The sequence below is a fragment of the Astatotilapia calliptera genome, chromosome 7 (genome assembly GCF_964374335.1).
Source record: "Astatotilapia calliptera chromosome 7, fAstCal68.1, whole genome shotgun sequence".
In the NCBI taxonomy this organism is placed as follows: domain Eukaryota; kingdom Metazoa; phylum Chordata; class Actinopteri; order Cichliformes; family Cichlidae; genus Astatotilapia; species Astatotilapia calliptera.
Window position 1 is genome coordinate 22,335,055 of NC_137428.1, and position 236,257 is coordinate 22,571,311.

Here is a 236,257-nt window from a genome sequence, read left to right on the forward strand (position 1 = left end):
CAATTTGCTGTACTTTTTTCACAACAACATTTTTAAATTACATTTTGGTGTTTTCAGGGTGGTGTAATCATCACCCAGTAGAATTAAGCGCACTGTTTATAGTGTTAACAGTATATTGTACTTACATTTGAATACTTGACATGAAGACCAGCTGACCTTCTTATATTCAGTGTCATTTGATTCAAAATGTAGGCAGTAATTTTCTGCACTATTTTTTGATTGGAGATGAGTGCACAGGGTGTGAAAGGGCTTTTGTCATTAAACTGATGCTGTGGATCACGAATGCATCAGAGATTTTGCATTAAAGAAAAAAAACAGCTATTGTTACCCATGCCATGACCTTGCTTTAGGTGGGAAGTACAGGCTCAATGAAAAGGTGATCATTTTTTAAAATAATAAATATAAGTGCTAATGTAATACATTAAATGTTTTGTTTTTTTAATGTGAAAAAAAAAAGAATCCAGTCTAAGGCAAATGTTTGCTTTAAATGAGATGGCTGTGCTCGAATGTGCCTACGTGTATGTAAATTTGCCCCTGAAAACAGCTCCCCCCACTTATCCTTTGACCTTTAACTTTTTAACTTTAACGGCGTACTTAAATCAGCTCTAAACACAGCCCATTGTGACTCTGCAGTTGCAATTGCAACTGTACTGTACGACCATATTCTGAATGTATGTTTATGTATCAAAATTTGAATTCAGCTCCATGCATACTATTATAAAAATTCAAATCTTTATTTTTTTTTTCATTTGTCACATGACCTGTGTGAAGATATGGAAGCTGTCATTTGCAAGAAATTAGTTTGTGGTTATCAATATTAACTTCTGCTTTCCACATTTAATAGGCTGCATCAGCCACTGCCTGGCTAATGTTAGACTTATGCTGCATATTTGCATGATGAGGATGTTAAGGGGGGGGGGGGGGGGTGGCTACAACTGTAAAGTGACGGTTGATCCGTGAACCCACTTTTTTATTTTAATGTACAAATGTAAATGAGTTTAGTATTTTATTGCCACTCTTTTACCTCTAAAATATTGCCATCGCACATCAACTCTGGGGTAGGTAAGCAAATAAATACCGGTAATTTAGCATTTACAGTACATTGCATCAACACAAGTAGTAAAACTGTGATATGTCAAACTTTATGATGACAAACACTCTCACACACACACATATATATGATGTATATATAAAAAGTACACCCTTACTGTTTACTCAGGAATTAAGAGCGGAAGTAGCAGCCAGATTGCTGCTAGTCAAATGCACTTGATTAACTGACCATCAGTAAGTGTGACCACCTCTGTAAAAGCAGTAGTTCAGGCGATTTGGTCAGCAATCAGCTTTGTTTTAAAATGCCACTGTTTTCCAGTAAATTCACAGCAAAGTGAGAGAGATCGCAAAAAAACTAAACATCTGTAACTCTTCAGGCCTCACTTAGCATGTTACAATTCATGAAGATACAACTAGAAAAAGACTGAACTAAAATAGCATGTCACGAGAAAGCCTCTTTACTAAAAAGAACTGGGCGGGAGGTATAACGTTTGCTTTTCTTACATCTGAGCAAACCACAAGACTTTGGAAAAACTAAACTGATTATATCAGCAGAAATACCTCCTAACAACTGTCAAGCATGGTGGTGGAGGGGTTATGATTTGGGCTTGTTTTTTAATCACAGGACCTGTGCACCTTGCAGTCATTAGATCAAGCATGATCTCCTCTTTTTACCAAAGCATTTTATTTAGTTTAGAAGTTGGGTTATGTTATGCAGCAGTACAAGCTCATTAGCAAATCTACAGCAGTGCAGCTGAAAAGAGAAGATTACTACATGTTATAGTGCTAAGGGTTGTTCTTCAAGCTTTGAAACATGAAGTGTGCCTAGTTTTTCAGAGGATACACAGTATATATATATATATATATATATATATATATATATATATATATATATATGTATATATATATATATATATATATATATATATATATATATATATATATATATATATATATATATGGTATATATGGTATATATGATATATATATATATATATATATATATATATATATATATATATATATATCTGTGTGTGTGTGTAGACCTAGGAATTATTTAAATTCAAATGAGAAATGCTTATCCTCCTTCTCCTTCTGGTTTGCTATGAGAATTTGTTCACCTTTAATTATGATCTTAAAAATGTTCCAAACCACCAACATTGTAAAATGTCTTTTCTTTGTATGTGAGCAATGTAGCAGAACCACATTTTCTCTCTTACTCAGTGTGTCTGCATGTACATTTTCCAGTGCATGCCTGATTTTCTTTGTATATTTTTTGTAGACAAAGAGGGCCAGTACAAGCTGTCACTTGAGTATTTGTGCAATATAATGAGGTAAACCTGTATGTAATGTCTATATGTCATTTTTATCCTTTTTTTGTAAGTTTTGTATGATAATCTTACATTGAATGATTTTTAACCTGACTTGTTCTTTTATGTATTTAATTTACTGGGACAATTCATAATCATGGCACGTATAAAATGCACATTGATTCTGTATAGCAATTGTTTTTGAATCTCATATAGGTTTTTATTCTGTAATCACAGACAGTGCGTGTCACATCACGTCACAGTACATATGGTTTATTGGTTTTAGCCCTGTTACACTTTTGCCCTCACCCTAAGGGTCCCGTGCTGTCCAAAACAACAAGATATCTCTGCAAACTTGACATCCTGACATTGTGTTGTATTCATTGTACTATCTTCACTGGGTGTGAGGGGGAAGTGCATTCTGGATTCTGAAGACAGGATGTCTCACTAAACAGTAGCATCACAGTTAAATATTCAGCACTGACAGTTACCAGGATACATTCGCACCAAAAATAGTCAAAACGCAGCTATTATTACAAACTTTTTTTCATTAGATTTGTGGAAGCGTTTGCAGCATGAGACTTTTTTTCTATAATAACTATCCTGCACCTGCGTTAAACCAGCCCCAGTAACTGTCTAAGCACTGACAGTAGAATCAGACAGGTTGTCAGTTAATTCAGTGTTAACCCTGCAGATCCCTTCGTTACCTCTCACAAAAGCTCTCACTTCCACAGATGCTCTACACAGTTAATGAAATATGTGCGCATATACACAGTATGCGTGCTCTGTGTGTGTGCGCGGGTGTGTCGTTACAATAGGAACTACAGCTACATTTATGCGATTGGATTCTTACCTGTATTCCTACCAAACAGTCGGAAATTGTAACAATGTGTCAAAACGTCTGCTTTTATTTTATCAAGTATAAGATGCAGTGTTATTTTTGTTCTGGAGTTGGCAGCCTTTTACTGTTTAAAATGAGTCCATTTGTTGAGACAGTATTCAACTGATGCCGTGTACTTCTGTGTTGTCTCAGAGAAATATGTTTTGTCAAAATTATCTTAATAAACTCCATTTGAAAAAATTTCCCTGTGTTTTCTGCTGTGTTTCTTAGGCCTTTATGTTACGCTAGCTGGTAGACCTTGGAAACAGCAAACTCCCAGGACACGACAGATCTCCCAGGATAAGCAATATCAGAGAGCAGTAATATAGCACACTTTGTAGAGCGTTGATGTGGAATAAAGAACCAGATTTACCGCACCGTCTCAAATGTATTCATAGCACAAATGAAAAATGCAAAGGAACAACAAAGAGTACAGTGTTTTTTAGCCATATTTGCCCACCATAAAAATGAAGATTTATTTGACTGATTTTTTTTTCTGTGACAACTACTTTGGCATTCTCTTGCTTGCGGTCAAGTGAGAGCTTCTCTTGACTGCTGTGTTTTTGATTAGACAGCAAATCCATATGAGTATGGTGCAGAGAGTTTATACTAATAGATACATTAGATACACACTTGCGGTTACTTATCAACCCATATGGACATACTCTATTTGGTTTTGGCATATTACAGAAACGTTAAACCTTGTATGATATTAGTTTTTCACTTAACTTACAAACGTCTCCATTACTTGAAATGAATACATCCACCAAGGAGGTTGTCTTTTTGGTAGCGTTTGTGTGAGTGTCTGTAAACACGATGCATCCACCAAGGCCTTAAAGGTGAACTTAATGATTTATTGGTTGAAATAAAAAAAAAAGCCATATAACTGTGATTGTTACAAGTTTAGTGTGTATTGTCAACATATAGAAAGTACTGTGTAAGATATCATCGTACATTTGAAATGTAATCTTTCGTTCAAGGTCAATAGATTGATCTGAAGTGATAATAATGAAGCTATTTATTAAAACTATGTTTACTGCCATTGCATGTATTGACATGAAAGATATTTAGGCCATATAGGGAAAGCTATATAGGGATTCTAAATATCACGCCACTTTAAACCGCTGACATCTTCTTCAACATGTCAGCTGTTCAAGGTCAAATAAGGTCAAACTTTCATGTGTTTTATCTTTAAAACTATGATTGAAATTCTACTGCCTCTGTTTGTACTGGAAACACGTAGGAAATGATACTGGTACATGGGAATATTAAATATTACATTGTAATTTGCACCCAAATGTCATGTCATATTTGACCTCTGATCTCACTTTTACATTTTACATCTGCATTTCTTGTAAGTTGACCCCAAAATGTGTATTGCCAAATTTATTCACCTGTACTGTCAAGGGACAGCAAATGAATCCATATTTAAAAACAAAATTGTAGTCAAAAGTTTGTCAAGTATATCAAAATTTCAACTGGGCAAATATTAAAAACCTGGACTTTGCACTTGTTTTTACTGCACTCCAAACTTCATAAAGTACGTTTAAAAACAAAGAAAATAAAATGAATTTATGCAAAATACAATAGTATTCCATTAAAAGTAGATACTGGCCAGAGATTAAGGTTTGCACTCTCTTCTTGTTTCGTATGTGTTCAACAGTATCCCTGTTAGAATTCAGCTTTATGGCTAAACAAAAAAAGTGTAGTAGTACAGCTAAGTTTGTCACTTACAAAGTATTTGCAGCTGTAACATACTGTAAATAAAAGTTCAATGTTTAGCTCTAAAGTGCAATGAGATACATTCATAAAGTTGTGTAAGACATGCCTGGGTTAATGCATTTTCACCACCAGTATCGAGTAGTCAGTTTTTCAGATTTTATTATTCTGTCTCAGAAAAAAGTTTGACTCATGAATGACTGAATTCAAAACACACTCTAATGACCTTGTGAGTCATATATAACCCTTTTTGTTGGGGAATATAAATGAAAAAAATGTTTTTCTGCTGTAGTCATTCTTTAGGCTCCAACTCTTCCTTTTAATACACAAGTTCAATCAGTATTTTCAGGACTGCAGCCAAGGCACACAATCCATGTTTATGGACAGCATTCATCTCCAAATGTGACCATGAAACCATTTGGCCTTGCACAGGATACATTTCGTGATGTATCCGTCTGTGTGCGTGCCTGTTCTTTCTGCAAAACGGTGCCTGGTGAAATGTGTTATCCATGCATAAAGCTCGCAACAATAGCCTCGGGGTAAAAACAGTTGTCAGCTCTTTTCTATAGAATTAAGGTGTGAATGTGTAAAAGAGAAAGATTTTTCTTTTCTCTTGACAACATCATGCACTCCGTGTGTTTATATGTAAATAAAGAGACAGATGTCAGTCTTGTATGGAGCTGTAGGCTCTGAGGATATATTTCAAGAAGTAGAAGGAAAGAAAAGCCATTGTTGCCAAGGAGTTGCTTCCCAACGATATACATCATAGCGTGTTGCTAGGCTCTCAAGGGCAGCAGAGTCGGTAACACATTAGTGTTCAGCAATAGACCATTAGAAAAACAATTTCTTGTTCAGTCAGCTCAGATGAGTATAATAAGTAATGTACTGCAGACAGTAGTTGTTAAATATATTGGTTTTAGCCTTAACTTTTAGCCTTTCCTATTGTTAAATAAAAGTTAATTAAGATCACCGTGCAAGCTGAAATATAGAAAATTAGCACACAGTATGGGAGCACATTACTTTTAGGATTATTAACTAGTATATCGTGTTTAGACCACATTCTCTGTATATTAATAGAACCTTTACATTTATATTTAAAAGAAAAAGTAAAATATATTAATGACACAAATGTGCTAAGCAGTAGACAAACAGAAAACATTACCTCTGATCCGCTGCCATCTGTTTTGTAAGAACTGCTTAGAGTGCATTTAATAGATGGTAAAAGCACAGGGAGAGAAAGGAAAAGACTGGAAATAGAAAGGTAATCATGGGAGCTGTGCCAGTGTGTATTTGCTGCGAGGAAAACGGACGCAAAGGAATGATATCATTAAATTAGAAAACAAAATCAACCTCATACACAGAAGAAAGAAGGAAACAACATTAATAATAAATATGCAATATATATAATACGGCATTATGAATAATAATCCATATTGTAATGTAATGTAATGTAAATGTATGTTTGGATCTCCATTATGTTTTTGGGCTTCATTTACATTTACATTATTAATATATAAAGCATTTAATAAGCTGAAAAATGTAACATTCACAAACTACTCAAAAAAGTAAGTAAGAATGGGAGAAACTGGTGCAGTAGGAGTTTACCGGTGACTCTAATTTCGTGGTCTTGTTCAGTCGTATGTCCCCGAGCACCACCTTAGTACTCAATAAACCCAATTGTGTAGAGGTGACCATCGGCTATGATGAAATTAAAAAGATAAACTATCCCAGTATAGATGTCATTATACTGTTAAATATTCCTTTAACACCAAATAATGAGTGGCTGCGGGGAAACATACCATTCCATTTAATTACCCTGATGAATGGACTACTGCTGGCCACCACCAGATGGTGCAACAATTTGTATTTTTCTCTGAATGCACAGATTGCATGGCCTGTCAACAGAAGAAGACAATGAGCCTTCACTGGAATCAAAGTACCAAACAAATTTTCAGAGAAACACTTAAATGAAATCAATAACAAAGCAAAAGAGAAATTCAGTGTAAAAGGCTGACATGAAGCCTTATAGCCATGTTGAATTCAGGAAGCTACAACAGAGGCAACTGGAGCTGCCCAGAGTAAGGCGGCTCTCCGTCAGACTTTCACACCCTGAGGCGCTGTGCTGCACACAAGGTTGTTTACACTTTTCAAGCCTGTGTACAGGCTCAGCCTCTCACCTCATCTCTCACCCACACATCACTCTCTCGCAGGCGCCCGTGTACTTGCCCACACCTCACTGAGTATCTACTGCCTGGTCCGGGGTAATCCTCTAACTTAAAGGCAGTACAGTCTGCTAGAAGCAAATTGTATTCCTTCAAAATGCAGACACCTCTGAGCTGATGTTTGGATAAAACACCTCAGAGGTGTACAGCAACACTTTCCCTTCCTTCAGTCTTTGCTCATCTTGCTCACCTACATGCAAACAGTTATTGGAAATGTGACATTTAATACAAATATCCCGGCTAGTATCATATTACTCCTGTAATTAAAAAGAAAATGATTTTTTTCAAGGCATACATTCTCTTAAAACATAGTATTTAACAGGTGAGGTGCTTCTAACAATAAGCAGCGTAACTTACATTTGTAATTTGTTGCATTTACACACAAACAGGTCGACATATAAGAAAAGTGAATGTTGTGAGCATTATTATTTTCTTCTAACAGTGCTCGGATTGAAATAGTGCAAAATAAAAGCCAATATAGATGCAGACCCTGTAAGCTCATACATTTCTCTAAATTTTAAAAGACATACTGTTCTACTTCCTAACATACAGCACATCTCAGTCCAGGTGCCGCTAGTGTGTGAATGTATTTTCCTGATAGGTGAAGGGAAACCTAGTCTGCAGATGGTAGGCCATGTCAATCCAGCCATTCATCCAACTTGTTATTTTTCAGACCTGCTAGGAGAAGTAACCCACAGCCTCTCCATACCAGTGTGTCCTCAAAGTTCCACAGTTGTATCCTCAGATGTGCTAAGAACAGCTGCAAAGTGCTGCCCCTGGAGATCATCAAGGTTCAACAGTTTTAACAGGATGGTCCACAACAGTTCCCTCTGCTGGAGAAAACTTTTACCCCGACAAACCCTTAGTGGTCTCCTCATCTAAAATTGCCTGGTTGTCGCCAGCTGAATTCTTCTTGAAATTACATACCCAGAAGTAATGCCTGGAGCAATGGATTTTAAACTGCTGCAAAAGTAGCTCTGACAGACGTCCTCATGTGACAGAGCAAAGCCAGGACTGTTGCGTTTACTTATTGATTGAACACTGAGTCTTGAAACATATGTGTATTTTCTTCATTATTACGTATATTCAGCCACAGTTAACCTGTAGCCTAATGTAATGTTACTTTTACTAGAAACCAATCTTTCCTTTTGCAACAGCTCTTTGAAAAGGAATAAAGAACAGAATGGTGTCTTTTCTATCGACTCTACCTTTGTTTTCCATGATTCACAAAAAAGGCTCTTGCAGTAACATTTTAGGTGCTGAACATTTTCTGCTCTTGCCTGGTGATCCAGCTGATGTGTAATTGGTTTTGCCTAAATCCTCTACAGGTATTGGGTTTTGTTTCTCTTTTAGTTTGTCTCTCTGCTGACTGCCACAACAGATTAAAATTTTCATCAGGTTGCTCGCTTCTGCTAATGCTGGTCTATCACAGAACATTTTGTTTACCACTTTCAAATGGGCTGAACTAGGTAAGCGTTACAGAGTTCACAGTTACAGGTTTGTTTTATATATCTAGTGGATCTCGATATAACCAAACACGCCTGAGTTGTTTTGACTCGGGAATGATGGACGAGTGTTTGCACATAAAACGGTAAAGTCACAAAGGCAAAATATAAAAAAATAAGCATCTAAATATATAGCGGTACAAGAACAGATTACATAGTGTAGTCTAGTGAGTCTTGCAGATGGCTTGACACGAGTGGTTCTGATCGAGCATGCAGTGGTAAAGATCTTTCTGTGTGGAATTTGGATGTTCAGTCCAAACAGATCAATGTTAGAGATTAATGTTAGTTAGTGGGTGATTATAAATGATCTATAATGCAGGTGTGAAACTGGATAGGTAGCTGTCAGTAACGAGACGATTGGTTAGACTCTGCTTTACAAAACCTTGCTTATTAATGCTAATTAAAGATGTTCAGTGGGATGTATGGCAAAACATCTTCCATGCTTCTTACATGAAGCTCCCTGATGTTTCTTACATGTCTGCAAATTTGTGATCATAAAGCATGTGTGTTAATATCCTTGTAGCTCATATGCTGGTGTTTCTGTACCAGGCACTTGCCTAATTGGTTATGTAGCCCTAAAGATAGATAGATCAATAGATACATAGATAGAAAGATAGACATATATGTATATAGATAGATTTGACTGACGGGTGCAATTGAGCTTTGGCAAAATTGAACTCTTAAGGTTTCTCACATTAAATTCGGAGATACAATTAGATAAAATAAGATTTTGAACACTGAAATATTCTATGTTTTCACAATCCATAAGCATCCTTCTACTTGATCAAAGTGGTGTGCATTTCCATGGTGTTGGGTATTTTACCCTTCATCAGCTATTTAAGGTCCTCAAGGATATTTTCAGGATGTTTTCTTTGAAGTTGTCAAATGCTTTTCTTTTTCTTTCACCCACAATGTTGTTTTGCTTATTTTTTTAAGACCAAAATTATTATTTGACCTCATCCAGCATTGCTGTTTTCCTTGATGGTGATGATGTTATTGCATCACCATTCAATTTCTTAAAAGAAACTGAGTGTAAGCTCATGTTTTTGTAGTGCTGAAGCAGCCTGTGTTAGTTATAGCTTAAATGTGACTGATAAATTTCCTCTGTGAAGGCAACCTAGCCCCACCGTGGCAGATATGGAAATAAGTGGAAAGGAAAACACAAATGTAAATTAGTGTAAGCAGTAAGTGTAGCTCTAGATAAACCTCTGGCTGGCTGTAAAGACAAGTGCCTCCGTGCACAGAATGCTGAGTGCAGCTATCCCCTTGTAAACAAAGCTTCTGCTATTTAGTTTCAGTTGGCTTAATTAGAATGAATGAGGGGGCCTTGTGCAAAAAAAAAAGAAAAAAAAAGACAGTTTTTGTGGGTGGGGGGGAGAGAGGACTTGGCTACAGTGGATGGAAAGCTGGACTGAGAGATAAAGTTAGTAGCGGGTGGCACGGACCAATTGGACAATGACTAACAGTGCCCTGAGCCAAAATCACAGCCGTAATGAATTTTGGGGAACAACATACATGTTAATGTGGTTTCAAATCGAATTATTATGATTATATCTGCACACCAAGGAGAGATGAAGTGTGTGTGTTTATGTGTGTGCTACACAGAAGTGAAAGAGAACATAGTTTTATGTGTAACTGCTCGAGTGCATTTCCGTCCTTCTTTTTACAGACTGATATTTAGCATTTAAGTCCTGCAGAGGCCCTTCACCATATGTTGCTTGGAACAAATTGTATTGCCAGTGTTATGGAGATTACTTTATAAAATGAAAATGACCTCTCACAGTGAAGGCTCCATGCAATGAACAAAAGCCAGGAGGATAAAAATCTGTGAAATGGCCATGTGCTTACTAAAGTCAACATTTTCAAGTAATCTTGCAGTGATTTCATTGATACATTTTTTCTTTTCTTTTCTTTGTTTTTTAATTGAAAGATACTGGCTGACCTTGTTATGGTACAAATGTTGTTGTTTTTTTTTTGCTGTAATGTAACCATGAATGCAATACAGAAATACAGCATTCAGCGTATGCTATTGACTCCTGTTGTCAGTGTTTTCTTTTCTTTCTTTTTTTTTTAGATCAATCCTTCTGTTTGATGACGTCTCACTATCTGTTAAAGCTGGAAAAAACCTTTAGGACTATCATGACCTTCATCTACTGATGGTAATCAGTGTTTTGGCTCTATTGTAGCCCCAAGAGCAGACTACCCATATTGTCTTTCCTTATCTGGAGAGTTTATCTAGGATGGTCTGTATGACTCTATGTAAGATTTTAACTTCAGAATTGGATGACCATGCCAGCTATAATATTGTTCACCAGTTCTCCTTGATATCAAGTGATAATTCTTAGTAAATGTGTCTATATTTTATATAATATACTTTGTATTATACTTTTTTTTTTTTTACCATCCCTCTGTATCTCCTGACAATTATTTATGCACAAGGGCAAACCTAAAAGCCATCATATGCATGAATATGCTACATCCCACTCTCTGTCCGCTATATGGTTGTGTAATGAACTCAGTCAAGCATGTTTTTCTTTTTTTTTTTTTTCTGCATAAGACTACAAGATATAATCAGCACAGCTCCAAATCTGTGAAGCTCCACTAAGATTTAAACCAACTGAATGGAAGCATTTCGTATTAATTTTAAAACAAAGCGGGCATATGTTTTTGAACACTGAATTAATCCTGGAAGTACTCTGTGTTCTGATTCAGCTTACTTCTCTGTGCCACAGGGCTAAAATAAACTATTAAAAAGGCATTATTGAGCCACACCGCCGAAGTGACATCTTTCTTCATTCTAAAAAGCTAGACGGCGCACTTTATTTAGTCACAGCTCCGCACACTAATAACAACGATCAACGTGAAAGTGTCCACTGTTATTCTGTGGCAGCATTAAGCTACTATACCTCTCTAACATGTTTGTCATAGGTAAGCTGTGAGATTTCATGAGAGTTGTAGTTACACAAAAATACATCAAAATGTGTGATTGAAGAAACCATCAAATCCATGTTCATGCACAGTCATGACATATTGAAGGTGAGCTGTCACACCCACATGAAGAAGGTGATAATAAGGATGGTGATAATGATGATTGGAGCAAAGCAGGAAACTAATTCGGTATATGTTTCAATAATAGCACACTGGATTATAAAACAATAATGTTGCATGATATCCATCCAACCAAGAATTAAATGACTAATTTAAATTTTTAGTAGAAGAAAGTGATAAATAAAACATTTACAATGCAGACATTAATTAATGTAATTAATCTATATTTTTTGGTGGAAACGCACAAGGCTCTGAACAGTGGTGATTAATCAACATCAATCATCTAAGTTTGCATTCTTCACCCTGTTAGTTTTATAAAGAAACAAGAAAACCCAGAGGATATTCTGTGACGTGTTCAAACATCAACAAGTCTCCCATATTGACTTTGTGTCACCCTACCACTTGGCCTTTTGTTTTGGTGGGGATGGCCTGTCACTGTGATGGCCGTAGAAGGAGGGACGATTTCTCTGAGGAAAGATGTTGAGCGAAAGGTCACGGTGAATAAAAGGCTTTTAATCTGAGTACCTTGTGTCGTGTGCCCAGGGAATATCAAAGTCATCCCATTACTAGTGAGGTCAGACCAGGGCAGCCTCCCTGTTTGCCCACTGCACTATTCTGTGTTTGTGATGCCTAAATACCCAGGGTAGGGTAGTTTTAAGAAAGGTGAGAAGCAGCATGATGTTTGGCCTCATTGTCTATGGCTCTATTTGTTTCTCTCTCTGTGTCCATGTGGTTTTGTGGACTTGTGTGAAGCACACTGCGCTGAGACGAGCTATAGAATGAGGCGGTCTTGCTGATGCGACACAGAGCGAACACCAGAAAAGGTCAGAAGTATTTTTAAGCATTTTTAAATATATCAAGAGTTGAACATTGTGATGCATGATCACAAAACTGAGTAGCTATGGGAACATTCAATAATTCTTTTAGTGCTGTTTTTCTTGCAACTCTTCAGATTTATTCAGATTTCAGCATTTTATTCACACAGTATGCAGTATATAGGGGTATTTGTCTTATTGTACTGGTGGAGCTAGATCATAAAGTTTTAATTAAATGGAAGGACTGTTGTCAGCTTTACAAAATGACTGGGCTTTTATTTTGGAATCACTAGCAGTGTAGGGGATGGGCTGCCAGTCCATTAGGTGTGAAGTGGAATCCCTTTTTCCACAACGCTGGGCACAAGCATCCATCATGCCACACTTTCACAACTCTTAAACTCCACAGTGCTCGCTGGCTGCTTTTAAAGTTGCATCTTCCAAACACACACAGAGGTGTTAAGGAAGAAAACACTACAATGCAAACAAACAAACAAAGAAAGAAACAAACAAACCCACCCAACCACCCCCCAAAAATTGCCCTAAACCAAAAAAATCGCCATTTTCTTTTTCATAAATATTGCTTCTTTTGTAGCACATCTATCCACAAGTACTTTCCTTACTTGAATGACATCTACTCTTAGTGGCTCTCTTTTATTATTATATACATAGAACCATTTTTTCTGTGCACAAAATATGTGCACAGGAAATATTTTTAAAATTACAGGAAGACTCATGAAAAACATTTATTTTCCTTAACATTGAGTCAGAATTAGTTGGTCTAAAAAATTGTGTCCAAAGAGGAGAAAGGGTGCATATTACTAAAATATTTCTTGAGAAGTGGAAAAACAAGCAACTGAAATAACTGTAGGTGGTGAATGCTATGGCGAATGCTAAATCCCCTGATACGAACACCTGATCAGGACAAAGCAGGTGAAAGTAATTGACACACAAGGATATTGCAAACACTGCTGGGGTGATTTCTTAAAAAAAGTAATGTATTAGACATTTCTTTTGAAAAGCAGAGCCATGTGTTACTTAATTAGTTGTTTGCATTATATTACATGACCTTAGACAAAAATTGACACAGTAACTGTTCCCACACAGTCACACACATTGACTGAAACCTATATCCTAATGAGGACATAGCCAATAGCAAAACTGAAACCATCACTGCAATTCTACTGTAGAGGCAGGTGTAGACTGACTAAGACTGACTGCTTTTCTTACCTGTTGATCAGCCTCTGGGTTCTGGGGTCATGTCCGCTGACACTCACCTTTTAACATTCCCTACTGGATTAGTACTAGCATGCTGACTTTGCAGATACTTGCAAAGAAATGCTGTCCTGTTAGCCGCATTGGATAGTTGTTTCTGTTTCTGGGCACAGTGTGCACTTTAACAGCATGTTCAATGCTCCTTTTGTTCCGTGAAAATAAAAGTAATGCCCATATCTCCACTCCTTAAAATTTAAAGACTGGCCCAGCTGACTGTAGCACTGAAAGAGTTATTTATCTGTCCATTGCACAGATAGAAGAACCTTTGTAACACAAGTAATGATGTAATTATAAATTTAACGTGATTACTTAATTTAGTATAAAGTGCTGCATTACAAAACTACTGAAAAATGTCATATGATCGCATTAACACATAACTGTTGTGTTATTGCCAGCGTAGACTGCAATTGTAAACTACTGGATATCATGGCAAAATGTGTAATATGCGCCGGTCCATTTTATGCTTTGCCTCTGAAATGTGACATGGACACACATGCAGAAATTGCATTACTGCATGCAGAAGTTGCCTTACCAGCAAGGAGAGATAATATATTTATTTAAAGCCACAAAGTCAGTACTTAGCAAAGAAACGTATAAAGTACATTCCAGGGTCCTTAATAGCCAGAAATGATTAAGCTAATATGTATATACATGCAAATGCGTTAATAATGTGTGTTTAAATGTTTTCCCGTGATATTTTTAATGTTGGCTTGAAATAAAATATCTCCCTCTGCTGTTACTGCAGCTTACTGCACCTTCTGTCCATTTCATGTTTCGAAGTGTCAAGGTGTGAAATGGACACAGCAGAACGGCATGTCTATTACACGTTTTGCCGTGATATCGGGTTGCTCACATTATTGTAGAGAAATTTAGAGACACTCTATTTCATTGATATTTGCAGGCATTTTAATTATGCATTAAGGTCTTGGACCCTATTCTTTTCTTTTTCACCCACTCTGGTTGAATTTCTGGTGTGCTTACCCTGTTGCGTGACTCATTTTGGGCAAAACTTTAGCTGTCGACACATGGCCTCACATTTGACTAGAATAATTTAGTATGCAGTTTGACTTACTTCAATGTGCCCAGCTTCTGTGGCTTCGAAATAAACCCGACTCATCACTCTTCCACGGGCTGACAGTTGGTTTGAGGTGTTTGTGTTAATTTGCTATGTTTTTGATTTCTGCCACATGTGACCCTGTGCTTAATGGCCAAACATCATTTTGGTCTTATATATCCTAAGTGCATTGTTCCAGATGTTTTGTAGTTTGATTTGTAAACCTAAGCCATGGTGCCAGAATTGCATAAAACATAAGAACACAACATTCAATTTTCACCCAGTTGGTTGATGTTCATTGTTCAGTGTTGCGGTGACTTGAAGGATGTGTTAGTCTAGTCATTTATATGAACTACAACACCCTGATTGAGAGGCATTTAAACAGCTTAGTATCCTATTGAGTTAGACTAAATGAGAAAAGTCAGGAATGGCACGCAGGTCATGAGTCAATGTCTGAGTGACTGTTCCATGACTATTCATTTTGACAGTGTGCCTCTACCCTCACGGACTGCTTAAGTGCAGTTTAGTTTGGCTTTGTGGAAAACAAGAGAATAAAAGCATTTTAAGACAGTGGTGAAATCCCACAAACAACAACAATGGAAAAAGTGATGGCTCCTGGCAACTCAGCAGTGTTACATGTCCCACATGTTTTATGAAATTATATGGACAGCCAGCATCTGTTGCAGCAGCTTCCCTGTCACGAGTACCTCACATCAGGTTTTCTTCTTTTATAATGCTTTGCTCTTTTGCATTGCTTGTGACTCAGGTCTTTCCTCTTAAATCAGGTGAGTTTGCAGAGAAGTGATAGGTGATGGGGCTGTGCGGTATCCAACCACTTCCACTAACTACACCTACATGATTTAATGCAATGTATCAAACAGATGCAAATCAAATGCAACACTTAATTAATTATTTGATGCCAATGATAAAAAAAAAGAAGCTTTTCTACACCCACACACGCCACATATAGCTCAGACGCTTAAGATAGCTTGCTGTCTTTACCAAAGTTCTCCTGGTAAAGAGGAGGAGACTGTCAGTAGCAACCAGCTTCACTACTCTACTGTTGATTGTTCCTCCTTGGGGCTAAAAAATAATCACCCTTTTCTGCATCAGATTTGAGGACACTGATTTGGAAAATTTATCATATATCTCCAGTCTGCCACTGGCTTCATAACGGCACCATAAAAGAGTTGAGCGAGGGACCAAATAGAAAATTATTACCCCCAACTCCAACATGATAGCATTATACAGCAACTAGTCTGCATATTAAAAAAACAAAACAACTAAACTGTTGTGTCATTAATGACTGGAAACAGAATTATCCAACACTCTCTGTTGTCCAACTGTCCCTGATCATCCATGTCACTGAAATAGTTTTTCCACACACAAAATATATTAATGACACGTCTCATGTCCCACAGCTAAGAATCTTACAACAGAGAAAGAAAGATGAAATATTTCATAGTTATATAAGAGAAGAATGAGGTTCCTTAATGAGATGGGAGTGAGATACCACTATATTGAGGTCGACAAGATATTAAAGAGAGCTGTGGCAACAGAGATGTTGCTGTTCAGAGTCCATGTTATGTATACAACATGGGGACAATGGGAGAAAAAAAAGGGGAAAGAAATACTGCTTTTGGTCATAAATGTCAATCAGATTTATAAGAATGATCATTTGATCAATGAAGGGTGGTGCTTGCATGTTAAAAAAAGGTGTTTTGCATGGGATGTAAGATGGCCATACTTCACTGGGAAAATGTGCATCTTAGACAGGTTGACCTTTCTGGCTGGGTTCCGGTGAGGCAATGACAACACATTCAGAGAAATTCCATTCTGCTTTTATGCCTTCCTTCCCTTTAGAAAAAGAAAGCATTCATCTTTAGCATACTGAAGTATAGAAGGATGTCTTTTCAAATAATAACGTCTTCTATTATGCTGAACAGAATTGTGGGACTTTCAGTTGTGCAGTTAAATGGCTTTCAAGAGAAGTAAGGAAAATAAAAAGAAAAATTGCTTGTTGATGTGCCAAGGCATTGATTACCATGCTTAGCTTTGCAGCCTCTCATAGTAATATATTCACTTGTGAAGTAATTTAATGTAGAAATTATTTTGCATTTTTGCAGTGCAAAGTGGAGATTGGTGTTTCTAAGAGATAGAAGATGAAGCTGAGAATGAGCCCATGCTTAAAAGGATATGTCTGCCATGCGGTGTTTGATTAATGGCACCACAGGCCTGCTCATCAAGAGGTAATAAAATATGAGGGCATAAGTCGGGCTGCATCCTATGGTTCTGGCAGGTGTGCAGGTCTTCAAGCACAAGCAACTCCAAGGTAGCCGAAATAAAACATCTATCTCTATCCTCTCTATGTAGTTTATTTCTAATGCTTTTACTACCATTGATCTTTCACAAAAAGAATTAATATATTTTAGGACTGTGAAAATGTACATGTTTACTACCTACACTGCAATATATATGCACAGAAAAATACATGAATACTATTTCTGACACGCCTAAGAGTAATGCGAAAACTTCAGCAGCCATGGGAAAAAAGCATGCTTTGCAGGCTTCTTCTCTTTAAAAATTGAGGCTTCAAACCCTGTGCTTTGTCTACAATCCCAGACTTGTTCACCACAGACATAGTCTGGCCAAGAAAAGAAGCTGTCACAGAACGTCATGTTGGAAGATGGCAAAACACTGAATACTGTCTTAAAAATCCAGTCATAGGAAATCTCTGTGGCCCCCAAACCGGCTGCCTCCAAGAACTTGATAGGCGAGTGTGTGAGTGCATACGACTGAAAATTACAGTGAAGAATATCAAAACTCAAAGCTGTATTCAGCTGTATCCCCAGTTCATTTCAAGACATGACACATTTTCCTCTTCCAAATGAATGTATATGTTATTTGTTTCTATGAGTCTTTGCTATTATGTTACTTGTCTTAGGTGCAAGTAATTAAGAAATTGTATTTATATTTAATGCACACCCAGTTAATGATCTTTACACAAATATGCAACAGTCAAACACAGAGACCAGACATTGGAGAATGTGCTAATGAGACAGTAGTTGCTTTATAACAGTGAAAACCACTGACATACCTTCTAAGCAAACCGTGAGCACGTTCACGGTTTAACTGTTGTGGTTTGTTGTTTAGTGTTGCAAATGTGCTCGTCTTCTGCTCCTAATGAATCTCCACGCTGCCTAGATCCTGTAGGCCACATTTCCAGCAGTCAGTATAGGATTTTACTCCAGCTGAAAGATGATCTAAACTCGTCCGAATCCACAAAACAACACCGCCAAACAAGCAAAGAGACAGATACTTGAAAAGCAAAAACAAGTTTTGTGCCCTTTATTTTGAGATAGTTTGCTGAGATCCATTTTCTCCTTTCAAAAACCCGTCCCTGAAAGAGCCACACTGCAACAGTTCATTCCACTCTTATTGAGCTGTGATTCATATTAACCCACAGGCCATGAGTGCTGTTCCTTAACATGCTGCAGCAACATATTCTAGCTGATATTATCTCTGTATAGCTCAAGTATCCTGTGGATAGCAAAAGTTTAAGCAACCCTGATTAAAATGTGTTATTTCCAAAATAAAATGAAACATGAATCATTTATTTACAGATTATGTTTTATTTAAGTTTTTTACAGTTCCAAACTAATGAAAAAGGAAAAAGGCCTGAAGCAAAAGTCAAGGCATTCTTTATGTATGGTCAGTGCTTCTTTTTTCTTTTTTTCAGATTTGAACTCCATTCTATTTAGCTAAAGGCTTCGAATTTTGTAATACACTTGGGCTGTCTTTAATGCCATTTTCCTTTGAGGTCTAACAACACATTAAAAAAAAAGATTTTTAAGGTTGGGTGTCTCTGCAGGGCCTTGGTGAAACCTTTAACTTGCCTCTCTTGAAGCTGTCCATCGTAGAAGTTGAAAAGGGGATTTTTTTCTCATGACATTCAGGTGTTCTTTCTTATTGCATATAACAAAAAGATCAGATGCTAAATTATCCGGTTAAACTGGAAAAGCTTTTCTTGGGAGTTTTTTCTTTCAACTTCATAATGTTGATCTCTGGTTCGAACATAGGAGGAGACTCACATCTCTTTGGGGTGGAGCTGCTGCAGATACTGGAGCAACCCCTTCTCGATAAGGGCGCAACTAAAAGTAGCTTTTTAGGGTTGTTCGTGCACGTGTCGCTGCAAAGCAGAAAAGTGCAACTCTCATTTTCTACGTTCATAATGACAGCGCAAACTGAAGAAACTGCTTCACTTCTATTGCCTGATGACCTTGCGTCAATTATTTTAGCTTTTGTTTTGCCTAGGTAGATGCTGATTGTTTTAAAAAAATCACAGCACTTGCAGAATATTATTTAGGCAAAACTGATATAACCTGGCATTTCCCATCAGTGTTGGAGTAAGCAATCCTGGAGCGCTAGCTGCAATCTCAGACCTTGGCAAATAGTTATCCGAGAGTTCAGATCTGCTGGAATATGCACAGTCCTCATTTCCTTTTTTCCAATATAATTAACTAATCTCATTTTCTTTTAACTTTATGCCATTTGGAGACCAATTAATTTTCTACTCTGTTAAATGTTATAATAACAATAACTTTATTTGTACAGAACTTCACAAACTCTTTGCAGTAGCAGCAATTTTAACCTTTTGCATACAATTGTGCCCCTGAGATATTAGAGTGCAGTTTTGCATACTGTTAAAATAATTTCTCTCTTGTCTTTTGAACAGTGCCTAATGCCTAACATTTTTTGTTGCCAGTAATAACACACAGCTGCATCTGCAAGTAATAAAATGTTACTAGAAATGCCACAATGAATCATGTTTTAAATTTCCTGTTTGCTGAGAGCTTATGATAGTAATAGTTGATAGAGTCCTACTGAGAGATAATTCTATAAGATATTAGTGAAACTGAGTCTCCTGTATAGTTGGGCTTCATAGTGTTTGCCAAAAGAAAAATACCTTTTTTTCATTGAATACTTGGTTGTATATCATTAAATATACATATCCAGTTCATTTCTTGGACATTTCTTGAGTTGTAGCTTACAAAAGTGTCAGTAATTGCAAGTATTTTTCCGACAGACTGGTCAGAAACACACAAATATATATTGCAGATCTATTTATGTGTATGAGAACAGACCAACCTTCCCCCTGTCTTGCAGTTCTAAAGAAATTTGTACCACTGTATTCAATTATTTTCTGTTCTTTAATGTGTTATCTTGCAGATAATAGTGCAAATACTCGTAACTGCAATTAAAAAGCATCTTGTTTTACCAGATTGTTTGAACTGTTTGGAAATAGAAATAGAAATTCCCCCTCCCCCCATTTGAAACCCCTCACATTTTAAAACTGACAAAGGAAACAGAAACATAAGACTGTTTTAATGTAAGAGGTCAGTAGAATAAAGGGTTCGGGGTTTTAAAAGGGGGGGTGTTTCTGGGTGTTTTCATTGGGCTCTTTTTAGATGAAGGCAACATTGCAATGTCTTCAAAAGTTCTTAGAATATAAAATTATGACAGAGGAAGAGATTGATATGGTGTCTTTTATCCAATACACTATAATGAGATGCTGTCAAAATAATTTCATGTCAGACTGTCACTTCGAGCTCCACTCAGTTAAACCAGCTCATCCCGTTCCCAAAGCATCAAATACGACCGTTTTGTCCAAGCTGCTGGCATCTCAGAGATACACAGACGGTGGCTTCTGCCATTGCCAACTGCAAACACTCATGTTTGCAAAAATGTCCACATGTCCACAGGTCTGGGGAGCAGTGGCATCAGAATACTGTCAGCCATTTTCATTTTGACTTTATGTGACTTACATGCACATTGTAACTGAAACATCTTATAGAAACTTGCATATGTGTGAGAAAAGTTACGTGCTGAAGTAGGTCCTCTATCTCCCGGGCATGCCAGAAGGCAAATACAGCTGTAACTGTGCTATTATAGGCTAATCTTTAATGTATTAATTGTGAAATAATGTCACCCATACAAGGCAGTCAAATTAATTTCTATAACATTTTTGTTTCTGAGCACTGGCCCCATTGTTTTTGTTGCTTACATGCAAATTTTTCGTAACCAAACCTCAATGCATCTCTGAAACTTCCAGCTCAGACTGAGCAACTAAAATATCAAATACTGTAGGCATTTAATTAGTATTTTCTATTTACATCCTGTTGCTTGGGCAGCGGAGGAGATGAGCTGTTGCAGAGCTGAGATGTCTGAGAAGTATTATTCCCACCAGACACTCTGAGCAATTACGAAAATTAACTTAGCTCCATATTTGATGGTCCTTTTATTCTTCTGCAACAGACAGACAGACCACAATGCATGATGGTGTTGGCTGATGAAGGCAGTGTTTTCTCTACACTTTTTTTGGGAGTGTAACATTGCCATGTTGTAGTGTGTTAATAGTTGGTGTTTGCTTTGCCAGGGTTGAACTATAGAGAAGGTCAGAGGGAGTGTCTTTGTGGATCTAGAGAAAGGACATGGTAAGGTGTCAAGACAAGAACTGTAGTTCTGTATGAGAGGTGTGTGAAGGTAGTGCAAGAAATATACGAAGACAGCGAGACAGTGATGTGGTGTTTGTTAGGAGTCACAGATGGGTTCAAGGTGGGGTTGGGATTACAGTAGGGATCGCCTTGGAATTTGCAGTGGTGATGGACAGGCTGATAGATGAGGTCATAAGGTCACGAGTCCCCCTAGACTATGATGTTTGCAGATGACTTTGTGATCCATACGTATAGTAGGGAGCAAGTGGATAAGAATCTGGAAAGGTGGAGGTATTCACAGGGGAGAAGAAGTCGGCAGAAGAAAGAAAGAATACATGTCTCTGGATGACAGGGAGAAACAAACTGTGCACAAAAAAGGGTTGAAGACCAGAGTGCAGGCAGGTTGGAGTAGGTGGAGATGGGGGTCAAGGGTGATTTGTGATAGAAAAATAGCAACAAGGGTGAAATGGAAGCTTTACCTGCTATGATGTATGGTTTGGAGATGGTGATGCTGACAAAAGAGTCAGTTCTCCAGGTGCCAGAACTGTAGATGCTAAGATTTTCATTGAGAGTGATGAAGATGGAAAAGAAAGGAGTACATCAGAGGGCCAGCTCAGAATAAGCGGTTTGGAGATAAAGTTAGAGAAGCAAAGTTGAGGTGGTTTGGACATGTGCAGAGGAGCAATACACAGTGGATACACTGGGCAATAGATACTGAAGATAGAGCTGCCAGGCAAGAGGAAGAAGTTCATAGAGTTCATGAAGTGAACAAGGGGATGTAGAGGGTTGGTGTGACAGAAGCTTAAATGTAGCAACTGGAAGAAGAAGTGTAGTTGATGAAATTAATAGGTGATGTGGAATAAAGCACTGTAATGAGCTGATTTACTAGTTAGTGTACAATGTAGGAAACAGGAGGTCACTTCATGTATAGCCTGGTCTGTGAGACTGAGGCTGCTTAATAACAAGAACAAGCCATACATGTATTCTTAAATGCAAATGTTTCCCAAATGTTCCTGTTTCTGCATAACTAGGCCCAGATGTATTATCCTGGAGTTCCACTGAGATTTTTACATTTTCACCTTGTAGAAAAATATTTAGAAAATAAAAAGAAATTTCTTAATCTAGCTTGGCTCATGAGTGGATCATCGCAGTTTGATGATACGGTATACAAACTGCTTTTAGTCACAGTTTTCAAATTTCATGCACACAAATTTTCTTCACCAGCGTTACAGCAGAGTTACATTCTTTGAACCTTAATGCTGTGCAATATAATGTGTAGAACAAAGTCAGAATTTCTTACGGCGGCGGTTTAAATGGAAGTCATAACTTTCTACTTTTTAAACTATATGATTTGCACTGTATGTTATTCACTCGCTTCTATTTTATGATTAAAAAAAAGAGCTGCAAGTTTAAAATACGGCAGACATAATGTCTGGAAAAGAGCTTTAATTCTTTTGCATGTGTATCTTTTGTGCTCTCATTCAGATGCACAGCATGTGGATAATTAGCCTTCTCCACTGATGAGACTTTCAGGGGAGGCAGGTTATATACTGCCTCCTACTGCTATCAGAAAAAACTTCTGTTTATAATTATTCAATTAATATGACTGTGTCTTTTGTTTCTCATATTCATATGTATAAGAAGCATGTACGGCTATCTTCTTGGCAGGCAGAGGATGCATAAACCATTTAGCCACGGACACTAGTGTCTGTGTGAAAGGTGGCAAGTTAGCCTGTTATCGTAAGCACAACAAGTTGTCATGTGATATTGCGTTTAATGTGTCTATGAAATGTCACATTGCTATGCTCCCCAAAGATGTAACTCCCCACCAGTGCTGCACTTTTGTATTTGCAGTGGTTTATACTGTGAATTTGTACTGACACATCCTCTCATTTCTTCATCCCTCTGTTGGGTTCAAATGGGGTCGCACGCAAGATGTCACCGATATTGCAACTAAAACACTTTTCATGATGTTCATTTGAAGAAAAACACCAGTGGCTGACATTGGGGACCTTCAACAAAAGAGGGCACATAAAATTGCTCTTACTTTTCTTTTCTGAAAGGTACCAAAGGAGAGATTGGCTTTGTGGATGTGCTATAGTGAAGAGGCTTCTGTTGTTCTGTTTCCTACGTTTGCTGTTTGGTGGCAGTGTCCTGAGAATTGAAGCTGGTTGTTTTGACACGACGCTCTGCTTCACTTGCAGGTTTCTGGCTAATTAGGCCTTTCTTTTGAAAACCGTAAGTGTGCACACAGCAGCCTCACTGGCACAGACTGTAGCTCAGCTGTTAGATCCTCTGCCCTATCACCAAAGGTGTTAAAGAAATAATGATATAATGTAACAATAACAAAGCAATAGTGGTCATTTCTTGATTTAGAAGGTATGAAGACCAAAAACCCAACTTGGGTTTATTGGTATCTTAAACCATATTTTTTTCTTTAGCAAGTACATCAAGGCAAAGACCAAATCAGTGTTTGATTAGATGAAACACATAGGAGCAGGTAGCTGTTTCATGGCTTACAGGATTTTTGAGAAACGTACAATGCTTAACAAATTTCCTTGACCACCACCCATGTAAAGTTTATGCCACAGTTGCCCTAATGACTAAAATGTTATTTATGTTTCTATTATGAGTAGGCACAAGCTCTTTAGTCAGAAATAGATTTTTAATATTAAAACATAATAATTGTTTTTGTTCATGAACTTTCCAATTTACTATTTTACAAAATTAGAAGAAAGAAACAAATAGTAAAGCACATAATTATTTTCGATGATGTCGTCAAATTAGACTTATTTACCAGAGATTCTGAAATTAGATTTAGTGGTTGACTGTTACGCTTAGGTAATTTAAAACTCCTCAGAGAAGATGAATGTGCTGTGCCTGTGTTTTTGACCAGCTTCTGAAATATCTGTTTTCTTGGTGGTCTAACAAATTTGTCGAGCAGTGTACGTGCATTAGATTGCATTTTTGACTTATAAATGTCGGGTAGGATACCTTTGTGAATGACGAATGATACAGAATGCACACAAACTCCTAACCCTCAACACAATTCTTGCTGTTTCATGCATCCTGCATCAACACTAATCGTCTCCACTTAGCTAACAATTGCAATATTCAATAATTACATCAGAAGGGAGCACCCGATGGAAGTGGGACATTAAACTTTGCAAGATATAACATTTCCATTAAATTGGAGCTTTTTTCCAATCCTTTTAGTACTGTATGATAGGTGTGATTTTTGGATTTTATACCACTGGCACCTGAAAAAGCTACAATCTCCACCCTATGATGCTTTCCCCCCCTCCAAACAGTAATGATAAAAGAAAGCTGCAGCAATCTCTAGTTTATTTTCCCCATTCATTCAACTTAGCTTCATGCCATACATTTCTCCTGGTCCTCCATGCCCTCCCTGCAGTGCCTATGCTCTGTGCTCCACAGTTTGAGAACCACTGCTTTAGACCAATCTGTCAGTATGTGCCAGCTGCCACTACCAAACATAAGGCAGTAACACATTTGCTTAAAAGCTGAAGCAGAATGTGCTCACTGCTGTGAAAATGAATGCAAACAATTCTCCAGTTGTAATGCATCTCAGTGCCTGCTCCCTAAAAGACCGTCTAAATGATGGAGCCTTTTAGTGAAATCAGATTTAGTCCTAATTGGATGACAGGCGCAGTGTGGACTCCCTCAGGACAGTGATGCACATACATGGGGGTGGATGAAATAACAAGCACACATTGCGCTATAATATAATGCCGAGCAATAAAAGTTCAACAAATAAAATCACGGGAAACTTAAATAGTTCAACTTGTTGTTGGTACCACGCTGGCAAACTATGAGGTGAGAGTTTGTGCTGCTGAGGAGCAAATGCAACAGCTGGTGTTGGATCAATCTGTTGGCACTGTTTATCTTTGTTAGTACCCTTGTGTTTGGCACTTGACACATTTTCTAGTGCTTGCGAGAAACTGTCCAGCACATAAAGGCAGAAATGCATTACAAGTAATCCAGTAAGCCCCACAAGCAACCTTGTTTGAAATGCAATCACTGCCTGGATTATGGTCACAAAGAAAAAATTTTGAGTGAAGGGCATAGTGGTGGTCAAGATGGATGATAGTCTCAAAGCATGAAACTCTAGAGAATACTGAATTTAATTTCAGTTATGTGTTAACAAGCTTGCTGAGCTTTGTGACTGAAAACACTCCACTGGTTTGTCTTATGTTCTATTAGTTCATTTGTCTGAAAATGAATGATCATTTAAAAAAGTCAACATTTTTCTGACCCGTATGATGATGGTGTGATGAATTTCTGCTGTTGCTTAATCCACAGAGAGCCACATTTCCTGTAAACGGAAAACCGAGTAACATATTCAGTTTACTGAAGTGGCTTACACGGCCGTGGGGCCATGCATTTCCACCAAATGCTGTGGGAATTAAAATGACCTAGTCTATATCTGTATAGATATTCAGCTTGATGTTTTTTCCCCCAATTCAGATCTAATGTGCTTTCAAAGTGTTCCTTTAATTCTTTTGAGCTGTATATAGCCTGAGCAACAAAGCAATGCTAGAGTCAATAATATACACGTTACTTTGCCTGATTTTCCTTTTTGGTGGTGGTGGGGGGGAAGGGTGTAAAACTGGTTATTTGAAGTGGGAAGAAGGCAATACATAAATCAACACAAGAATCTTTTTTCTTTTCTTTCAGTGAGAATTACCAAAGCCTCTTAATTACCCAGAATTCACATTGATTCTCAGTGAAATGGAAACACTAATAGGAACTTCTTCTCTCTCTCTCAGAGCTAAAACCACTGGAGCCCTTTAAAGGGTCTCTATCTGAGAAATGTCCTGCTGCTTTCCCAGAAGGAAGATTCAGGCTATGCAGCCTGTCACGATCTTCAAACATGAACAAAGACAGAACCGGCGGGGCTAGTGCCACCCCATGATATCTCCTCAGAACACACAGCACAAGAAATGAAAAATAAAATTAAGAAAAAAACCCCCAAAACAATTATATTTGGAGTAATGCTCTACAGGAGGCATCTGGGATGCTAGATTACACTTTAGTTTTCACCCAGGTACAAAACAGATGAGGCCTGTCACTAATTTGCTTTTTTCAGCATAATATAATGATGATATGGGGATAGATGGATGATTTCACTGTCTTAAAAAAAAGGTAAGTGGTGAAAGGTGAGTTTATTCTCACATTTTCACTTAAGCCCAGTTTATAGATTCAGAGCAATATTTGATAACGGTGTGGCTTAAGTGGTTGTCAAGATAGGTAATCAATTCTGGCTTTTGTCCCAAGGATACATTGACCCTTTTTGTGCATAATTGTTTGTCACAGAAGCACAAAAATCAGCTTTTGCAATCAGCACCCCTATAAGGAAAAAGAAGATAAAGAATGGGAAAGAGAGAAAAGCTAAGTAGACAAACAGGCTGTAGCTTCTGATTTTTTCAAACCCAGAGAAATATTAAGGCTTTCAAAGTAGCATTTATTTCCTTCCTTCCTTGTTTGGCTTTCTAACATTGTTGATGGGCATTAGGAGGAGGAGGCAGGGCATCTGACTGGGCGCTGTTGCAGTCCATTGACTGTTTTCTTCAGAGGGAAAGGTCAGAGGATACAGTACGATGGGGCACCTGCTGAAGGTAATCATTAATAAGCCCGCTGTCCTGTCAGCAGCCGCTGGCTTTACCAGATGTGTTCTGCTAAAAAGAAGGAAATGTGTCAGAAGTGCCCTCACATCATTATTATACTAATTGGCAGTTCTAAGCCAACAATCAACATGGATGCTTTATGATACAGCAAACAAAATTTAGGGAATGTTTGACTTGTGTTAGCTGCACATTGTACATTTGACCATTGTCAGTAAAAACTGGATACCACAGAGTTTATTGTTCACCAGGAATCTCTAATTTAAAGCTTTATGTCAGGTTTCCAAGGCAACCCTCTTTTATACACTGAACGATTACCAAGGACAGACCTTTATATTTGAAACCAAGTTGTTCCGCAGGTATAATATTACAACATGGTTCTGCAATGGCTTTAAGATTAATTGCAGTGTTATATGTTATCATGTATTTACAGCAACTTAGGGTTTTGCAACTGATTTTAAAAAATCGTCTTGTTGAAATAAATCATTTGTATTCATGATTCTGTTTTTGCCACGTGACACTATTTAACCTCTCCTCCCTTGATCACCTTTCTCGAGCCACTGTACTCCCACTGCAGCTTCATGCAAATCAGGCCCCTGTCCTGCAGAGGAGAAAAGGTGGGAAACCAAATTGGATCGAATGTAATTCAGTTCACCGAGCAGGGAATGAATCAATAATGCTGAGAAATGGCTTTCGGAGGACTGAGTGCCCACCTTGGGTAAGAGGTTTCTTCTGTTTACAGCACAAGCTAGGATTGCATGCTTATGTATTTTACGATAGGTTAATCAAGAATCCCAGTACTTTCTACTTCACTGCTGACATCTCTTCTTGAGATGCTGGCTGTGCAGCACTTCAGAAAATGTCTTGCCTGTTTGATAGTGTGAAAGGTCGGCTTGAATGGTCTTTCCACTGATTTGCATTCTCTTCTTGTAATGTATTCACTGAAAATAGCTGAGCAAACAAATTGGAATAGTTTGTATTTACTCTCAGCGACATCAAACCATTTATAAGCAACAACGTTTGCATACTTGCACACACAGATCATGAATATGCACTCAAAATTAAATTTACTGATGCATTGTTTCGTCTGTTGCATTCGCTTTTTTAACACCCAATCATACAAACACATTCACACATGAATGCTCCTACAAATACAAAGAATCAGAATAAGTATGGCTCCTGCATCATTTGTAAAATAACATCACTAGATTGTGTGAGTTTGCTTTTGTTTCTCTGCCCTCAAACTTTGCAATTCCACTATCTATTTTATCACCGTGTTGCCTATGTCAAATCAAGCACACAATTCAGCCCGTGCTGAATATGCATGTTTTGATAACAGCGACCAATTATCTCACAGTCGGTGTAAGAGCTTTGCTGATGCCAATACTCTGCAGACCCTGCACTAGCTTGTCAAATTAGGACATATTTTGTGCAGATTTGACTGATGTATTTGAGAGTCATCAAAATCAAAGCTAGTAAAAAGTAAAAATAGTTAGCATGTTGAAGCATGAGGTGGTGTCATGCAGACACCCAGAAGGAATAAATAAAGGAGACTTAACTGATACACAACACGTGTTCTGCAGACTATAAAAACAGGATCACAAGATATTTCATCACTCCTCTTGCTTCTCAAACCATCTTTTTGAACATCCTTAAAAATCTGAAAAGCGTCAGAACCAGAACAGTCAAGTATGCAAGCTGCACTTGCACAGAGGGTGGTTATTAATGTGCTATTTTTATTTTGTCACTTTAAGGTATACTTTGAATCTTAGCTGGTTTGTGACACTGACAGCACCCCTATTGGAGCTCTTTTTTATTACTATGCAATTATGTATTTTTATCACTTAAAAAAACCAAACACGTGCTCATAAAACCAAATTCCTCTGAGCTATGTGGGACTGGTTATGAAGTACCAAATCTTGACTTTTCTCTTTCATATAACAACAAAAAGAAAAAAAAGAAAAGGAAAAAATGAATAGAGACAAAATAATGAATACAGACACTTCCATTCAGGGAGAAGGGATACTACAATGCATAAATTACTCAAGCCAGTGCTCATCACTGATTGGACATTTCTGACAAACTTCTTCAGTTAGTTGTGTGTCTACAGATGGGTGACAAATCAGAAGAAGACACCAACATTTGCACCAAGCAATACTGTGTATCATAAGAAGAAGGTGGGACAACCACACACTACCAGAATAGCTTCAGGATATTCTGATAAAGATTATATTCTCATCTTATTTTAAGATTGTCTAAATTATTATTATTATTATTATTATTATTATTATTATTATTATTATTATTATTATTATTATTATTATTATTATGTTATCATCAACAAATAATTTAGTGATGCCTCATCCCCTATGCAAGGTACGGTGTACATTTTAGGACATCGTCAGGTATCAGACAAAAAATTGTCAGGTGTCAGTTGAGCAAGGGGCGATTACCATCTTAGAGGAAACACTCTCATCAGGGTACAAATGCTTCAGCATATAAAGTCCTGTACAAAAGTCAGTTAAATTTCATTTCTAGAATATAGTTCTGGTTTTAGATTTGAAGTTCTTTTAAAGTTTCTCCATGGACATTGGCTGTTTTTTCACTCATTTTCATTTTAAGAGGAACTGGTCTTTTACTTTAAATTCTATCTATAAGCACTTTGTTACCAGCAGCCTGTCACAAAAACATCATTTGTTCCCATTTCTTTAGCTGAATCTGCAAAGAATGCTAATGATAACATAGTTTGACAGTCATAATGAATGCAATTTTGTTGTTTTACATGTACAATGTCAATAAAGGGCTAATCTATTCTGTTGCATCAGCAACGCAATTCCCTGAAACTTGGCATATTTTAGCATGTTTTGCTAAAAAGAAACAAAAAAAAAAAAACGAGAGAAAACTGGACACATGGAGGACTAAAAGATTTAAGTGGCATACCTAAAAAGCTATCTTCAGTAGATGAACAGTAGCTGAAAGTCATGTGTCAGGTTTTTGTTGGATAAATTCAGCCTGACAGGACGTGAGAGAAGTGTCTGGCTCTTCAGTTGATTCATCGAAGCCTCATCAGATATGGTCTCAGTGGAAAGGTGGATGTCAAGAAGCCATTCTTAGGCAAAAGAGACAGAGAAAGAAAAGGTATGTCAAATTGCATAAGAACTGAAAATTATCAATCAATCAGTTTTGAAAGTTTTGCCAAAAATTGTCATCAGTATGTATAGAGAAGAACAGGAGAGAGATACAACAGTGTCTGCAGCCAGCTGTAAAACACAGTGGAGGCTCTGTCATGGTTTGGAGCTGCATTTCAGCTGGTGGTGCTGGGGATTTTGTCTTAACACAGAATAGTACGAATAGTAGTTGGTCCCACATGCAGTACCATCTGGAAAGCATTTGATGGAAATCACATGATCTCCAAAATACTGCCAAAGCTGTAAAAGTATACCTGGACAGAAAAAACACACACAACAGAACAGTTTCAATCATTAACTGATCTCCTCAGAATCTGGACCTCAACATTATTGATGCAGTGTGGTGGTGTAATACAAATAAGCACTTCTGAGGGGGCAGGTGAACACAAAACATCTTGTGGAGCAATAGTCCATCCATATCATCCATACCATCATACTATTAAAAGATACAGGTCATACATAATCAAGGGATACTAAAACACTCACAACACTTATATACCCTATGTAAGCCAGATGCACCTTTAGGTTGGGGCTTTTATTTAAAATACCTGTGACTGTCCATAGGTTGTCAGTTGTCAGGCAACACCATGGCAAGCAGGGATCCATTAGCAGACCATTAGCATTTTGTTTGAAAAATTCCTGGCTGGGTTTCTGCTTAATTTGGATTGGAAGTGAGAGGAGGCGGAGAGAACGGAAGGGAAAAGGAAGTCAAATAGACAGGTTGATGTACAGAGTAAGGGGGGGAACGAAGACGGGGAGAAACAAAAATTAGCTTTTCATCTCGTGACAGCAGCAACTCAAAGAGAAAGAGGGGGAATAGCCAAGCTGAGAGAACGGAACAGCTAAAAGATGCAAAGTGGGAGTTACAAAGACTTGGAAATTTGCCGGGGGGATCAAGAGAGACACATAGTGGAAGGTGGGCTGCAAAGAAGTGAAATGAAGCAGGGCACAGTGACAGAAAAAAAAAAAGACATCAAGGTATAAGAGCAGAAGGAGAGGAAGTTAGCTGCAACCTTGTACACATTAAGAATGACTAGTGGAGGAGGGGTGTAATTAAAGTTTCATTAAGTGACACTAACATTAAATAAAAGCCGGTGCAATTAAAGTGTCTCTGTTATGTAAAAAAGTTTTCTTGTAGGCGACTGCCAAACCTACTGAGAATCAACACCTAGCTGCTGTAGCGATACACATATTCAGACAGCATGGTTGTTCGCTATTGGCTGTTATCAAGTCTCTGTAAACGCTCCAACGTTTCCAACAAGTAAGATGCTCAGGGTGAATTAGCAAACAGAAAAAGTAAAAGTGAAAACACCTAGAGATTTTTCTCTTAATTTTGTGATCGATATAGCCAAATTCTTTTGTTTTTTGTGAAGAATGTCTTTAGAGATCCCAAACTATGCAGGACTATGTTGCTCTATTAGTCTATTATTTAAAGCAACAAAACAGCAAACAAACAAAGAAACAAAACAAACAAACAAACAAACAAAAAAGACAGTGGGCTAAAGAAAACCAGGAATAAAGAATTAAAAAAAATTACATTCCTGTTTTTACTGAGTTGCAATTTTTTATGATGAAAAAAATTAAAATAAATAAAGAAAAAATAGCATGATCCTGAAGTTTTGTTTTCAAGAATGATTGGCCAATCTTCCCACATTTGTAGTAATGAGTTTATGAGTAATGCCATTTACTAGTTATAGCCATGCATTTTGCTCGTTTAGCCATGGACATATCTAATGGCACTTGAAAGCACTTATGATGGACATAAAGACAGATGTACCCAGTGACTCAAGTCAGCATACCCAAGGAGAGCTGTGTTGCCCTTAGCAACACTGTCTGCTGTTCTTCTCTTTACCCATTGAGAGGCCTCCATGATAAATAAGTATGTCCTACAGCATGGCTGGGACTGGCTAGCTGCCTTGCTTTCATGTAACCAAGCTCCACAAGGAGCGCAAAAAAAAGGAAAAAAAAATGGATAGAGGGGAGAAAACAATCAAAGTAGAGGTACTAAGAAAGTTAGAGAGAAAACAAAGGAGAGAGAGGAACAAAGTATAGATGAAGGGTTGGAAATAAACAACATTTAAGTTCACTGCAGCTACAGAGAACACAAAAGAATGAATTGGAATTTAATGGATTGGTCATACACACGTAATCTGATGCAGCATTGGCAGTGGCCACCAGAGAGTCTCAGCGCAATTAGAACGGGTTTTGGGGCACTGATTTTCTGATAGATGGCTACTTAGAAGCCCTATACCTCCTGAATAAGAAACTCAGGGCAGTGTCTGGGGATGTTACATCAATGCAACTCACGTAACATTCTGAAAATAGAGAGGGGAATGGCGGTAGGGGGGAACTGTGGTATTTGGATTAAATCCACTGATGTACAAGGCACTGAGCGAACATAAGCAGCCGCTGCAAAAAGAAAGGCATATTTCATATGCTACTACACAGCAGCTCCGGGTTTTTTTGTATTAAAAATATCTTTTTATACAAAACTTTAGGTTTTTTCAGTGAAGGAAGGTTCATTCAACCTCTACAGGGAACAGTTCTTAGACCTACAGCGGAACATTTGCAACACCTGCTAGAAACCACAGCCTTGGGTTTCTGTAGCCACTTACATTATCCATTTTTGTTTTCTTCTTCTACATTTTTCCAACATAGTGAATGTGAATCATTAAGTGTAATTCTCAACCTTTTCTGATTTATCTTCTTCACAGGTCCTGGGCAACTGGGCCAATTTATTAAATGGTAGATATATTGTGCCCACACGAAAAGAACACTATTAATAATAGGAGCCCTGCAGGAACTGATGATGTTTAGCAAAAACCTAACAGATGACAGAAGTCATGGTTTTTGCTGCTTCATATAACAAAAAACCAAACAAACCTAGCACTCATTCATTCACTCAATGGAAATTTATCTGGAAATATTTGATGTGAACCATTTGTGAGTGCTGGGTTTCAGAGGGCATGTTGGAATTGTGCACCAAAATTTGTTTTTCTAATCCATTGAGTTTTAGAGTACATGCTGTGCAGTTTTCTGCAAGTATTTGGTTTCCAACTTGGGACACAAAGAAGAGAGAATTGACCACCAATAGGGGAAAATATCTAAGATATTTTGGATGCCCTGGGTATTTTACTTTTCAGAAACAGTGTCAATGCTTCAATGACAAGTGCAGATACTTTTTTATGAGGAAAAAGAATCAAAACTAGTATTAACCTCCTAAGACCCGAACTCTTCCACGGCATGCATTTTTAATTTCTCTTTGATATTTGGGCATATTGGGACCCGATGAATGTAAAAAGAAAGAATTACCAGTTTTTTGGTTTGTTTTTTTTTTTTTACCTTATTTTTGTTTTTAGGAAAAATAAGAGCCACATATGTGGATATTCATTTAAAATTTTGATAGAACAGTAGCAGCATAATGTCCTCGTAAATGGATATCAGGCCCTTGTAGAGGAACATTGAGTATTTTGGTCTAAATAACCCAAAATGTGATGTCCACATATGTGGACGCCAGGTCCTAGGAGGTTAATATATTTATGATAAGGACTTTAAGTGGATGAGCAAAGATGGGGTGACCTTGAAGACCTTTGATGACTGGCCTTGGAAACTCTTCAAACTCGAGCACCATTTGGAGACGATTGATAGTTTATTGGCAGATATAGTATAATTCACATTGGCTTTATACTAAAGCTGCTTGCTTTCTTCTACCAACAATTCTTTCAATAGTTACCCCTAAAACACAGATTACTGCAAGTACTTACATTTTGCAGAGAAATAACTACTGGGGGCTGTTAGGTGCCTCTGATGCTCACATTACTGTGGAAGTACAGACATCATTACTACAGCTAAGCCACAAAACATTGCATTTTTCCCAAGAGACACCACAAAGTATGTTCAAGTTATATGATTTTAATGCCATAACATATTTCTTTTGAATTATGCTTGGCAGTGACAAATAAATAAAAAAATTTTTTCAAGCTCATTAGAAATATATCACTTCATCTGCATGTTTTGCTTCAACTGTATTGATATCACTCACAAACCTAAAGAAGACATCCTGAGTTCTCACAAATCATTTGCGTTATATAGACTCGGTGTGGATTGGTTTCACAGTGTGGTTTGTAGAAAAGCTTTAGACGAAACCATCGAAGATAGACTTTGGAATATTGAGGCCTGTGAGCAAAGCTTTCCTTTCAGTATGTTCTTTTAGATTTGAGCACAAAAACCACATTTCCCCACCTTCAAAATGTAAGGCTTTGTATGGGTTCATTCTCAAGTGCTGAGAAAGACAGCAACTGGACTTTTTTGGGGGTTGTTAAGATTTTTCCCTCTCATCCAAGAAGCTTCCTCAGTTCTAAAACAGCTGACAGAGGCTCCTAGTTTTTTTTTTTTTTCTTTCAGAACTGAGCAAGCCTTTTGGACGAGAGGTGAAACCTTTTTACAACCCAAAAGAAGTACAGTTGCCTTCTTTTTAAGGACTTGAGGCTACTGTGACCAGGATGACCTAGAGCCTACACAGATGTCTATTATGTATCCGAATTATTCAGATATGTGGGTGGAAGATTGTGTGTATGTGCCTCAATCTGCTTGTGGTTTAACTGAAAAGTGCTCCAAAACTGTTTTCAGATTTGCAAGTGTATTGAGATTTTTAGTGTAGATACACTTGCAAATGTGAGCATAGATATAACAACTGATCTATGTGCGTGTCGCAGCCAGGAAATTTTGAACATGAATTTCATGGATTTTAGATTATGTTTCCAGCTTTTGTTTGTTTATTTATTTTCCACACACACACATATACATGTGCATTTTTGTTTCTGGAATGAACTTACTTAAATGTGCGTGTGTCACCCATGTCACGATCCTGGGTCTTTTGACCCAGCGTTTTGAGTTTTAGTTTATGTTTAAGCCCTTCAGGTTTTCTAAGTTCATTTTTTATCATGCCTAGGTTGTTCTAGTTCTTTGTTATTAGATTCCCCTTGTGTTTTCCACCCCTGTTAAGTCTCCCTTGCCCTTCATGTGTTTCATGTCTGCGTCTTATGTTTCCTGTTTTATTTTGAAGAGGTCTTGTGTTCCTGTGTTCATCGTGTCTAGCTTTACTCTTCCACTGGGACATCGTTATGTTCATGTGTGTCAGCTGTTTCCCCCATGTGCTCCCACTTCTCTCATTAGCCTCCTGTGTGTATTTAGTCTGTGCCTTTTCATTCAGTCTTTGTCGGATCGACTGTGTTGCTCCCATACCAAGTCCTGTGTTCAGGTTTTCATATATATATATATATATATATATATATATATATATATATATATATATATATATATATATATATGCTCATCATCATCATCATTGCCATGTTTAGAGTTTTGTCTGTTTTTCTGTTTTTCATAGTTCGTGCTTCCTTTCTAGTTTACCCAGTTTAGGTTATCGCTTAGGTTGCATTGTTTTTGCCCTTTTATTTTGTACTGTTCTGTCTGCCTTAATAAACAGCCCATCATCAGTTAAGTTTGAGTTTTAGAATGTCTGCACCTGGGTCCACTCTTCAAACTCCACGCAGTTTGCCTCGGCAAACTGTGACATCCATGTATTTCAATGTACGGACCATGTATGGACTTGGCCTGAACCTGAACCAGCTCAGACTTGTTTTGTGCTTATTGGGGATTCTATACATCCTTTTAAAGTCAATGAAGCTGACTAAAAACATGAAGGATAACTGTGAATGGGTGCAGGTGTGAATTTCTGTAGCAGGAAGAATTATGAGTTCTGAGGAGGCCAATCCACGACTGATTTTGTTCCATTGTGTAATTTTTCTAACTAGTTACTCTTTTACTGCATTGGCAGTGGTTTTGGGATCACTGTCGTGCAGAAAAATGAAGCTGTTGCCCATAAGAAGCTTTTCAGAGGGCACTGGATGGTAGATCAAAATCTGACAAGTTCTTTTCTGTGCTCATAATTTCATCATTTTTGACAAGATTCCCGACACTACTGTCTGAAATTTACCCCCAGAACCATGACAGAGCCTCAAACGTGTTATACAGTTGGCTGAAGGCACTCACTATCTACTTCCTGACCTCCTCCATGCATATTGATAAGTGACAAGTGGATAAACAAAAATGAGTGAGAAAGCAGTTAATGTCCAAAGAAAAATTTAGAAAGACTTGCACAGAACTATTGCACAAGATCACATTAAAAAATGAAAAGAGTGTCTGCTGCTTGAAAAGACAATAGAAAGAAAAGACAATTAGCTCAAGACTTTTTCTCAATAATGTAATTGCTCATAACATGATAATTACATGGACTTTATTACTGAAGAATAAATTAAAGTTCCCCTTGAGCTGGACATTTATTAATTCCCACCTCTCTGTGCAGTTTCTGTTGAAGCTTAAACGTACAATTGTAAAATAGCCAGTAAGCTTATTTTGTATATTATTGAGCGTACATAGCACTTATATATAGAAACAAAACTTCACTGAGTCAGTACTGCAGTTATGCATTAAAATTGTATCTTTTGTGGGCCCTTACATCACTGAAGGACTTCCACAGGAAATTAGTAATTCAAAGAACCGTATCAAAAGCTGTCACTCTTTCAAAGAACAGCCAGATGGTGAATATATGAGCTGATGTCCAGGGAATGTGTTCTCCTACACCAAAATGGCTCAAGGACACAGAATACACAGCAAAACACAAAACAGAGCATTGTTTTATGGGGAAAAAAATGAAATAAAACAAATAAAAAAATTATCTCCTCCCTTTAAAACAAATGAGAAAATAGTGATGCTATAAAAACACTTGAATTGCATAATTAAAATGACAACAGCACAGTGCGGTATGAAGGAGAAGGCCATGGCTTTGACCACCATGGTTCACCACTAATAGAGGTTTGCAATCACAAAAAGGTCATTTCATTGTGTCCTGGTGAGGCAGGGGCTCTTTGAAGGGAGCAATTACAGCATTCACTGCTGCCAGGGCCCTGACTTATTTCTCTTCAGAGAGTGTGCTGTACACATAGTCCATTTTGCTTTTGTCCCATTTACCATCATTCTGTCTTCACATGCTGTTCTGAGCTCTTGTTACGACTGCTGTGGCTTCCAGTACAAAGACCTAATTACAGTAATGGCAAGGGATAAACAGATAAACAAGCAAGCAGACGAACTGCATGCCATGAAGGCAGTTTGATAATATGTAAACCTCCCACACTGCTTGCATAAAATCCATTCCAACCAGGCAGTTAGCTAGTCAGGGAAACCAGCTAAAGGCTACACCAAAGCAAATTAAAAATAACTATTAATATGATGCGGCTCTGTGAAATTATTCAGGAGATGTCCAGCAGTCTCATAAAACAGGCCATTAAAATTAAATAAAATGTAATTCAAATACATTTTTGAACTAGAGTTTGATCATGTTTGAACATCAGCATGGATGTGTATGTGAGGTGTGAACATATTCTAAGCATACCCAGTGAGAGTAGCTCTAGGCAGAATACTCAATGGGTGACTAATGAAAACTTGTTTTACCACCGTTGCCTTGGATATCTGGATGTAGTGCTTTAGCGTGACTGTTCATCGTGCCCATCGTTTAACCATGGTACCCTGGCTCTACGAAGAGAGCTTGGTGCAGGTGTTAAAGAAGGATGAGGGAGATCTAGGAATCTTTTGTTGCCCTTGATACCGCATAGTCCAGGATTATTGATCCAAGGAAAGCCACTCAATCATGACTGTGTGCCTTCTGCACAGCCAGCACAAATCCCTTGCTTAAAATTGGAGTCCCAAGCCCCTTTTCGTTTGTCAAACAAAAACAGACACCTAAATTGCACACACACAGAGAAAAAAAATGTGCGTATGTGTGCATCCACAGCAATAAAACATTTATGGTCCACTCTTGCAAAATATTTTTAGTCTAGTGCTCATTTTTTTTCTTACCCAAACCACAATTCAAACAGATTTTAGAGTAAAGGTAAGACGATAGAAGCTGCACGAGAAGACAAATTGTACAAACGGAACAAATGTAACTACAGACTACTGTATGTGTTAGCTAACTGATTTTGATGCCTTCTGCTTAAAGGCAACCCAGAAGCAGGACACAAGGAGAGGTAGGGGGTTTATTAAAGGTTAAAACTGGTGGATTTGCAGATTGACTAAGCTTTGGTTTGCAGTGCAAGCTGAAACCGGAGATGGCTGTCCTAGAATAAGGCTGGCAGAGTCAGAACTGGTGTTAGGTAATGGAGTCAGGCTGGCAGTTGGAGGTTAGCAGGAAGTGTGGCAGAAGGAGAGTGGGCAGGCAGGCAGAAGAACTGATGAAGTCGAGCAACTGGGAAGACATGATAAACCTTGACACATGGAGAATTAAGTTAGTGGGAGTAAACACACAAAAAAACCCAAACTTAAGTTACCATAAAATCTGACATAATGATCTGGGGAAGATTAGATTAAACACTCGGGCAGATATACTGCTGAGGCAAAAGAGGGATGGGATGCAGGCCTATTAATCTGGTGGTTGCTCCAGAACTGGTAGGAGTTGCCGCCCCCACATCTCAAGCCACATATAAGCACACGATGTGCTTTAATGCACTTATTTGTGTAGTAGATTCGTTTTAGGATTTCAATTCTGTGCACTTACTAGTGATGAGGTTTGCAGTATCTGACTGCGTTAGGTACTGCCTTTGGTGTATATTTGCAATGAACCATGTTTTACCATGCACCTAATTATTTTTCACAATGAACAATGACGGTGCGGTTACCTGTAATGCCTGGAAATATACCTGCTGTGTGCTGCTATATGTGATAATTAGCTGGCATTATCATCAGTAATGATAACACATTCTCCTTCTACTGACTAAAAATAATTTTATAGTGTGAATGCACCTATGGAACCAAAAATATCAAGTGTGCAGTCTAAAAGAGGGGAATAGAGAGATCAATAAGCAGCAGACTGGTAGAGAACATGACATTAATAGACTGGTGATCTATTTCCTGCCCAGTGCATCCCGGTCCAATTGCAAACTGGCATAGAAGACGATAACTTTTTATAAATGTACTTCTTTGTTAAGCTCAATGTATTTAAGCAATATAATAAAAAACACTGAAAACTGAATGAATAGAGTAAGTGGAAGTTCACAGGCTCAGATATTTAAAAAAAAGTCAAAGTTTAATGGTAAAAGAGAGAGGCAATGAAGTGAAACAGGAAATTGCACGTGAGCACAGAAAGCCACTCTAATTGTGAGTCTGTGGAAGTTACTGAAAATAATCAACACAAAGTCAATGTTGGCGGCAGAGTGTGACCACTGCAGATTTAACAACTGACCATGAACCTCTGCACATGGCAAATGGAGTATACATTAGAAAGGCAAGGGAGAGGGGCTAACCTGTTTGAGCTGATTGATGATGATGTTTGTCTGACCCACTCTGGTGGCACAATTTCATAATAAACCAAGCATCCATCCATCCATCCATCCATCCATCTATCTATCTATCTATCTATCTATCTATCTATCTATCTATCTATCTATCTATCTATCTATCTATCTATCTATCTATCTATCTATCTATCTATCTATCTATCTATCTATCTATCTATCTATCTATCTATCTATCTATCTATCTATCTATCTATCTATCTATCTATCTATCTATCTATCTATCTATCTATCTATCTTCCTTCCACCCATCTGCCTACAGCAGATGTCTGTCTGTGTGAGATCCAAGTGCAATTGTTTGCTTAGACTGCACACTATTATAATCCCTGAGGTGAGCTGAGATGCTAGACACAAAATTCTCTCTGAAGTGGAAAGTGGAAAGGAAAACTCCCAAGTTTGTGTGTTTTGAATGTTTTTGTGTATATTTTGAGTTTCTGCTCAGCAAAAGTCAGATCCCGCTGCTCTACAATGCACACTGGTTCCGCTTTCTAGGTTTTCCCACAGAGTAATTTAATCTTTGCCATAAATCCTCAATACTGACTATACGAACAGACACATGACAAATTAAAAGAAAAATGTGAACACTTGACCCCTACTGTGTGGGTGTAGGCTGTTATGCTGTGGGGGGTATTTTGCTGGCATGGTTTAGAGTTTCTTGTTGGCTTAGAGAGCGAAGAGTCACAAATCAATACCAAGTTTTTTTCCTGAGTGATTCCCTTTATCCGTAGATGAATCAGTTCTATCCTGATGGAAATCATCTCTTCCAGTGTGACAGTTCTTCCATCTATCTGGCACACGGAATCACTGAATGACGAGTATGAAAATGATGTAAATCATTAGCTATGCCTCACCAGTCGCAGCAGTCTCAATCCACCTGAGCACCTATGGGTGATTTTGGACATCAATGGTAGACAGTGCACTCTCACCAACATCAAATCACCCAGTGAAGAAAGAATAATGGTCTGTTTCTCTGGTAAAGCTCCAGAAACTTGTAGATAAATGCCAAGCTATACTGATGATGACTTAAAAGCTTGCTAAGATGCTTTTTTCCTTTAATTTGTCACCCATCATATAAAGTGACTGAAAGGTATTCCCGTTGCCACACTGCAATAGAACTGATTAATGCTTTGCTTTGTATATTACAAAGTAAGTAATGAAAACACATTAGAAACACCCCAGCAGAATCTGGGGAATGTGTAAATACTTGTTCAAGACTGACATGTTTACAAAATCATAAGAAAATCCTCTCAACACAAAATAAAAAAAAATAATTGAAAGATGAATAGAAAACTGTATGTAGGACACAAAGAACAGATAGTAAAAAGTGGCAGATAATTGCTTTGAGAAAAGAAACTCAGCACACATATTTATCTTGAGTTCATAAATAAATAAAAGTACTGGTAGTGGTTGAATTTAAATAAGCAACCAACAGGGTCAAAAACCAGGGGAAAAAATATGTATTTTTTTTTTCATTTCTCTGATTAGTTTTAATGTGAGGAATGATGGTGCCACAAAAGCCTCGTCATTGAGAGCAGTTGCTTGAGGAACATAAGCGAGGCTTTTGTCATCATATCATTTCTCTGCACAGAAGTTCCGATCGGGAGCATTGTCACGTCTAACCATGCTTATGCCTCGATGTTATCAGTTACCACAGCTTGGGGATAATACACAACAGTTCAGATTAGAGCTCCCCCCCTAAAAAATCTAATTAATCAGGAGTTTAGTGAGAAAGAGTTTCAGTTTAATCTCCCAAGGGAGGATGCTTCATGTACCTCATTGAAGCATGTCAGAGTTCAGGGGTTTAAGGGATTGTGGCACAGGCTTACCTCGTCTGGACAGGGACAGTTATTGAGTGCACTTGTCCTTGGGGTCAGACAAGGCTTACGTGCTAGTGATGAGAGTGACAATAGCACTGTATTGTGATTGTTTCCTATAGTTTTTGGTTTGGCAAAGGAAAAGAAAAGAAGACTGAATAATCCATCCAGCTAATGTTAAAAAATGTAAAATGCATTAATTGATTAGTTATATGACAGAAAAGGAGTGGGCAAGATAACGTTTACATATAATTTCCATTTTGCTGTTATTATGCTTATGTTATTATGTTATTGTGAAAAAAAAAGCAACGATGCAATGCTACATTCAGTTACTACTGTTATTGTAATTTGAACAACAAATTGTTACCCTCTCTAGAACATGTAACACGATCTTTTAATCATGCATTTAGCTGTTCGCCATTTCTTTTTTGCATATTTATGGAAATCTTTAAATTGCCATGTTGCAATTATAGCATGACATTCTCAGGGTGTTTATTGCCTGTGAAAATATATTTTATGTGCTCCAAAATGATAAAGCATTTTCTAACAGTAAACAGTGACCAAGAATATAATATCCAAGAGTGTGCTGTCAATAAACACCTCCAAGGCTGGAACTTTCACTGCGACAGAGAGCACCTTTCATTCATGGTTCACTACCCCAGTGCTGGTCCTCAAGAGTCATTTAGCAACAACATAGGATGGAGCTCAGATCACAGATTGATTCTTGGAAATCTTAGCTGGATGTGATATGTGGTTTCGGCATCTCACCTCTTATCATTTAATACTCTTTGTGTACGTCTCTAAAGAGATATCGTTAATCGCTCCTTTGCATAAAAATCCCATTAATTTCTCTCTCCTGTTATCACTGGATACGTTTTAGAGGCATGAGATCCAAAGCAGGTTCATCGCATAATAAGCATATCTACAGTATATTTAATACGGTTTTGTTCAGGTCAAACTGATTATGGAAGTAAGTGAAACGTCAAAAAGATCATATCACTGATCTCAAAATGTTTTTGAATGTATTGTCAGATCTTCGTGATTTTCTTTAAAAAGATTGGTCAGATTGAGGCAACATTAGTTTGAGAATCTGATTGGTAGAATTTTGGCATTTAAAATAATGTTAGTCTTTTGGTTGCTTACATGACAAAAATGACTTAAAATGTAATGCAACCTTTGATTGTAACTAATTATCTTATTATACTATTAAATGTTGAACTGAATTAGGTTGTACTAAGTGATTGAAAACAACATAATCAACGTGGCATCCTGAAAATATTAAATAGTTATATGGAAATGTTGCATTGATGGATCAAGAGAGGAAAAAATTATCAGGCTACGAATGTGTTGTAACTGACAGCTTATTGTGTAGAGGAGCAGACCTTTTTACATCATTAATGAAAATCTTTTTTTTGTTTTGATGTTTTTTAAAATTTAATTTGCAACATTGAGCAATCTGTCAAGTAGCTTTAATGAAGACAATGTTCATTATAGACAATCATTCATTATAGGCTAACTAAGGATACTCTGAATATTTTCAATAAATTAATAGGCACCTGCTAAAAGGTTGGATTCATTATTTGACAGGAACTGAAGCAGAGAAATGGGCAAAGGCCAGATGATGATGGCAAAACAACCCAGAGTATCTCCTTAACTGGAAATCTTGCTGGATATTTCTGGTGTAAAATGTTTAGTGTTTAGCAAAAGTAAAGTACCCAAGAAACGACAGCCAGTAACTGAACTGGTAATTGCATCACATATCCCCCAGGTGTTCTTTTGGAGGTCCACAATGCCCAGTCTACACGAATCTATATCAAACAACTTGAGGTCTTTTCATATTTTCTAAGATCCAAGTTGCACAGTGGAGACTGCAGCCAACTTCTTACGAGCACACTCACATGAAAGGTGTTTCAGAAGTATCTCAGTATGTAGGTGCTTTTAAAGAAACTGCTAACATTTTGGGGTTGCATGCACATTGTGACAGCACCCTCTTATAATGGGAGCAAGTTCAGAAGTGTTACCTCTGCTGCTAACTTAACATGGCATTCAGCAAAGATGCAAACACCTGTGTAGAAAAGGAAAAGAGAAATACAGAAGTCAAGAATTGATATGACACACACACACACACACACACAGACAGACAGACAGACAGACAGACAGACAGACACACACACACACACACACACACACACACACACACACACACGCTTTGAAGGAAATACAAACAAATAATGGCAATGTGGCATTTCCATTTGGGGAATAATAAAACTGATGAAAATGTTTGATTTTGATTTTTGAGTAACTTGTATTCATCCTACTGGACTTCAGAGTATCATGATGTGGGGCCTCAAATGTCCGAATATGCCTGACGCATTCCACATGTCAGCAAGCAGTACATGGTAATCATCAGTAACCAGGCAAGGCCCTACTTCAGAAGGAGTCAATATCTGTCAGCAGTTAGCATCAGCAACCTGCAGTTCAGGCCTGGCCCCTTACAGCAGACCTGTCAGTATGCCTCCGGCGTTGCATCATTAGTATAACCCCATGTCAGCGCTCACTCATGTTGTAGCCAAGTATCCACTGTTTTTGTTCACAAATAGTTCTAAATAAAATCTGTCTCCAAACTCCATATATTCACATTGATATTCTTCATGCAATGTGTTATTATTAATTTTGCCATGTGTCCTTATCCATCTACCATCAGTTTTATGTTTTCTGTTGCTATGTTTCATCTGGAACAACTAAATCATTCGGGGGTTACAACACTTTTAATGATGAGGTTACTGATTAGACCTGGTTTTCCATTTTTCAACTGCTTTGAGGTTGTTGATGATGCTGAACATCCTAAATAAAATGAAAACAAACAAACATAAGGTAACTAGCTACCTCAGTGTATATAACACCTCAGTTCCTAAAGGGTTGAGATGATTTGTCAAATGTAAATTACAAAAAAATAATGCAGTGATTTAATAGAACTTAGAAAACGGACCAAATGCATAATCTGAAAAAATGTGACAAGAAAATTATTAGCTCATTTTCAGTTTAATGGCAGCAACAGGGACAGGGCGATGTTCACCACTGTGTAATATTTCTTCTTCTTTTGACAACAGCCTGTAAATATCTGTGAACTGAGGAGACTGGTTGCTGGACTATTGGGAATGTTATGCCATTCCTGTTAAACTGGAGTTTTTCCTTCCCTCTGTTGCCAAAGTGCATGCTCTAAGGGGGTCATATAACGTTTGTGGTTTTATCTAAATGTTTACGTAGCTTTCACTTCTTAAACATATTGAACCATATTTCTAACTGGATGGCTACGCTGAGAAGGCCCCAGGGCCGACCTAGGGCATGTTGGTAAAATGATGGATGACTTGGAAGATATGTACTACTTAGACATCTTTTAGACCTCTAATGAACAAAAATTGCTCAGTTGGTGAATGTGCCTCAGTGAATGTTTGAAAAGAGGTTAAAGTCTTTGTAATGTTGGAAACAACAACTTTTTACTCTTTTTAACCAAATTTAGATGTACAGTAGACATCCAGATTTAGCCCTGAAAACAACATCCACGGATGTCTGGTGCTTGGGAGGCAAACGTTATCTGTCTACCCCAAGTATATGGTAAACACATGCACAATGTCTTGCAAGATAAGATTATTTTATATCCTGATTCATTCTCTGTCTGAAGCATTGGCAATAAATGTGTACTCTGGGGAGTGTTTGGCTTCTTTCTGTGGTTTATAGAGAGACAGAATGAATGGCCACTGTCACTCATGTCAGATTCAGTGCTTGTTAGAACACATGAAAGAATATGAGCAGTCCTCTGCATGCATTTTGGATCAAACACTGCACAAATTACAGGATGCTAAGAGAATCTAGACTGAAGAATATAGGGCAACTTGAGTTCTGTTTTCCTTCAGAATTGCATAAACAGCAATATAAGATTTCATTTCAATTGCTTATTGGATAAAATGCTTGAGTTGGATGCTAAACCAATGCAATGATAAAGGCTTCCTGTGTCATAAAGAAATAACCAATAGAAAATGTGGCACATTTGGGTTAAAAACTAAAGAATCTGGCCAAAAATCATTTGCAATTTGAGAGTGCAATTTGACAGGCTTTGGGAAAGAAAAATAAAAGTTGTGACACCTATACAGTGACATAAGTTTTGCACCACAACAGATGTGCTTGCAAATGAGATGATGTGTAATGCAGTATAATGACAGAAGCAACAAACAGCCTACACAGAGAAGACCTCAAATATATCCACGTATATGCATTTGAGAAATATATATATACATTGTTGTATTAAGCAACAAGACATCTACAGAATCACAAGAATGGCACCCAAAGATCCTGTGGACTTGTACCTGCTCTTTGCATCAGTAAAACAGGGCTTTGTTTCTGGGCATCAATTTTTCATCAAAATGTCCATCTATCTTTTAACTTGTGTATGAGTGCCTTTTTGAAGGCATGCCGAATGAGATGGGTCCTCTGTTTTTCACAACAAGTGATTTGTTGCTCCGAGCTGAATTCCTTAAGAATTAAGAATGAGCTCTTGTCTGTTTTTGTGAATACAAAAACACAAGGGTGAAGGCTGTCAGCGCTGTGGGTTTGGTCTGGGGAGCATGGTGGAATGCACTGTGAATGTCTTTTGAGAAACATACCAACTCCATCACTGTTTTCACTAAAGTCATTTTCAGATTTGAGGAGTCATTGTCTGGTTATCTTGGCAGAGGGATTGACTTTGATGGATCTCCAGTTGTTCTGCAGCCTGTGGGTTTGATGCAGCTTGTTTGCTAATGACCTCACCATATTACTCTCCACCACCCACGCCTCTTCTTGGAAATTATCAATAATAATGTCATGAGCTGAGATTTTTCAACTGCACTGCTCTGTTTAATAAACCACAAATTTAGACGTAGATTTACTGTGCACAAATCTCTTCCATAGACAGCATACACCTGCCTTGGCTGTGGATTAAGTACAAAAATCTTATTCCATATGTGCTTTTGGAAGCCTTTCAGCAGAGCCTTTAAGCTTGATGTCTGTCTGTTAAACAGCTGGTATACTCCTAGGCTACTTTTTTGAGGTTTGCAGGGCTGCTTTTATAATGGCAACACATTCAATAATGCTAATCTTGAGTCAAAGGAAAAGTTCTAAACTTTCATAGCATAGCGGATGCTTTTTCTTGAAAAAAAAAAGGCCACTGGTAGCCTTGGGGCCTGCATCATCCAACGGTGTAACAATGAAGCCACCCACCACTTTGCTATAGTCTTGATTCATTGGTAGCAGGCACCACAAAAACACTTTTTGCAGAAAGGCATTTGCAGTAAGGCATCAGGATGACAAAGTCTTCTCTGCTCTGTGTCATGGAGTGTTTGACTTGTAGGCAGACTGAATCATTATCTGTGCAATTACACAACTTAATTACGACTGCTAGGGGCAAGCCCCGCATACTGTCCATCTGTCAGGCGCCCTTGAACTCAATCCATCTTTTTTGTCCCTTTTCTTTGGATTTACATCCAAGGATGAATGAAACTGGAACTTAAGACAGCTGAGGGCTGTCATCCATCTGCTGTTTCTGTATCCTGATTGACTGTCTTGTTTTTCAGCATTTTGAGCAAGTGATGTTCAAGTTGTCTTTAAAGTTGAGATAGTATTCTTTACTGGGAATATATGGACGTTGCCTCTTGGAAATACCCCAAATCTCCAGACTCAGTGTCTGAATAGAGATTGTCTACTTTTCAGTTGACAACAGTGGCTGTGTCTTAAACAAGAAATCATTCAAAACATAGATGTAGCCATGGTGATGTTTATGAACTATTTGAATATCAGTGCATGTTTTATATATATATATATATATTAGGGGTTATATTTGGATGGGAAAGTAGACTTGGGAAGTTAGCACAATAATTAATTTGCTTGTTATTAATGAAACAAAATCAGTAATATTAATTAATAATAATACATTTTAATATTACATTAGTTTACAGCAAGTAAAGTAAGCCTTGAAACCAGTGACTGAAGCCAAAAACACAACAGAAAAATGTGATTAGAAGAGATGAGGCCATGTTCCCCACAGACTTCCATGAAACCAAAATCGCTTCCTACTGGATTAAAAAAACAAATTAAAAAAAATACAGGCATTTCTGCATTAGCCCTTTAAAATCTGGAGTCCATGTTCATCTTTTATATACAGTGTAAGGAATTTACTTGCTGGTTGTGCCAGCCTTAAGTCTTTTAGGTACTTCACTGGCTTGTTTTTCAGCCCTGAATGGCTGCAGTACTTTGAAGTAAAATAAAAATTGTTTCCATGTTTAGAATGATCTTTTTTTATTTCTATGAATTTTCCTGTAGGAAGAAAAACATTTATTTTTTAACCAGATGTAAATTCATGATGTCTAAGGTTAGCCACCCCTAGATTACTGTAAGACAGCTAGACAGTGGTAGGACCTCCCACTTTTTTGTTTCAATATAGGCAGAGTGATTATGTAATGCTGTATAAGCATGAACGTGAACTCACATACCGTTTTCCCTCTCTTTTCTCTGGTATTTTTTTTTCTCCAGTGCAGATTGCATTGTAACGAGGTAAGGTATTGTTCAATGCACGAGGCAAACACTAACCCCCTCTGCTGTTTTGTTTGGCTTTCTTTTGTTCTACTCTTTCAAATTCATGTTTGTGTGTTCTGTTTGTTTGGTCCAATTTCCTTTGATTGCTTTCTTTTGTTTCATTTTTAGTTAGGCCTTAGCATGGTTTTTCTTTGTTGTGTGCTAGGCCAGCTGTTCATTGTGCAATATCATTATGCTGCCCTTCCCCAAGACAAATTTTGTCGCATAGAGCTTCATTTGTAGATGTCTGCGGATCTTTTGTAATATCATTTTTTTTTCTTTTTTTACATTTTGCAAAAGGCAGGGAGCCGGCACTTTACTCCCTTAATTGTGTGTTTTGTACTCAGTAGTTTAGTTTCTTGCATATATACTTTTATTTAGTTTATATTATTTATTTTGTGTTTTTTTTAGCACCTTTGAGCAGGTGTTTGGTAAGGGAACCAGTCCCAATCTCCACTGGCGTCTTTTTTCTGTTTAGGATTTTGATTTTCAAATATCTCTGGCCCAGTAGTTCTGTTTAGGAATTTTGAATTAGGATAGCATCTTAGTTTTTTAACAGAACTACTGTATAACATAGTCAGAAATCCGTTTACATATGATAAACTTTTTATTGTTCATTGTTTTCACCAGATTTCGTGTACCGGTATGTGATTTGTACCAAGTCCATTTTGATGTACACTAATGTTTTGTATAATCAGGTTGATGGAGTCTTCTTGTTTTGCGCATGCTGTTTCCTTCATTCCTTTTAAAGGAAAGGTCATTTACGTTTTTTGAAAATCTGTGTAGGCCATGCTTCCTCAACACTATTAGAAACCAGACGTGTTCACTGGAATGTACAGTACATCCTGGTTTGTGAATATTCTTTGTTGTGTAGCTGTTCACAGGTGTTTTTTGTTTTTTTAAAAAAATACATAAGTATTTTTTACTAACTTAAAATACATAAGTATTTTTAAAAAAAAGCAAAATTAAGCTGTACACAGTAGCACAGCTTTTATTTTGATATTTACTGATTTGTTTATTTCAAACACCCCTTCTGATGTCTGTCAGATCAGAAATCAACAGATTAAAAATCAACTATTTCAAGAAAAGGATCACTTCATAGAGACTATGGTCTTTCGTGATCACTATTTCTACTGGGTTGTTTATCAGGTGATAATACATGTCGCTCATCTTCCTAATTGCTAGATGGCCTCATTTAGGGCAGAAGAAGCTGTTCCTTTCTTTCTTTCTGTTTTTTCTATTCGTGTCCTTTCCCGGCATTGCGCAGCAATTGGCAAATGCAAAATGAACAGTACTAAAGAATAATTATAAATGAATCTGTATTAAAATTATATATAATGCTAATGGGAAAAAAGGGTAATAGAGAGTAGATAACTAGGTGACTTACATTAGGAGCTGACTTTTAATGTACACTTACATTTTGGACTTGTATTTTTAAGAAATCATCCAAACTAGTCAGTGCATCAAGCACAAGCTTTGTCATCTCTTCATCATCAGACACTCAAACACACTACATGCTGCTACTCATGTTTTGCAGACTCGTGCACAAACTTTGATGTGTTCTTTCATCTTGCTTGTACTGTACTGTTGCTTGTACCAGACACCTGGTTCACTTGTGCACGAACTGTGACTGTATGTGTGTGCTATCTTTTCATCTGAGACAGTTTGTGGTTGACACTGTACAATGATCCAAAAGATTTTGGAGTATGCCTGTAAAAAAATGAAAATGATGAAAAATATTTGTAGAAATTCCATATAAACTGACGTGTATGACTGCAGGTTAGGTCAAGAACTAACATTTCTCACATTTTAATATTTGCATAGACTTGCACTTAGCTCCCTTGTCTTTCTGGTGTCAGACAAAGGCACTAAAGGAGTTCACTTATTTATTTTAAATCAGACAAGCTTACCCTTTATAAGCTAATGATGACTATTGTTGCTTGCCTTAGGGTGGCTTTAATGACATGTTGTAATAATGTTATAATCTCATAACAGTGGCAAACATAGATGAGGATAAGGCAAATACCATTGCTACCTGGCTGTCGCCAATAAAAGAAGGTCAGAAATGTGATGTTTCTACTCAGGGCTCTCAAATGTTCAGCTGGTTAAGACAACAAAGAAAGCCTGGTCACATGTGCTGTTATAGAATAACACTGTTGGGCTCTTCATGCTTTTAAGTGGGAACTGATACAACAAACCAAATTTTAATTAAACATTAATTAAAAAATTATTTTTTAAAAAAGTCATGGGTCAAAGGGGGGTGTAATTAAGCATGACCTGGGGTCTATCTGTGCATGTTTCAGGCAGTGAGTGACAAAAATTATGAGAACTGTTTATCACAACTCTGGATACTGTTCAAATCTTCTAGCTATGCAGGGATGTAGTTTTTAATTTGCTGTATTTTTCCACTTTTCATAAAGAGTCGAGTAAATCCCAGAAGCTGGGATGTGTGTGGAGTTTTTTCTTTCCCCCCCACCTTTTTTCATTTACCATCTTTTGTTGTTTATTTACAGCTAACACTAAGTTCTTATTCACTTGCTACGAAAACAACTCTATTCTTAAAAATCAATTGATATGCACAATTTAGTGCTTTCCCTGCTCCATTACCTCCCATGAATATCAATAGGATAATTTAAAACCTTCAAAACAATACAATATATCCAATACAATAAAATTACATGCAATCAACAGTTAAGAAGTGATCATGTGCATGCTTTATAATTTCCATTTTAGTGGAATGCACAGTTTAACAGAATAAATACCGCAAAGCTTGTGGTGCAGTCCATGCTGTTTCATTGATTCATTTTGATTTACCACGAATGGAGATCCCTTAATCTGCACTGTAGTCCTATAGTGGCAGACATCAAATAGATCCATACACACTCACATTATTCATGAAGCTGAAAAATGAAACCACGATGACTGACTGCCCCTCTCATTTATGCAAACACACATGCTCATACATAAAAAAAGACAAGAACCGAAAAGCACACACACACACACACACACACACACACACACACACACACACACACACACACACACACACACACACACACACACACATATCCTGTGACCATAGCCTGCTTTGAAACCAGAGTCCAAGTCAGAATAGATCTGTCAGGCTAATCAGTAGTCAGAACAAGCTTGAGAAAGAGACAAGAGATCAGTCGCTTCTACTTGCTGTTAGTATTCTGTATTTATTCTCAAACACTTTCGGGCATTTTATTATTATTTTTAGTTCGGTGCAACAAAAATATGTAACAAAAAAATAGAGGAGACACTTAGAAAGAGATTTACCCACAATCCTCTTTTAAAGTAATACATTTAGAGCTGAGATTTGTCAAAATCATTCAGTTACAGTTAGTGATGGAAAAGTATACGACTGTCCATTGAGCAAATGAATTTGTATGAGTTTCACTTTCTAAATCCCAAATTTGGGGAAGCAGAATATTTGAATAAATCACAATTTCTACATGATTTACATCTTTCTAGTCATCAACTAAATGGTAATCATTTAAGTCAGAAGTAATTTAAGTAATTTAAGTCTTCCTACCTAAAGGAAGATTTGAGAACTGAGATGGAATGATGCAAGGTACTCGTGTGAGCTATTATTACACATACTGAATGCCAAGGGACACTTATGATGACTTGTAACCAGTGGCGTGTCTAGAAAATTTTTGTTGGGGGGGCCAGGTAGGGGCACAGATTTGGAGAAGGGTGGCAGATTTAATTGGCAGATAATGTTTAAAAAAAAAATTCTACCAACCCTTAACCATAATTCAATAATCCTATAAACCTAATAACCAAATGCACTTTTAACTCTTATTAGAATGAGATTTTAACCACTACGGTGCAAAGTTTTTAGATACTGCGTTGATAAAGTACAAGAGATACAATCAGTGCTTTGTCAGTGTTTACTCAGCATTCAAGGACAGCAATATTTGCATAGTATTTTTACTGACATGTAGTGCACATATGTTTTGGGCAAAAACATTTTTGAAAATTAAAATACGAACATTTGTAACAAACAATTGACAAATTAGCCAATGCCAATGCAAAACTTTATCTGCCTGTTAAAAAAAGAAGATAATCTTCTCACAAACTGGTGTTTGATTTTGAAACAGGAAAAAAGTGGGGAAACAAATGAAAAGACTAATATTTGAATAAAACCTGAAAGCAAGTAAATACTTTCTATGCTGCCTTATGGTAAACTTTGGTAATATTGATAAAGAACAACACTGGCTGATGATAAAATACAGTCAGCTGGCATGGTGACACTGCCAGTATTAACCTGCAGGGCTGGACTGGGACAAAAAAATTGGGCATTTTTACTACAGACCGACCCACCAGGTAGTAAAGCCATAAAGACTTTGACTGAAAACAAACCCTGTTGTGACAGTGATGTACAGTCTTGTTGGTATATGTATGATTTCTATACATTTTACATCAGATAAAAACTTTGGTTGTAAGATTTAGATAATTATTTAATAAAAACTAGGTATTTTAAATGAGAATAAGAAAGAAAAGTATTTCTTTGTGCCCACCTTTCCCTGTTAATGCCCTACCTGGCCCCCTGGCAAAACTTTGCTAGACCCGCCCCTGCACAGTTACCAGCTGTCAGCTACATAAAAAAGGATCCTGGTGTTATTTGTCTCTCAGAAACAGTTCATAACTTCCCTTCAACTCATTCATGTCACCTAAAAGGTAAACCTGTTTCTCCATCACCTGTTCAGCTCTGATGGTTCAGTAAGGACATCTCCTGGTTTCATCTTCATGTTTCCCTCTCACCACATATCTAAACAGACGTCATGACCAGCAGCTTTACAGCTGTGGCTCCAGCAAACATCAGCTGATACTAGAAATTAATATTAAATACATTCTAACAACAGCTGATCAAGCTTAAACGTGCTGCTGTTGTTTAGCGCGACATCCGCTGGTTTCCTCTTTCTGGCGCAAAGTGGGCGATAAACAAGAGAGAAAAGCCGATCAGCTGATCATTGATCAGTTTCATGATTGAAGTAGCAACAGGAGAGGGAGGGGAGAGAATGAGAGAAGAAGAGGCAGCTGTGCAGCATAAAGACAGAATAAATCCAGCTTTGTGTCTTTTTTCCATTCTAGCTAAAGTCCGGGACAAACTGCGTCTCTTCTCAGCTCAATACGAAACGTGTAATATTTTCTCTGAATGAGGGACCATTCCATTTTTTTAAGGAGCCGTTGGCAACTCTACTAACCTTATGAATAAAATAAAGTTCACTATCAGTAACATCATAGCACCCACCCAGCTGTATAAAAATTCCGTCAAACTGGCTAGAACGCAGTATGAGTTATTGCAACTGACAGTAAAAAGTCAGCAACATGAAAATAAACTCCACCTAAACTTGGTTTATATCTGACCCAGATAGACTGCAGGTCATAACTTCTTACCTGAAGTTCAGTTCACCTGACACTCGGACTGGTGGCTGCCTCGGGTCTCTCCTCCTGCCTCCCCTTCCCTCATCCACCTGTTGCCTCTGTGGAAGCCCCGTCATAGCCACCACCAAACAACGGAGTTATTTCTACACATCGACCTGCATCTGGCCAATCCACCACCTCTCATTGTTCATGCCATTACAAAAAAAATAAAAAATAAGTCACTGGGGATATGCCCGGTATGCCCGATGGCCAGTCCAGCTATGTTAACCTGCAACCAAATCTGCAGCTCCATACAGCAATGTTACGACTTAGATTATATCTTATAACTCATAACTCTTATGTTAGCTGCCCTCAGTAGCATACTGTCTGAAATATTCCACAGCTGCAATAATTCTTTAAGTGTTATTTTTTTCCTTGGTATTCTAATTTCACTGAAGTTTACTAAACTCAACAAACTTGATATTACTTACCGGGACATTTATTCTGTCCTCATTTTCTTTCACCGAAAAATTGTTTCCTGCAGTGCCATCTTTCGGGCTTGGCTCTCCTACCTTTGCTAACGTGATGCGCATAGCGCAGAAGCGATGCTGCATTCACTTACACTCGGATATCTGAGTGTCACCGTGAAAACATAATCGGACATTTGATATTTGATTGAATTTTATTGTTTTGCCTTTGGGGTGGCACCTGGGGTGGCCAGTCTGGTTTGGGGGGTGGCCTGTGCCCCCCCAGGCCACCCCGCTGGACACGCCATTGCTTGTAACCCTCAACTACAAGAAGTCATGCAGCACTCATGCCACCAAAACTTCTTGCAATCGATTTCATGGCATCTTGATCCTTTTAAGAACTCAAGAAGACCTGTAATAACACTAAGAACCCAAAAGACTTGGGACACTGTGTACAATGTAAATAAAAACAGAATACAACAATATTTCAAATCTCACAATCTCATATATTTTTCACAATACAACCTACAAACACATCTGATGTTAAAAATAAGAAAACATACCATTTTAAGAAAAAATATTTGTTCATTATGAGTTTATGGAGACATCTGATTTAAAAAAAACTGCATGTATAAATTTTGGAACAACTTTAGAATAGTGCTCCTCAGTGTAACATTGCAAAGACTTCGAATATCTCATCATCCACAGCACATAACATCATCAAAAGATTCAGAGAATCTGTGTGCAAGGGACAAGGCTGAGAATCAATATTGAATGCCCATGATCTTCAGGCCCTCAGGCATTAAAAAGGCAGGATTCTGTCATGGAAATCGGTGCACAGACTCATGAACGCTTCCAAAAAAATCATTGTCTGTGAACACAGGGCTCTCCTCAAATGCAGGATAAATCATAAAAAATAAAGAACTCAGAAATGATTATAATCCAGAAACATCTTGTCTTGGTCAAAGCTCATTTAAAATGGTCTGAAACAAACCAGAAAGCCGTTCTGTGGTCAGACAAATCGAAATTTGGGGTTGTTATCAGCAATGAGTTTAAAAGCCTGCATTCATGGTATGAGCCTACTGTAGTTCCTATAGAATTAGCAGCTAGCACTGGCATCTGGAAAGACACCATTAATGCTGGAAGGTAAATATAGGTTTTAGAGCAACATATGCTCCATCCAGACAGTTTAATTAAAGCATTGTGAAATGAAAAATACAACAAGATGACCCAGGACTGTTGAGCAGCTAAAATCAGACAAGAATGGATCAACATTGCTCTCCTGAAAGTCGAGCAACTCAACTCAGACACTTATGAATTGGTAAAACAAGAGTGAAAGCTGGTAACCATGGGGAACCTTTCCCAGCTATTTAAAGATGCAGGGCTCCCATCAAATTCAAAATGAACTAACACTTTTCCTAAAATTTTACAATTTCTCATTCTAAACATTGAATTTTTTTTCTATGTCCTATGATGAAGAAAATTTTGAGATTTAACTGGAATAAAGCAAAATAACTGGATTCTGTTTCTGTTTACATTTTACATGGTGCACCAGCATTCTCAAAATTGCATTTCTGGCCTGTAAAAAGGTAACATTTTCAGCTAAATATCAATCTTATTTCCCATTTCTGTCACATTTTATGGGGACTGAAAGCAATAGCCTACCAAACAAATACACAGCAACTGTAGGTTGCTGGTCAGAATGCTCAGAAAATGTAGTTTTTCTTTGTGTGCGTCCTTACATCATATCATCTTTGCTATAATTTCCTCTGCGGTATGAACCTTTTGCTCTACCGCATTTACTTTGCCAACAATGTTGTTCACTCGTTGCGAGCAGGTTTTGAAGCATTTCGCTGTGTTGTTAAGAGACCCTCATCAGATCTGCTTGTTTGTGACCCTGCGTTAGTTTTCACAGCTCTTGGTAGGCTGTGTTGGTCATAATTAAAATCAGCTGGCTCTGTATGTGTTTGTTTGCTCATTGCAGTGTCATGCTTATTTGCCCTTCTTAGGAAATCTGGCCCTTATCGCATTAACCATATTCTAGTCCACAGTCCTTACTTCATAGTAGCTTGAAGCATTTTAGAAATAGCCGATAGAAAGGGGTAAAAGAAATTAAAGGGAGCTTAAATAGCAGGTTTGGGGCGATGGGAGGGTAAGTTAATTTCGACTGTAATGATCAGAACTGGAGCTGGCTGGTTGTTGTGAAATTGCTGCTGTCCATTTTCTGCAGACAGGAGTCCTGTCAACACAAAGCAAAGGAAGGCACGAGAAAATGTGCGTTTTCATGTCGAGGGTCAGTTTGTGTCCCCTGCAGTGTGTGTGTGTGCATGAGCTGTTGTGTGTCACTGCCATGTGTTTACCCGGTGTTATGAGCTACAACCTTGGCACTGTTTTTATACTCCAGACATGCTCCTCCACCCACGTAGTTCTGCTAGCGAGGAGATCTGGAATGAACCGTCCCTACCACCCACCCAGCAATGTTCTAACAAGTAGCTGTACAGTGTGAGTGTCAGTGTGTGTGTGCAGAGTAATATAGCATAGCAATAATATAGCATAGCAATAATGCAAAGTCTTTTTCTTCACTGTCCCACCTTTTTCCCGTAAAAGTTGTAATTGCAGCTGTTTTATCCAGTATTTCGCTTCAGCTTAGAAGCTGCTGTAGCTGCTTAGACTTGTGCTTACCTTTTTACATTGTGCTGTCTTGTACAACATGTTCCATGAAGGATATACATTTATCAGACTAAAAGTCTTTTACCGCCTGTATAACTCAAACTGAGGAATTTTCATTGTTTTAATTAACAATTTACCTCCCTACTTGTTTGCCCCAGAGCTCTCTTTAAAATATATACATTTAAATTTCATGTTCGGGCATTAAAAATAGACAACAAAATACCTCATAATGCAGTAGCATATCACAGCTGTGAAATGTGATAAACTGTCAAAATATAGCCAGCCCACTGGGGCCTGTGTGACCTTGAGCCCTTAGGGTTATTGCTGACAATGTAGCTTCTGTATTTAATGCTTGTGATGCGATGCAAGAGGAACAAAACACTGGATGCTCTTTAAAATTACAACCATGTGGGTTATGCTCATGATCTTCCTCCAGATTGTGAAATTATTGCTATTATACTTTTTAAATCTTGGATAAATATAATGAAAAAGAAATATGAAAAGGGCTAAATAAATAAAATATGATACATTTTAACACTAATTTGAATAAGAGCAGAGCTTACATTTGTCCTACAAGATATTTGTTTAGAAAGTATATAAATTTGATCCAGCTGCACTGGATTTAAATTTAAACTTCTCTTCCTGGTATACATGTGTTCACACAGTGGGTGTTCACCATATAATATTTGCTATGATGTTGGCTGATAAACAACTCAACCTCTGCGTGTTTCCTCCAAGGACCCAACGACTGAGCTGCCCGTGCACAGATGAATTTTGTCCCTTAGCAAACAAATCAATAAAACTCATTTCCTTTTGGTCAATTGTTAATTAAATGCCAGTTTTCCCTCAATTAAAAACAGACTGAAGTGCAGAATATGGCATGTAATCATATTTTCCCTCTGCATTCCCCAGAGCAATTGCACGTATACAGAGATGATTGCTAATGCAAAATAATTTTCTGATTTGGATCTGCAAATTGCTGTTGCCCTTGTGGTATCATCAAAGCTAGGTAGGTTTTATCAGCCTCTGACTTGGTAAATTATTTTAATGTTGATGAGTTAGATTACCCTTAAAGTAAAGCTTTCCAGTATGCTAAAGGTCATTCAGTATTATCTAAAGGTTGCCTGAAAATTATGCAGAATAAGAAGGTGGTGTTAAATCCCAGCAGTAGGTATATGTATTTAAAATGTGAAACAGAAAAATGCAGCAGTCATGGTTTTCTGTCAGTACAAAGTGTTTCTATAACTGTGATATTTCACTAAGGGATAATGAAATGTCACAGTGAATCCACCACTTACCTTAGCTTTCAGTTTTGAAAATCTGCTATGGTTCATGAACAACTTGCAAAGTCTTTTGCTTTTCAGGAAGCCGTTGTGCCTTAAGAGGCACCATATTACTTGAAGCCAACACCCCTTCAACCAGCCCTCCCTTGACTGTGATTCTAAGAATTCTAATGAATTCAAAACTGGCCTTGGTGAAGTCACCACGAGCCAGGATCGTTTCAGGTACATGTGCGGAGGAAAGGGGAGGAGGGGATGGTCTGGGAGCTTAAACGGGAGAGGAATGACCATGGATCAAGCTGTGGTGCAGAGATGTTGCCCAGTGGGCTGCAGTCTGAGTGAGATACAGCATATAGCTTATGACAGATGTTTCTCTTGAAAATGCATCACCAGACTGAGCTTCAATTCATCCAGGTTCTCCTGGGTATCAAAGAGAATACCTAACTGGAATAGCCTGAGGTTTAACAATTTTCAACTTCAGTTCCCTCCTGTTTCCTGCACTTGAATTTTACATATACTTGCCACATTCAGAGACAGAAAAGTACACATGCTGTCTCTCTTCATTGCTATGCATCCACCCAAACACATACACATGAGATTGTTTCCCCTTGAGCATTAATATTCTTATACAATCTCCACAGTTGTAGTCACAAATATGTCTTTTCCTCTTTTGCAAAGCATCCCTGAAGCAAGACTGATTTGCTCAGTATTGCTTAACACACATGCACACACATGCGCGCGAGCATGCTATTTGGATTTTGCCATTGCCTTCATTTATACTATTTTTTTTAAAACAAAACAATGCGGTGTGAGTGTGATCAAAATGCTGAAAAAGAAAGAAAATAATATGATGCGAAATTATTGATGTTGTGGCAGTGAAATTCTAAATCTGAGTTTTATCTCTTTGTTATTGCAGAAAACCTGATGAAACACAATCATTCTGATACCTAATGGCTTATGCAATACAATGATTCAATGAAAATAATCTCTCAGAATCAGTGTGATGCTGATATGCTAAGTAAAAGGCCTCGTTGGCTTTTAACACTAAATGTAGTCAGTCCTTCATTTACCCAAGCAGATTAATTTGTTTGCGAGTGTATGAGGTAATCTACAGCTGTAATTAACTTTTGGTTTTGGTTACCTTAGCTATGATTTTAGAACTGAGGGGTACGCTATAGAGCAAGTTAAGCACAGCTAGACTTTCTTTACATTGACTGTAAAGGAAAGAAGAACATGGCAATCAGCTGTCTTTGTTATCCCAGGCTTCACTCTGCTACCATGAAAGGAGGACATCTGATACAAGATTTGACTCTCATTCCACACAGAGTAGACTGGGTAATTGATTACTTACTAATCTCAGTGCATATGGTATACTCTTCTTATTAAGCCTCATTGTAATGTGAAACATAAACACATTTAGAAATGTCCCAAAATCTTTCCAAGGGATACTGTCTTCACTAGAAAAACTGCTGATTATTTCCAAGACCTTTAAAAAAAATCTATTTTTATGTTTTTCTGTGTTATGTTGATATGCATCTCTTGTGGTTCTGCAAAATCACATTTGTCAGGAACAAAGATGAAAGTGGTGTGGCACCATTGTAGTGTTGCAAACAATGATTTAGCACTTGCAAGGAGAAGTGCTTTAAACCTCTAGAAACTAGGTTTTTAATCTGAAGAGTTTCTCTAAAATATTTAATACTGCTGAAAAAATAAGAAACTATTATACGGCTACATACACAGAAATTTTACATCATTCAACATCTTGATTTTATTTAACTGTTATTTATAGTTAATTGTTAATTACCTGTCTCTCAAAGGGATAAACCATCTGAGTTAATTTTCATTGATTTCATTTTCAATTTTTTTTTCATAAAGTTGCCTAATTTTCATACAATCTCAATACTATGACTGAGCTAAGGTAGAGGGGGTGTTGAGAAGAACTTGTCAGATCTGAAAAATAGAAGGTTTTTCTCTCTTTAGATTGCTCCCTGAGCAGGTAAGCCTTGGTGTGATCTTTTCAGTCCCCAGTTCTGAAAATCTGAGATTGATGCCAAGGATTCATACTGCTCCTCCATAATGTTCAGCAGCCTGTCCTCTGCTGTGGCGATGGCTTCAGCACTGAGCACATGGCCCACTGTTTTCATGCCAGATGCAACAGTGCAACTCCTGTTATACATTTGGAGCAGCTTGTGAGGGCGTTTGTAGGGTTCCAAAAGGAAATTATCTTCCAGCAGGTAAAGAGACAATTATTATTGCCACACAGTCACTCTCATCATAAAGCACTTATGAATATCTTGCTATAAGTGCTCATTCTTTTTGCATCTATTATTTAGTTTTAGAATGATCCACAGGCTTGAAATGAATTTATCACAGCTCCTCTTGAGTGCCATGTACAATGACAAAAATATTTCAAGGAGAAAATGCCATGGCTCACAGCCAATCAAAAGCAGGATGTAAAACATGTACAGTAAATGCACTGAGAAACCACCACCAATAAGAGCTAAGCAGGTATTGCATTTAATGAACATTCTTTTTTAATTTTTTCAAATTTCAAAGAGAAGTAGTGAGGGTGTAATGCAGAAGCATTTTCAGCAATGGTGCCTGGGTTTCATCTTTCATGCATGAAGCCAGAACATACACCTCTGGATGATGAAGACTGGTTCTGTAGTGAGCAGGATGGATATTATAAATCATCTGCTACTGCCACTAAAGCCAAGGGGGTGGGGAACTGGTCCAGTGCGCACTGGCAGACAGCAGCAGATGATTTGAAGGGTTACCATGTTTAATTTCTAAGGCAGCAGATAAGGTCAGCATAGTGTGCTGTAAGTCTCTTTATTGCTATTAAATACTAACTTAACATATAGGATGTAGTATGTATAGAAATTTGCAAGTGTATTTGCAGATATATGCATCATCTAACAATGAAAATAAGCAAACGTGATCTGTGTACCACAGTACAATGCTGCCGCACAAGACATTTCCAACCGATGCACTAGATTAGACTAGTTCGTATTCGGATCTTGTGTGAGTCATTTGTCTCATACTTGCACCTTTGTTACCTGTGGTGCAGGTAACAAAGGTGCGATGGTAAGAGATTGCCGCCTGACCAGGCATGATGCTGTGTGAAAGAATATGTCTTTGGGGGAAAAAAAACAAACCAAGACAAAAAGAACCCTCTCACTCCTTGACCATCATGTTTTGACTTAGAGAAAGTCTGTAAGAAGAAAGATTTGAAGCTCCTGGCCTGCTAATTTCTGCATCCTCCCATAGTCGCACATGCTAGGTTAATTGGTGATTCTAAATTGGCTCTTGGTGTTGATGCAAGGTAGATAATGTTCGTAAGTGCTACATGTGGGTGAAAAAGGTACACGTGACCTGTAGTGCAGAGCACTCTAAATGCTCAGGAAGACTTGAAAAAGGCCTTTTCAAACTGTCAGTCTATTTAAGCAAACAAACAAACATTAAAAATACAATAATGAAAGTATTGTGAAAACTGCAATTTTCTGCTTTTTTATTCAAGGAAAACTGAACTATTTTGTGGATTAAGTAGACTCTAACATGTTTCATTTCATTGTACTTATTCTTTCATTGTGACTTATAGTCTACAAACTAGCCAGTTTATTTTGTACCATATGAGTGGGTGTGTCAGGGAAATTCACAATTCTAGGTGGCAAATTATTGAAATTTACATAAATATTTCATCTACTCTATCATAATTAGTTATTCTATTTTTGTTCTATTATGTTTTTCAGTTTTGGAATAGCAAATTTATTGAAGCTGGGTCCCGAGTTCATAGTTAATATCAATGAGCATGGACTAAGCAGAAAGATGACCTGTTCTTGCTGATTAAGAGTAGTTTACAACAACATAGCAGTTTTTAATCATCAAAAAAGAGTATAAAAACTGGGCAGGCTAAGATGAAATTTGAGTTAATAAACAATAATCAAATAAAAATAGTATGTAATTAAACACTTAACTTTTAGATTCATTAGCATTAAATAATCATTTTAAACATTTTCCAGGTCTGGACTTTTTGTTACTTTATGTTGTATATAATTTGAAAAAGCATCAAAATGATTGGATATTTGCCTTCCTAGTCTGCTACACCTTATTATTAAGCAGATGAGTGATAAACTTGCATTTGGTCCCTCTTGACTGGACATAAGCTGAATAGAAGTGAGGCCATCATCAAAAATAGAATTTTCACTCGTAAAAAAAACTCTTAAAAAGAAACAATGCACTTCACCAGCTCAGCAGCACTGAAAGGGCTTTAGACCACGAGAAGACAATTAAAGTAGATGATTACAGACATATTTCAGCAGTTCAGAAAAACAACTTCTCAACATCTAACCAATTTCAGAAGAGTCTCAAGGTGGTAGGTGTATCATTATCACAGTCCGCAACCAAGAAACACCATCACTGATGTAAATACAGTTATTTGGTTGTTCTTGAGTTTACAACAAGATGGAAACCACTGGTTACACTCAAGAACATGTAGACCAAATTAGACTTTGCCAGAAAAACTCTAAATGATGTTATTCAGTTCTGGAAAAACATCTTTGAACAGATGAGATCAAGAATCTATATTTGAGGTTGTAGAACTTGTATCAGAGTAATGGGAATAGAAAAGTATTGAGAAGGAGAAAAATAGCTCACAATCCAAATTATATCCCATTATCTGTCAAGTCTGGGGAAGGCAATGTTATAGCATGTCTCGCTGCCAGTAGAAGCAGACCACTAGTATTTATTGATGATGTGACTTCTAATAGAAGTAGCAAGATTAAAACAGAAACCACCCCCAGAAAATCTGCTCTTCAATAACAGCTTGATTCTTTGATATAAAATAATTTAGTGGTGTACCTACAATATAACATGGGGAACATTAAGAATAACAATGAAATATCAGAGCAATCTATGCATAAGATTGAAGAGGACTGACATGCAAATTAAAAGCTCAAGCCAGAAACTGCATTCAATACAAGGGTTTCTTCCTTTCTTCAAGTAATAAAATGTATTATATGTAAATTCATATCACGCACGTCTTAAGAAGACAGAATTATCCATTACTCTTGTTGCATCCAATATTTGTGGAGAAGTAAAATATGCGTCAGGGTCAATGCAACAGACTCAATGACAGGACACTCTGGAAAACGTTTAAAGACTTTGTTTACCTCCTTAAATGCACAATCGTAAAAATGCAGAATGTTACTGAAGTTGAAAAGTGGGGTTTTCAAGGCGTTTAGTTAGTTTGTTATTACTTTCACAGACGGAATTGCAGCTGAGACTTCTTCGTCTTCCACGGGTAAAGCTATGAAAAAGTGTTTACTGCTTTAGGATTTCTTATTTCTCAGTTGTTGTTTTTTATTACTCATGCTTAAATGTTTCAAATCAACAAAATAAATAAATAAATATCCAACAAAGATAACCTGAATAAATGCTAAATATATTTTTAAAATAACAATTTCACTTATTAAAGCCTATCCAAACCTACCTGAACCCGTGTGTAAAAGTTATTGTCCCTTAAACCTGATAGCTGGTTGTTGTGTACCCTCGGCAGCAGGAACTGCAGTCAAGCATTTCCAATAACTGGCAATGAGTCTTTCACATCACTGGGGAGGAATTTTGGCCCACTCTTCTTTGCAGAATTGTTTGAATCCAGCCACATTGGAGAGTTGTCAAGCATGAACGGCCTGTTTAAAGGTCATAACAAAACATCTCAATCAGATTTAAGTCTGGACTTTGACTGGGCCGTTTTATTTCATTTTTTTCCATTCAGAGGTGTGTTGGATCATTATCCTGCTGCATAATGCAAGTGCACTTGAGCTTAAGGGTTTAAATTGATGGCCAGACATTCTCCTTCTGGATCCTTCATGGTTCCATCAGTTACAGCAAATTGTCCAGGTCCTGAAGGAACAATGAAGCCCTAGGCCATCACACAACCAGTGTTGCTTTTTTTTTTAAATCAAATGTTGTGCTAGTTTCATGCTAGATGTAATGGTGAGTTAAGCCTTCCAAAACTTTTGTCTCATCAGTCCACAGAATATTTTATCATCAGGATGATGTTGAGCAAGCGTTTGCGTTCTTTTTCCCTTTCAAACTCTCCCATGGATGTGTTTTTTTGTGTTTTTTTTCTCTTTCTTCTGATCTTAACTGTAAGCTAATTTAGGCCTGTCGTACTGTGGATGGGTGCTTTGGTGACCTCCTGGACGAGCTGTTAATGCGCTCATGGAGTAACTTTTCAAAAGCCAGCAACTCCTGGGAAAGTTCTTTATTCTTCCAAGTTTTCTCCATTTGTTAATGATGACTCTCATCGTGGTCTGTTGGAGAAAAAAAAAATCAGAAAGGGGGGAAATACTTTGTTTTACAGCACTGTATATTTGCAGGGACTCTCTTTTTCTCCACAGGCTCGCACGCAGGTAAGGTCTCTCCAAATCCACAGGTTTGAACTTGGGTGAGTATTTCTTTGTGAGCAGGAATGGGTCAGGCCGTTTTCTCCAGGAACAAGGCAGACAGGCACACCAGGACAGAAGCTGCAACAATGTAGGATAGATCATGTAAGCACAGAGCATGAGTTGACAGGTTAGCAGGCAAGGGCTCAAACCAAGAAGTTTTAATTACACTGCCACACTGAATAGTTTAATAATCTGAGAATCAGGGTTATATATTGCTGGTGATAGTTGATGAAGATCATCATGGGGCAGTCACGTGTATTCCTGGGAGGAGGTAATCCAAGTAAACCTCTCGCACGGGTAGAGGAGAGAAAGGAAGATAGTGGATCTGAACCGTAGAGGGGGTCTCTGATAAGATGAGGGTCTTTCAGCAATTCGATTCTCAGGTTTTTAATAGTTATTTGGTCGGTAATCTTGAATATCGCCTTTGGTAATGCTGAAGGACTTTTGAAAACATGTCTTGCAATTCTGTCTTTTCAAAAATGCAAAAAGAAAATAATTCGGGGAGGCCTAACAGTTTCTAGTCCCTGCAGTAATTTATACTTGTTATGGATATAAACTGTGTGCAGTGCCCCGAGGAAAGTCACAGAAAAAAGGTATTTTCTTCAAGTACTAGTAGGAAATAAACACACAAACATTTAAAACTAAAGGGTGATCAATTTTGATTTCACCGCAGCATAATTTAATGCAAGTTCCAATATTTTACCAGACCTGGTAGCTTTATTACAGCTGTGCCCACATATCCTAGATCAGTGGTTCTTAACCTTGTTGGAGGTACTGAACCCCACGAGTTTCATATGCGCATTCACTGAACCCCTCTTTAGTGAAAAATAAAATATGATTTATTTCAAATTCAAGACATATATATGTTTTTTATTGGTGCACAAAATGAGCCGTGCATGTCACGGTGGAGGCTCTGCTGAACCCCTGAGACCGACTCACCGAACCCCTAGGGTTCGATCGAGCCCAGGTTAAGAACCACTGTCCTAGATTATAGACACTCAAACATAGCTAACACTCTAGTTTCTTTAAAGTGAAGGTGAAGAGCCGACCAACAACAATCATACAGTTTGGATAAAATTGAGGAAAAAAATATAGAAATTTATTTATTTTTCTTTATAGGGTTGTTTGAATCTAATTGCATTGTTTCACAAGTCTTGCTAGTGGTATTGGGAATAATGCTTTTACTGCATGTTCCTAGGATTTTGCCAGTCCCAGTAGGAACACAGCTAAATGAACACATTAAATATTTATAACATATGTGAAATGAAAATAAAATAAATGGTATTAATACAGAGATAACACAGATGCTAATTGTGTGGTGCTGCTTGCATTAGTCTAAAGGATAAAACCTTTTACTAGCTTAATCCTGCATAGCGTTATTTCCGATTGGATATTAATTTACTATCTTCTGTTGGGATCATTTTGAGTTCGTCCCTCACACACTGTTTACCCTCCAACTTCACTGCTGGCTATCTATGTAACTGCACAGTCAGGTTTATCCACCCAGTCAAATTAATCCTCAGGAACAGCTTTGAATGTACTATATCGCTGCTGGATTTGGCGCATGCACATAATAAAAGTGTCATTCAGGGGGGGACTAACACACTTTTTTTGGCAGAAGCTTAAAGTCAAAATATATATTACCTACCCTCATGGTTTTCCATTTATTTTCCCAAAGTGCATGTTTCCTTGAAAATAAAGGCAAAGAAAGTGTGGTTACTGGGGAGGTCTATATTTCTCTAGAATTAGAGGCTGTTCTCAACCATCCCCCAATCACAACATTGAAGGCCCTTAAAGAAGCCGAAATGTAAAAAGCTGGCAAGGTCTACCAAAACATTTACAAAAACTTTGGTGTTCACCAATCCACAGTAAGGTATTATTTACAAATGGAGGAAATTCAGGACTGTTGATCCTGCGAGATCACACAAACAACTCAACATGAAATGCTGAACAAAATAAAGTGAAACAGCAAGAGATGCCTACAATTTGCTTGAGTCTTTTTTTATTCATCCATTAAGAGAAAATTACACAAATTCACAATCCTCTGGCGTGTACTAAACTGCTTTTGAAGGGGGAAAAAAAGCCTCTGCAGACCAACAACAAAACCTCGTCCAAATTGAGTCATGACCATGGTGGAGAGAGTGTTATTGTTGGTTGCTTTTCTGTCTCAGTTCCTGGGTGTCTTGTTATGACTGACCAAACAATGAATTAAAAAACAACAAAACAAACTGCATTATGAGACTTAAAGAAGAATTTCAGTTCAACAGTCCCTAAGCTAAAGCTTAGGAGAGGACGTCTGATGCAACAAGAAAATGACCCAAAGCATTGAGTAAATGAACAAAAGAATAGTTGTGAAACAGTTTATGTTTTGGATAGGTCAAGTCAAAGCCCTGACTTTAACCTGATTTAGAAGCTGTGGTCTGACTAGAGGAAAGCTGTTTAAAAAAAACTCTCTCAGACATATTGATGAACAAAAATATGTTTTTTTCTCTACAGAGGAACGTTCCAGGTCTACTCATTACATGAAGTACAACTATCTCTGTGTTATTTAGGTTAGTCAGATTGTGTTTTTCTACACTGCTGTGCAAATGTTTCGAGCTACCTAGTATTAGGAAAATGGGAAATAGGTGCAGTATGCTATTAAAACACTATTTCTTTGTGTGTTTTTCTCTCCAGATATGCTTTTACTGCATTGGCAGTGTGTTTGGGATCATGGTCATGCTGTCAAATGAAGCTGTTGTCAATCCATGCTTGTTATTGCACGGTGAATAAACATCTGATCGTACTTTTCTGTGTTCAGAATTCCATCAATTTTGACAAGATCCCCAGCACCACTGGCTGAAATGCAGCCCCATCTGTGTGTTACAGCTGTCTGTAGACACTTACTATTAAATCACTCTTCTAATCGCCTCCATACATACCATTTCAAACACAAACTTTGCATTTGGATTCATGGTTCAATATCCTGAAATGAAATCCCAAATCATTACCGAGCCTCAGACGATTTGAACCAAAAATGTCAGATTTGGATTTATCACTCTATAAGATCTTGTGTAATTTGGCATTTTTCAGCCTTTTCTCTCCCTTGCTTAAGAATGGCTTTTTGACAGCCACACTTCCACTGAGGCCATTTTGATGAGGCTTTGGCAAACAGTAGATGGATCAACTACACGCCAGATGCTTCTCTCAGGTCCTGTGGAACACCTGACACATGAGGACATGACTTTTTTTGTCCTTCACCTTTTTTTAAAGATACTCTGCACAACATGCTAAGCTGTCCCAGGTTTTTAGGAATCATCTTGTTGGTGCAAAATACTATTTAATGCCCGTCAGACTTTATCTATGTTAACTTTGGCTTTTTTCATAGACTCAAGAAAAGAAATCTGAACAAATGATGTGTTTTTGAAACATGCTGCGAGTAAGAAAGTGCCTAAAGATACAAAAGAAAATTATTGAAAAACCTTCAGAGAGCCTGGAGAATTATTGCTCAAGAACAACATCTTCTTGGAAGCAAAATATGGGGAAATTAAAGGTGGTTCAAGATTTTTGTACAGCCCTAATTATTGTGACTCTGATGATGATAATACATTTTTAAGAAAAATCAAAGTAAACAAAGTACTTTAACTGTATTGTACATAAAAAGGAATGTGGAATTACATCTTTTGGAAAATTTTTGGAACAACTTTGGAAAATTTGCATGCACATGCAGCTCTAACCTTACTTCAAAGAGAAATGTTTTGAACCACTTTGTTAATGACAATGACTTTCATGCCACATTTTTCAGACTATTGGGGTCTTAGCTTACTCGTGCTCATTTTATCTAATTACATTTATCAAACAACAAAGGCCAGAGAAGGCAGAGGAGATGCACACTAATTACATTAGAGCTGGAGGAAGACTGGCACATGGGATGAAGTGATTTGGCAACTCTCAGCCTTACTGACAGTGCTCAATAACTTCAAGCCCATCCCAGCTGTTTATGAGATTGCGCTTTCATCCAGACATCAGTCACATTTAAGATGTTGCCTTAGTCTTTATGCTACAGACCCTTACTAACACGAATAGTGAAATCATGAAGCAGCAGATGTTATTGAGTAAGTAAATCATATCAGACGAGGACTGGGTGAAAAATTGTCAAGTAACAAGAGCATTAACGTGTCCGTGAACAGAATCCAAATGTACTGTATTTAGGAATTTTCCCACAGCAAACACACATCGTAGAAAAGTCTTTTTTTTTTTTTTTGTCACTACAGACTTTGGAGTTGACTTTTCTCCCATGCTATTTTAATATTGTCACAAGACTCTCATCATGATGCAAAACCCATTCTGTTTGTATTCTGCACTATTTTTTCTCCAGATGCTTGGCACAGTGAGCTCCAGGAATACCAGGCTGCTCAAACAGGTCCCGGAGAGCAAATCCAGCATCGCTTTGTGGCAGTATTTTCCCTAGAAGACAGTGTCGCTCTTACTACTGTACAAGCTTTTCAACACAACTCTGAATCTTCTGTTGACACAAAAGGGTGCTTGTGTGTCTGTGAGTGTGTATTTTTGTCTGCGTCTATGTGTTCGTCAGTGTTTACTGAGGGGATACAGACAGGAACTTAGTAGTTTGCAGCTGTCACAGTGAGATGTCAATATTTATGACATGTTGTTTGCTATCTGGTGTGAACTTTTTCTCCTTCAGACGTCTGCTTCAGACACACTATTTGCACATTCGCACAGCATTATTAAGCATCGTGAATATAAACCACAAAGCCAGGACAATTAAATTAAATGCAGAGCAATGCTTCATTTTTCAGGAGGGCCCTTTTCACACATAGCTACGCTGCACATCACAGAGATGGGAGCGCTAAGCTGCCTAGTAGAACACCCAAGTCTGTTTGCCACTGGAGCAAGGAGAATAAGGCAGAAAAAAAGCACTGATTGTTTTTCTTTTCTGCCCAAATATATTTTTGTGACTTGTCTGTGAATCAGACTGGCAACCTTATCGTTGCAATCCCCTCTTGGTGGAAGTATGAGGTAAAACCATAAAGGTCTACATGATGACTTATAAATGCAGAAACGAGAACAAAACAAAAGAAAGTGCCAAAACGTTTCATTTGTCTTTCATGGGAACGCCATGCGAATTTGTCTATTTATTAAATTGGAAAATCTAATCAATCTGGCACTGAACCAACTACACCTGCATGTGGGCATTTTTTTTGTCGCTCTTCTTTCAGGCATAATGGAACTGACAGCCATTTGACCCAGAATGAAGGCAATGCTTCAGTCAAATGGAAGGAGTTCTGACACCTTCCCCAATCCCTTTAGGCCTGGCTCTGTGCATGCTTCAGCCACTATTTTTCTTTCTTTTTAACAGCACACAACTTTGAGCAAGCAGTCTCGCTGACCTTCTATAACTCTTTTATCCGAGATCCACAAATTCAATCTTCCACAATATATGTTTTCCCCCCCTCCTGATTCATTTACTCTCTCACATTCAGTAATGTACTGCAGTTCTCCTTCACTGTCCACATTTGTTCTCAAATTTTCATCTCGAACGCAGATCTCTTGATTGCTTCCATGCTGTGATTTGTAATGAGAAACAGGTGTGCACAGTGTTTTGTGAATCTGGGACTAAGCACAAGTACATAGATACAGGGATTTGCGTATGCAGTTTTTTTCTTAGTTGCACATTAATCAAAAATGTTCTAAACTTAAGGCCAAAGCTTCTGTGATGTGTTAAAGTCCACAAGGACCAGACATCTACAAGCATCCTTGTGCACTGGGTGATTAAAATATCATCACAGCTTAAATTAGCACTTCATTAGTAACACTGGTAATTTCACAATGGAGCACTCTGTGAGAAAAATAAAACACTAGACTTTAAAGAATAAGGAGACTAAAGAGCAATACGCTTCAAGAAGAGTTCAAATCTGAGGATGTTTTCACCGTGCTACGTTGAAAACATAAATGATGAACGAGTAAACAGGTAAAAAGGGCAGAGAAGCAAAATCCAATCTGAAAAAGGAGACAAAAAAACCACACACACACACACACACACACACACACACACACACACACACACACACACACACACACACACACACACACACACACACACACACACACACACACACACACACACACACACACAGATACATACTGCAGATATAGAGTTAGAGTGGGGGAAGAGAATGCTAAGGACAGTAAGAGTTGCTGTCAAGTGGAAAATGGAAAAGTGGGAGGCGTGAGATTCCGTCACTGCTGGCTAGAATAACGCATATTTTGAGAACAGAGAGCTTCAGACCAGTCCACAGCATGCTACTGAGCCCTTTAGACAGCCTCTGGTCACATCCTAATCACTGTTTTATTATTTAGAGTGAACAACTGCTCTCAAGGCAGCTTTGTTTTCTTTTCAATTGGAATTCTGTTGCATATGTTTATTCTTCCTTTCTGTCTGGCGTGAGAAACAAACGAAGCCCAGTTTTTCTTTTTTTCTTTTCTTTACTTTTTTATTTAATTGCATGGTTTGCCAAGAGCAATAAGAGCAGAGAACTCCCTATAGTCAGCAATTTGAAGGAGTTGGATTTTTTAAATTGGACTCCATTTGTACTGAAGTTTCCCAGTGATAAACTTTTTAGTGCCTGTTTTTATATACAAAACATCAAACATTCAGACATGTAAAACATTATCTGAAGATTATGGTCACGTGAAAATTACATCTGAAATGCATTAAATGACATTTGAGACTATCTAGTGCTATTGCGGCGTTATAACAGTGTTAGATGTCTGCTGACAACTATTACTTCTATTCCTGCTCATCTTGATTAAAACGTTAACAAAATTTTTTACAGCAGTAATTTTCTATCATGCAAAATTCATTTTGTTTACATAATTCTTGCTGTTGCTGCACATCAGGGGAAATTCAGTGAATTCAAATGAACAATTTAGTGAACTTGTCTCATCCTACTAATCCCATAAAATCACTCCCTTTTGATCTAAATGCAATCTTCCGTGTGCTAGCCACTCTGCTGAGCTGGTAAAATGAATACCATTTTTACCCTTTTCCTTTGCTAATTAGTGACAGAAACCACGTACTGTGGAAACTGACTGGAATTAGCGATGGCACGACCAAGCGATAACTTTAAGGTGACATGAAAACTGAGCAGCCATGTACTTTATTTTAACTGTTAAAATTCTGACAGACATTCAAAAATACATCTTCATCTTCAAAGAAGCCCTTAAAATTTTCATTTAATTATCTGCAACACCCTAAGGTGGCGAGCACCCACACTGTGCTCAGTCCTTTGCTTTTGTGCCAGATGGGCAATTAGATGTATGGTAAGTGCATGCTGAGCAGCCACCCACATACGGGTTGCAACATTGCCACATGTGGTGAGCTAACCTGTAACAGCACTCTTACTATATTTTATGCCTCATTCAAGGTCTTTGGAACGAAGTTAAAACTTTCTTCGAATTGTCACAGCAGGTTTTAAATAGATGTTACTTTGGATGAAAATATATTTTTCTTTGATTTGCAATTTAACATTAAACACTGCGTAGGAAAAAAAAAACCTTATTACAGTAGCTTTTAGTTCACACATCTACCTTCCTGTGAAAGGTAATCAGTCTAGAAGCAAATTGTTTAAAGTTCTGCAGCCTTCTACACCACACACGCTCAACTGATGCGTCACCAATGTTGATTTGAAGCAATACACTGCCATTTAGAGTGAAGCTTAATGTCAATTAGTTTGGATCTCTGTGAAACATTTTTCTAATTGTATGGATCACAAGGACAAACTGAAATGAAATACCACGCGTCTGTGTTGGTGATGCCTCATGCCACAGAAGGATGTCTAACGCTGAAGTGCCATCAGTTCCATATCATGTTTGCATATAGCTATAAAGTACAACACAACACATATGTGTCCCTGCTTCTGTAACAGAATGTATTTAGCGCGGCATTTGCCAGGCTTTACATTTAAACACAAGGCTTTAGTGCTACGTTAGCTCCTCTTTTTTCTTTCATTTTAATTGGCCATTAATCAATTCTTTATGTCCAGTTTGTACAATACAAGGCTGGGCTACACCCTACTAAAGTCACCAATCTGTACTTATGTTTCTTGGTATTTTCTTTCTTTTGCAGTTAATAAATAGATTTAATTGTTGTGTTTGGGTGAAGTTAAAGTGCTGTTCAATTAACAAATAAGCACTCTTATACAGATTTTTACATCAGTTTTCATGTAAGTAAAACTATTAAAAGTTGTTGCTTTTGTGTGTGAATCCATCTGGCTGTCTTATTATCTAGAAGCTTCACAAAAAACGAGTATGTTTTTCATTATAGTAGCAGTAAGGCTCGAATGGTGTCATCTTCATTCATCTGTGTTTCTCCAATTTGACCCCCCTTTTCTGGGCCTTGCGAGAAAAAACCCCACAAACTCATGACTGATGGACCTGCTGGCTATTTGGACATCTGTCTTCTCCTTCATAGCACTGGCAGGGAGAGGTCTGGGTACAGTGTGACAGGCTTCCGCAACAGCGTGTACTAACACCAGGGTAGAAACATTTCTGTGGCCTAAGCCATAGAGATCAGCCATTAGTAAGTTGTCAATCTAGCATGCAGTAATAGTCTTCTGGGCAGCTAGGAGGAAGATTCAACCCATGGCTTCCAACAAGGAGGTAGATGTGAAATCATTACAGCCCTGATAAATTTAGCACCTGTAAGGGTTTTGTGCCTGGGTTGCTGTTGAATATGACCCAATTACTGTAGTTATGTGGCTAATGGAGTCGAATCTGCAAAGTATATTTTTAACTGACAGTGATATCCTTCACACCCATAATGCTGCATTGTACAAACTTTGGTAAACTTCGACAATGAGGAACTCATGCTGACAAATAATTGAACGTTGAGTAGTGGTGCATGGAAGCATGTTGCTTTTAAGGATATTATTAAGAGAGATTAAACGTGTATATCCAAGAAAGTTTTTCGCAATGGACTGATTCCAAATTAAATCCTATTTGTTTTTTTTCTAGACTGTAGTTTGTTTATTTGTTTTTTGCAGTAGAATTAGTAGTTTAGGATGCAGGACATGTTGTGTCGAGATTGGAAGGTTGGTGGTTCGGCTCCTCCGGTGCACATGTCTAGGTGTCCTTGGGCAAAATGCGTAACCCTGTATTGCTCCTGATGCATCCACTGAAGCATTAGTGTGTGGCAGATGCAAAAAGCACTGCATTGTGGGAATGTGTCTTGTAGATAAAAGCACTTAGAGTGTTTATTTAGACTGGAAAGGTGCTATAGAGGTACCAGACCATTTCCCAATTAGTGAACATCAGGGCAGGACTGGTAATCTGGCACACCCGGTACGCACTTTTGGGCTGATGGATTGACAGCGGATTGCCCAATCAAATCTCTTAACACGACCAGCCCCTACCCTAGCTTCGCACCTTGTAAAAAAGTTTCGTATGGAAGAAGTGGCGAGAATGTGGAGCTGGAAAGCTGAGAGAAAACAATGAAAAGAAAGTAAAAATAGATGCAGCAGAATGTGTCAAATTAACCGGCATGTTAGTTGTTGGGGCTGCTGCACCAGTAACACCAGGAACAACTAGTAACCTGGCCTCACAGTCACGAGAGGCTTCTGCTGCTACCAGCAGCTGTGGAGAAGGTGAAATTAACGTGGTAAGAAAATAGATGGAGGGAGATAATTAGGAAGGGAGAGATTCAAGGACTCAGGTAGAATGAATGGCTACTTCGACCATGACCCGCTGCTAATAGCCAAAGCGTAGCTTTTAATTGTCACATGCTGCAGTGCCACTAAGAACAGCAACTGTGCCAACCTGATTAAAACCTGTTTCAATATCAATAAGTCCAGTCAAACAGGTGAACATTACACATCAATAGTATCATGTACAAGTGCTGATGATGTAGTTCATCAATTTCAAAATGTTTGAGAGGTCATCGGGTTTTGTTGAATTGAGCACACTTGCCTTTTCTTAAGTATTATAATAACGCTTAATCCTAATGATAACTGATAACATTATTATTACTTGTAAAAACATGCCCTATGGGCACTTTCTGCCAGGCCTACTGTGCTTGTTGGCTTGCCTCATGTATTAAAAGACCGATATCTATGTTAGTTTATCATTTTATTCTTTTTTATCTTCATTCTTACTGTATTTAGTCAGATGACAAAAATGACTGTTCACAAACACCAAACAAAAGAATAATAACTAAGTATATGTCTCCTTAATTTTAAGCTAAATATTGGTTGCATAAGACAAAGTAATCAATGACAGGCACTATTAGAATCACTGTTTGACTAACACTTAGAGATATGCATTAAAACACATTCCAGTTACCCCAAAGTGCCACTGGAATCAAAATTTGTCTAGCAAAATGTATTTACAGACAGCAACAACATACACGTTACATGCATGTAATTTCAGCGCCTACATGTGCTGTCACAGTTTGTTTTCAGATCAGTTACTACACTTGATATGCAGAAATAGAAAGGATTTGAATATCATAAACATAATTTCCAAAAGCTATATAGATGGTTATAATCCTGTTATTCTAGGCAGTTTAAATAAGTAAGTTTCATCCAGACAGACTAACCTAGGAGGATTTAGGGAAGAGATATAATTACGTTACGATCATTACAGAAATATTTTTATCATTTTATGTAACTCTGCATGTACAATGTTCAGTACCACAAAGGCACCGCAGGTTATACTACAGATGTGAAAGACTTTTTTTAAATGACATCTGCAGTACATCACAGTTCTGTCTGCAATGTAAATCTAAATGGTAATGGTTTGTATTTGTATAGCGCTTTACTAGTCCCTAAGGACCCCAAAGCGCTTTACACATTCAGTCATCCACACATTCACACACACAGTCACACACTGGTGATGCCAAGCTACATTGTAGCCACAGCCACTCTGGGGCGCACTGACAGAGACGAGGCTGCCGGACTCTGGCGCCACCGGGCCCTCTGACCACCACCAGTTGGCAACGGGTGAAGTGTCTTGCCCAAGAACACAACAACCGAGACTGTCCAAGCCGGGGCTCGAACTGGCAACCTTTCGATTACAAGGCGAACTCCCAACTCTTGAGCCACGATCGCCCCATCTATTAAACTATCTTTTATTTCCATTATAACTGGATAGATTATCAGGATTTATTTATACTTCAAGTGTTGCTGGAGATTCGACCTTTCCATTTGAAAAGCCACGATTCAAAGAAATCTTCAGGAAGGTGCCTACAACTGTTGCATTCCCAATTGTTGCACTTCCAAGATCAGCTGTCTCCTGGGACTGAGACAATATCAGAAGTGTCTTACCTGGGATAAGAAAATTGTAGTTGTTGCTCTGTGGTTCAAAGCCTGTTTCGGATGAAAGAAAACTTTTCATTTACTTTGGAAATCAGGCTACTGCAGTCTGTACAGGCACTCGATCCAAGGTGTTTGAAGTCCAGCATGAAGCTTTTGCAGTCTGCAAGGAATTGGAGTGCCAGGTCATCTGCTGAAGTTGGTGGTGGTCAGTCCACTGTGTTTTGTCAAATCCAAAGTCAATACAGTTGTCTACAAGAAGATTCAGAGCAGTTTATGCTTCCATCTGCTGTAATGCTTTATAGAGATGCCAATTTTGTTTTCCAGCAGGACTTAGCACCTGCCCACAGTGCCAAAAGTACGACCAAATGGTTTGCTGACCACGATATTGTTGTGCTTGACTGGCCAGCCAACTCATCTGATGTGAGCCTCAGAGAGTCTGTGGGGTATTCGCCAGGAAAAAGGTGAGAAAGACTTGACCCCAAATTCCAGACGAGCTGAAGACCATTATTGAAGCAACCTGGGTCTCAGTAACACCTCTGTAGTGCCACAAGCTGATCATTTCCATGCCAGGCTGCACTCAGGCAGTAATTTGCTGTAATGTAGCCCCAGCCAAGTAATGAGTGTATAAATAAACATCCTTCTGATAAGGTGGACATATCCCTATTATACATGATTTTGATTGATCTTAGGAAATATTGTAATAGAGAAACAGTTTTTTTTAGTTTAATGAGGTAAAGTGAAATGAAAGTTTACCTTTTTTAATTAAATCCAGAAAATAAATGTACTTTTCCACAATATTCACATTTTTTGAGATTTAGTTGTATAATAAATGATAAATATATCAAATATATTAACATATTATATATTTTTCCATTATTTTGAAAACTATCTTTCTAATGTTGTGGAGAAAAAAAAGGAAGAAATGAAACCAATGAAGCCAATAGTTAGAAACAATAGAGGGGGCTGATTTTCTTCTAAACGTGTGATTACTTAAACAAACTTTAAAGACATTGGCACAATCTCCATACCTAAATAATGAAGCTTAAACGTGAGTCAAAGGCAAAGATGCAATTACAACATTTTTTAAAGCCTTAAGTAAATTTTCTTTATTTTCACCATTCATTATTGAAGAATGTGTCAGTGATTCCATAACTTTCATAATTACAGACTGTTAAAGCAGACTGAGTTGAAGGAATTGAATGTTGAGTGATATCCTTTTATGATCTGCACTTGGCAATAACTTAAGTTTAGTTTCTGCCAACAATCTTATCAAAAAGCTTAACTGGGTAACTGCTTTTTCTCCAAAAACAAAACTGATCTCAATACACCAAGAAAAGGGGACTTTTCTCTCTGAGTATCCACGGTTTTGATTTTCTGTGACCCAATAATTATATTAGTATGTTGTGTTTGTGTTTGTCTTCAAAGTCTGATTATATTTATTCTTGTGGGATTTATATAGTCTGAGACCAAAAGTGCCTGGATTTATCGAATATGCTTAAATTGCATGTAATTTACTGAGAAAATCTGAAGTCAACAAATAAAACGAAACAAGAAAGCAGATGGAAAAATGCTGCACAGTGTAATTTTGTTTGGATTTCGGTTTAATTTGAGTCTTCAATCAAACTACTTTTGACATAAAGTCTGTTAAGAAGCATTTTGATTCCAAGATATTGTGTTACTGTGCTGGACACAATTTTCTTCTGACCACAGATTTCAAATAAAAGATTGATTTTCTTTCATTGCCTCTTTCTTTACAGTAGGCCAACAGCTCTGCTAGCATTGACCCTATGGACGTAGGGAAACTCAAGATATGCATCTATCCAACACTCTTGCCATGACCCAGTCACACAAACACTCTAGAGTAGTACATATTTCATCATAGGTAAATCCCAAAGCAACAGTGGTACTTTTTTGTGTGGTATTCATGACCAGCATTCACAAAACAGCTTTTGTCTGCAGTATTGCAGCAACACATGGAATAATGCATACCGACAAATCCACATCAAGCACTTTGCTTGCTTTCTTGTGTTTGATTAAGCTTTGACAGCAATACAGTATGCAACTACACACTTTCAGTAAGTACCACTGAAAATCAGGTGGCTTATGTATCCCAGACTGGCTGATATTTACTTTGTTGGAACGTAACCACTGACAAAAGGTGTGAGTTGTTCAGTTATTGTTTGATATTATAGTGTTACTCCACCGCAGACAGCAGGAATCCAGATTTTCAAAACAAAATGAGAATAATTAAATGTAAGAGCCGTCTTGAACATGTCAGTAATTTCCCTTGGTGACAGTAAATCTTGGCAGGAAAGGGGGGAAATTTCAAATTAAAAGCTATTATCAATTGAATCGTGAAATGTAACATCAATGATCCCTGGAGCATTTTATGACTGCAACTGCAAAAGAAACTTGTCACGTGTCACCACCACTTCCAGGCTAATGACTTTGTAATGGCACCATTTATCCATTTAGCCTCATTGAGTTCCACGCAATGTTGGACCCGCCAGGTTCTTTAGCCGATGGTGGATGCTTCAAGTACTTCACTGCAAGTGGACCATTGGAGAGCTAGTGAGTTGCAAAACTCTCTGTGACAGCAGTGGATATAGTGATGTCAAAATCAGTTTAAAAGTTATCCATTTGACATGCTCCAGCTTTGAGCTACAATAAAGACTGTGAGCTTCCAAAATCTACCCCCCCCCCCCCCCCCAAAAAAAAACAAAAACAAAAAACATAAACCCCACATCTAATAACCTGTGTCAGATATACTTTTAAAGTATCCGTTTTGGATTATTAAATAGAGTATTAGCTCCTATGACACACTGTAGTATGCCAAGCTGTTAATGCCATTTCTTCTTTTGTGTGTGTGTGTGTGTGTGTGTGTGTGTGTGTGTGTGTGTGTGTGTGTGTGTGTGTGTGTGTGTGTGTGTGTGTGTTTGTTTGTGCTTTGCATTTCTGAAAACTATTACATTGGGAGAGAAAGAGTAAACTTAACTAATAAGTACAGTGGTGGGTTCGACCGAATAAATCAGGCATAATCCATCTGTGGTTTTTCAGGTTATATCTATTCGCACCTATACATATTTCCACTAAATCAGGATGATACTGCCAAACTAATGGAACCTTTAACATTCAAAAGAAAAAAATTGCCCACAAGGTACCTTAAATATTAAGTAACCTTATCTGACCTGACCAAAGATGGTTTGAGGCAAAAATTTTAGCAGCTATGTTACCAGCTTCAATGCACAGTTCATGTTTATATTTATTGAATCTCAGCAGTAAAAATGTATGTGAAGGAGACAGAAAGACAGAGCAAGCTGTTCTAAGATGAATGCTGATGTAGAAGAAGACATAATGACCTGAGGAGGATTTGTTGCATTTTTATGTTAAGAATTGTAGATGGCTTGTAAAACCTCTCAAAAGTCTTTGTTTTGAAATTTGACTGCAGATTCTACCTATTACTCTGCACTATATTTAGCAGTGCTGGAGATATCCTCATGAAGTGAGGTACAAGCTGATATAATTTTGATGTAATATCTAACGCAGTAGAGTAGAGCGCTTTTGGCTAAGCCTTTGGTCTAAGGAAATATGATCTTATGTCATGCGTATGCTGACCATATGTTGTCAGAATACACCACTCACCAGCACCATAGCAAGGATTTTAGAATGATGCCAGGGGTTCCCTAGTTTAACACCAACATGCCTATACAAATTTGATGTAGCCCCCACAGTGTTATTATAGAATATAAGCCCTAACTGTCTGTCAAAGCCACAACATTGAGCAGCCATGACCTTATCAGTCATTAATGAAGTGAATTTATACGTTTAATACAGTGTTTGCATTAATGAATTCAGCAGCCATGACACCTGCCACTTTGAGTTAACATTATTACCTGACACACATCACCACAGATCTACTGAGCAGGTTTCGCAGCCATCGACAGAACAACAGAATCTCCCCTGCTGCTTTTCAGAACCATGGACAGTAACCAGAACTTCACTTCAGTTGTGTTTCAGCACCTGGGACAGCAGAGCAAATTTTGCTCCACAAAAATGTGTGCATAAATTGCCATGGTTTCGCTTCCAATGCAACGTGAAACGGGGTCCACAGAGCTATGCTGAATTTTTATGAAGATGAGTTTCTCAGCAAGTCATCATAAGTTCACATTAACACAGACATACAGTCACGTTGTTTTTTTATGTAAAGAACACAGCCTGCACGTGGCATTGTGTGACACCTTCTGCGCAACTCAACGCCTTCTCACTTTGTTGCGCTTTCAGTTGTCTCAAAAAAACAAAACGAAAAAACCCAACAAAAATCCTTGTATGCTTAATAAGCCTGTGTCCTTCTGAGCCCACACCGTACCCAAATGTTGACACCTTAATGAGCAATGACCAGGCTATTTATGGTGCTCATCCTGTAGCCTCGGTGTAAAGAATTAGCATACCTATCAGCTGAAAAAAGTCACGACGCGGCTTCTTATCCTCATCCACCCTCAGTTACCTCGCCTTCCGCCTCATACAGTCCAGACCCACCCCTCACTGCCTGCCATGACCGTCCTCTACAATACGAGACTGTATTCTTTGTACCTCCCCTTTCTCGCCCTCCGTCTGTGGATCCCAGCCTCCCTTCCTAGATATCCATCCACACCTCTCTACCCGCAAACGGCTCCTAGTGTGACAAAAAAAGAGAGCAGAACTGTTTCAAACACGTCGACATAAATCCCACTTCTACAGCTCCCTTTTCTCCATTCCCTCCTGACGGACTTCATTACTTTATTCATCTGCGCGCCAATGCACGAGACCACGCAGAAACGGAGGATTTTTTTCCCTTGAGCATGAAAAGGATTGCCAAATCATCCGCAATCCAACATCACCGACTGAGCCACCAGCATGAGCACTGGATACATATGCTCCAGCAGAAGTTGTTGGCGAGAGAACTAAGAAATCTTGGACCACAAATACAGCTAAGAGGGGAGAGTCAGTTTTAGGTAAGTACGGTATATGCTGGCTTAGACCTCTAACAGAATGTGAAGGTATCTTATGTATATTTTTTCCTGTTTATCACTAACCACGAGGAAGTGGTCTGGTAGGCAGGGCTATATTGTGGCACAATTATGGCGATGTTGCGTGGTCAGCATGTAACTAGGGTGGCCGGTGGTGTCCTTTTCAGGATGGAGGTAATTTTCCCCCTTTTCTTTCTCACGGCGAAGCTACCTATCAAGCTCCGCCCGGACTATATGTCGACGTAGCCCTTCGGAGGGTATTAAATTTGATACAATTTGCCGTATAAAACCTTCATTTTAGACCACCAGGAAAATGACTTATTCTCACAAATTGCATGCGTTCGCCTGCGCTCTCGCTGCACGTTGTGAGGCAGCATCTTCCCCAGGTGATGCTGCAGAAGTGCGGATGTAAAAGGAGCACGAAACACTGAGGGAATCAATGATCTCAGTATTCGGGGTTGGCACATTACGCAGACCTGTTTCAGTGAGTGGCAGTCCGGGGGGCAACATTCAGAGTAGGGGTGTAAATCAGGCCTGCAGTAGTCAGCATCAACATTTGTACTCAAGCTTCTTTTCCTCTCTCTTTGGAGTCCAGATCTAGCGATGATTAGTTCACTCTGAAAGCTGCATTTGCTCTTAACTTTAAATGAGAGTCACCCCGGATTAAAAATAATAATAATGATAATAATAAAGAGTAAATCAATCGCGTCCATTCTTTCTGTTATTACTAGTGTTTTTATTTGCATGTTATTAATAATTATTATGAATATTTCTCCATTGTTTCGTCTCACTGCTTGATATGAGACGGATCAGTGTTTGTGCGCGCCTATGGCCCGTCCTGTACGTAGCTTTGGACGCATGAGGGTGCGCGTACATGAGAGCCAGCACGTACGTGTTTGTTTTGTTGTAATTGTGCGCGCGCGCGTGTCACCAGTGAGGCAAAGTTGCCGTTCCGTGTTCCCTCAAGTTGCTTTGATTGCTGTTCCACCGGCTAACTGCGAGGGGAGCTCATGCTCTTTTACACTATAGGTGTCATTGTGTGGCTAAAGGCAAGATTACTGTGTGTGATACTGATACCAAGTCTATGAAATTAGAGGAGCAGCTTCTGTTTGAAATTAGTCCGGAAACATTTATCTGCAATTCCACGGCTGCCACTGCAAATTTTGCTTTGTTTGTCAATGTTTCTTTTTGAAATGCTAGCCAAAGTAGCTTTAAGGAACTTGATCAAATGTACGTAGAAAAAAAAAAGAAAACAGAAAAAAAACGCAGTTGCAGTTATAATTACCAGGCCGAGAGTGCAAAGCATTAGTTTCATAATGCTGAAGTCACACATATGAGTAATGAACAATGCAGGATCTCAGTCTATACTGCACAATCAAGCCTTTGATGAGCATGCTAGAAAAGGGTCTGTGTGGCACCCCACTGTAACTAACCCTGCATACTGAATTTGAAATGTAAGTTGAGCTTTATTTATTATTTTTTTTCTCAAATGAGCATTACACTAAAAGCAAGTGCTTTAACTCTGTGATATTGTTCTGCCTTCTCTGCATGTACAGTAGAGAAAATTGCACTGGCAGCGGAAATTGCAGAAGAAAAGCTCCCTCATTCCGAATGCTTCATTCAATCTGGTGGCCTTTTCAATGGCAAAATGCTGGCAACATGTAATCATATTCAGAGGGAAAGCATTCTAAATCACGCTGCCAAAATGAAAATGCCTGCAGTGGCTTAAAGCTATATTTGTGTCGTGGCTTTAGATGACCCAATGTTGATAATGCTTTCAAGGACTGAAAAGAGAACATTCAGCAGCAGAGGTCCTTTTACAGAGCTTGGCAGTGCAACTTACTGATAAATTGTCTGCAAATCATGTGACTGTGATTCTAAAAGACAAGGAAATAAACACCCATGAACATAATTAGGAGGAAATGATTACAGACTTAATGCATTGACCATATGTGCACAGCATTTCTTTATCACTCTGTGTAAAGATAAGGATATTACTTTTCCAACAGTCTGTGTGCTGGATAGAGAACAGTACCAGTCTTGTACTGGCACCAGCTCTCTCCTGCTCTTCCTCTCTGTGTATCTCTCTCTTTGTATTCTTGTATTGGCACAGCATTGTTTTTATGTGGGTGCTGGCTGCAGCTGTAGTGACCAGAAGGCTGCCTCCTAAGAGGTTTGGAGGAAAAGAAAATCTGTTTTTATCAGAAACAAACAACAGGGTCACACAATGACATGTGACAAACTCTACCAGAAATCCTGGCACGTTTACAGTATTTTGGAAACGCAGCTGATCTCCACTGAGGGTTTTCTGACCTGTGTGCTGGTGCTATCAGTCCCAAAAGTACATGGGTCTAAACATGCTGTTCTTATAACGCAGTGTTCAAAAAGCCGTTCGCAGCCACAGGCTCATAATTAAAGATGATTACTAGTGCTTATTCTTGCATGTCATGAAATATTAATGCTTAGGAGGATTTCACAGTTTCAGAAGGAATTTTTACTTTACTTATTGGATGGCCATTAAAGACAACGTTTATCTCAACGTTTGCATGGAGTGACACAAACCTGCAAAGAAGGTCTCCATAGTTTTGTGAAGAAAAATATGGGTGTCGTGCAAAGCCTCAGGGGAGCACGATAACAGTGACAGTTTTATTTTTATAAACTATTTAGGCATTCAGTACACGTAATTCTTCAACTAAGTAAAGTGGCCTGTCTCTGGTTTCTCTCTATCTCCTTCTTGCTTTATTCACAGCAGGGGGCCAGAGTCTGAATAGTTGCGACTGAACACGAATACCATTTTATGTTGCATTCAAGAATTAAATAATACATCAAAACCTCAAAAGCAAACAGAAAACATTATTTATTAAATTAATGTAAGTATAATGTGGATTTGCTTTCTGACTACTGATGAATCTGGAGGTAATTTTATATATGTATCTATACATACATACATACATATATATATATATATATATATACACACACATACACACATATATATATACACACATATATGTGTGTATATATATATGTGTGTATACACACATATATATATACACACACACACATATATATATATATATAGATAGATAGATAGATAGATAGATAGATAGATAGATAGATAGATAGATAGATAGATAGATAGATAGATAGATAGATAGGCAGATAGATATACCAAAGAGTATCTTGATTGCATAAAATTTTGAAAGAAAGAAATTGGGTGATGAGCAAAAAAAAATCAGGGCATCATCCTTTGATTTAATTCACTAGTTAATGTGTACTGATTGTGCTCTTTTAAAACTTTTAGAAATTAGTGTTGGCAGCATATAAAATCATTTTAACCTATTTTTTTATACTAAAATGAACAACAGACCTGAAGCAAATTACCTGCTTTCAGTCATATAAATTCTGAAAAGATACCTAAATCAGCCGCTGTGCACAAGCACCATTGAATATTAATGCTAATTAACTTCATCCACCAAGCAAGGAATTTGACAAATCCAATGTGATACAATTTTTATGCACTGAGGGAAGAGGAGGCTCCACATCGACTTTGGTCTGGGTGTAGCTGCTGCTTCTGGTTGTTGCTGTAGCGGGTGAAGCTGCCTTATAAAACATTTATTAGACCAACTATATTGACATATGCTAATTCTGAGACATTCACACTCAAAGCCCCAAGTACCAAAAACTAAACTTGTCATTATCCTAATGTAAACAAGTGAGCCTACCATTTTTAGATGATATTGCATGTGGATGGTTGAAGCGTCTTCTTTTAACACTGGTGTCATTTAGTTTAGAGCCAAGACTGAATAAACATTTAGGAAACATAAACACTAAAGAAGTTGGGGTTATCTGGCTATATTTCATTGGGTAAAGTTGCAGAATAAAGGATCCACTCTAAAGGCTGCTAATGAAGCATTTGTTTCCCAGCCACTTATAATTTAGTAGATATAGCCAATCGACCAGCTGAGCAGCTCTAACAATCATTACAGATCAATTCTATTTGCACAAGCTGCTTTCACAAAAAAGATGTCTCACTCTCTGCAGATCACCTGTGGAATGCTAGCATGGATGGCATAAAAATCCCTATAACAGTTTTTCTCATATACTTGCTCCCAGTGCTTTTGCCTTCAAAAGTGCAAAAGTGGCCTTTTCATATTGGGTTAAAACACTCTCACTCCTCTGCACACCATGCATCTTGACCTAGCCCTTGGTGTTTGCCAAGTAGGAGACACTAGATAGAAAAGTGATGCTAAATTGAGCCTCCGCAACCCTGACCCATGTGTCATTAAACACTGCCAGGAAGCTTAGTTATTACTCCCTAAAATATGATAACTCGGACAACACAGTAATAACTACAGTAATTTATTTTGCCTGACATTGCCTTGGTCTTTGCTGGCTTGGTGACAGCAGTGTTGTACATCTACTTGATTTTTTTGTGGAGAAGGAGAAAGATGTTTTGATTTGCAGAGGTCTGCACTGGTCGACGATTATACATAGAGCCTTTAACTTAATTTGCTTCACTCCAGCCTCCCATGTTACCGCTGCTATATAATTTGATCTGCTCTTGTCTAGAAGATGTGTCTGAGGTATTTTGCAAAATGCAAACCTCCCAGTATAGCTTCTGGGTCTGGTTTGTATAGCAATAATGTGCAGCTCTGGCCAGTAATTGGCAGTTTTGTTTTGTTGCTGAGATTTTCCTCCTCACTTGCAAATCCTTGGTAAATTTGTGGGCAGCAACATAACTGTGCAGCCTTTTGCTGTTAAGTGTGTTCCATAATTGAGTTTGGTGTGGCATATGTTCTCTATCAGTATGTTGACGCGTCATATGTGTTTACGTACGTGCTTACCTACAAAAATTATTGTTTTTTCAGCTCTAAGGTGTATACTAGCCACATCTGATAACTAAATAAAGCTGCATTAATAAATACTTTTAATATCAAGAATGGATTGAGTTATCTGTACTTTATAACACAAAACCATTAGGCATAGAGAATTACTGTCCATCTCGTTTCTCCTCAGCTTAATATGGTTCACTGTTTTGCTTTAATAGCTTGCAGCTTAATAAACATTTTTCCTATTAAGCAGCCTACTTTTTGATTAAAAAAAAGCACTTAAATACTTGCATTGAAAGGTACCTGAAGTATAGGTTTTGGTGATATCCCCCTGATAGCTTGTCACTACCTGGGTTAAAACCAAATTTTCACATATTGGGAATACAAAACAAATTAATGCCTAAAAGATGGGAGTCTCTTTATACCATGGGAAGGGAACAGAAGCAACTACTTAAACTATTAAATATAAATTATACTTGGATGTTCCATCAGGTATCCACATTACTTGTTTGGATGATGTGAGTCATTGTATGCATGCAGATATAACTTGTGTGTCACACCTTCAGCAAAACAATGCTGATATTTTAACTACAAATCAAATGTACTGTGATTTTGTCTTTCACAATTGATTCTGGGAAAGCTTATAATGCAGATTTCAACATCTTGAGAAAATTGAACCCATGTTGAAAAAGCAATCAGTGTGACCTTTGTGTGACTCATTTGTAACTGTCACTACTAACTTTTAAAGGACTGAGCAGGTCAGATTTGATTGACCATAAATTTACAAAAAGATTCTTAGTCATTTTGAAGTGTGTCACAGCCGCTTGCCTGACCACTTGTATTTTTGCCCATGAAAAATGATCACAAAAGGCTAAAGTCACCCAAAGAACCTTCAGTTTTCCTGCCATAAATAACGAATTCACATTCTAGTTCACATTCACATGGATAAACAAACATACAATTTCAATTGTTCCACTGAATTGCCTATCAACGTAAAAGTCATAATTTAAATGTGAACAATCATGGGAAGATAATCTTTCTGAAAACAAAATGTTAATTGGATCTCACACAGAGAAGGTTTTAATCTTTTTCATCCTTCCTTGTGCTGACTAACAAGTGTAAAGTACTCCCTACTGGAGCACTTTAGGTACCCCCTAATTATTTCTTAAGAAGATAAAAAAATATTTCAAACAAGCATTTCAAATTATATGGCATTTATCACGTGAAGCTTGAATTGAGATTAGAAGCTGCCATTCTCAGTAGATTTACCATGGCCCAATTTTGAAAAATTAAACAGTGGGGGCTTTTTTGGAGAGAGAGTGGAGTCATGGACTGACCCCATGACCTTTGTGATGCTGGTGAGTCAATGTGCTGTTGGCCAATGCCAGAAGATCGCAGCATCACTGACCTATATTGCAGCCCTGGGCAGTGGCAACCTACACACCAGCAGATCGCTGATCAGAGGAGAATATTGAAAATGAGGTGCAAAAAGATTTTTTATATTCTTTTCTAGCTATGCCTTTCCTACATAAATCTACTGGTTCTGCATTTGTGTTTGTTTTCATACTTAAACAATGACTCACGAATTTTGAACAACTGAAATATAAAATCAAAGGTCTATTTATTCACTAACAAAAATATGCTTGGTGTAAACTCAATGTTTACTATTATGTTTACTAAATTTCATATGACTGCTTGTTACGACCGAGATGTGCAGATGAGCATCTCTGAATGCACAAAACCTTGGGTACAGCAGTGGAGGACTACACCAGGTGCCTCTCTTGTCAGCTAAGAACAGGAAACTGAGGCTATAGTTTGCACAGGCTCACCAAAATTGAACAATTGAAGTCTGGAAAAACATTGCCTGGTCTGATGAACCTTGATTGCTACTGCAACATTCGGATGATAGGGTCAGAATTTGGTATGAACAACATGAAAGCATGGATCCATCTTGCCTTGTATCAACAGTTCAGGGTGCTGCTGGCGGTGTGGGGGATATTTTCTCACCACACTTTGGACCCGTTAGTACAAAATGACCATTTAAATGCCACAAATTGTGTTGTTGCTGATCATGTCCATCCCTTCATGACCATAGTGCACCAGTTAGATTGCTCCAATCATCCCAAACATTTTTTTTAACATGACAGTGAGCTCAGCTTAATCAAATAGCCTCCACAGTTACCAGATCTCAATCTAATGGAGCTCCTATAGGAAGTGGCTTAATGGGAGATTCATATATGGATGTGTAGCTAACAAGTCTGTAGCAAATGTGTGATGCTGTTGTATCAACATGGACCAAAATCTCAGAGAAATGTTTTCAGGACGTTGTTGAATCTATGGCAGACGAATTCAGGCAGTTCTGAATGCAGTACTAGTAAGGTGTATCTAATGATGTGGCCGGTAAGTGCAATAACAGCATTAGTGTGTTTCCCCTTAAATGTAAGTCATTAAACAACATGAGCATATTTAGTTGGATAACACAGCTTTCATTTTCCTCAACAACTCTGAGCTGTAAAAGGCGTTGGGCTACTCCAGAAGTAGCACATGAAATGACCTGACACAGCATTTTCACAAAAGTACCAACCTATAGATTTTTTTTATATAGCTGCCCTTGCCTTGCCTGTGACAGAATTTGTGTGTGTGTGTGTGTGTGTGTTTGTCTCTTGCACATTAAGCATCTTTTTGAATTCCTGAGGCCCAAAATCAGGTATAACAGCAGGCATGTACAGTATATTAATTAGAATTCTAAACATAGAAGCTCTGTGTACACTAATGTCAATCTTACATGTCCCAATGCATACATTTGCATTCCTGGCATGAGAGCTTGGCTGCCTAAGCACCACTTCCTGTCACATTTAGCATGGAAAACATTGATTGACTACAGACTTATGCATATTTGTTATCATTTGACATTGCCTTTAAGGCATTTTCTCTGTTAGCTCTTGCAACCTCATATCTTTAACTGGCATTCTTACATTTGGTCGGCCTTATTTTTCTTTTATCACTCATGGAATTCTTATATTTAATTTACTGGATGCATTAATTTAGAATAAATAAATATCTGATTCCTATAATGACCTGTCTTTTCCGATGACTACTTATGTTTTAGAGGCAAATTTGCACTTGAAGGCTACAATATTGTTGCGGATTATTAAATATGAACCAGTTTTGCCCCAAGATGGAGAATATGATTAAAAGCTAGTAAATAAAATATGCCATGTTCAAGGCCTTTATATGTTGGTGGTATTGCTTGGCCAGAAGCCCTTCCAGAAGTTTCTCCTGGAGCTCGGCAGCCAGTTTGGATCGAATCCAGGTGGTTATTTGATGCCTGTATATAAATGAATGGGAAACAAAAAGCTATAACTTAGTGGTCACTGGGACTTAAAAACAACATATACAGAATTGCCATTAAAATCTAGTAAGGTTGAGGTTTAAAACTTTTCAACACAGCTTTTAAAACCTGTGAGACTAAATTGACTACCGTCTGATGTAGTAACCGCCACATCAGATTTTCAATTTTAACGGTTGATTAGGTATTTGAGGGCAGTGGTAGTACAACAATCATCTTCATTTCCCTGACATATTTCAGGATTCTTTCTGTCTGCATGCCCTCCTAATATATTATGTCTCTACTTGGCCTCTAAATGCTGTCTGTGTTTTGGTAAATACTTCATATTTTATTTATAGTTTGACTTTCTTTTTTTTTTTTTTAAAAGGTTACTGTGTACACCCAACATGCCATGTAACCATGGCATTGAAATGCATACATTTACAGACAGCAAGTGAAACCTGCTAAATTGAATGCATGTTTTGGAATTTATAAATTGGGGACTAGCTGCAGGGCATCATTCTGTTAAACAGGTAGTGTGTGCCTAGATGCTCTTAAGTAGGGCTGTGCGATATGACCAAAATCTCATATCCCGATATAAGAATTCTATCGTCCGATAACGATATAAATCACAAAAATGTAACGAAAACCCCCCCGAAAAAAAAAGGTTTATTTTTTAGCACCTGGCGGCTCTTTTTTACTTATCATCCATAAATAATCTGCTCTTTCACGTGATTCAGTTTATTTTGAAAAGTCTCTACAGGATCTTGAGCTTTATTGTGAAAGGTTTATATGGAACATAAACAAGCGGACACGTGATGCTCTTACCGTCGTTGTTGCTAACCACAACGCATAAAAACAGGCGCTTGTCCGTCTGTAGTGTGGTTATATTAAATATAAGAGAAAGAGAGAACTTTAAGAAATTAATATAGCCACTACAGTGACCATCAAAACGATGAAAAAATATTGCCGTAAACTTTTTTTTTTGCGACACCACAAAACAAACGATAGCGTAAAATGAAACGATAGACGTTTTTATATCGTCATCCGATATATATCGTTATATCGAACAGCCCTACTTTTAAGGCTGCTTGATACACTTCAGTTAACAAGCTAACAAATAACTGTTAAGGTGGCTTGAGATGCAAATAGTTGTAACAGTACCATTGGTTGGTTATGTCATGCCTCTTATCCCACCTTTGCTCTTTTTACCCCTCCTCCAAGCTACGCAGTGTTCCTACTTATCATACACAGGAATTACATAGTGAGTCAGTTTTCAAAATTAAAGACCTTGTTCAAATTAAATGCTCTGCTTTTAAAATGCTTCCAGTGACATTTAAAAGTTGTAGAAGGGACGGAATAAAGATGGACAAGAAATGCACTGGGGTTAAAAGGCAAAAAGCTGTACCTTTTTTCTTTTTCAAAAAAAAAAAATGCTTAGGTTTTTAATGACATTTTACATTTGAAATCGAATGAACTGGGATTAAACATCTTATAAAAGCAAGTTCTAAAAATGATCCCTACCGAATCCCAAATGCTGTGCCTGCTGAAGAAGAAGCAAAGAGGCAGATGTTGAGATAGAGAAAGTATCTTAAACCAACACAGTTTCTCAAGAAAAAGTCTTCCACTCAAAAACAACCTTTTGATTTGGCCGTATTTGTAAAACGCATAAATCTAACAACTTATTTTCATTCCCTAATAAAAAGTCACTGTTCATTTTCAGACACGGTGGAGTGCCTCTTTCTTAAACAATTATTGAAAAAGTATTATTTTCCAGCTCGGCTTGCTCTCAACTGGTCAGATACTGCCACTTGATCAGGAGCCATTGGTGTCACATTTAAGCTTAATGTGCGCCCTCTTAGAATAATTATCATCGGTGCTCCGAGAGTCACCATAGAAACAAGGACAACAGTTGAGACGCTTGTTACATTGGGAAAAGTGTTGATGTTAAGCTGTTTTTCAGTCTAAGCCATGATGTTTTCCAAATCCTTAAAGTAAACTTGTTTCTTATACCTAACCAAAAAAACTCTAGAAAGGTAGCCAATGGATTCAAATGATGATGAGGTTTCCTGATCATAAATCATTATGTGACGAGTGTCAATCAGACATACAACCAGCTGTGTTATTAATGCTTTTTTTGTGTGTTATTTTTTTGTTGTTTTCTTTCTAATCCCTCAATCCAAAGATTAATCTATATAAGCACCCACATTTTGCAGGAAAAACAGTTAGGTCAATTGTCAGCATGGTTTCTGGAAAGGAGGATGAAGCATCTGGGTATCTAAATGTAGAAAGGGAAGTGTTGCCAGAGAACTAGCGATAATAAACAGATGTTGAATATAATTATCTGCAAACTTTGTAGGATACGTTTATGGGACACACTGGGGAGCTGTTCAGATGTATTCTTTTATGTTTTAAGCTCTATGCTTAGTAATTTTGGTATTTCCTTCTGACCATGAAAGTCCTTAGCGCTGAGGTCAAAGGTTTATGCTCTGCGGCAGCAACTGCTCTTTTCACTGTCATATATTCCCCAGATCCATTGCACAGTTTTTCACATGGCATAAAATCGATAGCAATGAAGAGGGTCAGTGCAAGAGAAAGGGAGGCATCCTTTAAAATGCCAGAGTACTTATAGTTCACACTTTACTCTCTTTTGATGCATGTAAATGAAAGTAAATCACATCATTTATCATTAACATCATTATGCTGCCAAACAATTCAGGGTTAGTCAGCGGTATTGTTTCCTAACATACAAGTTACCAGTCAGATCTGGGGCACTTGGAAGTTCAAATGCCTGGTTCCATATCGCTAATTAACCTCCCACATCTAATTATCTTATTCAGCGATTCATGTAGGTCTTGATCACTCCTCCCTGTCCTAAGCATAAAGTGGCACAGATGAATATCAAATTAAGCTGTATATCACAGTGAAATGAGGTGGCCCTTCAGACTGACGATCAGTCTAATAAAGCTCAAACACTTATTAAGTGAGCCTGATTTTGCCTAACTAAGCTATTCGGGATAAAGCTTTGTGGCACATGTATATCATTACTACAGGAAAAATGTTTAATCTCCAGAGTCTTATTACCACCTGGTTCCTTGCCTGTTAAAATAAATATTCAAATTACTATACAATACTATTAGAAAGCAAAACACTGTCACTGCAGAAAAGGCTTTGCTTTCCACCAATTCTATTAGGATTGCTAACAAACAATGGCAACGGGTTGCAATTGGGGAATCCATCACAACTGCCTGGTGGTGGGGTGAGACCCAGCCATCTGGCCTTTTCTTTATTCTTTTACCACTGGTTCCAGCGACTGTCACTTACAATGCACATGTGTGGTGTTTAGTAAAGGGGAATGCTTGATCTGTGGTGCATTCATCATTCTCTGTAGGTTATAAGCCCGTCAGAGATTAAAGGAAAATGTGCTGTATGGCAGCTTACCTGTGTTTGGTTGAGAGTGTAGTGTGGTATATTCTCCCAGGCTGTAGACTGGTGGCATTGTGTTTTGGCTGCAGCTGTTTTAGTCCAGTACTGTGTGTCCCACTTCAAAGAAGTGATGATTGGAGGGTGAATAAAAGCTCCAAGTCAGTCAATTGGCTCTGAATTGCCTGAACTTAACTGCAATATCAGCAGTGCAAAAAAGTGGCTGGCGTGGTCAAGTTTTTCTCGGTTTAACTTGCTCAGCCCCTCACATTGACATCAGGGCCAGGTGGATAGGGAGGAAGTGGAAGGAGAGGAGGCTGTGTGCTCGATTTATCAGTAATTATGGAGTGCTATTTTCTCTGTCTCCCATCTATGTCTGCCCTGGGAAGCAGTAGCCATTCTTTAATCTTGACACCCAGTGATCATGTAACACAAGGAAGTGCCTATTAGAGGTGGAGAGAAATTGAAGGGGACCTCTCACCTGATTTTAGGGGTGTTTGGGGTGACAGAAAAGGTGAGTATAGGGATACATGAGTAAGAGGAAGGGAAAGAGGCTCTGACATGAGATGGAGGTTGAAGTAGTGTCGACAATATACAGAACTGGCTTTTAAAACTTCAGAGGATTTGTGCAGAAGTGAAGCTGTATATATATATATATATATATATATTTGTGTGTGTAAGAGAGAGGTTGGGAAAGGATGTGAAAAATTTGAACTATAGTAGTTAAGTAGAGCAGGTCTTTGTGCTGTCACCTCTGGGCTTGCTTTACACTGAGTCAAACACAGTCTAGACAATGTTGGAAGTAATTTAACTTTGCTTTGGGATGATTGTGTATCAGATAACATAATCAGGTGATGGCGATCCAGACAAGACTAAACGCTGTATTTTAATACCTCTTTTGATCTGAGTTCAAGTCTACACCTGGTAGACTGAACGCTTCAGTAAAACAAACACCATTTTCACATTCAGACCCAAGAAGCCAGACTGTACAGCTCATTTTTAAAAAAATGTTCCAGGATAATTGCTCTGGTATGTCGATCCATATGCAGGAAACAATACATCAAACCATACCCAATTTGATTATTTCTGAAACACTTCAGAGGGCGATACACTTACTGCCTTCTAGAAAAAAAAATCAGAGACATTGGAAATACACATTGATTGAGTCTCTTACTATGAATAATTTGTCTCCTCAATTGAGTGCAGTGCTGCCGATGCTGTGCCAATCTGGCACCTCACTCCATTAACACTCCTCTCCTAATTGTGGAGTAACATGAAATTATCAATGCCAGGATTTTTTTGGGTCAGTATTAACATTTTCTTTAGACAGAGAAGACAGATATATAATAGTAAGTGTTTAAAATAATAAAAAAAAACTCAAATCCCAGATCACCACACTGTGGGCCTATTTATTATGCTGAAATGCAATTTTAGCACACAACCACTACAAAGTCCAACAAGCAGAGCCAGACAGGGGGAGTTTTTGTGTGTGTGTGCGTGTGTGTGTGTGTGTGTGTGTTTATATTAAACAGTATCCTGAAAAAAAGATGGTGCGTGCTGTGCATTATAAATACTTAAGTACTCTCATATGCTTTCATTAGCCTCTTTAAATATGAACATATTTTAATATAAATTCCCATCAAATCAGTGATGTATGTAATGCTACACTGATTATTTGGCAATTTATTTTCACAATTAGGCACTATTCGTTTTTCACAAAGCCCCAGAACCTAAATTAACCTCAGAACCTATGTGGCTGTAGTTTTAGAGGTGATTTCAATAATTTTCCTAAAGTAATCAAAGACAACAGAATTATTATTGATATGGGAACTTCAAATTTGTGTTACTTCATCATGCATCACATGATCCATGTAGGTGTTTGTCTATGCTTTGTCATGAACCAGTGTGTGTTTCATTGATCCCGTTTTTATTTTGTATCACTGCTCACTCAACTACAAAATTACTATACACTCTGTACAGTGTGCGTGCCACAAAAAAAGGTTGAGTCTTAGGGGGCAAAAAAAGCACTTTTTTGTACCTACTTATGATCAAAAAGCAGAAAAATGCATACCATCCCCAAACAGCTCAGTGGTGTGTTGCTGATGGAGCTGATGTAGTTAATTTTAATGATGGAGAGGCCAGTCCAGGTGAAGCTTGCCTGTGCAGTATCCTCTCTGGTGCTTTTTGTGCTCTCAGCACACCAACAAGACAACAATGTAGGGCATGGAAGAGGCAACATGGCACATTCAAGTCACACTTGCGAGCAATAAAAGTGCAATCGTTGTAGTTTTTCCTGGACTGGAATCTGACTACACTAATCTGAATGTAACTCTTGAAAACAAATCACATTTGAAAGAAAAGTGGATTGTGACCTGTCAATGTATAATTGGGATTAGGTGAGATTTCACAAAATGTGCTTTTACTTTGATGCTTCCCCCCGTTCTTTGGTTCAGATGGTTCAGCAGGGAAGTCTTTCATCACTGTAATTGAGCTTAGCAAAAGTTTAATAAAGGAGACTACTTCATTTTTAATTCTTTCACCTCTAGGCTACTCTTTCATTCATTAGTACTCCTTCTAAGCCACACCTCTCAGCTGACATCCGTTCTTTTCCACCTCCCTCCATTATCCTATCAGTTTAAAATTCAAGAGGCAAACTCCTCTTAGTTCATCATCCAATCAAGCAAGCCTAAAATTCACTCCTTCTCTCTTACCCACATGGGAGCTAATCACTAATCAGTGTTCTCTTGATTAACACGTTCAACTGTGAGGTCATTCCTTCCGAGTGACTACCATGTCCTCTTTTCCACTTTACCAAAACAAGCTTGCTTCTCCAGTCATAAGTTATACCAGACCGTCATACCACGTACTTCACACACACACACACACACACACACACACACACACACACACACACACACACACACACACACACACGCCCTACAAAAGCCAAAACAAACACAAAAAGCGCTCAATCGAAAAAGAGGATTGCAAGAAAAAGAAGCTTGTTTTTAATTGCAGACCATTTTTCTGCTACTGTGGAATTCACTTAGGCATGTTGTTAAAAAAGCAAAGCATTTTTCAATAAAGCAAAATGTTTTCTCTGTAGCTGACGTCATAGATGTAGAAACATATGCAGTTATGTAAAAACATTTCTTTTTAACTGTAAAAATAAATGACTGGGTATAGGGCTGGGCCATATCATACCATTCACGGTAATACCGGTATAATGTTAGGCAACGATAAGAAAATTAAATATTGCGATAAAATATGGTTAAAACGTGCATGCGCAGTGCCTTTGTTTAAGTACGCACATGGCAGAAAAAGCATGGCAGCGACGGAGAATGAGAAGGGCGAAAGCGAATCGTTGAATGAAACAGATGAACCAGAACTGGTTTGTAAAGATGGTGCAACTTCAGTGGTGTGGAACTAGTTTAGCTTTCGTCCGTCAGATACACACCAAAGCACATTTTTTGGTAGAGCATGCTAGCAGGCCGTCGTTATTACCGAACCAATTTTATGTGGTACACGGCGCTCAAAAAACGTTTTAGTAGGACTTTGCTAAGCTACGAAGCCGCACCACTTGATGGCTTGTCGGAGCATTATGGCTATCGTAGTCAGGAGCCTCGCGGAGTGATACGTACTCTGCTTCAACATAATATTAGCGTATGTGTGTGTATAACCTCTTTTTAAGTTTTGTGGATATTTTACATGGTTATACTGAGGATATGTCGGCCAGTTTCCATTGAAAATGCCTTTTGGTTAAACTGTCAGTAAGGAATTTGCATTTGTACTGTTAAATCTTTACATAACTTTAATGCACATAAAAAAGCTGTTTGTTTAAGTGAAAATACATTGATGGTTTTTTTGGCACTAATAAAGTTGTGGAGTTGTATTTTGTCTTGCTTCAATTATATCATCGGTTATATCGTTACCTCAAAATTTCAAATATATATTGTGATAAATATTTTTGGCCATATTTCCCTGCCCTAACTGGGTATAAGGTTGTTAGCAGAAAACACCATTGACTTTCCAACTAGCCTATTTTATGGTGTTATTGGAATGTTTTAGAAAAACCTACTGTATGAATGTAAAACCTACTTATCTGTGGAACAGTAGTGCACATTTTATAATTTATTACTTGAATGAGAGCATCATCTACATTTACCAGTGCCTCGTTTGTGTCAGCTGACCTTCCTTCTCCTTTCTTCTATATATGCAAATATATTTTATGTGTCAATCCGTCTATTGTTAGATTTTGATCTCTATGAAAACATTTTTGATGCATTTATATAAAAACCTGTAATTTCAACCATCGCTAAAGAGAGGGCTGACTTTTCAATTTCTGTAGCCTTGATTTAATTATTATTAGCAGAGTTAAATCCTTTATACCCTATAGGGAAAGGATTACCTATATCTAAACCAACTCATTAAATATTAAATCGTGAAGAAGCACTTCCTGTCTTTTCTTAATGTAAACATTTGAAAAAGACCTCAGGAATTTACTCCTGTTCTTCTGAGGCTCATACCGCAATTTTGGCAAAAGAGGCCTGTTAATTATTCAGCAGCAAAAGGAAATCCTGTTATTGGCAATCATGCATTGAGGTGCATATAACAACAGCTGACTTGAATAGGTGTATAAAGCCATGCATTTTACAAGGCTTGTGACAAAGTTTGCTTCTGTCTTGGAAAGGAAGGAGGCTAAAGAAGCAAAGGAGGATGGGAAAAATAAAACGCTAACCTTGTAGCAAAAGCCTCTGAGCTACGGCATAAAAAGAGGACAGCTTACGAGTGGAATATAGTGACAGTGGAAGAATTTCAAAGGCAAGAGGTCAAGAGCACTCTATTTTCAAACTTAACATGGGGAATAGGTACATGTTGGCTGCACTAACCCATATCAAGGACACATTTTTGCAAACGATAACCTCCCAAGAAGAGCAGACGAAGTATGGTGCGGAAAGAAAATTGCTTTTCTCAGCAAAATTCCACTATCCTTTTAGTCATATCAGTCCTGAAAATGTCTGCTCGGGATGCCTTTGTGCATGGGGATCTGCTGTATACACTGCATGACTGAGTGTGTGTATGTGATAGAGCATTTCCCAAAGCACTCCTTTCTTTATTTCATTTTTGTAACCCCCCGCAAATTCCCCAAACACATCATGTGACAACAAGTATCAGCACAGGTTGAAGTAGAGCAAAACTGAAACGTTATAAATACAGAAGCTGTATATCCTTTTAACCTCATTCATACCAGTGATGTTCCCTTTCTGTTTATTGCTTCACGATATTCACATCTGCAAATGGAAATGTTCTGCAGTTATATCAAATATTTCAAGTCCGTTTCTTCACTTAAGCGCCCCTACTTCAGGACAGTGACTATAAATACTCCCTGGGTCAAATGGTAAATCCGTCCAGTTCATCTGGAGGCTAGAATCCAACAAAAGCCATATATTATGTATGTTGATAGATTAATACAGTTCACTCAGCAGTGGGTAGGCTCGTTCGAACTGTGTGGGAGAACGAGCTTGGCACCGAGCAAAAATATCTTTAGAATTTTGATAATAGTACTGACCCAAGCCATGCATAATATGGAACAGTTTAGCTTTGCAGTGCTTAATCTGCAATGAATTGAGATGGGATAACTTTTTAAAAAAAAATAAAATTTCACCATCTGCTCTACGTCTCCGCAGATTTTGCTGATTTATGGAACACAGTCTGTGCCTCCTCCTCCTTTTTCCCCCTTCCCTGACACAAATATATGGATTTGAATTAGAAACAATAGGACCGGTGACCGTCGCCTAAATGTCCCATTCCTTCTGCTGCTGAAGAGCAAGGCTGCCGGTCAGAGAGGGAACTCTTGCCAAAGTCTCGTGATTTACAATTTGTCGAATACTGAATTAGGAAGTCGACATCAAAATGGAAAGAAAATGAGGTCAATAAATTCAGAGATGGCATTGCATCAGAGTGCAGGGAGCAAATGGGGATTGCAAGAGCAAACAAAAATAACCCACTGCAGCTGGAGTAAACCTCTCTCCACATAATGCCAGTGGTCCATTCTCTTGAGAGGACAGCAGCTGTTATGCATTTCTCTCAGAAGAAGCTCCCCATAAAAAAAAGTATAAAAGAGGAATGTTGATGTGAAAAGGTGAAACAGCATTAACTCTTAGAACTATGCTGCCAAATCATTTTCTTCTCTTTCTTTTTTTTTTTGTTGCAAACTTGATATATGGACATCTGTAAGTAGAAAAAGACAGTTTTAGGAGGTTAAGGTGGGGTGGCGGGACTAAGAGTGAAACACATCATTCTGTCTGAGCTTAATCTTTTGCTAGAGCTGATAAGGACCACAGTGATAAAGTATATAGAAAACATTACTTTTCCTGCCAGAGTCCTGTAGCACACATATTGAAATGGGATGAGGAAATCATGCTCTCACCTTGATAAGATGATACTTCCTCACATATGTCTTTCTAAAATAAAATGCAGTTCTGCGATCCAATTGCAATCTCACAGTTGCCTCGCAACAACACTTCTTCGCACCCTACCCTCATAGTGTGATTTGGAAAAAAACAATGTTACAGTCACTGGCAATTATGACAAATCAGTCACAGGATGGAGAAACAACGAAGGAGGATCAGCTGTTTAATTCGGTGAGACTTTACGGTCATTCTCTTCAAATAAATGCATAAATTAAATTGTTTCAGATTTTTGAGTAAAACAAATGTGTGCATACGTGAAAAAACAGTAAAGCACGATAGCAGGTTAGGTAGATTTACATCACTCTTATCTTAGAGCAGCTTATATGAGCTGATCTCAGATAAACAGCCTTCTAAGAGATTTTTTTCCTCCCTGCTCGTCCATTGCTTTGGTCTAGACCTTTTAGGGCTAGTCACTGGAAACCATACAGTGGATAACATCACTTGACATTTACATGCATGAGCACGGAAGGTCTGCAGTGCGAACAGTGTCATTTACATCCTCCCAGCAACTCCTGTTCAGGCTCTGATTCATGTCAGGGGCTCCTCTGGGTGCATTTTGAGTATGACCAGCTCGGGGACTGAAATTAATTCTGGCATTTTTGCCTTCATTCTCATATCCCTTCAGTCAAACTTTTGAACAAGAAGTAGCATACAAATTCTGTTACGCTTGGAGGATCGCGCCCTTTTTTATTTTCCCCTTTAAAGGCTTATTGGAAGGTGAGAGACGACATATTCAAAACAACGACTGTGCCCAGCGAGGTAAATCGAAGGAAAGCAGTTAGTGGTTTCTCATCAATAAAACCACAGAGTAATTAGAGAAAGCACTTGAAAGCCAATTTGCAAGTTGACAAATGATCAATCTTCATCTGTAATGCAGCCACAGTAGCCAGCAACATCAGTGGTGGATGTGGTGACAAATGGCTCGCATGTTGTACCATCTAATTTTCTTTGGTGAACGACTGTGATTCTGGCTAAAGAGGTAGAATCCTGCTGTTTTTCCCTATCAGCTTAAAACACGTTTTCCTGGAATGAGATGAACATGGAAGTAAATCAGTAATGCTATGCTCCTTTTTGTCTAAAAGTGCTATTTAAGAGACATACTCTGTTGATAATCATGTTAGCACTCCCATTCGCAATGTTAATAGAAAGGTAAGGTATTAATATGAGTGAAGGAAAAAAAAAACCCAGAGCGAAAAAAAATGATTCAACTGTCACAATATTTTTATTTCCATTGCTCAGAATCCCCCAGGATGTAAATGAATTCCATTTTTATTTCATGCTAAATTTCTATGCCCTGTGGTTTGCCAGCTTGCTTAATTTTTTTGACACCCCAATCACACACCCCAGTGTCTAAGACCATCCGTGGTCTTCGCGCTCACACTTAAACTGAAACCTTATTAATTAGCTTGCTTTATGACAGAGATATTCCCTGTTTAGAAACATCTCATAAACTGCCCCCGCATAGCTTCTGTTCAGCTGGGCAGTCATCAAATCAACCTCGATGCACGCTCTGTGCACTACATCACATGACGGATGCTCTCCTCTGCTACTCCTCTCCCCTGTTTGCATTGATCCTTCCCCTCCCAGAATAGATGTGGACACAATAATTCAGCAGCCAGGTAAATTGGAATAACTCTGACCATTAGTGAATTAGTTTGCTCTTTAAAATCAGCCATTGATCCCCGAGCTGAGCTGATTGGTTGCTGACCAACCAGAGAATTTAATTATCAAACAGAGTGTTGCTTGCTCAGCCATGTTTTCTGAAGGTCAGGGTGCCACTGCAGTCCTTTTTAAAGAAACGGAAGGACCAAGGCGAGAGATTGGGTGAGGGGAAGAATCCAGTACAAATGAAGTTAGCCACGGCTGCTCCTCCCATTCCTCTGTTGCTTCCCAGCAATTGCAAGTGGCAGACCATTACCACGCCTTTCCAGACATGACTGTGAGCTCTGCAATAATAATTCTCCAAATTCAGACGACAGTGGTTTGGCATATAGATGCAACTCTGCTCTCTCACTCCTCATTCTGTCATTCCCCAGCATGAATCCTGCATACCCTTTGGTCCCATTGAGGTCATATTAATATGAACTATGGTAAAATAACCCAGAGGAGTATAAAAATTCATAGGCTGCCAGCCATCCATAACCTCGCGTCAAAGGTTTTGCTTCACTACGCGCATTATACCTGTATCACTGGGAATAAATTCACTCTGAGGCAGCTGTGCTGATAAGAGTTCAGAGAGAATCCCATCTGCTAATATCCATACAATTCCTCTGACTGAAAATGTAGAAAATAAATATTACATACTGGTGACAAGATGTCACATATGAACAATGGACAGTGTAAAAATACAGAATACACTATCTGTTCTAATTCCAGTGAGTCTACCTGTCTCCCTGCAGTAGGCTTCTTTCTATCCTGATCTCTTGCCTCCCTGGGATTTAGAATACAAATAAGCAGAACAAGCCTCCCCATTCTTATGAACTTTATAGAATAAAGAGAGACACTTAGGGCCCCACACTAGGGAGAGAGGAATTGATTGGCAAAGCTAGTGATGGGACCAGAATGGGGATTGAATCCCCTTGAAAGAAGCAGAATGGAGGAGGAGTTGCAGTATGAATAAGGCTGTTTAAAAAGAGGATGGAGAAAACAAGCCTCCCTTGTCCTGTCTTGTGATTTCCTGAAGCAGACATCCTCCCCTTTTTACCCTGCTATTCAAGGGTAAACGTGATCCACTCGCTGTCTCTTCCCCTCTCAGTTCTGTTAATCCACCCCAAAAATAAATACCTCAAATGATATATATATATATATATAACAGAAAGTGAAAACAAACCCTATTTGCGCAGATGACCAAGCAAATGTGAGTATGATTTTAGATTGCCATTTGTTTTGATCTCATGCTCTACCTTTGCATAAATGCATTATCAAGGATAGTGTGTTGTTGTGCATTGCTGGTACACACATCTTTTCATCAGTTACAAGCACTCTTGACATGAGAACAAATGTAATTTGCTCCCATTCATGGATTAAAATTGATTGACTTGGCCAGCCCTGCAAATTGTGACCCTTGGTACAGGAATAGAGTTGCATGTGTATTGAGCATGTGAGGCCCAGATTCTTAACAAAGAAATACATACATATATAATCAAAGTGACATGGGACAGTTGGGGTGACCTCTGCCATTTAACGGCTTTCATATGGCTTTCTTTTTGTGAGTATGAGCATCAGCAATGCAATCTGGACTGAATCAGTGAGCTGAGTCTGTTTTACAAGGGCACAGGACCCTGAACTGGGTCTTCCCATGCAGTAGTGCAAGAAGACCCAGCTCAGGTTCTGTATTAACACCTCCTCAGGCACGTGGCTACAGGCCCTTATTCTATCAGTCCCAGTGTCCTAAACTTCTGTGCTGCATAGATATCTGGTATCCTGCATCAAGTTGCCCTAAAGTCAACTGTAATTTAAGTATCAAAGAGACTAAAATTGTCGTACCTTGGACCACATGCTAAAGACCATCTCCGGTTTGCCTGTCACATGCAGCAACATGGTGACTCTAACATCAGTGATAACGATGGCACCTTTTTTTTTCTTTCAGTGCCTTTATTTCCACTGAGTCAGAGGTTACGCAAGATAGGGGTCAGTGAATCTACTATCTTGTAGATTGCTGACTGTCTGTTGGACAGGTCTCAGATTGTGTGGCAGGGGAAGTGCCAGCTTGACGTGGTGGTTAGTAACACAGGAGTGCCACTGGGACTGCTCAGTCCTCGGTTCTATTTCTTTGTACATCTCAGATTTCTATTATAACTCCCCAATCTGCTGAAGTTCTTTAACAATTTTAAAGTGCTGACTCAGACAGTATGATTGTCTGCTCCTAAATATAACAAGAAAGAGGAAATGATGGCTGATTTTAGGGGGAAAAGAATTGTGACCAAGCCCATGAAAAGCACAGGTGAGGAGGCTGGAATAATTCAGAGCTACTAGTGGTTGGGATTCGATTTGAACAATCAACAGGATTGAAGGAGCAACACCATGGTTGTGCAGATGCATACTATGTACTCAGTTTTTTGGTGTTTTCACGAGGATGCTGGAAATCTACTAACAATCTGTAGTTCTGTCTGCATTGTTTTTGTCTGCCATGGTACCAGCTGTAGACCAGATCAATAAACCAATTCAGAAGGCTGAAACTAGTATCTATCTATCTATCTATCTATCTATCTATCTATCTATCTATCTATTAGGGGTGGGGGAAAAATCGATACTGTGTAGTATCGTGATATTTTGTTTGCTAATGTTACAAAAAAGTTTTTGTGGACTGGAACATGCTCTGACTTCAGAGCATGTTGATCCTTTTTCTGAGCAAGAATCCTGACATTCCTTCACTGTCCAAATGTGTTTAACTTTTTTTTATGGCAGCAATGAACATGACAGTTTACTTATTTTCATTTAAGACATGTTTTATTTTAATTAAGTTTAAAACTTTTTTATTTAATGTAAAATTATATTTTGTTTTAATTTACTTTCAAATTCTTCAGTTGCTGAAGGGGCTGCATAGTTTTCACAAATTTCATAGTTCAGAATAGCTATAATTGTACCAGATAGTAAGTTGGACTAGACTGTAATACAAACCGTTCAGTTTTCAACAATAAAACTGACTGAAATGAGAGAAAGACTGAGTGTGAGACTTTGTTATTAGATAAAATGAATATTGATAAAGTTTACCTTTATGTACAGAATCTGAATATCGCAAAATATTTTTAAAAATTGCAATAATATCGTATCATGCATTAAGTATTGTGATAATATCGTATCGTGGGATGTATGGTGATTCCCACCTCTACTATCTATCTACATCAAAATGTGGAGAATCGTTATGCGATGTTTGAAAAAAATCATCAGTGAGGCCATGATGTTTTATTTTCTCTTGTGGGTAATGTTTAAATACAGTCTAACATAATCCTAAAAGTAAGTTATTAGAGCCAGACCTCTGTGATGTATGACAACGTGCCATTTGTATTTTCTTGCCTTAAGGCTATCTCTGATATTTGTTCTCAAAATCCTCATATTCCCTCACAGAATTTAGTGCATGCAAATGCATCCAGTATCTCTCTGTCAATGAGGGACTGGATGGTTGACACCCCATCCAGTTGTTAAACCCTCCCTGTGGTTCTCTTCCAAATTATTTGGCTCTCCTTGTGATGACATTCATCGGTTTCCTACACTGAACAGTTCTCTTAGGACCTGGGTAATAGTGATTAACCAAGTATGTTATCTTCTCCCAAGCTAATTTAACATCACCGTCCTTAGTGGCTTATTTACTTTGATTTGGTCCTTGTGAATCAGCATTTCATGCACGTGAGCATAAGCGTGTTCATGGGAGAAATGTGGCAAATGCTCTCTGTAGCTTTCATATATAAACTGAAAGACTTTTAAACCTTCAAAAAAGAGTGTATCTGATTCCTAATCCCATCACATTTCCAGCTGTGCAGCTGGTTCACTGCACCACATGCCTCAGCCCCTCAAATACCACAAGTCCATCACCTTGCCCCATGTGGACATTGCTTTTCACCAATGAGCACTGATTCATGAAGGTGCGGCCCTCACATTTTAAAGGCTTCACACAGTCAATGCGTAAACTATTATTTTAACACAGTACTACTAATAAAAAGCATCGTAAAAAATTTAATATAAATTGACCGACTATACATAGTTACTCAGCATTTAGTATAACCACTTACTCGTGCTCGGTCGAGACTCAGTTTTATCAGGTACATTTTGGTACAGAGTGTGAAAATGTTCAGATGGGAAACTCACAAAGCCAGCAGGAAAAAAATCTGTTGTGAGATAATTTTTTTTGGCAGTACAAGAGAGACAGCCATCTACGTATGAATAAACCTGACTGAGGATTTACTCTGTCAGGTGGCCATATGAATGTAAATGCGCTCACTAAGAGGTTTCAGACTAATGCTCCAGGTGGTGGAAATGACAGAGTACTGGGTCAGCTGTAGACATGGTTTTTATGGTAGTGCAACTGCTAAGAGCACAAAGTAACTAAATCAAGTGTTGCAGTAAGTCAGTAAGTAATAGTGAGAAAGACGACCAGTTAGTCATTAATATAATAAATAGGCACATAAGGACGTGTAAGGTGAATTCTGTACATGAAGAAGATGTATATTTTTACTGTACAGTGATCCTGTGATTCTTCATAAATCCTCAACAAATTATGCTTGCTGTGTTTGGTGTATGTAACATATACATACACATGTATGAAATGTTATATGTATATACAGTATACAGAAAATACACATGCTATACAGTATGGAATATTCCTATTAACTACATAATAGTAATATTACTTTCTACCAATTTTCAATTTAGTCGCATTTTGATTCATTCATGACCAGAATATATAATTAATTCTAATTAAATAATTAGTAATAAATTAAAACTTTAAAACGTCCATGAGCGTTATGCACAGAGCCGTCACAGCAGGTCAGCCTTTATCTGAAAACCACTATCCCAGCTACTTTACAGGAGAAATATCCACTGATTTTATGTATATGAATAACTCAAAAGCAAACACATTTGTGAAGGAAGCAATGCACTCTCCAACCATAGTAATGTACACAAAGAGCTACGCACAAACTTTCATGAAAATGCATCATGCAAACAGCATTTGTCTCTACATTAGCAATTAAAAATGGAGAAACTTTGATTTGTCATTTCCATTATTTATTGGCCTGTTGTACTGGATGTGCATGTAGTTCTCAGATAACAATATAACTCATAACTCATTAAAGAATTGTTATTAATTATAAAGTAGACTGCTGTATGCAGACAGCACTCCTATAAACCGTTTAAAAAATGTAATTTATATATTAAAAAAAAAATCTCACATTTTCTTTTGACATGGCATTACAAAAATGCTCACTGCTCATTTTAGCACAATCACAAAAGTATTAATCCCTGGTCAGTATTTCCTCTCTCTGTCTCATTATATTGTTTCATTCTGACAGCCAAGCTCAAATTAGTCTAACGTAATTAACATAAAACATGACTGCTATTAAAGCGGGAATAAAGTGTTATTGGAGGAAAGTTGAAATTTCATTACAATCAGCTTATACTTCAAATATGGCAGTGTGATTATTGCTAGTTATATAAGTTGATATTCAAATGATCTCTGATTCTTCCAAGTATTTTTGCAAGGAGATGAAACATTGTTTAAATAATAAAAAATATAGAATTAATTTAACTGACGTGCTAATTTGAGCCATGACATGACAGAAGAAAAAGAAATATAATAATAATAATTAAAAAACCTTCCCCATCCATATACTATGATTAGTTTAACTTTGGCAATCAAGCAGTTCATCATGTATTTAACTGGAAAAGATTAGGCCCATTAAATTTTCCCTGCTCTTTTATGATGTGTTATTGTGTAATAAACCATGAAGGGAGGGGAAATTTTTGCATAGAGTAGCACTTAATAGCACACTGTTGCTCCACGGCCAGGGGCCAGAGTTCTTAAATGCAATTACTGATGAAAATCTTTTTTTTTCTTATCGGAAACTGCAAGGCATAATTTCAGTGTCAAATAGATATTTTCATTCAAAAGCACAAGGAGTACAAAGAGAAAATGAATAATTTTTAATGTCCAAAATTTTTTTTCCACTTTTAATTTAACAGTATTTAAGTATTAAACTGGGTTAGTAATGCTATAGCATGCACATGTTATGTATATGCTTCCCAATGAGAGGCAGGTTTCTGGCTGGTGCTTTTAGATGAACTTTTCCTATTGATTCTTTTGCTTTTATTGTGTATTGTTTGTGACATATTTACAGAACAACATTATATGTAATAATAAGATTTGTGTGATGACAAAAGCAGTGGTCTAACTGAAAGTTTCTTCTGGTAATAACTGCCACCATTGGTCAAAGGGAGATGTTGATCTTGCATGTTAGTGGATGAGTGTCATAACAAGTCATAAAGTTGCCTCTAACCCTGTCAGAAATTATAATGATAGCTATTACATAACTGGAGAAAGTGTTAATAAAAAACAAAAACAAAAAACAGTCTATGTATGAAGAGGCAGAATGTGCATGTTTTCCTAAGAACAAAGAAAAAAAAAATCCAGACATGGAGGGGGCGCAAAGCTAAGAAAGAGCAGAAAATAAATATACACCATGTCACAGTGAAGTGACAATGACAAGGGCACTGTCTTATTTGTTCGGTACAAGACAATTAACCTAACTCTATGACATCTTCTTGTACCGCTAAAATAGACTTTGTCATGTAACAACTCTCTTTCTCTGCATCTCCTTCCCCCCCTTCCCTCTGCTCTTCTCTCCCATCAGGTCTCCACATAATGGAGCGAGAATGAACAGAGAGCGGCTTAAAAAAAAGCATGAACTGGAGGTTTATTGAGGTCATCTGCTTCCTGTTTATATGGGACCATATAACAGTTCAGTCTTCCCGCCAGGATCCGTTGGCCACTGAACAACATGTCACCAAGCAATATGACTGGCTCATCTCTGACCGCGGACCTTTCCACCACTCTCGGAGTTATCTGTCCTTTGTGGAAAGATTCCGCCAAGGATTTACGACTAGATATAAAATTTATAGGTGAGTTCACTTTCAGCCTGTGTACTGATGCCACTCATGCTTTTTAGGGGAATGTCTTTTTACGGCTTTGCTATTTTCAGATTTTGAGATTTTAGTTGCAAAAAGCTGAACTCTGTACATCTTTAACCCATTAAGTGTACTTTTTTATATTTAGATGCAGCCAGTCTCACCCCCGTGAAATTGTTTTATTATATTAATGAAGTGCGGATAAGACTCCTTGCTTTAGCTTGCTACTGTAGACCAATACACTGTAGACAACAGAGTAGGTTTTTAATGTTGAAGCAGTATTCTTAAAATGACTTTCGTGCTAAGACACCAAAAAAGTCAAGAGAATGGAGTCAGTCAGCTATCAGTTTATGGTGAATTTTTATTTTAATTTTCAATGTAATTTATTTTAATTTTATTTACATACCACTGAATCACAGCAACAGTTGTCTCAAGGGGCTTTTTATTGTAAAGCAAAGACCCTACAATAACATAGGCAAAACTTGGCATTTACATCCAGTCTGTTTGTCCTGTCATCCTCCTTTCACCGCAAACCGAATGCAGTATATGATTGGCCGTCCCTGAGCAAGATCCTAGCAGAAGCTTCTTCCTGTTAAAAGGGAGTTTTTCCTTCCCATCATCACCAAGTTTTTACTGACAGGGGGTCATCTGAATGTTGGTTTTTTTCTATAATATATTTAGGTCTTTGCGTTAAGAAATAAAGGGTCATGAGGTTACTGTTGAATTGAATTGAATTGAATCACATGGTGATTAATTGTGATAAATCATTAGAAATTGTAAATTTGTTGTCATCTACATATATAGGAATACCAACTGGGTTGGAATTGATATTTTAAAATTAGTCCATCAACATACTGCACAACTATTCCTAAAATTAGTTTATTTATCATTAAGTCAATTTTTGGGGTCTGTGGGATAAAAAGAAAAAATGCAGCCACATATACAAAATAATATAAAAATAAAAATAATAATAAAAGAAGAAAAAAAGATACAAATTAAAGCTAATATATTTCAATATTACTTCACCTGTAGTGATTCAGTTACATACAGTGGGGCAAAAAAGTATTTAGTCAGCCACCGATTGTGCAAGTTCCCCCACCTAAAATGATGACAGAGGTCAGTAATTTGCACCAGAGGTACACTTCAACTGTGAGAGACAGAATGTGAAAAAAAAATCCATGAATCCACATGGTAGGATTTGTAAAGAATTTATTCGTAAATCAGGGTGGAAAATAAGTATTTGGTCAATAACAAAAATACAACTCAATACTTTGTAACATAACCTTTGTTGGCAATAACAGAGGTCAAACGTTTACTATAGGTCTTTACCAGGTTTGCACACACACAGTAGCTGGTATTTTGGCCCATTCCTCCATGCAGATCTTCTCGAGAGCAGTGATGTTTTGGGGCTGTCGCCGAGCAACACGGACTTTCAACTCCCGCCACAGATTTTCTATGGGGTTGAGGTCTGGAGACTGGCTAGGCCACTCCAGGACTTTCAAATGCTTCTTACGGAGCCACTCCTTTGTTGCCCGGGCGGTGTGTTTTGGATCATTGTCATATTGGAAGACCCAGCCTCGTTTCATCTTCAAAGTTCTCACTGATGGAAGGAGGTTTTGGCTCAAAATCTCACGATACATGGCCCCATTCATTCTGTCCTTAACACGGATCAGTCGTCCTGTCCCCTTGGCAGAAAAACAGCCCCATAGCATGATGTTTCCACCCCCATGCTTCACAGTAGGTATGGTGTTCTTGGGATGCAACTCAGTATTCTTCTTCCTCCAAACACGACGAGTTGAGTTTATACCAAAAAGTTCTACTTTGGTTTCATCTGACCACATGACATTCTCCCAATCCTCTGCTGTATCATCCATGTGCTCTCTGGCAAACTTCAGACGGGCCTGGACATGCACTGGCTTCAGCAGCGGAACACGTCTGGCACTGCGGGATTTGATTCCCTGCCGTTGTAGTGTGTTACTGATGGTGACCTTTGTTACTTTGGTCCCAGCTCTCTGCAGGTCATTCACCAGGTCCCCCCGTGTGGTTCTGGGATCTTTGCTCACCATTCTCATGATCATTTTGACCCCACGGGATGAGATCTTGCGTGGAGCGCCAGATCGAGGGAGATTATCAGTGGTCTTGTATGTCTTCCATTTTCTGATGATTGCTCCCACAGTTGATTTTTTCACACCAAGCTGCTTGCCTATTGTAGATTCACTCTTCCCAGTCTGGTGCAGGTCTACAATACTTTTCCTGGTGTCCTTCGAAAGCTCTTTGGTCTTGGCCATGGCGGAGTTTGGAGTCTGACTGTTTGAGGCTGTGGACAGGTGTCTTTTATACAGATGATGAGTTCAAACAGGTGCCATTCATACAGGTAATGAGTGGGGGACAGAAAAGCTTCTTACAGAAGACGTTACAGGTCTGTGAGAGCCAGAGATTTTCCTTGTTTGAGGTGACCAAATACTTATTTTCCACCCTAATTTACGAATAAATTCTTTACAAATCCTACCATGTGAATTCATGGATTTTTTTTTTCACATTCTGTCTCTCACAGTTGAAGTGTACCTCTGGTGCAAATTACTGACCTCTGTCATCATTTTAAGTGGGGGAACTTGCACAATCGGTGGCTGACTAAATACTTTTTTGCCCCACTGTACCTAGAACCTTCAAGGACGTTATTTTGACCCCACAGAAATTAATTTAAAACAGCAATTGTGGCATGCCAAACTGCTTAGCAACATATATTGCTTACTCATAAACTTACAAGACTGTGCGAAGTGTATATCTAGAGAAAAGAAGAATAATTACTGCAGGGCAAAACAGGTCACCGATGGGATGTTGAGCTGGGTCAGAGTGGGGGTGCGCGTGACGGTACACATGGAGAACCTGGCAAGTTACCGGCTGTGCAGAGCAGCAGGGGAACTGTAGCTGAACTGAGCAGAGAGTCCAGAGTGTGGAGTACTAATCCTAGGAAATAAAGAGTGAAATCCAGAGCAGAGCAGCCGAATCGGATGGGTTTCAGCCTGGTGAGCCTGGCTGAGGAGGGGTGTGGATTGAGCAGTGTGGACAGTGGATGACAGAGATGCAGGTCAGGTAAAGTAGAGGCAGATGTGAATGGTGTGATAAACTTTGACTGCTGTACTTTTACAGTAACTCTGTGATTATTTTTTAAATGTAGGCAATGGCTGGTTCAGTCTGTTTCACAGTGAGCACTTTTTTTTAATTTTAATGTAACTAATACCACCTGTGTCGCAAAAATAATCTTTTAGGTTTTCCATACTGTTCTCCTGCAATAGTGAAATTATTGTGTGATGTTGCGAGCCATTTTTATTAGTAAATTGAAATACAAGTTTTTAACTTTATGATAATCGAAATAATTTATAAAACTGGTAAAATAAAAACCTCCAATGATTTTTTAATCCCCTGATAAATTTGTAAGCATGCTCATTTACAAAAAGTGAACAGTTTCTATTTTTTATTGTAGTTTCATTTCAATTGAGACAGACAGAACATCAACCAAAAACCCAGACAAAACGCTCCATAAACATTATGAATAGATTGGCATGTCATTGAGTGAAGTAAGTATTTGATCCCCTTCAAACCAGACAGATTTCTGGCTCCAACAGATTGGCCGTGTGCCCGTGTGATAAACAGATCACAAAGAATCAGTCAAATACAGATACTCATCATCTTGATTCATAACTCATTATGTCCATAAAAGAAAACCTGTCAACAGATTCAGTTTCTTACATTACAACCTCTCCACCACCAGAGACCAGTCAAAGGATGTCGGAGACAAGACCGTAGACCTGCACATGGCTGTAATGTGCTCAAAGACAGCAAAAAGCTTGTTGAGAATTAGAAATAAAATGACCGTCAATCACCTTCATTCTGGAGCTCCATTCAAGGTCTTGCTTCATGGGGTGAGGATGATCATGAGAATGTGAGAAAGGTGTTGGATTATCCCAGAACTACATAACACATAACACCATAATTAGTTGAAATCTTGCAAAGTCCACAAGGTCCCTCTGCTCAAGAAGGCACATGTACAGGCCTGTCTTATGCTTGCCAGTGAACATCTAAATGATTCAGAAAAGGGCTGGGATAAAATGGTGCAGTCAGATGAAACCAAAACTGAGCTCTTTTGCTTGAACTTGAACCGCCATGTTGGGAGGAAGAGACATGCTTAATTTGACCCAAAGAATACTATCCTTCACAGTCAAGCACAAATGTGGAAACCTTATGCTGTTTTTCTTATAAGGGTATAGGACAACTTTATTGCATTGAGAGGCCAATGGATGGGGCCATCTACCATAAAATCCTGGATGACAAACCTATTTCTCTCAGCCAGAACACAAAAGGAGGGTGTGAAAGCTTGAAGTTGACAAGGGGCAGCCAAAAAGCTAAAGGGAGAGTTTTGAGAGTATCAAAAAGAGGAATGGGCCAAAATCCCTCCTGAGATATGTGCAAACCTGGTGACAAACTATAAGAAATGGCTTACTGCTTTGCTTGCCAGCAAGGGTTTCTCCAAAAAGTACTAAGCTATGTTTTCTTAAAGACCAAATACTTATTTCACTAAATAACGTGCAAATTAATTTATAATTTTTATGTAATGTGCTTTTTCTGGATTTGTGGTTAATATTTTGCCTCTCACTAGTAAAGTGAAACTGCCATAAAAATTGGAGACTGTTCATGTCTTTGTAAGTGGGCAAACTAACAAATTCGGTAGGGGAATAATGAATCATTTTCCCCGTTATATTTAGTCGAATCTTATTCATAATTAGAGAAATATCAGCTCAATTTCTTCAACTTCTTGTTTAACTGCAAAAATATTTAACTGCAAGAGGACATAGGTGCTTGGCAAGCTTGCTTTAAATAGGAATATAACAACTAGTTGGCAGCCAGGTCAAGTCCCCTATTGCAAAGACTTATGTCACAGATGAGCTGGACTCATCGATTGTCTGATAGATCTGTCTGTGTTTATGAATTAGATGGTCATTATTTGCTGCATTTACCCTCAGTTAGACCGCAGCCGTTTGGAGACAAGATGCCTCAGACAAAGGTGACTTAGGCAATCACCTTGCGATCAAAAGCGATCACCCAGAAATTAAGGGTGTTGCATACTTAACCTCGTGGCGAGGGTACAGCGTGGACTAGTTGCCAATCTGTCCCAGGACCTCAGCAATTCCAGCAATTCTGTAAACAACCACTAATTTTTCAAACTCTCACGAATGTTAATATTCTATTTTTATTCTAGTTTGACTGAGCAATTAGGCCCACAAAAATGTGTTATTCACTCGATTAAATTAAACTCATTGCACTGCAGTTCACTTTGATTCAGCCCAGTTCAAATCAGTTCAGTTCAATTAAATATTAATTTTGCACCACTTACTTATTTATGCCCAAATCATAGAGTTTGACATTCATTAGTTGCAACATAATCCATAACATGCAACATACATTCTGTTGCTTTACATCGCCAGCCTCCTCAGTGCTCACACAAAGAAGCAAAAGTACAAAAATCGGATGGCTTAAATCTATCTTTCTCAGAATGATGTGCTTTGATTTCCTATCATCCCCCTACAGTCTGCTAAGTCGGAATTATAGAAAGACTGCAAACAGAGTAAGAGAATCATTTGCCTCATTCTTTGGCAGTTCTTTCACAGACTTGCTTGTCTTGCTTTCCTTCGTCTCACTTGGTAACTTGCCACAGCCCTTGGTCCCCACTGACTTTCACTCCTTGATATTGTCACATGAACGGTAAACAATGCATTTGCATAATGCGTAACTTGACAGAGCAGGATGTTGCACAGAGACATGAATCTCAGAGGCAAAACTTCAGAAGCTGCTTTCCGCAGACACTGTACAGCCGTCGAGTCCTGTCTGTGATGCTGCAGTGATTTATTAAAACAGAGTGTGTGTATGTACGTCAGGTGCTTCTGGGACTATTGGTGGGCCCAGGTGGTTCCTGTTGTTTTTCACACTTAACAAACCATTAGTGGCATCAAATTCAGCCATGAGTTCTAGATATCCCCTTCATCATGACAAGTCAATTAAACCTAAAGTATGAAAAAATGATGTGTTTCTCATTAAAACAATCAACTATCCATACCTATACGAGGCATCTGTAACAATTCAAACTTTGATAGATCTTTTTTATTTCCGTCTGACATTTAAATGATCTTGTGATGCCTATTAGTGTACAAAAATGAGAAATACTTCTAGGCACAGCATATACATTTTGCAAAAAAACCAACCCCAAAGTATCTAAGAGGAATGCATGAAATTGTTGCCAAAGGTCAAGAGCTTTAAATCATTCCAACCTCGACCTTCAGATAATTTCAGTGATTAGCGCATCTTCAACCAGGAAGGTGGAGTGACATCGACTGATGTAGTGTTTGTTTGGAATGAAATCATACATAGCCTTGGTCCTGCTTGGCACATGATTGCCCAGGCGTGCTCTGCTCTAACAACCAATGAGGACTGAATCGCTTTGTAAATTTCCCCGGGGACTTTCTCTGCCTCAACAATTTAGTGGTGGAAAGTGGTTGAATCAGATTTGCAGAGAGACAAAGCATCCATTCCTTTCGGGTTCACTTATCAAGAGAGATTACCCCGGAGGCACGCGGTGTGGACAATGCCAACCTGATCAGCAACAAACAAATCTCCCCCATCTTTAATAACATGGGCAGTGTGCCTAATTTGAAGGATAAACACGGAATTAGAAGGTTCCAGCCCTGCGTCTAGTGCTCTGAAAAGGTCATTGCCGCTTCAAGGGGAGAGACACACACACCGGAAGGCACCAATTATCTGCTCCCTCTAGACTTATGTGTCTTAAAGAAATTATTGGAGTGTTCTTTGTATGAGTAATTGTCGCCACCCTCTCCCTGCTGATTGCAGTCTTTAAACAGAATCTTACTCTTTGTCATATATATTTCCTTTATTGTATTTTGGTCAAAAAAGCCACTTTAACTGCTGGCTGCATACAGTTTTTTATATCAGAGCTCAGCTGAATAAGGTGTTAGTGGTGAAATTCGATGGCCTGTTTTGCTCACACTAGCATCACTCGTGCTCCTGCTTGTACTCTATTATAGGGTCGAATGTGTTTCAGATGATGCGTGTTCTCTGTCTGGTCTTTGTTCGCAGAGCTCAATCTCAGGTTCTTGCGTGTTTGGGAAAAAAAATCCAATATAAATGCAAATCTGGTAGCCATTAATGCATTTTAAAGGCCTCAAATCAGCATTGCACTGTAATCAAAGAAGCAGGATGAGGGTTGTTATTTAGAATAAAAAATATTTATTAAAATGCATGGCTTTCATAGATTGTACTCTGAAAAGCTGTGCAGGATGAATAGAGAGGTCTGATAGAGCTTCTCTTGTCACTAAGTCAGAGCTCAGCAACCCTCAAAATGTATCCAAGGATCCGATCAAAATCCTGCAATGACCTGCGAAAATATTATGCTAAATTAAATTAAAATCTCATAACAAAAGAAGTTCAATCTTTGGACTTTGATTCAAAAATGTTGAACACAAGTATTATAACTTATTTCACAAAGGAAATTTAGATTTTCTTTGTTGCACTCCTCTGTTGTACTCTGTCTCTATACTGACTTAGTAAAGCCTTTTGAAAAAAACACTATAAAACCCACTTTCACTGTACTTTCGTCCCTTCCAGCCCTGCATCTGTCTCATCATCATCGGTCAAAGCTCTATTTAAGAAATGTCCTGCTCAGTCAGATTGAATCTTAATCAAACTTGCTTTCGGCTGCCTACAAAGTCTGCGCAATACCCTATTGAGTGAGTGTCTAAAGAATTTACAGCTTGTTGGTGGGCACCTAAACCAGTAGTGAGAATGCCTCTGAAGCACATTATCTCCTGTTGTGTGCTACATGTGAAAAGGTCAACTTCAAACAGTGTCCTGACCTTATTTTTTCGACATTGTCCAAAGTTGTGTGCTTGGGTTCATGTGAAAACATGAAAGTATTTGCCTCTTATTGCAAGTGTTTTTCCTTTGTTCCTTAATTCATGAGATTCTTGACTGTTAAGATAATCCAGCAGTAAAAGCTGCTTGTAAATCTGGACATCTGGACAAACCACCAGCATCTGGTAGACGTAGCAATTCTTCTCTTTTCCTTACCTGTGGCAGCAGGAGCTCAATGGCAATAATTTCCCAGAGATCCTCATGCTTTCCAAGTTGGAAATTTGGTTTGGAGAACTACTTGCGCCAAAGTGTCATAGCTACATGTGTGATTTCCTCACCGAGTCTCATTTCCCTTTTGGCGACTCATTACACATATTTTGACTGTTCCGAGACAATATTACGTGCTGTGCACTCCAAATGGCATTATTATTTTCCATGCTTTGTTTTTGTTACGGAGCTGCAGCACTCTCATGTTACTGTGGCAATTAGACAAACACACATCTCCACAGTGAGTCTGCAACAACACTTTGACTACAAGGTCGTACAGAAATATGACAAAATTTCCCACTAAAGCATTTGTCCATCATACTGTATGAAACTCTTTCTACAAAAGCAGATAAATAGTTTGAGGAATCTCAGAGAGCTGACTGCTGAGTGAAAAAATGTTATTGAATTATACGAGGTCTAATGTCAGGTCACTAATGGTTTACTAATCCTAGCTAATAACATAAGGATACACATTTAATGATATGAGTAGTTTGGAGCTCAACTGTGTTATCATTAAATATCATGTATTTCACCATACCAAACATAACAACTAAAAAGAATTTGCACTGAGCCATGATCACCATCATAGCTTGTTTTTGTTTGGCTTTTTTCTTCTTTTTTTCAAGTTTATGTTCCCCAGTTTGGCTAGTTTGATTTAGGGTTTTTGCAACCACGATAGGCTTTTATTTAATTAAATTTACCAAGAATACTTCTCAAAGGAAATTTCCTTCATGGTGTTAATTATTCCTAAATGTAATCAGTTTTTAGACGACCACTTGATCAGCACTAAAATGAATAATCTGCTATTCTAATTTGCATGTCCAAACTCATTTTCCTCCGTTTCTAAAATTAAACAGTTCATCAAACAGAAAGCTCTGAATCTCGGACCACACTCCCACCCCTACGTTTTTTTTTCCAATTGCAATATCTTAACATCTGTACATTTTAAAAGGAAAACTTAACTCATACATCAAGAGTGAATATTTAAATGTGCTGATATGTACCTCATTTGTTTTTTAAAAAGATATAAAGGTGTTACATTTGTCCGACTCAGGTTTCGAATTAGTTTGGATGAGCCATCTGTAATTGGATAGAGTGAGCAAAGGAGGATTTGATGTAGTCGGCAGATTTGCTGAGAGAGGCTGCAGAAATGTTTAATTCAGCATGCTGTAGCCAAAGGAAGTGATGGAGGGAGGCAGACGGGAAGTCAGGAAGGATGAAACAGACTGAAGAAAGAGGACAGAGACATTGAGGGTCTGGATTGCCATTAGGCAGGGAGACAGGAAGGTGCTAAAAGTGTGTGATAAAGAAAATGTATATAAGTGTTAGAGACACTGAAGGGGATCCGCTGAGTTCAGTATCAAAACAAGGAAGAGGGGAGCAGACAGGTAAACTGGCAGTGAGGTCATAGTCAAGGTGAGGATGAACACAGACGCACTGGAGTGGTTCAGATGACTCACAAATACCATGAAGCAAAGTGCAGCACTCAAAAAAACAAAAACAAAAAACCCCAACAACAACCAAAGCCTACATTATTAACACATTCTCTGCATCTAATCATGGTTCTACTTAGAAAATGATGGGTTTTTCTTCTGCCAAAATTTTTTAAACTTACATTCACTTAGACACAGATTCTGTGGACCAGGAGAAAATTGCGTAGAGTTTCGGCTATCTCTATTCATCCATGCACTTCTCTACCAATACACGTACACTTCTTTCATGTAACTGCTACTCATTTATTGTTTTTAGCTGTGAGGCAGTGACAGAGACCGTCTAATAATGACACACTGTGTGCGCAGACAGAATGAATGTAATGAGAAAACATAATAAGATAAATAACAATGCCACCTGCAATATGAAGCAAAAAGAGAGCTTAGTGTTGTTTTTTTTCTGTTAATCAACAATTGAACAGCACTATATTGCACCTTTGCAGTATTATTGTGTACAGTCTGAAGCCGTATGTCACCTGTTCTATTGTATTGTCATTGAGCAGAACACAGTAAAAGTGCATCCAGGTGGCCTCAAGGTTTAAGATGCTGACCATGTAATGGCAATGTCCCCAAGTCCAGCCATGGATTCCACTTGCAAGTCATCTCTCACTTTCTGACAGCTCTCCACAGTTGGCTGCCTACGTTAAAAAAAAAAAATAAATCACAGATAAATGCTGTAATGTATATATAAATATTTCACATTTCCTAGTGATGCTTTAGTGATTGAGCAAATTAGATGACTCACAAACATGTTGTCACCAAAAGGATTTTGGCTGCCTTCTCGTGCTTTGGCAGCATACACGAATTCCCATTTGCTGACTGAAGCAGTAACGACTTCCAGCACTTGGATTTCAAGCACTCGTCTCAGCCAATCAGGCAAGCTGAAAATCCAGCACTGCTAAAATCTCTCGAGTTGCCATTATCACTGTTGTGCATCGAATGAGCAATTATTTTCTTTTTAAAACTTCTTTTGAAAAACTTTTACGTGACAGACACACTGGAAGCGTTGTTTACTGTGGGGCACAGAAAATATCAGTTTAACTTTAATCTGTTTTTATTCCCTCTACTCTAATCTGTTTCTTTTATACACACTTGGAAGACACAAACACACACATACACACACAACACAAAGTCATCTTGGGGCTATTGCAATTACAATCACTGGAGTACTGCAGAAACTGGGCGTTGATCTGCATTTTTCAGCTTTATATAGGTTTGGGAAAATCAACAGGAGCTGATCTGGGGAGGGACTTTATGCCACTTTCCTTCTCCAACCTAGTGGTAAAAAGCCCCCGCTGTGGGATGACTTAATTACTGGCTAGGAAGGGATGGTAATTAGAGGAGAAACAGGAGGCTAGAAGAAACTGTCAGGGTTAAGTACTGACTAATTCACTGTGTGGGACGCCTGTGCCCCTCTCCCTTGAGACTGGCAATATAACATCAACAGGCAGCAACAAGCACTGAAGATGAGATAACAGCGCAACCATGCATCGAATGACTGTTTTTCTGATATAGTGATCCACGCTGCCTAGTCACACTAGATGCTCAAAGAAAGCTGTTCACTTTGGTTAATGCAAGTTCCAGGACACAAACTCTGGGGAGTGGATTTCAGTTTAAAGCACACGGCCCACTAATGGTAAATGGTAAATGGCCTGTATTTATATAGCGCCTTACTAGTCCCTAAGGACCCCAAAGCGCTTTACATATCCAGTCATCCACCCATTCACACACACATTCACACACTGGTGATGGCAAGCTACATTGTAGCCACAGCCACCCTGGGGCGCACTGACAGAGGCGAGGCTGCCGGACACTGGCGCCACCGGGCCCTCTGACCACCACCAGTAGGCAACGGGTGAAGTGTCTTGCCCAAGGACACAACGACCGAGACTGTCCAAGCTGGGGCTCGAACCGGCAACCTTCCGATTACAAGGCGAACTCCCAACTCTTGAGCCACGATCGCCCCATAATGCTGGCTGTAAGATTCATAAACTTCATAAACTTAAAGTATTCACCAACTGCATTTTGAAACATTTCATTCGTGTTTTAAGAATTTAAAATCCAATCCCTTATATGCAACAGAGCAAACATGGATAGCACAATCAAGCTAAGATAGAAATGTTAGTCAAATATAAAGTCTACAAAGAGCCTTCAACATACAGAGAAAAGCTCTAAAGCTCTAATCAAGCAAACTAACAGAAAACATTTGTGTGTACAGAGACAGTAGTTTATTTCTACAGTAGTTTGTTTCTATTGAGTGAACCGGAATTTGACACAGTTAAATAATATTTTGGTATCGTCATTGTATCTTTGCATTTTTCAAATGCTAGAATGAATTCAAGATTATTTGCCATTTATCTTGCAAATAATAGTTCTAATCAACAATAATCGCAGGCAAAATTACTCACTTAACAAACAAGAGATAAATACTGTACGATAAAGTCTGAATATCTGAAATGCACAACCTCAATATGTTCCAGTGCACAGCATCGCCTCTCTAAAACACCTCATCAGAGGTGTCTTTCCTCTGCTACCCCTCTGTCCTGTAGTCAGCACACGGCTTTGGTGTTGTTTTTTTTCCACTGTTTTTTTTGTGACCTACACAAACACAAAAAAGGTTTATTCTCAGCCTTCTGCAGAACATCTGAGTCAGTTCACTTGCAGCAAAACACTGACTCTGTTGGGCTTGTTATCTGGGCTGTCTTAGAAATGTAGCATCACAGGTTTTTCTTATACTGTGTGTTACATGTCTAAAATTATTTTCAAGTGGGCTTTTATTTGCTACCTACTGCAATATTGTGTCAGTTTGCATGGTGATCCAGGGGATACACCACCAGTGGACGCATGTACTCAATTTATTTTTAAAGTAGCCGTTTTGCAAATTAGATTCATGATCATTCAAAGACTGGATATACTGCTGGGAAATGAAACTGTCTGTTTAGATATTGTCAGTACTTAGTCTTTATATTATTTCTTATATTAAAATGCTCCTAATGTTGTAACATTCAGCCTATTTTTTATAATCAGTAGAAAACATAAATACCTTCAGATTTTCTCTGTCGTTTGTAGATAAAACTGTACGCGCTGTTTGTCGTTAGAGAGTCTAAAGATTAAGCTGACCTAAGGGAAATCAGTTAATTTCATGCATTTATTGAGGTGCTGAAGCATCTGTGCACAGGGAAAGCATGCTGTTGTACATATTCTTCACAAATATAAAACCAAAGCCCATTTGCTTTAAAGAATAGGTCTTTTACTAAAATGTGTGTGTAAGGGAAGTTTTAGAAGGAGGACACCGAGTTAGCTAACCTGACAACCTCTGGAAGGTTGTTTTCATCTCTTGGGGCTCACATAGCAAAGGCCTGATAAGTGGGTTTAACAAGTAATGACATGTTTCTCATTTTCAGACTTGAAGCAGTGAAGCAGCAATGATATTAAAGACTACTGACAAGTGCATGCTTGTGACATGATATCTAGCTGAAGTATGATTTCAAAGCGCAGGAGAAAAGTACTTTTAACTGGAGGTCAAGTGTCTAAAAAAGGACACAGAAGGATTAATTCCTGCATGTTGTTATGTCGCTATAAAACCCGTGATCTATTTTGTTTATCTGTTTCCTCCCTTGGTCACAGAATGTTGTTTGTCAACCTACGTGATATAAAATGCTAAATGCTGGTGATATTAATTCAAAGTTATTTTATTTTTAGAGCCGTAATAGTGGCCAAAGTGCTAAAAAAATATCCTGAAACATCTTATTTGCCTCAAAATTCGTCACAGTTTAATTTGCAGTTCTCATAAAGGCAACAGTTTATCACTTATTTATATCACTGCAAGGCAAAATCTAAACTGTATTCAAATTGGTTTCAAATTCTTCATTCACACGGAAATTACGATGGAATAAGGAAGGTAAATTGCAATATTTTTTTCCAGCAGGTAAAAAGATCATTGGGATTACAGAAATGAATTAGCTTAGTAATTTTATCTATTACACTCTTAACAAATGCAGTCCACAAAAACCATCAACATAATGCTTTTATTTTTTAATTTGAGCTGTGACTGACAGTTAATATGGGGTCAGCTGAGTTCAGCAGTAAATGGATATGATACAGTAAGCGACATCTAACAATACCAGCTGATTCTTTTTACTGCATGAATGTTTTGACCTTTGAAGGTTTTCATTACGTGTAGAGTGGGGGAGCACTGTTTGTCACTGTTTACAGGATAGAGCAGATGATGAAGTGTTTTATTATCTGCATACAAAGGGACTTTATATGTCAGGTGGATACATATGCAAACAAAGGATAGCAATCTAGAAAATGTGTTTATAAGACTATGAAGATATTTAGAGATTCTATATGGCTTTCATTTCTGTGCAAGCGCTCTCTCTCATCCAGTTGTATGCTGCGTGAGCTAGTAATAATTTCCATTTCTTCCCTGCCCACACATTGAGACTAGTTCATCAGCAGTACTTCTCACATTACACAGTTAATTAGATTCAAACGCATGCTCATGTCACTCACCCATGCGTTCGCTTCTGGCACAATGTCCCATCAAATTCTTGAGATTAAAGCGAATTAAGAGATTGTTTTTGATTAGATCAATTTTCATTTCATTGCCTCATCACAATTACAAAGTGTACTAACAAAGCTATTATACCAGCAATCATATTCCATTTAGACAATCATGTTCCATTTGCTGATATGCTCTAATTAATAGTTATTAACAGAGAAGCTTACATGTGAATACAGAGATGGAATTTAGGTATTATGGCATAGCCCTCGAAAGCTTGTATTTATTTATTTATTTATTTTTGTCTTTCAGTAAATAAAGAGTATGATTTCATAGCTTTGAAACTTATTTCTATGAAAAAACAACTAAAAATAACTTTTGTATACATTCTCACTATGCTGCCACTGAGCAGACTTCATTGCATTAACTGTTATTGTGGTCACAAGTTAATTCAATTTATAGTTTTTATTTCCCCCTTACTTTGACCCAAACTATTGAGATTCTTTTCTAGGGTCAGCCCATTATTCTGCAGACGCCGAAGTGAATAAAATCATGACAGAGTCAAATGATTTTCTGAGAGGCTTTATTCCAACAGCCGCACATTCACTGGAAAGAATGGATGAAAAATCATTTCCACAATCATACAAGAATGATTGAGGAAAAACACATGTATTTCATTATCCTCCCTTTCTCTGACTTTTCTGTGCAGATTACTGCTGATTTTGCTTTAGAAAAAAGAAAAAAATAACAGTGAAACTGAATTATGTTAGCTCGAGCAAAATCTACCCGAAGAAATAAAAAAATCTAATACTGCATGGGTGTTGCTCTCGCACATCACAGCTGATATAATTTTATAATTTAAATAATTTTATAATTTTCTTTCACAACTAATTATGTACTTTTTCATCTCACTGTCAAATACCAGTCAAATACAAACATTTCACACAGATGACTTCCACAGGAACACGCATGATGTTGCATCTTGAAGCACTCCTCTTTTGGAGACTGAGAATTTTTGGTTTTATTTTACCAAAACATATTCAACCTGCAGTACAATAATTATGGACCGAATGCAGTAAGCTGACTGGACATCGACTCCTAGCATAGGAGGGAAATGAGCCAAAGCGTTCTTCAAAAGCAATTCAAAACTTTGCAAGGTCGCTAAGTGGGCTATTCCACAGGAGTTAAGTACTTGAAGTATTTAATTTAACACGACTGAGCATGCAATCAACATGCATTTGACTTACAGGACTAAAAACTACAGAAAAACCTGACAGCTGACAGCAAAAGCATTGTGGGTATCTCCTCTGGTTCTAGAGTTCGGGCAGGTTTTACCTGCAGAGGATGCTTGACAAAGTATTAAAAAACTGAGAACTGTATTTATGCTTATGTTAATTTGTTCCAATTGTATTTGAATTGGAACTAAGGGACTGTGCATAAAAAAGGACTTTAATTCCCCTATAATTAATGCAATATTCAAATTAATGCTGAGAGTCTGCTGTACTACTCCTAACTGTAACTAGGATATGTAATAACAGAAATTGTGACTAAAATGTCTAAAGAATCTAAAATAATATGTGGACCTAGCTGTATGCATATACTACTGTGGCTTTTTGGTCTAAAACAAAATTACTGTTATTCAGTTAGGATAGCAACAAATTACAACTACTTTAATACTTTTAAAAATAATAATACTTTTTGTATTCAAAACCATAATTACAATACAGCAATAATGTTTTAGAGCTGCACTACAGTACACCACAACCAGTGAGAGGGCATATACATTCATAGAATAGTACATACGTACATTTGGATTATCAGGCATTGTAACTACCCTAAGAGAAGGGAGAAGACTGACAGTTAATTTTAATTGGTTCACTTTTAACACCTAATTGTATCTAAATCTATCTGCAAGGAAAAGTCTCTTGGGTTTTTTATATGAACTCTCTGATGGTATACCACTATTTCTGTATAACTCCTCCAATTTCCCCACACTATTTACTCTATTAAAAAAGAAGGGAAAAATCCAGCCTATGCCTGTACTGAAGAGTAAATAAATAAATCAAGAACAAGCAAACAGCTCTGCATAGTCCTTCACTGTGCACTGGAGCATAGGATTAAGATTTTGTCTATTCTGAATAATTCTCAGTGGTTGAAATTCATGCAGGACTTCAATTGTATCTCTGTCTATTTGATTTATTGCCAAGCTTTGCCTCTTTATTATCGGTAATATCTCCCTACCCCTTCCTCTGCCTCCTTTTTCCCGTATATTCTGTCAAAATGCTACATAATACTTTGGCATCATTGCCCATCAGGGAGCGGAAACATGGAAATCTGAGTTAATGCACTGCTGATGATTAGTGTATTTTGTACCCTAGTTTAGCTGGATCATATAGATAAAACCTATTAGGCACTTCATCTGTCAGAACATTAAACTGTTAAGACGTGATTTTGCTTGTCCATTAGTTATCCCACAATTTAAAGACATAGGTTCAGAATGGTAACAGTGTTATACTTTATGGCCGATCTGTTCGGCAGTTCATGTAGGTCTGACCCTGGGACTGCTGGCACAAGTGGCCGATGAGAGCATTGTAAGCACAAAGATTTAGTGAAGTACAGTAAAGAGGCTAGCTTAATGGAGTTAGCCTCTTAGCAAATTCATAACAGAGAAAGGGACAGACAGCTTTGGGTGATAACAACCCTGGTGTCCAACCTTTTAGAGGTCAAACGCCAACAATATCAACTCTAAAGTATGGATCACTGGTTAATCACATGAACTAGACGAATTAAATAAGCCGCAAGCTGTAACTCATGAAAGCCTCTTGTTCATAGCTTCGACAAGTGGTCTTCAAAGAAGACAGTCTCTGAAATATGGACATTCATAAGGCCTGCTGGGCCACATATTGGTCTAGATGTAATAACATTTATCCTATATCACTGAAAAGATATCATATCTGAGTGGATGTGATCATGCAGCACTGTTACTGTGTGAGAACACCACGTACAGAATAAAAGAGAATAAGTCAATACTGTGTGGGAAGACAGAATCGCTTCACAAAGTCATTCATGGGGGAATTTCCATTATTGGATCAAAGTCTCCCCCCGTCCTAGCACTTTGCCAGCATTTTCTGTTGAGCCCTCATGGTGCACCACTATCACTCAGCTGAGCATGGCTCTGTAAAGACAGTGTGGCAAAGATTCAATCAACAATGTCTCAGGAATGTTTAATGGGCGTAAAAAAAAACAGCGTAGAATGCTATAAAACAAAGTCCCAGTGTGTAGGACAATTTACTCATTAATTTTAATAAGCATTATTCCACTCTCAGTCATTTGGCTCATACTACCAAAACCCCATCATTTAAAAAAAAAAAAAGCTACATCAATCATATGGGGTTTGCTTTCTGTTCAGAGTAAGTGTAAACAGGTAAATACATTGCAAGACGTGATAAGATTTCTCACTTGTGTCTCATCACTCTTAATTATACAAAATTCAAAACGACCCGCCTATGTCAGAGCCTCCTTTTACAGGGAGCACAGATCACTGCTATTTGTGTTGGTGTTCTGTTTTTCATTTAATGGTTGTTTTGATAGCTCATTATCAGCACAGGAGCTCATTTGCATAAACACTGTATTTTTAAAAGTAGTTGTTAAATTCTCATGTAAAACAGTAAGTATGCATGCCTTCCAATCCTCAGGAAGCATCTCTTTTTAACATGCAAAAGTATCTTGATATAACTTGACTCGAGTTAGACTTTAAGGTCAGTGATTTGATAGACAGCAGTTAATACCTTTGCTTTGATTGGCTGTTAGAAATAGTCTGTTACCCCTTGGAGTGATTTGTTTTTATAGCAGTGAATTAGACCTAAGTAGGTAATTCAAAATAACGTATCATTTTCAACTGCAAATATGAAGTCATCCCTGACAAACAAAGTAGTGCAACAAACGGCTGAAATTGAAAGGTTCACCCTTTATCAAAGCTTGAAAACAGTCTGTTCCTTCTCACATCAGAAGGAAGAAGAACTTGTACAAAACTGCATCAGCAGCCCCAAAATCACACACCTCATTCATGTTGTGTGCGACAGGTACAAAGAAAACAAGTGAATTCTTAAAGGGAGAGAGCCCTCTTCAGTTACGTGTTAAAATAACATTTTTCTGATGTCTACTGATTCTGCTGATCGTTGCACTCATCAGTAACTTCTGACATCAGTGACATTTTCCAGTGCCTATTGCATTACTTTCATGTTCACATCTGAACACTGGATGACAATTATTCATCGTGCAAACACATTTGAATTTCTTTTTTTTTTGGTAACCATTCCAGCATGTATCATAAGGCTATAGATAACAATAGCAAAGCAACTGACTCACCAGATGTGAAACAAAGCAGCGTGTTAAAGGTGATGTGAGAAACTAGAAACAAGTCCAGAATAAATGTGAGAGGAGGAAATTGCTGTCTGTGGAGGCTTTCAGTAGATATTACAGCAGAGGCAAAGGAGCAAAAGGATTTACAAAATCATGTAAATCTGTATATATGCAGTCACCAGCCACTTTGCTACGTAAACTTGTTCAATGCAAGTATCTAATTAGCCAATAACCATTTAGACATGTAGACATGGTTGATATGCCCTGCTGAAAAAATACTCATCTGATAGGATTTTCTCACACAAACAAATCTACAATGGTCAGAAAAACAGAAAATACCCAGTGAGCTGCAGTTCTCTGGGCAGTAATTTCTGTTGATGCTATAGGTAAATGTAGAATGAGTAGATTGGTTCTAGCTGATACGAAGGGAAAAGTAATTCAAATAACTATTTGTTACAGCCAGGGTATGCAGAAGAGCATCTCTGAATACACAACAAATCAAACCTGGAAGCAAATGAGCTACAGCCACACTACGCATCACTCCTGTCTTCTTAGGAACATGAAAATGAGGCTACAATTCATTCGTACTTATCGAAATTAGACAATGGAAGGTTGCAAATCTTTTGCCTGGTCTGATGTGTCTTGATTTGTGCTGCAACATTTAGATGGCAGGGTCAACATGAAAAAATGGACCCCATCAATTGATCCTATCTCGTCACAATAATTCAGGATGCTGGTGGTGGTATATGGTGCTCGTGATATTTTCCTCTCCATTTTGTGCTCTTTAATACTAAGCATTGTTTAAACACCATAGTATTGTTGTTGACCATGGCCATCCTTTTACGACCACAGCATAACCATCTCCTTATGGTTGTTTTCGTGGGGTGAACACAGCATACTACAAAGCTCAAATAATCTCTACCTGGTTTCTGGAACATGACAGTGAATTAACAGTATTCAAATGGCTTCTGTAATCACAAAAACTCAATCTAATAGAGCATATTTGTGTTGTGGTGCAATAGGAGATTTGCATTATGAATCTGCAGCACCTGCGTGATGCTTTCCAGCACTTTGTTCACTGTATACCACAAATTTAGGCATATCTGGAGCCAAGAGGAGATCCAACCTGGTATTAGGAAAGTGTACCTATAAAGTGGCTGCTGAGTGTAATTTAACAACATTTAGAATACTTTTGTAAAATAAGGAGTTTTTTGTAGACATGTTTGACTGATTTCTAAATATTCGGAACTCAACAGAATATTTGTTCTATTATTGAGCATATTTGAATAATTACTAAAGATGATTTCAAATGTCTCATTATTCAAACAAATGCTGATATCTGTCATCTACATTGTACCCTTTAAGAATATCAGACAGACTCAGATTGAAGCATCTTTCATGCAGTGATTATTGCTGTTTAATTGCAGCATCAAAGCACTCTAAATATTACATTTTCAAAACAAAATAGACGTGTACTAAATGACACACGTCTTTGATAGAAAGACTTACTACAAATAGAGCTACTGCTAATTTATGATGTAATTCAGTACAATAACCTCAAAAAGCAGCTACAGAAATTACAAAGGGTTGAATCATCACCTCTCTGACATACTCTGCTGAAAAATCACCATTATAAGCTTCACAACTGTAAACGCTGTATGGATGTACAGGACACTGATTCTCCTTGCTCTCTCATCTGTGTCATATTTGAGGGATTATCACAGCAATGCGTTCTTCTGAAAGTACTGATGAAAGACATTCGAGGTATTCCCAGACCTGCACTTTGAGATTCAATTCAATTTCATTTTTTCTGTCTTTTACAAGGTTTGAAATAAAGCCTTAGTTCAGTGACTGTAAGTATCTAACAAATGCAATAAAGTAATATCTGTTAACACATTTTTAAGTTAAAAAAAAAAGGTTACCTCATATTTCAAGCAACAATATACATCAAACACAACCAAACACATTAACAGTGCTGTTAAATATACTTTGCTGTAAAATTTTAGTTTTTTAACATCGTAAACACCAATTTAATTACAATTTTCTGATCTGGCACTAACCAGTGTGACTTAATGTGCTAAAAATGTCCTTACTACTTTGAAAAAGCAGTTTCTCAACAGCTCAGTTACTTCTTAAAACAGAATAATTGCTACGATGCCTTCCAGTCAGGTTTTAGACAGAACCACAGCACTGAAACCGCTCTGACCAAAGTGTTTAATGACATATGTCTGAATACAGACAGTGGAAAAATGTCAGTCCTAGTTTTACTGGATCTCAGTGCAGCATTTGATACAGTTGACCACAACATATTACTCAAACGACTGGAGAACTGGACAGGTCTTTCAGGAACTGTACTAAACTGGTTCAAAACATACTTAGAAAACAGGAAATACTTTGTATCAATAGGTAACTTCACATCTGAGCAGACAAGTATCACATGTGGAGTTCCCCAAGGTTCCATCTTGGGACCCCTTCTGTTTAACATCTACATGCTCCCACTGGCACAGATTATAAACAACAACAAAATAAACTATCACAGCTATGCAGATGACACACAAATATATATCACAATGTCACCAGGAGACCGAGGCCCTGTACAGGCTCTTGGTAAATGCATTGAGGAAATCAATGACTGGTTGTGCCACAATTTTCTCCAGCTAAACAAAAACAAAACTGAGGTAATAGTCTTTGGCGCCAAAGAAAAACGATTACAGGTCACCAGAGAACTTCAATCTATACACCTAAAAACCACAAACCAGGCGAGAAATTTGGGTGTAGTGATGGATGCAGACCTAAACTTAGAAAAACACATTAAGACAATAACAAAGTCAGCTTACTATCACCTCAAGAATATATCAAGGATAAAAGATCTGATGTCTCAACAGGACCTGGAAAAACTAGTCCATGCATTCATCTTTAGTAGGCTTGATTACTGTAACAGCATCTTTACAGGTCTACCTAAAAAATCAGTCAGACAACTACAGCTCATTCAGAACTCTGCTGCTCGAGTCCTCACTAAGACCAAAAAAGTGGACCACATCAGTCCAGCTCTGAGGTCCTTACACTGGCTGCCTGTCCGTCAGAGGATAGACTTTAAAGTTCTGATGCTGGCCTATAAAGCTCTGAATGGTTTAGGACCAAAATACATCAATGACCTCCTGACCCAGTATGAACCTTCCAGATCCCTCAGGTCATCTGGATCCGGTCTTTTATCAGTTCCCAGAGTCAGAACCAGACACGGAGAAGCTGCATTCAGCTTTTATGCTCCTTATATCTGGAACAAACTCCCAGAAAGCCTCAGATCAGCTGAAACACTCAGTTTATTTAAATCCAGGTTGAAGACTCACCTGTTCTCAGCTGCATTTGAATAAAGCACCAAATCCACACTTTAAGCTTAAATTTCAAAACTTACATTTAACTACTGATTTTATCTACTGTTCTGATTTTATCTGTTTTGATTTTATATACTGTTTTGTTTGTTTGTTTGTTTGTTTGTTTGTTTGTTTGTTTGTTAATTAGTTAGTTAGTTTATTTGCTTGTTTTAATCAATTTTAAATCATGCTTTTTATTTGTTCTTGTTTCTAATGTCTCTGTAAAGCACTTTGAATCACCTTGTTGTTGAATTGTGCTATAGAAATAAACTTGCCTTGCCTTGCCTTATTAAACTGGTTGCTTATGTTATAAAGCTTTTATTTCTTAAAGCCCAGAGAACACAAAGTATCAAAAAGAAAAGAAAAAAATAACAGTCACGCTGTCTCTTGTTTGCTCATAATTTCTGGTTGAAAGTTAAAAATGAAAGTGATATTAGGCTTAATGGCTTCACTGTTGAAGAGGAGAGGAGAAAAGAGTGGGAAAGTGCTTGTAGACAAAGACAACTTCCAAAAGACCTGCAGTTACGTTCTCGACACTTCTCTTCCAAAACATCTGATGCATTTAGTCCACTAAAAGAGCTCAAACGCTGCTCACGACAGGCAGCAACTAAACCAACACTGTGCCTAAAATTGTCAAAAAACTCTAAGCACTCTCGGGGGGAGTAATTGAAAATCACATGAAACATGAAAGACAGAAAATATTAGTTGATGTTCTGCAAACAGTAGACTGCCAGTTGGTGTTTGTGAAAGTGCACCAACGATCATGGTAACATGAGGAACCTGACAATCTGCCAGTTTAGTCAGCTCAGCAATCTGTATGTAAATGTACTCTTGAGATGACTACAGACATGTCAGATGCCATACAATTGCCAGGTGATTTGCATTAAGTGGTAATTATGGACCATGGTTACACATGTGAACATGAAACTGAGTTGGATAAAACAGTAGAGCAGACTTCCAATCCTAGGATATGGCAAATGGTCTTCTCACTCTATTCTGAGTAGGACCACAACAGTGAGTGAAGTCAGAGTGAAACTGACTTTTGGCAGTTTTCTTTAGCAATATCCATCCGTTTCTGTTGTAACATAAATCTCTAAACAATAGTGTTTGTATTTGTGTTGTTGTAGGCCTGCATTCTCCCAATCATGAAGACTGATGAGATCAACCCATAAAACATCACAATTGTGGCAAATCTGCCTAAAAATTCTTCTTCATCATAATGCAAAAGACATCTATAAACACAAAACAAAAGCTGTGGCATGTTTCTCTTCCATTAAAAAAAATGTATTTTATAAAGTAGCCTAATAGGGGGCAGGGATAGCTCAGTAGGTAGAGTGGTGGCCCCATGATCGGAAGGTCGGGGGTTCGACTCCACTAAACGGCTACCCTGAGGTACACCTGAGCAAGGTACCGTCCCTACACACTGCTCCCCGGGCGCTGCACTGGTGGCTGCCCACTGCTTCACTGGGTGAATGGGTTAAATGCAGAGGAACTATTTCCCTATGGGGACTAACAAGCTCACTTTACACTTAATGTAACGGTGGCGGATGCTCACGTCTGGAATTCCTCATTAGTGGAATACATAAAATAATCCATATGGTGCCACAAACAACTTTTTCCATCAAACAACAAACCCAGTCACTTTCTGAAACACAGAGGAACAGTTTCCAAACAGACTTCCAAGATTTTGCCCTGTTATTGCCTACTTGCATTAGCGATCATCTTCATTTTTTCGTTGTTCTCATTGTTATGATCTGGTTCAAATTGAAAAGGTTAAACAGAATGCATACTTATCTAACTGTAGGGTCAAGAAATTGGGGGCATTGCAACCATTTGACATACCAGCAACGTAAACAGCCACAGCTGCCTATGAATTATTTATATTTCATTTTAATTGGTGACATTAGTCTGAATATAATAGGCTTTACATATCTACTTGGGCAGGGTTCTTTTAAACACCACACTACTCTCAGTTGCAACTGTTAAACATCTATAGCCAGTCAAAAATAATATTCTGGCCTCTTTTTATCGTTGCAGTTTAAATCTTGTTTGTCAAATGCTGAGGGCCATAGTGCTACCCTTTCTGACAGCATCATATCTATTCCAAATAAAGTTGTTGATAACACTTTTACAATTGGTGCCGGATTTTTTTGTTGTTTCATGATCAGTCAGTATTGTTTGCTTTAATTGAAGATAAAATGACACAGACTTTGTTTTAGATAGCAGAACAGATGTAAATGTGATTTATACCTCACACTGACACAGGTCAAGATGTAAATATAGATGAATGCATTTGACTGCAAAGGCTTTGATCTATAGTATTAGAGGAGGGCAAAGGGAAAGAGGAAGCGCGGCATGACAAGCTCTGTGTTTCACTGACAGTCCTACTTTTTGTTGTGTTTTTTCCATGTCATTTATGAGGCACCAAAGAACATTTTGTGTATGGGCCTTGCCAGTTTCCCACTCAATTAGTTAGATATTTTCAACAAAGATGTGTCTCTCTTTATTCTTTGCTTCCACACTTCTACTTTGAATGTCTGTCATGCTCTCTCAAGGTTTTTTAATCTGGGCTACAGCATCAAAATCAGCTAAGTGCCTGTGGTGACACACTGTATGATGGTCTTTTCCTGCCCCTGCGAGAGCTTTAGGAAATATTCAGTGGATGTCAATACAGCCCCCAACTCTAATTGAAGCAGACGACATGCTGCCTGGAACTTGTTATGACATGCCATATTCTCACTTTCCACCACTATGTTTTCAGGGTGCATCATAATAGTCATACCACTAATAGTCATTCAAAACATATAAATACTATGTTAACAATTACAGTAAGCACTGCAAATAAATCTTACATATAAAAGCGTTGTTGTGAAGCCCAACATGCATTGATTTGTAACAATTTAGCCAGGTTTATCATCTTGAAGCACCAGGTTGAAACAAAAATAGGTCTTGCTTGCAAATTTTTGTTCATTTTGGTTGTGAGTTATGGTAGCGACCTGACCTCTTTTTTTCTAAAACAACAACACAGGCTGATAATTTCACAGCTGTCTATGTATAGGATAGTTTTGCTGAATTTTGTGGTGTCATTCCATTTTGTAGAGGCTTTATTCATGGCATTTAGTATTGAATTCACAAAGATCAAATGTTAAATGTACCACCTGATGAATTAAACAATATTTAAATATCTCCTGGAAACTGCAAGTTGGGCAAAAACAGGACACAGAAATGCAGCTGCAACATTGTTCTTACCAATCTCTCTCTCCATATGGACAAAACCATTTTTTTAATATTTCTGTAAACATTATAGAACATTTAAATGTTTTTTTTAACAAATAAAAATACAATACACTTTCCTTTTACTGTTTCACAATAAAATCAACTGTGTTCCAGTTGAACACCTTGACTGGATTAACTTGCCTCTGTAGGTGAGAGCTAGAAAAGTCAACTTTTCAGAAAAATGGCAGTGAAATAGCACCAATTTTACAGGGAAAAAAGCCATCAGTTATAAAGTTTAATCAGTTGTTTGATTGGTTTGAATTGGTTACTATTAGTTTATGTGAACATATTTCAGGTTGAACATAGACCAAACGTATGAGAAATTAATATTTTCTTTAGCAAGCAGATATAATTGAACTGACAGAAATTATGACTGTTGCTGGACGAAATGTATTCATTCATTAATTCATTCAGTTAAATTTTTACTCTAATTCTGTGTAAATCTGTTGCACATTATATTTCCCATCCAGTTGATCATTAAATGATGGTTTTCATGTCTGTGTGCAGTCTCTATACCTTGGCTGTAGCAAGGACAGACTATATTACAGACAGAACATACTGGACATATCAATATTTCAGGCAAGAAACCCAAACAAATCAATGCTACTTGTGCAACCTTTGGGTATCCTTTTCTTGCCTCAATGTATGCTTTTCTTTACTCAAAATATTGGACTTATAGTTTCATTCAATCTAAGTGTTATTACATAGATTAAGTATTTATTTGTGGATGTCCACATTATCCCTTATATTTTATCCTTTATTTCATACAGCCAGACATAATCTACCCAACCTCCCAAATGAGTTACTTAAACACCATAAAGCAATAATCACATATATCCCTGTCTTCCTTCCATGCAGCTACGATACCATTTATCTCCTCTTAACTTTCTTTGATAGGTCATTAAACCCGGTCTTGGAGCTGTGAAACAAAGCACTGAATCATGTCATGCTGTAGGTTCCATCTTCTGGCATTTCTTATCTGGGGCAGAAAGGCTGAAGCATATATGGCTGCCTTATATAGTTTTATATTAAAATGGATAGTGACCAAACTATGAGAGACATTCTGTGACAATCAACTGACATCTATGACAGAGAGAAAGAAACGAATAACAGGCACATTGAGCGAGCCTGGCAGGCAGTGGAGAGAGATAAAATTTGGTACCACAGTTGCATAACTACAAATAAAATCTTGCAGTTATTTCAGCTTAAAAGTTTGCTCTAGATTTGAGGTACAGCAACGTGTACCCCTTAAAGAGCTAAGTCATGGAACAAGAGTGGAAGCTGAATCAGCATGTACTAGCTTGAGTGGTGTGTCCTGTCCTGCCAGATGAGCACTTGTGTCTTTGCTGCGTAAAGGAATTGCAAAGTTCATGAGAAAGACTTCTGCAAATCAGCAGCAAAGACCTCTATTTATTTATTTTCTGGCTTTAAGACAATGCATAAACATATATGGTTAGCAATGCTTTTCAATTTGTTTGAAGCGTTCAAAATGTATAAAAAAAATGTGCCCTGTGAGGACACTGTCAAGATATTACCTGTGAAATGTCTGGTACATTACGAATTACATAACATAACAGTCCACTGGCAGAAAAGAAATTGAACTTTAAATGCTAATAAGTGCTGAACAGAGTAGTAAAAATTGCTTCCATCAAGCCAGACACATTGCTGACTACATGTCAGAAAAATCAAACTAAGTGACCGATCAATTGGAGTGGGCCCACGTATTCAGGAGGAAAGCTTGTGATTAGGCTATTATAAAGCGTTCTTGAGTAATTTTTATTCATAGCACTTACTTTTTAACTGAACATTCAACAATGCATTTTTCAAATGTGATAACAAAGCAGTATACTATCGTATTCAATCTAAAAAAAACAAAAAAAACCCCCAAAAAAAAACAAAGGCAACATTTTGACATTATTTTACACACACCTGCCATATCTGCATGTTTCAAAAACCTGGGTTCCTAATATCAAGCTTGTAATACTTTACTTTCTAAGGACAGTTTCTGCCATTTAGTTCAGTTCAATTCTTCAGTTCTAAGAGCAATTGGTGGAGAATCCATGATTTTTAAGTCCTATGGGAATGTCCCCAAGGGGGTCGTGGACCCCCTATTGATCCTCTACCTAATCACACGAGCCAAGGTGTGAAAACGGGCGTGGGTCACAATCAGCCAAGGCTTCCGATGAACCCACAGTGAAAACCTAGCCTCCCACCCTATCATGTGATTTCCTGAGGTCAAATGGTCCAGGATGTGAGTGGGCGTTAAAGCGTCTGGGAGTTAAGGCCAAATCTCTTTCCAAGGTGCTTAGACTACGATGACCTGGATGCCTGAGAACCTTCACAGACATGTAGGACCCAAGAGGTTTTTAGTTTGTCTGTTTTTTAATTTTTTTAAAAAAAAGCTTAGTCATTAGGATCTCGTGAAATTTGGTAATGACCAAATGAGGTGACATTAGTTTTCCCTGCAGGGACTTGGTCTCCAAGATCCAGTGAGAAAACTGGAAATCCTCATGGGTTTAGGAACAGGTGGAGGCACTGGGACCAAACGTGGCCTCATTAAACGTATATTTTCCACCAGAGAGAGAAGCTGGATGTCAGACCAATCAAATTATCACGTGGTTTTTAAATAATCTAAGATGGAGTATATGACAAACAAAATCGGTGGCAGAGCTGCTGTTTCTCAGAGATGCACTGAACAGAAAATAAGGTCATAACTATGTAATGATGTAATCTGTCAAAGCCATATGGAAATTTGCAGCATTTGACGATTAGAACACACTGCAGTAATCAAAAAAGTGTTTTTCCTAAATTCTAAATAAACCTCTAGATACACATTCACATAAAAGAAATGTATGCAGAAAGAATGCAAGATGATAATGGCAATTTCTGATTAAAATAGCAATAAACAATCAATTACAGTTAAAAATACACCAGGAATTCTTGAATAGAGATATTTGTAATGTTTTCGGTGAAATCTTTTCTTGATGCGGGTCTCGATGGACAGAAACAAGCTTCATAAACATTCACACTTATTCTCCATGATCTTTTTACACTGCAAAAACATGAAAACATCAAGGGCAGAATGAGTTGTAGTTAAGTCAGTGTTGCTTTTTTTTTGTGCACTGTGTATTTTTATATTTTCTTTCTTGAGAATTAAGTCAGAGCATGATGAAGAGGAAATGACCTTGAGCAGTTTTCAGGAAAACATACTGCATTACAGAGGAACATCGCAGGAAGCTGGTCAGATTACAAACTAAGCAACAATGATTATGCATGGTTGTGCCAGACTGAATAAACACAAGAGAATACAGTGCATCTTCATTATTGGCCTCTGTTTTTAAAATTTTTTTTAATGTTTTATTGCCTCATACAGTTGTATTCACATGAAAGACCCCAGTGTGCACTAGCTTTTCAGATAGAATTTCTATAAGTAATGTAGCTGCATTGTTAATGTTAATTGTTAATGTTAGTAGTGTAATATAAGGTATGTTGTTGAGAGCATGTTTTTCACTGGTGTTTTGCAGGGAATTTGCACGTTGGAAGGTGAGGAACACTGCAATTGAAAGGAGGGATCTTATTCGGAACCCTGTGCCACTCATGCCTGAGTTCCAGCGCAGTGTACGCCTGCTGGGACGCAGGCCCACTACTCAGCAGTTCATTGACACTATCATTAAGAAATATGGAACTCACATTCTCATCTCAGCCACCCTGGGAGGTAAGAGAGGTTCACATGTTTCATTTGCTCACTTCCATGCTTGATTAACAATATTACTTGTTTTTCCACACTGGCTGAAAAAGCTTATTACACATGGCTTGCTTAAAAGGTTCATGTCAATGAAAGAATTTATATGTAAGGGAGGATTTCTTTCAAGAAAAGTCTTTCAGGTCTGTTAGGAGTTTTGGACATGCATATGTAATGTATTTTTAAAAAATCTGATGATACACAGTATAACAAAAAAAATCAAGTATTTGGTAAGTTTTATTCCTTTTTGTTAATATTGCGATCAAATGCCCCTGCATGATTTCCACTGTGAAAATTCAGCCTAATATTGTCCAGGATTATTTATTTACCAGCTTGCTAACAATGTCACATCAACTCAGTAAAGCAGCTTGAGGTCAACTCTTTCTTCATGGTTTTGAAAAACTCAGCCGCAGCTACATCACAAAAGAGCAGAAGAAAGCGGACGTGAAAATGTTCTCCAACCAAATCAAAAAAGCTGGGATTTTCAAGTGACTAACAAACAAGAGCATAAGTGTTTCCAATAAAGTGTAGCTGTTTCATTACAGAGAAAATATAACCTTTAACTCTTTCTCCCATGAACATGACATTTGACGACCTCCCCTGTGTCCTTTATAATGAGTTTTGACACCTCAGAATGTGTCATTAAAGACGTGGTTTGATGAGCACTAGAGAAGGTTTTTCCAAGGGTAGCCCTAGTAAGCTGTATAGGCAGAAATCACTTTCACTAGTGCACCCAGTCATTTTGTTCTGGAGGCAGGTCTGAACAGCAGCCGCTCAGTTCAGAAAACAGAAACAAGGGTTACTCTAGTAGGCATCCAGGGGGGGAAAGAGTTAAGAATATATATAAACAGTTTATGACTATATGAAAGAAAATTACAAGAAATTGCCAGGTGTCCTGATTTGTCAGCTGTCCATGGTTAGTAACTTGTACAGAATTGCAGGCAATCAACCAAATGGAAATGGCATGCTGTCTGCTAGATTTTTCATCTGGAAACAATTTCAGAAACATGTATTAAGTAGAGAGACAAAGACACATTTCTATTTCTATTTTCAGTTCATGATAATTGATCATTTCAGTGAACACTTTTCTCAGAAAACAGATTATCAGTCTGTATGAAAACCAATAAATGTGATTATGATGATGCTTTACATGGGCACTTGAAAGGTATTAGTAAAGGAATCCCAAAGAAGTTTAGTAGGGAAGGTAAGCTGCTGTTGCACCAAAAACATAAATAAACATAGCAAGAGCTAAGGTGTAAGGGAAAGTGTAGCTGAATCAGAAACCCTTGCAAAAAGTATAATTCAACTTACATATGATCTTCAAACTTACCTTTACTTTAAGGGACACAGTGTGCACTTCTGTGATTAATCTATAAGCATGACAGATCATCAAATTTCAGTGTAGATTGCAAATATTATAGAAGATTCATTCTATAGCTACTGTTAGTTACTATGAATATCAACACTGTTCTTAATTTCTAAAGAATTAATCAATTCAATTAATTTACAGTGAAAAAGAAAAGAAAAAAAGCATCAAAAGTATATTGAATGTACTTCACCCTAAAAAAAAAAAAAAGGTAAGCACCTGTGCTCTCCTAGCCTAACAATAAATGCTTTCTCCTCGCTATGTCTTATCTTATCACAAGCTCGGAGGGATGGATGAAGGCAGCTTACTCTGATTATGTTCCCAACTGCATTTTAAAGATATAATTAGTAAGATAATCTGCTCTGTTATTCAAACCTTGAATTATATAATTGCATGCATGAAACATTGCCAAGTAGTCGCTTCACTTGTGTAAATTGCCGTTTGTACTGCAGTTTTGTAATCTCATGATCGAATGCCTCTGAAAAATATTCTTTATACTTTTGTCATTATTATGATGCTGTTCAACAGGCTTGGGTCATGTTGCTCCAGACTTGACAAAGCTTGGGAAATGTGCATTTATGTACCCCAGTATCAATTATTCAGAGAGAACTGGTGTCTTTTAATTTAATTTTTAATTAAGTAACCTCAAACTATATTTGTATGTCAGAAGTGATATCTTCAAGTGGAACTGATGCTTAAGCATTAACGGAAAAAAATAAATCTGGTAGCAGATTTCTTTACTTTCAAATATAAAGTCGGCTTTAATTATTTAGTTACACTGTGCAGATGAATATTAGATGTGAAGAGTTAGAACTGGGATATTGTATAACCCACCCTGTAAAGTGATTCATCCTGCAACACCTTTTTTTTGGAAATTGGAAATACAATATTGAGCTGAAACATCATATGGGGGTGAAATAAAATTAGGAAGAATCCTAATACAACAGGTACATCAGATGGCTAAAACAGTTGAAAATAACCACAGTATCATTTTCACCCACAGCATCCTCCTTAAGGTTATTGAATTGCATCACCATATGTGGTTCCTCTATATTTTTACAGATATCCCCGAGCTCATCTACTTTGCCCCTGAGTTATCATCATGTTTTCTTTAACCTTCAGGCCTTTGTTTCAATTTATGGGTCAGCAAACTCTTATGTCAATCTTGGAATTGCCCATTAATGGTTATATGAACCAAGAAATGTGCATTCAATACTAGAGATGAAGTAAGAAGAGGAGGCTAATTCTCTCTTTAGCCACCTACACTTTGTGGTCTCATGAGTCATTATACACTTGAGAGGAAAGAAATGAATTCTCCTTCTCCCAGGCAACTTAAAGTTGAGTGTTCAAGTGTGAAGAGCGCCATTAGAGCCCCTCCGCCCCACCCGGAAACTGAAAGAAAATGTTACAATGAATTACCATTGTTATGTCACCTAGCATGAGTCGTTACTTCTTCCTTTCTTTGTCTTTGAGCTCTAAAGAGCTAATGAAAAGGTGTACATAGTCACAGCCTCTTCTCAATATCTTTTGTTTTTACTTTTTTTAATTAAAGGCAAAATGAATTCAGTTGGGTAGTTTGTCATTTATATTTGTTGTTGTTAAAGAGTTTCATGTAAAAGAGGTAAGTTGAAAGGAAGTGTGGGAGTGGAGCCACCTGGTGGTCCGCCACAGTAGGATCAATGCTATGCTAATGAATGCTAATGAACTAGCTTTCTGTGTTACTAATTGCCTGCAAATATGGTGCTGTGGTAATGACAGGGTTAACTAAGAAGCAGATATTCTTATCTGAGCACTGACTGACAACGTCAAGGGAAAACATTTGTTGTCTGAACATTTTTGACTGTTTTAATTAGATCTCAGTTTGTGGCACATTTTTTACATTTTGTTCGTTTGTTTGACTTTTCTTAATGAGTATCAAGTTATGTGTATTTTGAAGTGTAGCATATGATCTGAGTAGGGCTGCCACGATTAGTCAACTAGTCACGATTACGTTGTCTATCAAAATCGACAACGACTGATTTAATAGTCGATGCGTCGTTTGAAGCTTTGTAAGATCCCAAAAGACGCAGGAATAAGTAGTAGGATTTAAGAGTGTAATAACGGACTGAAACAGAAAATGGCAGCACTGCATGTACAAGGATGCCAGCTGCCGTTAAACCCCGAAGAAGAAGAAGTAGCTCTGTCCCAGAATTCATAGCGCAGCCCAGCTCAGTTTCCAACAATGGCGGCAGCTAGTTAGTTTTAATATTACTCTTATTATTCTTTCTGGGTCACAAAATAAACGTTTAACATATTTTCAGGTGAGAATGTAGCTGTGTAAACCTCAAATATCTGCTCAGTTTATCAAGACACCACATATTTTCAAAAGCGCTCCGACGTTTTCGGAGACGTCTGTTACCCACTAGCTCGATAGCTAGCCGGGGGCAAGGCTCACTAGAGCCGGTGAGAACACCGGACTCCCGGCAAATCGTTTTCAAACCCATCTTTCGCTACTCAGGTTAAACATATATAAGTCACTTAGATAACTTAAAAATGTTATTGTTTGGCTTTTTTTAGTATTTTATTTGTTCCTGAGTAAATCGGTTTGGCTGAGATCAAAGTTATAGTTTTTGCACAGCTGAATAAACGTCCAGCAGACAGCTGATTATCAGAAGTGTGAGATGCTCGAGAATATACTCCGGTGTCCCGGTATATTTTAGATAGCAAGGAGTTTATTAAACTTCACCGAAACAATCTGCAAATTTCATTAAAATTTAATAAACTATCATCTTGTCTTTATTTTTAGTTAGCACATACCTTAAACACTTAAAACTGTAAGCTAATGATAGTTATATAAGAGCAGATGCTGCTGGTGCAATAATCTATACGTTTTATGTCCAATGGATGCATGATCTGATTAGTCGACTAATCGCAAAAATAATCAGTGACTAGTCGACAGAGATGGGCAGTAACGCGTTACTTGTAACACGTTACTGTAATCTGATTACTTTTTTCAAGTAACGAGTAAAGTAAGGGATTACTATTGCAAAAACGGTAATTAGATTACCGTTACTTTCCCGTAGGAACGCTGCGTTACTGCGTTACTAAAACCATGATTTTTTGCGAGAATGTCTCACGACAGTGACGTAAGCGAGTGTGCCGTTAGTAACAACAGCTGTGTGCAGATCAACAATGGATCACATATCGATTGTGGGAGAGAGTATGAGCGTGCAGCATTTAAAGCGTGGAAGTACTGACCTTACTTTGAGTTTGACTCCATAAAATGTGACAAAAACATTAGCGTCCATTGTGCGTGGGAAGAAAACTTCTTTTTACAGCGAAAAAAACCCCTAAACTTCCAAGCAAGCACCGAGTGCGCAACGACATAATGGAAAATTCACAGAGAAAGTCGCGGTTTCTTCAACTGACCGCGGCACACGTGCACCAGGGTAAACCTCCGCCTATCCCAGTCCTGCTTTTCAGGTGAAAATAGAGCAACAGGACCGCTGAGTCTTTGACTTTATTTATTTTCTGCTGTGTTTTACTTGCATCTATTTGAAAGAGTGAGTGTAAACACAAAAAATATTTTATTTTATGTGCTGGAATGTGCAGAAAATAGCTTTAAATGTCAAACTAATTTATTCAAGTCAGAGAATGGTGCATATAATTAAATTTTTGCTTGATGCATAAAGTTAAAAGATTAAAACTGATAAAACAAGTTAAAAAAAGAGACTTTTCCATTTGATTACATTTTATATGATGGATTATGTAGAAAAAGTAGAATTGGGCTGAAAGATTTATCGCTTTATCACCTCTTCAGGTTGTAAATCGTGTTTTTAAAAAGTAACTAAGTAACTAAGTAATTAATTACTTTTGAAAATAAGTAATCAGTAAAGTAACTTCTTTGGGGAAGTAATCAGTAATTAGTTACTGATTACTTTTTTCAAGTAACTTGACCAACACTGCTAGTCGACTATCAAAATAATAGTTTGTGGCAGCCCTAGATCTGAGTTTAGCCCACTGCGGTTAAAAGACTTGAAGCAGTTAAAGTGAAAATATACCTCAGTTTATGTTTTAACTGAATTTGAAGATGAAATAAATAAATTAATAATTAAGTAAATAATATGTACATAAAACAGTTGGCACAAATATTTAACACCTCAGGCTCTTTGCCTGAGAACAATAGTGTAAGTGAAGCACATTTGCTGACAGGAAAATTCAACCTTTCGGTGTGTCAGTAGTGAAGACGTCTGCAAAAGTAAGGCTGTATATAAATGCTAGAGGAGGTATTGCTTTTAGGGAATGTGAAGGACAGATTTGCATTTTGCTAAAGCTGTAAGGAATATATTTTAGCACATCTGTCATTTTCTATCCTTCACATGCTTGAAATCATTTTTCCACTTTAAGTGAGAGAACTGCTGTTTCACTGTGACTTCCATGGGTGTGTGCACAGCCAACTATAGAGCATCTGAGTCGAGTCAGGGAATAGAGAAAAAAAGCTTAAAAGGAGACACATCCAATTAAATCCAGCAGACAACTTTAGCTACTTTGGAGAGTTCATTGTCCTACATACATCTGTGTGGAGGGATTTAAAAAATACACGTTCTGCTCAAACATTTTGCAAAACAGCAAACACTGTCGCTTTAATTGACAACATTCATTTCTGCCTAGCTTTTGCCACTAAGAACTAATCTACATTAACAACAACAACCACAGTGCATTTTTTAAAAATGTACTTGTAGTTAACTGAGAAAGAGTGCATTTACTTTACGCTCTGTTAGAGCTGTTGCGCTAATAACTGCATGTTAGCTGAGGAGACTCCTTTGCCAACCAACACTCTGTTGTGATTACACAGACTGACTGAATGAAACTTATTCAGTGTCTCATATCTTCTGCCATGAAAAAAAAGAAATAGTTTATTGAAATGACTTGTGGTTGCCCAAGGCTAAAGTTCATATGCAGAACTATGGCTGTGCCTCTGGTTGTAGAGTAAAACTGCCCAGTGAAACTTGCCAACGCTTCTGTCAACAACAATATCTTTTACTCCATTATACCAGAATATATCTTGCATAAACCCGAAGCAAATGTGTAACTGGCAATAGCGTTATGCCGCTGAAGAGAAGGGTAGAAAATTGGTTGTGAGTGTTACATATACATTTTATTATAAGCGTTAACCTATTTTAATCACGAGATTATTCATAAGAGAAGTAAGATGTTTACAATAGAGCTAAGTAGTTGTTGGGTTGTGAAATAGAATTCATCCTATGTTGGTTTATTATTTACACAATTTTTGTCATCAAACATATGTATATATAGTTAAGTACAAAAAATAGATGTAATTTTTCTGTAACGAAGTAACTAAAGTAACTGCAGACAGCAACACCTATCAGCAAATGCAGGGTATGTTTGTGTGTGTCCTGTGAATCTGTGACTAGGTTATGAAGTCATTTGAAAGCACTCACTTAGGTTCTTTGAAAAGGTTTCCCACACATGTACCACTGGCATAAAATGGGGCTCTCCCTACCATTCCATTACACTAGGCAGTCACATATCCTCCATGACCTCTACATTCATGCAAACACAAGGAAAGTGAAAAAAAAAGAAAAAGATATTCAGAAAACATGCTTGTATACATGCACGGAAACACTGATTTGAGATGAAACAGTTTAAAATACCTCTCAGCTGTAAACACATACACCCTACACGAGCTGATTATTTCTGGCAATGTGCCAGCGAGGTGCCCCGCAATAATGTAGCACAATGTATTACTTATAGAAAGGTGCACACAAATGACTTTTTTAAAGCCAGAGAGGTAATGATTTTTCCTGGCCAGCTAGCAATAACCACAAAATATTTATGTATAGAAGACCTTTATGCCACACTAAGTTGAAATAGTGATAAAAAATGGCAGATCAAGGGCTTAATGTGGGACTATTATTCTTGTGCAGTGGTGTAAGTCGAGTGTATGTAAGTAACTTTGCTAACCCCTGAGGGACAGAGAGCATTGCAGCATCGGAGAATCGGCCCTCGTCCCCTCAGTGTTTGTACTCTAACCAGGCATGAGACATTGGCCCTGACTGCTACCCACCCCTAGTCACGGTCACCACAAGTTAAATGACCAATTCCAATGCATCGCTTGGGGCCAAATAACCATTCACAGCACTGTAAACCTGAACATATGTGACACGCTCTTGAAATAGTTCCAAGCATATGGTTTGCCATTTGAACAGTAATCTTTGCAGGATAGATTGTGTGAGCTTGCAGAAGTGAACTGATATTTGCTTGTTTGCTTTTTATGAATCTGTTTCTCCTTGTGGGAATGAAAGACTGAGAAATATGATGTGTACTGATTGAGCATCTCAGCTCTTTTTAGTGAGTCAACAAACGAGCACAAGACATGCAAACTGAAATGGTTGTCTGGTGCGCTGTAAATATTTAGGCCCTTTGCTGATCTAGACTTTCATATTCTTGACCTTACAGGCACTTTCTGCAAGATCAGGTTGAATTCAGTGAGTTGACACACTTACCGGTACTTCTCTTTTTCAAGTGTTTTCTGAAGTGTAAAGACGGACTTACTTTGTCATCTTTGATAATAATAGCATTTAAATTATGAAGTATGTAATCAGTATAGGATCAGTAATGTGATTGAACTGAATACAGTATTTTTGTAAAAATATATAACTGGGGGAGGATCTGGGATTTGTGCAGTCTTCTTGAGGTAGCTAAACTGGTTCCACTACTTACTTTTACCCTTTTCGTATTTTTCTTTTAAAATATTTGCATTCAATTATTTCAAATCAATTATTTGTGTGTTTGTATCATGCCTATTCTTTTCCCGTTCTGGGTTCTTTTCCAAGAAAAATTCGGATGTGATATATTTACCACAAGACCACAGGATGAAATCCCTGTGGTATTGTGGTAAAAATTCTATATCACTACACCTCTTGTGGAAATAATGCAATCCCAATAGGGGTAAATCTAAGGGCATTTTCCGGGGATGGTGCCAGCTGGGGATGAAGCAGCAAATATGTGACTGTTCTGGGAAACCTAAGGCATCTGGTTTCTCAAGCTAAAGCTCCTAGCATTGGTATTCATCTCTGACTTCTCTGTTATATTGAGTGCTCCACCGGCAACCAAGATAAGACTGAATATGACAACTTTCACATTCAATATATGTACAGCTCTTGCTTCGCTTTTGTAGTACACTGGATTAAAAAATAATGTCTTCATTGCCTTAAAAAGTTCTTAAAAAACATGCTTATATAATTCCATTTCTTTTTGCCACTTGCAGGGGAGGAGGCACTGACAATGTACCTGGCCAAAAACAAGCTGGACAGAAAGCTTGCCAATGCTACTCAGAATGTGGAAGCCCTTCATCAGTTGGCTTCGTCTTACTTCATTGACCGTGACGGTACAATGAGGAAGCTGCATGAGATCCAGATTTCCACCAATGCCATCAAGGTTAGCAGATTTTAAACATGCACATTCACATACAAATATTTTTGGTTCCTGATTTGTTGTGCATGAATTTATGCTTTTTCATAATACATGTATAGATGTATTGTGATATTCAGTGCAAAGGAAGTGCATCAAATTGACAAGTGAATTTCATGTGTGCTCACTTAGACAGTCAGAGAAATACTTACTTTCTCTTCCTCTAGAGAGACATATGTTGCATAATACAAATAAATTAAAGTGAAAAGACAAAAACACAAACACAGTGCATTTCATGAATATACATTAGCCATTGTAAGGATGGTGGAAATAATCTGAATGTAATACAGGGTGTCTTAATTAGCATATTTTGCCAAAGTATAGAGGAGCAAGCACGACGATAGATAACCAGTGTTAATGATGGCACCACAGGCTGAAGACTGAAAGTAGATATACTATACACATACAGTAGTAAACACTTTGACTGGACAGACAAGTTTCCTATATGGATGCTTATGAGAAGTCAGGGTCAGATGATAATCTGCAACACATACACACATGATAATGTGCATTAGTGCACAGGAATGATTTTTTTACTGCTAAAGACAATATATTTGTTTTCATCAGTGTTCACCGAATAACTGAAACAACAGCAACAAAGGAAAAACAAACACACAACTGTATTTGTAGTGTGAGCCTGCTGCATGCAACTGCTTGCTCACTGTTTATTCAGACTGATTCACCCTTTCAGTGAGGAGAGGGGGCTAGGAGCAGCAGTTGTAAAAACATGTAGATGTGCCCTGAAATGACAGCTGTACAAATACGTATGTTTATTTAACAGAAATTGTAGATTGGGAAGGACCATATAAAATCATACCAATCTGAGAAAGAACTGAGGAAAGTTGTGTTTGTTTGGAAATAGAGCAGGAAGCTAACATGCCCTGAGGTAAAACTGTGTCTGCTGCAGTCAAATATTAACTACTCTGAGTGAGTTAGCTGGTGTTAATTTCAAGCCCAGCTGATCATAATTATTTAGACTTCTCTAGTTTTCCAGGCATTTGCAATCACACAATTCTTAGTGAAAAAAAAGCTTGCAGATGAGAAATTAGGCAGCGAATGCTACCTAATATATAAATAGGATGTTGTCTTGTAAATGTCATCAAAGATATAACTATAAAAGGTCAGCTGGACAAATTTTGAATTTTCAGTTGTGAAGGCCTGTTTCAAAATGTGTGCCCGAATCTATCTATCTATCTATATATAAATGGTAAATGGCCTGTATTTATATAGCGCTTTTACTAGTCCCTAAGGACCCCAAAGCGCTTTACATATCCAGTCATCCACCCATTCACACACTGGTGATGGCAAGCTACATTGTAGCCACAGCCACCCTGGGGCGCACTGACAGAGGCGAGGCTGCCGGACACTGGCGCCACCATATATATATATATATATATATATATATATATATATATATATATATATATATATATATATATATATATATATATATATATATATATATATATATATATATATTTATTTATTTGACAAATTCTTTGACAGATTCTTTGCCTTATTCTGGGTAATGGCTAGAAATAGTGTTGAAATCCCCGTAACTCTAAAATTCCCACAGCAGTTGTGATGCACCTGTGCTTGCACACCTGCACTAAAATCTGCAGGATAACTCTCTTATACACCCACCAATGCTCCACCTCCCTATCTTCATTCAAGGAGCAGATCCTGAGCTTTTTGTTGTTGTGAGTGACAAGTGGATTAAGGGGGTTTGGCAGATGAGAGTCCAGGTAGCAGGAAGTCAAGCATGACAAAATTAAGCAGACCTGACAGTGGCTGCTGAGTCAGTTTCTCAGAAAAGGAAGGCAGGGCGTGTGGAGAAGAGAGACCATCCATATAGCACACATACACAAAGACACACACACACTCACAAACACACACATCGAAAGCTGAGAGGGCTACATGTCTTCTGATCCAAACCGATGGACCAATAACGTATTTCAAGAGGAGAGGGGGTTTTTTTTAAACTTGAGAAAGGGGTGGGAATGGATTGGTGATGGGTAAGTTAAGGAGCTAATGTCACGCAAGAAGGGTTTCTTGTGCTTATCACGTACTGCATGAGGGTTAGTAATGAGTTGTCTTAGACACTAAATTGATGTTTTTTGCTTTTTAACAGGATAAAATAGCCACCTAATAGGTCTGTTCTATCAAGTGAAACAAACATGGCTGTGCACAGTCAGAATGGCAGTGAACTTGTAGCGTGGGTGGTGCAATCCAGCAGTTACATAAAAGAATGGAACACAAATCCATGCTTTTATTGGTTAAAACTATGGTTCCCAAGCTCTTTTTGCTAGACCCCCCTTTGTCTTACAAGAAAAATGTTCGCCCCCCTGAAACGCAGCTGTTTCGTCCACACGTAAACGGCGTTTCGAAACACCGAAACTGAGATTTTTTAAAACTCCTTTTTTTGCGTTTACGTGTGGACGAGGAATACAGAGTTCGTCACGCAACATCAAAGGTATGTGCTTTTTTTTCACGTCAGGCTGTGCGCCACGTTATTGTTTACATGAGATGAATTGCAGAATGGCAGATAGAGACAAAATACTGTTAATCTGACTATCTGCAGGTATTACATGCTTACATACACACGTAGTTACTGTCCCTCCATTTACAAAGGCAGAGGCGTCACGATGTAATTATTTTATGTGTAGTTGTTTTTTTCCTGTGTAATAATGTTCAACATTGCTATCAATACATTTTTCAAAAAATGCCTCTTTGTGCAAAATGAGTTCAAAAACATAAACAGCTGTGGGATACTGTTTGTCTGTGATTTGAACCGGGCAACAGATCGTGGCAGGATCAGCCTGATGTTATTTGGATCCCGCTGTAACTTTACAGTATAAAGAGCTAACATCTCCAAAATGTCAGGAGTAGTTAGTCATTATGAGAAGTGTTTGTGAACTAAAAATCAAGAATGTGGGATACTGTTTGTCCGTGATTTGAACAGCCCAGCACTGCTCCCAACGAAGGGAAAACCAATTCTGCAGGGGAGACCTACCTCGGCACTTGTGCAGGTGAAACCAAAGCGAAGATATGCTTCACCATATTTTCTAGTCTTTAGCTTAGAATAAAGTTGGTTTGGAAACATATTCAGCGATGTTTCATCTCCTGCTTTGCGTTTGTGTGGGCGCCCCATGCTAGCAGTGTCCAAGCATTTTTTTCCCCCCTTTTCATACCGCACCCCCTCTGCAATGGCTCTGCGCCCACCCCCCACCCCAATAGAAATATGTGGTGACTAGATTAGAGTCCTTGCCCTTTGCATGTAGTTTCCTATTTTATTATTATATTGATTTACTGGAACTATTTGGGCATCAGCCTTTCTGCAGTGGGTGTGTTACACCCAGCAAGTAAGAGTGCTTGGGGTGTGAGGGGGAGACTTTTTAAGAATATCAACTTCTTTCTTTTTTACTCCACAGAGTAGCAATTGGCTATAATTTGTACTTTTGTTTAGGAATATTATAACTGGAGAGTGTCCGGATAGCTTGTCTTAATGGCTAGGGCTGCCACGATTAGTCGACTAGTCACGATTACGTCGACGATTAAGGAATTTAATTTTCGGAGACGTCTGTTACCCACCAGCTTGATAGCTAGAGGGTTCGAGGCTCACTAGAGCCGGCGAGAACAGCCTATTCCCGGCACATCATTTTCAACCCCCCCGCGGTCTTTCGCTACTCAGGGTAAACATGATATATAAGTCACTCGGATAATTTAAAAATGTTATTGTTTGGCTTTTTTCAGTGTTTTATTTGTTCCTCAGTAAATTGGTTTGGCTGAGATTAAAGTTATAGTTTTTACACAGCTGAACAAATGTCAGACAGAAAACTGATTAAACAGAAGTGTGAAATGGTAGAGAATTTACTCTAGTGTCCTGTTATGTTTTACATTGAACGAACAGACGGCCGAGTTTATTAAACTCCACCGAGACAATCTGCAAATTTCATTAAAAGTTTAATAAACTATCATCTTGTCTTTATTTTTAGTTGGCACATACCTTAAACACTTAAAGCTGTAAACTAATGATAGTTATATAAGAGCAGATGCTGCTGGTGCAATAAGCTGTACGTTTTACATCCAATGGATGCATGATCTGATTAGTCGACTAATCGCAAAAATAATCGGTGACTAGTCGACTATCAAAATAATCGTTCGTGGCAGCCCTATTAATGGCACATGATACCAGTATCATGTTTGAGAAGTAGCAGACTGTTTTCTGATGGACCCATGTAAAATCAGGAGCACTTTCTCTCACATGAAAGCTGTTTACTATATTCTATTGTATGCTATTATTTGCTTTTTAATGCACACACATTTGCACATCTTTTAAGAGTAAAGAGGTGCATACTTAATTGTATTGTTTTTAGGGAAATCTGTGTTAAAAACACCTAAAACAGTGGCTGAGCATGTGCTAAAAATGTAAAAATACATTCAGCATTATATACTGTATATTTTTTAGTAATACTAATAACATTGGTAATATATGTTAACCTTGTCTGATATTCAAAATGCAAAACATATTCAAAACAAAATGCATTTAGGATGAATCTGTATTTTCCTTTTACTTGACTAAAAATAAAGGCAGCCTAAATTGCAGTTCTCCAGTCACGTCGGCTGCAGACAGACAGTGATCAAAATGTGCAGTGGAAGCAAAGTCCATCAGAAGGCACGGATCTATAAACACAGAGAACAAGGGCTTTGCTCCTCCAATATTGATTTAGTATGGCTGTAAGTCCTGCTTTGGAGTGCAAACTTACAATCAGGATAAAAAACATGCATCAATACAGCAGAAATGTTTTCCACATTTCCCATCTGCAGGTAAGCAGGTTGAAAGTCAGTTCCGTTGAAATAGTTTGTAAAATGTTCAAAATCTGACCTCTGTGAGATTCAATATTTAATACATTTATTCACTATTAGTTCATTCAGCATCTGTCTAACACTCTTATTACCCTGAGGATTTATAGTAGCTTGAATACACACAGTCTCATGAAAACGTATTTTTTATTCTTACCTGGGTTATCTTTTTGTACTCTTTTTGTACCTTCAAACAAATATTGTTTTTTTAAAGCACTGTATATACTAAAAACATGTTTAAATGTATCAATTATTTTGAACTATGAATTCATGGATTTAATATTATACTTAAATTTCTAATGTGAAGGGCAAAATAAATAAGTAGCTTTGTATTGTATTTGTATTATGTGACATATTTCCACAGTGTATAAGTCTGGAACGATAGATGGCAAAACAACTGTATCCTTAAGACACAATTGAAATGATTATGAAAGCTACAGACAACTAATGTGTCTCTACTGAAAGAACTGTCCTCCACATTGGAGAATGAAGAATTTTCTTAAAATGAAAACCATGTTTCTGTCAATTGTCTGCCTAATCGAATAGCCAATTTAACAAAGAGGATGAGACAGACCCTCAGCCAGCAGTAGAACAGCTCCATCAACAGTGTTTATATGGATATTCGTTGTGACGGGCATTCATGAGAAAGATGCTGGTGCCCTGACTGCCCTGCTCAGAGAATCACCAGAGAAGTGCGACAGCTTCTAAAGTCTTGTATGTGTTTCTTACCGTGATATATTATTATATGAGTCAAATACAAATTTCCCTGTGAAGACAGCAAATGACCTTGAACATGGGTCTATTTTGTATATTTTAATTTAGTTTGATCAAGATGATAAAAAGTTGTTTTTCTTCTTCCCTACTTTTTCATTGCTGTTGTTTCTTTGTTTTTGTTTCACTCTCACTCACATTGTCTTTGATAGGATTCATATCAACAGGAAAGGTAACAAAAGTATTCTAGAAAATGTAATCACTTGCAAAAATCAGAATTACTACGAGAAATAAGACGCACACATTTTTAAAACACCGTACTCTTATACACTCTGAATACACTCTCTATTAAGTTATACAGGTATACACATTATACAGATATAGAATGCTGCCAGATACACTGATTCCATACCTAAATCCTCATATGATTTTAAGTAAGAAAGAAAAAGAAAATCAATGATCTGCAGCACCGTAAATCAGAATTTATGCTGTGTATGACTTTGGCAAGCAATACTTGATTAACTGTGTCATTATCAGACTACTAATGAGGCGGCAGAACAGCACGTGAACATCAGGACAGCCAGCAGGGTATATCACAATCAATCTTTGATGACATCAGACATCTGTGCAGGCACTAATGCAAAGCTTCCTCATTATAAACGTAGTTTTTTTCATCAATGAGAAATACAAACAGTTGTTTGATTGTTATTGGACTCCTACAGGTTGCACATACTGTGCAAGTTACAATGGTTGGAATACTAAAACACATAGAACACTATTAATCTTTAATAAGAAAATTTCCCTAGGACCACTGATTGTATTGCTAAATAAAATTTGGTAATCAAAATCACTGATGGAAAAATGGTTACATTTGGCTAAAGTAGACATGGTCTAATGGTGAAATTTATCACAGGAAAAAAAAAAGCCCAACAGCATGGCACTGATTCTATATGTCTCTACCGAATGGATGTTTCCAGGACGTTTTTACTCATTTGGTCTTTTAGCTGGGTTTGGCTGAGGTTACCGCTGTTACATACATGTCAGCTCAAAATGTTCAATTAATTTGAGATCTAGTAACTGCAAATGTTTAGAAGATAGAGTAGGACAACTTGTTTGCCAGCCTAGCTGTAAAGGGGCATGGTTAGCGGCTTAGCTAAGTGCTGTCTTGCCAATTTATTTTGGCAGTTAGCCTGTTACTTGTGTCAGTTGTTTCAGAGGTTTTTGTATACATCCAGTCTTAGAGGAACATAGGCACTGAATTCTTACAGATGCCCACTCCACAATTGTGACATAGTGCAGTGAGTATGACATTTTAGAGCCTCTGCCACAAACCGGTCCTTTGAGTCCAATGCAGCTATTATGAGTTGGAGATGGATTATACTCCCTGAAGTGAAGATGTAGAAAAATATGTTGACTTGGATAGATGATTAAAGGGGACAAACCTACCACAGACTACAAGCTATAACATAGATAGCAAAGTGGCAATTTGTGAATGAAATGGTTATCAAGAGGGCGGGGAAATGCTCAACAAGATCGATTATTTTGTGCAAATAAAGAGAAACACACTCAAGAAGCAATGGAAACGGTATAAGAAAAGACCGCAGGGTGGTAGACATGATATCCCCCCCCCCACTCCTTCAGTGTGTACCCTAATGATTCTTCAAATCCCCCCCAAATTCTCAACAAGCTCAAAGCCAATTATCATTACAATACACAGCACTTTCTGGATCATTGCATGAACTTAAGGCACCTGGCAAGACAGCAGAAGACTACACAGGTAAAGACGAACAACTGCTCCTGGCACTGTGGTTAGCACCACCACACACTGGTTGAGTATTCACTGTAGTACATGCATGGGAAACCCTTTTGACGTGCTCCACAATGTAAATCTCTTTACTGCCAAGACACTGAAAGAACTGCAAGGCACATGCAAAAATTGAGGTTTTTTTAGTGTTCCTTCACCTATAACCACCAAATCCCAAATGAGCGGCTATTGCCAGGCCCATCCCTCTCCTGGGGATGTATCAAAGAAGTATTTCATCAGGTGAGATTGCTGCCTGAAGATCGGCCTATATAGTGATTTCTTGGGTGTGAGAGACTCTACTACCTAGAGTGTGTGAGTTGATCCTCCTGTTTGGGAATATGTGTTCACCAGGTGGTGCCCTATATATACTCCATAGCTAATGGCTATGCATTATCACAACCATCAGGGAAATGATGACTGTTCTATCAAGCACTTCAAAGTAAACAACTAGCTTCTGTTTGCCAGAAAGACCAAAGATGTCATCAACAAACAGAGGGGCTTATTAACTTATTAATGACTTGTTAGCTTTGACAGTGGACAAACTGTTAGCTGTGTCATTAGCCGTTTACCCAAGAAGATCATCAGCTAAACATACAGACATGTACCCCATACACCTGCCCTGGGACTGTGCTGGTCATCCCACATCCCACAGATACGCTGTGCTATAAACTAAATTGCTTTCCTCCCTTTGCCCCCATTTCTCACAGGATTTACTATGAGGGTCAAGGTTCTTTTTCACCAAATCTTGGACAAAAAGCAGTAGTGGAATGACCTTTTAGACAATAACATGCTTACAGCAATGGAAATTTGCTAACATGACCTGCAACACTTGGATGACAAAAGACTGTCTTGCTGCTATGTGAGTGCAGCTCTTGACCGTGCAGCCAGTAAGTGGGAGATTTACATCTTCTGAAATATACCCTGGCATACAGGCGGTTGCATGGGATACCTGCTCACAGACAGGAAATAGGATACAGGTGATAACTCAGAAAAACATCCTATTAATTTGTAATAACCATTTCCTCTAAAGGGATAGCGAATCCAGTTCATGCCAGCCAAACCCCCAATGCATAAGTTGTTCACTACTAACCATTTCCCTCTATGTAAGGGTCGACACTGTTCTTTCTGGCAGTCATCTGATCATGCGCTGCACAGAGTTCATTCAGTTGTTCTTTTTCACACACGCATCATCTCCAACATCCAACCCTTGAAGCAATTCCCATAGATCTATTTGCAGATTTAATTTAGCCGCTTTTCAAGTTGAAACTCTAGCCAGTCCAGCTGTGTTTGTGATTGAAACTCATGCCATCTGTGCCCCAACAATAAACCCTCTTTCAAAGTCTTTCGCTCTTGCATCTTGAGACAAGACCAGAATCCCTTTGGGCAGCTAAGCATTTCATCCATGACACAGCATCTATCCAAATGTTAACTGTTTAACTGTATCATACATTGAGCATGTATGGTTATTTAGGTTTATCATTTAGTTTGTGATCCACTGGGATGTTTCAGTGCAAAGAGTTGTCTTCATAAAAAATGTAATGGCTATACGTAAGATTTAAGCTCATTCTTTAGATATTATATGGCATCTAAAATACTTTTGGTTAATGTAATTGTAATGCCCTGTGATCATTAATGAGACTTTATGATGAGTGTAAGTCAGCAATATAGTTTGAAAGTAAAGTCCAATTCTAATGAATTACTTTAAAAATGCTATTATATAAACATTTCTAGGCACTATGTAAGGGTTATTAGCAATTATATGATAAATATAATTGCTGCATATGTAGAATAATGCTACCTAAAAGCAGTGCAATGCTAAACTTATACATATGTTATTTCAACCAGTTACACTATTAAAACTTTGCTAAAAGCTGCCATTAATGGGTATAAACATTTTTTCAATCATATATCAATTCATTACTATCATTATTTTTAAGGTACTTATATGTATTTATTAGAGATGGCACGATACCACTTTTTTATGTCCGATACCGATACCGATATCATAAATTTGGATATCTGCCGATACCGATATGAATCCGATATAGTGTTTTTTAATCAACAAAACTGTTTTTTAAATATCTTGCTGCATTTTGTATAAGTTCATACTCAAGTTTAAAACAACAACTACACTAAAGCTATTCTGTTATACCTGTATCCAAAAAAAATATTTCATAGTTCAGCAATACTGATCAATCTAATAAACTTAGACCTACACCATCCTCCCTATTCTGGTATTTTAAAGAGTACTTAGCGTAAATATTAAGCAACCTAACTAATAGGGTTCCAACTCCCAGCAACAACAAAAATAAATAAATAAAAAATAGGGAACCACCCCTCACGCTCCACCTCATGATGCTTAATCGACGTAATCAACCTTAATTTGATGCAGTGTGGAAAAAAAAAATGCACAGAAATCAATTATTTTTCAAGAAATATTAAATAGATTCAACATCTTTCTTCAACAAAATTGCAGACTGCACAGATGGTACCTTCACAAAGGAAAAAGTACTATAGCTTACTAGGGTATATATATATATATATTAGACTTAATAGTTACTATATACAGTAATGGACTTCTATTCATTTTGCATCAAATTAAAACTTTGGGTGTCAGATAATTATTTATTAAAAGCTCGACATTTTAAATGAGAATAAGAAAGAAAAGTATGTCTTTGTGCCCCCTTTTCCCTGTTAATGCCCTATCGGCCCCCCTGGCTAAACTTTGCTAGATCCGCCCCTGCACAGCTACCAGCGTCAGCTACGTAGAAAAAGATCCTGGTGTAGAAAGTAATATTAAATACATTCTAACAACAGCTGATCAAGCTTAAACGTGCTGCTGTTGTTCAGCCGCTGGTTTCCTCTTTCTGGTGCAAAGTGGGCCAAAAGCAAACAAGAGAGACGGACTCCCGACAGAAAAGCCGATCAGCTGATCGTTAAGCAGTTTCATGATTGAAGTAGCAGCAAGAAGAGGCAGTCGCTCCATATATCGTTTGTTAAGCTTAAGCAGGAATGCTTTACAAACATTCAGAGATGGACTTACACACTTGCTTTACTTCTCTCGGGAATAACTTTGTCGGAGATGAAATGCCGGGTTGCTAGCGAAGCTCCAAATGCTATCCAGACCACTGACAGGTCCCGCATGCCACAGCCGCTCTATCACGTGATGCATACTGCTCCGACGTGCTAAAGTTCTGAGGTGAGTTACGGCGTGTTGCAAGTTTTGTGAGGTGCTTTCGTGATATTTAATGGATCGGATTACATTTTTTATTTTTCTCCGATATCCGATCCAGTAATTTAGGTCAGTATCGGACCGATACCGATACGTAATATCGGATCGGTCCATCTCTAGTATTTATATGACCTTCTTACAAAACGTTAGTGAGGTTTTTCCCCACTGTGCATAAAATCATACCTTGCTGATAGAAAAAAGATGACATATGGTTGTTTGTCTTTGTGTGGCTGAACTTCATTGCTGCAAGCTAGGACTCCAGTGGGGAGGGAGGGTCATTTAGGAATGAAAATAAGATACCCAATGGAGTGTTTTAATAGAAAGAAAATGTCAATTTTACGAATGAGTGTGTTCCCGTGGAAATGTGTGATTATGCAGCAAGACGTATGATGAGGAACTGGCTGTGTGAATGTGTGCTTGCATGCTATCTTGACTGTATATGAGTCTGCATGTGACTGAGCGGCTGACTGTGTCGCGTACTCTATAGTCATTCATGCATGAAGTGTGCAAGTGTGCATTCCTACAGGGTGTGCTTACTGCATCCCTCACAAGGTCACCTATCCATACAGTTACTCTGGGCAGATTTACACCAGCAATCAATATGCACATTTCCTGATGATGCTGCAGTGCTGTGGGTGGTGGTAGTGTACCAGCAAGAGTCATATGATCCTTTTTCTCATCTCTCAGTCTAGTCTTGTGAGCCTTGTGTAGGGCAAGAGAAATTTAACATGTATACAATATGACCCAGATTTCTGTCGTCTGCAGAAGCCAAGTTCGGAGCAGTTTACATCTAATTTGCATTTGCCACAAGCAAGCATGACAGATTTTATATTCAGTGTTGCTTGAGTTACAACACTCGAGGGTGCCAAGTTTATAATTAGAAATGCCCTAAAGTTGATCTTTTTTTTTTCCGTATCACTTAAAACTAAAGAGTTACATTAATAATGTCTTTTATACTTGACACATTTAGATATTTAAATATTCATACAGAGAATTTTATAAATGTTCAAGGGAAATGTGCTACTACAGAAAAAAAAAACGTGGTTGCTCCGTGCCTCCAGTGTGACTTAGAGGAACACTCTAGCCACACGAAAAATGATATGAAGTAGGCAGAAAAGTGTCCTGAGAGAGTTTTCACTACCAGGGTGAAGAATTACAGAGGAGCACGTCTCTTCTTTTCTATGTAGCCATAAATAGCAAGTCATTAAGAAAATGGCATGTGATGGGCAGATTAGGATGGTGCAGCAGAAGAGACGTGTAATGAAGACAGTTGAACCTTACAGTAATCTTCCCTGTCCCACTCACCCATCTTATTGCCTCATACATTGTTTTCCTTATCTCACATAGCTTCAAACCACCTTTTATTTCTCCTTGTTCTTTCTTGCAACGGAGACTAGAATAATGTGTGGTTTGGTTTCAGAGAAACATCCTTTTCAGTATAGCAGTATAGAAGTAAGATCATACTACTCCCATGACAACTTCAAGGAATTGTAGAAATAATGACAGCTTCCTATGCTGTGTAATTTTAATGAACCTGACAAAAAGTGATTTTATTGCACGCTGAAGCAGTCGATACACACTGAATCATATGTAGAGATAGGGAGATGTTTTAGGTGACAAATGACAAAGTTATCTAATACAAGGCATAAGGGGACGGTATTATGATACATCTGGAGAGATGTATTAATAAAAAGATAGGTATACACTGGCCTAAACTCATGGATGCATTTACCTTTTGATACATGTGTGCACAAACTATGAGCAAAGCTCACATAATAGCAGTTTTACAGCTACCTTTTCCGTGTTTTATCCCTAATAATTCACAGTGCTTTAGAGTCTATTTTGTATAATAATTTTATATGAGATTCTTTTTTTCCATTGCACAGTTTTCACGAAATGACCTTTACCTATGATTTTAACTGCCAAATGTTCCTCTTTGTATTAAAGAAATTCCAGTTGGCGCTTAATGAAAGGCAGGTACATTAGAAAGGTCAGCTATAGATGTGAAGTGAATGGGCCTGTGTGCTGGAAAGGCAGATACCCAATTAAAGCAAGTTAACTAGGCCAATTCAAATCAAATAAAGTGAGAAAGATGACGGACTATAAATACATAGCTTGAGATGTAAACGTGCAAATCAAAATTTTCAGATGTGCTTGAGGTCAAAATGTTTCATGGGGTAGCTACTTAGCCACTGATCATTACATATGCAACCGGTTCCCAAGAAACAAGCAACATGATTGAGTCTGAATGCACAGACACACTGTATGCAAACACACACGTTACCCACAAGTACCCACACATACTACATGCACCTGATGTACTGCAGCTGCATGGTATGTATATCATGAAGCTATATTTTGCATTTTGAAATACAGAGAACTTTGCACAGGAAAAACGTAGGTTTTTTTTTTTTTTTTTTTTAAATATATGGGGCTCGGGGAATAATATATGTGCATTAAGTCACCAACAGAACCTGCAACTTTAGATCTCCTGTGCATTATCTCTTATTTACTTGGTTAGATGATTTTCTTGGTGACAGATGACAATTAGATGGTTGTTCCAGAACTATGGTTTCTGTCTGTGGACTGTTATACAGTCCGGGCCCAGTGGGATTCCACTGTTGTGTTCTGCTTAATAATCCAAATCCTCTAAGTCCCCCTTGGCCCACTTCAGTCCTTTGATTGCTCCTTGTATTTTTATTACGTTACACTCCATTTTCATAATCTGGTGCATAGCATTCTTATGGTGTGTGGTGGAGAAAATGAAAAGACAGAGCCTAACAAGTAATGCACTACGCTCTCCTAAGGTCATCCAGATTACAAGGGTCAGTCTCTAATCCTTAAAGCCGGGTGTGCTCTTAATTTGGAACCATAATTCTTGGAGCAAATAACTCCATAGAAAAATGGCTGTGAAGAAAAATGGCAAGAAGCAAGTGTTCATATATATGCACACAATTTGTGTGAGAGTAAAGATCTAAATATGCCTTAGCTTGCCCATGAAATCACCTATTTTGTCACATGGGAGATGTCCCGAAGTGACAGGGGACAGATATCCACCTTTGTTCAGTCACCCTGGGTCGTGCAATACAACCTTTTGAAGGAGGTCATTCATTTCACAATAAGAACAACAAAAAGGGAGGAAAAGAGCTGGGTCAGCAAAAATGTGAATGGCACAGTGTGACTGCGTCGTTCTGTTATCAGTTCAGATGCACACATTAGTCAAGTGCACCTCAGCACCTCAAAACTTCAAAACCTTTGCCATTCAATTCTTTATTTCTTTTAACCAAACTAATGAATTGTGGCTAAAAACTGCAAGGAGGTGATCATTATTACCTCATTAATAGTTTTTAAAAGTCATACATGCTAACCTTTGTTGAAAGGAAATTTCTTTGAATGTGATTCAAATTAAACTGGAATAAGCCCTTATATTATGAAGACAGTAAAATGTGAATTTCTAATCTGGAAAGCAGGAGTTCAGTTACTTACAGTGCTGTAAACAGCAGGTACTGTATGCGTTTTAATTTAAAATAGTAAAGCTTCAGTGGATCAACCACTTTTTCCCATTTGTATCTTAAAGGAAAAAACCAGTAAAACATTTGGTGGTAGCAATACCAGAATGCTAGCGTGACATTTTTAAATAGTATTTCCAATCTCTGTATGTTTCTTTCACACTCCATTCATTTAATTTCAGTCATTAAAATGTTGTATATTTTTAACAAATAATATGCAACAATGGCATACCGTAATCTACAGATAAAGAATGTCAGCGTTATCGTCAAATATGAAGAACAAACAAAACAAAAACAAAAAAGCTATTGCATCTCTAGCATGTGCCCTAATGTAGCAAGATTTATTCAAGAGCATATTGATTGAATATGAAGATTATATAGTTCTACTCCAGTCTGTCCCTGTCTGTCTTCTGATTTTGCCGCCTGATGCCAGGGGTAGATTTACATCTGTCTAATTTCGTGCTTGTCAGCCCACCATCTGGTATGGTATCAAAATTAAAGACAGGAAAAAATGATATCACACTGTCAATCACACACACACACACACAAATGTGCAATATAAGTTACTGAAGCTGTCTGTGGTGAAAATTCATCTCACAACAGATATGAATGTGATGGTTCTGCGTCTTGACCCAGTGTTTTGAATCTTGTTTAATCATTATTGTGTGAGTGTCTTATGTTTCCTCGTTTAGTTTTCTTGCACTTATGATTGCATTTTTCTCTGTGGTTTTGGTTTAGTTCCCTTTAGTGTTTCCCTTCCCCTGTGTTTTGTCCTCAGTGTGTCCTGTAGATGTCAGTCTTGTTGTCATGCCATGTCATCTCGTAGCCTTTGTCTCTGTGTTCTGTCTTCAACGTTCCCTCAGCCTCCCCAGCCTGTCTAAAGCCCTCTGTGGATACAAAAGCTCACCTTGTTTTTCACACATTTTAATGAGTTCAGTTTTAAATCATTTTTGTTTGCAATATATAATCTTGTAAGGGCACAAAACTTTTTAAATTGGCATAATCTCAAACCAAATCTAAAAATGAAGCATTGATACAATATGTAAAATATTCTAAGAAGTTGCATTTCAATCCAAACCGTGATATATTCTCAATCCAAATATTTTTCACTGTTCAAAGGCAGGTTTGTCTGCGCCTCCTCTACCCCACATAGCTCCTAACAAATATTATTGCACTATTTAAAACTGGAAACAGTCTTTTATGTCAGGAATTTCAGGGATCTTTTTGCTTAAATGGGTAGTTTCAGAAGCCCTTCCATCATATCAGATGTTGGAATGTGTAAAAATGACTAATTTGAGGACTTGCAACATGTGGATCATTGTTTGCAAATTTTGTTGCTTTGTTTAAATTTCTTTATATTTATTGATTCATTTGTTATGCCTCTGAGATAAAAAGATTCTTTCAAAATCCTTGACACAGGTTTGACTAAGCCAGGCTAGATTTCTGATTTCAATACTTTCTGTTATGCTTACATTGTTTTATTTTTGTTCCGTTCTCTATTTTTTTGTCATAGATAAAGATGTTTATTGTTTTGTTGTTTGGAACAGGACAATCCCATAGTTCAAAAATATTCCTCCTGCAAAACAGCTTAATTTCTCCCCCCCCCCCCCCAAAAGATCGCATCCTTGTGGCAAGATGAACATCAGCCTTGTGGAAAAATAACCGAGTCAGTTAGTTCTCAATACATTATTTGCCTGTTGGTGTAATAACAATAGTGTGAATGCTGTACAGTCTGTACATATGAGAGTCTAAGTAGCTCAAACATAATAATACACCTAAACATTGTTAAAGGGTGGTTTGTTGTGTGATGGCTTCTTTTAAATGAGGAATACTTCATCGAGCAGAGTACAGTGAAAGCACAATAGATGAAACAAAGATATGTAGTCGTGTAATAGTGTAGTAATACTTGAACACAACGGGCACGCAGACGTTTGTATGCCCGCACGCACACAAGTACAGAAAGTGAATCTGATATGTGTTTTTCATTTGAGTCCTAATTCTCTTGCAGGTGACAGAGACACGGACGGGCCCGCTGGGATGCAGTAGCTATGACAATCTGGACTCAGTTAGCTCAATCCTTCTGCAGAGCCCTGAGAGCAAGCTTCATCTACAAGGTAAACACTGCCCACATTCATCCCCAGAATGCTGGCTGTCACAAAGAAGGAGGGTCAAACTCTCGCTTGACCTCTAAAATGAAATGACATCTATACACTTAGATGAAATAGTCTGAGGTGGACTAAAGAAATGGCTTGTGGTTTCTGAAGAATTGAAAGTCAATGCATTTTTTAATTGGCACTGGGATGGGGATAGAATTGCTCCCCATTCCCATCTGGGGATTTCAGCACAATGTTCTGGTTATAGACGTGCGCTTGTGTTCTAATGTGATTGTGTCTTAAGTCTTTCTAAGCTTTGATCAAAGACAGGTCTCCAAAACAGTTGTTTGAACAGTGCAAACTAATCAGTCATGAGAGTACAAAGTAGCACTTTCTGTGTAGCTGCAATGTGTAAAGGGACAAATGAAACAAGGTGTTTAGACAGTGTTTTTATGTTTGACAGTGCTAGAGCCATATAATGGTTTATAGGAACAAGCTCGCTATTTATACAGGAGTTTCTTTCATTAGGATTTGTCAGTATTTGAAAATGAATCTACTTTGCTCATGGATCATACGTTGGTCAGTGCACACAGCAAATTTACCTATGAATGGTGATGTTCTTTTAAATTAAAATAGGTCTGTCTTTCTAACAGAAGTAACAATTAGCTTAAGAGAGGAATTACATGCAGTGTCAGTCACCCAGGGGAAAACGAATGATGAAAGACTCTGTAACTGTGGTCAAGTGTTTGAGAAGTGTGATTGCTTCTTTGATTTATTTCAGTTTATGCAGGTTATTAGAACTAGTTTGAAAATCACATAGGCCTATTTTTAATCCACACATCTCCATCTCCCTCTCAGAAGGGATCATTATTCCTTCTCCAAAGTCAGAAAACTAAGTGGTTTGTCAAAGAAACACTTTTAAGTCCTTGGCTGCCACTTACTCAAAGCACTCTATAGGTTTTGGGAAAAGCTTTATTGTCATGCACCAAATGTATTAGCCTTGTGCTTTGAAGAGTGCTTTGTCACAGAATTGATAGATGACAGGCCCGGAAAAGATTCTTTCTTTTGGTTTGATAATAACTCCACTAGAAAGCGAATGCTTTTATGATTGGTTACAGGCTTAGCAATTTTTATTAAACTAAATTATATTGGTGTGTGTGTGTGCGTATGTGTGTGTAGTGTGTATGCTTATGTGTACCAGAGAGCGGTGGTGGAGGCGGGGGTGTTAAGAGTTTGTCTGAAAATGTGTTCTTTGGAGAGCAATCATTGTTTCTGATTTTAATTAGAGGACAGCTGATGGTGTAACTTCTTCAATAACTGTGGTGCTCTTCAAAGTGATGGCACTTCACTCAGCCCATGAAGAGGGATGTGGCCAGTAGAGAGCTTTTAAGGTCTATGCTGATCAAATATGTTAATAATGAGACCCAACCATTTAATACAACTTATAGTTGTCAAGAAAATGGTTCAGTTTAGATGACTTTATTTTTTTTAGTTTAGTTGTAGTTTATTTATTTTTTTGTCTCTTATTAAACAATATATTTTTCTCAGATTAGAGTAGCCATCTATTTTTGTAAAGAACATTTGTTTGCAGTCTAAGAGTCGGTATGGCTTCACTTTACATGTCTACATGCCGTTTTCCGTCATTAACAACATAAACACAAACATCGAGGTAGTCTTTATCTTGATCTGTGAGGCACTGCTGCAAAAAAGTTGGACTCTTTGCCATCCTAATTCAGAAAAAGTTTGGACTTGGAGGAAAATACAAATAAATGCAGAATGCAATGATTTGCATTTAAAGATTGTGGAACAATTTCAGAATAATGTTCTCCGGTGTAAAATTGCAAAGGCTTTCATCATCTATAGTCCATAATATAAAAAGATGCTGAGAATATGTAGAAATTCAGCAAGAGTTTTGCCTTTCTGAGAGATGAAGTGGAAAATTAGTGTTGGGTGTCTGTGGTCTGCAGTCTCTCAAGCAGCATGACATTTAAAACATGTATGATTCTGTCATGGAAATCACTGCATGGGCTTAGAAAACACTATCAGGAATCACTCTCTCTGAGCAGAGTTCGCTGTGCCATCCATAAATGCAGGTTAAAGCTCTCTCATGCAAAGAAGATGCCGTATGTCCAGTAACACCATTGTCTTCTACAATACAGGGTGGGCCATTTATATGGATACACCATAATAAAATGGGAATGGTTGGTGATATTAAAGTCCTGTTTGTGGTACATTAGTATATGTGAGGGGGCAAACTCCTGAAGATGGGTGGTGACCATCTTGGATACAACTTTAGTTTTTTCAATTGGAAAAGGGCCATGTGACACATCAAACTTACCGGTAATGTCACAAGAAAAACAATGGTGTGCTTGGTTTCAATGTAACTTTATTCTTTCATGGGTTATTTACAAGTTTCTGACCATAAATAAAAATAAAATGTGTTCAATGTGCTGCCCATTGCGTTGGATTGTCAATGCAACCCTCTTCTCCCACTCTTCACACACTGATAGCAACACCACAGGAGAAATGCCAGCACAGGCATCCAGTATCTGTAGTTTCAGGTGCTGCACATCTCGTATCTTCACACCATAGACAATTGCCTTCAGATGACCCCAAAGATAAAAGTCTAAGGGGGTCAGATCGGGAGACCTTGGGGGCCATTCAACTGGCCCATGACGACCAATCCACGTTCCAGGAAACTGTTCATCTAGAAATGCTCGGACCTGGCACCCATAATGTGGTGGTGCACCATCTTGCTGGAAAAACTCAGGGAACGTGCCAGCTTCAGTGCATAAAGACGGAAACACATCATCATTTAGCAATTTCAAATATCCAGTGGCCTTGAGGTTTCCATTGATGAAGAATGGACCCACTATCGTTGTACCCCATATACCACACCAAACCATCACTTTTGTTGTTCCAACAGTCTTGGAGGATCCATCCAATGTGGGTTAGTGTCAGACCAATAGCGGTGGTTTTGTTTGTTAACTTCACCATTCACATAAAAGTTTGCCTCATCACTGAACAAAATCTTCTGAGTGAACTGGGGGTCCTGTTCCAATTTTTGTTTTGCCCATTCTACAAATTCTGTGCACCGATCTGGGTCATCCTCGTTGAGATGCTGCAGTAGCTGGAGTTTGTAAGGGTGCCATTTGTGAGTAGCTAATATCCGCCGAAGGGATGTTCGACTAATGCCACTCTCCAGTGATATGTGGCGAGTGCTACACTGTGGGCTCTGGCTGAATGAAGCTAGGACAGCCACTGATGTTTCTTCATTAGTGAAAGTTTTCTTGTGTCCACATTTTGGCAAATCCAACACTGAACCAGTTTCACGAAACTTAGCAAGCAGTTTGCTAACTGTAGCATGGGAGATGGGTGGTCTCGTAGGGTGTCTTGAAATCTGCTGCAATGACCCGGTTACTGCGTTCACCAGATATCAACACAATTTCGATCCGCTCCTCACGTGTTAACCTCTTCGACATGTCAATGGCTGTGAACAAAGAGAAACTTGTAAATAACTCATGAAAGAATAAAGTTACGCTGAAACCAAGCACACCATTGTTTTTCTTGTGACATTAGGCAAGGCAAGGCAAATTTATTTGTATAGCACAATTCAACAACAAGGTGATTCAAAGTGCTTCACAGAGACATTAGAAACAAAAACAAATAAAAAGCATGATTTAAAATTGATTAAAACAAGCAAACAAACTAACTAACTAAACACACACATTTCACACCTGTTCGCGCGATCTGAACCCTTATCGTAAGGGGAGCTACCAGTCCTTCTGTGGACGAGCTACTTTCTATTTTAAATTCCCTGAATTTAAAATACTCTCTAGACCCAGTCTAGACCCAGCTGGGGAGCTACCCAGAGCTCTAATCCCACACCTGTTCGCGCGATCTGAACCCTTATCGTAAGGGGAGCTACCAGTCCTTCTGTGGACGAGCTACTTTCTATTTTAAATTCCCTGAATTTAAAATACTCTCTAGACCCAGTCTAGACCCAGCTGGGGAGCTACCCAGAGCTCTAAACCCACTTAACAAACAAACAAACAAACAAACAAAAACAGTATATAAAATCAAAACAGATAAAATCAGAACAGTAGATAAAATCAGTAGTTAATGTAAGTTTTGAAATTTAAGCTTAACAAACAAACAAAACAGTATATAAAATCAAAACAGATAAAATCAGAAATAGATAAGATCAGTAGTTAGTGTACGTTTTGAAATTTAAGCTTAAAAGTGTGGATTTGGTGCTTTATTCAAATGCAGCTGAGAATAGGTGAGTCTTCAACCTGGATTTAAATAAACTGAGTGTTTCAGCTGATCGGAGGCTTTCTGGGAGTTTGTTCCAGATATAAGGAGCATAAAAGCTGAATGCAGCTTCTCCGTGTCTGGTTCTGACTCTGGGAACTGATAAAAGACCGGATCCAGATGACCTGAGGGATCTGGATGGTTCATACTGGGTCAGGAGGTCACTGATGTATTTTGGTCCTAAACCATTCAGAGCTTTATAGACCAGCATCAGAACTTTAAAGTCTATCCTCTGACGGACAGGCAGCCAGTGTAAAGACCTCAGAGCTGGACTGATGTGGTCCACTTTTTTGGTCTTAGTGAGGACTCGAGCAGCAGAGTTCTGAATGAGCTGTAGTTGTCTGACTGATTTTTTAGGTAGACCTGTAAAGATGCTGTTACAGTAATCAAGCCTACTAAAAATGAATGCATGGACTAGTTTTTCCAGGTCCTGTTGAGACATTAGATCTTTTATCCTTGAAATATTCTTGAGGTGATAGTAAGCTGACTTTGTTATTGTCTTAATGTGTTTTTCTAAGTTTAGGTCTGCATCCATCACTACACCCAAATTTCTCGCCATTACCAATAAGTTTGATGTGTCACATGGTCCTCTTCCTATTGAAAAAACTAAAGTTGTATCCAAGATGGCTGACTTCTAAATGGCCACCATGGTCACCACCCATCTTGAGGAGTTTGCCCCCTCACATATACTAATGTGCCACAAACAAGACTTTAATAACACCAACCATTCCCATTTTATTATGGTGTATCCATATAAATGGCCCACCCAAAGGGTGCTGAAAGGCGTATGCAGGTTGTGAAGTAGCACTTCCTTCCGTCCAGACAATGTCTTATATAGGGAAGGTCTTGCATAGTTCAGCATGCTAAATGCATGGTGCAGCTGTTACACCACTGTGGCTTTGTCCAGGTGCTGAACTGATCTGCCCGCAGTCTTCTGATGTCATTGCACAGTGGCCTTTGCTTGATGTATGCACAGTGACTGTATGTTTAATAACTTGTTGTACACGCAGGGGTAGCACAGTTAATGTGGGGAAAATTATGGATTTATAAAGTAATTTTACAGTGGAAATAAAGTGTAGGGATTAAAACAATCAATCCATAATTGTAATACAACTCATGCATGATTCTAAATAAAAATAATATTATTTTTTCAATTATAAAAGAAGTCAATAAGCAAAAAATGTATAGCTAGAAATAGACAATACCAGGAGTGTTGCTCTGTAGCTGATTAATAGTTGAGCAAATAAATGGCTGAACATATTTTTGTGACTAATATATGGCTGCTAGGGTATACTACTTATTGTTCGGCTATTTAGGTTATTTCACATTGCTGCTAGTACGAGGATTGTATTATGTCATTTAAATGTTTGTCACATGATGGTCAGATTAAAAACAAAACAAAAACCACGCCAGTGTGTTGCTTTAAAACTCAAACAGTTTAGGTTATATTAATATAAAGGGAAGTCTTTATGGACATCTCTCTTTGGTGGAGGGTTCATCAAAAAAAAGAAGAAAGGTCTTGGTGTAAATTACCAAAATCATTATCATGACCAAAAGAGTATTTGTGAAGGAGAGTAGGCACTTAGAACTGGCTTTGGTCTCAACTGCAGGTGGAAGTGATGAATTATATCTAGTTTCAAGTACCACACGGTGGGGAGAACACTGGTTTTCAAGAGACGAGCTGAGTGAGTAGCCGTGATTTAGCCTGTCTCGGACCAACTCTTAATAAATGAAGGGGTAATGAATGTGTAAATGATCCTGGATTCTCCTAATCCCACCACCCACATCAAGCAAACAACATATTCAGCAGAAAAAAAACGACAATGCATATAAAATCCAGGAGCCCCATGGGTTCAGTGGGATAATTGCTTTCATTGTTCTGCTGTTCCTTCAGCTAAACCGATACCGATGACATTTAGATAAGTGGAAGTGACATACATAATCAGAACACACGAAATATAAATTGTCATCTCAGCAGCATGTTTTTCTGGTTTCTCCACTGTGAGGGAGGACTGTAAGTGTCATGGTGGCTCCAAAAGCATTTTTTTCCTCTTTAGACAAACAGTTCAATTCTCTGCAAGATTTACTGTGTCCCTAGACTGGCCTTTACATTGAGTGGCCCAAAAAATAACAGCTTTGACAGCATTGTCCTCTTTTTACAATACACCATAAATGAACTTCTCAGACTGTCCCTTGAGGAAGATGACATTGGCTGGGTCCAGTGCTACTCTAATAAGCACTAGCAGCTCTCAGCACATCTAATGAACGCCCACCATGTGTCTCATTTACAAATGCCTATTGACCTTTTACCAGACAATTAGCTAAAATGCTAACTTTTGGCATTTAAACTGTGGGGAGGAGTCACAACTGGCCAATGTGGAAGATCACAGATCACTGCCTGCTATCTAATATGAAAATACACATCACCATGCAACATCTACGTACTTGATTCATTTATCAGCGGGAAGTGTGAGCACCTCTATAAAAGCAGACATTTTGACAGTTTGCTGGCCTGAACCATTCAGGTGTGTGTTAACACAATATTCATCCCAGGAGTGAACATCCCAGCAAATTCACCCCAAGGTCAGACCCTGCAATCCTCAGAGAAATTGCAAAAAACCTAAGAGCTGCTTCTCAGACTCTACAGGCCTCAGTTAGCATGTTAAATTTAAAAGTTCATAACAGTACAGTTAGAAAAAGACTGAAAGAGCATAGTTGTTAGTTTGAGATGCCAGGAGAAAATCTCTTCTCTCTAAAAATAAAAAAAGAGAGAGACTCAGCCTGAATCTTTTTGCATCCTGATGAAGTCTGGATGGTAAGAAAGATAACATACGCAAAGTGGTTCATTTCCATTATTCAAGTTTTTATGATTTTTCCATGTAGCTTCTCCTGTTTACATATATTTTCTGTACTATCTGCACTAGAAGTGCATGGGGAAAGTGCTTTTGAAGGAGCTGGCTACAGAAAGCAATTCTGAACGACACTTTTAGATGGTACACCTCCAGAATTCCTGTTTGCGTTCTGTTTAATATGTAAGTGATGAAACTGTAGTCATTTGTGATGATCCAAAATAAGACTTTTCAAGTACATTTTGTTCTCAGTTTTGTGTTTTTTTGTGTTATTATTCTATTTGTGTTCATTTGTCTTAACTCACCTTTTTCTCAGTTTCTCCACTCTGTGTTTTTTACCATTGTTTTTCATGCTATTTTTTAATTTAACTCTTCAGCAATCCAAATCATATTCCATATTGTGTACACTGGGCATTTATGTGTGAAGCTTATGCCACGTCTTCTTCATTTTATGTGAATGAATAGACGGAAATGAAAAAAGGGTAATCTAGACCAGCCATTTTAATTGCTTATGAATTAAATAAAAGGATCATATTAATATGCAGGGTCACATGAGTTACAACACAGATGCATTAATAGAAAACCCACTCTATTTCATTCTTCTATTTAAACTTTTAATCATGACTTTTTTCTGGTTTTACTATTGTATTTTTTAAATCCAGACCTCTGTACTTTATCAGGTTACAGGCATACATGCCATATGCACAAATAACCAATCACAAACCTGTGATCTGTTTTTTTTTTTTCCAGTTTTTTTTTAGTAATTTTATTCGGTAGGATTAGGTCCAGAACCTGTCACAGGCTGGGTCTTCGACCCAGCACTTTGAGTTTTCTTTGTATTGTTCTTATTTTTTGAGATGTTGTTAGTTTTGTGTTATTTCCTATTTGCCTTTAGTTTAGGCAGTTATTGTTCCTGGGTTTTCTATGTTTGAGTTCTTGCATTATTCATCACGTATTTGGTATGTTAAGTTTGTATTGTCATGTCTAGTTTTAGTGTTTCCTGTTTTATTCTGACAGTGTCATGTGTTCTTTGGTCATTGTATTTAGTTTCACTCCTCCTGGTCCTGTCATTAGATTCATGTCAGTCAGCTGTTTCCTCATGTGTCTCCACTTCCCCTGATCACCTCATGTGTGTATTTAAGCCTTCTGTTTTCTGCATGTCATGGTCGGGTCGTCTGTTTATCTTACCAGAGTTACAGTTACAGTCATAGTCTTCGCCTGCGCCTGTTTTTCCCACCATAGTCATAGTTACAGTCTTTGTCATAGTATGTCATAGTCTTTGTTTCTTAGTGGGTTTTTTTGTCAGTTTGCTTTAGGTTCCTGGTTTTAGCCCTGCAATCATCCAAATAAAGGATCGCTTTCTGTTTAAACTTACAACTCCTCGTCTTCATCTGCCTTTGGGTCCTGTTTCCATTCACATCGGCGCACCCCGCCGTGACAGAACCACACTATGACTTGGGGAAAAAAAGTTTAAAAAACAAAAGGAAGCAAGTAATATACAAGCTAGTGAATCTAGTTGTGGTCAAAATTTCTCCTAAAGACACCTAGACTGCCTTTCCAAAATATAAGAATTTTCAAGGGGAAATGTTTTTCCCCTCCTTCCCACCCCTGTGGTCTGCTCTTTGTAAGCTGTGGGGCTGTGAGCCAAAGATAACACATTGCGGATATGACACTCCCTGGATATTCCCTTTGCTTTAACTTAAATTTAGATTAGAATGTTGTAGTGTAATCTCACATCAAGGCAGCTACCTATCAAAGCCTAAACTCAGTTTTCTCCCACAGTTTTGCTTTGTACAATATTTTTCAAATAACTCTTGTACTCGCTCTCCTTATTTTCTCACTTTCCTTTTCAGCAATCACCAGAATTAAAATTCATGCATGACTTAGCAAAGCTTTTCTGTTAAATATGTACCCTCCCATTGCTTAAATGTAATATCACTGTGAAGGTTTCAGTATTACATTTTGCCTGGTTTGGCATCTGAGTGCATGCTATATGGAGTATTTTACTGGCAGTCCTTGGAGGATGAGTTATAAAAAAAGTGTTTTTTCTAGACACCCATGATGAAATCATAGATTCAACATAAATTATGGTATTAAGTTGCAGACAGTGATAATATTTGGCATGATACAGTTGTATTTTTTGTTGCAACCTAATCAATTATAATTAATAATAATATTATAACATAAAACCTACAAAGGCTTTCACCTTTAATGAATCTTGTTACGTTCCCCTGAGGGGTCTAGGCGGTGAGGGGGAAGTAACAAAAGGTGTCCAGGTCAGAAAAAGGAGTCAAGGAGGCAAAAGGGTTAAATTAAAGAGTTTTATTAAAGTAGCTCAACTAAGAGAGACGGACAAGCCGCTATCACCATTTAAGAAAAACAAACAAAACTCAGGCGTTGGTCAATAAAGTAAAACGTAAGCCAAAAAGAAAGAGAGCAGCTCACTAGCTGAAAACACGGACATGCAGCTCACTAGCTGAAAACCACCAAAACACAGCTCACTAGCTGCAAACTCAACTAACACTCAGCTCACAAGCTGTAACCACACTAATGGCACTCTGGCCCAGAGCTCACCTTTCCCTGGGCTTAAATACTTTTAATTACTGACGTGAGTCAGCTGTGTAACAGGGAAAGGTGGCACCTCAGGCAGAAGAGGTGGTGGGACACGCCCACACAGGCACCTTCAGGAGGAGGCCCTGCTAGGGCCGTAACAATCTTCTGAATGATTGGAACATACACTTTTTAGGAATTGGCTTGTGTTTTTTATTTTAGATCTGACTGAAAGATGCACACTATTTAGTTTTACTACAGCTGGGAGTTAAATATGCTTTTATTCTTCCTCATCAATTTGTTTTTTATTTGTTCATCCTCTCTCTAGGCTAACGCCTAAAAACCTGATGATATTGGTTTTGGCTGAATTCTCACTTTCAGCCTCCTCTGGGACCTAGAAGTAAAAATAGCTTACTGAGGAATGAGAATTAAATGAAAGGGGATTAACACATGGTAGGTAAATAGTCTAGATTTGAATGGTTTTCTTGAACTCTTGCAGAGTGTGTTTCAGGTAGCGAGACAGGAATAACAAATCTATTCCCTGCCACCTGATAGTATTTATAGTTTATTAATTTAGAAAATGTATTTTTAAGTGGCAAACCAGTAGGAGCTTTAAATGCATTAGGGCAAAGTCATAGAATATTGTTTGTGCAATGTGATATCCTACACAGAGCGACAAAACGTGTACTGGGGCTGAAAATTGCAAATTGGTAACGTATATTAACTGCATCAACGAACGATAAAAGGCCCAGCAACCTCCACAACCCATTACCCTGCAAGGATCCAATCACCTCCAGTATGGCTGTCATAAATTAGCACCAAAACAAAAGCAAACTAATTTGCTTCTTTCAGTCCCCACTGCATGCTTTTCTCTTTCTCCGGTTTCCTCAAGAGCCTAAATTGGAAGAGCCATGAGCCTATCTTGGAAGATTTATGAATATGTTAGAATAGCCTGAGCCAACAGTTTTCAAAGTGGTGAAGTGAAAATAAATTAAACTGGCCCTGTAGGCAAGTCGTGCACCGAGTGATGAATTAGATACTCATTGCTCTGTCGCTCGATGCCTGTCCCTCTTTTCAAGTGAAAATGCTGCAAACGGGGAAAGACAAACAAGCATACAAATCAATTAAGTTTCTTTGATGATGGACTTGTTGAGAAATTGATTTGGGGACTATAAGTGTATTAGTAAACACACTGTTCTGGTTACCAGTGAATAATTTACTAAAGAAAAATATCTGATGTAAATCATAAAGAGAGAGGAGCACAACAATAAATCTACAAAGGCGTTTTCATCATCTTCCCCCCCAACTCAGTCAGCCTCTCTCTTTTTGCTCTGCTTCTTTTTCTGTACGCACAGAGATAGTAGTCCTGCTGCATTCATCTGTTTCTCGCTGGGTCCTGCAAAACTAAAATTATTTGACGACGTTTAGAAATTACAGGGTAACTTTGGCTATACCCCATGGTTTGTCGCGAATGTCTGTTGAATTGCCTCTCAGAAGGACCCATGCATTTTTGAGGCAACTCTCTCCTTTGTCAAAACACACATGCTTCTTGGCAAGACATGCTATAACATAGGATCATTTTAAAAGTGGATTGCTGCGAACACGTTTTTCACTTCTCTCTAACATGCTAAAACCCCAAACCTGATGAAATCTTTCCATGTTGACTTGGAGGTCAGCTTTCAATTGGAAGTGGCCATTCAGGTGAAAGTTTCGATTTGGTCTAGCATGATCATAAATCTCTTTTTCTTTTCTGCTTAGTCTTGCTAGCTGCCGCTTTTGAAAATGCTGTGGTTTTCCACACAGTCATCCTTTTAAAATGAATTTTTCTCATCAGTTCAGTTAGAATTGTATGTATATATTTATTCATTTATTTATTTATTATTGCATTTGGAAAGACCCATGCAGCACAGGAAGTGCTTTTGCAAACGCTTTTTGTATTTGCTCAAATGGAAAGAAATGTTGATGTGCATTTACAGAAAAGTAGTTACTTTATAATAATGAGGAACACTTTAAATGATTTCCTATGAAGTCAGAAACTGCAATGTCCATTTGTGTTAATGCTGTTAGACTATTAGGAGTACATATAACTGTAATTTTCCTGATATTATCATTTAAGTTATTGTACAGTAGATTGTCTAGAATTCAGCAGGTTTATTTATTATAAGAAGAGTGTAAAGCAAAAAGGCATTTCTCAATACAAATAGATGAACAATATGTCTGCGTTTAGGGACGTTTGATGTAAAATTTGGACTTTTGATCTGATGTGTGTACACAGCCCATCGTGACACTTTGAGGGCAGTTGTATGTTTTATAACTGAAATGGGAATGTCAGAGCTTGTCATATGTCTGCCCCCCCTCCTCTCTGGGGTTCTCGTAAAACATGTGATTTCTGCAAGAGGCTGCAAAGGGTGTGCACGTGCGCATGTACATGGGCGTATGCGTTTCTCTGTGTGCATGCGCACGATTGTGTGACTAATACAATATCTCACCAGCCGAAGCCTACTACTACAACTGCTGTGCAGGGATACAAGGCAGCACATGACAGAACAGCTTGAACAGCGCAGCTGAAGTGCACATGCAGCCAACAGCAACCACCTATCTAATTACTTGCTGAAGCCGATTTTGTATTAGGACTAAAAATCATTTCTAAATTCTACTTAAATGGATGAACACTGTTAAAGTGTTAAAGTGGGGAAAAAAAGAAACACTACAAGTGTGCATTGGTGTCCTGTTGTGATGGTTTACAAAGTCAAAGGTGGGCAGAGAAAAGCAATCACCAAATTACTTTTTACTCTGACCCATCATGTATATCTGTGTTCTGTGTGCAGCACAACTGACAATAATTCAGCATCATGTCGAGCTCATCCACCTCTCTAGACCGCCTGCCCTGCTCAATTCAGCAACTGCTTCAGCATGCAATTTCAGCAATTCCTCTTTTTTCAGATAGCAGGGACAGCGAGCTCTGAAGGCCAAGACCATTTTTATAAGTAATTTGTGCTTTTACAATGATTGCTGCACCTGCGTCATCAAAGCTAAACTTATATAGAGATATTATGTGGGACATATGTTTGGTCTTTTCACGGACACATATCATGGATTTGCAGGCTCTTGCATCTCAGTACATCATAAGGTATGTTGTCATTTCATGAAATATCTTTTTTCTTTTTTTGCTATTTCATATATACACATTTTATTGTATGCTTCTGTACCACAAAAACCACAGGAAAGGAAGGAAAAAACATTTCAAATGTGTAAATACTAATTAAACTCACAAACAATTATTCTCCACAATTTATTTTTTTAAAACGTACTGTAACGCTAAATTTTGACATCTCAAGCTGCTTCCCTCTAAAGTGCTTAGAACACTTACGATAATCTGTGATAATCTACTCACCAAAGATACACCAACACATTATCCATTTGAATGCTAAGTACACCTCATTCAGAACTTTAAAAAATGCTAACATATTCTGAGAGCTTAGAATAGCTCCAGTGGAACATGTTATCCTCTGTCAGGCCCAACACACACATACACCTACACACACAGAGGCAGAGACCTAAAGCGCTTTATGCAAAGAAATGAAAAGTGGATAAATAGCTACTTCAGCTGCACCTTTACCTCATAGCTTGCTAAGAAATAGGCAAACGCAGCAAATCTCATATGGTGTATTAAGTATATAGGATCAGCAAGAATGGCTGGGTAGGCCTAGACTGAAGAGAAACAGACTCTTATCCAGTTCAGAGGTCTTTGGTTTTGTATCATGGCTGTACCGATAACCTCCAATGGTAATTTAATGCCTCCATTGAAGTAATGCACTTTATTGCACCAGTGGATTAAGTAATGATTATTTTGTGAAATTGTGGCCACACAATGGTCAATTAATCTTTAATGAAACTGTAACTTATGAGGCGGAGCGTGGCTTTCCAATAAGCAGGCAACTGCTTGCCAAAGCAGTTACAAGCCTCAGTTGCGGCCTACACACCCTATCTATCACCATGTAAAAATAGAGCACTCTCGAAAAAGACACAATGAAAAGGCGAAGTCACACTTGCAGAGTCTCAGATTTTAGCATTCATGGAATGGTAGCGGGCCTATATCTTCCAAACTACGTGAAGAAAATATATCAGCCTCGGATGTATGCAATGAGATTAACTGCCATTTTGAGGTGCTATTTATTTATTTAGAGCAAGCCAGGCACATGGGTTGCAGGGAATTATTTGCACTGACAGAGCATGAAGTTGGGGGTTATCAAAGAGCTGCACAAGAATTCCAATACAGTACAGTTTCATTTCAGCATCTCCTCCTTAATCATGGTAAGTATAGCTCCAGTGTGTAGTGTTTTCCTTGACATGCACCTGCCTCAGAGCCACATAGAGAGAAGGTTTAAACCTCATTCATTTTGAATGTATTCACGTGTTGTTGCACTAACACAGCAAAGCCGAGTAAGTCACAAAGATAAATGTTTTTACTCTGATTAGTTTCTCATTTCATTTTTGGCCTGCGGGTTTTAATTCTCTCTCTCATTCTGCAATGCACTAACAAACGCTGATGGATTTACTTTCTGTTCATGACATCATTCTGCACACGAGTAGAAGGACAAGACACCACATTTCCAATTCTTGAGTGTATGCTCAGTGCGAGAATGTAGAGGAGAGCAGACGAGGTGAAGAAACGGGAATGAGGAGAGTGATTGATGGAGTGAATGCGAGCCAAAGGATGATGGAGAAGAGTCAAAGGGTATGTGCATGTGTGTGGCCAGTAGGAGTGAGTGTAATGAAGTAAGACAGTGGAGATCTGTGGGAGGCAGAGAGAACGGGACATAAACAGTGAAAGAAGAGACTGGAAAACAAGAAACTGTAAGACAAATAGTTCCTGCTGCAATTGTCCTGTTGCAAGAGTGATATCGGAAAAAGAAAATATGTACATGTTGATGCAGAGATTGAGGTATGAGGTATGGTTAGACAGACGAGGGAAGGGGGGAGGGCTGAGGCACTCGGTGTTATTGTGCACCCGGCCGCTGGCACCAGCACTGTCAGTGAGCAGCGTTGATCCGTGAACTTGCCATCTGGATTTTCCCACAAATCACATTAAAGTTTCAAGCCCAGGAATACATCAAGCTAAATGAATATTGGATCCAGACAGGCCTGATGGAGAAAAAGCCCTGTGCAACCCAGCTCTTTTGTGGTCAGACATGATCTATTCATCCTCTTTACTCCCACCATCCCTTCTTCCTTCTGTTCTCCTCTTCCCTGATAGGCAGTGGTTCTGATGAGCTGTGCAGGAGAAAGGCACTTATTATTAAATAGGTACATATTACAAGTACAGACTCTAGGACAAAGAATATGCGAGTAATTAAATTGTTGCAAAAGGTAAAACTACTTGCAGAAACCTGAAATTTGATCTAAAGTAACATAATCTAAACAAAAATATCCCTGAATATCAACCTTTATATGAATTATAAAACACTGCAGATTGAAATAACTAAACACAGCGTGCATTAGTTTTAATTCTTTTACCTGAAATCAGCTTATGTTTTAGATCCCACTTATTAAGGCCTTAATCTGTTTCTCAATTGCACACAGTTATACGTTTATTGTAGAGTATGTTGCAGCTAGAAATAAGGAGGATTAATTGCTGCATGTGCATACATAATAAGGGACACTGTTTGACACCCTGACAACACATTGAAAATGATTCATGAGCACAGTATGAAATTATATGCTTACTTTCCCTTTCATTTTAGCAACATTATGTTGACTTTGCATAAATGGATTTCAGTTTTCACCGAAAGGTGAAAATAATATGTGTGTGGCAAAAATAATGCAATCATTCATCATTCAATAACATGTTTTGTTCAGGTTCCTGGTTGCATATTTTCTGCTGAAGCGCTGTTTGTGCTCAAGTAAAAGCCATTAAGAAAATATGGCCTCGCCAAGATTCTGTTTCATACAAGAAGGAAAAAAATCTATTTAGTTCTTTTCCAATCCAGTGGCTTGTAGAGCTAGGGATTTATTTTCCCCAGGCTTGGACTGAAGAGAAAGCCTGTACTGTTAGTTGTCCAGGCTTCAGTTGTGTGAGATCCCCAGGGTGAGATATGGATTGGCTTGGAGTCTAGAAATTATAAATACCTTGTCAGTGATAGTGAAGGCTGAAGAGGTTCAGCTTCAGCTCTAAATTGGGCTGAAGAACACGCATTCAGCTATTGAGATTTCTCTATAATTAGCAGAATGCTGCATAGTTTGGGTATGCAAACCACAAGCAAGTATGAATGGTAAGACACAGTAAAGTACATGCATGCATGCTAGAAAACGAATGCTGTGGGAGATAGCTTCACTGCTATATGCGAACCAATACGACACACAAGAGCAGGCATAAATCAAGGATTTATACATTGTCATCATGAGCGACCCACCATAGAACAAGCAGTTCTAGCTGAACAGAGAAGATTGCTGGAGCACATCCTTTAGAAAAAATAAATGAGTACTTATGACACAAAGCAATCTTAGTAGAGCAGTCAGTCAATTCATTGCTTTTTCCCTCTTTTCTGGTAACTTGGTCTGTGGAGAGATGCCGTATACATCTCAAGATACAGCAGCATGACAGACAACATTTACCTCATATTTTTCAGCATATTTTTAGATATTGTCTTTTTCAAGATGGTTTCTTCTATTATATTTTCTTCTGTATTTTATTTATTATCCCATTGTGTTTTTTAAAAAAACCCTGTTTCACATTTATCTGTTTTTCAGGCCTGCAGGTTATTTTCCCAGAATACCTGCAAGAGAAATTTGTCCAGTCAGCTCTGAGCTACATTATGTGCAATGGAGAGGGGGAATATGTGTGCCATAACAACCAATGCATCTGTCAGTGTGCCGAGGAGTATCCCCAATGCAACTGTCCTATAACCGACATCCAGATCATGGAGAACACCCTGCTGGGGATGTATGAGTCATGGGCAGCCTCCTACAAAGACTTTGAAAGCTCTGGTAAGCTTGAATATCCTTCTAAATATGATAAGAATCATCAGATCTCATGTCCATGCATTTAAAAATTAATCTTTTTAAAATTTCTTCTTTTTTGTTTTGTTCAGTTTTACAATTTTCTATGAGAGACAAACTGTCATACATTTCGCCCCTTTAATTCTGAAGTGCTTATCAAAATTTGAGCTGAGGCAGCTCTGTGTTTTTTCCAACCCCCCCCCCCCCCCCCCCGAACCCATATTAATGAAAAATAACGAGCACCTTTAAAACTAGCATACATTTATATTATGCTGCTGCAAAGGGTCAGTAGCCTTGGCAATCTTGATGATCAGTCTTCATCCTCAACTAAATCGATGCATTTAGGAGGAGATCAGAAAAACACTCACATGGGACTGTGACTTCTTTTTTTTAATGACAGTAAATAGCAAAATGATCACGTAACCAGATGCTAATTACACAATGTAAAGGTGTCTGTAGAAGTGAGTGCAAATGCAGGCACAAAGGCGGCAGTAGAAGTTTGGACACAGCAGAGAAAAAACACATATTGTGCCTTATTGTTTTATGGCAAGGCACCATGTATATCTATTATTAATACGAAATAAAAGTGTCTTGATACAACCTGCCAGCAACAGATAAATATATTTATGCACCATAGGGGTAAGTTAATGTTAGTCATGAAGGTCACTGAGTGCAGTACATCTTCAAAGAAGTACTTGAAAAGAAAGAACACTGGAAGAAGCCAAATAAAAGAACATAACTTCTTTTCAGACCAAAGCACAAAGAGTTGTGCGGCCTCTGCTAAACATTTGAAAAATAAATGCTTGAGAACAGGTTCAAAAACCTCAAAGCATCAGATTGACATATGATATAGACAATCTGTATAATTCAGCATGTGTAAATGTAATGACAGGGCACATTCAGTGCCTGCTAATATTTGCAGCACTGGAGTATTCTGCTGCTTAAACTAAATGGTACACCAACATTGGTTTGTGGAAATGTTCTGTAGGTACTATAGAAAAGAGAGCTGATGTGACACTACACGATTCATTTATTGCTTAGCATTCCTTTCAAAAGACAGAGCTGTGGCAGTATAACATTACTGGCTGTGAGAAAAGCTGCAGCTGCTCTGCTTATGCTCATTTTAGCTGTGACTGTTGCTTTGTTGATATTGCTCAGACTCAGCTGCATTTGTAGTTGAATGTATTCAGTGAATTTCTCTCATTAAACTTAGTCAAGAAAAACATAATTATGCAATACATGCTTGGATTTTACAATAGTTTGTTTGTTTTTTCAGATATAAAACAACAGTCAGGCTATCAAACAATGCCTGTATGTGGTTAGTATGTAGGTAGTTTATCTGGGTATATACTGCCTCAGCACTGAGTGAGAGCACTGACCAAACTGGTTTATCTACTTATTTAGCTACAGTGATTCCCGAAGTTACACCTGTTCCTTATGAAATAGGCTATGCAGACATTATTGTGGCTGAAGATAAAACGAAGGCAATGAGCCAATACGCAAGTTATTGCAAAGTGCAGTTTTAGTGTGAAGTAAACTTTGTCCTATGGGATCCAAAACAAATGTTCACATACACAAAGATAACCCAAGTAAATGCAAAATGAATTTTTACAAAATTAAGTATGTTTTCCGAAAACCCTTGGGGATCCTAAAGATGAGTTTTTGGCAAATGTGACATGAGCCTTTGTCTTCTGGTTTTCACTTTGGAATTCTCCCATGGATGCCATTTTTCCACAGTCTCTTTCTTATCTTTCTTGTTGAATCATTTCTTCATTTGTGGATAATGGCTGTCATCATGGTTTGCTTGAGTCCAAAAACCTTAGAAATGACTTGTAGCCCTTTTCAAATTGATGACTTTGCTTCTCAGCTGTTTCTTTAAATTGTGGCATGATGTGTTGCTTCTTGAGACATTTAAATCTACTTCACTTTGTCTGACAGGTTATATTGGACTCTTTGATTCAACGTGCTGGTAGTAATCAGGTCTGAATCTGGCTAGAAAGGGGGACATTTGATTTTTTTTTTGTTTTTGTTTTTTATGTAGGGCTTGTTAGCAGAGGAGGAGCCAGACATTTGAAACACCCGGGGCTTAGCCCTAAAGGGTAGTATGCATGTGGGATTTTTTTTTTTTTTTGAGGGGGGGGGGGGGGGGTGTAGAAATGACTGAAAGATTAATAGGCTCTGTTTTGAGTTTTGTTCAAAAAAGAATGACTTCATATAGGGAAATATATATATCACACATGCAGGACACCTTAAACTAGTTTTTTAATTGAGCAGCAAGACAGAACGAAGTCGGGGCTGTATCAAGACACAGGGACTAAACCCCAATTCAACCAGACCCAGAACTGATCCAGAATTAAAACAGGACTACAACAGTTCAAAAGCAGGATTACTGAGGACTTAACCAAGACATAACCACAATCAGAACTAGATGATAGTAGCACTAAAAATCATCATAGACCTGCACTACACTTATTTATTTAATTCTACCAAAGTACAATATTTAGATTGAGAAAAGTTTATATAATTATTTAGCCTTGTTGTGCAAACAAGCCTGCAGAACTTAATAAATATAGAATTTGAAAAATAGCAAACCTAAAAAGAAACACTAGGTACGAGATACATGAGTACCTATGATACAGTGATACTTTTAGTAAGCAACCATTTGACTAACATGTGTGTCTCACCTGCTCTTGTTCATCTCTGTTCTGTCCTTATTCTCCTCTCTCTCCCTCTTTGTGCTGACAATCATCAAATATACAGTTGAAACCAGATATTTACAAACTCTTCAGATCAAAACACAAACACTTTTTTAATTGTAACAACAAATCAGACTAAATGTTTATTTTTTTAGATTGATAAATATAAAAACATATTTGTTAACTTTAAGAGTAAAGAGAGAAACTGTCTGTGTTTTTTAATTGCAAATGGCACCAAATTGTATTCAAATTGAGCCACACTTATGGAGCTCCACGATTCTTTTCCTGGTGTTTTGGTTGACATCTCTTGATTTTCCCATGTCAAAGAAACAGGCTCTGTGTTTTGCCTTATATGCATCCACAGGTGTGCCACCAATTTACTCACATGGACTCTACTAACCTATCAGAAGCTTCTTCAGCTCAGAATGGAATCGTCTGGAGTTTTCTTATTAATTAACAATAAACTTAGTGTACATGTACTCCTAAATTTAATGAAAGTGATAAAAAATAGACAGCTCTGTCTCTCTTTATTCTGACATTTAACTAATTCAAAATATATTTCAATATTTATCTAAAACAAAAGTTTACTCTAAATTGATGTTGTACAGTAAAAATGTTTTATGTTTTCTCCCTAAAGTGTATGTAAATATCTGGTTACAAATGTGAATATCCTGCTGTGTACTGAAATCCCTCTTGTTTTGCATAGAAATATACTGAACAACATACAAAGCATAATATATAAAATAACATTTACCTGAGTTTTTCTTTGAAAGAACCCTCTAATGTCCATTCTTATATTTCAGTACATAACTGAAACCGAATTAGTCGGGGAGGGTAAGAACTGAAAATATGAAATAAACACACGTAAGCTAAGACTCTCTAAAAAATAGCATTTGTTCGGCTTTTCATTTCGCCATTTGTTGATTCACTTGAAGAGCAAGTAAAATAATATTGGTCAAGTGATCAGTTTCATATCAATCTTTCGTGATGCACCGTCATATTTACATTATTTGTACGGTACGAATGATTTGCTTTGGTACCTGCTCAAACTTAAGCTCTCCTTAGTATGGCTGGCTCCGTCTCTCCAACAGTGCACTCACGGGCAGCAGCTCCCCCCGCCCCCTCGCTCGGTCGCTTAGTGCCTGAGCTTGGATCATACCAATATCAGGGGGGGATTCACGCACAGTCGTAAATTCCCACAGTGTGCACTATGTGCTTCGAATATTGTGTGTACTTTTTGTTTTATACAGTTGTCAGCCAGGCATCTAACTATGAAAAAATTACACTCCAAAATACCCCAGGCTTCTGACAAAACAACCCAGGCTTAAGCCCCGTAAGCCACCCCCCCGCTCCGCCCCTGCTTGTTAGGTCCTTTTGATAAATGAAAATCATGAATTAAAAACATTTTAATTTAGTTGGGTTATCTGTGTATAATAATTAAACTTACCCAGTGATCTGAAACAGTTAAGTGTGACAAATATATTAAAACTACAAAATCAACACGAGGGGAAATACTTTTTTACAGTACCATAAAGTGCTACATCTGAGTATAATTTAAGGTCATTTTTTAAAATCTACAAGCTCCTGCTACATAGTTTAGTTTATCTAATGCCACATCAATTGATTTTCTTTGATTGTCTCAGATTTTTATTTTTTATTTTCACTTTTTTATACAAATGGCATAGGATATCCATACAATCTGGTGAAAAATACATGTGATACAAAACAACAAAGTGAAATGTAATGGCACAATGGGTGAAGTATGGTTACATTGTGAGCGCTTTAATCTCTAGATAAGGTGTGCTGGATGGCTTAAGATAAGGACTATGTGGAAGCACTTTCAAGGAAGGAGTCCTTGACGGCTTTGAAGCCTATATAAAAGGACTTGGCAACTATTAAACTGGCATTGGGAGTGACTCAATAAAAGCGATGTTTTTTGGTGGGAGAATCAGATATATCTGAATACTGAGTGCTGGAGACACCCGGCTTTTCTAGGAAAAGGGAGGTACCTGACATTTCTGAAAGCTGGGTGGAGGGATATGGCAAGTTCAAAACAGGGGAGGAGAAGAAATCTGGCTTCTTTGAAGAAGAAGAGGAAAGGAGCTCTGATATGCCTGTGCGGAGGGTGGAGGAAATTCTGACATTTCACGGCAATGGTTGAAAAGGGGTTCTCAACTGTGGTTAATTCTGTTAAACTGTCTTGAGGAGGACTGCAGGAGGGTTCGGCTGTACAACTGCATCTCTTGAATATGGGATTTGTTGTTCACGAACAGAGTGGAGCAGTTTTTAACTGTGTCCAATAATATTTATGTCATACTTTTCATGGTAGACTATTGCATCAAGTTTATAGCTTTAACAAACTTTTTGCATTTATAACAAACACTATAAATGCAAAATTATTGCTCTTGTTGTTCGTCTACTTTTGAACTGTATTCAGTTTAAACTGTAGGAATTAAAATGTTTAATTAATGAGCTTAGTATTAAGGATGGATGAACAATGAGTTAATCTGAATTAACTGACTCAGTTGATTAGCACGCCAAATAAAAGCCTCTTTGTCCATGTGTATTTTTGTCCATTTGTATTTTTCAAGCATCTTCATGCTCATTGTTGCCAAAAATTGAAGCTATCGTTGAAAACAGCAGTTGTCTATGGAGGAGACAAACAAGAATTTTTAGAGGCAGAAAGAGGGACACAAGGACAATCATCACCACTGGTTGGAACAAATTTGTTGAGGCAGCAATCTTGAAAAGGTGTCGGGGAGCACAGAGTGAGAGGGTGTTTACTGCGCTGAGAGTCTCATTTCTCTTCAGATACTCACAGCAGTCGAAGTACAAAAAGCACAGTACAGACATGAAAAAAACCATGTCAAACCTCACGTTTGAAGATATAAACTTGGAAACTATAACTTATAAAACGTACTTTGTTGCAAATATTACAACAACAGTTGTCTCCAGCTGTTTTTTTGTTTACTTTTGTTCTTTTAACGGTTCCCTCTCTGTCACCTAGATGAGTTCAAGTCATTTCTGAAGAGGCTGCCCTCCACTCATTTCCTCCCCATCAGCAGTGTGCATCTTCTCTGGGGCAGCGACTGGGATTTGCAGGCCCGCTACAGGCTTCTTCAGAGCTCCCTGGAGGTGCAGCGACTGAAGATCCAGCGCACCGCCCGCAAGCTCTTCAGCCTCAGCATCCGCTGTCACCACAATCCCAACCACCAGATGCCTAGGGAGAGGTGGGTAAAAAAAAAACTTAATTCAATGTTCTGTTCAAAATTAGCTATGAATTTACTCGGACAAGCCTAAGGTGCTGTTTCTGGTCTTAACATTTTTGGGATATCTGCTTTTTTTAAAGTAAAAGAAGATATTAAAATGTATCTTGCAGAGGAGTGACATCTTTCAAGGAAATTTCCCTTTTGGATTGATGTATGGGTTCTGTTTTATTTGGTGCTCCTTGAAGCGTGCACAGTGAGGATGACATCCATTATACATTTTAACTTATGGTTCTGTTGTTTCTGTCCATCAAGTCAACTTAGTGCTGAGGCTTGCACATGCCGAAAACACTCTACCTCACTCTTGTATTTCACTTTGCAATCTAAAAGGGGGGGAAAAAATAGCTGTGGGAGTTTTCTTGATAGGTCATTGCACACATCTGTCACCACCTACTGCAGTTGCAGCTTAAGAGCCTTGCTGCGGATGTGCCATTGTGTCAGCGCTGCATGAAATGCCAGGAATTTTCAACCATCCACTCTAGCAAATATCAGAAAACACTATGCAAAATATGCAAAGTTCCTGGCTTCCACATGAAACACCCCCAAAACTGTTATGTGTAGGGGATGTCACCACATAAATGGAAACAGAATCCGTAAAATATTCATTTAAGTGGTCTGAAAATGAGCCGCTGTCAACTGTCACTGACAGAAAAAGAGCACACCCACATTTGTGCGTGAGAGTTGGCAAAGGTTTGTTCTGAAGTGTTATCAAAGAGCTGCAGTATGCGCTTCCCCGTCCATGGAGTATGCATCAAGAGTGCCTGATGGCACTGGAAATAAGAGCTGCATGTTTATTTGCTTGCTTGTGTAAGACAACTTTGCATCAGATGAAGGAATTATTTGGTTTTATTATAACCGTGTGCATTTGCAGTACATATATACGTACAACATTAAGATTTTCCTTTCCGTTAAGATATTACCAACAAGGACTCCAGTCCTTCCATTTTTTCCAGTCAAACTATAACAGATAGTCAGTGAAGAGACTGAGGCAAAGTTGAAGGCCTGTGTGTTTAAGATGTGTTCCAACGCATCTTCATGTCAGTCAGGCTGTGAGTTGATGAAGATGTGAAAAAAAACTATATTGCTTGGTTCCAGAGATGAAAAACTGGTGCATCGGGATTCGAAATGACAGCAACACACATCCCTTGTGAGAGATCATTTGTCCCCTCTCCAGTTCATACTGTATATCAGACCCCTAGTGGGAAGGATCCACTTGCTATTTTGCATTATTCTACTTTGAGAGTAGTGTTCATCAACCTCCGAGATATTTTACTGAAGAAAGAATTGTATTTGTACAAGCTTGCTTTTAACCCAGAATGTTTTTAACCTTACCAAACTATGATTCAGCGTAACGAAGGTAAACCTTGATAATACCCATCATCAATATGTAACTGATAAATTAAGGTTAACCGTTAATAGTTTGCGAAAGGTTAACAAATCCTATAAACATTATTTCAGCTGATATTAAGTTAAAGTTTACAATTGTTTAAAAGCATATGAGCGGGTGGCTGGACTGTGAACCTGAATAAACCTGGAACGGCTTTTTCCACTACTATTGTATTTCTTTTTTATATACAGGATTCACTTTTGCTTTTCTTTAGTTTAGTTGTTTGGTTAGGTTAAGGAAAAGATCATGGTAAATGGTTTTTAACCCTGCATGGCTTAAGATTATCTAGTGCATTCAGACTTCACTTTTGTTCTTTGTCATGCCATGTAAATCTTCATTATGAAGCCTTAATAACAGTGAAATGCATAAAATTGACAAAAAATATACTTCAGGTATTGTTACTGTCGCTTCTCAGGATTATGAAGCAATACCTGATACACTGTAACCAGTGATGGGAATAATGGCGTTACAAATAACGGTGTTACTAATGGCGTTACTTTTTTTCAGTAACAAGTAATCTAACTAATTACTATTTCTATCATTACAACACGGTTACAGTTACTAACAAGAAAACGCGGTCCGTTACTATTTTTCAACAAGCAGACGGTTGAAGCTGTCTTCAGCTTACCGCATCTTATATCAGTTGCACAGAAGTAGCTGTAAGTAATCTGGACGCTACAGCCTTAAGCAGCTGCGCGCGCTCCCGTGGGCAGTTATCACTTTCTGGCAGACAATTACTTTTTGGCACAACACCTCGAGCTAGGGGGTAAAACAATCGCATGAGTGCTGCTGTTTGACTGAGGAAGAATAAAGTAGTCGTGGTAAGCCAATCACATGACCACTTCAAGATGACAAAGCAACAAGGTGATATATACCAGTTTTTTAATTGTGCTGAGAGGCCACGTAAAACCAGAGTCATGATAAACAATATATACGCGGCGTTTTTTCCTCAATCGTTTCGTCACTTTTACTGTCTATGGACAGCGCTAGCAGACACTCTCTGCTTATGAGCAAAAAATTAAAAAAACAAATGAACCAAAAAACAGCCCGTTCCTGTTGGTGGAAAAATGCACCATGTCGACCAATCAAAAAATTATATGGCAACATGACATTGTTTAAGGAGAGGGGGAAGTTTCAGGAGTGACGGCGAGAGAGAGAGAGAGAGAGAGACAGCAGAAAAAGAGAGAGAGTGAATTTGGAGATGTGAGAGATTTGTGAGTTTAGCGTGTTTGGAGTGTGTAGTTAATGTGTTGTCTTGTGTAGTTAGTGTGTAGTGTTGTGGATAGTTTTGTGTTGTGTGTCAGAACAATGAGGCGATTGCTGTCTCCAGGTAGAAACAGGAGTGATACACCTGCTGCTGTCAGACTTGCAGGCATCAGGCTGTGATGTTCTCCTTTATAGTGGACATAAATTATTTTTTGGAGTGGCACAAATAATTTGTGTGGCATCTTATTGATGCAGAACAGCTGATTGTTCTGTAAACAGTTTGAATGGTTATTAAAAAGGGGTAAGGTAAATGGCTGCAAACAACTTTGTTTGCAAAACCTGTGCATAGGATTTTAAAATTGACAATTTATATTTACATTTAAAGTTATAAAATATGATTCATTAAACATGTTTGTGGTTGTTACAGCAAAAATATAACTTTCTACTCGGATTTTATGTTTTTTGCCTGATTTTAGATCAATTGTGTTAATACAGTATGTCAAAATGAAAACATAACTGTAAATTCAGACACGTGAGGTTGTGCTGAAAAGAATGATACCAAACAAGGCAAAGTAAACAGTTTTTAAAGGTGAAATGTAGAGGTCAAATCAAAAGTACCTAAAAATGGCCAATTATACCCTGGACCCCAGAGGATTAAACATTTTTCTTAAAGTAACGCAATAGTTACTTTTCAAGTAATTAATTACTTTTAGAATCTTGTAACTCAGTTACTTTTTTGAAGAAGTTACTAGTAACTATAATTAATTACTTTTTCAAAGTAACTTGCCCAACACTGATTATAACTGATAATATATAATTAATAATGTAAATTTGTATCATAAAATATAACAAATAAGCATAAATTCGAACATCACAAATGACTAAACATTCATTCTCATTTTATTGTCTGTTAACAATTAAAATAAATGACACGCTACTGACAAAAGTTTCATAAACTACTTTTTAATATTGAGCATTATGAGCTACCTGTTGTTGGGAAGAAGAAATACAGCAATGTGACAGCAGAGTTAATGCTATTAAATTACAAGTATCTCAGTGAAACAAAGATTAGAAAGGGAGAAAGGGAAATCATTCCATTAGATTTGTTAACGCTAATAAGACAAATCTAATATCAGGATCTTAGCTGCAAATACCAATATGTAATACAAAGGTGATATTAGATCGGTAATTTATGAGAAGGCTGTGGCTGCGTGTTTTTTGCAATATGGTGGAGTGAGAGAAAAGGAGATTAGATGTGAAAAGGTGAAGTAAAATCTGTAATCTAATTTGGGATCATGCAAACATTCATAGTGCAGAAATGCAAACATAACACATACATATATAACTTAAAGGAGAGGGGAATATTTATCTATAGCTGGTGATAATCAGTCTGAAAGGATGAAGGTATACTTGTTTCTGAGTCCAAGTAACGATAATAAAAACTTGTTAATATTAACTTACCAAACAATTTAATACATTTTAATCTGCGTTGTCCCTTTACTAGTGCTTGCTACATAAACCCAAACAATAAACACATTTATACATACAAAGACAGGAAAATGAACACATCTGTTTTCCTAATAACATATACTTACAGGTATTCTGAATATCTGATAGGATTTTTATTTGACATGACGAGTTTATACAGTATACAATACTGTACTAAAGTTTTGACCCAACGCTCATTTGTTTATATTTTGGTTGGAAAACAAGAAACACCTGGAACAATTTATTGAAATATGTATACATGAAAAATACCGTAAACAAGGCAAAATAGAGTTTGTATTGTTGTACAGTTTTTTTTTAACACAAGCTGAACTAGGCAAGTTTTCTAATGTTTAAGCAGTTTTGAAAAATAGTCCTCCAGGCTTCCTGAAGGAAATTCCAAGGCTCTTCTTTAAATGTCAGCTACCTTTTGTTCCATTTTCTGTCAAGCTGTTCCCACACTGCTAATTCTGAGGTCCGGCTCTGGAGAGGCCAATCCTTGACTGTTCTATTGTGTGTTTATCTATCCAGGTATGCTTTTACTGCATGAGCAGTATGTTTGGGATCAATGTCACGCTGAAAAATGAAGCTGTTGCCAGTCAGATGTTTTCAGATGGTATTAAATGGTGAATTAAAATCTGATGGTGCTTTTTTGTGTTCTGTGGTGTTGGGGAATTTTTGACAAGATTCCCAACACCACTGACTGAAATGCAGCCCCAAGCCATTCAGTTTGATTCAATTGAATTTTATTTATATAGCACCAGATCACAACAGCTGCCTGGAGGTGCAAACCATGACATAGCCTTCACTGTGTTTTACATATGGCTGTAGACACCCACCATTCTACATATTTCCACTTTGAATCAAAATTTTAAATTTTGATTTATTACTCTATCAGACCTGTTGCCACCAATCTTGTGTAATTTGGCATGCCTCAGCCTTTTCTCCCTGTTTCCCTCCTGAAGAATGGCTTCTTGACAGCCACCCTTCCACTGAGGCCATTTCTGACGAGGCTTCAGCGACCAGTAGCTGGATCAGCTGAAGGGCCAGATGCATCTCTCAGGTCCTGTGTCTTTGCTGGATTTTTTCCTATTTCTTAGGGACATGGCTTATAGCTGCTGTTCATCTCCTGTAGACAGTTACAAAGTGAAATATTTCTCTGAAATTGGTACATAAAATAAAGGTCCAAGTACTAAATTGATCGAAAAAGTAGGCAATGTCTACAGATAAACCTTTGAAAGACCTTCAGGAAGCCTGGAGAACTGTTGCTCAAGACTGCTTTCTTGGAAGCAAAATGTGAAGAAATGAAGAGTTACTAAGGACTTTTTCCGATATACAAATGTAGAGTTTATACAGATTTTTGACACAGGTATAGTATTTTAGGAAAACAAAGGCATTCGTATCAAAATAACACAGATTCAGCTAACCTTTTGCACCATGCAGAATATTTTGTGAGTAAGAGAGCTTAAAAAATTCAGCCAAACATCATCAAGGAAGTAGTATGCTGTATGAATTGCAACGACAAGTAAGCTTATTCACTGCTTTGAAGAAGATCCTGGGTTTTCCACCTGCATGGTCTTTGTTGGGTTTGTTTTCTGACTCTAGTCAGAAGTATTCTTTGTTATATCTGGTATTCTTTATTTTACTCTGCCATTTTGACCGGATATTGTTATTCCTTTTCACCTTTGTCTAACCCATTCACCTACTTTTGTGTTCATGCCTCTACAGCATTCTTCAGGAAAGAAATGTTATGTGTCATTGTATGTTGATGAGGGATTGCCATAAAGTCTGTCTGTCTGTCTGTCTATCAATCAATCCATATCTCAGTTTGGAGCTCATCATAGAGAAATCAAAGTATGTGCTTCCATTGTTCTCTTTGGTTGATCTTTTCTTGTTATGGTATCACTTGTGGCAATGTCATATATCATTGTCAGTACTTAAAATAATTTACTTGTCAAACTAACCTTGACCAGCAATACTTTCTGAAATCAAAATTCAGATTTCATCTTCTACAGTCAGAAAAGAAGTTCCAGTACTGTCAGGATGACAAGGAAGGATGTCTGATGGGGGCAAAGACAAGACAGGAATATCAAGCAATGCTTTCCACCAAAGGGAAATAACCGGCCCTATCTACTAAAAATTATGTCCCTATCCAACCCCAAGGCACTGTAAATTATGCTGCAAAGCAAACACATTTTCTAGTCTTATATCAGATCAATTGGAATTAATATTATGGATGTATCTGTTTTAACTCTAGCAATGATCTTTTTCACAACCCAAAAAAGTACATTTAGTTAATCACAGCAAGTGAAAATGTAATGTAGAAGTCAAACAGTAATACAAAATTAAGTGAAAATAGTAATAGTCCTACCGAGGAAGACAAACCCAAGTTACCAGGGTGAAATTATGCCTCACACATGCCTCATTCACTCCATCAACTCCTCAGGGTTCTCTTTAATATGCTGGCCTTTTGTTGGAGAGAAAATATACTTTCTTTTCCTGATGAGAATTTAACATGTATACATTTTAACTTTATAGGCATTTAATGGTGTGCGTTCTTTTCGCTGTTCTTGTCACACTAGATTGAGATTAAAATTTCCTGATCACTGCTAATGCTCTTGTGCTTTTTTTCTGTCTTTTGCCTCTTTAGATCTGTGATGCAGTGGCTCAACAGGGTTCAGTCTTTCCTGTACTGCAATGAGAATGGGTTTTGGGGGACCTTCCTGGAGAGCCAACGGACATGTGTGTGCCACACAGGTGTCACACTGTGCCAGCGACCCATACCATGTGTCATAGGTGGAAACAACAGCTGTGCCATGTGCAGCCTGGCAAACATCTCACAATGTGGCTCATGCAACAAGGGCTACAAGTTGTATCGTGGTCGCTGTGAACCTCAGAATGTGGACTCAGAACGTAGCGAGCAGTTCATCAGCTTTGAAACTGATCTGGACTTTCAGGACTTGGAACTCAAATACCTGTTACAGAAAATGGATTCACGTTTGTACATTCATACTACTTTCATTAGTAATGAGATCCGACTAGAGACATTCTTTGACCCACGCTGGCGTAAGCGCATGTCCCTGACTCTCAAAAGTAACAAAAACAGGATGGACTACCTCCACATGATAATTGGTTTATCAATGAAGATCTGCCAGATGCGAAACAGCAGCATTGACCCCATGTTCTTTGTTTATGTCAACCCATTTAGTGGTAGCCACTCTGAAGGCTGGAGCATGCCCTTTGGTGAGCATGGTTACCCACGCTGGGAAAAGGTACGGCTGCAGAACTCCCAGTGCTTCAACTGGACTCTTGTATTGGGTAACCGGTGGAAGACCTTCTTTGAGACGGTGCACATTTATTTGCGTAGTCGTGCCAAGGTCCCATCTGGCCTCCGCAATGATACAGGACAGGGCCCGGTGGACCTCGCAGACCCGAACAAGCGCCAGATCTACATAAAAATCTCCGATATCCAAGTTTTTGGTTACAGCCTGCGCTTTAATGCAGACTTGCTTCGTAGTGCTGTGCAGCAGGTTAACCAGTCATACACACAAGGTACACAGTTTTACTCCTCCTCATCTGTTATGCTCCTCTTATTGGACATTAGGGATCGGATAAACCGTCTAGCGCCTCCCTCTGCACCTGGCAAACCCCAGCTGGACCTCTTCTCTTGTATGCTAAAGCATAGGCTCAAGCTCAACAACAGCGAGATGATTCGAGTGAATCATGCATTGGACATGTACAGCACAGAGATATTAAAACAGTCTGATCACCTGACTGCTAAACTCTGTTGAACATTCACATAAGGACAGCAAGTTTAACAGAAACACCCGACAAATGAACTATGGGGGTATATTACTCTTACTTTTTTTCTCTTTTTCATTTTTTGACCTTTTCTGCCTTTTGATGTAATATTAACTTTGTAAGCATAATTCTTAAAGAGAAAAAGGAAAAGGCAGTGATGCAAAGCTTTTCTGGCGTATAAAGAAGAATACTGAAACAACTATATGGACTGTATCATATTTGTCCCAGCATGTCTGTAAATCCCTAAAAGAACTTAAAATGAGAAAGAGACAGAAAAAAACAACAAAACAAAACAAAAAACATGAAATTTATGTACTGGTAAAAAAGAGGCCTTGATTTTACTCTGAGGGATCAAAGGTTATATCTGAAACTGCCATTCTTTATTGAAAAAAAAGGAAAAAAAACATTTTTAAAAGAAATAATAATAACACAAGGGCAGACCAGATATCACTTCATTCTAGCTAATGAGCTAATCGACAGTTTAATATTCAAAATGTTTATACATTGTAAGGATTAAGTATCCCTAGTGAGTAAGTAGTCAACACATTACTGATAGACTTTATTACATTTCAGACCCACGGTGAATCTGCATTGCTCTTTGTGAGTTATGAGGCACTCTGTCATTGTTCTGACACATAAGGCACACAGCAGGGCAGTAATGGATAGTCATGTCAAAACAAAAGCCAGCTGTTTATATATACATATGTGGTTGAATGTGTGTGTATGCGAGAGCGTGCGCTTGTGTATATCCTTTTTATTATTATTATTATTATTATTATTATTATTATTATTATTATTATTATTATTTGGCTTGATGCTTATTGCTGTTTGTTAATTGAATGTGTCATTTGAGATTGACTCCAGTCTTTGCTAATTCTTGCATTTGGAGCGCTTCTTCCCGTGTTTGAAATTCAAGCTGTGTTTTCCACAAGGCAGTACCTCCTGGTGCGTGAGTGCAATATTGTGGTCTGAAGATTTAACAATCAATGCTATTTTGTACAGCTTTGCAAAATGTACATGTTGTGACTGCTGATTTGTGGAGCTTTTTAGCACCAAGAGCAAAATGTAAGCATTCATCATTCAGGCACGTTTGCAAGACAATTTAAAGCCATACACTTCCCTGAGGTAGACATAAAGTAAAGTAAGTTCATAACCTTTATTCACTTCATAACACATGGAAAAAATGTTCAAGTTATATGTTTTTGTTTTAGTCCCTCAGCTGATTTCAGATAAGAGCACAGCAAAAGGGAAGTTGACAGAGGAGAGTGTATATTATATTGAATAGGAATGTCTTGTAAAGCCATTGATTTTTCATGTTGTTACACAGGGGAAAAAAAAAGAAAAGAAAAATATGAAGAAATGGTTGAATACTAAAGTATAAAATACCCTTTTGGCAGTGTTTAATCTGTACGCTTTTGATGGCCATGTGTATAAATGTCTGTTTTCCTTTTGCGATATGAAATCAATAACATTTTTTGCATGTTCCTGGAAGCATCAACAACTCTCATCATCCAAATGAAATATAAAACACTACCTATGTATTAATGGTCAAACTTTATTTGGGTAATCCAATGATGAAATATTTCTACTACTGTTAACTTTTTGTAGGTCTAGTCCTTTGCTTGGATGTTTGTTAACAAAGATGTTGTACAACCAAGTTGGTCTGGCCATTTTCGGGAGTTCAAACTTTAAAAAAAAAAAAAAAAAAAAAAAAGGGGGGGGGGGACATTGAGTAGTTGCTGTCATCTAAGCCAAACTCTGTAAAACAAAACAAAAACAGAAAGCTGTCAAAAATCCATATTTTTCCAAGTGTTCCGCCAACATTAATATTATTTTTTTTATGTGCTAGTCTCTTGATGTAGATAGTTTAACAGTATTAGTACTTTAGTTCAATTATATGTTCCTTTAACCTAACTTGGTTCTTACATTGTAATGACACTAGTCTATGGGGTCAGTCGTAAGTGTAGACAGTGGTAATGAGTTATGATTTTCATCTGGGTGACAATGACAATGAAGGTGTAATTCCTAAACCAAGCCCTGGACTAACATGTCATTACACTTACTCAGCTTCAGATTTCACTGCGTCAGAATTCCAACTTGAATAGCATCAGTATCTCATCTAACTTTGTTTTACAAAGATTACTCGTATGTTTTCTTATTATGTTGCCAGTCTTGTGAAGCATGTTTATTGCCTGGGAGGTGCTTTTTTTTGTTTTTTTAAATCACAACTGACTATAAAGCATTATTACAAACTAAAATGACATTCAGGAGATATAATTGTTAATAGCGGAATAGGTTGATTTGTATAAGTTTGGATAACAACAGCACAGCTTGTCAGCCTTTGCTCTGTTTTGGTGAATTAATCGAGGCTGTGTCATAAAAACAATTTGCGTGTTGTAGCACTAGGACAGTTAGTTCATGTTCACATGGTAATGGTGTGTTCAGAGCAAACTCAAGTAGAATCACATATGATCAGAATTTACCAGAATCCCATAATTCAGTCTACTGTTCTCCAAGGTTTATCTAACTTTTTCAGTTTCTGTATAAAAGAAGTTAAGTCATATAATTCCAGATGCCCATACATAGCAACAATGGACTAGGCATCCATTTATGATTGTCAGTGATGTCAGGAGAATATCATCATTGGCATATTTTCATGCATGTGGAAAACTTTAGGCAAATATCAAACAGAGCTGAGGCTGACAAGGTGATGCCCTAAAATGGCCCTATATATACACATTTCTTGATTGTTTAGCATCATTATTGGACTATCCAAATGAATTGTCTCCATTTCATCATTATTATTATTATTATTATTATTATTATTATTATTATTATTATTATTATTATTATTATTATTATTATTATTATTATTAAGTGCCTGTTATTGATCCCTTTAACATGTTTAGACCTGGACTAAAACTTTGAGATATTAAACAGAAGAATGACACTGAATTACTTTCAGAATTTAAGACCATACATGTTGAAATATACTCTTTTATTGTCCTCCTGGCAGCTACGCCGTCAGGTGTGCGCATGTGGGGAAGCTGACCACCAGACAGAGACAACAGATGACTCAAAGTAATGGTGGATATTTATTGTCTCCTGCTGTACAATATATCTGTAAATATGAACACTGTTACAGTAACATTGCTCTGCTACAGTAACAATATTATAAAATATAACAGTATTGAAAGGGAATACAAAGACTACTTCAAAAAGGCCCTCCATTTGAGTACATTAGCACAAAGTACAGGGCACTCATGTCTTATGTATCTAATTAGAATCATGACCATTTATGACTGTTTTTATATTGTCAAAGTGTATATTAAAATTTAGTTTTGAACCACTTGCAAGATCCATAAAACAAGCACATTTTCTTGTATGGCATTATGCTACCACAGTGTTGCTTATTGTATATGTATCCATGGATATGTCTGATAATGATTTTTACACCTAATACCTTGCCTATGTACTTATTTTGCTATTCTTTTGGGATCATTATCAGCTTATTTTAAATGAATGTTTCATATAATAATCTATTTCTCATTAAAATGCTATATTTAATAAGAAGAGCAATGCTTGTTTGTACAAATTCCCTATATGAAGTTTTTTGCACATCTTTAAAGTAACCTAGTTTTGCCATAGTTGCAATGGTAAATGAATGGCTGGATAATAAGTTATTTGTTTGGCTACATTTTTATTTTTTTTGTTTGCTTGTTGCTTGACCTCAGTGTTTTTTTTCTCTTATCATACAAATCAAACTGGTGTGTTCATCTGCTGAACCACTTAATAATTGTACGTTTTTGTAAAAGCATTCTGTGGCTAAAAGTGTTTGTAACACAAAGTTGGTAGAAAATGTTTTGGGTTTGATTTGTTAAAGGCCTCTGTGAGACCACACAAAAGCATAGAAGATGCAGTCTCACTTTTTATTTCAAAAGAAAAAAAACTTTTAAGGGAATAGCATTGTATTTTGTATATATTCATTTAGTTTTCTTTGATCTTTTAAAAGTACTTTAAGAATTTTGTAGTACAATAAAAATTCTGTGATAATCTTGAAAGAAAGGCAGATGTGAAAGGTAAAAGCGAAATCAGAGATCAAATGGAACATGATATTTGAATGCAGCTTTTTGAGATATTTAAAACTCCTCTATAGCTATATCATTTCCTACACACACAAGAGGAAAAGACATAGAAAAGAAAACTGCCTAAAAGGCCTCATTTGCTTTCCAGCTTTGTAATCTCTGTCTTATCTTCACCACCAACAGCTAGTTTTGCACACTCTCAGACAATGAATGAGTAGCTGCCTCAAAGTTGGACATTTTTAATTACCCACCTAGTCACTTATCTCACTCTGGAATGGAAGACCCAACGGAATAAAATAATTTTTGATGGACAGAGTTACAGTCAGGAAAAACTTTCCTGCTGAGAGTTAGAAATTCTGCAAAGATAAAAACGGATGTGAAATCACAAAAAAATGTGTGACTAGCTATTTTTATTTAAAATTTCCTATAGCTATCGTCATTATCTTAAAACGAATTAACACAAGCACTCTAAAAGTTGCTATCCACATAATCGTCTTTTTTTTGGGGGTTTTTTTTTTATTTCTGCGTTGCAAGATTTCAGTAGGTATGGAAGGACGACATGTTTTTAAACAAAACAATATATTTTGTTTAATTCACCACAGGTTGTTCCTTTATAGAAATTGTTCTGCCATCTTAGTGATTTGAACTAAAAGGATAGGTTTTACAAAATGAAACTGAAGGAAAGCTTTTAAGATAATTTGATTCAAATACAATGTAAGTGAGGCAGCTGTTCTAACAGTTACAGGACACACACCAAAGAGCTTTGCACTCAAGCCACGCAGAAAATTCCAGGCTACTTTATTAAAAATACATAAATAAATAAGTCAACATAAAAAAAACATATCCAGGTAATTTTGGTTAAGTCACTTTCCTCCTGTCTCTCTGGGTTATACCTCATTGAACGAGGAATATATAAGTTCTAAGAAAGCAGTCTAAATAAGTCACAAAAGACTACACTGTGATTCTAACTGTAATATTTGAATACTGTGGAGAGGCAGCCTTAATGTTATGGATGTAGTTACTGAAGTTATTTTGGTTGCTTAATTTTCCAACTCCAGGTTGCACATAATTTTCATTTTCATGTGCTTGTATTTGTATGTTGGACCAGGAAAAATAAGTGGCCTGATATGTGCCTGATGTCTCATCTATACGATGCTCAGTTGTTGGAGCACAGCAGGGTGTATGACCTTTATGTCATTGTTGGTGAGATCCCACACTGAGTGTCATATTGACACTGCTGAGGAATTGGGCCACCTCAGACAGCCGATGCTTTCTGCCAAATTATTAAAAGGTCACAGACCCTTAATTGATTGAAGTCAGTAATTATTGTCCTTTCTCCAGGGAGCCCTTGTATCTTATTTAAGCCACACTCAGTCCTAAGAAGTGTTGGGTTTGCAACTACAGACATCTCTTTGGGATCCTGTATTTCAGAAAAAGCAAAAGAGGAAACCCTTTTTCTTGAGATGCTGGGCAAGGCTTTTCTAAGAAGAAAATTAAAGACAACTGCAGAGAGGGTGCCAAGCGCACTAGCTCCTGTTGCCTAAGAGAAATTGATTCAGGAGAAGGGTGCTGGTCCCCCATCTCCTCAACACCCACAATGGCCAACTCCAGTACCTGAATGTTTCTTTTGATGAGTATTTCTGTTCTGCCTTCTTCTGCTCAGTCTCATTTTCCTAAAACAGGGTTAACGGCAGTCAAAATGATAAACTCCAATTTTTAAACCTTTCTCTTGAATATTAGTATTTGCATGCACGTAAGATTGCCATGTACCATTTGAGAATAATTCCAAAACTAACAACAGTATTAACTGAAGGAATGCATTGCATGTAAATGGAGCTGTGATATGCTTCAGTAATAACTAATCAAATCACCCACTTCAAAAGTGACACAGAAATGCAGGTTGTATTTCCCATATCACATATTGGTGTACAGATTTAATGTATAATAATGTAAAAGTATCTTGTGTCTACTGAGACCAACCATTCACACCTCTTTTGAATACGCGAGAAGTGCTACCCAGTACTGGTAATAATGGTACCAGGAAATGGACCATGATGCACTGATGCCCCTCATTCTGTCAGAGGATCTGGCTGCCTCTAGGGCACCTACAGGAAATGTTTATATATGTATCTGTGCAGGCCAGGATATCACCTCAATAGGTAGTTTTGCTATTTGGTGTGAAGTAAACATTTGGCCTCTCTATCCACCATCACTACACCTGGAGCACTTCCTCACTGGCACCTCCTTTGCATCAGTATTCCTTGCGAATGCAGACCAGAGGGAAGTGTGGGCAAAAAAAAATGCAGTGAAGACACCCGTTAGTTTGGTTTGAAACCTGAAATATCCATTGAGGAGACTGCAACCAATGTTTTAGCAACATTTTATTTGGATCCCTTAATCATGCCACATGTGGGCAGTCATGTCATGCTACTGGGCCGCTGTCCAATTAATTCTACTTACCTTTCATTGTTTTGAAGTTTGAAATAAAATAGTTTTTAAACTAATACTAAAACTAACATTTCAGTTAGTTAACTTTTAAACACACTCTCTTTGTTAGTGGTTAACCACTGTGTGGTTCTATTTCTGGTTGTTGACTACTCTGTAAACAAAGAGAGATTTTGCCTCATAGGCCATGCAGAGTCTGCTGGTACCAATGCTCAACTCTCCTCCTGGCTGTTCTGGATGCCTTTGTTTGACAGAGAAAACCATTGGATCTCCATCCTCTGCCAAATCCTAGAGGATGAACTATTGCTGACTCTTTCTTTTCTGTAGAAGCATTTTACAATCCATCACCACACATCCATGGACTGGTCCTTCACTAAACACATAATCTGAGTCATTGATGGTCACATCAATCCATGAGGAAGACCGTGGCTGCAGGCTCCTAATCCTAATGCCTAGAACCGTTTCACACCTAGTGCTTCAGAACCATGGACATCATCCAGACAGGAGAAGGAATGAGTAAAAAAATTATATATTCCACCACTGCGATCTGTCTCACTGGTCAAAAGGGTCGAGGTGCTAAGCAAGATTAAAATGTCTATTTGACCCAATGGTAACTCCAGCCAATGACCAACCCTGAAGTTAACTGTCTCTGGGGTTGACCCTGTTGGGAGTCACCCCGCTTGAATTCCTCACAAAGCTGACCAGGTCCAAGTTCATTAAACCATGCTTATCTCATGCTACAACTCTCATCACTGGTCACTTGATCATTAGAAATGCCTTGGTTACTTTGCTCAATCATGGCATAGACATGTATGGTTAGTTTATCTAGTTATTCTCCATTATACCACTATATAAACTCACAAAGTGAAAAATATTGCTGCTAGGCACCTTACAACAGAATGATATATACATGTAATAATGATATGTTTACATGGAATGAAAATACAAAAGGCAATGGAAATGGAATGTATACATGGAAATGTAAGTCTCTGGTTTTAATACACATTCTACCCTGCTGGATTCACATCTTGTCTGTCGATCTAAATTTACCTGCAGGCTGATCATTTAACCTCAAGCTGCTGCCTTCATAGTAATTAATTTTCATTTGAAACGCAGACAGCTGGGAGATCGTTATTAACACATTATATAAAAGTTATAAATTATTTTGCATGCCAGTGAGTGAAATAAATATTTCATCCCCCAGTAAAACATGGCTTAATACTTGATGGACAAACTCTTGCTGACAAGCACAACAGTAAGACATTTCTTATAGTTGGCCACCAGGTTTACACAAATCTCAGGAGGGAACTCTTCTTTACAGAAACTCTCCAGATACTTTAGGTTTCTTGCCTGTCGCTTAGCAACTCTCCACACTTTTTCTGTAGTGCTGAGGTCTGGAGACTGGCTAGGCTACTCCATGACCTGAATGTGCTTCTTCTTTAGCCACTCTTTGGTTGGTTTGGCAATATGGTTTAGGTCAATGTCATATTGGAAAACCCATCCGTGACCCACCTTCAGTGTTTTGGGTGAGGGAAAGTGGTTTGTGTTCAAGATTTTACAGTACATGGTCCCATCTATTAGCCTCTCAATAGTGTTTAGTCATCCTCTGTATATTATAATAATGATTAGCATCGACCAAATATTTCAAATAAAAATACAATTTGACACAAAATTAAGCGGTGCAGTTCTGTCGCAGACACACATTTTGGTAACCATTAAGTACAGCCAGTATATGTTGAATGTGACACATGAAAGAAATGCAAGCAGAGACCCTCAAATTTACAGTGGGATGGTTAAAATATCTTGATGAAATAAATCTGAAAATCAAAAGAATAAGTTAAAACAAATCTTTTTTTAAATTATAGATTTTAATTATTGCTGTTTGTGTTATGATGTTTGTGCAAAGGTTTGTTCAGATTGACCCATCTGCTTAGGAGGAGATAGGGGTAGATACAGACATACATACAAAAGCTATAATCACGATAGCAAGATATTATAGGCATTTACCTTTATGACAAGCATCAGCTACCTTTAACCCCATGAACTCTTTATTCAAATATTTTTAAATTAAGTCACATCAGTTGTTGTTGTGCTCCTCCTCTGGTTGCTCTGAATTCCACAAAAAAGAATTGCCCTTCTAAGTTCAAGATCTAGCTGCTTCCTCTGCACAATTTATTGATCTCCATCTTTCTCAAGCCTGCTGAAGGTGGGGAGTTATCATTTTTTCTTAATAAGGAATGGTTTAAGTGTCCTTTTGTTTCCTTAGGTATTTTTACTGCACTTAAAATTCTTAACATTGTGATTATTGGCATTGTTCCTTTCGTTTTGATGCATGCTCAATCATCCAGGTAAGTAAATCCCCAAAAGTTGATTCCATTCATCATGACGTAGCGTTTTCAGTGGGAAAAATGTTTCGTCACTCATCCAATGACTCAGTCTCAGCTGACTGCAGGTTTCCCCAACCTTATAAATAGAACATTTGCATAATGAAGGAACAATGGGCTGGCAGGTCAAGTATTGTTCGTTTGTTTTGTATTTTTGTTTATAGACCCCCCAAAATGCAGCAATTCTTATTCTTAAGTCAGAGTTCTTATTCTTGGTGACTTAAACATTCCCGTATGCCACCCTACACACCCTATGTCAGGTGATTTTTTGAGCTTACTGATTTATTTAACCTCCCACTTTCAATGTACAGTTATATCAAGGGTAATAGACACCAATAATTTGAATTTAAGCTTATTAAATAATAAAGAATAGGTTTATCACAACACAAAGAAAAATATTTTATATGTGACAAGTCACAAATCTATATGTGACTTATTTCTAACTGATTCTTTTTCTCAAACTGCACAACTAAAACCATGGGTTCCCCCACGTGCCAAATTCCATTTTTTTTATATTTGCCCACAAGTAGTTATTAGTGCACTTTATCCACTGTTTTTTCTTTTGTTGTTGTTGTTGTTGTTGTTGTTGCCTGTCCCAGTATTTTGTATTGAATTAATTGAAGATTGGGATTTCTAATTAAGTTAAAGGTTTTTAAGCATATCCGAGACCAGAAGTTTTGGTCTACGTTAACTGATAAATCCGCTTCCCATTTTGCAATAGGAAGTGATATTGATTCATCTGTTTAGAAAGCATTCTGTATATTTTGGAAAGCAATTTGGGGGGGTTTAAGAATAAGAAATTGTACCACACTTGGTGGTGTCTGTAGTTCAACTTGACCGGGTTTAAATTTCTTTTTTACTATGGATTTAATTTGTTGATATTCTAAAAATCTTTTCTTGTTGATCCCATATTGTGTAACTAGTCTGTCAAATGAAATAAATTCTGTTCCTTCTAATATATGTTCTAAGTATTTGACTCCTTTACCACTCCAATCTGGAAAGTTTATCATATTATTGTTTTGTAATATGTCAGGGTTATTCCAGATAGGTGTACGTTTGCATGGGATTAATGAATTTTAGAAACTCCCATCATGCTGTCAGAGAAGAGCTGATGCTGATGCTTCTGAAGCGTTCATGTCGTTGGATGTTTGAGCTGATAAATGGTAGGTCTGAAATCTCTAGATTATTGCAAAGTGCTTGTTCTACATCTAGCCAGGGCTCATCTAAGAAGGTACGTTTTAGCCATCCTGAGATAAACTGAAGCCTGTTGGCTAAGAAGTAGTGCTGAAAGTTAGGTAGTTCTAATCCTCCTTTATCCTTGTTTTTAAGCTTATACGTGGGGGTTTATTTTTCCAAAGGAATTTGGACATATATGAATCTAGAGATCTGAACCAATCTTGTGGCGGTTTAGTTGGGATCATTGAGAATTGGGGCAGGGATAGCTCAGTAGGTAAAGTAGTCGCCCCATGATCGGAAGGTCGGCGGTTCAAATCCACTTAACGGCTACCCTGAGGTACCCCTGAGCAAGGTACTGTCCCTACACACTGCTCCCCGGGCGCCTGCTTAGTGGGCTGCCCACTGCTTCACTGAGTGAATGGGTCAAATGCAGAGAAAAAACAAGTAATTTCCCCATGGGGATCAATAAAGTATCCATTATTATTAATAAATAATTTATTTTTGGTAAGACCATCATTTTTCTTTCCCTCTTTCTTTCTCCCCTTCTTTCCTCCAGTCAAGTCTGTCCCGTATTCAGTAAGTGAAAATAAAATAAACAATAAAAGGTGAATCAAATGGACCATTACGGCAAGGCTGGGATGGTCAATTTGGTAAAGTAAATCCGTTGGGCATCTTTCTTTGCCTTTAGACAACAATTCTGATGGCAAAAGAGCCAAACGGGACAGGCAAAAAAAAAAAAAAAAAAAGACCATCATTTTTATAGTGGCGACCCTTCCCATGGGTATGGGTAGAGATTTCCATCTAGCCAGATCACCTTCTACTTTCTTTAAAAATGGGATATGGTTTAATTTAGTTAGATCTGCAAGCTTGGGAGAAACATTAATACCTAAATATTTTATATTTCCCGATTGCAGTGGTGTAGAAGAAGAATTATGGAAGGAGCAATTAATCGGAAGGACTGTAGATTTTGACCAGTTAATTGAGTAATCTGATATTCTTGCAAAAGAGTTTATCAATTCAATCACCTCAGAGATATTGGTTCGTGAGTTTTGGAGAAAAAGTAACACATCATTCGCATAAAGGCTGATTTTATGTTCTACATTCTTGCATTTTATGCCCTTAATTACTGAATTCTGTCTAATTGCTGCTGCTGCTGCTGCTGGTTCAATAAAAATTACAAACAGTGTAGGGGAGAGTGGGCATCCCTGCCTGGTGCCCCTCAGGAGACAGAAGCTGGAGGATTTTTGGTCATTTGTTTTGACACAAGCTGTTGGGGAATTATATAATATTCTTAGCCAGTTTATGAAAGAGGTTCCAAAACCAAATTTGTGTAAAGTTGGAAATAGAAATTTCCACTTAACTCTGCCAAATGCTTTTTCTGCTTCTAAAGAAAATATTGTAGTTTTGATGTTTTTACTGTAGGAGTAGTCTATCAAATTAATCCTCTAAAACCGGTCGGAGCGGGCACGCTCCGTTTTGCGTAACTATTTTTAAATCCCTGTAGAACCGGAACCGCGTAAGCTAGCGTAATAATTTTTTTGTATATGAAACCGGAGGAGTTGTACTTACATCTTATGCCATCAGCTTGTCCTAGGTCATGGCTTCCTTCCACATATAGCTTTGCAAATATTGCATAAAAAGCGCTTGCAGGAACAAAAACATAATATTCCAGAAACACGCTTTGCCGATCTGATCAGCCGTTCGTAACACTTCCCACATTGAAACAGACATCAGCGCAAACGATCACATGTCCGCCATTACCTGCCCGAAACCAGAGGTTTTTTTTACTTGTAGGCCTTAAAAGCCTATACTGGTGTTTTTATAAGTCATGTTTGACTTTATGCTTTTCTGAATAGTTGCTGGGATGCTTAGAACTCAAATTGCACTGCTTAAAATAGTTTATTTTGATGCACATGCTGTTTACTTTCCAAATTTGCATCATAGGATTGTTTTTCGTTTTTCCTGCAGTATATAAACGTTGGTGTATCTCAAAAATAAAACAATGAAGACACTCAAAATAAATTTCCTGTTGTTGTAAACTATTTTTTGCAACTTTTTTGTATTTAAAGTTTTGAGGGATAAACCTCTTAAATTTGTCCAGGTAGAAATATATGTTAAAAAAAAAACCCAAAAACGATTTTCAATTTTTTGGTAGTTTATTGCACTTTGTTTGCAATTAATGTAGTTACTATGGACTTAATGCATACATATTATTAAAATATGGGCTATGACATTTGTATTGATGTATAGCAACTTGAAATGCTCCCAAAAATGGCACTACAGCATGTAAAAATATAAAGTAAGCTCTGGCGGCCTTGGTTCTATGGTAGGTCTTAAAGGGTTAAGTAATCTATGTGTATTTGTTGTTTATTTGTTGATGAGTGCTTACCTTTTATGAAACCAGTTTGGTCAGGATGAATTAAGAGGGGGGTTATTTTCTCTAATCTCTTTGAGAGAGGTTTGCAGATTATTTTAAGGTCTACATTTATAAGGGATATTGGACAATAGCTTGAGGGATATACAGGGTCTTTTCCTGGTTTTAGCAGGAGATTAATGTTTGCAGAATTCATATTTGATGGAACTCTGCCCTTTTCTTTGATTTCCAACAACATTCTGTAAAAAACTGGTGCTAGAATCGTCCAGAGTTCTTTGTAGAATTCTGCAGGAAAGCCGTCTGGACCTGGAGCCTTATTATTGGGTATGCTTATCAGGGCTTCCTGGAGTTCACCTGGCCACCTGAATCCAGAGCCATTGCTTGAGTGTCTAATAATTTTGGAATAGTTATGCTGTCCAAAAACTGATCAATTTCCTTTTTAGATGGGTTTATTTGTGGTGAATACAAAGTTTTATAGAAATCACTGTTGTTTATTTGTTTCGGTCATATATTGTGTTCCCAGATAAATCTTGAACAGTTGTATTTATAGTTGTTTTTTCTTTATTTATTTTTAGCTGGTTTGCTAGAAATTGACCGGATTTATTACCATGTTCATAATTTTGTAAGCGTAGTCTTTGTACTAAGAATTTTGTTTTTTTCCCATCAAATATCTCAATTAATTCTAGTTTTGTTTTGCGTATTTTGTTCAATGTTTCCTGATGTTGGTGTGACACATAGGCTTCTTCTAAGGATTTGATGGTTTTTCTAATTCCTGAATATTTTTATTTTCCTCTTTCTTTTTATGTGATGAGAAAGAAATTATTTTACCTCTCATCACAGCTTTCCCTGCTTCCCATAGAACAGAAGCTGATGTTTCGGGAGTGTCATTATAGTCCAAATATGAAGTCCACTCTTTTTTAAAATATTTAATAAAGTCTTCATCTTTAAGCAGTGATGTATTAAATCTCCAGTTTTTACTTGACGTAGTATTATTCTTGTGCATTAGTGCTAAAGATACAGGAGCATGATTGCTGACAGCTATAGGGTGAATCTCAGTGTCTGAAATGTCACTCAGCAGTGAACTGCTGACCAAAAAAATAATCCAGATGAGAGTAAGAGTGATGGACATGTGAAAAAAAAGTATATTCCTTACTGTTGGGGTGAAGGGAGCGCCATACATCGCAAAGGCCAAAGTCACTCATACTGTTTGATTATATTTGTGGATTGCCAATTACGCTGTGTTGAGCCTATCCATTTCTTCATTTAGTCCAAGGTTGAGGTCGCCTCCAAGAACAAGTGTGCCATCTAAGTGTTCAGAGAGTGCACTGAAAAAACCGTGAAAGAATGACGGATCATCAACATTTGACCATATACACTTACAATACATAGCTTTTTATCAAGTATAGATAGTTTAATGATTAAGAATCTGCCCTCTGGATCTATAACTGTATCGAGTACTGTGAAATTAATATTTTTATGTATTAAAATTGCTACTCCCCTTTGTCTAGAATTATAACAAGAACACATTAGGAAACTCAGGTGTTTTAAGTTCTTTTAAACCTCTAAGAGGTCTGTGGGTCTCTTGTAAAAGGACAACATCTGCCTGTAGTTTTTTGAGTCGGTTAAATATTTTTAACCTCTTTTCTCTGGAGCCAGCTCCATTTATATTCCATGTAACAAACCTTAGTGTGCCCATAGATGTGTTTGTATAACTAGGGTGTATGCTGTGTGTGTCGCTTAGACAGGTGGAGAGAATACATCACTTGTTCATAAATAAAGAGAAGGAGAGAGAGAGAAAAAATGTGTGGCGAGATGCTCCCTGAGTCTGACTATGTGTGTGCATATTTGCTAATATGAGTACGCTTGACTTAAGTGTGTGTATCCTGTATGCGCTGTCTGACTGATGTACATGTTCTGCCGTTGAGCGCATGACTATGCAGGATCGTGCTGTGCGTATAATGTCGAAATAAAGGATGTTGTTTGTGGATGAGTCTGGAAGCAGGTGATCGAAGCAGTGAAAGAAAATAAAAAAGAAAGAAACCAAGGACAGGGGTGAGCAGCATAAAAACAAGATGGGGAAAAGAGGAAAAAAAAGAGAAATCTTTTTTACCATCAAAAGTTGTAAAGCATACAAATTTTTGCCTCTTTACACACAAATTGATCAAGTAATGTTGATGTTTTTATTTGCTTTTTTCGATCCACTTAGCAGATAGTTGAAGAACATGCAACTTAATCAACAACATTGATGCCTATAATGTGATTACTGAGTTTAGTGATGTGTTTCATTTAATTTTATGTTACAGAAAGTTTGTAATTGTATTAACACATGCTATACTCGATACTGAAAAAATCTGATGTAACAATTTTGCCTATTGCATGAATCCAAACTGACAGAAGTCTTTGCACGTCTTCCTAAAACTCAAATTGCCAGGGATGCAATGCAGTCAAAGTCAGTAATGATTATTATATTGTTCTTTTTCATAAACTGTATTATGCATTATATGATTAATTTTACAGGGATAGTACTATGACATATCCCAAGCCTTCAGTTTGAACCCCCGGCCCCCACAAAAAACAGAGAGAAATTCGTAGTGAAACATCTCAGATGTCTACAATTTACTGTCATAAACTGGCTGTGTGGAGGCAGATGAGGACCCAAACGCAAAACTCACGGAGACAGGAACTGAACTCAAAATCACTGCTTTATTGCAGGCCTTACAAAGAAACAGAACTAAACTCGGAATGCTAACAGAGGACCGAGGTAACAGAGGAATGCACACAGGTTCGGGGAGGAGACATTGACGACACGACACTGAACTGAGGGAGACATGCACATAAATACACAGAGGGTTAACGAGGGAAGTGGGAGCACACGGGGAACACAGCTGACACAGATAATCATAACGAGACACGGTAGTAGTAAACACAACACTGACGGGAGACTGTCAAAGTAAAACAGGAAGTACAGAGGTGCAGACATGAGGAGAGAGAGCACAGGCAAAGCGGGCTGGGGAAACAGAATAAAACAAGGAGAGGCGACGAGGGCTCATAGATACACAGAGGGACACACAGGGAGAAAAAGTTACAAGAAGAAATCAAAATAAGGAACAACTTAACAGAACAAGCTAGGAACCACGGCATAAATAAAGAACAAAATACAAAACACATGAAAACTAAGAATACTGGGCCAACATGGCCCAGGACCATGAATATTTACACTCCTGTGTCTTTATTTACTCTACATTAAATTAGTATGTTGTATACGCATTGTTGTGGAGCAGTGTCTGAAGTCTTCTACTTAACACCTGGCAGAGAGCAACACAGGAGCAGAATACCTAGAGGAGAGAGATGCCTTCCATCAAACATAGCAAACATTGCATCCAGTAGGAGTTTGGCTCAGGATCAATGCTCCGTGACTCATTTAATTAGAACAAGGTGACAACAGTGTGTGTCACAAGGTTTGAAATATGAAAAATCAAAAACATAATGCAGCCGGAATTTGTGGGGGAAGTGCAAAATCTGATTTTGATTCCCACTTTTCCACGCCTTGGTTCACATTGGTTCACAGTTCATGTTTTGAAGTATTATCTTTTGAAGCACCCAAAAGACAAAAAGGAATATATTTCACAATAGTTCACTAAACCAAAACCCTCCAGTCAATAGCAAAGCAACCTAGAATCATAAAAAGTGGGGCAATGACACATGCACCTTATATAATGAATAAATGGGGAAAACTATTCAGCCTACTTTAAGTAAATGTCAAATAAATAAAGGTTATTACCAAGAAACAGGTGAACCTAAGTTTGTGCTTTCCTTTGGGTGGAAAAACAGCTGACAGGAATAAACACACTTGTTAGTGTACACTCTTGCCTTGCAAGGAATTAGACACAAGCTGGCAGGTAGCTCTCCTGATAATTGAAGACACTACACCGTAAACACCTCAAGGCTGTTGTTATTCTAGAATCTTGTTAACAGCTGTGGTTGACAGAAATGTGTGAGTGCTGATGTTAAGGGCATTCTACATAGTGAATTTTGTGACAAGCTGCACAAATATAATGGCATAAAGTATTTTAGTTCCAAAATGCTGTCATATGGTTTGAAGCTACAAGAAAACGACTTAAAACACCTGAATACAATTTTCTGCATATTGAAAACCAGCTTAAGTTCATATTATGAGGGTCAGGAGCAGGAGCAGAAAAACAAGACAAGGAATAGATGAAATAATAATTAGCCCTGTGACAAGTGATCTGTCCAGTGTGTAGCTTGCCTGTCAACCTATGACAGCTAGAATAAATTTGAAACCCCATAAAGCTGGACAGGTGGTTAAAGAAATTGATGTCTGAATCAAAGCAACATTTCAAAACAAAAAGTAGAACAAAGACATAATAAGTCTACAAACTAAGACTGTGGCTTTAAAAATAACACAAAGACTCAACTTTCAACTAAAACCAATTTTCTGAGATGTAATTTTTAATTTTGGTTCTGCCTTCATTTTTTCTTTTTCTGCAGAGCTTCTTTTTTGATCTGCAATTACACCTATTAGAAAACCAGGGGTTGAAAAAAGGACTTTTTATAAAGCAAAAAAAGAAGATATAATTGTGTATAGCACTTTGCCGTTCTTCTTATTTTCTTTTATTTGGGTTAAACAAGAAACACTCAACTCATAAGCATGACAGAATCACTTTCAATAAACCTGAATTATCACCAACCAGCTGATAATGAGTGCTATATATAAAGTCCCACGTTCTGCATAAATGAAACAATTAATGTTGTTGATTATAAAGGTGTTGATGTAACTGTAGGGATCATTGCTTAGAGAAGTGATAATTGGATACCACTTTGTTGTGATAGACTGTATGTAGGCAGAGGACTCTGAAATATTCAAAGTTTTCTTTCCTTTCTGCCTGCAAGCTCAATCTGAATTCATTTTTTTCAGACTTGCTTTATGTGACTCATAAAATTAATTCACTTAATATTTTTTATGTAATTTCTTTAAATTTTCCAGGTATTCTTGGCCCCACTGCACCGTGAAAAGGTTTCTGCATTCAGAGTATTAAAGTTATTGGATCCCAGTTTTCATTAATTTTTTATATTGAACAGAATATAATTTAAAATACAGCTCCTAAAGTCATAAAAACTAGAACAAAATTGTCCAATCAGATTTTTAGCCTGACTGAGTAAAAACAATTTTAAGGTCTTTCTAATCAAATGGAATCATATTATATTGTGAAATATTCATGTTACCATGGCATGTCATACTTAATGATCTCACCATACTACGTAAAACTTACAGCCCATTCACAAATAGTCCAAGTCAATCGAACTGGTGTGTTGCGTCGAATTCTTAGTGGAATCAGGCAAGAAATCCATTCAAAGTAACTCACCAAAAACACAAAAACTCTACTTCAACATTTAGGTTTCAGTGTCACTGTGTCAGCAGTAAATATCATCTATGTTTTTTGGTTTTGCATGACTTTATTCGGGGTTAGATAATAATATCTATCTGTCATTTATTGACAGAGCCTGGTAATGGACCCAGGACATGATTTTATTTTTGGGTCACTGATTTGGATGGTGCACAAGTTTTCAAGGTTTGCCTCATGCTACAGTCACATTAGGGAAAACAGTGGTTGCAGACCTTGGCGCAACCAAAATTATTTTGACCATGTACAGTGTACAGTCTCATTGCCATTTTAATAGTCACTTTGAAGACAGGGACAAGATCTGTGATTACTTGCAGTAAGTTGCCATTTTCCAAATCATTTTAGTGTATCAAAATAAAAGAGCAACAAGATGACTTGTAGAAGGCACTTGCAAACTTCTATCAGTCTGCTACCAGTCTGCAAGTGAATAACATCAAATGGGAATTACATGCAATCCATTTGTGATAAGACATTAATTAACTCTGATAAATTGTTGATAATCCCAAATCTTTTGCCATGTGTTGCATATCTGTTGCTATATGAATACACAGGAATTCCCATTAACTACTTATATATAAATTACACTCAGTACCTCATGGAACCACAAAATCCTCCACAAATAGTCATGTAGCTACTGCAGAATGGTGATTTAACAACAAAATGACATGGGTTCTTACACAATTTGCTTTTACACAGTAATATAACCAAAATGCATGGCATGGCCTTTTTTCTTTATTTGTCTGAAAATTATGACTAATTGTTTCTCAGTCTGAATGTTTTTAAGCTGAATTATGTAAAAGCAGCAAAACACAGGGCATTCCTTAGAACTGTTTTCATCCCTATTATTTTAAGTGAATGTCAGGGCTAAGTAAGTCTGTGGCTTTTATTCTGACTGATCTTTTCTTTTTAGTATTTTTTTTTCATGTAAAGTGACATTATCTTAAAATGGAGTAAAAAAATATGAAAAATTTAATTTCTTTAACATGTTGTTTCTCTCCAGTGCACATGTGCCAGAAAATAGTCTTAAAATGCTGTTCATCACTTAGGATCACCAGTTTTACTGTCCCAGTTTCACTCTCTGATTGATAGAATGGGGCAATTTATTTACATACTAATGACCGACAGCTTCACCTTCACTACTTAGTTCTTCACATGAAGAACTTCACATGCTGCTAGCGGTTGTTTTGTCTCTGAGGTCTCAGAGTAGTATAGCATAACACACTCTTTGTGAACACTAACAAACTAGCTCTCCAGCCTGCTTGATCTAGACAGGCACTGCTGAGATTGATGGCTGTGACTTGAAAGTTGCATTTCAGAAACTGCCTGCTCTCCCCTGACAATATTCTATAAACTGCTTCCTCTGGTAAATCTGGTTGCTCTCACTCCATCTGTCTCTGTCATGGGGGAGACACACACATGCACCATGATCACAGTTTCAAAACACAAGCGAGGAGCACCTTTCTAGCCTTCCTCTCTTAGTACTTTCTAGGGATTATAGTAGGATGTAGTAAGATTACAGGAACAGATTAATATGCATTAATCAGTATTAGGATGGTTGAGGTCAAAGAGATGAAACCACATGTTGTCTACAGAAAGGGTCACTGTGCTACTTTTATTAGGGACCTGCTTCTGTTTTAGGGACAAGTTTCTCCTGGGTGTTGAGGGGAGCTCTGAGAGCTAAATGCCCAATTAACCTTGCCTGGCCCAGGCACATTTTTACAAATTTAAATGGTTCCCAAATGACAAAAGGTAATTAATTAATTTAATGGGATGGCATGCTCACCTCATTGTAGAAAGGTGCTGAGTTCACATGGCATTAATCAATGGGATTACCTTTGGCCTTATTTAGCATGCCATTGAGAGGAATCTTGGGCAAAACAAATTATGGTTTGTAGGACGAGTAATTAGTCTAAGCTGGTACCACTCTAGTCAGCTATCACAAGACAATAGAAAATGTATCAATTTGACATATTGAATTGGCTGCTAAATGATATATTTAAAGAATATAAACAGGCATGCAAATGTTTATTTGTAATTACCAAAGACTTCTTCGTTAGTTAGTATTAATCTCTGGCTCAGTAGTATGTCTTTTGTCCCGCCTCCTTTCCCTCACACCCAACTGGTAACAGTAGATGGCTGCTCCTCGCTGAACCTAGTTCTGTCAGAGGTTTCTTCCTGATAAAAGGAAGTTTTTTCTTCCCACTGTCACCAAGTGCTTGCTCATAGGGTGGCTCATCTGATTCTTGGGGTTTTCTCTGTTATTGTAGGCTCTTTATTTTGTAATAAAAAGCAACTCATGATAAGGTAATATATAAATAACACAGAACTGAATTAAATTCTAGGCTTTTTTTAGATTAACGCTTTAAATCCCCTTTATTTGTACAGGCTTGGTTGACATTAACCTAGAACAATCACGAAATAAATTAGTAAGAGAATTTGACTTCTTTGCAGTATAGCAGCTCACCTAAGAAAAAGATCCCTGGTTTTCCCCTTGGTGGATGCATCAGGGTGAGTATCTGGTGTTTAAATCTGCTGAATCAAACACACAGAGCTATTTGATTCAGCAAATAGCTGACTCATGAAGCAGCCAAATTTAGTTTTACAATTACTCAGGTACTTTATGTTTTAGAACAAAAGTAAAATGCAAAAGCACTACAGTACTTTGGATTCCTGTCATGACATACATACAGTCCTGTTATGCTAGGTAATTCCCACTGTCTAAACCGTTACACATAGACTGATTCCAAAAGATAATCCTTGTGCTATGATTCTTTAAAAAAATATATGGTAAATGGCCTGTATTTATATAGCGCTTTACTAGTCCCTAAGGACCCCAAAGCGCTTTACATATCCAGTCATCCACCCATTCACACACACATTCACACACTGGTGATGGCAAGCTACATTGTAGCCACAGCCACCCTGGGGCGCACTGACAGAGGCGAGGCTGCCGGACACTGGCGCCACCGGGCCCTCTGACCACCACCAGTAGGCAACGGGTGAAGTGTCTTGCCCAAGGACACAACGACCGAGACTGTCCAAGCCGGGGCTCGAACCGGCAACCTTCCGATTACAAGGCGAACGCCCAACTCTTGAGCCACGATCGCCCCGTATATATCGCCCCGCATGGCTCCATATATATGGAGCCATGCAGACACAGCCTATAGGTCAAAAACTGAGAAAGTTGTGACATTCCTGTCTAACATTAACCTTTAGGGCAATTAAAATTGAGAGATACTTTCAGTTTTGTGTCACTAATCAAAGTGTTTCTAACCTTTGACGATTGATGGCAGGCGTGTACATTTTCTGCCCTACATTGTGACCTGAAACTAGAAACTGGAAGCCCAACAAGCTTATGGAACAAGGAGCCTGCACATAGACACTCAATGCACTGGGCCATATAGATAAACCAATGACGATAGCCTCACTAACAGCTAAATTTATCACAAACAGCTAAAGCGAAATACAAATCGGTGTGCTAAATTGTGTGCTAGGCTAAAATTAATGAGCTTAACATACAGATGTTAGAAAACAAAGATCGATGAGAATAGGCTCAGGCTCGCAGAGTTGGAACAATATCCTGGTAAGATTCAAACAAAAGAAAAACTAGGGAATAGTTCCTAGCTGTGGTCCAAAACTTATGTAAGAAATATACACATAATGGAAAAAAGATCAAAAGCCTGGGGCACAGTTAAACACAGGATTAGGCAGATTTCAAACTTGACAAAGGCTTACTGAATTGAAGGTTATCTGGTCATTGTGTAACTATCTATAGAATAAGTATATGAGTAGCAGAAAGGTTAAAAAGAAGATGTGTGTTTTGAAATGCCCAGTTGTCTCAGACCACCACTGAAATGTTAATGAACCAATGCACTTTTTAGGGAATAATTTTGAAATGTTCACCCTTGTTATTGTGCAAATGTCATTAGCAGCTATCAAGAAAATATCTGATGGAGGTCTTTTGAAATGAAAATTCTGATGACTCAATTGGTTCAGTGAAAATATGAAAAACAGAAATGCATATTTTTTAGTGTGATTGTGTTTGTCTATAATCATCTCATATTGAACTGTATTTTATGAGAAGTCAATATAGAAATCTGGACTGAGTATAAATGATCATCTGCCACCTGATGACTGAACAATCAATTAATATCACTTTATTTAGCTCTATTGACCATACAGAAGTATAAAAGAAAATATGCCACCAAAGTCTGAACATTGTTTGATGTTTCAAAATCATTTGTATCATGGAAATATGCTTTGAGAGAGGTATATTACTTGTGAAATGTTTCTTCAAAAGGTCAGATTTAAGTTTTATGTTCAAATTAAAATATTTTCAACAGAAGGTATGCTATTTGTGACTTAAGTATTTCTAAATTTCCTTTGGGATCAATAAGTTATCTGTCATCATCTTCACAGATTAAGTTTTGGAAGCTAGCAACACTTAATTTCAGATAAGAGTAAAGCTATGCTTGTAGCTAATTGTGGGGAAAAATACAAGTAAGAATGTCAAAGGAAATTATTGCATGTCAAAGAGCAGTTGCCAACAAAAATACTTATGCTTAGTTTATGTTGTCAATGTGTATTATTTGTGTAACAGAAAGTACATTTATAGAGTGAGCAAGAAAGATCAGGCCAATTGTTATCTGCTTGATAACAAATAAAGAAAAGAAGCTTTTCTTTATTTGCTTAATAAAGAAAAGCTTCTTAATGCTACATATAAAACGTATGCTGAAGCCAAGAAATACTTTCGTATCTTCATTTACGAAGATTTAAAGGATATGACAGCAAGCCATTTGGATTCGCCCATTTTAGCCAATACACAATAACAGAGACTGGTGAAGCGCATGCAAAACTGTCAGGACTGATGAGCTAAGTAGGGCAGGGATTCATCTAGACTTATCAGATTTTTAACTATGCAAAGATGAGTGTGACTGATTCACTCTTCAAATTGATGAGGTGATTGCACAGCCCATCGTGCCCACATCAGGACAGAAAGGCCATTAAATACAGTGACCTTTTGTCTTTCACTGTCACCGCAATAAACTGTTGAGTAGAGCTGAACATTTCAACAATTTCCTGTCACCCTCTTTAAGTCACCCTCTGTTTGGCCCATGCTCGATCTCTTACTTTTTACACACTATTGTTGCTATCCTTCCATCTATCTCCCATTTTTAATCCCTTGTTCTACTCTCCCTCTCTGTGCATTCAACCCCCTCTCAATCTGTTTTGATCCAATTCCTAACAGCCGTGTGCGCTTCTGTAAGTAAGAGTGAATCACCCAGGGGGCTCTCATCAAAGGGCTGCCAGGAAGACAAAGAGGCTGGGCAGCTCTGTGCTAACTGCCAATGTCCTTAAAGGGGACTTGCTGGCAATGCCACCTTTGATCAGTCCACCATGACTGTATTTCCCACAGCACTGAAGCTGTTTGACAACTTTCTGTGTATAACTACAGAATTCAAACACTGTAGCCTATTACCAAAACACCTTGTGTCAAGCGCATCAAAAAATAAATAATAAAAATCCTGCTGAAGATGCTCTTACTTCTTAGAGGAGTTTTTTTTTGAGTTGAACTGTGAAAATCATCAACATAAAATAATGCTTGCCATGCATTATCTTTTATTTATTTATTTATTTATTAGTCCAGAGGGAGAGAAAAGATATTTAAAAGTGGTAATGAACCATACTGCTGTCAACGTCTCAGTAGGGGATGGTCAGAAACTATAGAGGGGTTAGATTGAGGGTCCTCCTACCTCATGCAGAGAAATAGGACAAGGTTTTTGATATGGCAAGGTCAGGCCAGAGTTTAGGCCACCTGCTGTAAAAGCACAAGGACAAGGACAGCCTTGCAGAGCTGAGCCAGTGCTGTGTCAGTCAAGCTATGCACCAACATAACTACTGGCCTTTCCTTTTCTTTACTGCTTCCTTCTAGATGCCAATCTAGAAAGGACGAGCAGAGGGTGGGAATGGTGCTGTGTCCCTCCCCTCCATCTGGTGCCGCATGCCTCTGTCAGGATGTCAGCCTGCACATAGTAATGAAGGGTGTCATCAAGGTTACTGCAGGCTGGAGTGTTGCCGACTCCTCTTCTCTCCCTCTGTATCCCTCATCCTTGTCTCTTGTAGCACATATTCTCTATGTAAGATGCAAGTCACTGGTAATCAGCATATATTTTCTTCATTAAATTATCTTTACTTAGTAATTTAGACATCTTATCGATCCTTGCAAGGGACCACTGAACACTACTTAAACTAATTTAAAAAAAAAAACAATTAAAAAAAGCATTTTTTGATACACAATTTAAAGTATTAATTTTAACATGTCTATTAATTTTAGACTAGAAGTAAGGTGATGGTACAAAATGGCAACTGTTCATAAGGACTACAATATTTTATCTTATCTGGTGCATAGCAATTTGACAGGTAAATGAGTAAGCAAGTAAGTAAGTAAGTACATAATGTTTATCTACAAGTTTATACATTACCTTTGGTTTGTCACAATGTATAGTAAAATATACAAGAAAATGAAATGCCCTAAAAATCATACTAAACAAGGTAATCTGGATAAACAAAATTGTTTTTAACCATTTTTTTAAAGAATCCACAGAGACAAATAAATATAATTGCAGAGGGAAACTGTTCCAAGGCCCCATAGTCTTCAGTCTTCTACACTTCTACACTTTACAAGTTTGAAAATGTAATTACCTCTTTTTTGATGAATATTATTGTAGACACAGCCACATAAATAGCAATTTATGATAATAAGTCATACTACACATACTATCATTATGCTATAACTAACATAATATAAACATACTCTCGCGAATGTGCAACAATGGACTGTGTGCATACTGTTTACCAGAACACTACCCTAAGGAGTTACATTTACATGGTAACTGGTGCACTGGTGCATTTCATCTGTCATCCATTATATGAGGCAAACTGGAAAATGCTGACTCATGACAGCAAGGAACTTTTGGATTCAGTTAAATTCTGTGATTGCAGTGATCATTAATAAAGCATTAGCTTTTAATTGCTTCACTATGTTTGTTACCCTTCAATTATCATGATGAATTGTTTCTTCCTAAACCTGATCTATAATGTGTTATTAATGGTACTGTGATTAAAAGAAGGGGGTTCTGAGAATTGTCAAAAATAATTACTTTTGTTGTTCCAATTCAATACAGAATATTCTTCGTATTGCGAAACCATTCTCAGTATATCATTACCATTACTATTTAATTTCACTTCTTTGCAGTGATTTTTTTTAATGCTGCAAAGATCCAAAAGCTTTTATAGTGACAATGAAAATATCTGTGATGTAGAACAATGTGGAAAACATTTTTTATTCAGTGTCAAAGCATATTAATGAGACATTTATCATCATGTTGGATTGGTGATAAACAAAGAAAGCTTTATATTTACGTCCCCTTAATATTTGCGGTAAGACATCGTGCTTTTTTGAGGGTGAATTTAGCTGATCTCTCTAGTGTATTTGGTCAGTGAACAAGTGGCATGGCTAAGCTCTGGATCTCAGTGACATTAATTTTCCAGTGTCACTGCTGATATATGAGGGTACTGGATGAACACGGTAGGGAGGGCATGCTAACCTTGTGGGAAACTGTTAGGGGTCAATCCTTACCCATCTCAGAGTCTGTCCTGAGGAAGGGATGCACAGCACATAGTTTGGTAGATTAGCAGAGGGGAAGCACTGCTATTTATTTTACTGGAGATTGTGTGCTTTTTTGATAGCAAACAGGTTTTCAAACACAAGTCTGGTTTATTGTGCAAGTTAAAAAAATGAACAAAAATATACAAACCTTTATTTTACACTTTTCAAGCGTATCCCACTTAACTAAAGTTTTAATTTCACCTTTATATGGAAATTGAATAATACACAGTACATGATTTAAAACAAATATTCGTAAATCATTTTGATATAAACCTTTTGAGAGTGAGGTAATAGGACTGAATCAATTTCAAATTGTCAAACGTGGTGGTATATACATTTTTGTGTCACCTCTTTATGGCATCTGCCTCATCCATCTCTGCTCTGGGAATTGGGACACAGTGGGGAAATAGAGACGAAAATCACTCACTACAGACCTTTGGATTAAGATCATGACATGAAGCGTTTTGAGCAGCATAATGTCTCTGTGAATCAAGAAACACTCTATATCAGCACACCTAAAATAGCACTCTTGAAAGAGGGAAGGGCCAGTGAGAGACAAGATGGGTCCTGACCACTGTTACTCAATTTTGTCAGGGAGCAAAGGGAACACATCTCCCCTATGCTTTTAAAGGACTATTAATGTCATAGGGTCTGACACAAGGTATGAGAAGACTACAGAGGAAACAACTTGATAACCGTGGCTTTACAGAACATGTGAAAGACATATGCTCCAAAAGTGCTTGAAAATACTGAATGCCAGTACCAGTAATCCAAGTCTATCTGTGTGTGTGTGCGTGTGTGTGTGTGTGTGTGTGTGTGTGTGTGTGTGTGTGTGTGTGTGTGTGTGTGTGTGTGTGTGTGTGTGTGTGCGTGCATTGTGTATGATGTTGAAAAGTTATCTCATATAACTTTTGACACTCAAGGCCTAGTCCACAACCAGCTGGCAACCAACTATTGATAAGGAAAAATTGATATTCTCCAACTTGTTTGCAAAATCTAGATGCAATTTGTATTGTTCCTACCATATTGCTGCAGTTGTGGTTTGAATAGAAGTGAAACTTGGAAAAACTGTTGGAAACAGGGAAGGTTTGAATTAAAAGTAAAAGTTGTGTCTTTTAATACATGTTGGCTATAGTACTTAGTTAATTGCTGGGGTCTGCTCCAAAGTCTATCAGACACTTGGAATTGGTATTGTGTGTTGTTCTAGTATTGATGAGTCTCAGCTCTGGGTCTGTCTTTTTGCTATTGTTCTCTTGCAGCTGAGATCCTGGATGGGCTTTGGATAACAGGCCATCTATTGTCTTGGCTTCTGCTTTTCTGTTCTATCTTTCCAGGCAGAGCTGTAATTCTTTGTTTGGCAGTTTCTAGAGCCTAAGTTACTGACATTTTATTTTATTTTGATCAGTGTGGCTGCTCTACCAGGTGAAACAATAAAGTTTAACATCCAGGAATCCACCAAAACAGAATTTATGGAGTTTAATGGTGTTTGAAGTTAACAGGGAGTTAGCTTGCTAGTTTTCATCTAAAGATGACATACCATGTTCTGACTGAGGGATTTCAGAAAAATTAAAACGTACAGCACTGCTATCACTTTCGACATAAATAAAGACAAATCCTACAAACATAAAGACAAATGTTTGTAGGATTACTGAAGTTGGGCTAGCTGTTATATAATGATGTGCTACGTGGTGGCTAGCTACAGAGCTATGGTTAGCATAGTAAAAAACATTAGCACAGTGAAGCTGGAGGATGAAAGCTAACTTTTTTCCACTCAATAAAAGTTAACGGGATGGTTCTTGATGGTTAGGGACAAATGCAATTGCATGGCAATTGAACGGACCAAACTTCAGTCAGGAAAACAACTGAGATAATCGACCCACAATACGAGGTTAGTCATTAATATACTGCTGCATGGGCTGGGCTGTAGTTAAATCATTAGGTTTTAAAAACTGTGCTTTAAAATGTGCTGCCAATGAACAGTGGTAATAAAACCTGAGGGAGGTCGACAGTGATCACTGACTTTTTTTAGGGGCTTGTACAGATTAAATAGAACAAAATACAAAGCATTATGTTAAAAACATGTTAAAAACACAACAGCCTTAATAGATGCAAAGTACTTTGGACCTGGGCGCAGGGTTCATACATCATCACTTAAAAACTGGTACCTTTCCCCTTTCCCTCTGTTAGATAACTAACATTCTTCCAGGCTTCCCTGATTTTGTCTTCAACACAAAATCAGGGAAGCTTCTAGGATGACTGTGGCTGTGCCATATGTGAGCTCACTTGCTTCTGTGATTCTGGTGATGATTAAGAGCTGTGTTAACAGCTGGAGGAATGGTGGTCTTGGTTGTGTGGTCTTACATCTGGCCACAGTCTTCATCCTCAGCTCAACAGATGCAAATATCAGAGGAGGTGACGATGAGAAACTCACAGAAGTAATGTAAACTTTAACCACCCACTAAGAATTCTAAACCACAAAACTAAAAAACGCTAACCAATAGTAAACATAAATTCAAAGTTTAAAAAAAGCTAAAAAAAACAGGAAATGTAAACTGAAATATATATTTATAGAACTCATCTCGAATGAAAGAAAGAAAGGAAAGAAAGCAAAAAGATTGCCATGGGTCAAAGAGAGAAATATTAATGGTGCTGGAAGAGCTCTGTGGCTTTTAAATCTCTGGCCTAATGGACTGTATTGACCACATTAATAAAACAAGATATGTGTTTCTAATGTCCTCTCTGTGGTGCATTAGGCTTTGCTTGGTCTATGGTTCCATTTGTTTGTCCGGATGCCAGCTGGGAGCAAGCAAAAATATGAATCTAAAACTCATTTGATCTTTAGCATAATCCAGCCAGGAAATCTCAAAATCTCCCCTTCAATCTAATGAATGTTATGAAAACAGGAAGTTTGAAAGATAATGGTGTGTATAACACTGAACAACAACAACAACAACAATAATAATAATAATAATAATAATAATAATAATAATAATTTCAGGATTCAAGATTTCAAGACCCCATGTAAGGATATATAGATAAATAGGACCTACTTGAAATATGAAATTAGATTAAAGAAAAACATAAATAATCCACCAGTAGAATTTATAAGTAGTAAGTAGATTTATATAATGTTATATAATGTGATTTTTTCTCATTTTTAGTTCAGTTGGAAATAAAATTGTTCATAAAGTTTATTTGAGTGGTTTTAGACAACTGGTCTGACTTTTCCAAGAACAGCCTCATTCATAGGCATTGTTACGATTGCTCTGTCAGTGATCAGAACCGAAAATTATCATATCCCAGATAACTACAGAAAGCTTTGCCTTTTAGTTTTGTAAAGACATGTCTGGTCACAAGATATTTGTGGTTTCTTGCTCACTTTTGTGCTCCCCTGACTTTTCATGTAGTGCCACCAAAAGACTGTTTCACTTGTTCTGTGAAAAATGGTTTGACACTAAATTTGACAGATACATTCGCGGTTCCCATGGCCTATTAAATGTGTTGACTCTCTGATTCTGCTATTGTGACATTGACAGGTTTGGTTTTTAGCAAAATGTCAGTAACTTTTAGATGTTTTGAAATTAACCTATTTATCAATGCTGCCTTCAGATTGAATTATAAGAACTTTGATGATCCCCCATTTTTCCATTTAGTGTTACCATCTGGCCATTAATTTGTCAAACACTGAAATACGAAAGCACAAAAAGAAAATAAATATATATCAATATAGTACTATGCACGAGTTTGAATTGCCATAATTTCTCATGATCAGCTTACAAGGCAAAAGACTTTATTGCATTATTTTAATGTGGTTTTGAGCAATACTTTCTGATGGTCTTTCTCTTTGAACATTTCCTTTTTCCACAAATTGTCATTCCAATATGCATGTGTGACCTTTTTCTGAATGTTTTGTTTTATCTGTCCTTTTAAGCAGCTTAACACTGACCTACCAATTCATCAATCCATCCACTTTCAATTCAATTATATATATATATATATATATATATATATATATATATATATGCTTTAAACACCCTTCAAAAAACCTGGAATTTTTTTTCCTGAAGACAACTTAAAGAAATCTCTCCAGCGTGTCCTGGGTCTGCCCCGGGGCCTCCTCCCAGTGGGACATGCCTGGAACCTTGTCAGATGCCCGAACCACCTCAGCTGGCTCCTTTCGATGTGGAGCAGCAGCTGCTCTACTCTGAGCCCCTCCCGGATGGCCGAACTTCTCACCCTATCTCTTGTATCCGCGATCTCGTTCTTTCGGTCACTACCCACAGCTCGTGGCCATAGGTGAGGGTAGGGACGTAGATCGACCGGTAAATTGAGAGCTTCGCTTTTACACTCAGCTCCCTCTTCACCACGACGGACCGGTGCAGCGTCCGCATTACTGCAGCTGCAGCCCCAATCCGTCTGTCGATCTCCGGCTCCCTTCTCCCATCACTCGCGAACAAGACCCCGAGATACTTGAACTCCTCCACTTGGGGCAGGAACTCATCCCCGACCCGGAGTGGGCACTCCACCCTTTTCCGGCTGAGAACCATGGCCTCAGATTTGGAGGTGCTGATCCTCATTCCCGCTGCTTCACACTCGGCTGCGAACCGATTATATCTCTCGGCTGGCCTGGGAACGCCTTGGTATTCCCCCGGATAAGCTGGAGGAGGTGGCTGGGGAGAGGGAGGTCTGGGCCTCTTTGCTTAGGCTGCTGCCCCCGCGACCCGGCCCCGGACAAAGCGGATGAAGATGGATGGATGGAACTTAAAGAAATTACAAGAAAGCTTGTCAAAAGGTGGTCATAGTAAATATGTACTAATTTAGAACTGTACAAACTCAGTTTTGCCTTATTTTCTGTTTCCGTGTATCTTTTCAAATTTAAATGAAGCACAGTAATTACTTCACATTTTCCTAACAAGGGTACTGGCACAAAACGTTTGCACAAAAAGATATGTGTATGTGTTTGTATTTGCATTTCATTAATACATCATATCATGCATTATTATCAACAATACTGCCATGTTTGTGCATATTTGGCAGCAAGATACAGTGGGGCAAAAAAGTATTTAGTCAGCCACCGATTGTGCAAGTTCCCCCACTTAAAATGATGACAGAGGTCAGTAATTTGCACCAGAGGTACACTTCAACTGTGAGAGACAGAATGTGAAAAAAAAATCCATGAATCCACATGGTAGGATTTGTAAAGAATTTATTCGTAAATCAGGGTGGAAAATAAGTATTTGGTCAACAACAAAAATACAACTCAATACTTTGTAACATAACCTTTGTTGGCAATAACAGAGGTCAAACGTTTACTATAGGTCTTTACCAGGTTTGCACACACAGTAGCTGGTATTTTGGCCCATTCCTCCATGCAGATCTTCTCGAGAGCAGTGATGTTTTGGGGCTGTCGCCGAGCAACACGGACTTTCAACTCCCGCCACAGATTTTCTATGGGGTTGAGGTCTGGAGACTGGCTAGGCCACTCCAGGACTTTCAAATGCTTCTTACGGAGCCACTCCTTTGTTGCCCGGGCGGTGTGTTTTGGATCATTGTCATGTTGGAAGACCCAACCTCGTTTCATCTTCAAAGTTCTCACTGATGGAAGGAGGTTTTGGCTCAAAATCTCACGATACATGGCCCCATTCATTCTGTCCTTAACACGGATCAGTCGTCCTGTCCCCTTGGCAGAAAAACAGCCCCATAGCATGATGTTTCCACCCCCATGCTTCACAGTAGGTATGGTGTTCTTGGGATGCAACTCAGTATTCTTCTTCCTCCAAACACGACGAGTTGAGTTTATACCAAAAAGTTCTACTTTGGTTTCATCTGACCACATGACATTCTCCCAATCCTCTGCTGTATCATCCATGTGCTCTCTGGCAAACTTCAGACGGGCCTGGACATGCACTGGCTTCAGCAGCGGAACACGTCTGGCACTGCGGGATTTGATTCCCTGCCGTTGTAGTGTGTTACTGATGGTGACCTTTGTTACTTTGGTCCCAGCTCTCTGCAGGTCATTCACCAGGTCCCCCCGTGTGGTTCTGGGATCTTTGCTCACCGTTCTCATGATCATTTTGACCCCACGGGATGAGACCTTGCGTGGAGCCCCAGATCGAGGGAGATTATCAGTGGTCTTGTATGTCTTCCATTTTCTGATGATTGCTCCCACAGTTGATTTTTTCACACCAAGCTGCTTGCCTATTGTAGATTCACTCTTCCCAGTCTGGTGCAGGTCTACAATACTTTTCCTGGTGTCCTTCGAAAGCTCTTTGGTCTTGGCCATGGCGGCGTTTGGAGTCTGACTGTTTGAGGCTGTGGACAGGTGTCTTTTATACAGATGATGAGTTCAAACAGGTGCCATTCATACAGGTAACGAGTGGGGGACAGAAAAGCTTCTTACAGAAGACGTTACAGGTCTGTGAGAGCCAGAGATTTTCCATGTTTGAGGTGACCAAATACTTATTTTCCACCCTGATTTACGAATAAATTCTTTACAAATCCTACCATGTGGATTCATGGATTTTTTTTTCACATTCTGTCTCTCACAGTTGAAGTGTACCTCTGGTGCAAATTACTGACCTCTGTCATCATTTTAGGTGGGGGAACTTGCACAATCGGTGGCTGACTAAATACTTTTTTGCCCCACTGTATGTCTCAGTTCCTTCTCCAGTCTGACTGTACAGCACACATGGCAGTTAAATGAAGTACACACGTTTCTGTGGCTTGGTAAATATTCCCATTACTCTCAAAAAATGCTCTTTCATTTTTTAAACCAGTCGACCACAACCTCAGTGTTGTGTTCAGTCCTTTTCACCCTTGAGCAAGCATTGTAGAGTGGAGATTCATGGCTTTGCTAATTATATTTTTGCAAACCTGCTGGAGCCCCTGGTAGCCATTACCTGCCAACAGGATTTTGATTAACTGGACATGAATCCACTATTATCTAGAGTTACTGTTTGGCGCTTCTAAACATCAGTCCCCTAATTAAAAAGAATAATGCTGCACATATCATGTTCAAAGCAATCTGCATCTTACTGAGCTGTTAGAGTGGAAGTGAGGAAAACCAAACACCTCTTAAGGTTATGCTTAAAATGTAACAAAAATGAAACACTTCAAGTTTTGTTGTATTTCACAATTCAAATACACACTCAAATTATACACCCTCCTTTTTGTGTTCAACAGCACTAGGGGATAAAAAAAAATAAGGGCTCTTTTTTAACCACATTGTATATAGCACAGAATGTTGATAAACAACAATCATGTTAACAACCACTAGTTCCAAAAGATTTCATAACTATTAAATGTGTCAAAGCCAACACTGATTTTGTACTAGCACAGAAACAGTAAGGATGATGAAATAAACAGATCAATGAAAAAGTGAAAAATTTAAATGAAAACCTGGTCAACAATGGCCGGCGCCAGATTTACTTTTCTTATATCCATCAAACAAATGTTGGTGATACCAAACACAATCCCTTTTATCAGATTCCTGTGGTACAAGAAGAGCTGCAGTAACATGTTAGAAGTCAATTGTGTTATTCACCACTATGCAACACTATCCACTTTTTTTCTTCTTCTCCTTCTTCACAGGCGTCATTGCACATTTGTGACAACTACAAAACCACTGATTAATGTCACTTGACATGAGACGCAGTGGGCTACTTCGATAGGTTGTTAATACTGGAACAGCAAAGGTTTGCAGCCTCTCCTCCCCAGACACAACTGAACCTCTTGCTCAGATGTGACAATTGAAACCACTGGGAAGTTACTGGTAAAAATGTAAACATCTTGAAAGCATCACATGATTGAAAAAGTAAGAGACAGCACGAGAACGTCATCTGTATTTAAAATTACAGCCAGTTCAGATGAGCTGATTTGTCAGTTTATTTGTTATCTTAAATATCATTTATCTAGGTACTACATCTACAACTACGGTAGTGTGTATATTATATATATTATTAAATTTTGGGTAAGAGCAAAACAACCATATTTTAAAGATCCATAGAGGGAAATGTATATACCCAGAGAATCACTGAAATAGGCTTTTACTATCTCTAGCTGATCTGAAACCAGATAAAACAACCTTGCAAATGGTCTTTATCAGTTCTGCTTTGAAGAAGATGGGCAATTACTTCTAAGTATCACCCTTTGAAGGTTGCCCTTTAAGGACATCTTTCACTTTGACATCAGTTTTAGGAATCAGTGTGGACATTCCACGGGATGTTAGTGCAGATGACTGCCGATATCAGCCAAACTGCTTCAAAGAAAGATTCATATATTCAATACTATATGTGAATGGACAGATATAACTTTGATTGTAATAAAGCCTTACTGAGATACAATACTATAACAAATTTTTACCACTTTGTGTTTTTCTGAAGAAATACCATGGCTGACTTGTTTCAGAAGATTTTTTTTTATTTTTTTTATTTAAACCCACCAGCAGAGTTCAATTTTGTTGTGGTCTGCCACAGGCCACATCATAATAAGACATAGTGTAACTGAGCCTTACCTCTCCCTGAGTCTGAGGATATTGTGACCTTTCATTATGAAACTTCTATAAATTCAGTTTGTTGCCATAGCTTAGGGATTAGGGAGGGGATGGAGTGGATTGGGTTAAGAGAAGACTAGAGGAAGCACTCTTCTTAATGCTGGCACTGGAGAGATGTTTGAAAGTACTCCAGGGCTCTTAAGCAAAGACCCTTTACCTCAATTAGATTGATTCAGAAGCCAGTGACTTTAACCTCTGCTGGGACACAATTTGTGTCATTTTGCTCTGATTTTAGAATGTCTGAAGCAATTTCCCAAGTGGCTACAGATTTCTCAGCCTGTGTTGGTTGTCTTGCATATTGCTTTTACGTTGATCCATCTTGAATGAGTGTATTTAATGATTTTACTGTTTATTGAAAGTGAGATGTTTGACGATGTATATTCACAACAGAGTTAACAGGAAATGAAGTGTGTGATTCAGTCATCGTGTCCAATACTGAGTATGACTTATCCCATTTACATCTGTAGCTTTCTATATATAAAAAGGTTTCCTTCTGAAAGTAAAGTGGCAACAAATATCCCAGAAATGTAATAACCTAAACAAATAAGCAAATAACATAAAATGTGTAAAACAAAAATGCAATGGTTTGGTATGGGGTAAGGGGTTTCTATAGGGGTTCTGCTTTTCATGATAATAGTATTAAAGAAAATACTTTTGTATTACTAATAACCAGATCACATTAAAAAAAAAAACCCCAACCAAACAAAAAAACAAGCTGCCATGCACACCAGTGTAGTGTATGAAAACATGGCAACCTTTATGCTGTTTTTATGTCCATTTTTTATGTCCTTTATCCTTTCGGATAAATATCAAAAGATAAGGTGAAGAGCAGCACTCGATCTTCCCATATTATCACCACTGAAGTACTCTTGCTCAAAGCCTCCAACACTCAGCTCTGGTGAAGCTGCTCTTTGGCTACCAGACTCTGTGGCTCCTGTAATTTTGTTAGGCAGTTTGAAGGTGTTTGAAAATTGTGTGAATGAACAAGGTGTTGCTGAGAAAAAAGAGCACTGGCCTCCTGGAAACTCCCTGGATAAACCATTCGAAAAAAACGATTGTCTTTAAAACATTGGTATATGCATGTTACTCAAAGTCTTACAAGATCTTTATATATCTTTATATTTCCATGGAGCTCTGGCAAAGGCTTTTCTGCAGTCTCATAACAAGTGTTTAGTGACACAGAAATAAGAATACAATTTTAGAGTACTCAGGTACATCTTGGTTGCTTAAAATGTATCCATGATTACTGAGGCCAAACAGTGCAAACCAAGGTCAGTAAGCAATTAAATGGCCAAACTTAAACTATTGATCAGGTAGGGCTACTTACAAATATCATTTAAAGGTTCATTGAGTAATTTTTTAAGGTTATTTAATAGAAAAAAGAATACTATACTCATAAATATATATAGAAAAATGGGAAATTAATCTTCCAACAAAATGATACATTCTCATAAGCTGTCAGGGCTCTGTGTGCGGGCAGGCAGGGATGAGGAATGCAAACGCAAGACTCATGGAGACAAAATCGCAACTCAAAACCACAGCTTTATTGCTGGCAAAGAACAAAAACAAAAACTAAACCATGAAAGCACTAACTAGAGCACACAGGCAAAATCTGAGGTTATGACATGACACTGACACAGAGAAACATGGGGCTAAAATACATAGGCGTACTAGTATTTTAGGTATGGGGCTAGTGATAAGTCACATACGTAGTATGGCATAAGGCAGAGGAGAGGAGGAATTGCACGAGTTTCCTATGCTGTGGATGGATATTTAAATTTGTGAGACCAGTGACATTCAGTCAGGACAAGCAAGGCAAGCCCTGCTTGCCTGTCAAATCTAAAAATACACTTAAATTAAAATGTACCAAAGTAAAGCGAGTTTTCTTCTCTCATCTCAGACGGTATGTCATAAATCTGTTCGCCAGTCAGCTGGACTTTACATTACTGCCATCATGTGGCCACAGTTACGGAGGGCGTGTCTGTCTCCAGAGGCCAGCAGCTTGTTTCTGCGCTTCATAATTTTAATAAGTCATACATTATCAAGGAAAGTGTGACAATCATGGACAGGGGGGCAGCTCTGACCATATCCAGTCTAATAAAACAGACAAGCTGAGTAGATGGAGGCTCAGGAGCACTTTCAGATTTGCATCTGTGAGAATGGCTGAATCTAATATGTTTAACCAAATGTTTTACCAACATAATTTTTCATTCATATTTTTAATTCCACTGTTCAGTTCAGTTCAGTTCATTTTTATTTCAAACATTTCAAACATGTGCCTTCACAATCATTACAAAATATCATTCCATTATTTGTTTGAAAAGGAGTAGGCTGAAGTATTTACTTATTTGTCCCTACCCCCTCAAGTTTTACCTCTCATTCATTTAATTTTTTTTTGTCTTAAATTAAACAAACAACATATGAAACATATAAACATATGAAGTAAAACAAAACATAACATACATAAATCAAAAACAAGAAATTAGCAAGCCCCACCACAGTATAGTTTCTTTCATATGAAAAATACAGAATGTGTATGTAAATGTTGACTTTCAATTCGGGTGATTTTTTTTGTTATTGATATTTTGATATACTTTTTGAAAAATCAAGATTGAGGCATGCGTTTCTGAGCTCATGAGCAATCTCTGCTTGCCTTTCTGTAGAAGTCGTCACACATCACTGTGTGGGGTCCCCATCACCAAAGAAGTTTAAAAGTAAAAGAAAGAGACAACGTTACTGGCATCTGGATAAAACACCAGCTTCTTCCTCTTCATCTCAAGCCTCATCTCCTGAACACTGGACTGACAATCTTCCAGAGGTAAGAAAAACTGGGGTGGATCCAGACCTGGTCCAAATGGTAGTAGAAATGTTGGTCAGTAAGCCAAAACATGTTTTAGCCGACTATAACAACTCTGTCCTATAGGAGTCACCATAGCTATGATTATGCTAATGTAAAATGTAAAATGTGGTGAGTAAATATAATGAGCATCAGCACCTTAAACATAAGTTGATGTCTGTTTTCTGTGATGTAACTATAGAGCTAAACTGCCTTGTATTTTCATGCAGTTTTTGAAAAACAAAGAAATTTGTATTACTTCAACTTGTACTACTACAGCTTTCACAAAAATATAATTCAGCAATATGTTCTGTATAGACACAATATAGGATTAAAACAATAAAAACAATGAGGGCGCTACCCGTAAGATTTAGGTTTATTAACTTGCTGATCAATCCTTAGCTTTGAGGAGAATTTCTCATTTTTCTTTACTGTTCTGTCCTTTTTCATCTCTAAGTCACATGTTAACATTTTTTCAATCTCCCTGGGAAATGTGCACCAAGCTACATACACTGCACAGAAACAGATTAAACTTAAATCAATTAATTAGATGTTAAAGTACCTAGACCATAACTTTATGTCTGCACTATGGTCACATCACAGGGATGAGAAAGAAAAAACAATTTGTTGAAGGTGTTGATCAAGTATCTCAATTGCATCAATTAGAAGCAATGTCAGACTGCAGCACAGATGAAATGTACTTACTCATCAGTATTATGCATTAACCTATTAGACATAATGTGTCATTATTGAAAGTGCCAGAATGCCATTTGGAATATTTCAGCCAACTTTACTTTGGCCATCCCTGATTGCACTATGCCTCTCTGCCCGTATCTTCCTTTTTTTCTTAGGCCCTGTTCACGCGTAGACTGATATTTTGGTAAGCAGAGCAATTTTTATGTAATTCAGACTTTTTCCCACATGTAGACACTGTTTTAGATAACTAAAAATGGAGCTTAAAAAAACTCCTTCAAGTGTGAATATCAACCGTAACTCGATTTCTGTGTTTACATGTGGATGAAGAAAACTGAAAATTTGCCTTGCAATGTAAAAATGTGCATCTTTATCTCCTTTTTCAACATCAGACTGTGCACCGTGTTACTGTTTATAGGCTTCTGAATAGATTATTTTGCCACCTGTTATTCTGGCATGCTCTTGACAGCACTTGACATAGTTTTTCTCGTTTTTATGTGGACAGTGATATTTTCCAAAATGAAAGCAAATGGAAAAATACTAGTTTTAAAAAACATCTTTGTATATGCGGATGCAGCCTTATGCATTTGATTTTCAGTCTGTAGTCATGACAGTATTTCAGTTAATAGGAGAATTTATAATTACTGGCATTATTGTGTTACCTTTGTCAAACAATATGATCATTAAAATGTTTGTGTGTGTACAGATTGACTAGCAAGCATTTTTTTTCCTCCAGTTTGAATTCAATTTAATCATTGCTTACTTTCCCACATATAAACTTGAAGTTACTCTATATTATTAGCCATGAATATGAGATATTATATCAGGGTCACTATATTTACCTCTTGACATGTTGTGAAAACTAGCCTATAGAGTTTTGTGTTTTTAATTTTATTAAACACGTTCTGTTTTATTTATGTATCAGTTTATGGTGCATTTTATTATGTATGGATTCTGACTTAAATGTGACCAGTTGAAATCTTTACTAAGGCTCTAACGTTGACCACATACTGTAAATGTGGTCAAAGAAAGACATAAAATGATAAAATACCAAGAGGAAGAGGTGTAACCTATGCAACTGTAGCAAGGCAACTACATCTGCAGATTCAAAAATAGTAGTCCTGGGAAAATCTGTGCAGTTTTTCAGCTGCAGGACAGTTTAATCACATTTTTCATATGATAGGGTAAGTATTAGAAGGAAAGTAGAGAGAAGAAAATGTCTCAAGGACAAAAGTATGATGCATGCTTTGCAGTTTGATGACTGCAGATAGAGCCTATCTCCTGGATATCTTTTATTGCTTTTATATTTGCTCCTGTCCTTGGGTTCTTCATGAATTGGAATTTGTTTCCTTGAAGTGCATTTCTCCCTGCACATTGAAAGCACATTCAAATGAGAAGCAAGATACTTACCTCTTAAAGCTTTCCAGGTAAACAGTATTGTTAAGTAAAGTGGTAATTGTAGGCCATTTATTATTTAAGTTTGCATCTAAGGACTGAGTAGTTCCACCACATATACTAATAATAAGGTTATATAAGACACACCTAATTGTTTATATTATTATTTATGCATCTGGCTATTGTAATACTTGTGATCATAAAGTTGCAGCTGATAAAATGGGGATGGGGTGTGATGGAGATTGGAATTTGTCATGGTTCAGTTGTGTGGCAGGCAGGAGGAGGACCCAAATGCAGGACTCTAGAGATGGCATATGTGACTTAAGGTGGCAGCTTTATTTGCTGGCAAAAAACAAACTGAGAACATAATGCATGACTCAAACTCAAACTAGGAAGAATGACCTACACTGGGAGTTCATGATATAACCTAACAAAACATGACGGGTGAGGAACACACAGCTAATGCAAAGGTACAACAAGACACCGAGCAGAGGAAGACTGAGAACTAAAATACACAAGCAGGAATATGAGAGGATGGGAAATAGGTGGGAACACAGCTGGGTTTAATCAGACATAAAGAGACAAGGGAAGGCAAAACTAGATACACTGACGAGGGACAAGGACTATTAAAATAAAATAGGAAACACACAACAGGCCCAGAGGCACGGACTTGATACAGGACACAGGAAACACAGAACACAGGGCCAGGAGTGACAAGAGACACAACTGACTGCGGGAACAAGATAATAAACACGAAGACTGAACTAAACGTACACTAAACTAGAGATGGTACGATACCACTTTTTTATGTCCGATACCGATACCGATATCATAAATTTGGATATCTGCTGATACCGATATGAATCCGATATAGTGTTTTTTAACCCTTTAAGACCTACCATAGAACTAAGTCCGCCAGAGCTTATATTATATTTTTACATGCTGTATAGCCATTTTTGGGAGCATTTCAAGTTGCTATACATCAATACAACCATTATAGCCCAAACTTTAATAATATGTCTGCATTAGGTGCATAGTAATTACATAAATTGTAAAAAAGTGCAATAAAATACAAAAAAATTGAAAATCGTTTTTGTTTTTTTAACATTTATTTCTAGTTAGAGAAATTTAAGAGGCTCATCCCTCAAAACTGTAAATACAAAAAAGTTGCACAAACTAGTTTCCCACCACAGGAAATTTATTTTGAGTGTCTTCATAGTTTTCTTTTTGAAATACACCAATTTTTATATACTGCAGGAAAAACGAAAATAAATATTATAGTGCAAATTTGCAAAATAACAGCATATGCATCAAAATAAACTATTTCCAGCAGTGCAATATGAGTCCTAAGCATCCCAGAAACGACACAGAAAGTCATAAACTCAAACATAACTTTTTAAAACACAAGTATAGGCTCATAAGGCCCCGATCGTAAAAAAACTACATTTCCGCAAAATGACGTCACTTCCGGTTTCGGGCAGGTCATGCGGTCATGTGATAGTTCGCACTGATGGACGTAGGAAGTGTTACAAACAGCTGATCGGATTGGCGAAGCGTGTTTCTGGAATATCATGTTTTTGTTGCTGCAAGTGATTTTTATGCAGTTTTTGCAAAGCTATATGTGGAAGGAAACTGTGACCTAGGACAAGCTGATGGCATGAGATGTAAGTACAACTCCTCCGGTTTCATATGCAAAAAAAATTATTGCGCTAGCTTACGTGGTTGCAGTGCTACCGTGATTTAAAAATAGTTACGCAAAATGGAGCGTGCCCGCTCCGATCGGCTGTAAAGGGTTAATCAACAAAACTGTTTTTTAAATATCTTGCTGCATTTTGTATAAGTTCATACTCAAGTTTAAAACAACAACTACACTAAAGCTATTCTGTTATACCTGTTTGCAAAAAAAAAAAAATTCATAGTTCAGCAATACTGATCAATCTAATAAACTTAAACCTACACCATCCTCCCTATTCTGGTATTTTAAAGAGTACTTAGCATAAATATGAAGCAACCTAACTAATAGGGTTCCAACTCCCAGCAACAACAAAAATAAATAAATAAAAAATAGGGAACCACCCCTCACGCTCCACCTCATGATGCTTAATCGACGTAATCAACCTTAATTTGATGCAGTGTGAAAAAAAATGCACAGAAATCAATTATTTTTCAAGAAATATTAAATAGATTCAACATCTTTCTTCAACAAAATTGCAGACTGCACAGATGGTACCTTCCCAAAGGAAAAAGTACTATAGCTTACTAGGGTATATATATTAGACTTAATAGTTACTATATACAGTAATTGACTTCTATTCATTTTACATCAAATTAAAAGTTTGGGTGTCAGATAATTATTTATTAAAAGCTAGACATTTTAAATGAGAATAAGAAAGAAAAGTATGTCTTTGTGCCCCCTTTTCCCTGTTAATGCCCTATCGGCCCCCCTGGCTAAACTTTGCTAGATCCGCCCCTGCACAGTTACCAGCGTCAGCTACGTAGAAAAAGATCCTGGAGTAGAAAGTAATATTAAATACATTCTAACAATAGCTGATCAAGCTTAAACGTGCTGCTGTTGTTCAGCCGCTGGTTTCCTCTTTCTGGTGCAAAGTGGGCCAAAAGCAAACTAGAGACACGGACTCGCGACAGAAAAGCCGATCAGCTGATCGTTAAGCAGTTTCACCATTGAAGTAGCAGCAGGAGAGGCAGTCGCTTGTTAAGCTTAACGCAGGAATGCTTTACAAACATTCAGAGATGGACTTACACACTTGCTTTACTTCTCTCGGGATAACTTTGTCGGAGATGAAATGCCGGGTTGCTAGCGAAGCTCCAAATGCTATCTGCTTTTAACTATGTAAAGCACTTTGTGCTACATTTTCTCTGTATGAAAAGTGCTTTATAAATAAAGATTGATTGATTGATTGATCCAGACCACTGACAGGTCCCGCATGCCACAGCCGCTCTATCACGTGATGCATACTGCTCCGACGTGCTAACGTTCTGAGGTGAGTTACGGCGTGTTGCAAGTTTTGTGAGGTGCTTTCGTGATATTTAATGGATCGGATTACATTTTTTATTTTTCTCCGATATCCGATCCAGTAATTTAGGTCAGTATCGGACCGATACCGATACGTAATATCGGATCGGTCCATCTCTACACTAAACACGGGGGCACAGGAACAAAACCTAAGAAATAGAATTCACAGAGCAAAAGAGGAACTAGAGTGCTAGAAATACAAAACGGAAACCAAAACACTGGTAGACATGAACCATGATGAAATCAAAACTCAATAATAATGATCCAACAATCAAAACACTGGACCACTGACCCAGGACCATGGTATTTTGGTATTTTTCTTTTTGCCAGTATTGTCACTGGGTTATTCTTCCCTGAATGATGGTCAAATAGAACAGCAGTATTTACCTACTAATATCTGCTAGAAAGAGACAAGATTAGTGGTAGTGTTTTGTTGTTGTTTTTTTAACTTTTTTTTTCAGTGGTCAAAGCAGTAATGGCTTTGCAGGTAAACACTATGTGGAGCATAAGGGGGGGGGGGGGGGGGGGATGCATTTTCCATAATAAAATCTTGAAACCATTAGCAAACATCTGATGATGGCTTAGCTTTGTATTTCCTATTTTCAATTTATCTGTTGTTGTAAACAATGGCCAGGTCACAGAACAGGTAGTCTCTGCCTGGATATCTCCTGGTTATACTGAATGCTCAAAACATTAGTTGTTGTCAACAGAGGCTGAGTCATCAGATATTGTTTGATGGGTTACTAGATTGAATTCAGATAGATAAAGGGTTAGTAGCTCTGGCCTTTTATACAACAAATACTGACTGAATTCTGTGTTGAATTGCAGACAAAAATAGGTTGCAAAAAAAGGGACAGCGCGATAGATTCTTGTGAGAATCTGTATATCTATTCCACATAATTCACTTGAAGGTAGGAAAAGGAGCACCAGCACAACACTGGGAGCAATGGGTGAATTGAGGTAATGTTGCAGTTATAAATTCACAAAGCTTGTTTAAAAAGAAGCTCTGAGTGAACATATGAACATAAGCATTTTAATCATTAGGTTCTGACCACATATTGAGTTAGAATAGTTAGAATCACACTCATTTACATTTTCTTTAACATTTTCGTTGTGTATGCGTTAAAATGGAAATGATCAGAGTTGTACCTATTTGATTAAACTTACTAGTGAGTTTTCAGCAGTCTGTTCTATTTTATCCAAAGCAAACAACAAGTGACCTGCACTGACATTCAAAAGAGATCTAGTGTTCTGGCCTGTTACTTAGTGCTACTTATTATAATTGTGCCATCCGTTACACTCTAACTACACTCTCAGCAACACTGTTCCCAAATTTCGAAAAAACAAAATGGACTGAACTTGGCGTAATGAGTGGGTTGATAAAAACACAATATGATATTCAAGGAATCCCAAAGTTGACATGACTATGACTATTTCCCAGTCTTACAATAACAAAACCATAACAGCAAAGGAAAACTGTTCCCATTTAATCCTTCATTATTTATTTTAATATATATGTTTGTGGTAACATATTTTGTATCTGTGTTTTACTACTTTCTGCCTGTATGGGGCAGTAATTCAGGGGTAGGAACCACTGGCAGCTTTATTCATGTTTTATGGGAGTAAACCAATGGCAAGGAAACCATGGGGTGTTGTCACATTCCCTGTGACAAGGAGCATGCAGGGCACTAATGGTTTGCCCCCACTGTCAGCTGTAACCACCCAGCAGACTCAGGAGGTGTGTGGCTGTGTTGTTTACTCCTTGTGAGACAACCGGATATCTTGGTGAGTGGAAATTCTTTGCACCCTATAGATTTGTTGTCTTGGCCTGTTGTGGCCAGGTACAAACATGATATTCACCAGAAATTAAACATTCAAATATGGGGTTAAAACCAAACTTTCAGCAAAAGGTCTTAACAAAGTGATAGTTTTCTCCAAATCTCTGTTCTTTTTAAAGCTGAGAGGCTTTCACAGGTTGTGGTTTTTGTGGGCCCATCACTTACAATGGAGAGTGGAATTGTTTACACTCTTCAGATAGGGTTAGTGGATCTGACTGTGCTTTTTAATGTGTATACAGCATTGAAACCCCATTTCTGCAATTTGCAGGTGCTGCTTTGGGCTACACCCTTAGAAAATATATGTATTTTATTGGCTGAGAATACTGATAAACCTTAGTCATGTTCCCTGTGAAAGTAAATGAGCCTAATTCTTAAAGACCCCTGAAATTATTTACTAGATGTTTATTTTTTGAATAAAATAAAAATCTGAGTTTAACAAAACATTTTAAATGTAAATATCAAGCTTACCTTTCTCTCTTCCATAAAATGTGCTTGTGGGCACGCCAGCCATTTTGAAAAGGTGGGAAAAA

At 37.8% G+C, this 236,257-nt stretch overlaps 1 protein-coding gene across 1 annotated transcript; it reads left to right on the plus strand.

Moving 5' to 3' along the window:
• Positions 1–80,024: 80,024 nt before the first annotated feature.
• brinp1 (bone morphogenetic protein/retinoic acid inducible neural-specific 1) lies at positions 80,025–195,399 on the plus strand. The gene is made up of 8 exons (XM_026173679.2): positions 80,025–80,598; positions 107,015–107,282; positions 136,003–136,193; positions 144,857–145,026; positions 161,187–161,292; positions 177,735–177,971; positions 183,687–183,909; positions 190,674–195,399. The coding sequence occupies exons 2-8, from the start codon at positions 107,065–107,067 to the stop codon at positions 191,812–191,814; spliced, it is 2,286 nt and encodes a 761-aa protein (XP_026029464.1). The 5' UTR covers positions 80,025–80,598; positions 107,015–107,064; the 3' UTR covers positions 191,815–195,399.
• Positions 195,400–236,257: the final 40,858 nt, after the last annotated feature.

Coding starts and splice junctions, on each gene's coding strand:
- brinp1 (XM_026173679.2), top strand. CDS start 107,065: ATGAACTGGAGGTTTATTGAGGTCATCTGCTTCCTGTTTATATGGGAC. Junction 145,027..161,186: donor TTTCCACCAATGCCATCAAG/GTTAGCAGATTT, acceptor ATTCTCTTGCAG/GTGACAGAGACACGGACGGG. Junction 183,910..190,673: donor CACCAGATGCCTAGGGAGAG/GTGGGTAAAAAA, acceptor TTGCCTCTTTAG/ATCTGTGATGCAGTGGCTCA.